The 281,509-nt window shown below is 40.5% G+C and overlaps 2 protein-coding genes, 2 non-coding genes and 2 pseudogenes across 8 annotated transcripts; 1 reads left to right on the forward strand and 5 right to left on the reverse strand.

Annotated features, from left to right (window-relative positions):
- Nucleotides 1-1,060: 1,060 nt before the first annotated feature.
- TXK (TXK tyrosine kinase) lies at nt 1,061-70,421 on the reverse strand. 2 transcript variants are annotated; one of them, XM_039468263.2, is made up of 15 exons: nt 68,637-70,421; nt 48,920-48,974; nt 47,775-47,877; nt 46,885-47,090; nt 45,120-45,185; nt 38,659-38,713; nt 29,487-29,566; nt 28,420-28,547; nt 23,818-23,892; nt 20,573-20,744; nt 14,062-14,278; nt 10,214-10,278; nt 7,726-7,844; nt 5,356-5,513; nt 1,061-2,067 (listed from the first exon to the last, which is right to left on the reverse strand). In XM_039468263.2, the coding sequence occupies exons 1-15, from the start codon at nt 68,650-68,652 to the stop codon at nt 1,999-2,001; spliced, it is 1,584 nt and encodes a 527-aa protein (XP_039324197.1). In that variant the 5' UTR covers nt 68,653-70,421; the 3' UTR covers nt 1,061-1,998. The 2 variants fall into 2 exon arrangements, with proteins under 2 accessions (XP_039324197.1, XP_074252195.1); XM_074396094.1 differs by lacking the exon at nt 45,120-45,185.
- Nucleotides 39,849-39,956, reverse strand: LOC120363756 (U6 spliceosomal RNA). The gene has a single exon (XR_005579206.1). It is a non-coding gene; the product is annotated as a U6 spliceosomal RNA (small nuclear RNA).
- On the reverse strand, nt 43,891-43,948 carry LOC120363778 (U6 spliceosomal RNA; annotated as a pseudogene).
- Nucleotides 70,422-70,535: 114 nt separating the features above from the next.
- Nucleotides 70,536-210,892, reverse strand: TEC (tec protein tyrosine kinase). 4 transcript variants are annotated; one of them, XM_074396095.1, is made up of 19 exons: nt 210,805-210,892; nt 172,671-172,828; nt 162,020-162,205; nt 110,900-111,004; nt 105,700-105,781; nt 104,587-104,715; nt 102,977-103,017; nt 102,167-102,342; nt 97,802-97,867; nt 91,482-91,536; nt 85,673-85,752; nt 84,386-84,519; nt 80,761-80,835; nt 79,860-80,031; nt 79,525-79,741; nt 76,155-76,219; nt 73,679-73,797; nt 73,433-73,590; nt 70,536-72,281 (listed from the first exon to the last, which is right to left on the reverse strand). In XM_074396095.1, exons 3-19 carry the CDS (start codon nt 162,155-162,157, stop codon nt 72,198-72,200), a joined length of 1,896 nt encoding a protein of 631 aa, XP_074252196.1. In that variant the 5' UTR covers nt 162,158-162,205; nt 172,671-172,828; nt 210,805-210,892; the 3' UTR covers nt 70,536-72,197. The 4 variants fall into 4 exon arrangements, with proteins under 4 accessions (XP_074252196.1, XP_003933690.1, XP_074252198.1 ...); XM_003933641.3 differs by lacking the exon at nt 172,671-172,828; XM_074396097.1 differs by lacking the exons at nt 172,671-172,828; nt 210,805-210,892 and adding an exon at nt 193,855-198,587.
- A 19,795-nt stretch (nt 210,893-230,687) lies between these two features.
- LOC141583832 (uncharacterized) lies at nt 230,688-251,922 on the forward strand (annotated as a pseudogene).
- A 6,325-nt stretch (nt 251,923-258,247) lies between these two features.
- LOC120363725 (U6 spliceosomal RNA) lies at nt 258,248-258,354 on the reverse strand. The gene has a single exon (XR_005579178.1). It is a non-coding gene; the product is annotated as a U6 spliceosomal RNA (small nuclear RNA).
- Between the last annotated feature and the right edge of the window lie 23,155 nt (nt 258,355-281,509).

The raw sequence follows: 281,509 nt of genomic DNA on the forward strand, positions 1-281,509 counted from the left end.
TAGACCAATAACAAGTTCTGAAATTGAGGCAGTAATTAATAACCTACCAAACAAAAAAAGGCCAGGACCAGACAGATTCAGAGCCAAATTCTATCAAAGGTACAAAGAGGAGCTATTACCATTCCTTCTGAAACTATTCCAAACAATAAAAAAGAGGGACTCCTCCTTAACTCATTTTACAAGGCCAACATCATCCTGATACCAAAACCTGGCAGAGATACAATGAAAAAAGAAAATTTCAGGCCAGTATCCCTAAGGAACATCGATGTGAAAATCCTCAATAACATACTGGCAAACTGAATCAGGAGTACATTAAGAAGCTTATCCACTAGGCTGGAGTGCAGTGGCACAATCATGGCTCCCTTCAGCCTTGACCTCCTGGGCTCCTGTCTCAGCCTCTGAGTAGCTAGGACTACATGCATGCATTCATGCACCACTATACCCAGCTAATATGTGTATATATATATAGATATAGATATGTATACATATATATGTATATATATGTATATATGTGTGTATATATAGAGAGATATGTATACATATATATATACATATATATATATATCTCTTTTATACAGAGGAGATCTCACTTTGTTGCCCAGGCTGGTCTCGAACTGGGCTCAAGCAATTCTTCCACCTCAGCCTCCCAAAGTGCTGAGATTATAGGTATGAACCACCACACCCAGCCCAAACATTTCTGAGACCACCAGTTGAATTATCAAGTCTCTTCTTGTACCTGATTCTCATTAGAAATAATACACATTTACTGAGTGTCATTGATATATAAAGATACCATTCTTTGAGTGGGGGAAATACAATTTAAAAGTCACAACTACTGACAATCAACAACTTAAACTCTAATGAGGATCATAAACTTGTTCCCACAGAACCATGATACAGGTGGGAAAGTGTGCAAATAGTGGGCTCCTATTGTTAGACTTCATGGTAATTACACTTGTGCTTTCTCCAGTATGTTTCCTCCTATGGTACTCCTGAAGCACTCAGAACAATGAAGATCAATTTCTGGTCATTCCTACAAAGAGTGCAGGCAAAGTTTAGATTTAACTGTAATTGCTGGTTGTTTTGTCTCAGATTCAAAATCCTGGATTTCCGAAACAATGGAGCTTGATGTCACTTTCGGTTATCTTGCTTTTGTCTCCTCTTCTGGAAAGAACAAGCCTTCCTGAAAATTACAAAGGCACTTACTATGACAAAATAAGGCCTCTGAAACTGTCCAATCTCACATGCAAAAAGTATAAACTCACAGAATTTAAATCAGGTTCTGGATTTACCTGGAAATAGAATGTCACCAGGATCTGTTCAAAGATGAGCTTCGATTACGTTGTATAACAGTGTTTAAAACTCACATGCAAAAAAACTGCCTTCAGTATAATCAGACATGTGCAAAAACAATTTGATAAATAACATATAGGAAGATTATATTAACAAAAGACATTTCCAGATGCTAACATTCATATGGTTTACAAAGGTGCATTTTCTGCAAAGATCTATACAGCCCAAAAGCATGAAATTCTGCAAGGGAGGCCCCTTTATCCCATGAGTTGGCGGAATTTATTTTCATCTTCTATGCATGGATCACTGAAGTGATGAATGTCATTCATCTTCAAGAAGGAAACATTCTAAGCCTTGTGAAAGGTCAGATTTTCATCTACCCTTAAGGATTCCTGGGACTATGATCATGAGGAGCAGTCACTATGAAGACTGCTGTGAAGCCTTTTTCACTTCTTCACATTTGAGATGTGAAATATTTTACAGAAAAATAAGAGTGTACAAGTCCATCTCACACATAGAAAAACATAGATTGTCTGAATGTCTTAAAATTTTTTAAGTTTTAAAAGCCTGTGATCTTTGCATTGTTTTCAAGAGTCAGCAACTCTAAGGGAAAATATTCACCATAAGTGTCCCCATATGGTGAAGATATTCACAATAAGTGACAGTTTTGCAAGATGATTCTTTGGGTTGGCATTCCATTTCAGGTCACCAGGTTTCTGCAATCTCTGTGAGTGCCCGCAGCAGGTCGGCAAATGTAGGGCGGCCTTTGGGTTTCTGGAAAAGGGAGATGTGGGTGGTTAGATCAGCTTAACCCACTTATGCCAAGTGTTCCATTTTTGGAACGCTAAGCATGTGGGAGTTATTTATATCCTACTGCTCAAGGTCATCACCAAGGTCTGATTTTTCACTCACGCAAAAAATTCAAAAAATTGCATCCTGCAGCATAAATGGGTCAAGGATCAGTCAGAGACCAGCTCTGGAACTTGCTGGCAGAGACCTGAATCCAGGTTGGCTCTCCCCAAAAAGGAAGAGAAAGTTATCTTGAGTGACATACCACAGCATGATTGGCAGTTGAGTGAGGCGTGAGTATGAAAATGTTAGCGAATGCTGCAAAAATAAAATGGCTGGACCTGCAAACACTAGCCACATGTGGCTATTTAAATTTAAATTCCCTAAGATTACATAAATGTTTAAATTCAGTTCTTCAGTCATGCTAGCCACTTTTCAAGTACCCAGTAGCCAGAAGTGGCTGCCATATTGGACCACATGAATGCAGAATGTTTTCAGCATTGCAGAAAGTTCTCTAGGACACCCCCACCCTAGAGATCTATTTGGATGACTTGACATGTGTGAGGTAAGGAAAGGTCTGGGAGAAGGGACATTTAAAGCACCAAGCTCCCAAGCTCAGCTTGAGGTATCCATGATACCTGAGCCCCTACAGAAAGGAGGATTTCAGTCAGAAAGCAAAAGGCATGTTTGCATGAAGGACCCTGAAGATCCTGGGGCACAGGCTGTGTCGTCTTTAGTCTCCGACAACAGAAACGTGAGTGCGGAAGTCCCTCTCAGCCATAGAAAATGATTGCTGCATATTCTTAACATTTTTAAAAGTTTTAAAAGCCTGTGTTCTTTGCACAGTTTTCAAGAGTCAGCAATTCTAAACGAAGATATTCAGCACAAGTGACCCCACACCCCTGGCTATGGAGCCAGGGATTGGAGCATTTTTCCTATTTCACCTAGGGGTGTCGTTTGGCACTGATTCCATGAGAAAAAGAGATGGAATTGTCAGTGTCTTTGAAAACCATGGGAAACAGAGCTACTCATAGTAGCCACATTTTCACAGGTGTCACTAACAGCAGTGTCAGCGGAAAGACACCCCTCTCCATGGCTTATAAACAGAGAGCGTCGATAAAATAGAGCAGGAGATGGCACAAGTGCATTTGAGAGTCCTCATTCAGACTCTGGGAATAAATTGTTGAGCTCTCTGAGGAGCCTGAGTTTCTGTGCATACAGCTCTGAAATGTGTCTTTCAATGATAATATAATCACATGTGACTCTAATCCCCTAAGCAAGCGGGGTAAAGTTTTAGGCAAAATCAACTTTTGCACCCAGCATAATGGCTCACGTCTGTAATCCCAGCACTTTGGGAGGCCAACGTGGGAGGACTGCTTGAAGCCAGAAGTTTGAGACCAGCCTGGGCAACAAAGTGAGACCCCATCTCTACAAAACATTTTAAAAAGTTAGCTGGTCATGCCTGTCGTCCCAGCTATTCAGAAGGCTGGGGTGGGTGGATCTCTTGAGCCTAGGAGATCAAGGCTGCAGTGAGCTGTGATCACACGACTGCACTCCAGTCTGGGCAACAGAGGAAGACTGTCTCAAAAATAAATCAACGTTTTCAAACAAAAAAATCAACACAACCACATCATTGTTTTAATCAATGTTCTGACTGCAATTTGAGACTAACGTTGTTTACGTGGGCCTTCTGACAGCACCCTACTTATCACTTCCCTTCCCCATTCTCTGTCTCAACTCCACAGATATCCAACCTCTCAATAAGTATTATATTACACACACACGTACATGTGTATTGTTTCGTACACAACATATACTTCTGAGCTACTTATACTGTGAGGGCAAAGATACTCCTAAAACAGCTATTTCTTACTACTTACTGAACATTTTTCTTAGAGCTTGCTGAACATTTTTCTACGTCTTTTAAGATTCCTTGTAGAGCAGTTAATATATGTAAAATATTTTTATACATTGAGGCTCTCTATAAACATAATGCTTCTTGGACTATGAATAACCACATCACTCTTGAAATATTTAATATTCCAGTGTTTGTGGATTGATAACCAAGTGCTTTATTTTTTCACCCAGGAGGAAACGTCTCATCAAGCTGTAATTTTTCTAGGCTGACACTGTGATCTGGAAAGAGAGCAAAGCTCTCAAAATCACAGGGAAGTTCGCTGAGGAGGGCAGAGGTGTGTTGAGTCAGTGCCCAGAAGTGGAACAGAAGCCCCTCTGGCTTTATCTTTAAGCTTGGCATTTCAACAAATAGGAAAACTAAGTTCTGGAGCGATTTCTTCCTGACTGGAACTTCCTGATGCACCTTCTGCCTCCATTCCTATTCTAGTTTAATCTCCAGCGGGATTCCTGAGTGCCAGAAAAGACATGAAACCCATCACCATTAGTGTTGAAAAAGCAAGACAAAAGAAAGTTGAGTGAAGTTAATGGAAAGACTATCTTTCTTTTTCAAAGTGGAAGTTTCTGGTTCTGCCCTTTAAGTTTCCACCATTAATTCTTTTTTTTTTTTTTTTTTTTTTTTTTTTTTTGAGATGGAGTCTCATTCTGTCACCCAGGCTGGAGTGCACAATCTCGGCTCACTGCAGACTCTGCCTCCCGGATTCAAGCGATTCTCCTACTTCAGCCTCCCAAGTAGCTGGAATTACAGGCATGCGCCACCATGCCTGAATAATTTTTGTATTTTTAGTAGGAACAGGGTTTCATCATGCTGGCCAGGCTGGTCCCAAACTCTTGAACTCAAGTAACCTGCCTGCCTCAGCCTCCCAAAGTGCTGGGATTACAGGCATGCACCACAACGCCTGGCTAATTTTTGTATTTTTAGTAGAGATAGAATTTCACCATGTTGGCCAGACTGGTCTCAAACTCTTGATCTCAGGTGATCTACCCACATCAGTTTCACAAAATGCTGGGATTACAGGCATGAGCCTCTGTGCCCAGCCCATTAATTCTTAAAGCTAATAAAACATCTAATCAGTGAGGCTTAAGTCACCAAGAGTTTCTGCAAGAACTAATCTCAAACAGATTAGACTCAGAAAATGCACTGAATTTCTCAGAACGCCATTGTTCAAAACAAAATATATTCATGACTTTGTCGTGAGAGTTTCAGATAGAAAGAGTACGTCACACTCTCAGGATCCTGACCAAGACACAGATGCCTTTTCCTGCCATGATAGAGTCCTGGAGTAATGCTTGTGATAATCAGGTCTGCTCTCAGATGCTGGAACTGCCAACCTTCGCAGGAAAGAAAGTGACACGTACCTCATGCCAGCAGCTGTACATGACTTCGTATATGGACATTGGGGCCAGGTGAGGGCGATACAGCCTGAAGCCTTCAGAAATAGCCTCCACAACTTGCAAATTTGACTTATTTTCAAAAGGCATTTTTCCTTCTGTAAAAACTTCCCACATTAAAACTCCTGCAAACAAAAATAAATGAAAACAAGGGGTTAGAGAGAAATGATTGCTTGGGAACTGAAAGAACAATTCCAAACGACAAGACATTATTTTTCTGCTCCAGATTTTAGGATATAACCATCCTGAATAACACCAGTTCTATCAAGAAAGCAAATCATGTGCACCACAATTTTCAAAGAGGCCTGTAAACTGACAATAATCTCAGTTAAAACAATGCCTTTCCTTTTCCATGGGTTTTGATTGCCTCCCTTATCAGAAGAAAATGCCAGTTGAATTTTTATTTCTTTTTTTTTTTTTTTTTTTTTGGAGATAGAGTCTCATTCTGTTGCCCAGGCTGGAGTGCAGTGCTGCAATCTCGGCTCACTGCAACCTCCGCCTCCTGGGTTCAAGCAATTCCCCTGCCTCAGCCTCCCAAGTAGCTGGGATCACAGGTACCCACCACCACACCCAGCTAATTTTTGTATTTTTAGTATAGATGGGGTTTCACCATGTTGGCCAGACTGGTCTTAAACTCCTGACCTCAGGTGATCCACCTGCCTCAGCCTCCCAAAATGCTGTGATTACAGCCATGAGCCACCATGCCTGGCCTAGCATTTTCATTTCTAAGTAGCACTTATGTCCCTGCACCCTGAAATCAATGAACTTTTCTGCCATTACATAGAAACTGACAGAATTATGTGAGCCTCTGCTGCCACTTAGCCAAGAGTTTCAGTCAACAAGTAGCTTTGTCTTCTTTCTGCTAAAAGATTAGACTGATGGACAGGGCCCCAGAGTTATCTAGTAGGGGTTCTGTACATAAGTAAGTATCCAATAATCACTGATTGATTAGTGAAACTCCTGAAAGAACTCCCAATTTAGTTCATTTAATTATTCACTTATTCTACAAATATTTACTAGACATCGTTGAGAGGCCAGGCCTCTGCTAGGGCCAGGAGATTTTATAAGTGTGAGATCAATCCATGTGTTTAAGGAGCTCACTGATCGGTGAGGGAGACAAGTAGGTAAAATTCAGGGAGTTCTAATTGTTCTGCAATCACTCAATGAGGTCCTTACACTGTTCTTCATTGGTCTCTAAGATACGGTCTCACAACCTAACTGCTTTTCAGTAGAGCTTCAAATGTCACCTGCTGAGACTATCCTATGTCCATGGCAAGATAATGAAATTAATGACACAACCTTAACCTTATTGTATTTTTTTTTAACTTATGTTTTAATTTGTTTTTTGAGTCAAGGTCTTGCTCTGTCACCCAGGCTGGAATGCAGTGGCACCATCCTGGCTCACTATAACCTCAAACTCCTGGGCTCAAGCAATCCTCCTGCCTCAGCCTCCCAAGGAACTGGGGCTACAGGTACATGCCACCACATCTGCCTAATTTTTTTTTTTGTAAAGATAGAGTCTTGCTACATTGCCCAGGCTAGTCTTGAACTTCTGGTCTCACATGATCCTCCCACCTCAGCCTCCCAAAGTTCTGGGATTGCAGGCCTGAGCCACTGTGCCCAGTTTTAACCTTATTGTATTGTAGACGATAAAACTGACACCCTTCTGAGTACCCAGAACCCACAAGCCTTCAGGCAGGTCTGCGTGAAAGAGGATAGATTTTTGCATATTTATCACCATTTTTTGAAAATCAACCCCGAAACTCCATTGCACATGGGTCTATGGTGTCTCTTTCTCAATGAAGAACAGTATCCAATATGAACATCAATTCACAGATTCCAAGGAAACCTATGTCTAAATTCCACAAAATTTAAAGATAATGAAGTAAATGAGAGGCGACCATTTTTTAAACTCAGGTTTTAAGTTCAGGTTAACAATGGAACAATTGGAAAACAGTCAAGCTGCTTCACAGTTTAGACAATGGAGTTCATTAATTACACTCTAAACTCAACAGTGTCATAAGATCATTTTTCCTTCGGTCTCTACGGTGTGGAAAACTTGTCTGAGTTTGTTTTCTTTATCAGAAGACCCTTCGTTACGGTTTTACAGTGAGTGCCCATTGAGGAAGGAAAAGATCCCAAAGGCAGACTTAATATAAAAAGGTATGTAACACCAGTTCCCAGAGATAGTTGGGATGTGGTTAGAATACATAGAAGGAAGCACAATTACAAGAAGACTTAAAAAATGCTACATGAATTAGGAAATCAAAGTTAAAAATAATGTATTGCCAATTTTATTAAGTCAAGCTCCAGAAAATAAACATCGGATGCACTCACCAAATGACCAGACATCAGATTTACTGCTGTACTTATTGAAAAGAAAAACCTCAGGAGGGGACCACTTGATAGGGAACTTGGCTCCAAAAGAACTGATATACTCATCATCCAAAACGTACCTACAGTTATCAGATTCAAAACACATTGTGTTAATTACCTCCAAGCTCTATTTACTTCAGATCCCTTTAGTCAACTTTGAGTTGCTAAAAGAGAAAGTATTTTACCCCAGAAAGGTTGTAGACTCCTTCTTGTTAGTAGAGTGTGAAAGTATCCCTAATATGTTTCCTCCTCAAACTAAGTCTCAATTGTGCTTTTTTTTAATGTGGATCTCCAAAGGTCATAACCCTGCTTCAGTTCAAAACATGGCTCACTGTAAAGAAGCGTGCTAAATGCTGTAACAACCAAGGTTATAAAAAAGAAATAAAAGACCACTCTTCTTGGGGGGGTGGGGAAAAAAAGACCACTCTTCTTAAAATGGAAATGAATGATTCAAAGTTGGATACCAAATTTCCTTCCATGTACATGTTTTTTTGTGAGGCATAGAGAAGGGGGGAAAGTACAAGTATATGAACATAATGCTTCTGATGTGACAAATCTCTAATGCATTAGAATGGCCCTATGTGGAAAAAAAAATCAAGAACAACCACTGTCTCCTTAAAAAAATAACGAACAAGTTGAACCCTCTCTCTTTTCTGAGAATTGTACATAGGGATGTCCAAACGTGAGAATCTGCAGAGAAGACACAAAAACGAACTTACGCTTGTTTCCCCTTAAATATACAATATAGTGTTTTCACATTTATTAGTGCTGCCCCTGCTCTCCCACTTTCCTTTGTTTACATACTCTACCTCCCTCCACCTATCAGCCTTTTACTGAGTCAGAGGGCATGCTACTTAGGTAAAGAGTGAATAACAGAAAACAAAGGGGGAAAAGCCATTCTCTATAGATTTTGAGTTTTTCAAGTCTAGGCTCTTCAGAGAAGAAAGACTGAGTTATCAACAAAATCTTTTGGAAAATGAACCACGAACAGGAGTGAGATCTCACCACCACCACCACCATTACCACCACTATCCAGAAAAAGATCCCTTGAGCCAGAGGAATGGGGGAAATAGAAGGGAAAGGAAAGGGGTGCTAGACATTAGTAGGTCGCTGAGTTAGGGTCCTGTATCTTGTACTCTGTAAGGGCTGCCCAACCCACATAGCAGGAAAAGAAGCTCCTACTCCCACATTAGATTGGTGGGATTTAAAAGTGAAACAGAATCTGTGCTCTTTTTCCCAGGTAAAGCCCTAGGAAAGGCAGAAAGATGCCAGTGAACAAATGGCTGTGGATGTGCCTAGGTAAATGAGATCTGAGATCACACCAATCATAAAGAATACCAGCCAGGCGAGATTGCTCACACCTGTAATCACAGCACTTTGGGATGCCGAGGTGGGTGGATCATTTGAGGTCAGGAGTTCAAGACCAGCCTGGTCAACATGATGAAACCCCATCTCTACCAAAAATAAAAGGTTAGCTGGGTGTGGTGGCATGTGCCTGTAGTTCCAGCTACTCAGGAGGCTGAGGCAGGAGGACAGCTTGAGCCTGGGAAGTTGAGGTTGCAGTGAGCCAAGATAGCACCACTACACTCTAGCCTGGGCAACAGAGCAAGACTCCACAAAAAAAAAAAAAGAACACCAATTCTGAAGGAATCTGCAGAAAAAAAAAAAAAAAAAAAAAAAAAACAGTGTGGGTTAGCAGCTACCTGTTTGAATGGCTAGCCAAAGACAGGACCAGAGGATGGTAGCTGCAAGAATGCCATGCACACAGATAACAAAAGGCCCAGTAAGCCACCTCCCTACCAGTACTATAGCCCCATGAGACAAGAATTTGGACTTTGAAGCTCAGGGAAGCCAGGGAGAAACCCCAAATTCACTGGGATTATATTTCTAGCACCACCCCCAAAAAAGGATGCTCAAAATTTAAACTACATTGAGTTGTAGAAAAATGTGGTTAAATTTTCACACTCATAAACTGTAAACTTAAAGTCAACTACTAACTTAATAATAGAAATGTTTGGTGAGAACATAGAAAAATCAGAGCTGAACAAATACATTTATTTCTTATATATATATATTTCTAATATATATATTTTTTCTGATATATTTTTTTTCTGACATATATATGTATATACATATATATATATATATATCAGAAAAGCATTTTTTCTTCACCTTTCTCAGTGGACTGAGAAATTTCTTTTTTAATTTTAAGATGTACCATAGTTTTGTTAAAAGATCAGAAGAAGAGCCCACAGTAAATGTTTCCCTCACAGCTAAAATTGGTATATGTCCTAAAATTCAAAGTGGATCAGTAGGCCATACAACCAGGCCTATAACCTAGGAAGACAAAAACAGCCAGCAGCATCTTTAGTTCATCAGTACACAAATGTAAGATTCCCTCTTATGAGTAAAGAAACAAACAAAATACATATATATACATAGCATGTACCTCGTCATTCCAAAGTCCGAAATTTTTACTACGCATGTTGAACTGACCAAACAATTTCTTGCCGCCTATGAAAAGAAGAAAAGAATCCAAGTTTGAATACAAGTTTTTCTTTCAAGAGTCTTTCCTCTCCTCTTCTGTAGCTTATTTGGGCCCCACACCACTTCTCTGTGTGGATAGCCAAGTGATTTTTATGGTGATACTCATCAGTGGTATAGATTCAATAGTTTGTCTTCACTTTTTTTTTTTTTTTTTTTTTTTTAACGGAGTTTCGCTCTTGTTACCCAGGCTGGAGTGCAATGGCGCGATCTCAGCTCACCGCAACCTCAGCCTCCTGGGTTCAGGCAATTCTCCTGCCTCAACCTCCTGAGTAGCTGGGATTACAGGCACGCACCACCATGCCCAGCTAATTTTTTGTATTTTTAGTAGAGACGGGGTTTCACCATGTTGACCAGGATGGTCTTGATCTCTTGACCTCGTGATCCACCCGCCTCGGCCTCCCAAAGTGCTGGGATTACAGGTTTGAGCCACCGCGCCCGGCCACTTTTTTTTTTTTTTTACACAGGATCTGGCTCTGTCACTCAGGCTGGAGTGCAATGGCACGATGTTGGCTCACTGCAACCTTCCCCTTCTGGGGTCAAACCATCCTCCCACCTTGGCCTCTCAAGTAGCTGGTACTACAGGTACATGCCAACATGCCCAGCTAATTTTTGTATTTTTAGCAGAGATGGGGTTTCACCATGTCATGCAGCCTGGTCTCATAGGCTCAAACAATCTGCCTGCCTTGGCTTCCCAAAGTGCTGGGAATACAGGCATAAGCCACCATGCCCAGCCTGCCTTCACATTATTAATGATGATTAATTCAATCTAAAAGATGATATAACTATGAATCTCGGCATAGAAAATTAGTGTAATTTTTTAACTTATCTATAGGAAAGCCCAAAATACAAAACAGGTAAGGCATAGTCATTTTATATCTTTGGGATCTCTACCACATAATCAAAATTATATTTTAAAACATATTTCACACAAGATAACTATTTACAGTGATAATTTCATATTTCTTAAAATTATCACAATGAACTAAATATAATGCTATGTAGAAACAATATATTTGATGCCAAAACAATTCATTGTCAGAAACTTAATCAAGAAAATCATTGATTTGATTATTTAGACTCATGTAGTAAACTAGATAAACTATTTGATAGAATTTTCCTCTTTTCAGCTAATTTCTGGTTCAATTAGTCAAGCAACAAAAGCAAAAAACTTGAAATAATAAATCACAAGGAACCATTTTAGAAGATGTAGGAAGTCCTAGCAATGGCCAAACCACAACAATCGTTGACAGGGGAAGGACTCATTGTTCACTGATATATTATAAGTAGCATATAGGTAGATGAAATAGAACACAAAAGAAAATGAGCAATCAAGGAAAAAAAAAAAAAAACAGGGATAATAGGACCTCTGAGAAGCCATTAAGAGCAAATAAAATGACCAGAACTGTCACCCAGTTGTTATCTAAAAAGACAAACCTGCAAAGACTAGGAAAGTGAGGCAGGTAAAGTTGATACCATATCCATCCATTCAAAAATTTGCCCATTGCTCCTAGGTGCTGGATACTGGGGAATGTTCCATGAGAAATTTTTTTTAAAACGATCTATCGCTGTAGAAGCAATACTTAGCATTGCTGAGCTCTTCTACATGCTAGACACTGTTTATTAATTCATGTAATTCTCCCAACAAACCCATATGATGAAGGTGCTATAATTAATACCACTTTACTGGTTAACTAGCTTGCCCAAGGTCACACAGATAGGAGGAAACAGAGATAATATTTCAAGCCAGGTAGCCTGGCTCCGGTGCAGTAGTTCTCAACCTCAACTTCACATGGGGCTCATCAGGGGAATTTTCAAGTGATATTGATGCCTGGGTTTCAGCCACAGAGATTCCGATTTAATTGGTCTGGGGTATGTATGGCCTAGCTACTGCGATTTTTCTAAAAGCTTCCAAGTAATTCTAATGCACATCAAAGTTTGAAGTTTGAGAACCTCTGTTTGCAACCTGTGTTCTTAATCACTGAGTGGCATCTCAACTATCTAGGCCTTGATCTCAAAGACTCTGAGTCTAATAAGATAGACTCTAGCATTTGTATAAACGATGTAAATAATTAACTATTTGATGAAGCAGTAAGTAGCAAATTCCCTGAGTGTTCTAAGTCATGGGCAGGATAACTATACTTCCCAAGGTGTGCTGGGGCCAATGTGACTATGCTCCCTTTTTCTCCCCAGAATACTCCAGGCTGGACAGTGAGTAATCTGATCACTCCGGTCACGGGTGATGGAAGCATAGGATTACTTCCAGGGGGTGATATCAGGGATTTCTCATAGACTTCTCCAATTCTCATTTGAGTTAATTTTTAGATTTAGAAATGAAACATGGAAGGACATAAGGATATCAAGGAAAATAATAGGAATATCATGAATAAATGTGGAATGGACAGAAAGTGTTACTCAAGGGTAGGTAGCAATGCAGAGAAGCAGTGCTATTAGCATATGGTTTGGGGCAAGACAATCATTTATTTAAACAGGAAATGTTCTGAGCATTACAGAAAAAAATAATTCAGCATTCTTAGTTTCTTCAATAATGCTGGTAATGCTCTTGCAATCCTGTTAGGGCCAAACTACCTCTATATCAGGGGCAGTTATGCTCCTAGGTGACATTCCTTAGATAAAGTTGGAGATTAAAACCAGAACTTGTTCTTCACTGTTGTATCACCAGTGCTTAGCAGAATGCTTGGCACATACTAGGCACTCAATATATGTTTGAATATGGGTTAAAAGGGAAAAAGGAGGAAGGAAAGAAAGAAGAAGGAAGAGAAGGAATAAGGGAGAGAGGAAAGGAAAGGAAATCAGTTTTAGTCACATAATAGGGTAGTTGGTTAATTAGTTCAAGGCATATTTAGAATATGGCTAAAGAAATCTTGGCTAAGAAATCATCTTTGCAAAATTATGACTGAGAACCTGACTGACTCCATCCTGCTTCTAACCTCCAAGCTGTCCTTGCTTATTCCTGGGCATAGGCTAAATTAATTTTGGGAGGAATTTATACAGTTTAAAACAAAGATGATAACAGCCCTTTCCCAAAAAAAACAAACCTCCCTCTTGCCTGGGGATGAGACTTCCTTTGCAGGATTAGCAAATTAGGCACAATGTTAGAAATTATGGTTTAGGAGTCAGGCATCTGGAGGCTACAAGATTCTTACTCTCCTTAAACTGCTCCTAAGATCAGTGCTTGAGATATTTTGCAGATCTTGCACTTGATGGATCAACTAGCACCACCCAGGTCAATTAACTGGCTCATCTGATCTTCTGGACCCCACCCAGGAACTGACTCAGCACAAGGAAAGATTGACAGATTCAACTTCCAATTGTTTCATCTCCTACCTAACCAATCAGCTCTCCTGGCTCACCAGTTTACCCCATCCACCAAGTTGTCCTTAAAAACTCTGATCCCTGTATGCTCGGGGAGACTGATTTGAGTAATAATCAAACTCTGTTCTCCTGCACAGCCAGTTCTGTGTGAATTACTCTTTCTCTATTGAAACTCCCCTGTCTTGTTAAATTGGCTCTGACTAGGCAGCAGGCAAGGTGAACCCATTGAGGCTTTACAGCTACAGCATCAATGGGCAATTACAAACAATTAAAAACAAAGTTACAACAAATTTCATGAAGGGTAAATGTTTAAAAATTAAGTCAAGGATACATTATTCAAAGTATTGAAAGTAATTGTCACATCCTTCTGAATATAGGTATGATACATTTAAAAAAATGAATTTACACCATACTTACCAAATCCCTATGAATATAGCCGTTTCTCTCCAAATATTCCATTCCTTCACATATATCCTCACATACACTCAGTAGCATTTCCTTCCTAAGCTTTCCTTTTCTCTCCCTGAGATAGTTAAGCAGGCAGCCATTTTCCATGAACTCTGTCACAATGTAAAGGGGCTTCCGCTGTATACAGACCCCATAAAGTTGCACTAGCTTTGAATGAGATAATGTCCTGGTGAAGAAAAACATACCAGTGAGCAGAACTGTGTTTGCATTTTAAAGTGTCTGGACACAACTGGTAATATTTACCATCTATTTATCACTCAAGTTAAAAATCAACCCAAACACAGAGAAAGTATTGCAGTTTCCTTGCCACTGAATGCACTGAGAATGTGGGGTCAAGAGTTTAAACGGTAATGCCAAATGTAGTGTGGAGACAGAATATTACATGTCCCATATTGTATGTGTCGGCATTTTATTTTTCTCCTCTTCATTTTATAATCCCTTTGTTTCTTCATCACTGTTTCTCCTTGCTTGGTCAAGCAGATTTCCTTTTCTGTTCCTTGAATTCCAACTTTCCTACCTGCAGCTGTTCAGATGAAAAATTCTGGACAGACAGGAGGGAGGAAAGAGTGACTAAAAAAGAAAACAAAAATTAAATTCTAAAGCATGAAGTTCTTTAAAAGGAAATTTCTAGATAAAGTTGGAAACTAAAAAACATTTACCAACATGAAAACTTGCAGTGTAGTTAGTAATCACACACACGTGCACACACACACACACACACACACACACACACAAGTCCTTGAATGTTGCCTATTAAAACATACCCAGAAGTTTTTAGTTATCTAGACTTCAAATGTTTATTGTTATTTTGTGTGTGTATGTGTGTGTGTGTGTGTGTGTGTGTGTGTGGAAAATGTATTAATCTCTAAAAGCCTTTAATGCCAACTAGTCATCGTGGAAAATAAGATTCAAATTAATGCTTATAATTTTAGAAGATGTATAATATACCAGTTCTCTGTGTCAAAAGTACCTTGAAAAGTTATCACTTCTTTTTATTCTTTTCATTCACAAGGATAAAAAAAAAATCAGTGACTTGGGAAGACTGTGTACCTTAACATAATGTATATGAATGATTATTGACTCATTACCGTAAAATTAGCTTGTGAAAACACTCCAGTTAATGGGGAAAAGAGGCATTCAGAGAACTTAACATTATCTTAATTTGGAGATACATATTATATATATTTTGTCTGATTCAGCTTTTGAATTCATAAAGTGTACTTTCAGTTAAGGGGTGCAGTTTACATGTGCATAGAGTAATTGCAGAAAAGCAAGTCTTGGGATAAAATGTTAATTTACCACAGGAAATGCATCAAGTTGATACCTACAGAGAAGCATTTGAGAATTGAAATATTACTGCATTTGCTTGTCAAGATTGCTGCTAAAAATCTAACAGAAATAAGGTAAACCTTTGTCAGAAATCAGGGAAAAACAAATTCTCGTATGTGATTCAGTCTAACAAGACAAATACTTCTCACAAGCATAGAAAGATGCAAATGGAAAAATCTACCTTCTTGTTTGTTATAACTTTAGGACTTCTTAATACATGTTATTTCTCAGTTTAGACAAGTATGTAGGAATTTATCATAGGGCAAACACACATTTAAATTTGTTATTTAAATATTTTTGGACACTTTGCAGGCTTCTCCATTTCTCCTGTTCTAATTATTCTCTTTCCCTAAGTAATCGCATTAAGTTTCAGAGTTTTAAATATCATCTCTGGTGATCACTCTCAAGTTAATACCTTCCACTCTGACCTTTTTCCTGAACCCCAGATTCATATATTTACCTTACCACTTGATCATACTTGGTGTCTAATAAATAACAGGCTTCTCAAATCTAACATGTCCAAAGCAGAATCCTTGATTTTCCCCCTAAACCTGTTTGATCTTACCCCATCTTTGTAAATGGTGCCAGCCTTCACCTAATATAATAAGGTACACCAAAATCTTAGAGTCATCTTTGTTCCTCTGGTTTCTTCCCACTACCTGCTGTATTTAATTTATCAGCAAGTCTTAATGACTTTATCTCAAAAATGTATTCTGAAACAATTCTCTTTCCATCTCTTGCCCTCCGACATATCTTAGTTTTCCAATAATGTGTTGATAATTATGTTCATTAAGATCATGGTTTTTGTGCCCAGACAGTTCACAGTTTTGATTTCAGTTAGAGGCTCTAACAATGTTTTGTTGTAGGACTACAGGCAAATTACATAATGCAAACCAAAAATAAAATTCTAAGCCCCCAACCATCTCAATGGACTCTTCCTCTTAGCCATGGGTGTTCCAAAGTTAAGCTGTAAAACTACTTCAGGCCATGATGGGAAGAGGGAGTTGGACAGGCCACACAACCATTAACATCAACACAGACATTGAGACTGATAGAACAGACTCCTTAAGTCTAATAAGAAACATTTACAATCTATTTTCTCTGAAGCCTTCTACCTGGAAGTTTCATCTTCCTAATAAACATAGACCATCTGTGTTGCTCTCCACAGCTCTTTATAGTAACCTGGACATTCCTTTCCATTGATTCCAGTCTTCTGGATAATAACCAACTGTCAATCAGAAAAATCTTTGAATCTGCCTATGACATGGAAGACCCCACTGGTATAGACCAGAGACAGGGAAATACAGGGTAGAAGGGGTAGTTCCCCAGGAAAGACCGCTCCCTCAAGCCTAGATACTGATGGCCCTAAGTGAGAACAGGCATTCCTGTTTTTGTGTCCCAAAAGTTGCTTTTTGACCCACCACACCCACTATCCTGTACCCATATAAACTCCAGACTCCAGAAGCAGACAAGGAGATGAACAGACAACTGGCAGAACAGAACAGCAAAGGAGAGAAGAGAAGGAACATTGGGAGGACTTTGGCTGGGGACAGTCAGAGAATCAGCTGTTGGACAGCCAAACTCCAGGGGCAGGTCATCTTCCCACTCATTCCCTGTTGAGCTTTCCATCCATCCCACTGAGAGCCACCTTCAACACTTAATAAAACCCCATATTCATCCTTCAAGTCTGTGTGTGACCCGATCTTCCAGGACAATGGACAAATGCTTGGGATACAGAAAGCTGTCACACTGGCCCCCTGCCCTTGCAAAAAGGCAGAGAGTCCACTGAGTTAGTTAACCCTTAAACCATCTGTGAACCACAAGTCTAAAAGAGCACACTACAACACGGGCCCACTTGGGCTTTGAGGGTTGCAAACACCCACCCTGAGATGCTGCTGTGGGGCTAAAGCTCAAAAGCGCTTGCCCTGGTTCCCGCACCTGCCCATCTGCATGCTCCCCCTCCTGTAAAAGTTTTGAGATCATGGTGGCTGAACAGAGAGCCACACCTCTGTCGTATATCCTGCAAGTGGGGGCCAAACTCTCCCATTTTACCACTCCCAGCTGTCTTGCCTTTCCAGACCAAACCAACATACCTCTTACATAGATAGATTGATGTCTTATGTCTTCCTAAAATGTATAAAACCAAATTGTAGGCTGATCACCTTGGGCACATATATCAGGACCTCCTGAGGCTGTCATGAGCATGTCCTTAACCTTAGCCAAGTAAACTTCTAAATTAATTGAGACTTGTCTCAGATACATTTTGGTTTACTATAAGCTTTCTAAATTTTCTTTCTTATCTATAAAGCTGGGATCTTAATAGAAGCTACCTCGTAGAATTGTGGCGAGGATTCATTAACTCATTCAGTAATCCACATACTTTTTTGAGCACCAGCTACATGCTACTCATTCTTTTAGCACTCACCAGGTTGAACAGGAGAAATAAATAGAAGGTTCTATTATTATAGAGCTTCCATCCTAGCAGGAAAGAAATAAAACAACCACACATGAAGCTTCAGAGTATGACAAGTACTTTGATGGAACTAACACAAGGTGATATAACAGAAAGCATTTGGCATTGGGTATGCCAACTTAAACAGAGAAGTCAGCGAAGACCTCCTGAAAGAAGTGGTTTTCAACCACACACAGAAAGGAGCTACTACATGCAAAGCTGTATATACTTGGTAGATAGTAGGTCAAATGCATGTCAACTATTTTAAAGATAAATAAGATGTTAGAACGGAAGATTTTCTGCCTCACTCTTTAAAAAATCAGCGGGGTGTGTGTGTGTGTGTGTGTGTGTGTGTGTGTGTTTGTGTGCGTGTGACAGGTTCTTACTCTGTCACTCAGCCTGGAGCACAGTGGTGCCATCATGGCTCACTCTAGCCTCAACTTGCCGAGCTCAACTGATTCTCTCATCTCAGCCTCCTGAGTAGCTGGGACTACAAGTGCCCAATAGCATGCCTGGCTAGTTTTTGTGTTTTTTGTAGAGACAGGGTTTTGCCATGTTACCTAGGTTGGTTTCAAACTCCTAGGCTCAAGTGATCCTCCCACCTTGCCCTCCCAAAATGAATCAGGGAAAAATCTTTGTCCTCAAAGATCCTGACCTCAAATGCCCAATCAGGCATGTACCTTTCAAGAATTCTCTCATCATGACATTAAAAGTCTTCAATTCTTTCTTGTTTGATAGAGTTTCAAATATGATTTTAACTCTCCCTGAATCACTTGTCTCCCATTCATTCTTTCTCTATTATGCCTATTTAATCCAACACAGAAATACAATTTTTGTCCTTTAGGTGTAGAAAAACCATGGTCAGATACAGATAATGACAGGAAGAAAAGGCCAGACAGTGATAGGTGCCTGTGGCATCTAGAGACACAAAAACATTCTTGGGAAGCTGATGTCACTGGAAAATTGTAACATAAATTACAACTTCACTTGGAATTTATGTCACTGGGAAATTGTGTTTGTTACAACTTCCCTTGGAATTCATTCTATTGTAAGTGAATGGAAAGAATATTTTGATAGGACCCTTGGGGTAGGATTTGAGAGCCCCAAGGGATATTCTTGTCTGCCTTCAAAAGAGAATGGGTCCATTTAATTGCCTCTGATTGTTATTTGCTTGTTTGTTTTTTCCAGTTGGAATCTGCAACTGTGGGTCGGGAATACATTTCTCTGGAAAACAGAGCAGAATCTAAATAATGCCATCTGGAGTTGTTCTTCTTCACAGCATTGTTGTTCCTCTAAATAAATGTTGAACAAATATTTAAAGAACGTTAATTTGAACTATGGTCTAATTATTGGCTGTCCTGGTCCAGCTCAAGTTGTTACAGTTGTGAACCACAAAAATGGGTTCAACCGAGTTAAATGCTGTCCTGGGAAATCACAGAAGAGTTGTTCTAATGATCTACAAAGAGCCACTTCTTTTAAAGCTCTAGACGCTTACATCCTCTGAAAGCAAATACTTTTTTATCCTTACAAAAACATTAACTCTTTTTGGCCACTGGAGGATGCCCTTTCAAAAAAATGAGTAGTATATCACTACCAAGACACAACCACGTTTGCTTCTGGGAAAAGGGGGGATAAAAGAGTACTTGTAAAGCACCTATTATTGAGCTGAAAGAACACACTTGCTTGTCACTGATACGGACAGGAGGCAGGGAAATACTGGGTAGAAGAGGGCAGTTCCCAGCAAAATCCCCACCTTCAAGCCTGGAAACCTGCAGCCCTAAATGGGAACAGGCATTCTTGTTTTCACGCCCAGATGTTGCCCTTTCCAAGACCACTCTATTCTGCCACACCCCTATCCTGTGCCAATATAAACCCCAAGCTCCACTGGCAGAGTGACAGAGTGGTGCAGCAGAAAAGAAGAGAAGAGGAGGAGTGTCTGAATATTGAGAGGAGTTCACCTGTGAACATTCAGAGAGGAGATTGGCCACAGAATGGTCAAACTCTCAGGGAAGATCATCTTCCCACACCATCCCCTTTCCAGCTTCCCATTCATCCTGCTGAGAGCCACCTCCATCACTCACTGAAATCCCTGCATCCATCCTTCAAGTCCTTGTGATGATTCTTCCTGGATGCCATACAAGGACCCAGATATCAAGAGGACAGGGTGCAAAAGGCTGTCACCATGACTCTCCACTGAGGTGGTTAACACTTAGCTATCTGCAGAAGGCAAAGCTAAAAGAAAATTGTAACACTTCTAACACTGTGGTGGGGTCAGAGCCCAAAAGCGTTCACCCTGGCTCACTTGTATGCTTCTACTCCCGTAAGGGATTTGAGCACACAGCAGCTGAGTAAATGAGCCACCACTTCGCAAGGAGTTCTGCAAAAGGATAAAGGGAATTTTCCTGTCTTATCTTTATTACAAAAATTATCTTATTTAATTCACACATCGATGCAGTGAGGTAGGCACTCTCATTCCATTTTACAGATGAGAACACTGAGACTTGAAAAGGTAGAATAATTCACCCAGGTCACACCCAGCTCAAATAATGTGCCTGGGTTACACAACCAGCTTAAGCAAAGTTGTGACACAAATCCAGGTGTGGCTGCCTCCAAAGCTCATGTTGTTTCCATGACACCAGGGCATTATATAATATTTATCAGGGTGTTAGCTATACGTACATCATCACTTTGGCCTCTTCAATGAAATCCTCTTCAGACATGGAGCCTTCATTGATGGCCTTGATAGCTACCTGGATATGTGACCGCCATTCACCTAAATGGACCACTCCAAACTGACCACTTCCAATCTCCTTTATAAAAGCCAACTCAGACGGATCTATCTCCCACTTTTCTGAAAAAGTAAAATACCCATGTTACAATTAGAAAAAAAGAGTGTTAAAATTTGGGGCTGGAAAATGTTTAGGAATTATCTATTATTTGACCAAGAGGTTAAAACATTTATAAACAAGTGGAGAGGATCTGAAGCCATTTTAATACACTCACTGTGACTTAAATATAATTCAAGAACTCAAGTTTCAAAACACAAACTTTGCTTATTTGGTGATGTTTGTACAACAGACTATGGATAGCAAATGCACTCTCTGTTCCCAAAGAGAACAGTGAACACACTTCTGTGCCTTTCTAAACTAAACCTACCAAAACTAGACCTGTGACCCAAAATATTTATGTTCCCAGTCTGGTTTTTTCCTGGTGAGTAAATTTGTAAGGCAAATAAAACTGTGATTTCAGTTCCTCCTATTGATCTTCTCACTGCATCTCTAAAGGGCTTTTCTCCCTTGGTACTTCTTCTTCCTAGGGAAAAGCCCAATGAAATCATCTAATAAACATATTCAATGTTAGAAATCTAACCCACATATATCTAAGAGTATATCCGAAGTGAAATTTGTTGCTGTATATTTCTCATTTTATAGAAGTAAATCAGGATAAAATAAACTGCCCTTAAAATAACCCTCTTGAAAACTAACAAACTTAATGGTTTTAGTGTCTCCTTTTTATACAGCAACACTACCATCTGCTGGAACTTTCAAATCATGCATTTAAGAGTTGTAAAGGCTGATAGTCCCTTCTACCAGCTGTGCAAAGTATTCCCTCTCCCTATAATAGGTATGTTATATTTTATTATTACTTTTTTTTTTTTGGAGACAGAGTCTTGCCCTGTCATCCAGGCTGGAGTGCAGTGGCACACTCTCAGCTCACTGAACCTCCACCTCTTGGGTTCAAGCAATTCTCCTGCCTCAGCCTCCCAAGTAGCTGGGATTACAGGCGTGCCACCACACCATGCTAATTTTTGTATTTTTAGTAGAGACAAGGTCTCATCATGTTGCCTAGGTTGGTCTCAAACTCCTGAGCTCAGGCAATCCCACCACCCTGGCCTCCCAGAGTACTAGGATTACAGGCAAGAGCCACCACACCCGGTCTAGAAGGTATGTTTTAAAAGTAACATGGGAGGATATATTTATGGCTTTGGAATTAGCATAGATTTATTCAACAGACTATAACCACAAAGAAAAATATTGATAAATTATACTTCATAAAACTTATGTTCATCAAAAATACCCCCATTAAGAAAGTAAAAACTTAAGCCACAGAAGATATTTCTAAAATATACAACCAACATAGAATTCTTATTCTGAATATAAATAAATCAACTAGAGAAGACATATAACCTATGTTTTTTAAGGGTAAAAAAGTTGAATGGAGTATTCTCTCATAAAGAGAATATCCAAATGGCCACTAAACCAAACTTACCAAAATAATTAGTCATCAGGGAAATGTAAATTTAGACCATAATGAGATACTGCTACACATGCCAGATTGGCTAACATGTAAGGAAAAAACTAGAATAAAATATTGGCAAGCGCAAAGGTATGGAGCCACTGTAACTTATATATTAATTTGGTATAAGCTCTTTAAAAAACTGACTGTATTTACTAAATCTAAACATATGCATAGCCTATGACCCAACAGGTCTACACTTGAGCACCTATCCAACATATGCTGGAATGTAAATGAGCACTTAACTTCATCAAAACACACAGAGGAATGTTCTTAACAATGTTATTTGTAAAATATATATATATATATTATTTGCCAAAAATTGGTAACAACCCAAATGGCCATCTAAAGAAGCATGGCTACATTGGTTGTGGTATGTCATGCAGGGTAGGGTAGCACTGCACCACAGTGAAAATAAGCCAGCCCCATCCAGGACCACAGATGAAATTCACAGATGTAATGAGGAGAGGAGGAAGACAGATACAAAAAAATGCATAGTGTCCAATTCTATTTCTGTAACCAGGCAGAACAAATCAAGCTATAGACTTATGAGTTGTGTGCTATTCTATTTGTTTTTTTTTTTTCAGTTTATTTTTAAGAAATTAAAAAGAACATATTTAACTTAAGTAAACTGTTAATGGTGGAACTTCGTGTTATGTATAGCATCTGGGGACCAGAGGAATAATACAAGCACCAATAATAGCCAGAAATCCTGCTTCCATTCCACTTAACTTAATGAAACCCTGAGTCCCAGTGACTTGTTTCCCGATATAATTGTGTTATTACTTTTCTTCAGTGTATTCTGAATCCCAATAATGAGAGAAGTTTAAAAGAATAAAACATCACCAAATTAGAAAATAGGATTCCCTGGCACTTATTTATTCTCACAGTTTTACAAATAGCATATTTGCTAGAAAGTAACTCAAATTGAACTTTGTGCACATTCTATTTGGAAAAAAAAAAAGGATGAAGAATATACTTTTAGCAGCTCTTTTTAGTAGCTTCTCTTGGAGAGGAATCATTTCCCAGGCACTCTTGTAACCAAAGAACAACACCACAAACATCCAAATAAAAAGAATTGTAATTTATCAAAGGGGTGAAGATTAAAGCTCCTGATAATGTAACAGTAAAATCTGAAGTAAAACTGAAGCATTTCTCCCCAGTTTATATTGCCCTTATGAGATGCACATATTTAAACATCTCAGAAGGAATGTTTCTAGATAGACATTTCAGAAGTGCTGAGAGTTCAAAGAACCAACAGGGAACTTGGAGTAGATTCTTGTCTTATTTATTTATTTATTTATTTATTTATTTATTTATTTATTTAAAGAGTCTCACTCTGCTGCCCAGGCTGGAGTGCACTGCAACCACTGCTTCCTGGGTTCAAGCGATTCTCCTGCCTCAGCTTCCCAAGTAGCTAACTACATCCCACTATTTTTTTGTATTTTTATTAGAGACGGGCTGTTACCATTTTGGCCAGGCTAGTCTCGAACCCCTGACCTTAGGTGATCCACCCGCCTCAGCCTCCCAAAGTGCTAGGATTGCAGGCATGAGCCATGGCGCCCGGCCAGAGTAGATTCTTTACTACTGGATTTGCTATTTTACTTCATCATGCGTACACACTTTACCGTAGCTAAACCCAGCAGTGGCTGGTAAACAACTGCCCATCAGCCCAACTGGATATCGGAGACGTGTCATGAGACCTATGGAGAAAGAGAAATCAATATTTCAAGCCTAGTTGCCAATATAGAAGAAAGAATGAAATATACTAGGAGGTAGTACCATTCTTTAAATACTTAGCCAAACAAAATGCATTCTACAGGTTAGTTTGCTTATTTTCCCATTTAAAAAGCATTTTCCAAAAAAAATGTTGAATGTATACAATTTAAAGAACCTAACAAAGTACAAAGATGACCCCAAAAAATCCCTCACAAAAATCTTAGAATACACAGATAGATTCTTATCGTCTTCGTGAACATGTTTGCAAAAATCTCTATGTGCATAATTGAAAACATGAACACATCCAATATATTATTTTCCAAAAAATGTAAATATTTTACAACAAGCTTTTTGCACTAAGCATGTAATTGATATATGTCATTGACTATAAACAGAGCTTAAAATTCATTTCCAAGATTTCACTATTGTAAAATATGTCATATGTCCTTGAACATATATTTGTCTGTACCTCTCAATTATCACCTAATAAAATGCGATTTCCAGGTAAAAGGGTGTCCAGAAAGGCTGTACTAATTCATTCATCCACCAATGGTGTTGAAGTGTGCCCATTTTCTACACTCTTGTTTTTTGTTTTTTAATAGCATGGTAGAGTAAATGAGACTTCATTTGATTGGGTTAACATATAGAATTCTATACATTAAATGTCTCTTTTTTTCCTTTCAGTGACCAACTTGGGCATATACCTTACATTTCAATTTAGTTTAATAACCATTTATTATTTATTTATCCAACTAAAATTTATTAAAAGCCTGGTATGTGCCAAGCACTAGCTAGATGTTAGGAGACAGTAGTGAACAAAACTGATAATCCCCGCCCTCATGAAGATTACATTCTAGTGAGAGGAAGAGAAAATAAACAAGTGCATGCACACACAAGAACAAGTAGATGATGATGATGAAGTGCAAGGCAGACTAGATAACATATAGCAACTTTAGAGTGGGTGCTCAGGGAAGGCCTTTCTGACAAGATGACAGCTATGCTGATGTTGATTGACGAAGAGCCTTCCAGGTAGATGAAACGGCATGTGCAAATACTAGAAGACAGAAATGAGCTTGAACAGTGTAAGAACAGAAAGAAGCACATATTAAATGCCTGTTGTGTGCAAGGCACTCTTCTAGGTAGATTCCCAAAGATCCCAGCAGATCCCAAGATAAGTAAGATGAGGGCTCTACCCACAGGGAGCTCTATCTCAGTGAGGGAAGACAGGCAGAGAGAGGCCATTCTAATGTGAAAGTGGTAAGTATTGTGCTAGAGATGCATATAGGGTGCCTTGGGACATAGAGAAAGAGCACTTAACACATTGTTGGACTCAAAGAAGTCTTTCAGGAGAAAATGACTAAGACGAAACTAACACATGGAGTTAACTCATGAGGAGAAACTATGAAGGACTTTCTAAGCAGAGGAAACAGCATGAGATGAAACGTAGAAGTGTGGAGCATGTTGGTGGGTACTTGAGCAAAACTCAGGAGGTACAGTGAGACAAATTACACTGGAGAGGTAGGCAGCATGCTGGGTATGATGGGCCTCATAAACCATGCTAGGGAGCATTACATTTTCCTGCAAGTGAGAGGAAGCTATTGAAAAGTCCCAAGTAGGAGGGCACAGCCAGTTTTATATATCCATTTTTTTTTTTTTTTTTTTTTTTTTTTTTTTTTTTTGAGACAGAGTTTCATTCTTGTTGCCCAGGCTGGAATGCAATGGTGTGATCCCAGCTCACTACAACCTCCGCCTCCCAGGTTCAAGCGATTCTCCTGCTTCAGCCTCTCAAGTAGCTGGGATTAAAGACATGTGCCACCATGAGTGGCTAATTTTGCAATTTTTAGTAGAGACAGGGTTTCACCATGTTGGTCAGACTGATCTTGAACTTCTGACCTCTGGTCACCCACCCACCTCAGGCTCCCAAAGTGCTAGAATAACAGGTATGAGCCACTGCCCCCCACCAGATTAACATTTCTGATAGATCACTCTGGTACTAGCAGAATGGATTAAGGGGAAATCAACATTGGTGGCAATGAGACCAGTTAAGAGGCTACTGCAGTTGTCCTAATGAGCAATGATTATGCCAGCACTAGAAGAAGGGAGAGGCAGGCATCTATAAGAGATACAAGTCAGAATATGAAATCAACTGCATTTGATAATTAATCAGAAGTGAGGTATTAAGAAGCATCTATTTCATGCCACTGCACTCCAGCCTGGGCTACAGAGCGAGACTCCATCTCAAAAAAAAAAAAAGCATCTATTTAATTTATATGCTTCCAACCCATACAAATGGGCTGAATGGTGCTAGTGTTACCTGAAAGAGACAATAGAAAGAGGAGACTTGGAGGGAGAGTAATGGTATAACATGAAGCATCCTATTTCATCAGTGAAGTTCAGGGCCTACGGGATTGCAAGTGCCTCTGTCTACAAGACAGAAGGTTATGCAAAGAGAGATGCCTAAGTTGAGAAGAGAAGTGATCATGGATGGATTCCTGAAGACAACCAATATTTAAGGGAAGAGTAGAAGTAGGACACATTGGGAAGACCCAGTAGGAACTACTGGGAGTTAGGGAAGGCCAAAAGGGGGTGATGTCAAACACTGAGGGAGCAACAGGTGACACTACCAAATGCAGCAGAGAGGATCTGCACACAGGAGAACCAGAAAGCATCACCGTACTGTCAATAGGGGGCCACTGGTCAAATATGGAGTGCTGAAGGCAGAGGACAGATAGTAGATGTTTAAAAAGTAAATGGAAAGTGAGGAAGCAGAGACAGAGGATGTGGACATATTTTTCCAAAAGTATGACTTACAGGAGCAATGTGTAAACAGAGAAAGAATTAGGGCAGCGGGAGGAGAGTTGTTTTTGTTTTTAGGGTAAGAAAGTCTTAAGCATGTTTATAGGGTTAAGGGCTAAAGGGAGAAAGACAAAAGAACATAAGAGAAACAGAAGAGAAAGAGCAGTGGATGGCAGGCAAGAGCAAGAGCACAGGCATGGCCACACTACTACTGGAGGGAATGAGGATAAGAGGGCATGGGGACAGAAGGTGAGACGGAGGTCGCTCATGCCTGGTGGCTTCACTTTTCTTAATGATGTAGATCAGGCATCCCCAAACTTTTTACACAAGGGGCCAGTTCACTGTCCCTCAGACCGTTGGAGGGCTGCCACATACTGTGCTCCTCTCACTGACCACCAATGAAAGAGATGCCCCTTCCTGAAGTGCGGTGGGGAGTAGGATAAATGGCCTCGGGGGGCCACATGTGGCCCGCAGGCCGTAGTTTGGGGACACCTAATGTAGACAGACAGGAGATTTGCTAATAGGGCAGTGGTTAGTTCTGGTAAAGGAGTCTCGAGAATGGTAAAAGTTTGAACAGAGAACAGGAATGGATGCTACCAGTGACTCTAAGACCTAGCTGAGGTTAAAGCCCTCATCTAACCTCATGTAACCTAATCACCATAAGCACTCTTTCTCAAGTTTTTTCTTTGGAGGAAGGAGAAAGAAGAATATAAAGGAGAAAATTCAGAACTGACCTCTTGATTCTAGCTCTAGCTACAACTATGACCTTTATGGCCCCACCCAGACATTTTACCCTCACTCCTTAACCAAACTTCCAGTGACTGCCTGGAACATCCATGTGAATGCATCCCACAAGAGGATAAAAATGTCCTTTGATATATTCCTGATACTTAGAACTAGTGTAATGAAAAGTAAGCTCTTTCCAAAAGGATTTTTTTTGTCAACACTTTTCATGAGAGAAATCTAAAACAGAAATACATTACAAGAAGTCAAAATAATATGAAAAGTTACAGTGGATTCTAAATTCTGCAATGCTGAGATAAGAAGATTCCCCATGGGCTCAAAGTTGTTCATCACAGGTTGAGTGAGGGCTGAAGGTCAGAGATGTGATTGTAATTCTGGTGGAACTTTCTGGGTTACTATGTCTTTTCACAGATGATAGGTTTGTACAAATAGCAATTATTGCAAACAATAGCTGGGGAGATGGGTTAACTATGCCTCTGGTATAGTCAGGCTAAATTGTAACTGTGAAAGGCTGTGTTCTCTGTGACTTTTTATATTCTTCAAACAAGAAAGAACAGAGAATGAGAGATATAAGGGTAATTTTTTATTGCAATTGTCTAGAGAGCAGATTTATGGGGGCAAAGGGAAAAAAGCAGCATTATTTAGGGTGTTTGAAATCTTATCACATTTAGCCCTATGTAAAATTTCCAGAACAAATGCATAATGATTGACAACTATTTCCTTCTCCATCCGCTATCATGTTTCTAACCTGGCAGAAATGTAAGAAATTGACCTACCTCTTGCCCCCGACCAACCAGAAAAATGAAGAGGCATCAATAAGAAAGAGAACTGCTCAAATGACAGGCTGTATTTCAAGCTCTTAAACTATTTCTACAGGGAGATTTGCTCCTGTGCAGTGTCTGATACTAAAGATGCATTGGTCATCAAGGGCCTGGCTCCCTGACTCACCCAGCTTGAAGTTCCCCACTTACCCGCTGCATTGTGCTGGTGATACCAGATTAACTCGGGGATTGATTGAAAGAGGTGCCTTTCAGCCACATACCACTGTCCTGAGTCATTCTTTTTTATCTGATAATGTTTTATGGTAGCCTCTGTACTTCTACAATCAAGAAAATGTGAATTACTAAAAGAGTGAAAGATCACTTTGGAACTAAGCCAACTCATTAAACAACAGGACTCCAGTTCTAAAACTCATCCTAGCAACACTACACTGAGAACTGAATTGACTAAATTCAACAAGTGCCTCCCCATGCCAAGAAAATTCCTCAGCTAAATTTTTGGGGCCTTAGATTCAAACATAACTTCAGCCAAAGTTGTCTGAGTGACAAGACCACTGTCCAAAAAAGCAGATATCATAACGAATCCATCTAAGTACATACTGAATCTCAAGTATTGGTTAAATGAATGAACAGACGCACTGTGAGCAATTGGAGATGTAAGACAAGGAAGGGAGGAAAACCCAATGCCAGGTGCATTCGTTAGCAGGTTGCTACTATGGGCAATTGGGGCTCAATGCTTCCAGGAACCTAGGAGAGACTGGGGAACACATCTCACAATTGTCCCACTGAAGTACAAAGAAGCAGAGATATTTATCCACCAACTCCTATTTTCTTTAACGTAGGGTTGCTCCTGGGATGTTACGTCTCAGACACTTTGAGCTTAGCCATGGGGCCCACAAGTTCCCACAGCCACAGAACGTCCTCAGGCAGACAGACACAGGAAGCTTTCTAAGTGCAGGAGACCTTTCTGCAGGTGAATCCCAGAATAGTCCAGGGGATATGAGGAAAGCGCCCAACAGTGTCTACTACAACTAATCTCCCCCTCTTTACTTGATCATTGAGAAAAGGAAGACAAGAGAGGTTAAGAAACTTATCCAATGTGACCCAGAGCATGCTAAGGACATATTACAGACTGGTTGGTTTTCCTAACTTCTAGGCCAGCAATCTTTTCCCTAAGCTAAGTTCTCACTAACATTCTCTGTATGATGGAGACTGTCCCAGGGATTATTTCTACAGTAACCAAAATCATAAGTGCTTACCTTCTAGCTCCTATAAATACAGAAATTGTGTAGGATCCTAAATGTCTTGAATCTCTGACGATAAATGCACCTTCTTTAGACTGCAAAAAAATCATTTATTGAATAAGTTATTCCTTCTTAGAAAGAAAGACAAACCTACAAGTCAGGGATGAAAATCAAAGCTATATTTACTTACCACAAATAAGCAACCTACTATATTCTTAAAATAAAGAATTAGATTGTCTTTATAAGTATACAAAATCTTATCTTTCCTATACATTTTGAAGTCACATCTAAAAAATGAAATATAATTGAGACAAGCATTTATAATGTATTTTAGAATATTGTGGCTGATTTTTCTAAGAAAAATTCTCTATTTGACAACCTTGTTCCCTACTGCTTCGTTATTTTTGTTATATTGATCAGGATAACGGATTTTTTAAAATCACTGTAGAATAGGAAGAACCCTGAGACAAACTGACTGGATTGTATTTTGGAAGAAGAGCAACAAGGTGGCAGGGAGAAACACAGCTGGGCATGTAGGGAGTCGGGAAGGAGACTAGAGTTCATGGAAGGGATGGAGGAAGAACAGATTTGGGGGATTCTGAAAAGAAAAGCAAGAAGAACCATATTAGTTGCAGCAGGGGTATGGGAGAGATAAAAGGAAATAGTAAAGAGGAGAACATGATAATAAATTGAAATTATGTTATAAATTAGACTCCTATTGATATTCTTTGGGAGATGCCAATAAAGCTGTAAATTGCTTTCAAAGAATCTTGAATGTTGAGTTGTTTTGATTCATTTGTTTGATATCGTAATGTTGTAGCTTTACCGAGTGTGCTTACGCTCATGAAGAGGAAAAATACATCTCAGAACCTTGTCAAATCCATAGAAGTTTACATTTATGGAGTGCTGGCATCCCTTACATTATGCCTGAGAGTTGCAGAACCCAAATAGCATGGTCTGACCCTCAAGGTAAACGTATTATATTAAGTAGAGTCTTCTCCTTCTCATTTCAGATATTCATCAAGACATAAGCCTTAATCCTTGGTCCAATTATTTTAACCAAAGAATCTCTTGCAGCCATTCGAAATAATAAAATCTAGCTTTTACTGTATTCCTATGATATACAAGTTTTCTGTTACATACCACAGGGGACATGAGATGCAAAAGACAAACACGCAAAAATGAAGTTGAATGTATTGTGTATATGTATATAATACACACAAACAAGTATATATAATGTGTATACAAACAAAAGTTGCATATGTGGTGATCTCTTCATAGAAACAAAGTGAAAGAGTACAAGCAAGATTTCCTGACTACAAAGCAATAAAGCCAGAAATTAATAACAAACCCAAAAGTAAAAAGCTCCTATCATCTTTAGAGTTTTAAATTTCTTTTTTCTCTTTCTTTCTTTCCCTTCCTTCTTTTTTTTTTTTTTTTTTTTTTTTTTTTTTTTTTTTTTGAGATGGAGTCCCACTTCATCATCCAGGCTACAGTGCAATGGCATGATGTTGGCTCACTGCAACCTCCATCTCCCAGGTTCAAGCAATTCTCCTGCCTCAGCCACCCCAGTAGCTGGGATTGTAGGCACATACCACCATGCCTGACTAATTTTTGTATTTTAATAGAAATGAGGTTTCACCATGTTGGCCAAGCTGGTCTTGAAATCCTGACCTCAAGTAATCTGCCCACCTCAGCCTCCCAAAGTGCTGGGATTATAGGCATGAGCCACTGCACCCAGCCTTTTAAATTGTCTTTCATATAGCTCAAGGAAATTCAAATAAAAGTAAAAAAGTCTAGAAAGTAATAATGAAACACAACATACTAGCACCTCTGCTATGCAGTTCAAGCAGTACTCAGAAATAAATTTATAGTCTTATTATTTATATCAATAAGCAATAGCAATACAAATAAGCATATTCAACTCAAGAAGTTAGGATTAAAAACTATAAAATAAACCCAAGTAAAGTAAAAGAAATAAATTGATAAAGACAAAATATAAAATAAATTATTAAAGCAAGAATATAATGTGACTAGTAAGTTTAAAATCTGGTTGCAAGGAAAATTAATAAACTGCTAATTAACCTAATCATTAAATAATAGTGAAAATCAATGAAAAATAAATCACAAGGAGAAAATTATCAAGGATCCAGCAAAAATTAAGAAATTTACTTGATTCTATACAACAAATTTGGAAACTTGAATGAAATCGATAATAAATAGTAAAACATAAAATTTATCAAAATTGAATCCAAAAGAGGTAGAAATCTTAATGAATCTGTTGAGTAGAAAAATGTATCGGGTTTTTTAAAAGCTACCACATTAAATTGTATTATATTCACACATCATAATGTACTTAACATTAAAGAAAAAAATGGTATAGAGGCTGGGCACAGTGACTCACACCTGTAATTTCAACACTTTGGGAGGCCAAGGCAGGTGGATTATCTGAGGTCAGGAGTTCAAGATCAGCCTGACCAATATGGTGAAAACTCATCTCTACTAAAAATACAAAATTAGCCAGATGTGGTGGCGGGCACCTGTAATCCCAGCTACTCTGGAAGCTGAGACAGGAGAATCACTTGAACCCAGGAGGCAGAGGTTACAGTGAGCTGAGATTGTGTCACTGCACTCCAGCTTGGGCAACAGAGTGAGACTCCATCTCAAAAAAAAAAAAAAGAAAGAAAGAAAGAAAAAAGAAAAGAAAAATGGTATAGAGGTGAAACTATGCCAGAGCACATGACATGAAAAGAAGAAAAACTTTTCAGTTTGTATGTATAAAATGAGCTTAATATCAATAACCAATGGCACAGCCAAAACTGTGCACAAAAAACTACTGACCAGTCTTACCTGTCTCAATGTAAAAATTCTAAATAAAATGTTAACAAACAAATCCAGAAGCACAAAAGAATGATATACCATGACCAAGAAGAAATGCATGCAAGAATGTAAGAATAATTCAATATTTGGGATTTTATTAATATAATTTATCATATTATTAGGTTGGTGCAAAACTAATTGTGTTTTTTTTCCATTAAAAGTAACTAAAAGTAATGGCAAATACCACAGTGACTTTTACACCAACCTATGTAACAGATCTAAGGAGAAAAACCACATGAACATCCCTAGGGATGTTGAAAAGCCATTTGACAAATTTCAAATTCTAGTATAAATTTTTTGTCATTCTCAATAAAATAGAAATGTGTGTGTACTTCCTTAACACAATAGCACTTATTTACTTTAGTCTCAGATCCAGCATCATGCTATATATGAAAATCATTCCAAATAAAATCTGAAAAAGGGCTGGACACAGTGGCTCATGCCTGTGCTCCCAGCACTTTGGGAGACTGAGGCAGGCAGATCACTTGAGTCTAGGAGTTTGAGACCAACCAGGCCAACATAGCAAAACCCCACCTCTACTGAAAATGCTAAGTGGTGCCACATGCCTGTAATCCCAGCTTCTCGGGTGACTGAGGCATGAGAATTGCTTGAACCTGGGAGGCAGTGGCTGCAGTGAGCCGAGATTGCACCACTGCATTCAGTTTGAGCAACACAGCAAGATTGTCAAAAAAAAAAAAAACACCTGAACAAGGAAATAATCCCCACTACTATCATCACTGGCAATTCATACTATTCTGGAGACACTAGCCAATTCAACTAAATAAAAGGCAAAAATTAAAAGTGCTATGTTAAAATTACAAAAGAAGAGTTGAACCCATCACTGTTGGCTGCTGATTGTATACTGGAAACCCAAGAGAATCAACTGAAAAACTGCTACATAAAACATGAGAATTCACCCAAATTATCAGTTACAAAATTAATTCACAAAAATCAAAAGCTTTATAAGTAAAAATAAGATATACTCATTTATGACAGCAACACAAAAGGTTAAATATTTTAAGATAAAAATAAATGTGCAAAGTTGTATGAAGAAAACTCTAAAATGCTCCTGACAAATATAAAAATGTTTCCTTTTCTCATCAGGTGTTTAATATACTTATGGTTATTTTTCCTAGATATATGAACCTAATTTTTTTCTATACTAATATTAATATATGGGTTCTAGAACAAATGGGTCCCCAAACCTCACTGATTTGTAATGCCAGAAAATTTTTTCCCGAATTAATCTGTATATTTAATGCAACCAACCAATAGGAAGATTTTTTTAAATGAGACAAGGAGATTCTCAAGCTTATACGGACAAAAAATATATATTAATACATCCAGAATATTTCTGAAAAAGAATAATGTGGGAGGCTAGCCACACTAGAGACAGCTTCTGTACTTAAAAGTGTAGTTGTCCTCTATGAATAGACAAGCTGATCAATAAAACCAAGTAGAAAGCCTAGATATAGTCCAAAATAGGCATTTTGTTTATGATGAAAATGGCATCTCAAGTCAGTGCAGAAAGATGAATGTTTTGTAACCATCTAGAAAAAAATAAAGTCAGATCCATATCTCACTCCTTACATCATGAAAAATTACAAATGGATCAAAGATAAAAATGCAAAAGATAAAACCACTAAAGTGATCAAGAAACATGAGAATATTTTTAATAACCTGGGAGAGGGAAGGCAATACATATAAAATTCAAATACCATTCAGGCCAAAATACTATAAGACAATAGAAAAACTGCCGGAAATAACACCACATGTCACCAAGGGCTAATTTCCTTAATATGGCTACATAGGTCCTACAAATTCTGAGAAAAACATCAAAAACCCAATAGAATACTATGCAAAGGATATGAACAAAGAGTTCACAGAAAAGGAAATACAGACATACAAAATTTATCATACAAAAAATGCTTAGCATTCCCAGAATAAGAGAAATGCAAATTACATCCACACTGAGATGCAGTGTAAGAGAGCAAAGACCCAGATGTTTTTCATAACGTGCTGGGTGGAAAGGTTATGGGAAAACAGACTCGCTTACATTTCCGGTAGGCATATACATTGATACAACTGCTGAAGACATTTCGGTATTTGTTAAAATTAGAAATGTATATTTCATTTAACCCAGAGTTTGCACCTTTGAGGATTTATCCTACAAACACACCTAAATGAGAAAAGATAATGTGTACAGGCTATGGACGGCAGCACTCTTTCAACAGCAAAAGAATATCTACCATTTCATTTTCATAATGAAGAATTGTTTTTAAAAATTGTGATACAACCAAACTAAGGAATACCATGCAGGTATAAAGTGAAGGAGGGCACATTTTGTGTACTGATGTGGAAAGATTCTAAATATATATCCTTATGTGAAAAAATAATACATATAAAAGTATATATAGCATGCTATCATTTGGGTAGAAGTAACAAAACAAGAAAACATATTTGTACTTACTCGTGTATGTATTAAATATCTTGGAAAGGACACAAAATAAACTAATAGAGGTTTTTCTGTGTGGAGGGAAATTGGTGACTTAAAGACAAGACGGAAGAAAACTTTCTAAAATCTTTTGATTTTGGACCACATGAACATACTATTGAAATATAAAATAAATACAAATTATAGGATATTGCTATGAATTGTTAATGGAACAAATTTGAAAATAAATTTAAAATAGGCAATTCTCTAGGTAAATATAAATTATCAAACTCCAAAAAGAAAAGGAAATTCAATCAGTAATCACGTATCTACCTTTTTGTAAAAGCAGCGTATCTGGACTCTCTTACAAGACAGTTATGGTTCCTAACCAATATCAACTATTCCACAGATTGGAAAGAAAGACAAAGCCCTATCCCTTAACTCATTTTATGATGTTAATGTAACCTTTATACTAAAACCAAAGAGAACAGAAAATTATAAGCCAGGCTTCCTTTTGACCATAACATGCTTTGAACATAGTATGCTGAATAAAATATCAGGAAACCCAAACCAGAATATGTATTTTAAATGCTTCATGACAAATACGATTTAATCCAGGTGTATTTTTAAAATAAAAATTAGAAAATATATAAATTAGAAAAACATTTTTAAGATACATAGGAAAAATATGTATATTTTAAACACCCTATGCTTTATACACATATACACGCACATTTCCGATAAAGACCCAGATGTGAAAAGCAAATCCTTAATACATTTAAAAGAAAATAGAGAATCTATTTATGACTTCAATTGGAAGAAAAACCTCTTACACTAATCAAAAAAAGAAAAAAAGTACAGATAATAAAGGAAAATTTGAGAAATGTGACCACATAAACCTTTTTAAATTCTATGCAAGAAAGGAAAACATGTAGTTTTCTTAAATGCCAGAAACCAGAAGAGTATATTTATAATACATAACTGACAAAAAAGATTGGTATTCTGGATACACTTTTTATAATTTTTTTTAATTGATTTTTTTGAGACAGAGTCTCACTCTGTCACCCAGGCTGGAATGCAGTGGCATGATCTTGGCTCACTGCAATCTCCACCTCCCAGGTTCAAGTGATTCTCCAGCCTCAACCTACTGTGTAGCTGGGATTACAGGTATGCACCACCACACCCGGCTAATTTTTATATTTTCAGTAGAGATGGGGTTTCACCATGTTAGCCAGGCTGCTTTCAACCTTCTGATCTCAAATGATCCACCTGCTTTGGTCTCCCAAAGTGCTGGGATTACAGGCTTAAGCCACCACACCCAACTATACTTTTTAAAATACAGACTTATAGGTTAAAAAGCAAGTACTACAGGAAAAATGAACAAAAAATATTAACAGGCATGTCACAGAAGAGTAAGCTCAACCAGCCTACAGACACTTCAAAAGTAACTCAACTGCACTGGTAATCAAAAAATGTTTGAAAAGATATAAAATTTCTCACCCAATGAATTGAAAAAAGTGTGAAACTACTTGCCACCTGCTGGCAAGAATGTTGGGAACCAGTCTATCTCATTCACCACAAAAGCCTAAATTAGTATAACCGTTTTGAATCATGTTTTGAAAATATCTAATAATGTTAAATCTGCACATACCCTGTGACCACATAATTCTATTTCACTCTTGTGTACAACTTGACATTTATAAGAAAATTCACTGCAGAACTGTTTGTAACAGTAACAAATTAGGAACATTTTGAATGTTTATCCATATTGAATACAATTTTATATAGTCATACCATGAAATACGTACACTAATATACAGTTAAAGGAATGTGTTTGATCTATAGTATATGTACCCTTATCGATAAACTTTGCAAACATAATGTTTAACTAAAAAATCAACATACATATGATCTCCTTCTGTCAAATGGTAAAATACATAAAATAATGTTATAGGCTGTTTATGTGCATGCATGCATGATCAAAATATAAACACATGGACAAAATGGGAACATACCTTGCTGTTGTGACTGTCTCTGGGGAATGAGAGAGGACCAAAAAGATGAAGGGGTGGGCTTCCTGTAGCTGTAATTTTTTTTTTTAATGTCATGGCCAAATTTTAATATTTGGCATATCTGGATTGCGGGCCTGTGCGTATAGTTCACTCTTCAAGTCCCTGTAGAGATCCTGGCCTTGTCTGGCTTCTTTTCAGATGCAGAAGCTCTTGTCCTGAATCTGCACAGCCCAGTGATTTCAGCCATATTACCTGTGCCCAGTGTGCTGACTGCAGACCTCCTCTGGGACCTTCCTTCTCTGGTTCTGTCCACCTGTCATAACATTTTATTTCTCCATGTTGGACCTATTAATATCACCTCACAAAAGGCCATTTCCCGTGACCATACCAGGAAGATAGAATATTTGCTGCCCCACTCAATTTCCTCCAAGCAGGTGAGGCCTGTCCCATCTCCATCCGCGCAGTCACCTGAGGATGGGCCTATGCCCCTCCTTCTCTGCCTAGCCCCTGCTATGAAGTGGGTCTTCATTGTGTCCTGTGCCATTACTGGCATGGAATTTTGAGTTACAGAACTGACTCTTTCTCATTCGCATTTCTAGATTTCTTCAACATCCCACAGCAGAGCACAACGACACACATACCTCTTACCTAGTTTCTAGTTCTGACCCTAGGTTTACCCACAGTTAATGTTTATCAACTGGAAATTTAAACTATGAGCAGTTCTGATCTGAGTTTGGTATTTTGGCTATTCAGCTCTTTCCTTTGCTTCCAAAGAACAAAGAAACTGGGGCAGCATGTATTTTTCTTTGTGTTATTAATGAGTGGAACCTAAGTTCCTGAGGATCGAGTTTATACTTGGTGCAAGGTTATAATGAGCAACACAAATGCAGACTCCAGGCTAGGAATGGTGGCTCACACCTGTAATCTCAGCACTTTGGGAAACAGAGCTGGCCTGATCACTTAAGCTCAACAGTTCAAGACCAGCTGGGCAACATGGTAAAACCCCATCTCTATAAAAAATACAAAGAAACTACCCAGGCATGGTGGCATGACTGTAGTCCAAGCTACTCAGGAGGCTGAGGTGGGAAGATAGCTTTGAGCCCAGGAGGTCAAGACTTCAGTCAGCTGTGATCGAGCCACTGCACTCCAGCCTGGGTGACAGAGAGACCATGTCTCAAAAAAAAAATTATAGGCTGGGCACGGTGGCTCACACCTATAATCCCAGCACTTTGGGAGTCTGAGGCAAGTGGATCACAAGGTCAAGAGATCAAGGCCATCCTGGTCAACATGGTGAAATCCCGTCCCTACTGAAAATACAAAAATTAGCTGGACATGGTGGTACACGCCTGTAGACCCAGCTACCCGGGAGGCTGAGACAGGAAAATTGCTTGAACCCAGGAGGCGGAGGTTGTGGTCAGCTGAGATTGCGCCATTGCACTCTAGCCTGGGTAATAAGAGCAAAACTCCGTCTCAAAAAAAACGAAAAGAAAAGAAAAGAAAATTATACACACACACACACACACACACACACACATACACGTACATGTAGAGAGAGAGAGAGATTCCATATATATATATACACACACAGTAGAGAGAGAGAGAGAGAGACTCCATTGACAGAATGCACCTTGGAGTCTCCCTATGTTGGAGTTGAAATCCTTTCAGGACAAAAATATTTCTGAAATTATAATGAAAGTTGACGGAAATGATCTGATACAAAGATATCTGATTTACAACTTCACATAAAATATATAGTTGGGATGTAATAATATTTTAGAACTAATATACTTTTTTAGCTGGTTAAAGTCTTTAAAAGTACTTCTCAGAAATTTTGAAAATGTCCACAAATACATTGGATTACCTCTTGTCTCAATAGACGTTCTGCCTGATTTCTGGTAATGTTTCTATGGTACCACCTGTAAAAGCAATAAAAATGATTTTTAAATTTTATATTCCATTTTTTTGGAAAAAAATGCTTCATTTTCTTCATTTTTAAGAACTTATTTCAGAACTGATCTTAGAAAGTTGAATTATTTCAAAAAAATTCAGATAAACAATAATATACTATTATGAGTTAAGTTTAATATAATTTTATTTTCAAGCCAATATCTAGTTCATTCTACCATATCTCAATTCAACTTCCTGACATACACTTAGAATATCATTATGAATGATTTAACTTCTTATAAATTTCCGTGAAAGGTATGTGGTAAAGAAAGACCTCGTCATCTTGAACAAACACTATTTGAGCTTTGGCAGACAATCTAAAAAATACCTATTTCTGTCCTTCCTCTCAGAAACTTCCTATTTACATACTTTTATGGGTGATTTGTTACCCCTTCCAAAAATTAAAGCCCATTCTTACTTTTCTGACACTCCTAAGTACACGATGTCATAGTACAGTCAGTGGTTAGCAGATGTTCTCACTTACAAGTGTGAGCTAAATTTAAGGGGGAACACATAGCCACAGAGATGGAAAGAATGGACACTGGGGGCTCCCAAAGCAGGGAGGATGGAACAGGGGTGAGAGCTGAAAAATGACTTATTGGATAAAATGTTCACTATTTAGGTGATGGGTACACTAGAAACCCAATATCCACTGTTACACAATATACTGTTGAAAAAAACATGCACATGTACCCCCTGGATCTAAAATAAAATTTTTAAAAAATCAAAAAATAGGATACATGGAACAACCAATACACAAACTTGCTCTAACACTCTCCCCTGCCCCATCTCTCTCCTGAGCCTCCCCTCACTCGCTAAGCTTCAGTCTCACTGGAATTCTTTCCTTCCTCAGATTCACCAACCCCCATTCTGCCCCCAATCATGCTGTTTTCTCTGCATGAAACATATCATTAAGTGACTTTAGAATATCAGAAGTACATGCAGTAAACATAGTTAACTCATATTAACTAATAAGCTAAACATACAGTTTGATATGATAATAGTCGGTAAGCAAATGTTATACAGGAAGGAGAAAGAATAATGGCAGAACAAAAGAGAGAGAAAGGAAACCTAAGAGGTTTTCCTTTCAAAACAAGACTTAAAAAAAAATATTAACACATCACGAATTTGCGTATCATCCTTGAGCAGGGAACACGCTAATCTTCTCCGCATTGTTCTAATCTTTAGTACACGTGCTGCTAAAGCAAGCACTCAAAACAAGATTTTTAAAAAGATGTTAAACCTCATCTAATATTGCCAGATAGACGTATGTGACAAATTCAAGATCCTTTAAAATAATTCAGAATTCTATCAGGCAGGAAAGAGACTGAACAAATAGAACTTAGAGGGGACAAGAGCACATTATTTCAGAATTTCATCTATTTAAATCAGATGATAAAAGGTAGAAGGCTTTTTAAAAATATATGTATGAGTAAAACTGTAACTCTTACACCTAGACAACGCTAACTATAACTAAGACCAAATGATGTGCACGAAGGAGTTAGGGACAGGTATCCTATGGATATTTTTTGTCTAAATCCAGCATGTCCAGCTGTGGGTGAGTAGAAACATCTGCGTGTTGTATGAACACCTCCACTCCCATGTCCCAATCTCAGATTTCTGATCAATAAGTAAACAGTCTTGTGTTCTTGAATTTTTGATCTAGAAACCCCATTAGGTCTGAGAAGGTTAATCTGATTCCCTTAGTAAGCCACTTTCTCATTGTGAGCGGATTAAGGATTCTGTGTAGAAATACTGAGATAAATGAAACTCATACTTCTGTACAGTTGAGAACAATCAATATGTTTGGTGTTTAAAATATCTATTATTTTGAGATAATCTGGCATCTTAGATTTTTGTCTCTGACTTTAAAGGGCATAATTTTAAACTTGTTATTTGAAGTTGAAGAGAATTTGACTTGTTTTTAAAATGGTATTTGTACGGTTACAAGAACTTGATTTTCACATTTATAAGGTTAGCTTATTAGATTTCCAGGATCATTAAAGACTTACACAGGGCTTATTATAATTTCAAATTTGCCCTGTCAGGCATGTGTTGAAAGAAAACTGAATTTATTCAGTTATTAATGCAAATTAAGTTTTCAAAAATTTAATTAACTGAGCTTATAAATAGGACTGATTGTTCAATGATATTTAGTATCTTGAGTTTGAATTAAAGTGATTATTCTTACTTCTTTAGATTTATATATAGTATATCAAATTGTATAAGTTGAATTTGAGGGCTTTCTGAAAACTAGGTTTCTACATTGTAACATTGATCATTTGGGTATTCATTTAAAGCTAAAGTAGCCATAAATCTTTCTATACCCAGAGGTTCCCCTGAAATATCAGAACTCCACATTGACACAGCATTCCTTCCACTATACCCCACCCTCCTCCCAACACACACTCCCTCTACCACCTTTAGACCTCAAGTCACTTCCTCAGAAAGCTCTTCCCCAACATCCCTCATCTAAATTATATCCCCTGCCCTGTTTTCTCCCACAGTGTCCAATACTGTTCCTTCAAAATACTACAATTTATTTTTTTTTTCTCAACTTTTATTTTAAGTTCCAGGATACATGTGCAGGATGTGCAGGTTTGTTACGTAGGCAGATGTGTGCCATAGTGGCTTCCTGCACAGACCGTCGCATTGCCTAGGTATTAAGCCCAGTGTCCATTAGCTATTCTTCCTGATGCTCTCCCTCCCCTTGCCACCCCCACCTCACCCCCCCGCCCCAGGCTCCAGTGTGTCATAACACTACAATTTAAAATTGTACATTTATTTGTGGACTTGTTTAATGTCAGTTTTTCCCCAAGAAACTATAAGTTCCATCTGTATATTTTATGTTGTAATATCTGGCACATCAGAAGTGTACAATAAATACAGATGGAACAAACAAGATGATGTGAGGACTGAAGTAACAAAGGAATGTTGAACACCAGTAATACTAGGCAAGGTGGACCAAACTGTAAATGTTTTTCCAGGTAGTTTTATGGTTTATGAAATAATAAGAATCACTAGAATGTATAAATGGTTTATTATTAGTAGATACTATAGGTATTATTGTCTCTGCTTTTCAGATCACTCAGAGGTTGAGAGACATTAGGTAACTCCACCCAGAACCAAAGCACTAGTCAGTCCTGATGCCAGGATTTGAACCCAGGTTGCTCCCATTTCTGTACCCATGCTCTATCTAGTACTTCAACCTAGGGCAGTAACTTTTGTACAATCATTAGAACAGTGCTTGGCATATACTAAGTGATCAATAAATTTCAGTGATCAATAATGATAACTATTTTATCTACATTTTGATAAACCTATTTTTAGAAACAGCAATAAAATGAAAAATGAGTTTTCTCATAATTAGAGTCATTTAAAAAAGGATGATTTTTTTAAAAAAACACATAGGTAAATCAAGGCCCAAGAAAATGAGGTAGCAGTTGTAACCCCAAAGTAGTTTAATTGAGATGATTCAACATCCACAGTATAAACAGGTTGTTATGGCCAGAGTCTAGGCCTTGTCTAGACAGGAGAATCAATGAGTAAATGAATAATGAAAGGGTGGAAAGTATCATTCCTGGGCAGTGAGTGTCCATTCGCTAACCACCCAGCTACCTTCACAAATGTCTCCTTTAATTGCCTGGAAAATTCAAATGATATGAAAAAAAGTTTTATTTTTCTAAGCAAGAGATCTTCATATAATATCTGTAAATACATAAAATATCTCCTCTGACCTGGCCTTGCAAGAGGCCTGTTTTTATTGGTCAGCTTCAGCTCGGGGTAGTGGTGAGACCCCATGAGCACATGCTCTTGAGTAGATAGCTGCAGAGCTGTTTTGTTTTTTTTTTTAAAAAAAAAATAGAGATAGGGTCTCACTGTGTTACCCAGGATGGCCTTGAACTCCTGAGCTCAAGCAATTCTCCCACCTCAGCCTCCCAAAGTGCTAAGATTACAGGTGTAAGCCACCATGCCTGGCTTCCTTTTTTTTTTTTTAATTTTTAAAAATTTTCATGCTACGAAACCATTCAGGACATAGGCATGGGCAAAGACTTCATGACTAAAACGCCAAAAGCAATGGCAACAAAAGCCGAAACTGACAAATGGGATCTAATTAAGCTAACGAGCTTCTGTGCAGCAAAATAGACTATCATCAGAATGAACAAGCAACATGCAGAATGGGAGAAAAATTTTGCAATCTATCTATCTGACAAAGGGCTAATATCCAGAATGTACAAAGAACTTAAACAAATCTACAAGAAAAAGACAACCCCATCAAAAAGTGGGCAAAGGATATCAACAGACCCTTCTCAAAAGAAGACATTTATGCAGCCAACAAACATGAAAAAGTGCTCATCATCACTGGTCACTAGAGAAATGCAAATCAAAACCACAATGAGATACCATCTCATGCCAGTTAAAATGGCAGTCATTAAAAAGTCAGGAAACAACAGATACTGGAGAGGATGTGGAGAAATAGGAATGCTTTTACACTGTTGGTGGGAGTGTAAATTAGTTCAATTATTGTGGAAGATAGTGTGAAGATTCCTCAAGGATCTAGAACTACAAATACCATTTGACTCATGAATGCCATTACTGGGTATATACCCAAAGGATTATAAATCATTCTACTCTAAAGATACATGCACATGAATGTTTATTATGGCACTGTTCACAATAGCAAAGACTTAGAATCAACCCAAATGCCCATCAATGATAGACAGGATAAAGAAAATGTGTCACATATACACCATGGAATACTATGCAAACATTAAAAAGAACGCATTCATGCCCTTTTCAGGGACATAGATGAAGCTGGAAACCATCATTCTCAGCAAATAACACAAGAACAGAAAACCAAACACTGCATATTCTCACTCATAAGTGGGAGTTGAATAATGAGAACATATGGGCACAGAGAGGGGAACATCACATACCACGGCCTGTCGGGGGTTGGGGGGCTATGGGAAGGATAACATCAGGAGAAATACCTAATGTAGATGATGGGTTGATGGACGCAGCAAACCACCATGGCACGTGTAAACCTGTGTAACAAACCTGCACTTCTGCATATGTACCCCAGAACTTAAAATATTTTTAAAATTTCAAAAAAAATAAAAGCAATAAAAATTAAAATTAAAAAATTGCCATGCTAATCTTCTCTGTATCGTTCCAATTTTAGTATATGTTCCACCGAAATGAGCACTTTGGAACTGTTTTATAAGGAAGGTGGGTTCAGTCACCTGAGGACTTTGTTTTACTGGAGATTAGAATCTTGGGAAGAGCTAAATGGCTTCAATAGAGACATGAAGCTGGATGAACGTGGGAAAAGAGAGAAGAGCTCCTATGATGGAGATGAGGAGGGTGACTGGAGAGAGAACAGAAATAGCTAATGGAGAAATCTAATAGAGTAATGTAGATGTGTCATGTGTCCTGAAGTCATCTCCTTCTCTCCTCCAATAAAGTCTACATTATTCACCAAAGCTTTTGAAATTGAATTTGTTTTAGGAGAGATGTACTGAGCTAGATCTCCAGGTGGGCTTTATTAGGTAGTAGCAAGACCAACTAAGGAGTTTCTCTCATTCAGCTTTATTAACTGCCTGGTTCTCAGAAAAGCACTTGTCTTAATCCTCAATGCATATTACCTACTGCCACCTGGTGGAAGCATATGCTAATTGCAAGATAAGTGCCCAATCGGGATGGAGGTGGGGGAAGATCCTCAAACTAAAAATCTAAATTTATTTTTTTAAAAAATGACTAGTCTCAGTTCTGCTGCTCTCTACCTGTAAAGTCTTCTGTCAATCTTCTCATCTGCAAAATGAGGGGCTAAAAAAGTGATTGCTAAGATTTCCTCCATCTTCCAAATCTATAACTGTAACAAAAATAGATTTCAAGCAGATCTCTAGTGAATATGCCAAAGGGTTCTTCCAAACTACAGCATTAGCCTAGTTCATATCTTCAGCTATTGCTAAAACATATGAAAACATGAGCCAAATGCAGTAATTCATCTGTATAGTTAAGTCCAATTTACTACTCACTGCAAATTTAATGTCGTTTTTTAAACTAAACTTTACAGTAGGATATATAGTAAAACAAGTGCCAGATGAGTGTTTGGTTTCAGTCTGCCACTGCTAAAACAGAAAAAGTGGCTATACAAAACAGAACAAAAATAAGTTTAAGAAAAAGAAGTTTCTGAATCAACCATGATAAGGATCAAAGGCCTCTTTATTATTAATGCTCTTTATTATTAATGCTGACAAATGTGTTACTTTCTTTTCCTTTTACAGACTAAAAACAGTATCTATACTTACAAGCTGCCAAAATGTCCCTGATATACATAGGTTAACCATAGGCCATATTTTGGGGAAGACTTACTCATATATTTCTAAATTAGTTATTTTGTTTTCAGTCACATAGTTGCTTGGGATTAAGCCTTCATTCCTGTAAAGAAAAAGCAAAAATAAAAATGCTTGGCATGTTTGTGGCATTAACACCGCCACAATCCTTTTAAAACTGTATGGATCTAAGGGGAATCAAATTCATTTTACTGATTAAATTGCTAAAAAGAGAAAAAAAGTCTTTTTCATTTCTAACTCAAGAAAAATCTCTGTACAAGAAATGTATTAAGATCCCGACTTGCAGTGTGAATACTTTAAGAGTTTTTATGATCCCACAATCTTTTTAGAGAGAAAAGAGGGCACTTAAATGATCATCTGATGTCATAGTGACTAGGTTAAAAACACAGCAATCACAAAGATACTGGCTTCATTCTTTTCAGTTGCTGAAGAGTATTCCATAGTGTAGGTATTCTAGTTTAACCACTTCCCTAGTAGGATCCATGCCATAAAGAAATCCTTGAACATGCCTTTTTGTACAAAAGTAAGAATGTTTCTCAAAGATGGATAGCAAGGAGGGGAATTGCTAAGTCACGGGATATGTGCATCTTTCAGGATATGCAATAAATTTCCATCCAAGTAGGATACACCAACTTACACACCTATCAGCATGGTAGACGTTTCACTTTCCCTATACCTTGACCAACATTTGAAATTACAAAAAGATCTCGAAGACATATTTTTGAGAAATAAAAGTTGCAGAATCATGCATAAAGTATGATAAGATTAGGTAAATTAATTCTACAAACAATACCATATATTTTGATATGTAAATGTAAGCACACTGAAAATAATCTGAAAATATACTAAATGCATAACGATATTTACTTTTGGGGAAACACTTGAGTTTGAAGGTAGTGGCAAAGCAGAATTTTGACATTAATGTTTGTATATTATAGTTTTCTAAAGACTCTATTCACTTACTAACCATGAAATCAAAAATTCAACTTTTTAAGTCTGAGACATGCCAATACCCACCGGCAGGTGTGGCTAATTACACAGCCTGAACCTACTAATGCCTCTTTGTCCATTGAAAAGTCTCCATCACATGTTGAGAACTGTTAAGAGGGCCACATCATTGAGAAAATGTAGTTGAAGAAAGAGTAATTTACATGCTTATAATACTTGGATACTTATAATCTCTAAATCTTGGCAAATATCAGAAATCAATGCCAGCCTTCTCTCTCAGCAAGTCCAGATATTCCTTGAAATTCCTCTCAACTCAGGACTCTAATCAGGCATTAACCGTCTGTTGCAACTGACACAATGAAACCTATCTGCATCCCAGCGTCTTTTTTCTTTCTAATCTCATTCAGCAGGGACTGCAATGTTTGCTTCCAAAACTAGGTATTGTAAAAACATAAACGTGAATAAGATACTATTTCTATTCTTACCTTAGAGCTTAACAGGAAAAAAAATTCCCAAATAAAAGTACAAATCAGAATAAGAAACTACATTGTCAGAATTATTTCCCTTGTACAAATAAAAAAAACAAAAACTCAGAGAGGGTAAGTGACTTGCCCAGGGACACACAATAGTAAGTGACATCATCAGGATGTGAAGCCAGGTGTAGCTGGTTCTGAGACTCTGCCTGAAATCACTGTTCTCTCATTCTCTCACATACCTTGCGGGAGAGGGGACAGGTTCCATTTCATGCAGAGGGAAGAGTTATAAGCCTGAGTCACTAAATAGTCTTCTTTGTGTTGGAGGAACTGGATACTGACTAAGTCATGTAAATGTCTTACCCCAAACGGTCTCTTGCCTTCCACCAGTGAGGATTATATTTCTCCAGTATCAGGTATTCTTCTGATCTCCTTAAGGCTAAATTACAGGGTTCTCTGGGCAGAAAATCATAAAGTGCCTTGACTTGAATTTGGTCTTCAGCAAACTCAGAGGGTGGGAGAGGAGGCAGTGGCTTTCGCTTCGACGGTTGCACACGGCCCCTGTTGGACTGTGAAAACCAAGAAGTGAGTTGTTTTACTATCATTTTAATAATCTGTACTAAAAATAAGGATAAAGCATCTTGCCTTCTGCCTCACTTTCCTTATCCAGCTATACCAAGGCAGAAGCCAGGATGGGATAAATGTAGGAAAGGACTAACTATAAAACTCCCTTTGGACCCAGCAGCACACTCATCATTTTTACATTCGTGGGATCACAAGTTCTCTTGCCATCATTGTACTGGATTTTTTTCATATCAAAATTCTCAAAAGATGATGTACTCTTCAATAGTCTCACCTTGTTTTAAGAATCTTTTCTCTCTTGGAAGAAAAAAAATGGCCTTTTTCTTTTCATGTGGTGGCAGCTTGTGCTTGGGTTTACTATACTTCCTAAGAATGCTTTCACTTCCCGGAAGTGAAAATTAATCTCAGCCTCAAAATGACAGGAGCCAAAATATGTTATTCCCCCACTCATTTCCCATTAGCAAGTTCTGTCTTTAAATATAAGTAGCCAATTTTAACTGGTCTTTTTTTCCCTTTGACTTTCTTCTAGAACATTCCTTCACAAATTATTGAGCACTTATTTTGGGCCAAGCCTGATCCTAGATTCTGGGCAACAAACAGCACCTCATGAATGAATATTCTAAAAAGAAAACCTTCTCCATTCCCCTCTTGTCTGCCAAAATGATACTCACTCGCTTCTCATTTGGCAGTTGGCTGAGCCACGGCCTGCGTCGCTGGGTGTATTTTTCTGGAAGCTCTTCATCTGTGCTCAAGCTTATCTGTGTTCTCACTTGTCTGACATTGAAAAGCAATCATGTTACAAATAATTATTTGTACAAAAGATATCTATAGATCCACTAGATTTTCACAGAAAGAGTAGAAAAATCCAGGTCTCTTTCCAACTGCTTTTTCATTTAGAAGGCTTCCTAATTCCATCTCCCTGGGCAAATTACTAGTTTTAAGAACTTAAATTTTCTTACACAGAAACTAGAGATGCTAAGAATGTCGAGTAGTTATAAAATAAAATTGCGAAAACATGTCACATTCCCAGTAGTCTGGTGCATCTTTGGGGCATAAATTATAATCATGGTAATGAAAACTTACTCTGTATCTGGCTCAGTGCTTCTCCTTTTATATGCTTTACCTCATTTGTGCTGCCTTTTTGTTATAAATAGACATGGTATAGTGATTAGGAACATGAGTTTGAATTCCAGCTCCACCATTTCATAGAGTGGCCTTGGGTAAGCAATGTAACCTCTCTAAGCCTCAATTTCCTCATCTGTAAAATGGGGATTGTAAAAAAAAAAAAAAAAAAGGAAGGTGTTTTGAGAGCTACATGAGTTAACAAAAATAAATCTTTTAGCATAGTATCTGATATACAGGACACTCCTGTTAAATGTTAGCTTTTTCTGTTAACATGCTGCCTTGGATGTAATTCTTACAGAGTCATTTATTGCCATCAAAGTATAAGATACACTGATCGTTTTGGGAAGACAGATAACTAAGATAGGATTCTTGCTCTTAAAGGGCAAAAATTACCTATTGGAGCACAGACCTAAAAACAACACACACGAGATAAGAATTAAGTGGAGAACCATGCCGCACACTGTGGGAACACAATGGAATCAACCGCTAAGTCTAAGGATCAGGAAAGGATCCCAGATGACCTGACATTTGATCTAGACCTTTAAACAAATAGGCACTCAACAGGGAGAAAATGGGAGAAGGGTTCCCAGGTAGAGAGAATAGCAGGTGCAAAGAGACATGGTGACTCCATAGGTAATAAAGAAACTGAATTAAATAATTTTCAAAAAATTGCCCTCAGAAGTAGACTTACCGCTTCTGCACTGAACAGCAACAGCAGCAACAGAAAACCGACTGGATGGTGTTATCTGAAAAGCAGATCATTCTTAGCTGTTAGAAAGCCATGAGTATGTGATATTGAGGGTGTCTCTAAGAGGAGGGAGATATGAATTGTTATAAAGCGTAAAAGGATAAAGTCTCTATCACGCTTTCCTTCACATAACTGTCAAATAACTGTCACTAAAGCAAAAAATAAGTTCCTGGCACGTTGGCCAGTGTGGTTTCCCTTCTCAGGCTCTTCTCCTCTGGTCTGGTTTTTGCATTTCCTCAGTCTGTGAGTGATAAATGACCAGTGTATTCTCTTTTACCTTTGTCAGGATGAATGTTGGCTAATAAATGTACAAGAGAATATGATTCCAAAAGCAATGCTCCCCTAGGAAATCTGTTAGCAAGGATTTTGAATTAGATCTGTCAATTTTTTAAATTAAATTGTTTAACGCATAGGCTTTTTAAAAAAATTCCATCAACATTTCAGTGGAATTTTATTATTCTTTTTTTATTGATTGTAATTTTAAAATGGTTCTAAACCTTAGCTGCATGTTAGAATTATCTGAGGAGCTTTAAAAATATCCTGGAGCACAGGTCTTACCCCGCATACCTCAGACCAATAAAATTAGACTATCTGGGTAGGAATCTAGGTATTGTTTTTTGTTTTTGTTTCTTAACTTTAAGTTCTGGGATACATGTGCAGAATGTGCAGGTTTGTTACATAGATAATATACATGTGCCATGGTGGTTTGCTGCATCCATCAACCCGTCTATCTAGGTTTTAAGCCCCACATGCATTAGGTATTCATCCTAATGCTCTCCCTTCCCTTTCCCCCAATCCCCTGACAGTCCCCAGTATGTGATGTTCCCCTCCCTGTGTCCATGTGTTCGCATTGTTCAACTCCTACTTATGAGTGAGAACATGTGGTGTTTGGTTTTCTGTTCCTCTGTTAGTTTGCTGAGAATGATGGCTTCCAGCTTTATTCATATCCCAGCAAAGGACATGAACTCATTTGTTTTTATGGCTGCATAGTATTCCATAAAACATGGGCTCTTAATATGAATTAAGTTTAAAGATAATATCTGAAGGAAGAACTAGGTAGTAAGTCTGGGTTATGCCTACACTTTCATTGTCAAGTTTCATCTTTATTTAAGTAAGATGATTTTCCTTTTTAAAGTCCATAAATAGGCTGAGAGTGGTGGCTCATGCCTCTAATCCCAGTACCTTGGGATTCTGAGGCAGGCAGATCGCTTGAGCCCAGGAGTTCGAGATCAGCCTGGGCAACATGGCAGAACCCCAACTCTACCCCAAAAAATTTTTTTAAAAAAATTAGCCAGGCATGGTGGTGCATGCCTGTAGTCTCCAATACTCAGAAGGCTGAGGTGGGAGGATCCCTCAAACCTGGGAGATGGAGGCTGCAGAGAGTTGAGACCGTGTCTTCAAAAAAATAGAGTGAATTAAATTTAAAATTAAAGACCAAAAATAAATTTTGAATTTCAAAAGGATATTTTATTTTCATAGAACCTGCACTTCCGTATCAGTTCATACTCATATTGACATCTGAAACTAAAGTATTCAGGAGGCAGCAGACTACCTTAGAGGTGAGCATTCACTTTGAAGGGAGACAGAACCTGGGGTTAGCCCTAGCCGCCCGGCTGACTACATCTTGATAAGTCCCTTTACTTCTCTAAATCCTAGTTTTCCCAACTGTAAAAATGAGGTAAATAGTATGTACTCCCTTTGAGAAGCCCTATAAGGCAGAGATTAATGTCTAACTTCATGACTTTGAGTATACTGTTAAATGTTCTGTGCTTCAGTTTCCTCGTCTGTAAAATGGGAATAATAGGATGTTTAAGTAAGGCAATGGTGAGGATTATTTGAACTGATTCACGTAAAACACCTAGGACAACACCAGGTATACATTAAGAGGGTAATCAAGAAGACTGGCTGTAATAGGATCGTGGTGAAGAACCAATTAGCTAACATCTTTTAAAGTCCCTGGAACATAGAGGGATGAGTCAGGATCCCAACAAGAATCAGAAGGCATACTCAAATGGGAATATGTTGAGAAGGATTTATTTATAAAAGGAAGTAATTATAGAGATATAGGCAGAGTGCAGTAAAACTACAAGGATAGGGCAGGAATCCAGAGCCGAACTGTCACCACACCTAACAAAGTGAGGAGGGAAGGGAAGGTTACCAGAACCCAGGAAGAGAGGGTTTATCTGTGGCACAGGTCACCTGGAAAAGAGCACTTGTCACCCCTCCAAGGATACAGATGGACCAAGGAGACTTCATAGGCAGAAAATCAAGAGGATAAATATCCTTACTTTCCTCTGCTTTCCCCCTCCTTGCTGAGCTCTTCATTGGCCTACCCCCGCAAGAAGCCAGATAGTTATATGTAAACCACACAGGAGCCGAGAGCAGGCTGGTGAAATGCAGAGAGTGGACCAGCAGGAAGAGGAGCAGACACGACACATCCAGCCCAGTCCACCCCTCGGCATCCATTTATTCTTTCTTTTTTTCTTTTAGACATAGTCTCACTGCACTGGCCAGGCTGGAGTGCAGTGATGCTATCTTAGCTCACTGCAACCTCCTCCACCTCCCAGGTTCAAGTGATTCTCCTGCCTCAGGCCTCCTGAGTAGCTGGGATTACAGGCACATGCCACTTTGCCCAGCTAATTTTTTGTAGTTTTTAGTAAAGAAGGCATTTCTCCATGTTGTCCAGGCTGGTCTTCAACTCCTGACCTCAAGTGATCCACCCACCTTGGCCTCCCAAAGTGCTGGGATTACAGGCATGAATCACCACACCTGACCCATCCTAATGTGGAAATCATATATGCCCTCTTCCATCATCCATTCCATGTTCCCCTTTGCCACTGCCAGCACCTTGGCTGAAGATGGTGCCCAAATATTCATTCCTGTAGGATTTGGGTCTTTGTTAAGTCCTGTCTTTGTGGGGTTGCTACAGTTTTCCATTGACCAAGACCATTAAGAATATTAAGAAACACCAGGCGCGGTGGCTCACACCTGTAATCCCAGCACTTTGGGAGGCCAAGGCGGGTGGATCATGAGGTCAAGAGATCGAGACCATCCTGGTCAACATGGTGAAACCCCGTCTCTACTAAAAATACAAAAAATTAGCTGGGCATGGTGGCACGTGCCTGTAATCCCAGCTACTCAGGAGGCCGAGGCAGGAGAATTGCCTGAACCCAAGAGGCGGAGGTTGTGGTGAGCCGAGATCGCGCCATTGCACTCCAGCCTGGGTAACAAGAGCGAAACTCCGTCTCAAAAAAAAAAAAAAAAAAAAGAATATTAAGAAATGAAGCTAATGCATTCCCTAATTTTTAAACAAAGTCCTCTTTGTCTTAATAGTGATGTACCCACCCAATTATCCCCTGTTAATCAGGATGATCACCCCAGCTACACTGACCCCCTTCAGGGCCTATAAATTCAGGAGTACAGGGAATCCCACAGTGGCTGGCGGGCAGTTCAACTTTCAATATTTCCTAATACAAGGATTCTTCTCTTGGCAGTGGGATCTCCAAAACAAAAACCAAGGTCATAGGGAAAGAAAACAATAATACCCAGTTGATTATTAGACAAAATGGTGAGAGAGGCTGCTCCAGTCTTCACTGCTTCATTTCCAGATTCATGTGTCCTGGCTATGGAAAGACAAAAGCATATCTGCTGATGGTTTAAGACATTGATTGCATCCTACAGGACCCTACCTGAACTTTGCAAGATGTCTTCCAGATGTGATAGTAATTGAGCCTTTAAAAGGCCATTCTGCTGTTCTATCGAGTCAGCTGCTTTGGAGTTATGGGACACATGGTAAGGTATTCAGGGGACCATTGAACAAGCACGAGTGAAACTAAGAAAAAGCTAACTCCCTCCACGACATGGGTCGTCTCGTCAATTTCTGGTTTCATCTTCCTATTCTGTCCCTGTTCGAAGAAATTCAACCACATTCCTTTCCCCACAATCTTTTTGTCACCAATCTCCCAATTTTGTTCCTTCCTAGTTCCCATTGGCAGGCCAATTGCTTTTACCATGAATCAAGGTAGATCAGTGCCTCAAACTATCTTTTTCCCTAATGAAATGAATAAACATATGTGTTTCCTGAAGTTCTGGGAGGCGTTTATTTCAACACTGTCTATCAGGCTACCTCTGAATGAGGCTGTAGTACAATGGCTATTTCCTGTTGGTACACATTTATGATGCAGATCTTCCTGTAAATCAAGCCAGAGATTTTTCTCCCATTAGCTGTTGGAGAACGACCCAGGAGGCCACTGGTGTGAGTTGAAGTAGAAGCAGAAAGAGCAGGTACAACGTGAGTAGATGCTGCATGCTTATGAAGCTTTCTGGAAACTTCTGGATCTGCTAGGGCCCACTTTCAAATATGACGCTTCTAGATTAGGATAGAAAACTAGCACACATGCCCAATTTCATAGTTCATTGAATCAGCTAACACTCAGCTCATGATAGGCAGCTTGGATCACATAAATATTTGATGATCTGTGATTAAGCATTTAATATTTACCAGTAGCAAGTCAGGAGCTACTTTTGAAATGGAAAATAATTATCAGCACAGAGTCAAGGCATTACTCCTTATTCCTCGGGGTTTGTGCTGCAATTTTCTTATTGGGACTTTCCTGAAACTCCATAAAGCCAGCATCTTGCCCTTTCTTTGCCCTCTATCCCAAGCACTACCAATGACAATTTGAGTAATTGATAACTGAGTTATTTCTCCCAGCGAAGGGTATCTCTGGACCTCTAAATATATGACCAAATAAATCCCAGACCCAACTCTGAATCTGCTTCCTAGAGCCACTTCTGATATCAATTACTGTATTAGTCGGGGTTACAAGGGGAAACATGACATGCTTAGACTAACTTTGAAAGGGTTATTTTAAAGGGACTACTTACAAAGGAGTGAATGGGGGTAAGGACACCACAAAAGATACACAGGAACCCAGGTCCAGCAGTGGTGGAACTATCACCACCCCTGGGTTCAAAAGGACCAGGATGGGGAGAGAGAGTAGCAGTAGAGCAGAGATCACTTTGAGGGGATCGGTGATCTGCTGTTTAGGAACACAACAACCTCACTACCACTTCACTCCAGGGTTCCCCATAGGTGTACTCCAACAAGAACCCAGAAGGCTTAGGAGGACGTTGAACTAACCTTTACAGATTTTGTTTCCAAGATAGAGTTTAGGATGGAGAGGAATAAATACTAAAATGTGGGGAACACTGAGCCATCTTAGAGGCTGGCTGCAAAATTTATTCCCTACACATCAGTACATATTATTAGTTCCTTTCCTATCAAAGAAGTTGATCTTCCAAACCTACATTTACGCATCAGTGACTTGCCTATCTCCAATTTGGACATCACCATTACTCAGTTGTTGAGCCACAGAAACATGGATGGTCCAATGGGAAACCTCTCTTCTCTGCCCTGGACATACAGTTCAAGTCCAAGCCCAACCAAAGATTCACCTTTGCACCTGCTGCTCTTTCATCACTCCCCCTTGATTTAACAACTTTCTCTCTTCCTTTTCCTGCACCCAGAAATGACTCATTTTCCGTGTTCCACCCAAAGACTTACTTCTGGAGACAAAAATAAAATAAATTACTAATTCCCAACAATCTGCACTACATCATATTCTTTGGTGTTTGGATTTCAGCTGCTTCTGACCGTCCATTTTCATCTTCTGTGCCTGCTGGTGTCTGCATGAGCAAACTGCCAAAATATCGCTCTTGGAAGAGAGGGTGCATTAGCACTTGAGAACTCCGTTGACATTAGCAGGAATGGGTCTCGTTTACGTTCTAACCAGTTTATTCCAGTGTTATTTTACGGCCCCAAATAGATCTGTATCTATCCAGGCCAGAGGATGCAAAACTAAATGTAGGTTACCTAAGTGAATGAAGTAGGTCAGAATAGAGTGTAGACTGTGGCAAAATGTTGTGTCCAAGCCTACTCGGAGGTATTCAATACAAAATTTTAAAAATACTCCCTCCTTCTCCTATATCATCATTTTTCCCTCTCTACTGGATCAGTAGCAAATATATACATACATATATACATACATGCAGTTACTTTAGCCATTAAAAAAAAAAACTTCTCATGATCTTATTTCCTCCATTGATCTGCTCCCTATTTATTGTAAAATCTAGAAATAAATCTCTTTTTTGTTTGTTTTTGTTTGTTTGAGACTGACTGCTCTGTCACCAGACTGGAGTACAGTGGCGCCATCTTGGCTCACTGCAACCTCCAGCTCCCGGGTTCAAGCAATTCTCCTGCCTCAGCCTCCGGAGTAGCTGGAACTACAGGCACGTGCCACCATGCCTGGCTAATTTTTGTATTTTTAGTCGAGATTGGGGTTTCACTATGTTAGCCAGCCTGGTCTTGAACTCCTGACCTTGTGATCCACCTGCCTCGGACTCCCAAAGTGCTGGGATTACAGGCGTGACCCACCAGCCTCCTTGTTGGCCTCTTTTGCTGCTTTGTTCTCTACCTCCCTGACCTCTTAATACAGCTAGATTTCCCCCAAAGCTTTTGATCTCTCCTTTTCTTTGTCTTATTCACTCTTTTGATTATCCCATTGCCTCCTGAGGTTTAAAAATCATCTATCAACTGATGATATCCAAATGTACACATCTAACCCAGTTCTAATTAACTCCAGACTCACCTACCCAAATGTATTCTCAAATTTTCCACTTGAATGTCTAGTAGATACCTCAAGTAAACAGGAGATGAAATCTGAACTCTTTTTCTTCCTCCCTCCCCACATGGGCTCTATCACCCTTCCTCATCTTGTCAAAAGCAATTCCATCTTTCCAGTTGCTCAGGTCAATCATCTTAGTCCTCCTTGACTCCTCTCTCTCTCTCACACCCAGGCCAATTTATCAAGAAAGCATGCTGACTGTGCCTTTAAAAAATGCAGTCTTCCCCAGTGTCCATAAGAGATTGGTTCCATATCTCCCCACAGATATAAAAAATCCATAGATGCTTAAGATCCTTACATAAAATGATATTTGCATATAACCTACACACTTCCTCCCATATACTTTAAATCTCTCTGGATTACTTACAATACCTAACACAATGTAAATGCTGTGTAAATCACTGTTATACTATATTGTTTAGAGAATAATGACAAGAAAAATGCCTGTACATGTTCAATACAGACACAACCATCCTTCTTTTTTTTCTTTCATATGTTTTTGACCACAGTTGATTGAACCCAGGAAATCGGAACCCATGGATACAGAAGGCTGTTTATTCAAGAGTTTCCATTTGGGATGATGAAAAGGTTTTGGAGATAGAGAATGGTTATGGTTCACAACAGTGTGAATGTACTTAATGCCACTGAACTGTACACTCAAATATGGTTAAAATGGTAAAATTTTTATATATATATTTCACCACAATTTAAAACACACACACACACACGTTATTCTCCCCACCTCACTCGTCACCACCATGGGTAAGCCACCATCACCTCACCTGGCTCACACCAATAGCCTCCTACCTTCTTCCTGCTTCTCCTCCCACTATACTTTATTCTCAGCACAGCAGCCAGAGTAATTAATTTAAATCCTAATTTAAATTAATTGTGGGGTTCTTGGATCATGTTACTCCTTGCCTGAGAACCCCACAATAGCTCTCCATTTCACTCAGGGTTATAGCTAAATGTCCCACGAGAGCCTAAAAAATGCTCCATGATCCGGCCTCCTGTTGCCTCTCATCTCCTCTGAAATAAGCTGCTGCTCATCTCACTCAGCCACACCCACTGCTGCTGCTGGAGCCACTCAGCCTGCTCTCAGCAGAGGTTGTTGGCTTCTGTTTTTTCCAGAGCGCTCATCCCTCCAGTCTTAATTCCCTCCATTCTCTCCAAGTCTTTGCTCAAATCTCACCTTCTAAGTGAATAGCTCCCTGATCCATTATTACGGCCACCTGCACTCCCTAACTTGGAGGTTCCTCACTCTGCCCTACTTTCTCTTTCTTTTCTGGTGCATTTCTCACCTTCTAACATGCTATGCAACTTATTTATCTTTTTTTCTTTACTGTTTGTCTCCCTCACAAGTATGTAAACAAGCACCTTTGTCTATTTTGCTCACAATTATTGTATCCCAAGAGGCTAGAATACTTTTTGACACAATGAATACTCAATAAATATTTGTTCAGTGAATGAATGAATGATGTTTGAAAGAGCACAAAATTATAAGCTTGCTCAGAGGATGTACCTGTCTTGATTCATTCCTAATGGGAATTTGGAAACGGTATTTAGAACAGAACAAGCAGATTCAATTGGAAGTGGTGAACAGTATGAGCAGAGAGGTAGAACTCGGTAATGAAAGTCCTTGAAACAAGGGAAGATAAGACCATGGGTGTCTATATAGTAGGGAGGCTGAATAGATACTGAAGATAAAAGACAACTTGGCCGCAAGCCTAGCAGAGCAAACGGTTCTCAGCCTAGAAGCCATTGGAAAACGGTCCAGCAAGGTGAGCTCCGACCATAGAGCCTCATGTTTTAATATAAACTAAAATTATGTAATATCAAAGCCAAAAAGTGTATCTAACGGTCACTTTATCCTTCAGTCATCACTAGCATGTTATATTATTCTCTACTTTTTTCTGTATGCTTGAAATATTTCAAATCTCAAATTTATAAGGAAAAGGAAAAACCCAGAAAATCAAGTAGGCATGTGGTTTGATAGTTAGGTACCCATTCTATGATTGACAGCTTTCTACATGCACATCATTTTTAGCGATAGATGCAAAAGGATTTTTATTCACCCAATTTGGCCCCTGTCTTACCTTTTCCCCAACCAGAATTATCATCTTCCTCACTAGTAAGAAAATCATTCTATCACTTTCCCTTTCTAATCTTCCCATGTCTGTGAATGAGTCCACCATAGAAATCTTAGATTCTTCCTGAGCCCCACCCTTTCCATTCAGTCTGCCATCAATCTGTTCAAAGGGCTCCACTTTTTCCTTCTTACACACCCCGCCAACAACCAAGGCTAAGCCCTCATCAACTCATGCCTATAATTCTGCATTAATGCACTTAGTCCTCACAATGACCCTGTGAAGTAGATGCCGCTTTACAGATGAGGAATCTGAATCACAGAGAAGTTACTCCTTACCAACAGTCAACGGGCTAGTCAGCAGGGAGCCAGGATTTGAAACTGAATCTAGAGTCTCTGCTCTGAGCTGTCTCCTTTGATTCACCCTATGTACTCATCTCCCTAAAAGCCTGCCTCAGCCAACTGCTCTTCATCCTCAGCATTATATGTTCCCCCACTTTCAAGATCTTCCATAACTGACCCCACCCTGACTCTTTACTATTCACCAATTCCTGCTGCACCAGCTGCTTCCGCTTACTCCGTTCTCACAGACACATGCATTTCTGCCTCCAGCCTGGAAAGGAAGACTTCCATTGCAATCCACTCCCATCTACTCTCCTTTCGGTTCCTAAACCACCTATGGTCGGCCCTGCCCTGTGGCTCCTAATTAGGTACCACCTGAGACGGTCATTTAAGTTTCTCTGTGTAGGCTTCGTCTCTCACAGGGCTTCTCAATCTCACCACTAGCAACGTTTGAGACAGTATCATTCTTTATTGTGGCGAGCTGTCTTGTGTACCATTGAACATTTAGGGCAGCTCTGGCCTTTATGCACTAGATGCCAGCAGCAACATAGGCCCCTCCCTTCTGACACCCACACCACCACCCCCTTCCAGTTGTGGAAACCTAAGTGTTTCCAGGCTTCCAGGCATTGCCAAATGTTCCCTGGGCACAGAATCAACCCCAGTGGAGACACTGGACCAGACCGTAAGCTTCGCAATCTCAGGGACTGCATCCTATCCTTTTTTTTCTTTTTTTTTTTTTTTGTCTTCTCCCTAGCTTCTGGCATCAGTGTCTAGCACACAACAAGAACTCAGTAAATAGTTGTTAAATAAGACCCCACCAATATCAACACCTTTACATTACATCTGAGCTCTTTTTTTCTCCCTGCCAGCCAGTATTTCACAGCATGATACTGGCCACAGAGAAAAATGAGTTGACCATGACCTTTTGACTGGGCGGAATGCCAAAGGTGAAGATGGAGCTTCTGGAGCTTTGGCCAGCATTTGTGGTGGCTCATAAGGCTAGCCTTTTATTCCAGATATATATTTTTAAACAAATGCTCATCCAAAATAAAGCACCAAACCATGAGATGCCAAATGAAATTCTCTGGCATTCAAATGTGGTGGGTTTTTTTTTTTTTTTCATCAGAAGAACGTACTGGGTTGAGCAGGCTTTAGTATCAGGCAAACATGCGGTCAAATCACTGCTCCGTTTTCCTGGAGCAACAGTGTGATTTTGGGCAACCAAATCTGGCAAATATAGGGAATAAATATAGGGAATAAAACCTGTCTTCTAAGAAAGGGTTTCCCCACTTCTACCAATTCAGCCCTGACCATATGCCAGGCATCACAGATACTAAGATCTTACTACACCACGCCATGCTGTCTTACTACACTAACATTATGATTCCCCTCTTACACATGAAGAAACAGAGGAACAGAGAGCTTCAGTCATGTATCCAATCACGTAAAAAGCAGCTGAGCCAGAAGTCAAGCCCAGAGTCCATGAGCGTCACAATGAAGACTATCCTTGCGGATGAGAAGATTAAATAAGATCACAGAGGAGAACACCACTAGAACATAGCAGCTACTCAGTTACTTTCCCACCATGTCCCCCTGCCCAGTTCCCTAGAACTCATTCAGCAAGTATTTATTGGGTACTCACAAAACACATCTCAGGTAACCAAATAGGAGCAGGTGTGGTTTTCCCTCTGAAGACAAAATGGAGGAAAAAGCCGAGTAAACCGAGGCGAATCTTCAGCTCCAACTCCTCTCTTCTGAGCCATCTCTACCCCTGACTCAAAGGCAGCTGTTCCCCCCATTTGGGACTCCAGGAGACTGTCTCTCCTTGCAATCAAAGCAGCTCTCAGTACAGGCTCTCACACTTTTTCTCAGTAAAGTATAAACGACTGACAATGTTAAGTAGTGAACATGCTGTATGCAGCGCTCCGCATTACAAATGTCAGACTTACAAATGTGCACCGGACTGCCGTGCGATCTCCATCTTGGACGGTACTGCAGTGCAGAGGCATGTACCTGTTTGTAAGCACGACATTTGTAATAGGGTGAACACAGATAAAGGTTTAAGGAGCTGGCTCAGGCAATTGTAAAAACTGCAAGTTCAAAATCTAACAGGGTAGGCCAGCAAGCTGGAGAGGGAGAGAAGAGTTTGAGCCCAAAGGCAGTCTGCTGGCAGAATTCCTCTTTGCTCAGGGGAGGCCTGACTTTCATTGATTAAGGCCTTCAACTGTGGATGAGCCCCACCCACATCATGAAGTGTGACCCACTTTACGCCAAGTCCACCGATTTAAATGTTAATCTCATCCACAAATTACCTGCACAGAAACATCCAGAATAATGTTTGACCAAATATCTGGGCACTGTGGCCCAGCCATGTTGATCCATAACATTAACCATGACGACACATTAAATTTAAATCGTTTGACCCTTGAACAACATGGTATAAACATTTACTTGAAGGTTTTCTTCTGCCTCTGTCACCCCTGAGACAGTAAGACCAACCCCTCTTCATCCTCCTTTTCAGACTACCCAACAAGATGACAAGGATGAAGGCATTTGTGAAGAGCCACTTTCACTTCATGAATAGTAAATCTATTTTCTCTTCCTTATGACATTCTTAAAGCATTTCATTTCTCTAGATTACTTTATTGTAAGAATACACTGTATGATACACATAACACACAAAATATGTGTTGATCAATGTTTATGTTATTAAGACTTCTGGCCAACGATAGGCTATGAGTAGTTAAATTTTGGGTAACCACCTTGTTCAAGTGTCAAGAACTTTATGGGTGTGGTTGTTTGTTATGTTTTGTTTGTTTGAGATGGAGTCTTGCTCTGTCGCCCAGGCTGGAGTGCAGTGGCATGATCTTGGCTCACTGCAACCTCTGCCTCCCAGGTTCAAGTGATTCTCCTGCCTTAGCCTCCCAAATAGCTGGGACTACAGGCACGCTCCACCACACCTGGCTAAAATTTGTTGTATTTTTAGTAGAGATGGGATTTCACCATGGTGGCCAAGCTGGTCTCGAACTCCCAACCTCAAATAATCCACCTGCCTCAGCTTCCCAAACTGCTGGGATTATAGGCATAAGCCACCATTCCTGGCCGAGTTAAGAACTTTGAAAGAGAAATTGCTGGTATCAGTCAGAAGGCAGGAGTATCTGGGACTAGAGAAAGGCCTCCCCCAGCTCACTGACCTCACAACACATGGCCACACCAATAATATTCCCCTTGGCTGCCTTCACTCTCTTCTGCAGCCTGGAATTTAGGAGAAATATTTTCAAAAATTCTTATGTTTACTCATTCAGTACCAAAGACAATTGCCTTTAAAGAAAGGTACAGACTTACCCTACCACTGCTTTAATTATGACCTAATTTTATTCAATTTCTCCCCTCAAAGACCAAGAGCAGCGGTGAGCAGAAAGGCAAACCACTGACACGTTTGTGGTTCCATCCTCTGCCCAGCAGAGCTGCTGCCCGATAAATAATTATTGCGAGAAGAAAAATCACACAATGAAAGCCAAACAGCTCCCTGGTGTTCTCTTGCTTGGCTTGACTTTCCAAGGCAGCAGGCATCTTTATTTACAGGTTTTTTTAATAGAAGTGTGAGGCCAAAGTTTCATTAACACAAAATTCATTCCAATGCAGATAACAAGGAGTATTCGATTCATGATCATTTTCAATTTACCGCAGCACAGGTGTTCTGGGTAAGTAAATAGAGCGTGCACTTCCACAGGCATTCTGTGATTACAGAAGCCATTCTTTGCATTGTTTTGCCGATTGACCTGCAGAGAGAAAGCTCTTGAGCTTTTAGCAAATTCCCAGCTTAGGCAGCAAGTCATGCATATCAAGGGCCTTTGCCAGAGCGACAAAAAATGGCCCAGAGATAGGCAGTGACTATTTGCCTGCCGGAAGGAAATGTGGAAAGAATGTATTTAGGCTTGAAGATTATCACTGAAGAAGCTGAGTTTCCTCTCCCAGGCTTACATTTGCACTGTCCTTTTCATCTACTTCTTATTCTTCAGCAAATATCCCTAATGATGAGCCTCGGGCCAGCAAATCAGAAAAAGGGCATTGCATCAGCCATAACCTGTGACCTTTAGAAACCGGAACCTCTGTCATGGAGTAGGCAGTCGGACCTCCCATCTTTGATATTTGTGGTTTTTTCTTGGGAAGGATTTGCCCCGCTGCGTTCTCTGGGACAGGCTCCTATTGGCATTCCTTCCCCCTCCAGAGGTTCCTGGGTGGTGGCAGCTGGGCTGATTGGGAATGGGTTTCCACCAGAGGGCACTGGAAGAAAGCGAAAGTGAGAAGCACCCCTTCTCAGAACAGCTCCTAAGGTCATCTCGGAAGAGGACGAAGGAACAGACGTGACGAGCTGTGGCCAGGGCTGAGTGGGAAGCAAAGCCACCGTCGTTTCCTCGTGTCTAATGTTTTGAAGTTTACGTCGTCACCTCCAGTTTACCCCCTGGCATTTCCGATGTCAGGGTTTCGTTTTGAATCGTGCTTTGAGTGAAATGCATTCCTACTGAATTTGGTCACCATAATAACTGGCACATGGCTAGTGATTTTCATTTAAAAACACGGCTTGAAACTAGCTCAGTTTCAAGAGCTGCCTTAACCCAGAGACCGGGCTGTCGCCCAACCCACGCGCTCCAGGTTATGGTTTTTAAATGAGGAATGTCTGATGCCGGCTGCTTTTGCAGTTGATGGGGCTGTGGTGAGCAAGGAAGCCTTGAAAACTCGAGGCTTTGGAAAAACGGCTCTGGATGACCAGAGCTGATTCTGTAAGTTTGCTGCAAAATATGCCTTCCCACCCCCCACCCCCAGCCCGCAGAAATTTACAGAAAGGCCAGACTTCCTCATTATTCTGCCATAAATGCCCACCACTACATCCATTTCTTAAGGGCCTTTTGAACATAGGCATGTTTTAGCCACGTTAACCTGTATTATCTGGGGAGCATGACACATAACTAGCTTGGCTATAGCATGGATTTCTACCTCTGAACAGGAGTTAGAAAAGGCTTCCACGTGGAAGAGTCAGACTTCTTGTTTTGGAGTTAGATGCCAAACAGAGACCCCACACCAAGCAGAGGGGGGAAGGGTAAAGTTGGGACATTGAGTTTTTCACATAAATGTTTTATTCAATTTAGAAAGTTATCCTTTATTCTGAGTTTATGCCCTTTATACATTTGGGGTGTGACGTGATCCTTTATACATCTGGGGGTGTGTCTGTGTGTGTTCCCAAGTGTGTTTTTTTCCTTTTGATACTAAAATGCCTATTCTTCTAAGTGATGGTCCCCAGAGATGTTAGTTTTTCTCTATGTATGGACAAAAGAAGTGAGCAATCTGTGTTAGACCCCAGGCTGTTCTATTGTTTTGGTTTTTGACATTATACTGCTGGTGAAACCTTAAAGGAGGGAGAACTACTTTACGGGGATCATTGGTAACTAGAGAAACAAGAAAACAGGTACCTAGCAGGACACCAGACTGATCAATCTGAGTAGAAGAACAGTGCTTGAGCTGTCTACGGCCTGCTGTGTGTGGGGGGGGGATGAGGGGATGGGGGAGATTCTAGAAGCCTGGAAGCTGGATGGCGTACCAGGCACCAGGTTAAATAATGTTCCCGGGAGTAAAAGGTGTTGCAAGGAAAGGCAGAGTCTCCCTGATGATGACCACTCATCTGTTTCCCCGCTCCGGCAGAGCAACCCCCCAGGCACAGAGAGCTGCCACCCAAACCCTTGTTTGGTCTATTCGGCAATTTTTCTTTCTCAGAAAGGGCTGATGTGAATTGGACTTGACAGGCACCTTGCCTGCAACCTCTCCCCTCCTCCACATCTCAAAACCGTGTTTCCTAGAACACTGTTTTCTGTGAGCTCAAAGTTCATAACAAGCTCGCAGACATCACACCCAAGACATCGAGCCAGCTTGTGATGGGAAGAAGCGCTTGGCCACAAGGCCCATGGGTGTGGCCGGCCCCGGGCAGGAAGCCGTGCTGTTCACTGACCCTCGGTGGGAAGCGGGTGTGGGTGCTGATGGGCTGGGGGCCTCCACAGAGGCGCAACAGGGGGATCCGCAGTAGTTACAAAAGGCGGCCGCGGTTACTACCACGCACTTGAGGCAGTGATGGAGTGAAAAACTGAAATGATTTAAAGACAAAAGACGAGACACAGCTAGTGTCCATTTTAATCTTGAGCCTATTTTTGAGAAAGGGCATCAAACTCCAGCCCCAGGCAAAACGGTGGTGAAAGTGGCCAAGTCCTTTTTTGATCTGCGGCTCCTCCTGCTTTTGCCACAGAGTTAGTTATCTATTGTTGGAAACAAATTATTCTGAGACCTGATGGCTTCCAACCTTTTTCTCACATTTTCTGTGGGCCAGGAGTTCTGGAATGGTTTAGCTGGGTGCCTCTGGATCCAGGTCTCTCATGGAGTTGCAGTCAAGCTGGGCCCGACAAGAGCTGGAGAATCCGCTTCTAAGCAGATTCCAAGCAGGTCACAGTGCCTCGGTTCCTTGTGATGGGGATTCTCCATGGGCTGCCTGAGAGTGCTCCCAAGAAGGCAGCCGACGATGCAGGAAGCAGGAAGCCTGAGATCACAGGAATGGGAGCCACAGCCTCTGCAACCTGGCCTCAGAGGTGACGTTCCGTCACTTTTTACCATATTCTAATCACAAGAAGTGGGGTACTAGGTCCAATTCATACTCAAGGAGAAGGATTGCATAAGGGTGTGAATATCTGGAGGCAGATATCATCAGGCCATCTTAGAGGCCACTTACCATAGCTACCCTCCTTATCTTCATATTCATAAGAGTAATAATGGAAGGAGTTGATCTAACAAAGTTGGTATGAGAATCAGATACAAAAAGGAATAAGATAGGACTCCTAAAAGAGAGGTCCAAGAAAGGCAGTGTGACCAAAACGTCTTTACTTTACCCTCAGATCCAGTTATGGAGATGAGCCCAGAACCCTGCCTTTTAACAGCACCCCAGGCCCACCAAGACTTAAAACCAACCTTTCTACTCTGTAAGTTGGGAATAAAGAAAGGCAGAGCATTTAGACCAGGTGTCCCCAAACTTTTTACACAGGGGGCCAGTTCACTGTCCCTCAGACCGTTGGAGGGCCGTCACATACTGTGCTCCTCTCACTGACCACCAATGAAAGAGGTGCCCCTTCCTGAAGTGCGGCGGGGAGCCGGATAAATGGCCTCAGGGGGCCACATGTGGCCCACGGGCCGTAGTTTGGGGTCGCCTGATTTAGATAAACAGTGGAGCGAAGAGGTAAACTTTTTAAGCCCGCAGATGCTCTCCGTTGACTTGTCCTTTAAATAACCCTCCTGTTCTCAGTGCAACTGTGAGTTTATGGAAACGCTGGCAATACCAAGTACATTTCACAACTGAACCTCACTGGAGCAGTGCCCCGAGACCCCACTGAGAATCTCCCATTAGTATGATCAATATCCCATGCTCCACAATTACCTCCTCCTACCCTATAGCAGTTTTTGAAGCCAGGCTTCTATGACAACACTTAAAACAACAAACGTTTTTGGCAAATGACCCTAACAAACATATTTAATTTTTTCTTTCTTTTTTTTTTAGAGACAGGGTCTCACTTTGTCTCCCAGGCTGGAGTGGAGTGGTACAATCACAGCTTACTGCAACCGCAAACTCCTCAACTTAAGCAATCTTCCTGGCTGGACTTTTTTTTTTTTCTTTGATGAACAGTAATACATCTTGAGGCATCACTTAGCTTTCTCCTTATCAACAGTAAACACGTATTGTTTTACCCAGCAGAAAATGTAGCCACATCCAGCTGCAATTTACAGCAGAAGAAAACAGGTGATTCTTACCATCAAATCAAATTAACCTCAGCTGGAAAGGACAGTGAGCTTTCATCAAATCCATGCCAGAGAGAATAATCCTCAAAATACCCCCCAACAGGTAGGCCTTTATTTAATCCCTTGGGCAATCAAGTCCTTGTCTCTACCCTCACAGTGATTTATTTTATATATAATCAAATCCTTCTTGCTGTAATTTACAGCATTTTCTTTAGTTCTGACCTTGAGGGAAATAAAGAGCAGATGCTCACACAGCTTTTAATATTTGAAGGTTCTTAAGTCACTGCTGAGCTTGTCCTGCTGTTAGAGTGGAAGGAGACACAGGCTGCTGCTTTTTCGCTTTTTCTGCTTTGCTCTGCTTGGCCTATATTTCTGTTAACAGGAGTCTTGTTTTTATCTGTGTGAATTAAAGACTATGAGTTATTTTCAGTTCAGCACAACTGGAATAGCCTGGTCTTTTTTTTTTTTTTTTTTTTTAACAAAATCTACCAACAAATGTTGGTTTCCATGAGGGGATTTGGCTTAAACAGATGACATTTAAAAATTACAATCAATTTTTCCTTAATGCCACCTAAAAGTCAGAAATGTAAAAACTTGACTTTGTTGACTGGCCTTTGATTGCTTTAATCTGATATGACTGAGCTTTGTTGAAGCTTGGTTCCGTCGTCACCTAGAATTAAAATCAAAGACAGTATTTTCCTTCCTTCTCTGCACAGTAAGGCCCTCCGAGTCTTAGAGAGAAATGAATATTTCCAAAACTGCATGTGGGACCGAATAATCTTCCAAAGCAACTCCCAAAATAAAGTTCTGAAAGCACCTCTCATGTTTATTGTTTCTTAATATCCTGTTGCAAGGTGGGCAAAAAGGGAGTTGCCTTGGCTAAAGGCCAGGAGACAAAGTTCTAGTTCTGGATTTTGTTCAGCCTTTGTGGATCACGGTTTGCAACTTTATAAATATATACAAACATACACATACACGCACATATATGAAAGTTTAAATATATATAAAAATAAGCGCTCTTCCTTTGAGAGAGCTTCCATGACAGAGAGAATAATCCTCAAAATACGCCACCAATAGGTAGTCCTTTATTTAGTCCCCTGGGCAATCAAATCCGTGTGTGTGTGTGTGTGTGTGTGTGTGTGTGTGTGTCTGTCTCTGTGTGTGTGTGTGTGTGTATAAGGAAGAGAGCTTAAATCCCCAGTCTGGCAAGTCTAATGCTTGGCTGGGTATGGTGGCTCATGCCTGTAATCCCAGGACTTTGGGAGGCCAAGGTGAATCATTTGAGGTCAGGAGTTTGAGATCAGCCTGGCCAACATGGTGAAACCCCATCTCTACTAAAAATACAAAAATTAGCCAGGCATGGTGGCACGTGTGTATAGTCTTAGCTACTTGGGAGGCTGAGGCAGGAAAATTGCTTGAACCCAGGAGGTGGAGGTTGCAGTGAGCCAAGATCGTGCCTGCACTCCAGCCTGGGTGACAGAGCAAGACTCTGTATTAATTTAAAAAAAAAAAAAAAAAAAGTCTCATGCTTCTGAGTCTGACAACCATGTGAGTTTTGGGCAAGATTTAAAATTTCAAAGGCACAATTTTCTCACTGGCTAGATAAGAATAACAATTTTCACTTCACTAATTTGTCGTGAAGATTTCAGATAATGAATATAAAGGATCATGGCATATAGTAGGTGCTCAATGAATACCTTTATAAAGAAACATATATTGCAATTATGTTATGATGGCTGCCTTCTTACTCAGAAGACTATTCTAATTCTTTCTCTTTTTATTATAATTTCTTTGGATTTATAAACGCCCCCACAGCTCTTTCAAACCAAGGATCTTCACAAATAACAGTGTCTAGGGAACCTTTATTCTCCTAAAACAAGTACTTATTTTTAACAGTGGTCTTATATTCTATAAAAAATATTTAAAAAACATCTTCATGAGTAATATTATATATGAGAGAAAGGGACATTTAAGCCAGTGTTCACCCTTGACCGTGTTCATACTCTTAATTATGTCGAGACTCATGACTTTGATTCTTATTTTGGCCTTTACTCAGGCTCTGACTACAGATAAGAATCAGTTTTGCCTAAATTTCAATTGCTTGGGAAAAGATCCTTGATGATGGATGTCTACACGGAATTATGAATAAATGCTCCTGTGAAAATAAGGGCAAGTCTATATGTTTATGTGATAAAGCAGATAATTTCAGAGTATAAGCACGGCTGTGTTTTGACTTGTTAAATATAGTTATTTATATAGATTAAACATATATTATTAAATATAGATTATTTATTTATTTATATATGTGTGTGTGTGTATTTACATAAAGTTGCCAACTGTGATCCACCATTGCTAGAGCAAATCCAGAATTAGAACTTGGCCTCCTGGCCTTCAGCCCAGAGTTCACGACAGTCTCATTCTAAAAACAAGTACATCACACTGACTGCTTTCTACGCACACATATGTAGATTTCTGGACACTCTTTTTGGTTTGCTTTTTTTTTTTTATTTATATTCTCAATGCTGAAACTTTATTAGAATTACATCACCACTGCAGTTCCTAAGCTCTGTCACAACATCTGAGGAAATTATCTTTAAATGTTCCCAAGCTCTATACCTTAGCAAAAAAAAAAAAAAAAAAAAAAGTCCTCTGCTGTTCAAGAATAATAGGCCCAGAACAAATCCCGAAAATAAATGACAAAGCCCATCTTACTCACAAGAGGAAAGGATCATGGCAGCCCCTCCTGCAGGGAGCACACAGAGCACACAACAGTCTTCAGTTCTTCTGCGGTGCTCCACTCACAAAAACACACCTTTCAACTGAAATCATAGTTCACCAAAGATGTTTCTCACGGGCAGAGTTAACCCCTCCTATTTTCCTGTTCTGAAAACCTCAGAAGCGTATAAATGACAACCAATGGCCTATATAAGTAAGCTCAGTAATCTGCATCCCAATCTCTGAGGGTGTCTGCTATTAGTCTCATCCCCAAAGGTGTGGGTGACTCGCAAACATCATTTTCAAGAAATCACAAAATTTTGGTAAAAGGCTCCTTTAAAATCATCAAGTCAAACTGCCCTCTCTGGACTGGGAAGGAAATGGAGGTACAGATAGACTAAGGGACTTGCCCAAGGCCACACGGTGAGTGGCAGAAACAATTAGATTCTAGGCTCTGGAATATTGAGTTTAGAATGTTCCATCCTCCCACTCAGCAGACACTTTATTTGGTGGAAGTCAATCTAGTAATAACCCTAAAAAGTGACTGGGGCATGGCTGAGAAATATAAAAACAACAATACAAAACACACTTGGGGGCCGGGCGCGGTGGCTCACACCTGTAATCCCAGCACTTTGGGAGGCCGAGGCAGGTGGATCACGAGGTCAAGAGATCGAGACCATCCTGGTCAACATGGTGAAACCCCGTCTCTACGAAAAATACAAAAAAAAAAAAAAAAAAAAAAAATTAGCTGGGCATGGTGGCGCCTGCCTGTAATCCCAGCTACTCAGGAGGCTGAGGCAGGAGAATTGCCTGAACCCAGGAGGCGGAGGTTGCGGTGAGCTGAGATCGCACCATTGCACCCCAGCCTGGGTAACAAGAGCGAAACTTCGTCTGAAAAAAAAAAAAAAAACAAAAAAAAACCACACACTTGGGAGTTTCACTTCATCCCATTGGAAAGCATAACCATATGTTAACGAATTAAGGGAACAACTTTAAGGAAGACACAGGGATATTCTCACCACCCTTCCCATTTCCTGTTTAGATTAAGGTTCCTTAGCATTCTGAGTGATGACTGATATTTTTACTTCACCTTTTGCCTTAGTTATGCTTTTGTATAACACATTTTTTTAAGTCTCAGTAAAAAATATTTAAAGATTGTTGAAGGAAATGTTCCCAAATGTTGCCAGGAGCTATCTATCTTGTTTTTCCATCAACAGCATACATTGGGGCAGGGACTCTATCTTGTCCTCATTCTCTTCCATATCACCCAGTACTTCCCATAGCTTCTCAAGGTGAAAAGGGAAGTATGGGATGCGAGGAGAAGAGAAGAGAAGGTGAGGAAGAAAGGAGAAAAGGCTGACAGTGATAGTAAGGTAGAGTGCACCAGGACTGACCCCTTGAATGAGCTACAAGTCAGTTAAAAGTTGTACATGGTTAGCAACGACATGGAATCAACCTGAATGCCCATCAATGACAGACTGGATAAAGAAAATGTGGTACATATACACCATGGAATACTATGCAGCCATAAAAAAGAATGAATTCATGTCCTTTGCAGGGACATGGATGGAGCTGGAAGCCATTATCCTCAGCAAAGTAATGCAAGAACGGAAAACCAAACACCACGTGTTCTCACTTATAAGTGGGAGCTGAACCATGAAAACGCATGGACACAGGGAGGGGAACACCACCCACTGGGGCCTGATGGGGGAGGCCGGATGAGGGGAAAGCATCAGGAAAAATAGCTGATGCATGCCAGGCTTAATACCTAGGTGATGGGTTGATAGGTGCAGCAAACCACCATGGCACACATTTACCTGTGTAACAAACCTGCACATCCTGCACATGTACCCTGGAACTTAAAAAAAAAAAAAAAAAAAAAAAAAAAAAAAGTGCACGTTTTTGCCATGGGAGTACAATTAAACAGGTAGATCAGACTCTGAGTAAGTAGTTTACTTTCTTCCACTACGAGGTGGACAGGAAAAGAAGAAACGCAGCCTTCAGTGGATGGACTGCCTGGTGTACAGACTCTAGACTGTCCGGGATGAATGAAATGGTTCTCCCGGGTCAGAGCAGCCAGCCTGTGTGTTCACCCAGCACTCCAGAGAGCACCAGAGACCATGGCGGCCTCCAGAAAAGACGGAACTCCTGAAGGGAAGGCGCTGTCTCCCTCGGCGGGCTACCCCACTAATACCAAGAATAATGTGCTGGCCCATAAATGGTCTCTGGGTGACTGACACACAGTTTCTTTCCGCTGATGCGCACGTGACCGAGACAGTTTCTTTTCCTTGGCGCTCACGAGGAAAAAAGGAAGGCCCTAACTCCGTTACTGTCTTCGTAGAGCTTCTAAGGATGAGAAATCCACACGCAGAGTCTTGACAGCAGGGTCGCCTGGGAGAATGTCCGACAGTGTCATCCATCCCAGAACCCAAGTCCGACCTGGCCTCCCGAAAAACATCGGGGAGGCAGCTCGAACCCCACGCTCGCCATTCTCTTGCTCGGAACACCGGGCTCGCCATTCTCTTGGTAGCTTCCTGGATCCTCCTCCACAGCTCAAGCTGCTTCCTGGTCTTGCGTGAGGTGGAGGCAGACTTGGTTGCGAGCATCACCCAAAACTTCTGCCCCAGAGCCCAGCACTTCCAATTATAGTGTCTGTGCTCCAGGGAAGATTCTTAAGGCTTAGAAGTAGATGACCTGGTTCAATTTTCCACCTGATTCTGATTAGCTGTGGCCACCATGGGCAGGATTACATGGGCAGACCCTATTGGTGGTTAAGCCGGACAGGCATCCCCAGACACATGTACCTGAGTGACAAGGGGTATTAACTGGTAGAAGAGTTGAGACTTTCTTCTCTTCAGGCATAGTTGATGTCCAGGGGGAAATGAATGAACAGCTGTAAGGCACAGTCTCTAGTCCTAAGGTGAGCTCATATACTGCAGGTTTAAAAGTTTCAATTAAAAGACAACTCGTGTTTCTTATAAATATATAACTTTATATATTACATATATTTATAATATATACAGCATACAAATATTTTTCATGTAATACTAAGAGCAGTCTTGAAAACTGAGATGTTTTCAAAACAAAAGATGGGTGTTTATCCAAGGTGGGTTCCTGGTTTATCTAGAACCCAACTGTAGACAATGTCTCAGGCCCAGATTTCTGCAGAAGTCAAAGGGAAAAAGAAGAGTTACTGGGTCATGGCTCTAATACCCTTCCTCTTCCCAAATACCTGGCCTTCAACTGGCATCAACTAACATGATCCCATGTGTGTACCCCTAAATGGCCAAACCCTGGGGCTGTACACAGTGCCTGGTACACAGTTGTCACTCGAGTGCCTGAGGAGAATAGAAATGAGTGATTTTAATCACCATCTCTAAGGCAACATTTCCACACTCTGGGAGATTCCGTCTAGAAGCAAGTCTAGACGGAGGCTGATCCAGAAGCAAATTCTTTATGTGTTTCCACTTTATAAGTAAAACGATCCACATGTCCAAGTACTCAATAAATTAAAAGCCATAAAATGCCCATCCTTCTGCTTGGGAGGTGCTGGTCGCATCACTTATCTTCCAAAAGTTTCTTCACATTCAACTAGTTCATCTATCGTGCGCAGCAGATCTTCAAAAGAAGGCCTTCCCTCTGGTTTCTACAATTAAAAGTCAAAGAGAAGCCGTGGGTTCCAGAATCCATTCCAAAAACTCTCACTGCTCAAATTCCTAAACATAGCATATTACAGAGAGGCTTCTGCTTTGGGACTGGGACATCCAGGCTATCTCCAAAGGGTCTCTCCCCTCCTCTACCCTGCGTATACTGTTGCTAGGCTAATCTTTCTAAAACACTGCTTTCATGGCTCTCTTCAAGACCCTGATAGATCTCCTTACTGCCCAAGAAATCAAGTCCAGCAAATTTGTAGGATCCTCTATAACCTACCACTTCCCCAACCTCTCATCCAATTTTATTCCCCACAAAAACCCTCACATGAGCTCTCTATTAAATCGGGCCACCCCCTCCCCTGCCGTGCACAAACACCGTGTTTATAACCACCTCCTTAGCTTTGCTCAAGCTGTTCTCTCTCCCTCTAGCACCACTTCCTGCCCAGAATGTCTCTGCCCATCCCAATCAATGCTCTTGGGAGGTGGTACAGCAAGTGGTTAAGAGCCTAGGCTTTGGAGTCAGGCAGGCCTATGCTGCTCTATAGCTAAGTGACCCCAGGCAAACAGCAACCTCATGACCCTTAATTTTCTCATGTATGGAGCGGTCACAGTCGAAGTATCTCCATCTCAAAGGGTTGTTTTGAGAACTAAATCCAAAGCACTAAGTACAGTGCCTGGTACATAATACATGTGAGCTAATGTTACTGTCTTTTAGAAGTCATTTGGTATCTAATCTCTTTTAGAGTGGCATTTGAATACTTCCAAAGACCTCAGAAAGTTGAGGCTTAGAGAAAGAAACCAACTCTGGTAAAAGAACAATACTTCAACTCTACCAGTGACCCAGTGAAAAAAGAGCTCCTTCTCCAGGCTTAGTCCCCGAGTCCCTAGCTCGGACAACCATGGAAGGAGTCCCACTTGGGAATGAGGAAGCAGCCTGAATGTATCAAGAGAGCTATTAGCATTTTCCACACCTTTGCATTCTTTTTGCCGATATTCAGAACTTGAGGATTGGCTTCCTACCTAGAGCTTGAAATCACTGTAAAGCATGCACCACCTCACTAGGCTATAAAGACTGCATGTTGTCCATCTACCAAGCCTAATCCCTAAGAGATTCAGAAAGACAGCACACAAAAGAAGTCTATACCTCCTGCCAACATCTCAGCATCACCTCGTATACATAGGCGGACGCCAACTTTGGCTGGTAGAGTCGGTGCCCTCGAGTAACCATGGTTACCACTTCATAATTGGTGTATTTTTCAAAGGGCATTCTGCCTTCTGTGAATATTTCCCACATTAAAACACCTGGAAAAGGATAAGGATTACCCAATGGATGTATCCACTTCCTCCTCAGGACGGACAGAGATAAGGAAACATGGACCATGGATCTTACCAAATGACCAGACGTCGGATTTGCTGCTGAAGCGGCTGTAATTAAACACTTCAGGTGGACACCACTTCACAGGAAATTTAGCACCGGAAGAACTTGTGTACTGATCATCCAGAACATACCTAGAGTAAGACACACCGTGGGTTTACACCTCTGAAGTACAATCTGCATTTCTACTTGCTCTTTCATTTTTCCCCCACCTTACGATGAAAAACACAGTTGACTGAAGTCCAACAAGCATCCGGTTGAAGCTAAATGTTCACCTCGGTGACCACACCTGGTGATTTCCAACTTCCTCTCAGCTTGATTTAAGTGCATGAGATGAATGCATCACCACATTACTATCTGCACTTCCATTTTTCTGTTTTTCTTTCTTTTTATAAGGCAATAGAGACAAGGTATCATAAAATAGTTTTCAAGCTTTTCTTTGGAAGCAGTTTTGTTCTTTAAATAAAATTTTACTCAAAGGCCCCATATGTAAAAAATCTCAAGCAGAGCTGCTCTAGAGGAAGTGGTATAAAGCATCTAGAAATACACATGCTTTTAGCCCTCACGATTCCACAGAGTACAATTTAAAACTAGAGCATATGAAAATAGCAAATGCAAAAAAAAAACCACACACACAACACAAAATGCCACACGCAAACGGTGAAGTATGCATTCATATACCATAACACCCCCACATACACATGTGCACTCAGAACAATACTATGTAATTTTTTTATGTGAACATACTACATCCTTCTGGAAGAACATACAGAAAATGGTAACAGTGGCTAACTTTGGGGGAAGAATCCTTGATTAGAGTTGGTGGATGAGAAGACTTCAGCCCTTTCTGTAAGGTGGGCAGTACATATTTACAAAAAAAAAAAAAAAAAAAAAACACATGTATTTCTGTCTTATGTGTGAATATACCATCAATTTCTAAAAGCTTTCTTAAGAAAATAATCAAAGAAGTGCACAAACATCCTTTGCTATATAGACAAAGATGGTGACTCGGCACAAATCCAGCTGCTTGCTTGGCAGACAATGCCACTATGGGCTAGATCAAACTGTCAGCCATGGGAGTCTGAATTTAGGGTATAAAGAGTGTTTTCGAGTGGTTGATGCAGAAGTACAGATTTTCTGAAAGCCTAACATGTGAAGATTGAACATATGAAAGTGGTGGACAGCCTGTCAAATATAGAGTATCTTTATTTAAAGCAAATAAAGAGCATTAAGTAATTAATATCCTGAGAGTTGGAAGCTCTGATCCCATTTCTGATAGTATCAGTTTTCTAATCTCCCTGGGCCTGAGATTCCTTAGGAGTGAAACTTGGTTCTACATGGCCTGGTCCTTGCCTGCATTTATAAGCATTCCTGGCGCTGCCCATTGGCCAGCTACCCTGGCCCTTTTTCCGTTCCTCGAGCAAGCCAGACGTGTCCCAGACTTGAAGTTTCTTCACTTGTTCTTCCTCCTGAAATATTTTATCCTTATATTTTCACCTACACTGGCTACTTCCTACCTTTTCACCTCCAATCAGATCTCCCCATTGTAAAGAGGTCATCCCGACCAGCAGATCAAGTAGCCACCCTCACTCTTGTGCTGCACCATCACCCAGCACCACCCCAAATTGTCTCTATCACAGGGGTCAGTCAACTTTTCTGCAAAGGGCCAGATAACACATATTTCACATCTCACAGGCCATACAGTCCCCGTGACAACTACTCGACTCTGCATCTGTAGCAGGAAAGCAGTCACAGGTACCACCTAAATGAATGAGCCAGGCTGTGTCTCAATCACGCTATTTTTATGGACAGTGACACTGGAATTTCAGATATTTGTTTACATATGAGAATATTCTTTTCATTTTTTTTCAACCATTTAAAAACATAAAACCAAAATGAGGTGTGGGTCAGACTGACAGCCACAGTTTACTGATATCGATTCTGCTTGATCATGTATTATCGGGTCTTCCGTTTCTCCCTCTTCCTGAATGTAAGCTGCATGCGGGCAAGGACTTGTAGGTCTTATTTTATAATACAGTTCAGTCTATCATTATGCCTGACACACAGCAGGCACCTGATTTTTTATGGGTAGTTGTATAGATGAACGAATGCACAGACAGAGGGAGAAGAGAAAAAGAATAAACTAAATACCTTTTGAAGGTATTTTATCATAGTATTAAAATTATAAAACTTAATAGAAGAAAAACACTGCAAACATGGACATACTAAGAACCTCACCACCAAATATGTTTTGTGAAACAAAAGATTCCAGAAATCGAATCCACACCAGGAAATATAGTGTATTTAACAGGCTATACTACCACCTAGTGGAGAGAATTACTAACATCACAATATATACTTCGTTATTTTAATCTCAGAACCATTAACAAGATTTCCTTTCTGCTTCATCAGTGCAAATTATTCCCACACTTATTAATTCCACCAAAAAAATGCAGATGATCACCGAAAACCACATATTACTTGGACATACCTGGCCATTCCAAAATCAGATACTTTTACAACTCCCACTTCACTTACTAGACAATTTCTGGCAGCCTGAAAAATAACATTATGTTGGTATGTTAGTTTTAAAATTCCACCATTTAAGTAGGAAAATATAAGTTCTGTTTTTATTAAATTTAGTGTAACCTAGTCAACATTTGCAGTGGGTGGAAACATCCTCTAATAAGTTGTTTTTACCCCTATGGAAGTATTTTCATTGTATATTTGAAATAAAATGAATAGAAAGGCAGGTCAGAAAGTCATATTTGTAATAAGGCATTATTACATAATCTTTACCAATTGCCTTTTTTTTTTGAGACAGGATCTGGTTTTGTTGCCCAAGCTGGAGTGCAGTGGCACAATCTTGGCTCACTGCAACCTCCACCTCCCGGGTTCAAATGATTCTTCTGCCTCAGCCTCCAGGGTAGCTTACAGGTGCCCACCACCCCATCCAGCTAATTTTTACACGTTTACTAGAAACGGGGTTTCGCCATGTTGGCCAGGCTGGTCTTGAACTTCTGAACTCAAGTGATCTGCCCACCTCAGCCTCTAACAGTGTTGGGATTATAGGCATGAGCCACCACACCAGCCAGTTATCATTCTTAAACAAGGACTAATAGAAGGTTCAACTCTCTATTCTCCCTCCCAGACCTGTTCTTATTAAACTATCCAATTTTCTTACTGTCAATGAGAACATCTCTTGAAGTCCTTAATGCAGGTTCTCACTAGGCAAGCATAATGGCACACAACCATCAAAATGATGGGCAACCAATCTCTTATCCAATATTTCTACTCAGTGATTGGTCATCTCATCCCACTCAAAGAACAGGCTGGGTGCAGTGGCTTACACCTGTAATCCCAGCACTTCGGGAGGCTGAGGCAGGTAGATCATTTGAGGTCAGGAGTTTGAGACCAGTCTGCTCAACACAGCAAAACCACGTCTCTGCTAAAAATACAAAAAAAATTAGCCAAGTGTAGTGGTACATGCCTGTAGTCCCAGCTACCTGGGAGGCTGAGGCAGGAGAATTGCTTGAACCCAGGAGGCAGAGGTTGCCGTGACCCAAGATCATGCCACTGCGCTCCAGCCTGGGCAAAAGAGCAAGACTCCATCTCAAAAAGAACAGCTATGTGTAAATACAGTTTGCTTTTTCATTTATATTCCCAGTATACTATAATGATGTACAAAATTGGTCAATTTAATTTATATTTTCTTGCACATTCTTCAAGCTTACAAGGTTCAAGAAAATAGTTTGATAGAAAGATATAGTATTTCTCAGAAGGAAGACATAATATTTTTAATACCATAACCCATGGACCAAGATATGTTTTTCTTCCTGACTGTTCATAATTCTATTTTTTCTATGTGGCAATTCCACTTATATGAGGTTCCTTCTTGCTGAGTGCATTTTAAGAGTCTCTTATAAAGTGAAACTTAACGCCCATTCCCTGGACTACCTGCATCTTCCTACGAAGACACTTCGCAACTCCACAATGCCTGCACTGAATGGTCAACAGTATTCTTCACCCAGAAGACAAGAACTTCCAAAGTTTCCCATAAGGGGTGACACAAACCTACCACAGTAATACCAACATCATAGGCAGAGAAATATGAGAATTGCTTTTGCCAAAATATCGTCTGTGTGGACAGGTGTAATCTGCCACACCCATGTAGATATTAAGTTTTTACCAGTTTTGTTAAGTACAAAAAAGACAAAGGTTCTTAGATCATGAGTTCCAATTGACTGAGATGTTCTTTGTCATCCTTGACATAATGATGACAATAACTGATGTTATCCACAGCATGTCTATTTTACAAAGCCCTGTGATCTTTAAAACAGTCTTGCAAGCCAAACAACATTATAACCCACAATTTACAGACACAGAAACTGAATCTAAGATAAGTTTCCCAAAACGCACCTAGGAAATCAAGTGTTTCATCTCCAAATCTTTAACTCTCTAATATGCTCTAATTCTAGAGGCAGTATAGCATAGTAGCTAAGTATGGATTGTAGAGCCAAACTCCCGGGGTTCAAATCCTGGCTCTACAATTTACTTGCCCATTGGTAATTTATTTTATCCTGTTTGTACCTCAGTTTCCTCATCTGTAAAAAGGGAATAATAAGAAAATCTACTTCCTAGAATTGTTATGATTAAATGAGTTTCTCTGTAAAATACTTATCAGAACAATGTTTGTCTAAGGTGATTGTTAACTTTAAAAAATGTTTTGCTAAGGCCAGGTGTGGTGGCCCACGCCTGTAATCCTAGCACTTGGGAGGCTGAGGCGGGCAGATCGCTTGAGCTCAAGAGTTTGAGACCAGTCTAAGCAACATGGCGAAACCCCATCTGTACAAAAATTAGCCAGGCATGGTGGCATGTGCCTGTAGTCTCAGCTACCTGGAGAGCTGAGGCAGAAGGATCACTTGAATCTGGGAGGTTGAGGCTGCAATGAGCCAAGATTGTGCCACTGCACTCCAGCCTGAAATTCAAAATGAGACCCACCCTGTCTCAAAGAAAAAAAAAAAAATTTTTTTTTTGTTTTGCTGTTTTCTAGAAGAAATGTGTCCACGCTTTATCACTAGAAAGCTAAAACTAAAATATAGAAGAAAGTCCCAAATGAAAATTACACTCTTCTTGGTGGAAAAATTATTTTCAAGAATTGTTTTCAAATATTTTCAATTATTTTCAAGACAGTGCTACCGATATGCTGAAAACAGACACAGTTGCAAAGACCAGGTAGAAAAAAAAAAACAGAAGGAAAAGAAGAATGGAGGAGAGAGTGATAACAGTTGAGAAGGGAAAAACTGTCTCCATCATAGTAATTTAGAACCAGTAGCAGATTTCTTTTTCTGGTATTTTGGGAAGTTAAAATAAGCCTCCATGTTTTCTCTGTGATTTAAGAGATTTTTTTAAAATCCAAAGGATTTCTCTTATAATTTCTGTTTATAGTGCGTGAGGTGGGAAAGAACTTGGGATCTAGTTAGAAAATCAAAGCCAACCCCAGCTTCCCCGTTTATCACAGTAGGCAAGCCTTTTCATTTCCCTGAAGCTAATTTTCCCATCTATACAACAGTGATGGTAAGAGAATCCACTGTGAGTGGCTATCTCATGGGATTCTTATGGAGGTCAAAAAATTAAAACATGGAAACTTGCTTGGAGATGTTAACTAGGTAAATCAATAGATTCAATGAAGATCTTTCCTTCAAAATTATAGCGTAAGTTAAATTTACCAACTTTAAAAATAATGGTGAAACACTGTTAAGAACAAAACTTGGGTATTAATACATCATTGCACTTTTGCTGACTCCATGTTGCAAAGGAATTCAGCCAATGAATGGGAATATGTGTGGCTAGGGGGTTACCAGATCTCTGTGGATGAAGCTGTTTCTCTCCAGATACTCCATCCCTTCACACACATCCTGACACATGCTCAGCAGCACGTCTCTACTGAAATGACCTTGTCTCTGTCGGAGGAAATTCAGAAGGCAGCCCCTTTCCATGAATTCGGTAACAATGTATATTGGTTTCTGCTGGGTGCACACACCATAAAGCTGCACTAACTTCGGGTGTGTCAGTTTCCTGGGGAGGAAGACATACATATGCACATAGTTACCGCAGGAAAAGAAACTACCAGGATTTTGGCGAGGGGCCACTTTTTAATACGGAAAGGTGAGCCAGAAGGATGACAGCAACTTACATCATCACTTTAGCTTCTTCTATAAAGTCCTCCTCGCACATTGCACCTTCCCGAATAGCTTTGATTGCGACTTTGTACTGGGCTCGCCATTTGCCAAGCCTCACCACTCCAAACAGTCCACTTCCCAATTCTCTCATAAAGGTCAGTTCTGAAGGATTAATCTCCCATTTCTCTGCAGGACAGAAGGGGAAAGCGTTCATATTTAAAAAGGAAAACATAGCATGAATCAGAGAGGGATAAACGAACCTATAACCAAGATCAATCTCAAAATTACAGGATAACACTGTAATAATTCCTGGTAAAACACAGAGCAGACTTAAAACCTGCGTCTGAACTTCAAAAGGTGGAGAGGATGTATGCCTTCTAACCAACATGAAATGAAGGCAAGATAATTCTTCCTAACAGGCTAATAATAATATAGCCTGAAAGTTAAAGGTACTTTTGTCAAACAAACACTTCCTTCTTTACCACTCTTCCTTCTCAGTTTTTTTTCTTTTTCAGTTCCATCAAGTTAGAAATAATCTAATCCACTGTTTTCAAGGCTTTTGCCAGAGCAACAAAGACAATTAAATTGGAAGCTTTCTCTCTTACCTCCATCCTTGCTCACGTTCTTGTAACCAATAAAGCTGGTGAGAACCAACAAGGGCTTTGATTTATTTTAGATGTTAACATGATAATGCTTATTTTTCACTGACAGAAAGCTTTCTATGGAATTATGAATAATGATGAAAATAGAATACCTAGGTTGCTATGGTCTTAAAAATCATTATCTAAAAACCCATCCTATAAACTTATTAAAATACGGTTCTGGTAAATGAAATAGTACACATCCAAATTTGTCTCATGACAATGGATTCTTTTCAAGGAAAATTAGCTCATGCAACTGCAAAATAAGAGTTACCATAGCTGAATCCTGCAGTGGTGGGTGCATTCTTCCCTTTCACACTAACTGGGTACCGAAGCCGGGTGGCAAGTCCTAGCAATCAAAGAGAGCATTGCAGTCAAACTCACTCATAATCATTCTGCTTGGTAAAATGCTACAGGAAACTCACTTATAAAATTCATCATTTACTCATTTTCTGCTCATCCTCTGTGTGTACATACACTACCATGCTATATGCTTTTATTCATTCAACAAACATTTTCTTTTAAATGCTGCAGTATTTATCAGGCACCATGCTAGCTTTCTCTTTTCTCAAATATTTTAAAGGATGTTAAAAGGTTTCTAACAGTTATTTCATGTTCTTTTCCAATATGAGAGCTGAACTGTAAAAGTGAATTATATCAGTCTGCTAAAAATGAAAGTTATTCACCTGACATGACTCAGTATTGGGGATCTTAGCATAAAAATTGGGCTGTAAGATACCAACAACTGGGAATACCAACTACTGGAAATCAGTGTAGATCTTTTAACCCAAGTTGCCTACAGCACTAAGTAAGAAATAGGAGGTGCCTCTTCCGTAAACACCTATAACATTCTGTATTTCCTCCACTACAGGATATTTCAGAGAAATTTAAAATTGTTACATACTTCTCTGTCTTCCCCCAAGTGTTAGTGTCTGGAAAAATCAGGATCAGTGACTACCCCTAGTCCACCACAATCTCCCCAAAACGTGGCTCTGTTTCTGGCATGCAGTAGGCACTTGATACATGTTTGTTGAATGAATTGAGATGACAGTGAAGAATAAAACTTATACAGGAATACAGAAAAAAAAATTAGGGAGCAAAAACTCCAAAAAAGAAAACAACAAAATGAGATATGAAAAGTTTCTCTGGGAATAAATTGATATGAACTTAGTTCCTCAAATGTTAAACACAGAGTTGCCATATGATGCAGCATACTCATAACTAGGTAAATACCCAAGAGAAATGAAAACATATTTCCATGCAAAAACTTGTACACAACTGTTCACAGAAGCATTATTCATAAGAGACCAAACGTGGAAACAATCCAAATGTCCATCAACTGATGAACAATAAACAAAATGCATACAATAAATTATTACTTGTCAATACAAAGGAATAGATACTTTTACCAGTAGGCTGCCTGAATTTAGAAATTCCATCTTCTCCCAGATCTCCTTCCTCCTGGTACAAACTAATTTCTTCTTTCTCTCTCTTTTTTTTTTTTTTTGGAGACAAAGTCTCGCTCTGTTGCCCAGGCTGGAGTGCAGTGGCATGATCTTGGCTCACTGAAACCTCTGCCTCCTGGATTCGAGTGATTCTCCTGCCTCAGCCTCCCAAGTAGCTGGGATTACAGGCACACACCACCACACCCGGCTAATTTTTGTATTTTTAGTAGAGATGGGGGTCTCACCATGTTGGCCAGGCTGGTCTCGAACTCCTGACCTCAGCTGATCTGACTGCCTTGGCCTCCCAAAGTGCTGGGATTATAGGCGTGAGCCACAGCACCTGGCCACAAACCAATTTCTAACGATGTGTTCAGGAAGTCCATCATAGCAATAAACATTAATGGTGATTTACATTGCCTAGAATCTCTAGTGATATTGTCAGCAATTTTTTTCCTTAACAACATTATATCTATAGTTTTTACAGATCTAGGCTGTGTCTTGGCTTCCATAAGTAGAAGAAGCATGACTCTCACACAACAGGTGGATGTTAAGATAACCCCTGTATTTGGAGACAGAAGGGTTGATCCCCTGTCTCACCACTTAGCATTATTATACTCAATTTGAAACTTTTATTTTACTTAAGAGTTAAATGTAGGCTTGTATGCTGGCCTGAGAACCTAACCATTCCACAAATATTGTGTTAGGCTCTGGGTTGTGACTTAATAATAGGTAGAAGTTATTGTGCAAGTACTATGTGCCAAGCCCTGTACATTTTGTTTATATTATATTGATTATTTCAATAAACTTGTGATGTATGTTTTTAAAAAAGGGAATGGAATACATGTACATACTACAACATGACAACATCAAAAACAATTATGTTAACTCAGAGAAGCTGGAAGACCACATATTCTATAATTCCATTTATATGAAATGTCCAGAAAGGGCAAATCTATAGAGACAGAAAGTAGGTTAATGGTCTGGAGCTGGGCTGGTGAAGGAAGATGGGGTGACAATTATTTGGTACAAGGTTTCTCTTGGGATGATGGCAATGTTCTTTAAAAAAAAAAATTAGAGTATGCTGATAATTGGGACAACTCTGCAAATATCTATCAACTACTGAATTGTATACTTTAAATGGGTGAACTTTATAGTATGTACATTTTATCTTAGTAACAGTTATCATTATCTGAAAAAAGTGAACAGTCACAAAACAACAGGCTTTGCAAAGGGTGCCTTCAATAAAATTTCAAAATTTTTCATAACTTGGGCGAAACACTTGGCTATTCCCACCCACTTACATTTTTAAAGTCAAAGGCTAGAAATCTTTCTATATAATCCTGTGGAACTTTAACTCTCATAAATGTGGATTCTGTTATTTTTTGGCATTCGACTTGTTCCCACCCTGGTACTAAGTGTACCAGAGCTTCAAGAAGATGGTTAACTTGTGGGACATGATTACTCTAGTCTTCTCTAGAAACCTACAGCCTAGGACTGCATCTAGGCTCATCTGGCATCTTCTGTGACGCTTCTGAAACAGACACATCTTGGACTTCAGTTTCGTATCAAGGACATATATACCACATAAAGATGAACTTTTTTTAACTTTTATTTTAAGTTCAGGGGTACAAGTGCAAGTTTGTTATGTGGTTAAACTTGTGTCATGGAGGTTTGTTGTACAGATTATTTTACCACCCAGATATTCAGCTTAGTACCGATTAGTTGTTTTTCCGGATCCTCTCCGTCCTCCCAAACTCCACCCTCCAAAAGCTTCGTGTATTGTTCCCCTCTATGTGTCCATGTGTTCTCATTATTTAGCTTCCACTTATAAGAGAGAACGTGTGGTATTTGGTTTTCTGTTCCTCTGTTAGTTAGCAAAGGATAATGGCCTCCAGCTCCGTCCGTGTCCCTGCAAAGGACATGATCTCATTCTTTTTTTATGGCTGCACAGATTCGCTGGTTTTCTTTACCCTATCACTGATGGACTTTCAGGTTGATTCCATTTCTTTGCCATTACGAATAGTGCGGCAATGAATATCCACATGCACGTGTCTTTAAAATAGAATGATGTCTATTCCTTTGGGTATATATCCAGTAATGGGATTGCTGGGTTGAATGGTGTTTCTGTCTTTACGTCTTTGAGGAATCGTCACACTGTCTTCCACAATGGCTGAACTAATTTACCCTCCCACCAACAGTGTATAAGTGTAATGTGAACATTTACTATATACCACTGGAATAACTCGTGTCCTAAGGTCAAGACAGAGATTTTTATAAAACCTGACATTATTTCTAATTTTTCTTTGTATATATTATTCCTTTAAAATACAATAATTTTAAATCAATCACATTCTACAATGAACTAACTACAAAACTGCTCAAGGAATTAATCACGATATCTGATCATTTTAATCACTACCTTATATTTGAAGTAGGTTTTAACAGCTCACTTACCTGCTGCATTGTGCTTATGATATTCAATAATCTCAGGAATGGAACCAAAAGCATGTTTTTCTGCTAGGTAATACTTCTTTGGAGATGTTGTTGTTTCCTTTATATGATAATGCCTAAAACCCGATGAACCTTCTCTAGAACAAAAATCAAAATGTGTCAGAACCGAGTTGAAATAATAGAACTTCATTCTTAAGATCTTTTCTATAAGGGCAACCACAGTGCCCCTTCATATGATCCCCTCTATTCCTGGCACAAATTTTATTTTCCCCATGTTCTTCTTAGCTTCGTCTTTCACATTAGCATGCCAAAGTTTTTAAAGTAAGCACTGAAAACATACTTGGCCCTTTGCATGAGATTGTGAAAGAGAACATTTATGCATTCCATTTAACAGCAGTTGGAAGTCTTAAAATAGCTATTAGCAGCTACTGTTTTTTATTCCTGCTGTTGCCTCAACTTACAAATGTCTAGAGCACTCAAATTGCCAATAGTGAATAAATTAGACTTGTAAACATTCGACTTTAGGTATCTTCCTAAAGCACAGATCTTCTTTAGTCCTCTCTTCTAAAAATGCTTTCAAGATGACTCCTGCTGCTCTTAGGGTAAAGCTCAGACTCACGTGAACTTGACTCCGCTAACTCTCAAGCTTCTATCTCCTCCCTTCACTCTGTTCTCCCATTCTACCATGCAGCTACGATATACTTTTCAGTGCCTTGAACTCACCACATCCTCTCTCCCCTCTAGGTCCAGGCAATTTCCTAGGTAAGAAACACTCCTTCCCCTCCCTCCAGGCTTTTCCTGCTCACCGGTCAGGTCTTACCCTGGATGCCACTTGGGAGAGCATTCATGACTAACTCAAGATGTGCCTGGGCTATATACCAACCCCCACCCCCTTCCCCCGCCACACACACACACATGACCCTCCCACTTGGCACTTACTACCATCACTGTCTGTTACTGGGCTGTAGCATCCACTAAGCTACTGGCCGGCAGGGTCTCTGCCTCCCTTGCTCATGTTTTTATCCGTAGTGAACCAGCACAGTTCACTATAATTATTTGTTGAATGTTACTAAAGTTATTACAGGCATACTCAACAAATATATATGAAAAACTATAAGGAAAATGACTGAAAATATAAATACAATAAACAGTATATACACTTTAGAAATCAAGTTCAAGTTTTCTTTTTAATGGTGAAATGCTGCATATTTTTATGAAAATTAGGAATCCATATAAGCTATATAAGAAGTTCACGCAAAAACTTTAAAAAAAAACAGCAGGATTACTCACCCTCCAAACTTGGTATAAAGGGAGACTGTGTACAAGCCTGGTTGACTAGAATCCCTTACCATAAAACCACCTTCTTTATCCTGAAATCCAAGTTAAGAAAAAAAAAAATGTTTTTGCTCCAACTACTAATAGCAATGCCATGGAGAAGACTGAAGAACCTAATATTATAATTTTATGATGATTATTCTTTTCCAGAAAATCTGCTCTGAAGACACACAACTTACCAATGGGGCCCTTTGGTTTCTACCACCCATATGACTTTGTAATTCAAATTACTGCACTATGAGAGTAGTTAAAGAAATCACACTCAATTCCCCACAATCATAAGTCCTCACACATGGTGAGACATTTCACTCAGATAATCTCCCAGTGCCTTTCCAGAAGTGAGAGACAAGATTTTGCAATTCCTTTAAGGCTTGGACAGGTAGGAAAACTATCATGGAAAAATGTATTTCTTAATGATTGAGTTTCATTTCATACATTTTTTTGTATTTGTTATAAGCTGATTCCTGACTCAGTATGATTTTCAATCCACATAGCATTTTTCCTATAAATGACTCAGTGTTTTTTATAAGAATGAATTTAAAAATTCTTAATTCTCCTAGAAGTTAAATGTCAGTCTTTTTTTTTTTTTTTTTTTTTTTGAGTCAAAGTCTCGCACTGTCATCCAGGCTAGAGTGCAGTGGCACAATCTCAGCTCACTGCAACCTCCACCTCCCAGATGCAAGCGATTCTCCTGTCTCAGCTTCCCGAGTAGCTGGGATTACAGGCATGCACCACCATGCCCATCTAATTTTTGTATTTTTCGTAGAGAAGGGATTTCACCATGTTAGATAGTTTGGTTTCGAACTCCTGATCTCCAGTAATCCTCTCGCCTCAATCTCCCAAAGTGCTGGGATTACAGGCGTGAGCCACCATGCCCAGCCAAATATCAGTCTTTACAAAAGGAGAGATGGAGTCACAAGTAACTTAAGCAGAGAAAATCAAAAGCTGGAAACAATGCTAAAAGACTAAAGGTCAAATCTTTCTCAGGTTCCAAGCTGAAAAGCAACAAATAGACACTACGAACCTCAAATATCTCTCTGCTCAGTATTACCACCATCAATCTCTATCATTTAAATTGCTTTAAGATAAAAAAGTGTGTTTATTAGTTGAAAAATAAAATAAATTGTACTCTTGTTCATAGGAAAAACAGTGGAATTAAATAAGGCCCCACAAACACATCTGATAACAATTAGGGATAATCATTTTAATAATTGGTCAGTAAAAAGTATAACAGAGGCCAGACACAGTGGCTCATGCCTGTAATCCCAGCACTTTGGGAGACGAGGAAGGCAGATCAGTTGAGGTCAGGAGTTCAAGACCAGCCTGGCCAACATGGTGAAACCCCAACTCTACTAAAAATACCCCATCTCCACTAAAAATTAGACAGGTGTGGTGGTGCTTGCCTGTAATCCCAGCAACTTGGGAGACTGAGGCAAGAGAATCACTTGAATCTGGGAGGCAGAGGTTGCAGTAAGCTGAGATCACACTTCTGTGCCACTGCATTCCAGCCTGGGTGACAGAGAAAAACGCTGTCTAAAACACAAAAATACAGTCCAGCAACCTGCTTATTTCACTTATTTATTGAAAATTTATCCTTTTCTAATGTTCTAGCATATTAATTTAATAATCAAAACAGTCCTATTACATAGGTACTATTGTTTTCCCCACATTACTTCATAGGTAAGGAAATGACAAAAAGCTGGCTGGGTAACTTGCACCAGGTCACACAGGGTGGCAGAGCCAGGATCTGGCCCCCAGGCTGCCATTTGGCTACTCACTCCCCTACAGCAGCCTCTCACTGTGGGGTCTCCAGAGAGGCACGGAAGAATCTTGTGGGGGAGGAGGCATGGTTACGTGTAGTTAGAATCAAGCAAAGTCACCCACTCTTGTTTTTTTAACATCAACTACAAAAACAAGCACTCAACAAAATCTTGATGTGTGATAATAAGCAGGAGACAAAACAAGAAAGCATGAGTTTAAAAGACTGGAAACAATAACTAAATAGAATACTCGATCAGAAATGCAGAGAATTGTAGAGATCATCTTCTAGTCCAACTCCTTCTCTTACAGATGCAGAAGTAGACTAGAAAAGTCACAGGTAGACTCAGGTCCCCTTACTCAGCACAGGGTTGTTCCCTCTATATATTTTACTCTTCGATTTTATTTCTTTTTAAAGGTATAGCAATTTCAGCACATTTATTTCTAAATAGAATTAAACATCTATTAATGCTTTGTTTATAAAAGACATTATGTAATATCAATGTAAATTATTTAAAAATAACTAACTTCAAGCCAAAAAAAAAAAAAAAAAAGGAAAGAAAGACAAGAAATACTTAAGTACTATAAGTTAAGGTAGCAAATGATCAATCAGGAAGAAAGCATGAGAGTAAGCTTGCCCCTCATGCTAAGGAAAGTAAAAGTGTAACAACTGCAGCAAAATGAGGATGAGCCACCACAGGAGATTCTCCCTGCTAGGGAATATAATGCAGGACTCAGAGACTGAAAAGACCTTTAACCAACTACTGGCTGGTCCTAGCACAATAGTGTTTACTACTAATGGATGACAACCAGTTACAAATTTCTTTTTTCCTTCTCTACTCCCACTGCTTTACTTGATTAGCCTTTTACCCATTTATGCCTAGTGTTCATTATTGAAACACTAAACTTATGGGAGTTATTTATATCCTCTGCTCAGAGTCATCACCAAGGTCTGATTTTTCACACACAAAAAATTTGCAACCTCTAGCATAAATGAGTTAAAAAAACAAAAACAAAAAACAACTACCTAGGGAACACCTGGCTGCTTGAATGGTCTAACTGTGGGACACAGTGGATGATGGTATTTCCCTAGCAGGAATGAAGCAGAAAAAAATGAGTGACATTACTACCCACCCAGCTCTGCAGCAACACCTTCAGAATGCAAGGCAAACACAAGGGAATTGTAGCCAGATGGCCTGGATCAATCTGGCTGTCACAAAGGTTTGGTCTAATTAAGGAAATTTACCAGGAGGGACAACCTCATGGTGGTCAGTGGAAAGGCCCAGGGGCTTTTCTGAGAATTAAGAATGAGGCAAGCCATCTATGCCCAGGTTTTTGTGGGGCTCGATAAAGCAGTTTTCACTTTCATGATGAAAAATAAATTGCTACAGGGTACAATGTAACCTAACAAGTGCTAACAAAAGGGAAAACTAAAACTTATCTGAAAGCTAGTAATGGCAATTCTTTATGAAAGCTGCAGGTTTGCTTCTGTGTGCCCGTATGCCTATATGTCTACATGTGTTATGTGTAGGTGACATTTCTATGCAAACTAAGAAAACCTTTGGTAAATGAAACTAGTTTTTAAATTGTTGGCAAAATAAAATAGAAACATCTTCAGAATTTAATTCAGACATTTTGCCTAGATCTACTGGTCAGACAGGTTTAAGTTGTCTCTGCTCAAGTTCATAAAACTGCTGCTTCTGTGCTTTTCATACTTGCTTGACTTGTATGTGAGCTTAATTAAAATTAATCACTTCCTAGGTTTTTTATTGGAAAATAGGGCTACTAAGAATTACAATAGTAACTAGTGTATGTAATTACAACTACTAGATGTCAGAGAAATAATTCTATATACAGAGTATATAAAGAAAGTAAGACAAGTTTTGGTGGAGAAGGCTATATAAAAAATATTAGGATGTAGTTTTTCCTTAACAAAATAACTTTTTACTAGTTTAGAGTTATTTAAAGGTTTCCAAATGAAGTAAAAAATGATATAGATAAAACTAAGTGACTAGAAAGAGAATGAGGAAAAAGTAAGGAAAGAGTCATGGAACTTATCCCAGCAGAGAGGAAATCTTTAGATGGTTCTTTAAAAATCAAATGAATAAAATGGAAATTTATAGGGTTAAAACAAAGGTCTTAAAACAACACTACTGGAGGTTATGTGGACCAAAAGGAGCCCCTGCTGGTTTCCCAACATTAAAGAGCCCAAAATCAGTTTGCTATATCCCCAGTCTATAGAAACGTTAAAAGCTAAAAGAAAGAAATTATAATGAGAAAGCTGACCAAGAATTGCTTCAGGGCAGAACTGAAACAGGTTGATCAAGATAAAGACTGACAAAAGGGCCAGCATGCTGTGGCTCAATCCCCTGCTGGGAAGCCAAAGCCTTTTGCACAACAGAGGGTAAAATGTTGTAGACTAGAGAAAATAAGTTTCTGAAACTAAAACATAAAAATATAAGGGTTTATAAGACTATGAAAGTTGGAGTGTTTGAACAGGCTTTATGTAAAGTAGCTGTGTCTCCTTTATCTAAATGTTTTATGGGAATGAATACTGTATCTGACTAGGGAATGTTTCTTCTACTGTAAAACAGAGGGCATGTAAATCTGCCCTTCAAGCAACGTCAATTGGACATACTAAATGGGAGCCAGTATGACTGCCTAAGCTCATAGTGTAGAGAAAGTTGGAATGCTGGTAGGGACAAATTTTCTATTTGATAGTCCTTTGTTGAGTGTTTACTAGTTCTTATGGCAAAAGCTAGTGAGCACCTCCCAGTGACAACTACTGAGACTCCGAACTAGAGAATTTCTACTAGAGGGGCATTTACTGACTTGCTATGGATGCTAACTATAGCTACATCTATGACTGAAGAACATAAAGTGATCTTGACACCTGAAATATCCATATTGTCTCAGGTGATGTCAGAGGAACATTCTAATGGAGATAGCAGTGTCTAACAGAGTTCCATCATAAAATGGAAATAGTTTACATAGGATTATGCTATCTGGTGGGTGCAAGGAGGAGACGCTCATGAGCAGAGAGCCTCTCCAACCCAAAGACTGAACTGTGTGAGTAGCTGCTGGATTTGACAGTGCCCAATAAACAGCTCTCAACTGACCAGTCAAGAGCTGCTTGGTTTGTAGATGGTGGTTCCAAGGTGAATGGACAACATCCTGTGTGGAAGGCTGCTACTCTGAAGAAGAGTCAAGAAAACATGTTTTTGTTTGTTTTAAACTATTTAAAGCTTATAGCAACTGAGTCAAGTATATTTTTGAGAGCAAAACTAAAGCACTAAATATTCTCTCCACCTGATTTCTCCAAAATTTGGAAACTATTTGTGAGTATTCTTATTTTGTGACAATATAGTTACTTGCATAAATTCAATAAGAAAATGTTTTCCTTTGTAACAGGACATACTGGGGACACCAGTATGTCCTGCTATAATAACCACATTGGTATTTTACCAAAGCTTTGGGCATGTGAAATTGTAAGGGCCAGTTTCGAGGGGTAGCATGTAGGAAAAAACAGCCTGTTACATGGCAAGAGTGATGTCATCTAGCAGTGAAACCACAATGATGACCAGTGTTCGATCCCCACTTGGCAAGGTATTTAAACAATGCTTTCATATACATGCTTATCTAACTTCATCAGTAGTCACAGGTGTTTGGTAAGAAAGTCTGAAGACATGTCCAGCTGTACGTGTTTTACCCTAAAAGTCTGCTATATAAAGAATACTTTCTGGAGGGCGGGTGAGGGAATACACTGTCCTGAGGCCACTTATGATTACTTTGGTTTGTAAGTCCCAATTAAACATTTCTTTCTAAGAAACTGAATTTTTCAGTCTCTTTCTGCAGCCTCTCAGCTCCCTCAGAGGCCTCTGGGGATAGTTTCCATTAACTTGCTCACTGCTGACAAATTTAGAAAGAGAGATATGTGAAACTACTTATTAGGGATTCATTAAAATTAATTTGCTCTTAATCCAAGCCCACAAGTACAAACACTTACTTCACTTCGGAGGAGTTGCTCTGCCTTGCTTCTATTCATATTTCTACAATACCATCTGAACAGAAAAAAAAAAATACATTTCAGGAATCAGGTTTTTAGAATATATTTTAGTCTTTTCAGGATTAATAAGGTAATGCTGCTCATCAATAATAAATATAACAAATAAGAACAAATTAAGATATCACTCATAATTTCGACAATAGACAACTAGTAATTTTGATGTATATATTTCCAGAATTTTTCTACCCATATTTCTATGAAAACATGTATGTATGCCCATATTCTCATGTTTTATTAAAGTCAGATCAAACTACATAGGCTATACTATAACCTGAATTTTTCATATAACATTATAAGATATTTTTGCAAATCAATATAAGTATGCATTATAGTATGCATGTGCCATAATTTATTTAAGCTTTCCTTCACTGTTCTACATAAAAATCACTTTCAGTTTTTCACTACTAAAATCACAGCAAGAATGAGTTTTACTCCACTGACTCAAACATACAGGGAGTGTCACTTTGTATTATTGTCTTTAATTCAAACTAAATCTTATTTCAAGCCCTCCTCTTATCAATATGACAGCTGATTTCATTTCAGGTCATTATGGAGGCTCCCTCACTGAATTTCACAAAGGTTCCAGGTGACAAAAGAAACAGAGCAAAACATAAGCACAGGCCTCCTGGGTCTTCAGACTTGCTGGTTTCCAGCAGAGCCCCAAGTTCTGTGGTTGCCCAAGACTCTATTGTAGAAATGTCTGCCTTGACCAAGCAACTGGTCTGCCCTCCCACCCAATCTTGCCACCACCCTGTACCACATCCCAAGGCCCTGCCAATCTGTACCTTCTCTCTCTCTCTCTTTTTTTTTTTTTTTTTTTTTTTTTTGAGAAAGAGTCTTGCTGTTACTCAGACTAAAGTGCAATAGTACAATCTCAGCTCACTGCAATCTCCACCTCCCGGGTTCAAGAGATTCTCCTGCCTTGGCCTCCTGAGTAGCTGCAATTATAGGCATGTGCCACCACACCTGGCTAATTTTTGTATTTTCAGTAGAGACAAGGTTTTGCTGTGTTGGCCAGGCTGTCTTGAACTCCTGGCCTCAAGGGATCCACCCACCTTGGCTTCTCAAAGTCCTGGGATTACAGGCGTGAGCCACCATGCCTGGCCCTGTACCTCTTCTCATCCTTTGGAAAACCCTTTTCTTGATACTGTCATCACCCACCTCATCCTCAGACATATTCACCTCTCTCCACTTTCCCCCAGCATAATCAATCCCTCCATGTGATTTAAGTCAATAGGTCATAAGAACATGAACTCAGACAATTTTCTTTGGCCTTTGGTTTTTAAACTTATTTTGTTAGATCCTTTCTCTTTGGCAAGGAACTCTACACCGCGGTAATACACCCTGAGACTTCGAATGTTATAAAATCAGCTCAGCTCCTCTGGACATTTAAATTTCAGGGCACTGCTTCGGCCTTCCATAAGAGAACCAGCACCTGCTTTGGGCCCAAGAAAAATCCTAAAACAGGGAAACATACTGCCTTCCCTGACTAAAGAAGGGAAAAACACACAGAATAAAAAAGACAATACAAGATATTTTTCTGTCCAGATTCTTTTATGTAGTAGCCAAACGCAAATTACAGCCTCAATCTGAGCTACAGATTGTTAGATATTTTATTTGGAATCTGAAGTGTTGAACCAGGCCTCAGAATTGTCAGCATCTCCTTACATGGACCCCGCTTTATGAAATGAGACCAATTTCAACAAAATTGCAGTTGTGATCAATACATTTCTGAGTGCAATTGAGAAATATAATAAATTAGGAGAACAGAATTCTGTCCCTAACACTTTTTCACTGATACAAGAAACATTTGTCAAGTGCCAAAAACATTCACAAAAATTAACTAAGGAAATATAACTGGAGCTTTAATTATAAATTATAAACTAGCAGGATTTGAGAGATTGAAAAAAGTTATTAATAACAGAAGATCCAGTCCATCTTTACAATAAGAGTAAATAAAGGAGATTTCATCTTGGGCTCAGATATAAGAAATCAGTGAAGCTAAAATGTGGCTTTCAGGAGGAAATAGACATAAGATACTCAGAAAAGGAGGAGGCCCCTTCCTCATCTACTGTATTCCAGCTCCTCAGAAAGAAAGAAGGAAAGAAGGAAAAGAGGAATCCACTGCACAAAGGGCAGGCTCTTGAAAATCCTGTTCTGAGGGGTCATTTTTATGGCATTGGCAAGTTCCCTGGAAAGGATGTTTCCTTCCTTACGACATCAATTCAGAACTTTCAGTATCTGTTGAAAGCTACAAAGGAGGAAGGAGTCATGGACAAAAAAAGAGATAAATTAACTCATGGTCAGGATTTTCTAACAGCTCAGTTCTTGGTGGCTTCTTTCTCCTCTCCTGTGATTATCTATCCCCAGGCAAGAAAAAAAAAAAAAGACAACAGTGGTTCCCCTGAATTCTCCTGTCAGAAAGAACTATACACATAGGTAAAGTGTGACACAGATACCACACACCTCTATAAAGGAATATCTGAGGCTGGCTAATTTATAAAGAGAAGAGGTCTATTTGGCTCATGGTTCTGCAGGCTGTACAAGAAGCATGGTGCCAGCACCAGCATCTGGAAAAGGCCTCAGGCTGCTTCCATTCATGTCCAAAGACGAAGGGGAGATGGCATGCAGAGATTACATGGCAAGACAGAGAAAGCAAGAGAAGAGAGAGGCTCCAGGCTCTTTTCTTTTTTCTTTTTCAAGACGGTCTTTCTCAGTCATCCAGGCTGGAGTGCAGTAGTGCGATCTCAGCTCACTGCAACCTCTGCCTCCCGGGTTCAGGTGATTCTCCTGTGCACCATGTTGGCCAGGCTGGTTTTGAACTTGTGACCTCAGATGATCCACCCACCTTGGCCTCCCAAAGTGCTAGGATTATAGATGTGAGCCACCGTGCCTGGCCAATTTTTGTATTTTTTAGTAGAGATGGGGTTTCACCATGTTGGCCAGGATGGTTTTGAACTCCTAACTTCAAGTAATCCACCCACCTCAGCACCCAAAGTACTGGAATTACAGGTGTGAGCAACTGTGCCCAGCCTTGGCTCTTTTCAACAACCAGTTCTTGTGGGAACTAAGAGTGGGAACTCACTTCCTTGAGAAAGGTACAGAGCCATTCATCATGGCAGAGATGATCTCCCCCCAGGCCTCTGCTCCAACAATGGGGATCAAATTTGAAATGAGCCAGATGAGGTAGTGGGCACCTGTAATCCCAGCTACTCAGGAGACCAGGGCAGGAGAATCACTTGAACCTGGGAGGTGGAAGTTGCAGTGAGCTGAGACTGCACCACTGTACTCCAGCCTAGGTGACAGAGGGAGACTCTGTCTCAAAAAAAAAAAAAAGAAAGAAAAAGAAAAGAAAGAAAGAGAAAAAAAGGGAGAAAGAGAGAGAGAGAGGGAGGGAGGGAGGGAATGAAGGAAGGAAGGAAGGAAAAATGAAGGAAGGAAGGGAGGAAGAGAGGGAGGGAGGGAGGGGTAGGGATTTTAAAAAGCATTCCACAGAAAAGCTTTATTAGAGGCTAATACCTTTCCATAAAGGAACTATACATCTAGAAATGAGGCCCTGAATTTGTAGGTAATTTGTCAGATTGTTCTTAGATGTTAAAATTCTAATGTGAATTTGTTTTTCACATTAGCTGATTTCCCCAAAATAGCAGTGCCAATAAGGAAAGAAGAGGTATGAGGGCATTTCGTCTTTTAACCTGGAAAGGTCAAACCCTTGCCAAGTTTCTTGGTGAGGACGGGTGAGAGTAAATCATGAAAAGAAGACAAGAGGTAGAAATAAAGGAAAAACATAAACCCAACCAGTTATGCATCTTAGCTTGTTCTCTAATTTTGCCCCCAATAAGTCACCCCATGCCACCCACTCAAAGCCTTTATCCTAAACCTTTTCTAGTTCTAAGGGCCCTTTTATTTCAGTCACCTTCTCCCTTTAATGTCTTTCCATCAAGAACATTCTCTCATTAACCATCACAATGAATCCACTTTCTTTTCCAGCACTGATCTCTCTGACCTTCTCCTCCCTACTTTGGTGACGGGGTATGGAGGAAAGAACTAGGTTACTGACAGCACTGGGAGCTGCAGGCCTGGAAATCCTGTGTTCAGCCCAGTGACAGTCTGTGGCCTGGGATTCCTCCTGGGCCCAAGCAAACAGCAGAACTGTTCACTCCACAGCTGGCAGAGGCTTTTGTTTTCTTAAGTTCCTGAGAACATTTAAGTTGCTGTGATGGTTAATATTGAGTGTCAACTTGATTGGATTGAAGGATGCAAAGTATTGCTCCTGGGTGTGTCTGTGAGGGTTTTGCCAAAGGAGATTAATATTTGAGTCAGTGGACTGGGAGAGGCAGACGCGCCCTCAATCTGGTTGGGCACAATCTAATCAGCTGCCACCACAATCAGAATAAAAGCAGGCAGAGGAACGTGGAAAAACTAGACTGGCTTAGTCTTCTGGCCTACATCTTTCTCCTGCGCTGGATGCTTCCTGCCCTCGAATACTGGACTCCCAAGTTCTTCAGCTTTGGGACTCAGACTACCTTCCTTGCTCCTAGCTTGCAGATGGCCCATTGTGGGACCTCACCTTCTGATTATGAGTCAATATTCCTTACTAAACTCCCCTTTATGCAGACATCTATCCTATTAGTTCTGTCCCTCCAGAGAACCCTAACACAGTTGTGTTACAGGATGGGCTGTGACCAAAGCAAAACAAAGCAAAATAAAACACGGAGAAGGAAGACAGCAGAATAGGGTCTCTGCCTCCCCACGTGGGAACAGGTTTCCCCTTGGTCATCTATTGGGCATGGCACAAGGCCACGTGGACTCCCTCGCCTCTGTACAGAAGGTGAGGGCACTCCCAGGCTGGAGACAGAAGTCCAGGGTTATGAAGAGGAAGAAAATCTCTCAGAGAGAGACAATTTCCAAATTAAGGTACATTCAAAACACTCGAGGCCTTGAATCATAAACTTCAGGATTGAACAGCCTCATTTGAAATCACATGAGTCATAAGAAGAGTTCTCACATTTAGATAAGGATTATCTGGCTTCCAAGCATCCTCTCTCCTCAAATTCAATCAGTTCTCAGGGCTATCATTTTAAAACCAGGCCTAAGTTTTCACCTTTTAGCACCTTCCCTAATTCTAAGGATTTTACAATTTTTCCTAAAATCTATTGGACTTAAGAGCAGAAATGCTGCTTTATTTATATACTGTTTGTACTCCCTCCTACGTCTAAAACTACTTTGAGAGATCACACCCCACTGAGGGCTGTGGCCTTTTGAACTTGTTAACCGTTTCCTAGATGTTACGGTACACTTAATGGTACAGCAAGTGACACAGAGAGAACAGCTGTTGTTGCTGTTGTTTTTAAAGAAGTGAATGAAGCATCAATACACCACCTCAGAATGACAAGAAAAGAGTTTCTGATGTATATGAGCCTCACATTACAACTTGGCCACATGCTGCTAGTGGGCATATAAATAATACAAGTTATCTAGAAAGCAATTTGACAGCATGTGTCAGGAGCCTTAACGATGCTCATACATAGCTTTTAGCCCAGTATATAGCTTTTAGAGATCCAGTGTAAGATAAGAAACAAGAGGTTATTTCATTTTTTTTAATATAACAAAGGTACCTAAAACAACCTAAACCACACAAATAAGGAAATGATTACATAAATTATTGGACAGCCGCATGCCATTTGCCTGGTTATATCCCTAAGGCCGTTCATAATGCTTGATACATGCTAAGACTCAGTAAGTATTTAATAAATTTATGATTAAATGAAATAAAATGTAGCTGGGAAAATGTTTTCAAAGAATATTAAAGTGTATGAGGAAATAAGCATGATTCTGTCTTTTCAAAAATAGTAAAAAGATTGAAAGGAAATAAACTAATGCTGACAAAGGTCAACTCTGATTGATTTATGAGTAATTTTTTCTTATTAATATTTCTACTCTGGAAACGGTTATGTCCTGAATGAATGGACATGATCTGTATTTCTAGCTAATCTGTGATTTATTTCAAATTGATTCAATTATACTTCTTTAAGTACATAAGCTTATATAACTCCATTCACACACAGTACCTTTAAAAAATAGGTATTATAGAGATTAATTCTCAGTCTTTTACCACATCAGACAACTGAATTAAAGATATTTTAGCACCGCCTTCAAAGGATCACGAAAGATAACCATTAATATTCAAAATGCCTTACATAATCAGGAAAATGAAAACGTTCTGATTTTCCACACTCACAAAATAAACATGTACTTACTCATATTGATCTAAGTTGTTTGATTTCTTTCCCGTTACATAATTACTTGGGATATATCCTTCATTCCTAGAAATAATAAAAATACTTTAGGTAAACTAAAATTACTTTACTGGGAGGTAATTAAAAGAAAGAAAGATTATTGCCTTTCTGAAATAAAGCATAATGTTGCTTAAAGCTTATAAGAAAGACTAGCTGACCCCCGCCTCCAAAATTCAATATCTGTAATTCATGTGACATTTTACAAAGTACTTTCACTTTTGATTCCCTAAAAAAATTTGCTGTAGGCAGGCATTATTGTACCCATTTTCTGGTAGATAAACTAAAGCTGAGAAAGATTATGGAATTTTTTTTTTAAGGTCCTAAAGTTAACCAGTAACAGGACCAGAACTCAAACTCTGGACTCGTGACTAGGTCCTGCTCTCTTCCAGTATTCCACAATACTTCTCCAGAATTCACAGTTTTGGTTGTATGTGTTAAAGAAAGCACTACTCCAGAAAAGTCAAAGTGTTGGATTAAAAACACTCAACCACTCTAATACCTCAATCGTTTTTATAGAATAGTTTCACAAAGGTTAATTCCTGACTTTTGGGTCAGTATCATCTGGGGCACTTGTTAAAACAGCAAACTCTTGGGTCATAACCCAGTAACTGTGAAAGGAGCAGACCTACATGAGTCCAAGAGATGTCTGATTTTACCCCAGATAACTTTTACTCACATCACAATTTAAGATTCACTCTTCTGTCAATAGGAGCTAGCATAAGAAATGAAATACACATATAAAATTTAAAAATTGAGTAGAAACCTTATAATCTTACATTTGAGTTTAATGTATTAGTAAGAACTCATAATATACACACACACTAATGTGTGCATACAGGTAGCTCTGTTGCACTGAGAAAGGCTTAGAAGCCATGGCAATCCAGCAGTAATTAGAATCTTAGCATCGCCACTATCTCTAAACAACATTTATGACTAAAAGGAACCAGTCCTCCTTAGAAAAATGTCAAATTGTGTTTGGGGCAGTGGCTCACACCCGTAATCCCAGCATTTTGGGAGGCCGAGGCAGGCGGATCATTTGAGGTCAATAGTTTAAGACCAGCCGGGCAACATGGTGAAACCCTGTCTCTACTAAAAAATACAAAAATTAACTTGGTGTGGTGGAACATGCCTGTAATCTCAGCTATTTGGGAGGCTGAGGCAGAAGAATCACTTGAACCTGGGAAGCGGAGGTTGAAGTGAGCCGAGATTGTGCCACTGCACTCCAGCCTGTGAGACAGAGTGAGACTCAGTCTCAAAAAAAAAAAAAAAAAAGAAAGAAAAGAAAAGAAAAATAGAAAAGAAAAACCAACAGGGTCTTCTACCAAAAACAGCTACCATCGACCTAAAATTGGCAATTCAAGCAAAAAGAAAAATGGTGGCAATAGATTGAAACCAAATATACAAGTATCCATAATAACACTAAAAACCTGTTGGTTATCATTGTTATCACTAGAGAAAGCTCAGTCATCAACTCATAATTCTGAAAATTAGCAGTAGTTTAAGAATCCAAATTTCATCTTTCCTTTTCTTCATAAATGAAATGAACGGGTGGATGAGGCAGTTCTTCTTTAGAAAACTAGCAAATGCAGATGGAATGACAAAATTAGGAAATCACCATTTTGCAATCCCTAATGAAATAATGACTCTAGGAAAGAATCATTAATGAACCCCCAAATTATCAGGGTAAACACTGATGAAGAACTTTATGACAGAGGAACAAGGCTGACACCTAAAGCACTAAGCAATCTTAGCATTATTAAAAGTAGGACAGCCAGAGATCACCTTCTAAAGTGTTCAAGCCTCTAGATCTAGTTTCCAGTTTACAGGAAATACAAGAAACACAGGCATATTAAGTGACACCACAATAAAACAATCCGTTTAATCTAGATAATGGCTTATTTTAGTGTTAAATGACCTGGTTCCCTCAATAAATAAAAAACGTAGAATAAGAGAAACATAAGAGATATAGTAACCAAAATGCAATGCGTAGCTCCTGCTTTAAACAAACCAACCGTAAAAACAAGTATTAGAGCTAATCAGGGGAAACTGGAATTACATCATTGGCTCCATCCTTAGACCTGGGCCAGAGAAGCTCTTGATCTGACCTCACACTTTTGAGAGCTCTGCAAAAACCCATGTTCCCTCTGAGCTGTGCTCCTTTCTGGATTAACTAGGGCCCCAAAATTCCGTGCTCACTTCCAAGGTCTGCATGGGTCTTCTTCTGGGTCCATCTTCCACAAAACAGATTGTGCTGGCTGGCCATGTGCATTCACTTTCACCAAAGCCGAAGGTGTGGCCATGATGGGGGGCAGCTTTTGCCTTTTGCAAGCCACACAGAAAGAGCATGGGTGTAGGGGTTGGAAGATCCATATGGTGCATAAGAGATAGAGCCAGGGTAGGAGGAAAGAAAGAAAAGAGGTAGCCCCCGGGGCCAGCTTTCCATGCACTGTGATATTCCGGCACAGAGCTCTACATTCAAACCATACCTTTCTTGTCAATATGAAAGGGTATTTGTCAAGTTGGAGGAGAAATTATATTTTATTTTCCAGTTTGTTAGCTTGATTTGCAACTTCTAAATACATAGATATATGTTATGTGGACTTTTGTACTCTTCCTCCACGTCCAAAAATATTAAGGGAAAGTCTACAGACAATATCATTTTTAAAACTATTATTAAGTATGACAATGACAGGGTGGTTTTTTTTTTCTTTTTTAAGTCTTTAGAAGTTAGATTTAGGAGTGAAATGACATGATGACTTGAATTTACTTTTAAATATCCTAGAAAACAATGGAAGGATTAGACTGGCAAAATGTTGGTAATTTTTGAAGTCAAGCAACAAGAGATTCCATTATACTATACAGTTTTGAGATGTTTGAAAATTTCTTCAATAAAAAATTTTTTTAAAAACCTAATACAGCATCTGATAAAGAGAAGCAGTGACAATCTTCCTGTAAATATGGAATTAAAGGTTAAGAGTTGCAAAGAACTTAATAATGCGGCCAAGTGCAGTGGCTCACACCTGTAATCCCAGCACTTTGGGAGGCTGAAGCGGGCAGATCATGAAGTCAGGAGATTGAGACCATCCTGGCTAACACGGTGAAACCCCATCTCTACCCAAAATACCAAAAATTAGCTGGACGTGGTGGCATGCGCCTGAAGTCCCAGCTACTCAGGAGACTGAGGCAGGAGAATCACTTGAACCCGGGAGGCAGAGGTTGCAGTGAGCCAAGATCGTGCCACTGCACTCCAGCTTGAGTGACAGATATTCCATCTCAAAAAAAGAAAGAAATTAATTAATAATGCACAGCAAAACAGCACTCAGATTTGTGCCATGCCTAGGAATCAAGCAGAAGAGAAGAACCCTGCCTAAACCAGAAATTTCCGCTGCTTCTTCAAAAGTGAATTGAGGAACAGTGACTTGAAATTGGGGCTGGGGCTGGCAGGTGAGAGGAGAGGTGGAAGAAGAGGGTGCTCCAGCAGGACAAAAAGTCCTGCTCTTCTCATCTACTGGAACTCAGAGTATAAACGGGATTGTACTGCAGAAGTAAATATAGGATACAGAGTTTTCTTATGAAGCCTGAAATACTCTCATTTCCTAGAGTTACCCATATCTGCCCATGTTTATCAATGATAAGGTTGAAAGGACTGTTTTCTTCAAATCCTAAATTATCTTGTACAAAAAAAAATGCTTGCTGTTTAATTTCCTGCATGTACATATGTATGTATTTTATATATACATGCACAAACACATGCACACACATATAGATACACACACACACACACACACACACACACACACACACATATATATACTCTCTCACTCCTCCATATATAAACATGGAGAGAGAAAGACAGAAGTCAAGTGAGAAGAGGCTTCAGTACACTGTGTATGTGTATACATACACACACACATACACACACACACACACACACACATACACATACGTACATATATATAGATAGAGATTCTAAGAAAAAAATTACAGTAAACTTTCTTAGAAAAATCTAAGATTACTTACTTATGGCAAGTGGGAACAAAATACAAAATTTAATTTCCCTCACTGTCAAAATACTCAAATTAAACATATATCAGATGAGAAAGAGACCAATGTATTTTAACTTTTGAAAAGAATTGATTTATCAATTTGCATTTATCGAGTGACCACTGAGAAAGTGCTGTGTTACTACAAAGTAATAATGTGTCCTTCCATTTATGGCTGGTGAAATCTGTCTCATTACATGATAGTTAGGACTCATCCTCTTCTCACTCAACACTTGACTCCCACCCACCCACTGCATGTCACACACAGAGAGGGAATACTTACCCATATTTATCTCTTGCTCTCCACCAATGAATATCATTCTTTTCTAAAATGAGATATTCTTGACCTCTCTCTAATCTGAGATCATGTCCTTCTGTTGCTTGGAAATCATACATGGCTACAACGATATCTTCACTACTATCTTCTTCTTCCAATGGAATTGGTGGGGGAGGCCTTCGCTAAACAAGTAAGATAACATTTGAAAGTTTAGTCTTCTATTTGAAACTGATCACGAATCAAAACAGTAAATGAGTCATACAGCACCACAGAATGAAATAGAGACCTCAAGTCTACCTAATGTAATCCAGTGAACCCTCATGAAGAAGAGTATTATAATCCCTTTTTCATAACTAACGTAACAATGATTTAAGTAACCCATTGAAAGTCACTCATATCAGATCAGGTCTTGACTGGGTCCAAAGTGAATGTTTTCTCCATCATACCCCACTCCTGAAAGGTATATCATTGTATCACTGAAGTCACTTCTTTGTTACACTGTGGTCTTAAGATTGAAATATTTCTGTAAAGTCCCACTCCTCTTAATACAACTATTTAAGTGAAAATAGAGGCAAAATGCCAGATGATACAGGTTCTCCAATGATAAAATCTCAATACAATTAAATTGGTATTATCTGACACCACAAAAAACTGAAATAAGCTACAGCATATCTGCTTCTGAGACAATCCCAGGGGAAAATGGCGTCACATGAATGAATAAACCACATACTCAATAAACCACAAACATCACGAAAACTTAAGATTTAAAGGCTTAAAATGTGAAGATTTTACTAACAAAAGTTCAAGACCACCTACCTTCTTTGTTTCTGGTGCTGGAGGTAATGCTTTTCTTATGCCTGAAAATGCCAACAACAAAAACAGGTTAAATCTAAACGATTGATAAAGATAAGATACTGGTAGTTTTAAGGAAAAGTGGGAATTAATACACAGACAAGCAGCACACTCTGACCAACTCTGGTGTATGCTGCTTGTATCTCTATTCTGGAACAGAATTAAAAACTACTACAGCTGGCCTGTATTTCTGCCTTCCTGAACAGACTATAAATGCCATAGGGATTGAGGCCAGGCCAGTTCTTCGTATTCCCACCACTGCATAAACAGGGCACTCAACAATGTTCATAGAATCAAACAGTACATTGAAATCATGACAGCTCTGAGAAATTAATCAGCTTGGGCAGTCTGTCCCTTCCTCTACAGTCCACAGTCCAAGGGTTTTGGCTGACACATGGCTACCCAAGATAAAGACTATTTTCCAGCTAGGTGTGGCAATGGGACCAAATTGTAATTAAAGAACTCGGCATACAAATGGGGTGTGCCATTTTTAGATGTCATCCCTAAAAGGATTTCCCATGGGCATCCTTGACCCCCTTCTTTCTGCTTCCAGGAAGAGAGAGACTGCTGGAGCTGAAGCAACTCCAGGAAGCACTGCAGAAATACCCCACCAGCCCCAGATCACCCACCTACCACCTCTGGATTATTACATTAAACTAAATAAATTTCTCTCTGGTTTAGTCACTGTAACTTTTGGGTCTCTTTTTATAGCAGGTCAGGTTGTGCGTTCACTAATACCAAACCTTAAGACATTAAACAAAAAAAGAAAAGAAAGAAACAAAAGCAGGCTTAGAAACTTAGGCCTTCCTCTTAGAACTGAGAGCTGGATGGACTGAGGAGGTCATCTGGTCTAGGCTCATGCATAATACAGCATCCCTGCCAAGTAGTAGTTCTGCTCATATCCAGAAGCTCTGTCAGTTCTGATGGACCCAGTGAGCATTCCGTATGGCACCAGGAGGAAAATAGAAGTATGGTACACCCAATCATTACTATGGGTGTCTTATTACAGCACTAGCAACTTACAATCTCTGCGTATTTTTAGCTTATGATTAAGGGCCGCTCATTCCCAGGATTTATAAGGGTCTTAGGTGCCAAATTAACCTTAGACATTGTTGTTCATCTCAATATTTACATGTGAGTATCATTATGATATCTTACTGTTCTAACAGACTGAAGCCACTACTGCTATGCCCCATCAAAATGAGCATGGCCTTAATCAGACTGTGGATGCATTGCTACATGAGGTTTCTAGCTCCACATCTTGGTTTATTTGCTGAGGAACATTAATGCTTTTCAAAGCTGCTGACAGTGCCACATTAAACTCACACTTCCAATGGATTCATTATTAACAAGTTTCAATATTGCTATAAAAGCTTCCCAAAATAGACCTTTTGATTCCATCAGAAGGTCTCACTGTAACTAAATATAATTTTTCTTACAAAACACACCTACCCTGAATTTCCATTGTACTAGAAAGTGTGCTGTACTTAATCAAAACCATGTCACTTTCTTGCCATACCAATAACATGTTCATTCTGAGTGCAATACAATTATGAAATAAAGAGAATACTTACTACTCTCAAAAAGATTGTATTTTTCACATCCAGGTGCTAATTTTTCAGTTTGTCTACAACACTGATAACTTCCATCTGTCCAGAATTTAGGATGATATTTAATCATAATATTGTTGTTGTTCTTTATTTCTGTAATTCACAAACACAGTAATGATTAGTGAAACACAAAAGTGACTACAGAATGTTTCATAAGTAACACTGTTGATCATTACTTATTCCTTGGATACTATGTTCACTATAAGAATGCCTTTAGATCGTAGGACTCAGCATTCAGAAAAGCTATATAGTTCTCTTCGACCTCTTGTTTTCTGCTGTTGTTCGTGGTGGTGGTGGTAGTGCTGGTGGTGGTGGTGAAGCACCCTTCGACCGCTGTTACACCAATGATGGATAAATGCAAAAGTCAATCTGACACCATTTTATTCTGCAGGAGAAGCAATGAGGACTGTGCGGGTTAAACCCTTCATGAATATGTCAATCCATCCATACCAAATACTGACTGCATGGGCAATTTCTTAGAAAATGCCTAATTTGGGGCCAGGTGTGGTAGCTCATATCTGTAATCCCAGCACTTTGGGAGGCCAAGGCAGGCAGATCACCTGAGGTCGGGAGTTTGAGACCACACTGGCCAACATGGTGAAACCCTGTCTCTTCTAAAAATATAAAAATTAGCTGGGCATGGTGGTGGATGCCTATAATCCCAGCTACTCAGGAGGCTGAAGCAGGAGATCACTTGAACCCAGGAAGTGGAGGTTGCAGTGAGCTGAGATTGTGCCACTATACTCCAGCCTGGATGACAGAGTGAAACTCTGACTAAAAAAATGAAAACAAAAACAAATTCTGTTATCATAAAAGCTTGTGCTTTATCGCCTTCAGATATATTACACATTGAATGAGAGAATGTTTTTCTTAGAAACTAGAAAAAATCGGAATTTAAAAGGGAAGTTATCTTGAATATGCTGGTATCACAACCACAGCATATCCTTGGAGAAACACTTATTGTAGATTAAGAGATTATAAATGCAATAGATACATTAGCTGTATTTCTGTCTTAGTGATAGCAATATTTTATCTCCTAAAATTATACACAAAGGAATACCTCATTGTGAGTTTTACCTTCTTTTAACTTCTTCACCCACAGGTCCCTGCTTTGTGGACTAGGTGCAAAAATGTAAAGTGTGTTAGCATCATGAACAACCTAAAATAAAACACAAGATGGAACTGGTGAGAAGGGTGTAGACACAGCACTTCTGTCTAGCACAGAGCCCTTGGTACTATAGGCACCAATAATGATTCTCAGATAACTGAATGCAAGTCAGTAACTTCATATCCAGAAAGCTCAATTCCTTTCTTACAAAAGTACATCTACTTCTTCATTCTACATTAAGTAGGACACACGTTTTGTAAAGGACCATGTTTTATAGAAGAAAAAATATACAGACCAGGATAATTCATTAATCTCAGTATTCTTTCAATCCAATTAACCAAAGTTCCTTAGATAAACTTGGTGTAACAGATTCAGCATTTCTCTAAATAACATTTTAGATGAACGGGCTACTCTTTCAGCATCACTCATAGCTTCCTTTTGCCACTATCAATAACTGCAGTCGCTAATTGGATTAAGCACTGACTACCTCAGCACTGTGCTTTACAGACATGAACTCAATTAATCCTGCCATTGAGGTACGAGTTTTTCTATTTTATAAATGAGAAAATGAAGGCCTACCCAGGCCCCCGCTCCTGTGTAACTTCAGCAGGCACCATTCACGCGGCGCGCCCCGCAGACGCTGTCCCCTGACGTTGTGCTGCCTAACCTGCCCGTCGCCATTTGGCTGGGAATCCAGAAAGCCAGAATTTGGACTCCAAAGCCCAGCCTTTTAACCACAGTGTCTCACTTAGAGGTAGCCCTTGGTGGGCAATTACGTAGTCTTATTTTTAATATTTCTAATATTAATAAGATAACCCTGGGAAACTAACCCAGACATTTTGTCACTTTATTCTTGACGGTCAGTCACAAGGCAAAAAAACCCAGACTGGCTAAAAAGTAACACATGACTAGAAACCTCCCTTTGTCACGTCCACACCCACTGGATTGAAAACCAAATAGCTCTTTCGTTGATAAATGGCTATGTCTGTCCATATTCAATAGATAATTCCATCTTGTTCATTTAAATCAAAGAAGTAGACTTTTTTTTAAGAGACAGGGTCTCTCTGTCACCCATGCTAGATGACAGTAGTGCAGTTACACCTCACTGTAACCTGGAACCCCTAGGCTCAAGTGATCTTCCTGCCTGAGTCTCCCAAAGGGCTAGGATTACAGGTGTGAGAGCTACAGTAACCAGTCAGAAATGCACTCCAATAGCAATGCAAATACCATAGAACAAATAATGCTATACGCCATTCAGCACCTTGCTAGAACTGCATAAGACACAAAAATGAATCAGGCATGAAGCCTATTTCCAGGACAAATACAGAAATACCTTATTATAAGACAGAAAGTGAGCCATGATATCAGAGTGATAAAGTGCTAAAAGAGATGTGTTTCCTCATTTGCTCTGTGAGTTTCACAGTTACACAGGCTTGCCCACACCAACTCTGTACAGAAGGAGCAAGTTAAAATGTACCATGAACTAGTCATTCTGAATTGACATTCAGATGTTTCGAAAAGACTGCTAGGGCCTTGGACGTTCCAGAAACCAACGGTGTATTGTAATAACAATTTAATTCATTATAATAATTTACTGAGTCCCTACAATTGGGCTAAGTATTTTACATACACTGCCTCATATCAACCATACAGCAATCTAGTTCCTTCCTAGTGTTAGAATCCTCATTTTTCAAATTAGAAAACCAAATGGGTAAGAATAAGCCATATTAGTAGGATATTTAACCTCTAAATATCCCTTGACTGTTTGCCTCTTGGAATCTGCCTTTCCAGACTCCAAGCAGTCTAACTTCCCTACAAAACTCATCTCATGTCAGTACCATGAGCCTGTAAAAGTTTGTTGAAGTTTGTTGGACTAGCTAACCGCCTCCCCACCCCACCCCCACAAAAAACAAAAAACCTAATCTAAATTCAGAGTTTTGATAACTAAAACTAGCTTGATATGTTACCTAGCTAACTTAGGGCATTTGTATTTCTATGAGAAGTTTCTAGGAATAGCATCCTGAGCCCAAATAATAAGCTCCTAATTTTGGCTGAGTTCTTTGGCAGGCTGAAGAGATATTTGGGGGCCAGTGTTCCCCTGAGCAAACCTCAGATCACACCGTGTTGGCCTCCTTCTGGGGAGGAGGATCCAGGAGCTGCGTTTCCTGCTGCCCTCAGTCTTGTGCTGAGTCATCCTACCACAGCAGAGGCTGTTGGGGAGGGAAGGGTTTTGCAAACTTCAAGTGCAGAAACCATTGAAACAAAAAGGGAATATTCTCCCTTAGTAACACTACTCACTCATAGTTACCCTCCCTCCTATTTGTATCTTCCACCCACTCATTCATTTATTCCGCAGACTTATAATGTAATGGTGTGGTGTAGGAGAAACAGCACAGATTAAAGATAGATCCAGGTTTCAAGCCCAGGAAAGACACACCAGCTCCTGAGGATCCCCCAGCTGCCATCAGAATGACTCATCATTCTGATGAAGCACGGAGGAGGGACCATCCAGGAGGTAAGCAGCCAGACAGCTGGTGGGGATTCCCCACTATTTTCTCCATCCATCTCACTTTCTTCTCCTGGTGTCTTTTGAAAATGTCTTCTACTTTTATTTTTTTCACCTTGTATCTGAACCTAATGTAAAATTTCACTATGCAAATGTGAAACTAAGATCTATACTTTCTTAGTTACACTTAAGTAATAATAAGAGAGGGTATTTTTCACCTTTCAAATCAAGCTGCTTTAAATTGTATAAAGCTCAAGCTTACCCCTTCTTGATTTATTTTTCAGATTGTTTTTGAACTTTTCTCATATTTGTTCATCTCAACAATTTTAATAGCCCAAGGATGGAATGCTTTCTGTCCTACTCATATTATCATTCTTAAAACCAACCTACAACTTGCGGAGTGAATCTCTTTCTCCTGGACAGCAAAAATCCTAATTCTGGGTCCCAAATCATGAGAGCCACAGTGCCCCAATGCTGTCAATCCCTAATATGTCTAACAGCCATCAGAACTGTGATAGGCCAGGTGTGGTGGCTCACACCTGTAATCCCAGCACTTTGGGAGGCTGAGGCAGGTGGATCAGTTGAGGCCAGGAGTTCCAGACCAGCCTGGCCAACATGGTGAAATCCTGTCTCTACTGAAAATACAAAAATTAGCTGGGTGTGGTGGTACATGCCTGTAATCCCAGCTACTCAGGTGGCTGAGGCCTGAGAATTGCTTGAACCTGGGAAGTGGAGGTCGCAATGAGCTGAGATCACACCGCTGCACTCTGGCCTGGGCAGCAGAGCAAGACTCTGTCTCAAAGAAAAAAAAAAAGAAGTGTGGTAGGAATGGTTCTCTGCTAAATTTCAAATAAAATTATAGAGACACATACACACACACGTATAGACACACAGACCCATTATATGTGCATTAAACATACTTAATCAAGAAGGTGGTTTAAATTTAGCTTACTTCTAGATCCAGGTGGTAGGTGTAATATTAATAATAGCAGCAGTAGTAAGAGAATAGCAATAGTAATAATAGCAACAACCACTTACCTTGTTCTTATTATATGTCAAAGCTATTTATACATCACATCAGTTAATCCTCACAACAACCCTATGAACTGTGTACTATTATTGTTATTATTCCCATTTTTCAAGAGAGGACACAGACACAGAGAGGTTAAGTGACTTACACAAGCTCACAGCAAATCAAGCAGTTTGGCCTCAGAATTACCTCTAAGCACTTACTCTCCCTGTCCTTCGCTTAGAGAAATGGCAGCTATAAAATGAGGAAGAGGGAAAAAGGAAAATTAAATGTAGTCCTTCCTCCTTTTGTGATGTTGCCACCCTCGTGGAGAATAAGCCAGAAGCTTGCATATTTTGGCTCATTGCTTTTCAAACATCTTCATCACCCAAAACTGGTAAATGTATGCTTCACAGAAGCAATTAAAAACAAGCAAAACTCCACCACATTGAAAAAGACTCTGCAACTTTCCTTTCAGGACACGGCGAGACCACAGCCATGGGTAAAAGGTGACTTTCACTAGGGACATTGACTGCTCAAGGAGAGCATAAAAACATCCTTGAGCAGAGAAGGAGGTGGTGAGGTGCTGGGGAGGGGCTGCAACCTCCAGATGATCAGGATCCCACTCCACACTCCAGCGTTCTCAAGGCACGTTGGGACCAAGATACCGGCATAAATGCGGAGTGGCTCAGGATGCCAGACCCCCCTCTTCTGGAGAGGAGATGCATGTGTGTGGGCTTGGCAAGCTTCTCATTGACAAGGTGACCTTGGAGAAGCCGTTTAACAGGTGAGCCTTGATTTCCTCAGACATAAATGAGAATAATGGGATATTTACCTTCTTTATGCAACAGAATCATTATGGGGGGGGGGGGGGGAATTACATAATTACCCTAAAGAAGTAGAGTTTAACCAATATATAAGGCAAGTATTATTTTTTTCATCACAAGCAGGCTTTTTTTCATTTCCATTTGAGGATAACTCACACCTTTCACTTCTCAATTTCTGAAATTCATAGGAAAAACTTCAACCCTCACTTTTCAGTCTTAGCCTGGACTCCTTATTGTAACTGCTCTGTGATCAATCTGAATAGTAGGCTGGGCACGGTGGCTCACACCTGTAATCCCAGCACTTCGGGAGGCCAAGGTGGGCTGATCAGTTGAGGTCAGGAGTTTGAGAACAGCCTGGCCAACATGGTGAAACCCTGTCTCTACTAAAAGTACAAAAATGAGCCAGGTGTGGTGACACATGCCTGTAATCCCAGCTACTTGAAAGGATAAGGTGGGAGAATCACTAGAACCTGGGAGGCGGAAGTTGTAGTGAGCTGAGATCATGCCACTGCACTCCAGATTAGACAACACAGTGAGACCTTGCCTCAAAAAAAAAAAAAAAAAAAAAAAAAATCTGAATAGTTGTAAATAAGATCTGTAGCTTGGAAACTGAGGGTCATTTATAGAAACTAACAGACTAAAACAAGAACAAGATAATGTTTCCACAAGGACTTAAGCAGTTCATAAAGAAAAGTCATAACTGTTACAGTGGCAAATGAACCTGGAAATCAGCCAATCAGCCACCAAAGCAAGGATAGGAAACTAATGTCAAAGAGCAAGCATGCCTAAACCCAACACTGCACTGCCACAAAAATACACCTGCTCACCTGAAATGGATATTTATTTTGACAGGGAATGACACCATCATCATTCTTCACTATTTCCACACATTTGATTTTTGAAACATCAATAAACCCCTTTCTGTATTTCTTCTGTTAAAAGAAAAAAAGGAGAAGCATTACAATCATAAGACATAAGAAAAAATATTCACAGTAATATTTTTAGTGAAATTTTGCTCTGATTCAAAATATTGCAATTTCTTTAATCATTATCTAAATCATGTTTTCCACTAACTGCTAAAATTGTTCAAAATACTAATACTGTGATTATTATAATGAAAATCATTAAATCCTTTAATGTATCAAGATGAAATGGTTCTGTCCTGCCTCAAAAAACTCCAGAATGGGCCTGATGTGGCAGCTCATTCCTGTAATCCCAGCACTTTGGGATGCCAAGGCAGGTGGATTACTTGAGGCCTGGAGTTCAAGACCAGCGTAGCCAACATGGCAAAACCCTTGTCTCTACTAAAAATACAAAAACTAGCCAGGCATGGTGGCAGGTGCCTGTAATCCCAGCTACTCAGGAGGCTGAGGCACAAGAATCGCTTGAACCCAGGAGTTGGAGGTTGGAGTGAGCCAAGATTGAGCCACTGCACTCCAGGCCTAGGCGACAGAGTAAGGCTCTGTTTCAAAAAACTAAATAACTCCAGAACAGACAAACTCCCTTTCATTGCTACCTGCCCCTGCCAGATACACATTTTGTTCAATTTCTTCACGTTCCTGATGATAGTCCCCAAAAAGAAAGCATCAAAGACCAAACCAAGCAAAACTCCATTTACTCAATCACAGATGCAACCTTCAGCCAGCTCCATTTCCCCTTCACCGGGGTAGACGCCTCCAGTAGAGGTAGCACACAAAACAGAGTGTTACATGAGGTGGACTTAAAATATTTACAGAAAGCTTCCGCTCAGACTCTATTATTAACTATTCTATTTTTCTTCCCCATTGCCTGCTCTCCCTGCCTGCTGTAGATCTGCCTGCAGCAATTAACTAACAGCCCATCAAGACTCCTCCCTCCAAAATCAGTATCCCACACTTGGAAATTTATCCTAGAGAAAAATCCAAAAGAATACAAAGCAGCATGTGCAAAGATAATATAATGCAATCACTAAACATTATTATAAGCACAAAGTAGAAATAAAAATATTTACTGAAGAATACTAACAGATGAATTTCACACAAAAAGTTGCATAAAGACTAAGCTTACTTTTTTTCATTGGTAGGCATTCATATGACAAAGAATAGAAAAAAAAGTAAAGAGATGAAGAACATTGTATTTGAGATGCCAGCCATCCACTGGCTTTTGTCATTGAAAATTCTTTTATCTAATATTCTGAAACCCCAGCTCTGGCCACAAGCTTTGGGGTCCCCACCCCACCCCAGGAACCTGCTCTGCATCCTCATTGTCACCACAGGACTTCCACACCTGTCCCACTCACCTGGGCCATCAGCAACTCCCAAATGACTAGAGGACTCCCCAGTGCCTATTTATATCCCCCAAACATACACACACACTAGAGCCCCACACCCCCTAGACACTTGATGTAGTCTGGCTCTGTGCCTCCACCAAAATCTCATCTCAGAATTGGAATCCCTGCAATCCCCATGTGTTGAGGGCGGGACCTACTGAGAGGTGACTGGGTCATGGGGGCGGTTTCCCCCATGCTGTTCTCTCACCCCGTGAGAGTGAGTGAGTTTTCAGGAGATCTGAGAGTGTTTATAAGGGGCTTTTTCCCTTTTACTCATTTGTGCTCTCTTGCTCTCAACTGCTGCCATGTAAAATGTGCCTCTTCCCCTTTTGCCATGATTGTAAGTTTCCTGAGGCCTCCCCAGCCATGCAGAACTGTAAATTACCCAGTCTTGGGTATGTCTTTATAGCAGTGTGAGAGTGGACTAATACAACAGTTGTCAGTCCCCTGTTCCATCCACATCTTTCCCCATTCCCTTCACACCTGGCTATGGAAGGTCACACAAGATCCTAACTGCCATCTCTATTCCTAGCCAGGCCTTCGCTGCTGCTCAACAGCCCTTGTGTATATCTCTAGTGAAAAGAACCCAGCGGCCTCCAGGGTTAACTACCAGTGCCCTCAAAACTACAAACCTCCCATTCCCCTTGCCTCAGTGGACTCCCTCCCTCTCTGCTTTCCGGAGGAGACAGCAGTCATCCCAGGGGCACATCCCCAAATTCTTCCTTCTGCAGTTCAAGAACATGCTACGATTTTAGCCTTTTTACTTCTCTTCCATCCTGTCTCTAAGAGAAAGTTAAAAAGACACAATAGTTGAGACACTGTCATTGGTACTGAACACATATTATTTCATTCTGTGTTCGCAATCTCCCTGTGAGGTGGATATTATTCTCCTCATTTTACAGATGAGGAAAGTGCAGCTGAGACAAGTTGAATACGTTACCCAGGCCCTGAACTAACCCCAAAGCCCGCTAGACTGTGAGACAGATGCCTGAGCTGCAAAGAGGCGAGAGGACTCATAGAGCCAAGTCCCACCATGGACAACAGGGGTTCTAAGCAGCCTTTCCACCAGGATAGGGAGAAGGAAAGACATCCTTCCGGGTCATTCTCTGCTAAGGGCTTCACCCAACCTGCCTATGGACACATGCAGGGTTCTCCTATTTAACCAGAAAGCATGCTTTCTACCTGCTTCTACTCTAACCCTTCTCTGCTCCTAAAGGAGAAGACAGTGCACCCTCATTTTTCATTTCACCTCACAGTCTGCTAAGGCGGTCATCAAAATCATCAGTGATAATCAAACCCACAGTCTTCTCTGAATTGTAAGCCACTGTTTGAAGATTTTCAAGTGCTGACACTCTTCTGCGCCCGTAGTGGCCCTGACTTTGGGTTGTCCTGGTTTTCCGTTTCTCCCTTTCCGTCAGTTTCTCACAGGACAACACCTGTCTTGTATCAACAACTGTGTCAAGGAAGACAAAAAGACAGGATAGGAAAAGCTCATTTCCTGAGCATGCAGCCCTGGAATTGCACCAGGTCTTTCAATCCTCCAGCTCTCTGCAAGGTAAGGATTACTATGCCCGTTTTACCGCAAAAGAAACTAAAATCAAGTAATGTGCCCAGGTTTACCTGTGGAACACACTGGCATAGTAACTATCATGTAATGTAGTGAGCACTATATATAATTTTTTTTTCAAGACAGAGTCTTGCTCTGTCTCCCAGGCTGAAGTGGAGTGCAGTGGTGCAGTCTTGGCTCTCTGTAAACTCCACACCCCGGGTTCAAGCTATTCTCCTGCCTCCGCCTCCCAAGCAGCTGGAATTACAGCCACGCACCACCACACCCACCTAATTTTTCTATTTTTAGCAGAGGCCGGGTTTCATCATGTTGGCCAGGCTGGTCTCAAACTCCTGTCCTCAGGTGATCTACCCGCCTCAGCCTCTGAAAGTGCTGGGGTTACTAGCATGAGCCACTATGCCCAACCATAAGTACTACATACAAAAAAGATGCTAAGACAGCACCAAGAACTATGGTTTACATTTCAGAAGAGGAATGGCAGGAAGAGAAGTCTCAGTGAAATGAACAGTAGATGTAAAGAAAAAACACATTTCCACCTGACCTCAGTTTTCTCATCTGTAAAATGGGAATAATAATAATATCTCTTTCCTAGGTTTGTTAGAAGAATTAAATGAGTTGATGTTTGCAAAATGCTTAGAGGAGTGTCTGGCCCATAGTACAAGATCTGCACGTACTTGTTAAATAACTATTTAGCCCTGGGAGCAGCAGGCTCTGCTTTGCTTCCAAAACACCCATCTCCATGTACCACCTGGCCTGGCTTCTAAAAGCAGCTGTCAGATGTGAGTAAACATATAGAAGAGAATTTGGGATGACTCGAGCTTACTTATGTCCCCCAAATTCATATTCTGTGATATATAATCTCCTAATAGCCTGTACTATTAGACTGGTACAAAAGTAATTGCAATTTTTGCCAATAAAAGCAATGGCAAAAGCTGCAATTACTCTTGCACCAACCTAACAATATTCAAACTGACTTTCTCCAAATATCTTGTTATGAAACTAGCAGACAAAGATTCACATGTAAATTGATCATTCATTATTTTATTTTATTCTGCCAGCAAAAACTGTAGGACACCAACCCAACTGGGCAATAAGCACTGTGCTGAGTGCTGGAGTTTCAAAGCTTTGAAAGGAGGGTTGAGGGTCTCCGCAAGAGGATTTCACAATAATATGATGGGTGGAAGGGGAAGAGCGATGATTCACAGTCAGTAATGATCAAGTCACGCTCTCCTGTGGTATCCTACAGAGTGAGACAAGGATGGGGCCACAACAAGACGGGGAAGTTTCAGGAAGGAAGTGACATTTTGATTTTATTTTTAAAGGATAAGTATGACTTTTACTACAGAGACAAGGGAGAGAGTTTCAGGCTGCAAAACAACAACATGCTGAGTATTTAGGGAACAGAAAGAAATTCACTGTGGTTGAAGCTCAGGGTGGTTCAGGGGGACTGTAGGAAATGAGACCAAAGAGGCTGTCTGAGGCCACATTAGAAAGACGCTTACGCACCAGCCTTACATGTTTGGGTTTATCCTGAGCAGTTTTAAATGGAGAATCAGGAGTCTAGTCCTGGGGTGTGTTTCTAAAAAGATAATGATTAATGGCAAGTGAAGAATGAGTGTAGACGGGGAGGCTAGCATGGTGACTGCTGTAATCGTTCAGGTGAGAGACGAGGGTCCGAACCAAGTCAGTGGCAGCAGGTAGGGTAAGGAAAGCAAAAACACCAGAGAATTTACAAGGCAGAGTCCACAGAACTTTGTGACCACTTGAACATGGGGATTAAGACATGGAGTGAAGGGGGCTTAGGGATTTCAAGTTTGAGTGACCAGGAAACACTGACACCATGAATCATGAGAAGCAACACAGAAGGACAATCAGGCATGAGGAGGCAGGGCTGGGAAATGTTTAAGGGACAACTGAACAACCAGCTGGAAGCCAAAATATGGGGCTCGGACTCAGAAATGCTTAGTGTCACCTTTATAGATAAAGACAATTCTGCTGCGGAAATGCTTAGTGCCTTCTTTACAGATAAAGACAATTCAGCTTTTCACAACACATATACAGTATATACAGTGGCACCTTATTCTAGCCACATCTGAAGGTAACTGTGGGAGGTTAGGCAGGGCTGAGGAAGAAAAGGATTGGAAGGGGCTGGGTGCGGTGGTTCACGCCTGTCATCACAGCACTTTGGGAGGCCGAGGCAGGAGTTCAAGACCAGACTGGTCAACATGGTGAAACCCCGTCTCTACTAAAAATACAAAAATTAGCCAGGTGTGGTGGCATGCACCTGTATTCCCAACTACTTGGGAGGCTGAGGCAGAAGAATAGCTTGAACCTGGGAGGCAGAGGTTGCAGTGAGCTGAGATAGTTCAACTACACTCCAGCCTGGAGTGGGGACAGAGTGACCCTCCATCTCAATCAGTCAATCAATCAATGGATTAGAAGAGTTAAAGGATTCAGCATAGAACAGAAAGTTACTGAGTGAGGCGAGCCGTCTCATGCACTTTCTCCACAAGCCAACTTTAACTCCTGACATGACAGCTTTTGGAAGCTTTTCCACAGAGGGGTCCTTTAGGAATAAGAACTTTGGGAAATGATTTCTGAACAGTTAGCATAGAAGGAACACAGAGTTTTTTCTCCATTTAGACTATCCTTTAGAATTTCTTCGGTAAGAAAATACTTCATGTTTCCTGACGTATGCTATATGCTATTGTTAATACTGTGGCCCAGTTGGGCATTGTGGCTCACGCCTGTAATCCCAGCCAATCCCTCCTTTAGGAGGCCAAGGTGGGCAGATCACTTGAGGTCAGAAGTTCAAGACCAACCTGGCCAACATGGCAAAATCCCATATCTACTAAAAATACAAAAATTAGACAGGCTTGGTGGCACACACCTATAATCCCAGCTACTCAGAAGGCTGAGGCACAAGAATCTCTTGAACCCAGGAGGTGGAGGTTGCAGTGAGCCAAGATCACACCACTGCCCTCCAGCCTGGGTGACAGAGCGAGACTCTGTCTCAAAAAAAAATATGACCCAAGGAGAAATATCCAAGGCCATTACTTTTTTCATGTTTTTTTTAATGTGTGTTATATTTCCCTTCTGTTCTATATCCTTTGCACTGTTTACTAACCAAAAATCATGATGAAGCTGAGACCTTCCCTGATTCACCTTTGACTCCTCTGTGAATCTTCTGAGCGGAGAAGAACATCTGACACTTAGGAGATATTAATTCAACAGTGTGCTGATCCAGTATGCAAAGAACCATGGGCAATACTGTGCGTGTATGTATGTGTGTGTGTGTGTGTGTGTGTGTGTGTGTGTCCCCTCTATTGCACGTTTTGCAAAGCTTGAAAATGGAAGTACACAACGACAATTTTATATATTTGTAAACCACTATACATGGGAAAACGAGGCAGAAAAATGAAATATAACTTGCTTTAAACTACACATCAACTGAATGGCAGAACTGGGAGTTAGATGGAAGAGATTCTGTCTCCCAGCAAGACTTACAAGGTACACTGTTTTTTTATTTCATTTCCATAATACTCTATTTTAACAATACCAATGTCCATCCTGATATAAAGAAATTAAGGGCCGGGCACGGTGGCTCAAGCCTGTAATCCCAGCACTTTGGGAGGCCGAGGCGGGTGAATCACGAGGTCAAGAGATCGAGACCATCGTGGTCAACAAGGTGAAACCCCGTCTCTACTAAAAATACAAAAAATTAGCTGGGCATCGTGGTATGTGCCTGTAATTCCAGCTACTCAGGAGGCTGAGGCAGGAGAATTGCCTGAACCCAGGAGGCGGAGGTTGCGGTGAGCTGAGATCACGCCATTGCACTCCAGCCTGGGTAACAAGAGCAAAACTCCATTTCAAAAAAAAAAGAAAAAGAAAAAGAAAAAGAAATTAAATGAGAAAAAAAATGTATAAAATAACCAGGCTGGTCCGAGGTGATCTGAGAAGTCATTTATCTCAGGCCACCCTCTTGTTCTTTTCCCTAGGCATCCAGAGTCCCCACCATGCACAGGGAAAGGCTTGCCAGGATGCCCTTCCAATATTCCAAATGATTCCTCCCCTTCCCACATCACAACTTTGATTCCTTCTGTGGCTGTTCCCAGTGTCTTGCTGCAGAGGAAATCTCCTGGGTGAATCCCGTCTGCGTTGTAGGAGGACCTCAGAGAAGGAGCATGAGCTTTGGAAACAAACAAATCCTGACTTCCAGCCTCTGCTTTGCCACTTTTAAGCCATAGGACCTAGGACAATCCTGGTTTTCTCTCTGTGCCTCAGTTCCTTTCTCTGTAGAAACAGGACAATGCTGCTCTCTTTTCCAAGCTATCAGCAGGATTAAAGATAATGTTCATAGGTGCTTAACAGTGTCTGACACATGGAACCCTGTGATGGTTAACTGTATGTGTCAACCTAAGTCAGCTAAGGGATACTCAGATGCCAGATGGTTGGTAAAACAGTATTTCCAGGTGTCTGTGAAGGTGTTTCTGGAAGAGATATAGCATTTTAATCAGCTGAGTGAGTAAAGAAGATCCACCTTTGCCATCGCAGATGGGTGTCATCCCATCCGACGAGGGTGCAAATGGAACAACAAAGGCAGAGAGAGAGCAAGCTCTAGTGTAAAGCTTGGACGTCCACCTTCTCCTGCTCTCAGACTTTGGTGCTCTTGGCCCTCCAGACTCCATTTGTGTCCCCACATGGCAGATGGCAGACTGTGGGACTCCTCAGCCTCCATAATCAATCGCATGAGCCCACCTCCATAAAAAATCTCTTCACGTATATCTCTATATATCCTATTGGCTCTGTTCTCTGGAGAACACTGATTAAAACAAACTCATTCCCCAAATGGTAGCATATACTATCAGTTTTGACAGTGACCCTAGGAAGTGGCAGGAAACAGCATCTGAGAGGTTATGAGCTGGGTTAAGGATTGTAGAGGCTGAGCCAGAATGGAACTAAAATATCTCAAAAACAGTAAAGCTTTTATCTGACTCCAGGTCCCTTAAGCTTGAATGGTTATGGGCTTTTATTATAAAAAAGAATATTATCTTATGTCCATAGCTAACAATTATAGAACACTCAATATAAACCAGTACTATGTTAGCCTCTTAGGTGAATAATCTCAATGAATCCTCACAGCATTGTAACATGAGAATTATTATAACCCCCATTTTGCAGATGGAGAAATCAATAGAGAGTATAATTAACTTGCCCAAAGTCACACAGTACTCTAGGATTTGAACTCTATTTCCAATCCTGAATTTATAAGTGCCACTTACACTTAAATTACTTGATATCACTTAACTATGTGCAAATATAAACTCAGTAGAAACTTCTTATAGCTCTTATACAACTATAAAACCAAAGCAAGCTCACAGATTAAATGCAAACAAAATTATACAGCAAACAAAGTGAAATTAACATTACTTGGATGTGACAGATGGGGCATTTGCTGGAATTGAATTTCTCTAAGTAGTTCTTTTCCATCCATATACTTGTATTACTGTCTACCACGTGACACTCTCTCCCACCCCTTCTCTCATTTCCAATTATAGAGAACCTCTGTTTGTACATATATTGCTATCCTATCATTAGGACCCATTTTGTGCCATTAGATTGTTTTGTATTCAGTCTGCCTCTGTTCTTTCTCAGCAGGCCACAACAATTAAAACAGATCCCAAATACAAACCCAAAGATAGACTGCTGAAATGGCATGTTTAGCAACAAAGGACCATGCAGACACACACACACACACACACACACACACACACACACACTAAATATTACTGGGGGATAAAACATGTCATCAAATTGAGAAGACAAAATTTAGAACTTGTAGTTTTCAACACATGCATAGCACTAAACCTGTGGCTAGCATTCATTGCATTCCATCATGACAATTTATATTTAATTTGTGAACTCGGTCTAGTCCTTCAGCCACGTTCATTAAATGTCGACTGCAGTGTTCTTCTACCATCTGCAAGGTACAGATACCAAAGTACCATAATAGAGATTAAGAAACACACACCACCCAAAATCCATTGCCCTTATGGAATGTACAAAAACCTGACATCTTCTAAGGTTACAGAGACAAATGATCATATTTACAATGAAAGTTTGGGTGAGTCAGTAGTGAAAGACTAAAGAGCTCCAGTCTACTGTTTAACCGAAAAGAAAACGAATGACGTATTTTAATAAAAATCCCAAATGGCCCTAAAAGGTCTATTCTATTCATACACGTAGTCTTTTTCCTTTCCACTCAGATCAGATTTAAAAGAATGGGTTTTAAGTACAGCAGAACACATTAATTAAGAGAAACAAACAAACAAAATCTCAGGGGGGATTTGACATTTTTCTTGTGAATACTGGGAATAACTTTTACACAGACCTTTCTGAGAGAAGTTTCTATGAGAAACTGCCCCCTCTTTACCAATGCAAAAATTCTAACAAAAACTTGGCATCACATTACTTGGTATCTCATTCTTTTTTCCTCCCTTTAAACTAGCTTATAATAGTAACTTATATGGGTGATTTGTATTTTATAAAGTGCCTTTACACTAAAAAGAAAAAGAAACACATTAAGAAGCCAGTAATTACATATATAAGCATGGCGTGATTATAAAGATTATGGTTTTTAAAGTAATATGCAGAAGAAAAATAGGAAGATGAAAATCTCTACAGGAAATATGAAGGCAAAAATGTCATTTCCAAAATCACAGAATAATCTTCATATAAGATCGTGTTGATGTAGGCAATTATGAAGTTTCTGGAGATATATTTTCACCGCATTTAAAATTCAAGTGTTGTTTTCTCCTCTAGGTGATCTTATGACCATGTAAGACTTTTCTATACTTCTGGCAACCTTCTTCACAACTCCCCTTTGTGGCCCCAGGGCTAAAACCTATCACCAGGTGTGTTTTATTACAGTTGAAAGCAAAACTTACTAACCTATGTGTTTTGAATTCAGTCTAAAAGTGATGTAAATTGTTTAATTCTTAACATTGGTAGAAATTACAATACATTGTGTCAAAATAAATGTATATAGATTCTTTACTTCTTAAGTTTCATGTAACGGACTTCTGAATTCAACAAATGCCAAAATTAATAAATTCAATCCAAAGATTACAAATTCCTTGAAGCAAGGACTATGCTAGTGATCTCTGATTGCCACATTTTTCCTCCCCTTTCTGAAGAGCTGGCCCAGCTAGATTGCACTGCCTTAATCTCCCATGCACTTAGGTGAGGCCATAAGACTGAGTTCTAGCCAAGGGGGGATAGGCAGAAGTGACATAACATTACTTCCAGTCCTCCAAAATCTTTCACACTATCGTTCCTGTTCCATCCCTTTCCTTGTCACCCTATTAAACTCAAAAGATCCACTGGAAGATTGTGCAGACTGAAAAACAATGAAGTCACTAGATGAAGAGGCCTGGGTCCTTGAATCACCATGTGAAAGGTAGTTATATATAATGTAAGCTATGAGTTTCAGGGTATTGTAAGTTACAGCAGTTAGCTATCCTGAATAATACATTCTAGATTAAGAGGACTCCATACCACAGCTACTCAATGCCTCAGATTTTTTACTGATTGATAAATCAGTGCTTCCCAAAGAGTGCTATGGTAGTTTCTAAGGTATTTTTTCTTTATAATCTTCAATATTTAATTTTTTCCAAGGTCACTGCAACAAGAAGCAGCAAACCCTCTTCCAAGTCATTCCAATACCTCTCAAAAGTAATTTAACAATTCAAGTATTCTCCTACACTTTTTAGAATACTCATATGAGCATATGTATGTATGTTATATACACATGTACACACAGACATAAACATGCACGCATATGTGTGCATTCACATACAAGTACTTCCATTTACATTTGGGATCGTGTTGCATTTTTTTCACTTTTACATACTATGGATGTCTCTGGTCAAGACATACAGGACTAAAAAGGATTCTTTTTAATGGTACTAGAACTTTAAAGAAAATGTTTTCTTATGATGATGCTTGATGAAAAGTACACAGCAATATCACAAGGTGTGTGTTTGTGCACACACCAATGAATTGCCAGGAAAAAGATCAGTTAAATATGTCAATAAGCTGAGGTGGTTTTAGGTGGAACTCGGATAAACATTTGTATTTATTGTATATAGTTTTATGATTACCTTTTACTCATAGTTTTTCAGTTACTGATGGATACAGTTTCCTTTTCAAATAATTGTGTCTAAGGAAAAACCACTAAATTATATAAAGGGAAACATTAAATAGTGCTTTACAGATGGCACATATATGGCAAATTTATGTAAGTAGCATATATAATGGCTGAAGTTTGGGCAACACTTCTGAAATTATCTCTTTATTTTGAATTCTAACATTCCTTGACACTAACATTCCTTGAACTCTAACATTCCTTTTGTACCTGTCACTGTATTCCTCGACCATCGGGCTGCCCTAACATACCCCCCACTGCATGTGTGAAGAGCATACTGAGAACACTGACTTCAATCTATAGGGAGATGTTTAGGTAAAACCCCCACAAATGTTACACACAGTAACTCAGCCACCTCTCCTAAGAAGTAAGCATTTCCAGACAAATCCAAAATGCGTACTTATTCTCACCCCCCAACTTTCAATATATTTTACTGAAAAGATACCGAAAATGCAGAAATAGACAATGGATTTTTATGGCAACATTTGGCTTTTGGAGATACATCTCCCACCTGGACACGTTTTCAGCCTAGAGTAGTACATGGGGAAATGTCTCACCAGAAAATAAGAATTTAAATGAAACTCAGTGTTGGCATTTGGGCTCTGAATCTGGCAGCAAAGATGCAGAATGATCCGACTTCATATGGTAAATGGAAATATACTAAATCATGGAATCTGATTTAACCCATGTTCAAATAATAGAGAATAAAAGGTAAGACTTATAATAGCACTGTGTGCCTGGTACTGTCTTATAGCTTTATGCATATCAACTTGCTTAAGCCTTCCAATTACCACTATACCATGCTACTTCTCCAAAAGGGGCAAGAGCAGAAACACCTCTGGGAAATTGACACCAGGTGAAAGCAACAGAAAGGACTCCCACTTTGCAGATCTATGAGGGAGGACAGTCCCTGGCCATATCTAGAATATGAAATATCTACCATCTGCTTAGCACTCAGAGCTAAGCATCATGGGAAGTAGGGTGCTAACTACCACCACAAACATTAATATTTAAATTTGTAAGCAATAACATGTAAATACTTCATTTGTCTTAAGTACTTTTCCTGTAATTCTAGTGAGTGTGTATGCTGACTAGAGTCTTGTTCAATACGGACTGAAATGCCAGATGATTGTTAATCAGATTATAACTATGGATTTTTCTATTTTAAAAAACCTAAATTAACTCTACTAACTGCCACATGTAAAGTTTAAGCTTTCATGGAGCCGATTTCTAAAGAAATAGAAGCCCACAGAGAAACCCTCTATACCAAATTCCAATTTGTCATCACACTTAAACAAAACCCTCTTACTCTCCACGTGCCTGCTAAAATTATCTTCCCAGGTTCACTCAGAATTTCCTGAGAGGCAGATTTCTCTGAGTCCAGGATTTCAGACCAATGTGATGTCAGAAACCTCTTTAGCAAGAACCAAATCAATATGAGATAGATTTCCCACCTACAAAGCATGTCTAATCTAGGTAGGAAATAAGTCATGGACACCATTTTGACACCCTAGCAAGATGAATCAAAGTTCTCAGCCAAAACTTATTTAAAATTTCAGACAAGAAAAGAAAGATAATCACAAAGCATTATCTGTGGATCACAGCTGGATCCACATTGCCAAAGAGCGTCAAGCGCAGGAGACGATGATTTGTTTGTTAAAGAAAAAAGAATTGACTATTGCTGTCTCCTGAGACTAACAAGAAGTGACTAGAAACAGATTGGCAAATGTAAACAATGAGAAAAGTACAAAAATGTTATTCTAAATATAAAATCAGAAGTTATTAGGGAAGTTTAAAACCAATGAATTTGTAAAGTTGATTGACTTTCAGAGACATGTATGTGAATAATGTATACAGCAATTGACTATGCTGCTAGGGGACTTTTTTAAAAAATTTATTGAACATGCCACAATATTTTCAGTATTGTCTCAATATTTTAACACAGCAAAGTCAATATCACATAATAGTTGAGCACCCAGGATTCAGTGACTGGCAAGCTTGTGTTTAAATCAGCTCCATGGCTCCATGCAAATTAATTAACCTCTTCTGGTCTCTATTTCCTTATCTGTAAAATGGGGATCTTAAAATTATTAAATTAACATAACTGATCTCCTAGATTATTTTGAGGATTAACTGTGAGATGCTCACAGGCACATAGCACAATTTATTGGGAACCCCGCAATCACTTACTGTCAGTTACTTAGTTTAATTGTTTTTGCCTTTAAATATAAGGTTTATAAAATTGTTCAGCATTTAAATTTTTTCCACATATACAGTCTTAATTTTTAATATTATATACTCTCTAATTTTGTTGTACAATTCAATAAGAAAAAATATTTAATAGAGATCTTTTAAATATTTCACTGGCATTTACATTGTTCCATTAGGTAACATACCAATATTTCTTCACTTTCTCCTTAAGGGCAAATTCAGCAAATATTCCCAGGAACTCAATAAATATAGGAGTAGACAGCTAAGTTCGACTATAATACATAAAATATCACAGAACAAACTAGGGACATAGGATAATAGCAGAACATTCTTTCTCTTAAAACAAACACTATTTTAAATAACTATTTTTAAAAGTAATTTGGTCATATTTGTCAATTACCATAGAAATATAGGCAAGACAGGACACAGTGGCTCACACTTGTAAGCTCAGCATTTTGGGAGGCTGAGACCACCTTGGGCAATATAGCAAGACCCTGTTTCTACAAAAAAAAAAAAAAAAAGTTAATTACCCAGGTGTGGTGGTATGCACCTGTAGTCCCAGCTATTTGGGAGGCTGAGGCAGGAGGATTGCCTGAACCCAGTTCAAGGCTGCAGTGAGCTATGATGGCACTACAGCACTCTAGTTAGGCTACAGAGTGACACCATAAAAGATACGTAGGTGAAGTCCAACAACTGCTCAGGACAATATTTGCTTACTATATACTATATGCTAGATAATGCACTAAGCACAAAAGACGTGGACGCATATGTCCACACAAAAACTTTCATAGCAGCTTTATTTATAATAGCCAAAAACTGGAAACAACCCAAATATCCATTAACAAGGGAAACAAATTGTGGTAGCCATACAATGGAGTACTTCACAGTAATAAAAAGAAATGTAATATTGATATAACCGAATAAATGTCTGTCAATAATATGCTGGGTGAAAGAAGCTAGTCTTTTAAAAAAGAGTACATGCTATATGAGTTTGTTTATTCTAGAATTCTAGAACATGCAAACTAGTCTATCATGTCAAAAATTAGATCAGCGATTACCTAGGGATAGTGGGAATGAAGGGGGAGGTATGAAGATAAAGTGGCATGAGGAAACTTAGGGGTGATGGACAGGTTCAGTATTTCAGTTGTAGTCATGATTTCATGGGTGTGTACCTAATGTCAAAATTAATCAAATAATGCAATTTAAATACATGCAGTTTTACATTATACAGAATCATACCTGTATAATGCAGAAAAAAATATGGCCCCTGCTCTCAGGGACCCTGAAGTCTGGGAACACTTGGAAACTAAAAATTCTTTGGTAACAATTTAATGTTCTAAATAAAAGAAAAAAGAAATAAAAAAAAAATACAAGACAAATAATTTAATGCTCTAAATCATAAGCTTAAAACTGCAATAACAACAATGGTAAAAGAAAGAAATCAGTGAAAAGATTAACCAAAATAACTTCAGTTTACAATGGGCTAGAAGTAGGTAATCGACCAGCTCTCGTTTAAATGAAGGCTCTACCCTAGAATTTACTCAGATTTAGTAAAAACTCACCTATCCATTTGATTCATTTAGTCTTAAATGAATTTCTGTAAGAAATAAAATAAAGTCAACACCTCCTCCGAAAGCTGGTGTCTAGTCCTAGCCTTCTCTTTGTTGTCCCTTCTTCAAGGCAGGCCTGATAAAGGTCACCAACTGAAAGCTCAGCAAAGGCACAGCCACTGGCTCTCCAGCACCTGCAGCAGAGCCTGGCTCCTGGCAACCTGGCACCTAGAAGGTGCCCAATAACTTTGTTGAATAAGTCAATGAATGAATAAATAAGAGGGGACTCAACTAAGTGGAATTGAAAGAAATTATACTTTTCTCAGGTCTAATTTCACAATATCTAACTGTAGCCACACTTTTTCTTTTCCTTCTTTTCTGATTTTTTTTTTTTTTTTTTTTTTTTGGTAAGAAATAGCATTCCTGCTGTGTTGCTCAGACTGAACTCCTGAGATCAAGCGATCCTCCCACCTCAGCCTCCTGAATAGCATAACGAGCACCACCACTTTTCTCAACTACACCATTTCCAAGAAGAGTTTTTGCTCTCATTTTTTAATCTTCTATCTTTTTTTTTTCTCTGCAGCTCTCTTAGACATACACCATACCAGCTGGGCACAAGCATGCCAGGAATCTCCAGGACCTGCTTCCTGGAAATAATCCCAGACTCCGCTTCCTCTCCTCTCCATTCCATCAAAGTATACTGCTGCATATGGAATACTCAAGTTACAGAGTAACTGTCCCATTACAATCTTCAGTGATAAACGTAACTACTGTCAAGGTCAAGATGACCTGTCATTGGATATGTTACTGAGCATCTTTTGGCTTTTTTTTTTTTCTTAGCGGCAAAAAAGAAAGGCCCTTTAGCCTAGGTTTCAGTTCTTGGGTTTCTATGGTTAACGTGACTAGCAGCGCTTTGCTTCTCTAGTGGGAGTGTGTGTGTATTCTGGGGCTCTCCAGTAAGCACTTCATGTGTTCAGGGTTGTTTTTATTTTTAATGATACTTTATATCTTTATGAAAGTGGAAATAACTAGAATCGCATAAATATGATATCTTATCAAGAGGAACTTGGGAGAGATAAGCTTTGTAAGTTTCTGGTGAGTGAGAGTTACAGATGGTAAACGGGGCAAGCTAGAAAATGCAATTTCCGGGGTAGGTCGTGGGTGGCCGGCTAACATGTAATCCAAATACGAAATGGCCAGATCTGTGGAAGAAAACCTACCACTGCAGCCCACGCAGGAACACAACTCCCACCCCACTTCCTAGTATCTTAACCCTGACCAATGGATGGATGAAGTGATAACCCAGACGAACAACAGCCTGACGGTAGGAAATCCTACGGCAATTCCCCCAAAGCCTTCCCCTGGGGCTGGGTTTCCGGAGAGGTGCATGGAAAGGCTCCCTGCATCTTGGAAACTTGGTCTTCACACTGTCCATACGTAGCCAGTTCTCCTACAAAGAAGAACCCCCCTCCTGCTTCTCTGATGTTAGTGGAGGGCACAGAGGCATGCACATAATTATGAGCTGGAAAAATAAATTACTTAAAATTGAACTGAGCTTTGCTAAGGAACTGCAAAAGCAGAACATTAACCTGATCTTTAAATCAGCTGCTACTTGACCCTGTATGTTTCTCTAGTCCTCTTCAGTGTGAAAAAGTCACATTGTAGTTTGTTTTCTAGATGTCTTTAAAATATTAAACTGCTTTTAATGGCAGGTTCCCTATATTCTTTGCTACCCCTAAAAGAGAAACATCCCCTCCTTTTTTTTTTTTTCCAGCGAATACAGTCAGCCATACCAGGTAAAGTTTCTTCCCCTTGCTTCTCTACTGGAAAATCTGATGAGTAGGTGATGAGCATTGCGGGGAGTGAGGAAGTGGGCACAGGGAGGAGGAATCACCATAATAGCACCCACAAGAAAGATAAAATGTATTTTAGAGCCAGGTCTCTAGTAGCAGACAATGAATTGCCCATCACCTCTCCCCTCAGTGAGATACTCAAAGACAAATACACAGAATTGCCTCATTATGCATTCCACGGGTTTTTGTGGGTTTAATGCGTACCAATCACTTCTTTTACTATGGTTTCTATAGGCCTATCCATTCAACTGGTGTTGCAAATAACCAACTGACAGCAAACTTTGGTAGCACAACCTACCACCTGGGAATATTCTGTACATAAAATTATTTTTTAAACAATTTCTTCCACTGGCTGAGTGCTTTATGATACTAAGGAAGTTCTGTTGATACTTAGGAGTGTCTTGATGGCACTAAGACTTTGCGTAAGCTGAGGGCTCCTTGACTTTTGGAGATGTGTACTGAACCATCTGTAGAAGAAATGATGTGGTTTCTGCAAGATAATGGGAGTAGGCACAATTTGTTACAGATAGGGAGGAGGGAGGAGGTGTGACCAGGTTATTTGGTTGGGTGATGGGTAAATGGGGTTCTCTGTACTATTCTGTCTACTGTTGAGTAAGTTTTAAATATTCCGTGATAAAATGTTAAAAAATACTTCTCAAACATTTTTTAAAGCCTGATCAAAGTTGTCGCTGAATCCACTTACAAACGTTTTTTTGTTGTTGTTTTGTTTTGTTTTTTTTTTTGGAGAATACAAAAAGAGCCCATTAGAAACCAGTAAAAGTGAGATGGGCACATTTCTTAATTGCTACTAATAAAGCTTTCGCTGTCCTTTGTAGCAAAGTACACACTAGGCTCAGAACAGGAAGCAAGCCTTCGAAACAACAACAATCCCAATGTTTGTGCAACTGCTCATACAGGTCATGTGCACACAACTCCTTGCATTCATCAGTCTTAAAGAGCTCCATAATTAATTATACAACCACTGACTTTGCCGAAGCAATGAGTCATTTAGCATCTACAATTTACTGTTGGGTAAATGAGGCACTGAGGTTAAACAAATTGATCAAAGGCAAATGAATAAGATACAGAAATCTAGGCTGCAATGCTGTACTCTTTGCTGGCTATCACAGCTAGGAGCCATAGTTAAACTATTCATCCCTTCTTAGTTTGCTCCTGCTAATGCATCTAATTCTCAATTACTTCAGTGAAACTAACTCTCATTCATCCAGGTTGCAGAATATCTGGCCATTTTGAGATGACCCCCGAGTACAAAATACAGAATCCCTGCTGTCCAACAGCGATGCCACTCACTGAGTGTCCCCCAGCACCTTCAACAGAAGCTTTGTCTGTCTGGTTTTCTCTTCTTTACACACTGTCTCACCTCCCTTCTTTTGGTACAGAGATACCATATTATAGCACCTATGCAGCAACCAGCCTTCAAAGGTGTGATGGTTAACTTTAGGTGTTAACTCGACTGGATGAAGGGCTGCCTAGAGAGATGGTAAAGCATTCTTCTGGCTGTGTCCGTGATGGTGTTTCCAGAGGACACCAGCATGCAAGTTAGTAGAGTGGGGAAGATTCCTACTCAGTGTGAGCAGACACTCTGGTTTATACATCTCCCTGGGCTAAGAACCAGCAGGACTCTATAATAGAGCTTATTGCTTAAAAGCAAAGACTTTGAATCCCAGCTGCCTGAGTTTGAATCTCAGCTCTGCTACTTTCTCACTGTATCTCCTTGAACAAGTTGCTTAACCTCTCTGCACCTCCATTTCATTAGCTATTCAGTGGGATGAATAATAGCACCAGAACTTCATATGATTGCAGTAAGAATTGAAAGAGTCAATTCATGTAGAGCTTTTCGAAGCTGACAAATGGTAAGTGCTTGATCAATTTAGCTACTGATACTATTTTTGAAAAGCATACAAGCCTTTAGGAAAAATAAAAGCAAAAGCCACTAGTTTTGACTAAGACCCTCACACCTACCTTCTAGACTCCAAGAAAGATCTTCTGAAAATTGATGTCAAATTTGATTGTGTCTTATAAAATAAAATGCTATGAATGAGCTGTTTCCTCAGGTCATGACAAATATCAGTTTCCTAAAATTACAGGAGGGCATAATAGAAATGACCAGTGTCTACCAATATCCACTCTTCGCAAACTGAAAGAAATTACCCTTTCCTCATGGGTTTTACAATTCTGTTTTTAAAATGACGGTTGATGCTTCATGTGACTGCACTATTTTTACTCTCTGAGGCTGTTATTTTAGTTCTATCTTACAGTATGAAACCAATACTGAGCCAGCCAGGGACTAGATTAGCACTTCCTTTTTACGTTACGAACAGTTGATCTCTGGTAACTCGCAGCCTTTAATACACGACAGCAGGGAGCATCTTTGGTCAAGAATTTCTCTTCAAAGCATAAGAGTAACGTTACAAAGAACATATTTTACCAGTTTTTCAGGCTGTCTTGATGGCTAAGTCATATTCTGGTGAATATAAAGATTAATATATGTCTGATCCTCTATAAACACACAATTTGGCCAGCCAAAAAGTATCACAAAGCTATCCAGAGGCAGTGCAGTACAGCGGTACAGATCTCTGGAAAACAGGCTGCATAGGCCGGGGTCCCAGCTCCGCCACATGCCCACTCAGCAAACTTGGGCAAAGTACTCAACCTCTCTGTTCTTCAGTTTCATCATCTGTCAAGTGGAAATAACTGTATCTGCCTCATACAAGTCATAGGATTAAAGTTAATACTTACAAACCACGTAAGACCATGCTTTGCACATGGTAAGTACCCAAAAATATACCACTTTGGCATATGGACTGAGTTAAAGGCACTTAAAAAAAAAACAGCATATGCAAGAAGGGCACCATGATCTTCCGTGTTCTTCTTGAAAGCATGAGATCAACTCCCATGAAAAAGGTGCCCTCCCTGTACCAGGAGGACGAAAGACATTCATTCTTATCACCAGAGATGGGGAGCTGAGGCTGAGAGAAAGCTGTATAAACCTTGTTATGCTAGTCCTTATCTTCCTGGTTACTTTTCCACAATTAATTGTGCTAGTCCTGAAGCGAATTCTGATACTTCCATGTCACCTCGGCATCCATTTTGAATAGATTCAACTTTTTCATACCAAAAGCACCCTTGACAGTTCTAGTTCCACACCACACCCAAACGGCTCAGGCCAGCAGCCAGAGAAAGAATTTAAAGGCATCTCTCCTGCCTAGCAGACAGGGTTCCCCACTTTCTCGAAGCTTCCCTTAAAAGCACCATTCAGGCATCTACCCAGGAACTTAGTGACCCATGCCCTAGCCCCTTATATATACTGCCAATTCCCACATGCATTTTCTCTCTCTGCCTGGCTCCATCCCTGCCTCATGCAACCCGGGGATGGAAGACTGCCCTCCTAACCCATTCCACCTTTCCTGTCCAGAATCTGTAAGTAAAAAAATCTCTGAACTTGTTTGCTACCTGGCGGTGTACTGACTTTGCACCTTTCATCTGAAGAAGCAGGGGCCGCGGCCTCAGGCCAGGCCTTCCCAGGGACCCTGGGGGGAATATCAAGTCAGGCTCCCCTCGCCAGGGTGATGGTCAGGCAGGTATACGCTGGACAGGGGTCAGACAAGAACCACAAGAGTGGCTGCCAGATAAACAAGATAAACAAGTTCCCCATGTGAGGGAGTCCCCAGGTTCCAGGTGGGCCAACTAGGCATAAAGCCATCCTCCAGGCTAAAGAAGCATCTCTTGAAAGGGGCACTGTAGACATTCACGTCCAGCTTCCCTGCATTTCCCAGCAGGACACGGTTGCTAGCCATTCACTAGGAGCCCTCAAAACAGCCCCAACCCCTTTTTCCTATCACATCTTTACAATTCACCAACTTACTACTCTTTGACCAACATAATACATAAGCTTTCCACCCTTACAACTTCTCTGGGTCTTTATTTTCCTGGTGAAGTCTCCCACGTCCATGTAAAAATGACTAAATAAACATTTTAGGCTTTTCTCTTGTTAACCTGTCTTTTGGTAGTCTAATTTTAAAGGCCCCAGCTGGAAAACTAAGATAAGCAAGGGAAAAAAAGACCTTTTTCTCTCCTTCACACAATAGAATTAGTTTTTAAATTAAGAAAAAAAAAAAAAAAAAACTTATAAAAGCCATAGAGCCCTTCTGTTTCTAATCCCAGAAGCCAGTCTTGATTTTCACTGGGCAAAATGTATTCAAAGGTACCAAGGAGATGACAAAAAAAACAATGTTTTTCACTGTCTCTGTTTTTAAGGTAGAAATGTTTTTATCCTTAAAGCATTTTATTAGCCAATGGACAGAAAGGTTGGTAATCTTCTGTTGGTCAGATGCTTACATTCAAATGGCCTGGCAGGGCAGGTATTTTCTCCTTTTATAGGTGAAGAAACTGAGACTCAGAGAGTTTCAGCAACTATCCAATGTCACAGCTGGTAAATGACAGATCCAGGATTCAGAGCAGATCCACCTGGCTTTGAAGCCCACAGCATGTCCTCTCAGGAAGCCACCTCCTTGTACGAGAAACAGCATTAAATGACCCAGATCCGATTATTTCAAATTTACTTCTCTAACCCCAACTTCTCACTTGCATCTTGATTCTGTATCTCTACACTACCTAGGAAGACATCTCTCCTTATCTCTTTCATTTACATCTCTTTCACATGACATAAAACAAATCTATCACATTCTCCTTGAACCTAGATTCCATTCAATCACTCAACCACTGCACTCCGGCCCGGCTACAGAAAAAAAAAGAATGGATTTTTATATTGTGAAACTTAACAAAAATGGCAATATTGCTAATTTTTCTTGGAGGCTTACCATATGCCAGGTTTTGCTTTAAATTTATTTAGTGCGTGTTTTAGACATATCATTTCAATTGATTCCCATAACAACACATTGAGGTAGGATGAGTACTGGGCTAAGTGATGCCTTTGCCTGCTCTGAGAAGCTTATAAATGAGAATGAGACAGAGAAAGACTGAAAAACAATTGTATTAACAATGTGTTAAAATAAAATAGAGACAGCTGGTGGAACGTAAAAGTGCAGAATGACATTATGCAGGGCAATCTAATCTAATCTGGAAGATCATGGCAAATATACCAAAGAAGTAATAGTTAAGCAGAAACCTGAAAGAGAAGTTAGCCATTCAAGGGTGGGGATACATGGGTTCTAGAGAAAGGACATAGGTAATGTACATGCTCTAAGGTGGGAAGGAGGTGGTACCTTCAAGTAACTGAAAAATGAGTGGGCTGGAGGGTGGGGAGTGAGGAGAAGGCATTGCAGATCAGTGTGGACAGGTTGGTAAGCTGCTGGACCTCACAGTGTCCCATAGACCACGTTGAGGACTTTTGAGATTAAAACTGGAATAATAAGTTCCTGTAGGGTTTTAGGCAGGAGAGAGACATGATCATATTTGTGTTTTTAAAAGATCACTCAGCCATTGGGAACAACAGACTGCAGAGGGGCAAGAGTAGAAAGGGGAGCCCATTAAGACGTGGCAGAAATTGCTAGATGTCTGCGCCTACGACACCCATTTCCTGCCAATAATAGAACCTCAGTTTTTAGGGGAGCCCTTTAGTACTCAGAATAAAAGACCGTACTTCTCAGCTCCCTTTGCAGCTCAGCATGGCCATGTGGCTAAGTTCTGGTTCATGAGGCACAGGCAGAAGTCTTGAGTGGAACATAAGGCAAGGCCACTAAAGGGACCTGAGTCTGGTAGGAGATGTCCCTTCTTGCTTTTCTGCCCTTCTTCCTTCCTCCAGCTTGTGATTCAGATAAAGTGACTAGAACCATCTTTGGCCAAAACAAAAGATAAGCTAGAATTATGAAGAGGAAAGAGAGGATCCAGGATCCCTGAATTGCACCCACCACAGCAGTTCTACACAGCCCACTTCCAGTGTTTGGTTTGTTTTTTCCACACTGAGCAAAAGAAGAAACTGTCTTGTTCACACTGTTACTTACGGATTGTATGTGATACATAGCTTAACCCAATCCTAGCTGATACAGAGGCTACTGTATTCACCCTGGGAGAGGTAGTGGTGGTTTGGATCACGGCAGTGGCTGAGATGGGAAGAGAAACAGCAGGACAGAGATATATTTAGAAGGTGGAACCAATAGAACCTATTGAGAGTCCAGACAAGAGAGAGTGAGGAGAGGGGTAAGTTTAGACAGGCCCTCAGGTTCATGGCACAAGCAACTGGGTAGATCACCATACCGATTACTGAACCAGAGATTACAGGGGTGGGGGACATCTTGAGATTCTTTTCAGACATTTGAATTTGAGACACCTGTGAGAACTCAGACCTCAGAATAGATACCAGGCGGGGAAACAAAGGCTGGGAAAGTCATCTGCACACAGAAGCTAACTGAGGCCACTGGAGCAGATGATGTCTTCCAAGACAAATGTACAGCGAGGAGAGGCCCCAGGAAAGAACGCTGAGAACACCCGCTTGTGAAAGGTGAGCAGAGAAAGGGTAGCCCTGGAAGGAGACACAGAGTGGCCAGAAAGGATACAGGAAAACCATGGATTTCACAGGAAGAGATGCATACTACTTACCACACAAATAAGAAGGGCCATGGGCTATCGAATCAGCAGGGAGAGCACAGCTCACTGGAGTTCTAAGAGCAAGGACACAGGCCTAAGAGGACTGTCACAGACAGCCAGAAGGAGGCTAAGGAAGAAGTAGGGGAAGCAGAATGTTCTGAGTCTGATGAGGTAAGAGGCATGTTCAGCCTCTACCCGAAGAGACAAGCTGGGGAAAGACTGTGGAGGGATCTCCATGCCAGAGGAGGGGAGGAGAAATCATTCCCTCTTCCCCCGGAGAACCAAGAGCCCAGTCAGTGTTTCCTGAGCTCACAAAGGCAGGGAGAGTCGAGGGGAAGCCCCAGGCTGCCAGAGTCCAAAGCACTGTGGCTTATTTTAAGGTAGACAGCTTTCCACCCTACTACACTGGAACTTCTTTCAAACAGCTATCTTCAGTCCTTCATTGTTAAATACGTAAACTTTAAAGCAGGCGTCCCCAGACTTTTTACACGGGGCCAGTTCATTGTCCCTCAGACCGTTGGAGGGCCGCCACATACTGTGCTCCTCTCACTGACCACCAATGAAAGAGGTGCCCCTTCCTGAAGTGCGGTGGGGGGCCGGATAAATGGCCTCAGGGGGCCGCATGCGGCCCGTGGGCCGTAGTTTGGGGACGCCTGCTTTAAAGGCATATGGGGTAAAGGATAAGACATTTTATCTACTCAAATCAGTGTGAACCATCAAAAAGAATGGATTTTTAGGCCAGGTGCAGTGGCGCATGCCTGTAATCTCAGAACTATGGGAGGCTGAAGTGGGCAGATCACTTGAGGTCAGGAGTTTGAGACCAGCCTGTCCAGCATGGCAAAACCCTGTCTCTACTAAAAAATACAAAAATTAGCCGGGCATGGTGATGCATGCCTGTAATCCTAGCTACTCGGGAGGCTAAGGCAGGGGAATTGCTTGAACCTGGGAGGCAGAGGTTGTAGTGAGTCGAAATCATACCACTGCACTCCAGCCTGGGTGACAGAAAAAAAAAAAAAGGAATAGATTTGTATATCCTGAAACTTAACAACAATAGCAATATTACTAACTTTTTTTCAAGGTTTACCATATGCCAGGTTTTGCCTTAAATTTATTTAGTGCATGTTTTAGATGTATCATTTCAACTGATCCGCAAAACAACTCTCTAAGGTATTTATTTATTGTCTTTGTTTTACAGATGAGGAAACAGAGGAAGAACGTGGCTATGCTCCCTTGCCCAGTATCATAGAAGCTAGTGAGTGACGGAACCCAGGATCTGAACACTGGCTGTCTGACATCAGAACTAGTGCTTCTGGTTTCAGAAAATCTGCTTTTCCCAACTAGAGAAAAGAACATTGCTGGCCATTACATTAAGTAAGCAATGGGAAAATAATTATGCAATGATATAGGCAGGAAAATAATTTTCCCTTCACTTGAGAACTGAGGGAACCAGCCGGACAAAGGTGAGGTGAGTTGTTTTTGTTTTCTTTGACTCAGTCTTTCACAGTAACTAAGAATAGAAGAACTTGAGTTTTATGGCCGGGTGCAGTGGCTCACACCCGTAATTCCAACACTTTGGGAGGTTGAGGCGGGGGGATCACTTAAGGTCAGGAGTTTGAGGCCAGCCTGGCCAACACAGTGAAACCCTGTCTTTACTAAAACTAGAAAAAAGTTTGCTGGGTATAGTGGTGTGCACCTGTAATCCCAGTTACTGGGGAGACTGAGGCATAAGAATCGCTTCAGCCTGGGAGGCGGAGGTTGTAGTGAGCCAAGATCACAGAACTGCACTCCAGCTTGGGTGAGAGCAAGACCCTGTCTCAAAAAAAAACAGAAAGAAAAACTTGGGTTTTAGACAGCTCATGGTGACACCGGCTTGCTCATTCTCAGAACTGTTCCTCTACGCAGAGCTCCCTGCAATGCTCTTCTCACAACTGCATAATGCGCAGACCATTCAGTCAGCCCTGCCCATGACAACAAAGGAAGGTGTAACCCCATTGTGGTCCTCATGTGACCCAGACACTGGGTCAGGTGCAGGAAACTGTTCCACTTTTAGTCTAGGTTCACTGATGTATAAGTGAGTCTGAGACAGGGTGTCTGGGGCTCTGGAAAAGAAGAACCAATATTTCCACCAGAGACACAAATAGCAGATCTCAGCATTTCAAATGAAGGCTTTTCAGCAGAGAAGAGTTACTGAGAATTCGTAGTAGGGGTTCATGAAGCTACACTGAGATGTCTAAAACAAGCAGTCATAATTCATCAGAATTTGGAAGAACAACCACTTTGGGTGAACTCAGAGAAATTTGCAAGCACAGAGGCACTCGCTTTACAGGCCGCACAGACACATGGAGGAGCTGAGTGTCCTATCCATGGGAATTTGTACAATTCAAGGAGCCATTAATAGAAACCCATCGTGTATCAAGTACTATGCAGGCGCTGGAGGAAGAAGGATACAATGATAAGCAGACAGGGTCTCCTTCTCAATGTGCTTTCCTGTATTTGCATTTGGTCAGTGTGAAGAAAACAGTTAACACAGCAGGCCTGACACTGCTATTCTTAGACAGACTTACTTGCCTTTCTAGATTGGACCTTGGCTGGCATCTGGGGACTTGGGTTTGGAGGGGGTCCCATCATTTCCAGCAGTGATGGGTGCCGCAAGGTGTCTTAACAGTTTATACAAACAAAATGGTTCATACTGAACACCTGCTTGCCTTCTGGGAGTCTGAAATTTGGGGACATGCTAGGCAGAGGGGCCTACGTGACCAGCTCCCAATAGAAAACCCTGGACACTGAGTGATGAGTTTTCTGGTAGGCAATATCTCAACTGTTGCCACAGCTCACTGACGGAGGTTTTAAGCACACCCTCTGTGACTCCACTAGGAGAGGATTCTTGGAAGTTTGCACCTGGTTTCCTCCAGACTTTGTGTGCCTTTTCCTTTGGCTGATTTTGCTTTGCATCTATCTCTTCACTGTAATAAATAACAGTTATGAGTACAGCTATGATCTAAGTCCCGTAAGTCAGCAATATGTAACCTTTTTGGCATCGGGGACTGGTTTTGTGGAAGATAATTTTTCCATGGACCAGCGGTGAGGGGATGGTTTCAGATGAAACTGTTCCACTTCAAATCATCAAGCATTAGATTCTCATAAGGAATATGAAACCTAGATCCCTCACATGTGCAGTTCACAACAGGGTTCATGCTCCTGTGAGAAGCTAATGCTGACACCAATCTGAAAGGAGGTGGGGCTTGGGGGGTAACGCTTGCTTGCTCACCAGCTGCTCACCTCCACCTGAGCAGCCGAGTTCCGAACAGGCCACTAACCAGTACCTGTCCATGGTGCATGGGTTGGGGACACCTGATGTAAGTCCTGGTAGCAAATCATCAAACCTGGTGGTGGTCTTGGAGATCCCCACTCCCAACACAGTTGGTGAACTGGAATGAGCTTCACTGTAAGAAAGACCTGGTTTAAATGCCAACTTTGACACTCACTAGTTGTGAATCATTGACTTAATTAAGCTCCCTAACCCTTGGATTGCTCTGAAAATAAGAAAATATAACTTGTCTCAGAAGACTGTAGTCAAGATTAGATAAGTGGTAGACACTCAGTAAATATTATATCCCTTTCTCTTTAGACTAACATGTGAATGGCGCCCTTTAGGGCTATGCAGTACCTGGCCTGCACAACAGCAGGCAGCCTCAGTGAGGCTCACTTCCCCTGATTCTCCCTTCCACTCACTGGTGTGCTGGAGTCAGCTCATGCCAGCTCTTGAGAGCCTACTGTGCATGCCGTTCCCAGCACTGTGCTCAGTGACGTCATGTAAGGGCCAGAGATCTGCCATAGGGGAGAATTTACATCATGAAAACTGGCAAATGCTGAAAATCATGGCTTCTTCCTCTACTCCCAGCTGCTAAATACATACTATTACTAGCATATCACCGCTGCCTGCATTTTAAAAATCAAATCAAGAGGAGATTCCCACCAGACAGGAGGTTTGATAGCCTATGCTCATTTTTAAAAATAAGCTACGTGTAAAGATGCTCAATGGTATTAGCCACAGGGAAAGACGAAGCAAAACCACAATGAGACACTACATCACATGCACTGGGATAGCTATCACCAACAAAAGAGATAATATCAAGTGTAAAGAAGGTTTCGGAGAAAATGGAACCCTCGTACTCTGCAAATGGGAATGTAAGAAGTCACAACCGCTTTGGGAAACAGTCTAGCAGTTCCTCAAAAGGTTAAACATACCTACCCAAAGCCAAAGCAATTCAACTCCTATAATCCAAGAGAAATGAAAACATATGTCTACACAAAAACTTGTACATGAATATTCATATCAGCTCTATTTCCAGTAGCCAAAAGGTGGAAACAACCCAAATATCCACCAACAGATGAATGAATAAACAAAATGTGGTCTACCCACGCAATGGTGCCATGAAAAGGAACGAAGTACTAATATATGCTACAACTTGAATGAACCTTGAAAACCTTATGCTTAGTGAAAGAAATCAGACACAAAAGCAACATTTTGTATGATTCTACTTATACAAAATATCCAGAATAGTCAAATCCATGGAGACAAGAAGTAGATGGGTGGTTGCCAAGGATGGGGAGGAACAGGGAATGGGAACCGACTTTTTTTTTTTTTTTTTTTTTTTTTTTTTTTTTTTTCTGTTTTTTCCAAGACAGTCTGGCTCTGTCACCAGACTGGAGTGCAGTGGCTCGATCTCGGCTAACTGCAACCTCCACCTCCCAGGTTCAAGTGATTCTCCTGCCCCAGCATCCCAAGTATCTGGGACTACAGGTGCGCACGGCCACGCCCAGCTAATTTTTGTATTTTTAGTGGAGACGGGGTTTCACCATGTTGGCCAGGATGGTCTCGATCTCTTGACCTTGTGGTACACCTGCCACTGCCTCCCAAAGTGCTGAGATTACAGGCATGAGCCACTGGCCAGGACTGACTTCTTGAGGGGTACAGTTTCTATTTGGGTTGATGAAAAATTTCTGGAACTAGATAGTGGTGATTTTTTAACAATGTTATTAATGTTACTGAATTGTACTCTCTAAAATGGTTACAAGAGCAAATTTTATGTTACGAATATTTTTCCACAATAAGAAAGAGATATTAAGAGGGTTAGAAAAGCCGCAAAGTACAAAGCACACACAGAGGATGAGCTTCATTCAGAATGTGTATCTATTTATATGTTTTAAAAACAAGTAAGAAAAAGACAGAAAATTAAGAAATAAAATGTAGAAATAGGTATTTCGATAGAGACTAAATGCCAATCAGTAGACAGTGAATACATGTAGACTTGCTCATCTTCATTAGTAATAAGAGAAACTCAAATTAAAAACACAGTGAAATAACACTATATAGACACATCAGATAAAGCAGTATTTAAAAATTTAAAATATCAAAAGTTGGCCAGGCATGATGGCTCGCACTTGTAAGTAATCCCAGCACTTTGGAAGACCTGAGCAGGTAGATTGCTTGAGCCCAGTAGTTCAAGACCAGCCTGGGCAACATAGGGAGATCTCGTTGCTACAAAAAAATTAAAAAAAAAAAAAAGTTGGACATGGTGATATGCACCTATAGTCCTAGCTACCAGGGAGGCCGAGACAAGAGGATTGGTTGAGCCTGGAAGGTCAAGGCTGAAGTGAGCCGTAATCACACCACTGCTCTCCAACCTCAGCAACAGAGTGAAACCCTGTTTTTTTTAAAAAAAAAAAAAAAAAAAAAAAAGGGCCGGGCGCGGTGGCTCAAGCCTGTAATCCCAGCACTTTGGGAGGCCGAGGCGGGTGGATCACGAGGTCGAGAGATCGAGACCATCCTCATCAACACGGTGAAACCCCGTCTCTACTAAAAATACAAAAAATTAGCTGGGCATGGTGGTGTGTGCCTGTAATCCCAGCTACTCAGGAGGCTGAGGCAGGAGAATTGCCTGAACCCAGGAGGCAGAGGTTGCGGTGAGCCGAGATCACGCCATCGCACTCCAGCCTGGGTAACAAGGGCGAAACTCCGTCTCAAAAAAAAAAAAAAAAAAAAAAAAGCCACAAAGAAAGAGTAGCAAGGGTTCAAAGGGAAGAGATAGAGATCTTCTGCACTGCTGACAGAAATCCAGGTAGAAAGGCAGAATTTGAACTAGGCCTTAAAGAATGTGTAGGGTTTAGGTAGACAAAAAAAGGGTGGGCATTCCAGGTCAGAAGAATGGATCAGGTGGTAGGAACATAAAAAGTAGAGTTCAATAGGAATCACACAGTTTGACTGCAGCAGCAGAGAACCATGGGGAAAGAAATACGGAATGAAGCTGAAAAGGTAGACTGAGGCCCAGAAGAGAGCCTGACAGACTAGTGATTCTGGAATTTTATCTTGCAGGCATCAGGTGCTTTAACCCTTCACGTCTTGAGTTGCTGGGATACTGCTTGTAACTACAACACCTGTGGGTCTCACTCCCAAATGTCCTTTCAGGCTCCTTGTGGGCCTCTGAAAGAAAGGTAGGATGTATTCTTCAAGACATCCTCAAGGAAAATATGTTTTCAAGCATTGTAAAATAAACATGTTAAAGAATTTCCTGGCGAGGCATGGTGGCTCATGCCTGTAATTCTAGCACTTTGGGAAGCTGAGGCAGGAGGGTCACTTGAGTCCAGGAGTTCAAGACCAGCCTGGGCAACAAAACAAGACCATGTCTCTATTAAAAAAATAAATAATTAACCAGGCATGGTAGCACATGCCCATAGTCCTAGCCACTCAGGAGGCTGAGGTGAGAGGATCATCTGAGCCTGAAAGGTTAAGACTACAGTGAGCCATGATCGTACCACTGCACTCCAGCCTGGGCGACAGAGTGAGACGTCATCTCAAAAAAAAAAAAAAAAACAGAATTTAGACTAAGTATAATGGATTGATCACAGGCTGTTAACTCCTTTCCCTTATTGCACTCACTAAAATGATAGGAGAAGGATTTTTTAAAACGTATAAATCCCCAATAGAAGAAGAGAAGAGAAAACCGAATAAGAGATAACAATGTTTGGAAGAAGACGAAGGCAAGCAGAATAAGTCAACATGCCCACACCTACCAATGAGGACCCCAATGAGAACAGAGTGATAGGTCCGTCTCTGGCCTAGGCAGGCTCAGAACTTGGCATCCCAGAGGCAGGGGTGAGGCGAAGAGTCAAAGTCTGAGCAGAGGGTGGGGGTGGCAGGTCTCCTCTATCCCACTTAGCCACACCTGTGGCCAGCACACGTAAATGCTTCATAACCATTTCTCCACATGAGAATTATAATATTTGGCCATGAAAGGGATCCTGGTGATCACACAGTCCAGTTTCCTCAATTTAGGGTAGAAACCGAGGCACTGACAAGATGCATGACCTCTCCAAGGTCATACTGGCTAGCAGAGCCAGAACCAACTCAAACCTTCTAATGGCCAGTTCACGTTTCACGGTACCCAGCATGGCAATATGCATGAATAAGCAGAATCTTGTCTCTCACCTCTCAAAACCCTCCAAAATCTGCCTGTTACTTAAAAAAAAACAAAAAAAAAAAACAAAAATAAAAGCCAGGCGCAGTGACTCACGCCTGTAATTCCAGCACTTTGGGAGGCTGAGGTGGGTGGATCACCTGAGGTCAAGAGATCGAGACCATCCTGGTCAACATGGTGAAACCCGGTCTCTACCAAAAATACAAAAATATTAGCTGGGTGTGGTAGCGCATGCCTGTAATTCCAGCTACTCAGGAGGCTGAAGCAGGAGAATCACTTGAACGTGGGAGGCAGAGGTTGCAGTGAGCTGAGATCATGCCATTGCACTCCAGCCTGGGCAACAAGAATGATACTCCATCTCAAAAACATACAAACACAAAAATGAATTTGCCCAGCTCTCTGGCCTCCTCCCCTCCCATGTTCATCCCATTCCACCTCAACTCCTCTCCTTCTCTGCCGTTCTTTGAGCAAAGAAGCATCTCCCACCTCCCTGGGGTCCTTTGTACTCTTGGCTTCTCCGTGGCCTGCCCTACTCTTCCTAAGGTTTCTGTTCCTTACCTACAAAAGCAGCGTGCGGGGCCCCACGTCTCCCACGAGGCTTTACTTTTCTCATGGCAGGAGGCTATGTCCTGGTGTATCTGTACGCTGTCTGCATCTCCCTTCTAGAAGGTAAGTTCCAGGAGGGCAGGGCATTTACCTTCTATGCTATTGTGTCCCCAGATGTACAACAGTGCTTTGCACAAAGTAGGTAGTTAAAATATTTTTGTCAAATGAATAGATTCAAGTAAAAATGAATTTTGTCGGAGTGGGAGGGGGGCTAAGAAATTAAAGTAGAGATGTCTATGGGTGCCTTCCGAGTCAGATAAGCTGGGTTTGAATTCGGTTATCCCACCGTGGTAGCCACTATGAATCATACATCTAGATTTCTCTATTTCTAAATTGTATTTCAGTCCATTCAAAAAGCTTAAGCTTACTGGGTAGATACAGTCCTCCACCACTCCCACTCAGTGCCTCCCTCCAGAACACATAGCTTAAAACTTTCTCAGCACAGAACGTTTTAATCCCATGCTGTTGAATGTTCTTGCTTAGCATTTAAAATGCCTTTTTAGCATTTAAAAACATTTTTTTCTCAGAATGTGGATTAAATTCAATAGAAAAAGAACCTTTCCATAACAAAGCTGATGATGGAAAACTATGTCTCTATGTAATAATTAGACGTACCATAGTATAATGGTTGGACACAACATAGATTAACAGGCAGGAACAGTGCCTCACTTTGGGAGGCTAAGGTGGGAGGACCGCTTGAGTCCAGGAGTCTGAGACCAGCCTGGCAACATAGGGAGATCTTGGCTCTACGAAAAATTTGAAAATAATAAATAATTAGCCAGGCATGGTAGCAAACGTCTGTAGTCCTAGCTACCTGGGAGGCTGAGATGGAAGGATCGCCTGAGCCCAGGATTTTGAGGCTGCAGTGAGTTGTGAACACACCACTGTACTCCAGCCTGGGCAACAGAGTGAGACCCTGTCTCAAAAAAAAAAAAAAATAGATTTATAAAAAAAATCAAGCTTGATGATATATTAACAATAACTAATTGCAACATATCATGGGAAAAAATAACCTATTCACAGGAGTAACTAAAACCATAAAATACTCAGGAATATACTTAACAAGAAAAGCATAGGACTTTAAAAACAATACCATTTAACTCTATTAAGTGAAAGAAAATTCATAGGTTAGAGAATCACCACTTTATTTTTCAAAGGAAGAACTTTAAGAACATAAACCAATTGTAAATGTGCTTGTTTTTTAGGTGTTTTACAGTGGAAATGTTTGAGGGCATTACCCTGGCAGAATTTGTACATACTGTCAGATACTAGAACAAATGAATTGTAATGTGCTCTACAGATTTTGAGGGATGTGAAGCTTAAACACTTTGGAGGAGAAGTCTTTGTCAATTAAAAATTGAAGATAAAATGAAACTAAAATGCAAAATCATAATGCAAAAGCCCTGGGGCCCTACTAGAGGCCTTAGAAACAGCTATGGAATTGAAAGAGCCTAAAGCTTACTTTTCTTTAACTCCATAGCAGACCCACCTCTGTTGTCATAAAAATGTAAAACTGGCCAAGCTCAGTAGCTTAGCACTCTGGGAGGCTGAGGCAGGAGAATCCCTTCAGGCCAGGAATTCAAGACCAACCTAGGCAACATAGCAAGACTCCCTCTCTCCAAAAATAAAAATAAAAAATTAGCAGGGATGGTGGCAAGTGCCTGTCATCCTGTGGTCCTTGGGAGGCCAAGGTGGGAGGATCCATTGAGCCCAGGAGGTTGAGGCTGCAGTGAGCTATGACTACACCACTGCTTTCCAGCCTCAGTGACAGAATGAGACTCTGTCTCTTTTTTTAAAAAAAAAAGAAAAGAAAGGAAAAGAAAGAAAAACTAAAGCTGGGAAAGCAATACCACAGTTACCACAACTGGCACCTTATCAGTTTACCACTGGCAAACATCCAGAGAAAAACACCCACAGCAGACGACCCCCAACAGAGGTCCATGAGCATGGTTCAGAGATGTCAAAAACGTGCGCCTACCTGAGGTATGCATTTCCACCAGTTACCAGAACTCTACAACATAACCACAATACAGCACCGCAGATCAATTTAAAAAGTGAATCGCCTGTGACTACCGACCTAGTAACAGCACGATACAATCAGGCTCATTGCAAATACATTTCTATCTGGGAAAAACAGAGGCAAGAGCAAAGACTCTGAAACATGTGAAGACACAGTGGGTAACAACAACTACCCTACGTATATAATAATAACAGCTGCTTACACGCACCTACCAGGAACTGTCCGATCCATTTTATCTATATTGATCTATTTGCCTCTCACAAACACCTGTGAGAGAAGTACTACTATATTCCCCAGTTTAAAGGTAAGACACAGAGAGACTAAGTAATTTGTCCTAGGTCACAGAGCTAATAAATAACAGATTTAGGATTTGAACCCAGATAACCTGGCAAAAGAGTCCATCCTCTTAATCTTTCCCTCCCTAACTTAACAGAAATTCCGTTATCTCCGAGATGGACCTAGACCACAGCTGAAGTTTCCTGCAGTTAAGGAGGAACAGAATATGGCTGATAAGCTGATTCTAGGACTTCAAGAAAGATATTATCTCATCCAGTGAATTTTGGTCCTGTTTCCTGAAGATATTTTAGTCAGAACATGTATCTTTAGAAAGTGATTATGATACCTGAAAATAAAAGCAATCACTCCGAGTTTTTAAAAAAAATTTTTATAAACATTTTTATATCTGATTATTAGCATTAAGCTGCTCATTGCTTTCCAAGAAAATTCAAAGTTTTACCATTTGTCCTTATATTGCACTACAATCAGTCCTAGTCAGGGTAAGTTAATCCCAAAATAACCTTACTTTACTATTTTCTAAAGTGTTAAAGTAAATTACTAATACATTGCAGTAGATGTCCATGAGTCTTCAACTGTGACACTGTCTCTCTACTGTTGAGACAAATAATGAACACGAATCAATTCATCTTTGAGTCACTTGTGAGTTTTCTTTAAGAGGAATCACTTAAAGTATATATGAAATGTACCACTTAACAAAACTCACTTTAAGGTTCTTGAGCATTACCACATAAGCATAACCCTTTTCAGCTTCTGTAATATAAGCATTCACAAGCTGGGTGCGGTGGCTCATGCCTACAATCCCAGCACTTGGGAGGCCAAGGCGTGCAGTTTGGCTGAGCTCAGGAGTCAAAGACCAGCCTGGACAACACAGTGAAACCCCATCTCTACTAAAAATACAAAAAAAATTAGCCAGGAGTGGTGGCATGCACCTATAGTCCCAGCTACTCAGGAGGCTGAGCCACAAGAATCATTTGAACACAGGAGGTGGAGGCTACAGTTAGCCAAGTTCATGCCACTGTACTCCAGCCTGGGCGACAGAAAGAAAGAGTGGGACTCTGTCTCAAAAAAAATAATAATTATTATATATATGTATATAATTATTATTATATATAATAATATATATATATAAGCATTCACAGAAATAGTTTCTTTCTGCTGGTCTCTTTTTTCTGCACAATTCTAATTTACTTAAATGCACAGGGTTCCTACCACTTCACGGGGATACAGCGCAGGGGGGAAAAAGCAAAAATAAATGAACCACTGGTAAAAGAACACCCACACCCGTTGCAAGATTTGTTATCTACGCAGCCAAAGAAGGGAAGGAGGAAGGAAACATGAACAGAGGTGGTCAGTGGAGGTACTGTTTAAGGAAGTCCCCCTTTGTGGGAAGTAGAGCAGTGTGGTTTAACAGCACAGTCGCCCAAAAGATAAGACATCTTGGTTCGCACCTCAAATGGGATGTCACTTCAGAGAAGGCTGTCCCCTTCTTTCTACAAGGCTCTCCCCTTGTAAAATACATGGTGGGCAAATCTGTGGGTTATTTACAGCTATACTTTATGGGGCGCTGAAGACAAAGGAGCAATGCAAGTATGTATACAAAACGCTGATGTTTCTGTGGGATCCACGCTATGTAAAATGTAGGAATAGGAGGAGGCCTTGAAATCCTCCAGGTGCAACCGCCCCATACGACACCTGGAAACCCAATGGCCAGTGAAGTTGAGAGTGCCGTGGGCAAGTGCAAACAACAGTGGCACACAAGGTAAGAACGCCAGGTCTCAAAAGACCCTCTTCACAGCACAGCGGAGGTAGCATAAGAAGGTATGTCATTATGAACCCACAGAGGTGGAACTACAGCTTAATCAGATTGTAAGCTTAATGAGGCCAGGACCATTCATCTTTTTTTTTTTTTAATTATTTTATTTTATTTTATTTTATTTTTTGAGACGGAGTTTCGCTCTTGTTACCCAGGCTGGAGTGCAATGGCACGATCTCGGCTCACCGCAACCTCCGCCTCCTGGGTTCAGGCAATTCTCCTGCCTCAGCCTCCTGAGTAGCTGGGATTACAGGCACACGCCACCATGCCCAGCTAATTTTTTGTATTTTTAGTAGAGACGGGGTTTCACCATGTTGACCAGGCTGGTCTCGATCTCTTGACCTCGTGATCCACCCGCCTCGGCCTCCCAAAGTGCTGGGATTACAGGCTTGAGCCACCGCGCCCGGCCCCATTCATCTTTTAATTACTCCAACCCTCGCACTGGGTACACACTCACTAAATCTTTGTTGTACAAGTGATGAAGAAAGTAAAACAAATGAGCTGAGTCTGATATTACAAACAAAAGACTCTTCTACCAGGAAATTATAAACATATTCCTCTCAAAGGCATGAAATTTACATGTTACAATCTTATGAGCAAGGAATTACACCAGGCGTCCCCAAACTTTTTACACAGGGGGCCAGTTCACTGTCCCTCAGACCGTTGGAGGGCCGCCACATACTGTGCTCCTCTCACTGACCACCACTGAAAGAGGTGCCCCTTCCTGAGGTGCGGCGTGGGGTTGGATAGATGGACTCAGGGGGCCGCATGCGGCCCGAGGGCCGTTGTTTGGGGACACCTAAATTACACCTATCCATGTGACTTTCATAGTCGCAAATAAAATTAACAGCAATGCCTATGTGATTGCTTGGAATAAAGATAGAATGAGAAACATGTCATATAACTAGGCAGTGGGGAAAAATTCCTTTCCAACAATCTATTAAAAATCATTTGCAATTTCATCTCAGTCTCTTGGTTACTCGTTTAATTTTATTTAACAAACGATATTGCACATATTTTATAGTATTTTCTTTTCAGGTGCTTACCAATGTAGAATCATGCAAATATTTGAGAAAGTTTTCTAATATTAAAAGTAAAAAAAGGTAAATGAAGAGCTTTGGTGAGAATACCAAAATGTATTTTTATCTGAAGTAGTAATCACCGAAGTTTAATATTTATTTATCTCAGAAGTACAGTATATTCACAAAACTAAAAGCTAATAAAGTCAGGAGTCCTCTTAAAAAAGTAATAATAGAATTAATTGCTGAGTAACACAAGTGTTTCTAAGCTCCTTTGTACACATAATTTTCTACTTGTACCTGACCAGCATCAACCTACGGCTAAGAGTTGGTGTGTCTGAAACAGTTTTAGAAACCACTCAAAATACAGTTTCACTTTCTCAAACTGTCATGTGATTTCTTCTGACAGTTGATAACTTTGTTTATAACAATGTCCACATATAGTCTGGGGGAGAGGTTAATACTAATACATACTGAATTAAAACACACCCTTGTTTCAGATTTTTTTTTTAAGAGATAGAGTCTTGCTATGTTGTCCAGGTTAGACTGAAACTCTTGGGCAACATAGCAAGACTTTGTACCTGAAAAAAATCTCAAGGTGTGATCCTCCAACCGCAGCCTCCTGAGTAGTTGGGATTACAAGTGCAAGCCACTATGCCCAGCTGTTTCTAAATTTAAATAATGCACCACTTCAAAAAACAAAATGGAACAAAATTATGTGTGGAATAACTCTCACAATGTCTTTTTAAAGCTCTTTTTGCTTACTTTAAATACTTATGATCATCACCATTGTAATTACTACCAACAAAATTTTTTTTTAAAGGCTAAAGGGTGGGAGGTATTGTGTGTAATATGTTTAAATTACAAAGCAACCACTTCTTCCCTCAAGGAGATTATTATGTAGTTGGTGAGAAAATAAGGCAATAATAACACATATACATTTAACAGGAAATTAAATTTAAATGGGAATTCAGAAAGGGCAGGCATGGATAAGCAGAGGGGAGTAATAAGCCTCCCCCTTAAGAGGATTTGAGATGGGAACTGAGTAAACAGACAGGAGAAGGAGGACTGCTAGGCACAGCAGGACCACAGCTGCAAAGGCAGGAACATGACAAGCACAGACAGTCCCAACATACAGTTCAACCTAATGATTTTTGAACTTTATGATGATGCAAAAGCAATACATATTCAGTATTTAATAAATTACATGAGGACCAGGTATAGTGGCTGACCCCTGTGATCCTGGCACTTTGGAAAGCCAAGGCGGGTGGCTCACTGGAGCTCAGAAGTTTGAGACCAGCCTAGGCAACATGGCAAAACCCCATCTCTACTAAAAATACAAAAAAATAGCCAGGCATGGTGGTATGTGCCTATGGTCTCAGCTACTAGGGAAGCTGAGGTGAGAGGTGGGAGGATCGCTTGAGCCCAGGAGGTAGAGGTTGTAGTGAGCTGAGATCACACCACTGCACTCCAGCCTGGATGACAGAGTAAGACCCTGTCTCAAAAATAATTAGGCAGGGCACAGTGGTTCATGCCTGTAATTCCAGCACTTTGGGAGGCCGAAGTGGGTGGGTGACCAGAGGTCAGGAGTTTGAGACCAGCCTGACCAACATGATGAAACCCTATTGTTACTAAAAATACAAAAATTAGTTGGGTGTTTTGAAGCATGACTGTAATCCCAGCTACTCGAGATGCTGAGGCAGGAGAATTGCTTGAACCCAGAAGGTGGAGATTGCCGTGAGCCGAGATTGTGCCGTTGTACTCTAGCCTGGGCTACAAAGCAAGACTCAGTCTTAAAAAACAAAAATTCAAATAATTAAAATAATTTTTTAAATTACATGAGATATTCAACACTTGGCTTATGCTGGGTAGTGGCTCATGCCTATAATTCGAGCACTTTGGGGGGCCAAGGCAGGTGGATCATTTAAGGTCAGGAGTTCAAGACCAGCCTAGCCAATATGGCAAAACCCTGTCTCTACTAAAAATACAAAAATCAGCCAGGTGTGGTGGCATGCACCTGTAATCCCAGATACTCGGGAGGCTGAGGCAGGAGAATCACTTGAGCCTGTGAGGTGGAGGTTGCAGTGAGCTGAGACTGAGGCAGGAGAATTGCTTGAACCCAGAAGGTGGAGATTGCCGTGAGCCGAGATTGTGCCGTTGTACTCTAGCCTGGGCTACAAAGCAAGACTCAGTCTTAAAAAACAAAAATTCAAATAATTAAAATAATTAAAATATTATTTTAATTCAAATAATTAAAATAATTTTTTAAATTACATGAGATATTCAACACTTGGCACTGCATTTCAGTCTGGGTGATACAGTGAGACTGTCTCAATAAATCAATAAATAGAATAAAACAGGCTCGTGCTAAATGATTTGGCCTAACTGTAGGCTAATGTAAGTGTTCTGAGCACATCTGAGATAGGCTAGGCTAAGCTATAATGTTCAGTAGGTTGGATGTCTCAAATGCAGTTTCAACTTACAATGAGTTTATCAGGAGGTAATCCCACCATAACACAAAGAGCATCTGTGTTTGCAAGCAAAGGAGTCTGAATAGTCACTAGATGGTATCCATTATAACAACCATATTAGTAACACTGCATAGTGAGTATCCTCATCCACTTGGCAACCCAGACACATCCTTTCCAGAATGAAGGCCGTGCACTCAGAGAGCATGATCCAGAGATATCCGATCTGAGCTTGGGTCCAGGCTTAACAACCAGCTCACTAGGTGACCTGGAGCAAATCATCTCCTTATCTTCAGTTTTTACAAATGAAAAATCTGGAGGTGATTCTTTAAAGTCTCTTTAAGCTCTAAAATTGTATGATTACTCCTTACTAACAAATCAAATATCCCCTTGTAATTATTAGCTTTATAGATCTTTATAGGTCTAGGAACAGAACAGTTCCACAAACACACTAAGTCCCTTTTCACCCCAGGGCCTTTGCACATGCTATTTCCTCTGCATTGAATGGGCTCTCTCTGCCCATCATTGCTCACATTTCCACCGTTGGCCAAGTGGAAACTTTCCCCTATCTCCACCCACTCCAGGAAAAAACAAAAAACTGTGTAGGTCTATACTCTTGCCACCAAGGTTTCTTCCACTCGTAATATGGTCTCTTTTTAAACCAACTTCCAGGGTAAATGCTATCGTTTTTATCTTCAACAACAAACACTTACTAGAAACTATTAAATTACAAGGAAGTAGTTTCAAAGATTTCTAAGAATTCCTCAGCCCAGTAGTTCACAGCGTAAAAGGAGAAATACAACTCAGGCTACATAAATTCTGATGTCAAATGCAGTTCTTTTTAAAAAAAAAAAAAAATGCAAGAAGTTACATACATTTCAAATTATGACAATTTTTTTTTCAAGATAGGCAGGTAGGAGAACAGGGGTGGGTAGAAGCACTACGTTTATTTCAACTACAATGTCATTTCCCAAATATTCCCTATGGAACAGTCTTGAATATGTTCAGTGGAAAAACAGCTAAATAAAACTTCGCTTAAAACTTGACTTTTCGATGTCACTAAAAATTGCTGAGAGCCAAGTCTTATGACTAAATTAAACTAAGCAATGCCATTTCTGAACAACAGTGCTAATTTTTTGTACAGCCTTTGTCTCATCATAATACCAATAATCAAATGAACAAAGCACAACTAGCACAGCCATATCGAAGAGTGTTTTTCAAGATCTAGAATATGTTTATTGTTTCCTACTCTTAAGTTGCAGGAGGACCAAACCTTTGATTAAACTCCCCTCTTCATTTAGCAGTAATTACTCTATAAAATGCTCTGCATGCCTAACAACTGTTTTAATACAGAATAATAAAATATTAAACTAGAAGAGGAGGAAATGAGAGAGATGGTAAACAGTAATTCATCCTAGTGAACCGTGCTACAATAATGTCTTTGGTGGGGAGGGACACCTTCAGCTCCTAAAGATAACCATGAGAATGAGAGTAGGAGAATAGGCTATGATGATTTTCAAGTTTGTGGACTCTTACATGAAATCATTGAGTAGTCATGATATAGCTGGCACTTTATAGTATGTAATATAGGACAGCATTTCTTCCATATTATCTCTTCCTCTCACCATAGATATATTAAAACTTTATGTCTTGACCAACTGAATGCAATGTGTGATTATGGATTAGATCCTGGACTTGGGGCTGGAGGGCAGGGAGGGTGAGAAATAGCTATAAAGGCATCAGTGGAAGAATAAATGAAATGGGACTGAGGGCTCTGGATCTCCGGATTCGTTAATAGTATGTCAATGTTAAATGTCTTGATTTGTATCACTGTAGTGCAGTTATAAAACAGAATGTCTCGGGGTATGGATGGAGGGAATGTTAGTATTCCCCTATTCTGCCTTAAATAGATTTCAGCTTCCTAGAGAAAAAAAACTGAATATCATTAAAGGAAGGTAAACAATTTGCCAAATTAAAGGAGTACGTAGGACCTTGGCATCATGGCCTCTTGAAGTGATTAATGATAAGAAAGGTCAGATCCAGGAGAGCAGAATAAAAACACAGATACGAATCAGAAATGGGAGAAGAGATACAAGAAAGGAAATTGAGACACAAAGAAGGAAGTTGATACCACCTAATTTCAGAAACAAAGAAACTCAAGTGTCTAAGAACCTGAGTTTTCAAGGCAAAATATAATTGAGAATTTCCAGAGCCAGAAAAATCCCATCACATACTAGCTGCTGTATGGAGTATTCAAGATTCATGCCACTTTTTTTTGTTGTTGTTATATAGATGAGGGCTTGCTATGTTGCCCAGGCTGGTCTCAAATTCCTGGCCTTGCCTCCTTGTGTGCCAGGACCACAGGCTTGAGCCACTGCACCTCCCAGAGTCATAGCACCTTTTACTACCTGGTGGACTACCTGGGAATCTCTAACATTTAATGTAGATTCTTCCAATTGCCCAGTAGTACAAGGAGTTCATTCTTTTCCCACTCAATACCAACTCCCCAGAACCCTAGGAAGGGCTGAAAGATACAAACCTTCAGGTAAAGATTAGGAGGGTCCAATAAACTCATAGTTTCCACTTGGGGAAACACTTAATAAACAGATATAACTAAGGGAGAAACATCAGATAATCTCAGAACCTCAGCTGGCTCTTATCCCTGTATCACTAAGTCTCCAGGTTCCCAGGACTGGTCAAGAAAAAAACCAGTATGACCCAGAAGCGCCTATACAAATGAGAGATTTCCCATGCTGCTTAAGAGACTCACACAATCATACTTGTAACTGACTGCCTGCCTCCACCACCATGTTTGTTAACCTAGGTAAAATATTAAAGTTTCTAGCATCTTATAACAGGAGAATGTTCAATTTCAGTACAACCACATTAAATAAGAGAGACACCTGCGGCATTTTGGGAAGAGCACTGAACTTAAGAGTTAGAATATCAAGGTTCAAAATCTAATTCTTCTACCTATTAGCAGTGTGACGACCTTTCCAGTTGTCATGGTTCACAACATACATAAATGCTAAATTTATTCTAGAGATGGGGAGACCTCAATCCTAAATACATTAGGATATCCTAGAGATGGAAAGACCTCAATCCTAAATACCTTTGGGACTGAGGTCTCCCCATCTCTAGGATATCCAGTGCATCCAACCATGCAACATGTTCTGAGTACTCACTCTGCCTTGATCCACAGAAATACAAAGATGGATAAGCTATAAACCTTGCCCTCAAAGAGATTGATATGGTTTGGATATTTGTCCCCTCCAAATCTCATGCTGAAATATAATCCCCCCTGTTGGAAGTGGACCTAGTGGGAAGTGGTTTGGGTCATGGAGGGCAGATTCCTCATGAATGGCCTGGTGCCCTCCTAGAGGGTAATGAGTGAGATCTCACTCTGAGTTCACGTGAGATCTGGTTGTTTTAAAATAGTATGGCATCTCTCTTGCTTGCTCTCATCATGTGATACACCAGGTCCCCTTTGCCTTTTGCCATGATTGTAAGCTTCCTAGGGCCCCATCAGAAGCAGACGCTGGCACTGTGCTATTTGTACAGCCTGCATGACCATGAGCTAAGCAAACCTCTTTTCTTTATAAATTACCCAGCCTCAAGTATTTCTTTATAGCAATGCAAATGGACTAGCACACAGCTAAAAAGAAAATAAAATAAAAATATTTCTCCTAGGCCGGGCGTGGTGGCTCAAGCCTGTAATCCCAGCACTTTGGGAGGCCGAGGCGGGTGGATCACGAGGTCAAGAGATCGAGACCATCCTGGTCAACATGGTGAAACCCCGTCTCTACTAAAAATTAAAAAAAAAAAAATTAGCTGGGCATGGTGGTGCGTGCCTGTAATCCCAGCTACTCAGGAGGCTGAGGCAGGAGAATTGCCTGAACCCAGGAGGCGGAGGTTGCGGTGAGCCGAGATCGCGCCATTGCACTCCAGCCTGGGTAACGAGAGCGAAACTCCGTCTCAAAAAAAAAAAAAAAAAAAAATATTTCTCCTATACTCACTCAGCACTTCTGACACAAAATATGTGGCAGGGGGTGGGGTTTCCACACCAGCCAGTTCTCCAACTCTTGGCACACACCACTTGAGTATCCTACAATTTAATTCAATTCCAACACTAACTGCTCAGAATTAAGACAGACCCCACAGGCTAAAGGATCACTCCCACAACACTGCCCTCTGCTTCAGATGTCAATCACAAGTACTGGATCCCCAGGTTACCACAACTCCTGTCTGACTTGGCTGCCTATGGAGGTTCCCACAACCCCCTCCTTGGGTTCAAAAATTTGCTGGAACAGCTCACGAATCCAGGTAAAGTGTACTTACTACTACCGACTTATTAAGGATATTTTAAAGGATACAAATGAACAGCAAGATAAAGAGATACACAGGGTGATGTCCAGAAGGGTCCCAAGCACAGGAGTTTCTGTCTCCATGGAATTTGGGGTATACCATTGATATGGTTTGGCTATGTCCACACCCAAATATCATCTTGAATTGTAGTTCCCATAATCCCTAACATGTTGTGAAAGGGAGCCAGTGATAGGTAATTGAATCCTGGGGGCAGTTACCCCCATGCTGCTGTTCTCTGATAGTGGGTGAGTTCTCACAAGCTCTAATGGTTTTGTAACAGGCTTTTCCCCCTTTGCTCAGCACTTCTCCTTGCTGCCACCATGTGAAGAGGGATGTATTTGCTTTCCCTTCTGCCGTGATCGTAAGTTTCCTGAGGCCTCCCCAGCTATGCTGAACTGTGAGTCAATTAAACTTCTTTTCTTTGTAAATCGCCCAGTCTCCAGTATGTCTTTATTAGCAGCGTGAGAACCGACTAATCCAACCATCCTCTAGCACATGCACACATTCTTGTTCACTAACCTGGAAGTGCTATGAACTCCTTCAGTTAGGGTTTTTATGGAGGCTTCACTACATAGGCATTATTGATTAAATCATTGGCCATAAATGATTATTAGCTCAACCTCCAGTGCTTCTGCCCTCCCTAGAGGTTAGAGAGTCGGGCTGAAAGTACCAACCCTCTAAACATGTGGTTGGCTCCCCTGGCAACCAGATCCCCCATCCTTAAGTCATCTATTACTTTCCAAAAGTCCCCTCATTAATATAAACATAGCTATGGCTGAAAGGGACTTGCCAAAATGTGTATTTCTTACCATGTTACACTATCACAGGAGCTTCACATCCAGTGGGTAACACAGATATGTAAATAGTCAGGCAGTCAAGATATCACAATAAAAATGTGTACAGAGCACAAAGGGGAGAGGGATTCATTCTACTTCTGGCAGGAGGGTGACAGAAAAGGCTTCTGAGAAGATGGGGATTGAACTACGTTAGAAAAGACAAGAAGGTATTCCCCAGGCACTCAATAAATTTTTGATAGATAAAATAGATGGTGAGTGGATAGATGGATCCTGGCAGGCAGGCCTAGGAGTATGTCACTCCAAATAGATTGAAGAGTACTAGCAAAGGCACGATGTGAAAGGGCAACTGTAAATAGGAGACATAGCTAGGAGAGCAAAAGAGGAGAGGAAGAAAAAAATGCATCAAGTACTTTGTATTCTAAACTAAGGAACTTTAACTTGATCCTAGAAAGGCTTTGGGTTTTGCAGATGAAAGATGAAAATCCAGGTATTGAATCGGGTAGGGGCAGTAATCCACCTAAAACTGGGGTTTGGTGCTGCAGTAAGCCTGTAGTAAAGAGAATCCACCAATACGATGCTTAATTTTATGTGTCAACTTGAATGGGCCTTGGGGTGCCCAGATTAAACATTGCTTCTGAGTGTGTCTGTGAGAGTGTTTCTCAGTGAGATCAGCACTTGAATCTGTGGACTCAGGAAGCAAACTGATTTCCCCAGTGTGAGCAAGCATCATCCAACCCTGAACGGAACAAAAGGTAAAGGAAAAGAGGAATTTATCCCTTTTTTCCTGACTGCTTGGGCTGAAACATCCCGTCCCATCATCTCCTGTCCTCAAACTGAGATTCACAGCATTGGCTGCCATGGTTCTCAGGCCTTCAGAGTCAGACTAAACTACATCACCAGCTTTCCTGGGTCTCCAGCTTGCAGAGAACAGATTGTGGAACTTCACAGCCTCCACAATTGGGTGGGCCAGTTCTTCACAATATATCCCCTTTTATGTACAGACACACACACACACACACACACACACACACACACACACACGCATATACATACATACACATTACATCATATGTATATATCCTATATATATCCTATTGGTTCAGTTTCTCTGAACAACCCTGACGAATACAGCAGGACTTGGTAACAGATCAGATGTGTGTTAGGGTTGAAATGCTGATAAAAAGGAGGAACTAAGAGTATGAAAAGATATTATGTGTCAATTGTAAATTTAAAAATTAATTTTAAGAAAATATAAAGACAATATATATGCAAAAAACATTTAAACTATAGATTGGAGAAAATTATTCTATAAAGTCCAATGAGAAACTGGTAGATCCAGGACAAAAACCCTCTCAAATGTTAATTCTCTTCCATCACAAAGAAAATTTTTTTTGAAAAAAAGTTACAACTGAAAGTAACAAATAAAAATATCCATAAAACTTTTAAAATAAAACGTTATCTGTATTATGGAGAGCTAACATTAAGATGTTTCGATTTTTTTTCACATTTTTGTTGGAATCTCAAGATTATTTCAACGATAGGCTTTCAAGAAATACACGTGCAATTTCTTGAAGGTGTACACAATCTCTTGTAAGCTGTATGTTGTGCAAGTTTTTAATCTTTCTAAAGCCTTAGTTCCGCATTTTAAAACTAAGTCCAACAAGACAATATAGAAGTCTTTGTTTTGAGAAATAAAGGAAATAATACACGTAAAGTACTTAGCACAGTGATTAACTTGTAGTTAGTGTTCAACAGGTTGTATCATTTTTACTATTAATGTGCAGAAAAGAGTTAACAGGGCAGGCTTGAGGCTGCTGTCCCAAGAAAGGCCTGTTTACAAGGTTGGTCCTTGTGCGGCATCTGGGAATTTGGACTTTGGGAGGATCCCACTATTCCCTACACTGATGAGGTGGATCACTGTACCTAAACCGTACAAGCAATGTAGTCATGCTGAAGACCTGCTTTCCTTCTGGAGTCTGGAACTTTGGTACACTAGGCATGGGACACCTATATGAGCAGCCTCCAACAAAAACTTTGGGCACTGAGTCTCTAAGAGCACATTTCATAATTACCACAATTTGATGCTTTATGTACATCCTCTGGGACTCTACCGGGATAAGATGCTTGGAAGCTTACGCCTGCCCCCACACACCTTTTCCCTTTACTGATTCTGCTTTGAATCTTTTTGCTGTAATAAATGATAGCTGTGAGTATGACCCAATGCTGAGTCCTGTGAGTCGTCACAGTGAATCACTGAACGTGCAAGAGGAGTTGAGATCCCTGGCATGAGCTTCCCAATTCCCTCAACGTTGTAAGTTTTCTGCCAGCTTCCATACTGGGGCAGTGTAACAGACAACAAGCCAACCAAATGAAGAGTTCCAAAGTCCAACTCTAAAAATTCCTGATTTCTTCACTAACAATAGTTGCAAATTAACATACTACAATTTTTTAAATTCAGCATCTCAACCTATAGAAATCTATTCCTCATGTTTCTTACCATTATTTGTAGATCTTTTTCCTGACCAAACTCCAGCGCTGCCCCTCCCTGGCTCCCATCTCATTATCCCATGGAGCTTCCACTGAAACATCAGGTGGTCTGTCCCCTGTGTCATTTAGCCTCCTGACTAGAAAGCAACGTCACTTATGAAACCTCCAGTGTCCTTTGCTCTGTGTTATTTTGAATAGGATTAAATAATATAAACTGCCAGAAGATCTTTTTTCAGTTCACTGGAAAATGCAGAATTAACTAACTACCATAAGTCAATTAACTAACTAGCATAGAGAAAGGAAGACAAAGTAAAGAATGACCCACAGCGGAAATTGAAATACAAGTTTTACAAAATTAGACTTTGAGGAAATTGAGGAAATGGTCTGACTGAATTTCTTTTCATCTAGAATAGGATTTCTCAGCATATTTCAAAAAAGCCCATTAAGGTTTATTATGTAACAGGAAGAATTTCAAGAAAAGCTTACTGTCATCATGTTGCAGAATAAGAAGAGAGATGTCTCCTGTCTGACATTATGAACTGAGAGTTTTAACAGAGTAGTAGTGGCACTTGGGGCCACGAATAAACTACAAATCATAGCTACTAGATCAATCAACAGCCTCCTCATTGTTGTTCTACTGAAAACAGGAGAACTATAAACAATGAAAATAAATATCTCTAGGGCTATTTATTTTATTCCCAAATGGCCCCTGTGGTTCTAATTTACTTCTAGAGTCATATTTTTTAACAAAATATTATTTTTAAAAACCTGTTGATTTGCACAGATTACTCATATCACATCCTTTTTTCTTTCTTTCCTTCTTTCCTTTTATAGATGGAGTCCTGCTCTATTGCCCAGGTTGAAGTGCAGTGGCACAATCTCAGCTCACTGCAACCGCTGTCTCCCGGGTTCAAGCATTTCTCCTGCTTCAGCCTCCTGAGTAGCTGGTATTACAAGCACGTGCCACCAACATGCCCAGCTAATTTTTTTGTATGTTTAGTAGAGGTGGGGTTTCACTATGTTGGCCAGGCTGGTCTCGAACTCCTGACTTCAAGTGATCCACCCACCTGAGCCTCCCAAAGTGCTGGAATTATAGGTGTCAGCCACCTTGCCCAGCCCTCATATCCTTTTTTGAATCGCAGCTTTCAGGGATAGGGAGATGGAAATGAGAAGATTCATCCACAGCAAACAGTGAACTGAGCATACTAGCGCAAACACAGAGGAAACAGGGTGTTGCTGGCCATGCCTAGAAGCCAGGCAGAGAGTTGTTAGGGAATTTAGCTCAGCACTGTCAAAAGTTTTATTATTTTAAGAAGCCTGATTTTTTTTTTTTTTTTTTTTTTTTTGCTATTGACAATTATTTCACTATGAGAGGCCAACAAATCTGTGACCACGTTTCAAGCCATAGGTCACAAGTACGCCAGTGAATGTTGGTCCATGAGACAAGAAACCACAAGGGATGAAAATGGCCAGCTCATGAGAGGAGTGGGGGTGAAGGCAGGAATAAGTAACAGGACTCAGCTCTCTGGGCCAGGCAGCAGCAGCCGGAAAGGAGGTGAGCTCTGCCAGGAAGTGTTAAAGGCTGGGTGTTTCTGTGCCATGACTACCTCCTCATTCTGTCCTTTCTGGTTCTCAGGGTGGCTGAAGCTGTTCCAGGGCAAGATGGTGAGCCAGGTTCAGAAGGAAGAGGGATGCCATTTTTGTCCTCTTTCTCCTTAAGCTAAAGCAAAAGGGGTACTTTAAACTTGACATGTTTATCTTCTTCAAAGTGAGTTCGCAATTGCAATGTATTTCAATGGTATCTGCCCATACTGTGAAGCAAACAATGACAGTTTCTGAGACTTTTTTGATTAGTAAAAAAAATTGCATTTTATCACTTTCACTTATTTTCTTTTTTTTTTTTTTTTTTTTTTAAACGGAGTTTCACTCTTGTTACCCAGGCTGGAGTGCAATGGCGCGATCTCGGCTCACCGCAACCTCCGCCTCCTGGGTTCAGGCAATTCTCCTGCCTCAGCCTCCTGAGTAGCTGGGATTACAGGCACGCGCCACCATGCCCAGCTAATTTTTTGTATTTTTAGTAGAGACGGGGTTTCACCATGTTGACCAGGATGATCTCGATCTCTTGACCTTGTGATCCACCCGCCTCAGCGTCCCAAAGTGCTGGGATTACAGGCTTGAGCCACCACGTCCGGCAGCACTTATTTTCTTAGACTTACTGCAGTGCACCCTTAAACAACATGGGGTTGAACTGCGTGGGTCTGTTTATAGAGGGATTTTTCTCTCAGTAAAAGTCACAGAGTGTGCCTCCCTCTCCTGCTTCCCCGTCTACCTCCTCTGCCTCTTCCACCTCTGCCACCCCTAAGACAGCAAAGCCAACCCCTCCTCTTCCTCCTCTCAGCCTATTCAATGTGAAGACGACAAGAAACAAGACTTATATGATGATCCACTTCCCCTTAATAAATAGTAAATTTTCTCTTTTGTAGGAGTATCTTAATAATATTTTGTTTTCTCTAGCTTACCTTATTGTAAGAATACAGTATATACTATATATAACAAGCCAAATATATGGTAATGTACCATCTATGTCATCAGTAAGACTTCCAGTCAACAGTAGGCTATTAGTAGTTAAGTTTGGGGGGAGTCAAAAGTTATATGCAGATTTTTGACTGCACAAGGCTGGGTGTTCCTAATCCTGCATTGTTCAAGGGTCAACTGTATATTAAAATCAAATTATAACAAATTATTACCATACAACAAAAATGTGTTAATGTTTCCTTTAAAGTTTGTTTTAGGTTTCAAAATAATTCACATTTCTGCTAATGGTCCTTGTCTAAATTTTTAATTTTTCGGTTTAAAAAGGAAATATAGCACATATACCATATGTTAAATAATAGTCCCAGCAGGGACTAGGGCAGCTCCACGTAATTAAATACATTAATATTTCTGCACACATACACACATACAGATACAAAAACACACACAGGCTTTGTAACTAAGAGTTTTGAGGTTTTGGTTTTCAGCATTTGGGGACTTAAGGATAAAGGAGTATGGTCCTTAATTACATGAACCTGTGGAATACCACAGGTCACAATGATGAGCCACAGCAGAAATAAATCGTTGAGGACCATCCTGAGACACAATGCCATTCTATGTAAATTGGGGAAAACCAAACCACAGAGAAACCAGTGGGAGGAAAATAGATACAACTATATCAACTTCTGAGGAAGGTACTCTAGAAAAAAAAAAAGCAGAATTAAAACTAAACCAGGGCCAGGTGTGGTAGCTCACATGCCTGTGATCCTACCAGTTTGACCCAGGTGGGTAGATCACTTGAGATCAGGGGTTCAAGACCAGCCCGGCCAATACGGTAAAACCCCATCTCTACTAAAAACACAAAAATGAGCAGGAAGTGATGGCACACACCTGTAATCCCAGCTACTCGGGAGGCTGAGACAGGAGAACTGCTTGAACCCGGGAGGTGGAGGTTGCTATGAGCCAAGATTGTGCCACTGCACTCCAGCCTGGGCAACAGAGCAAGGCTCTGCCTCAAAAAAAAAAAAAAAAAAGTTAACCAAGGGCAACCCAGTTTCCAGTCAGTCCCTGGATCCCAAGGATATTTCTAGCAGAGATGTCAGTACATGGCAGTACTAGCAAATGCCATACCCAACATGTCAAGAGCAAAAGAGCCAGAGGTGACCACACATTTACAGGCCTCATTCTAGCAGTGGAAGGAAAAGCTAAAGCCACCAAACCAGATGTGTGCGAACCACACCTTCACCCATGCCACGTTTGTTAGTGAGCTGCTTCTCCCTGCTGTCGTCAAGGGAACTTTTGTAGTAGCTGCTTATCACACACACACACATACACACAAAAAGAATGTTTATAAATTCTGCTTTAGGTCAACTTTGATGACCTGTTGTGTCCACCAAATAACTAACCAGTTTTAAGTAAATTCTACTTAATAATGAAGATTTATTCATATAAAGCATTGAACATGGATACGATTTATACTTGCTAAAGAAGATTTTGACACATAATAGGTAGTTTACAGGAGAGAGCCATATATATACAATATACCTTATGAATTCCATGAAGATCTAAAAGTAATGTCATCTAATAGATTAATTCAGTAGCTTAATTATACTAAACCTATAATTATAACAGATTTGTTAATAATTTCTATCCATATTCTAAACTTCATCTTTCACATCCAAATGATAATAAATCATTACTTCATTAACCCAAAGCATTTTCAATAAGATTGGAGAGAGAGGCAGTATTATAAAATACTTATCAGCACAGAAAGCAGCAAAGTAAATTGTGATGGTCTCCTACCTCTGCCCGACCCTCATAGTAGGTTAGCATGGATTTTGTAAGTACGAAAAGTCGCTCTTTGTAGTTTAAGGGTGATGTCTTCTTTTTCTGCTGTGACCTTTTAATAAGAATCTCCTCCAAAATAGTGTTAAAACTCATCTCGATCTTCTGATGACTCCTTCTTCTGCCACTGAAGATCCCAGTATTCTACAGGGAAAAAAGTTAAAATGGGACAGTTTAATTTTCCATAGATGTTGCCATTTCAAATTACCAAAATCAGCTTCACCCTCACCCCTGCTGTAGCAGATGAGTGTTGATCTCTGTGCCCAAATTGAGAACGCCTGGGGCACAAGAATTCAACCGCCTCACCTTTTCCCGTCTCCATCCTGTTCTTCCATGTCTCATCATTTCATGAGAAAGTCTAATCAAGGTTCTTCATAATGATGATTCATTCCTATGTACCTCTCACCCTTCCTTAGCTTTCTGGTGCACTCCTACTATTTGATCGCAAGGAACAAGTATCTCAGATGGAAAAGCACATTTTGTCACCTTTGTGGCTGATTTATACTGATATTTGAATTGCTGCAGGATCTTGGTACACAAAACAGATGACCTTACAGACACAGCAGACTAAAGAACAAAATGAATTAGCATGGTGGTGGGTATAATTCATACTCCAGCTCTGATATGGGTGTCATCTCAATGAAGCATCCTCGTTACCAGTGCCACAGGGATGTTCTCTAGTGTCTACACTACCATGCTCCAGAGTTTTCTTCCCTATGGCTCCTGTCTCCATCAAAAGAGAAATGGAAACCCACCAGCCATAGCTAACCTGCTCAGGGCAGAGTCCATCTGGATGAGGAAATCCTCAGCCCTACAACTCCAGACAATCTATACCTAGTCTAAGCCTCTTAAAATTCAACACAATTTAACTATCTGAAAACCCAAAGACACTCAAAAAAGACCTGAAAATTTATATTTGAGACAAGTTGAATTAGCAACAGCCTCTCCTTCTTTTGCCTCCACTGTACCTTTAAAGAAATACAATCCTGTATGATCTGCACATGTACCCCAGAACCTAAAGTACGATTTAAAAAAAAGAATTTCCATCTCAGAATTTTCTGTCTGACCAACCTAAGCTTCACAAGCAAAGGAGAAATAAAATCCTTTTCAGAAAAACAAGAAAATAAAAAGCAAAGAAGTAACTGGCCAGGCACAGTGGCTCATGCCTATTATTTCAGCACTTTGGGCAGACCAGTTGAGGTGAGGAGTTCAAGAGCAGCCTGGCCAACATAGCAAAACCTCGTCTCTACTAAAATGACAAAAATTAGCTGGGCATGGTGGCACACACCTGTAATCCCAAATACTTGGGAGGCTGAGGCAGGGGAATCACTTGAACCTGCGAGGCGGAGGCTAGAGGGAGCCACATTGAGCCACTGTACTCCAGCTTGGGTGACAGAGCAAGACTTTGTCTCAAAAATAAATAAAAGAAATAGGCCAGGTGCAGTGGCTCAGGCCTGTAATCCCAGCACTTTGGAAGGCCGAGGTGGGTGGATCACGAGGTCAGGAGTTCAAGACCAGCCTGGCCAATATGGTGAAAACACATCTCTACTAAAAATACAAAAAATTAGCTGGGTGTGGTGGCAGGTGCCTGTAGTCCCAGCTACCGGGGAGGCTGAGACAGGAGAATCACTTGAATCCTGGCTCAGCAGTTGCAGTGAGCCGAGATTACGCCACTGCACTCCAACCTGGGCAACAAGAGCAAAATTGTCTCAAAATAAATAAATAAATAAGTAACTGCATATTAAAGGACAGAGGCGAGAAGAGTCACATGAACAGCATTAAATAGCTCTCTGACAACATGGCTGGTGACTGGACAGGGTTAGCAACTGAGGAAATCTACCGTCTTCACATACAATTCCACATCTCCAATGCACCCTTCAATTTCCTATTACGGCTTGGTCATCGTCCAGTCAGGCCCCTCCATTTTCTGTAAGCCTCCTTGACAACAGCTTCACTCTGAACATTAGTCCCCTCATTTATAAAGTATGGAAGGAAAGACCATAAGGTCAGTGTGAGGTTTGAACGAACTATAGGAAAGAACTGATGAAAACACTACACAAATGTTTATCATCATTTTTAATTCCATGGCTGTTTTTCTAGCTCAGGGCATTATGACCTTGCATCTGGACAATGACAGTCACTCCCCAACTAGTCTTCATTTCCTTAAGCTCTTACCTCCTTTTATTCAAACTGCCTATCTATCCATCACTCCCATTGGATCAGTCTTCAAAGATTCAGCATCGCCATTTTACTCATCAGAAATTCTTAATGCCTTCCCATCACCTACAGAGTAAAGCCAAAATTCCTTAGTCTGACACTAGAGACTGACCACATTCTGGCCACAGCCTACCATCCCATCTTTACTTCCACCGCATTCCAATCAAAATAGTCTTCTAGCAGCCAACAAACATATGAAAAAAAAGCACATCATCACTGGTCATTAGAGAAATGCAAATCAAAACCACAAGGAGATAGCACTTCATTCCAGTTAGAATGGTGATCATTAAAAAGTCAGGAAACAACGGATGCTGGAGAGGATGTGGAGAATAGAAAGCTTTTATACTATTGATGAGAGTGTAAATTAGTTCAACCACTGTGGAAGACAATGTGGCAATTCCTCAAGTATCTAGAACCAGAAATACCATTTGACCCAGAAAGCCCATTACTGGATTTATATCCAAAGGATTATAAATTATTCTACTATAAAGACACATGCACACGTATGTTTATTGCAGCACTGTTCACAATAGCAAAGACTTGGAACCGACCTAAATGCTCATCAATGATAGACTAGAAAAAGAAAATATGGCACATACACACTGTGAAATACTATGTAGTTATTAAAAAGGATGAGTTCATGTTCTTTGCAGGGACATGGATGAATCTGGAAACCATCATTCTCAGCAAACTGACAAAAGAACAGAAAACCAAATACTACATGTTCTCACTCATAAGTGGGTGTTGAACAACGAGAACACATGGACACACGGAGGGGAACATCACACACTGGGGCCTGTCAGGGGGTGGCTAGGTGAGGGATAGCATTAGGAGAAATTTTTAAAAAAAGAAAAAAAAGACTTTCAAATCTCCAGAGATTCCTCTCACAGCATTTATCTCCTGGTCTAGTGGACTCTCTGCCTTCCACCTATTAAAACTATACTAACTCAAAATTCATCTCCTTAATGCAGTCACCCTAAGCTGACTTCAATTAATTAAAAACCTTCCAACTCCTGTGCCATAATTTCTATCACTCATCATAGAACTAATCATATATGTCTACAGCAATTAATGTACACATTTTTAATTCTCATTTAGCTATTAAGGAATGATTCTCAACCTTCCGTATACATTAGAATCACCTAGGGAATTTCATTTTAATACAGATGTCTAGGCTCCACTTCCAGATTTTTTTATTCAGTTGGTCTTGGGTGGAGCGCTGGGCATCATGATTTCATGTACAGGTAGAACTGAGAGCCACTATATTAAAGGAAGACACTGGGCTCCGCATCTCTTCCTACCACTCCTGGTGTCTATAGCAGCCTCTCAGTAACCAGCTGAATCACAGAACTCATTAACCCAATAGCCACTCTAAGCTGAGGAGTCACAGGAAAGCTCTTGCCCCTTTTGCGTCTAAGTTGGTCTTCCCTATTCCATATTAAAATTTTGACACTTCATCTGCTTTCCTAAGAAACTGTCAGAATGCAGATACCCTTCTTTGGAAATTGTCTTTTCATCTTTGTGCAACACATTTTCAAGGGTGAAACTGACTACTTATAAGTATGGATACCAGGGAAGAGCAAGCAATGCTCTCGTAAACGGACCATGGGCAAACATGTAGCTTCCAACACAGTGAGCAATACCGTTGTTAACAAATGGACGGCAGACTTTTGGAAGCCCCACGAGGATAAATGGGGTGGGACTTATATGCCGTTCTAGAAGCAAAAGGTCTCAACATCAGGGGCAGAAAAAAACATTCATGTTGAATGTCCTGGGGAAAAAAATGTTATCTGTCTGGGCGTGGTGGCTCGCACCTGTAATCCCAGCACTTTGGGAGGTCAAGGCAGGTGGATCACTTGAGGTCAGCTGGCCAACATGGTGAAACCCCATCTCTATTAAAAATACAAAAACCAGCTGGGTAAGGCGGTGGGTGCCTGTAGTCCCAGCTACTTGGGAGGCTGAGGCAGGAGAATCATTTGACCCCGGGAGACAGAAGTTACAATGAGTCAAGACCATGCCATTGCACTCCAGTCTGAGTGACAGAGCGAGACCCTGTCTCAAAAAATAAAATAAAATCACCTTATTTGACTTACATGCGTAATTACTAGTCTTATACAGAATCATACCATTTAAGCTGAAAAGAATCTCAGTCACCATCTAATCTAGCTCCCTCAAGAAACTGAGGTTCAGAAAAGTTAAATGGCTTACTTAAGGTCACACAAGTCAAGACCAGAAAAAAGTCTCCTGGTTTCTATCTACGGGCTCTCCCTACCCTTCTACCCCATGCAATTAAAGTTCTCCACTGTTGTTATAATTCCTTGGCCAATGGGAAGTCCTGGCTAAAGAAAACTACTAAAGTTCAGAGAAAGATAAATGAAGGAAAAGACTTCCAGCTAAAGATGGAGTGTTGGCTCCTTCCTGAAATTCCATTGAAAACAGTTATGTTGCTGTTGTTAAGGAACTAACTGTCAAGGAAATGGAAAGCAAGAAAGAAAACAACAGAATTTTGGAAACTAGAAAACAAATAAATATGTGGCAGGCCCGCTGATGGGAAGCCTGGAAACAACCCAATTACTTCTGCAAAACTTCCAAATGGCTCAAGAATCAGCAGAACATGGTATCTCTAGAAGTGGTGACAAAGAAGGAATTAAAGCAAAAGAATTGTTGACAAATCTGCTTAAGAAACAAAGTCCCTGATCCTCTCCTCTTCCATGCCATAGATCTAGGTGACTAACCCTCCTCAATCCTGGGAGAAAACTAGAGGTTTATTTCTGAAGACCATAAAACACAGGGTCTCTGTCCTGGGAGAGGCTAAGTATACTTTTGGCTGGGAGTACCACATGAAAAGGAGAAGCTTAAGCGAAAGTGTGTAAGTGTACATAGCAATGATGAGGCCACTCAGCTCTCTTCTCCCACCTGGCTCCAGGACATCAGGACTGGACTAAGGGAAAAGTCTTGAAGACACAGTCCCCAAAGAAATGACACAGCCAGATTACCCCTATAGTTAAGCCCACAGTCAGCAAGGCCTAATAGCATGCACAAAGCTTCCAATGGACACTTTTTTCATTTTTTTTTTTTTTTTAAAGATGAGGTCTGGCCATGTTGCCCAGGCTGGACTCAAATTCCTGAGCACAAGCAAACCTCCTGCCTCAGCCTCCCCAGGTAGTTGAAACTACAGGCACACATGACCACGCCCCGCTCAACTGACTTTTTAAAAAAGTCCCACCCTGATAAATGAGAGAAAGACAAGGGTCACCAGACATTTGAGGAAAAATTCTAATATGAATCCAAGGTCAAAGAATAAATGCAAAAAAAGTAAGTTGGAAGAAACAAAAGTTGTACAGAAAAAAAAAGAAAATGTTAAAAAATGAAATCAAAGAATTAAGGGAATATACATGCATGACACAAGGTCACGATACAGCCAAACTAAGACACAGAGAACCAAAAAAAAAAGAGGAGCTATTAGAAAATCAAAAATAAAATAGCAGAAATGAAAAACTCAACAGAAAAGTCAGGACAAAAAGTGGAAAAAGTCTTTCAAAAAAACAAAGCAAAAAAATAAAAAAATTAAAAAATTAAGAAACAGAAAATATAACAAAATTCTAGAATTCAACCAGAAAGTTCAGTGTCTAAAAACAGAAGTTCCAGAAAAAGAAAGCAAAGAACACGGAGTGAGAAACCAATCAAAGAAACATTTTAGGAAAACTTCCCCAAACTTAAGGTTATTTTTAGACTGAAATACAATCAAATTAAGGCACCGCTTGTAAAATTTCACAACTATGGGGATTAGCAAAATATTCAGCAAGCTCAAATGTGAGTTTCATAGAAAGGATTGAAATTCAGAATGGTAATCATCGAGAGTAATGCCAGAGAGTAGAAAACAATGAAGAAAAACTCATAAAGACAGTGATTTCTAATCAAAAATTCTATACTCAGCCAAAGTGCCAATGAAGTAAGACATTTTTCAAATACCCGCAAGGCTTTAACAATTCTACGGCTTGTTCACCTTTCTCAAAAAGCTACTTGGGGATGTAGCCAAAATACCAAAACAAAGCAGGAAGCCAGAAAAGCAAAAACCACAAGAATTTAGAAAACAAGCATTCCAACATAAGAAAGAGGTAAAGGGACCCCTCCCCCAATACATGATGATGAAGGGAAATCCCAAAATGAGTGACACCGAGCGGCCGGCCGAGAGTACAACCAGTCCAAACTGGATCAAGTAAGGAGATGAAACGCTTCTTCTAGGAGACGAAACTTAATGTATGTGGAGAAGAGTTATAAGAAGTTAGTAAGGCCGGGAGCGGTGGCTCAAGCCTGTAATCCCAGCACTTTGGGAGGCCGAGGCGGGTGGATCACAAGGTCAAGAGATCGAGACCACCCTGGTCAACTTGGTGAAACCCCATCTCTACTAAAAATACAAAAAATTCGCTGGGCATGGTGGTGCGTGCCTGTAATCCCAGCTACTCAGGAGGCTGAGGCAGGAGAATTGCCTGAACCCAGGAGGCGGAGGTTGCGGTGAGCCGAGATCGCGCCATTGCACTCCAGCCTGGGTAACGAGAGCGAAACTCCGTCTCAAAAAAAAAAAAAAAAAAAAAAAAGAAGTTAGTAAAATTTAGCCAACTTTAAAAAAATAAAATAATTTCAAGGGAAAACAAATTGTTTAGAAAAGGAAAAATAATCGCAGGTATGCTACAGAGTTCTGCTACCAAAAACAACTACATCGTCATAATGAGGTAAACAATAGTAACAATCTTACTACTAATATAAATATATTGGGAGTGAGAGCAGGAAGTGTGCTCCTGTGTGGGTGGGGGAGTACATGATGAAAGAGAGCTAGATCCTCCATGACAGTAGGAGGAGAAGGAGGAAAAGGTAGAGGAAGAGGAGGAAGCCAATAAATAATACACACAATTGAAATAGCAAGAAGGAGAAATGTAAAGCTACTTAGAGACTGTCAAGAGACAAAATGACAACAAATTTAGTAAAAGCGACTTTTACTCACAGTTCATGAGTCAGAATAGAAATTCTGTAAAATATGTGAGCTCCTGCTGGGCAATGGCAGAACAATGGATTTTGTAAGGTAGGAAAAAGGAAACAGAACAATAGAAAAAAAAAAAAAGCTGATTAGTAACATCAAGTTACTTCAGGTACTTTTTTTGGTAAAGATTAAAACAGAAGGTACTTCCTTATTACACTGATTCGCATAGAGTGTAATCTCCTGTTTTCAGACAAAAAAAAAAAAATGGTCTATTTGGGGATCTACCTGCTCCCTTAAAGCTTCAGTTTGATTATGTAGCACTTAGCATGAGTGACTCTATTTCTGTTTGGCCTGGGTTGTTGGGGTCTAGTGCAGGAGCTCAGTCTAAAACAATGGCTTACCGTAATTTTTGCTTAATAAGATACAGTGGGATGAAAAACTTTGAACAAATGAAAATGATTGCCTCTGAGAATCAGAATATCCTTGGAGAATAGCAGTAGAAAGGTGTATGTTCTACTCTTCTGCCCTAAACAATAAAACACAAAAGCCAGAGGAAGAAAATCCCATTTTCAATGAAATAAAAGGACAGCCTTCAATCCCAAACTACAAACTATGAAACACCTGCTAAATGCTATGAAATCTGGACCAAAATGGGGGAGGAGGCTGAGGGCAGATTTTCCTACAAGTAAACATCATTGTCCTGAGTGGTCAATGTAATGACCTTTTGATAAGATCAGTGAAATCCAGAGGAATAAGCAGACCACAGGAGAATCAGGGAGTATCCCTATGGAATTGCTAGTCACACAGAAAAATAACAAAAATCATTATCATTATCATTATCAAGCTTTTATCACTTTGCACTGTCCCAACCACTAAGCACTTTCAATGTATTAAATCACTTCATTCTCTCAACAACCTTCTGAAGTATGTACTAATACTGTCTACATTTTACAGGTCACAAAGGAAGAATAAGAGCTAGGTTTTAATTCAGGCAATACAATTGCAGGGCCTATACTATTAACTACACTATACAACCTCCCTAGTGGAAAAGAAGGTAGAACTGAAGGAAAAAGTTTAATGAGGTCCCACTTCCAGCCTCCTGGTTTAGGAGCTTGCTAAGTGCAATTGGATTCAATCTCCAGATTTCAATAGAGATAGCCTGTGACTTACAGGGCATCACTAAGAGCCACACCAAACTCTCAATACCGAAACTGAAGGGAGATGTCCTCTCTGAAAGAGGAAATAATAGGTTTGATGTTCTAAATGTTAAAATGAAGATGTAACAAAACCTCAGGATTCCAGCTTTCTCTCTCAGCCACTGCAAACTAAGGATTATGAACATCTTTTTTAAATAAAATTCCTATTCCCTTTGCCTTGGGGACTAACTGCTGAAAGACTGAACATTTAAACACATTAGCCTTTGAACACTAACATTCTGACACAGACAACGGAAACTGTCACTGTATCACCAGTGAGAAACCCAAACCACCAAATTTATACCGTCTGTACAGTGTTGCAAATCTGAATATCTGACAAATAGTTTCACAGTCCAACAATTTTCAGCCAACAAATCTTAAAACCTTTTTCAACTCTCGCCTGTAATCCCAGCACTTTGGGGGCCCGAGGCGGGTGGATCACGAGGTCGAGATCCAGACCATCCTGGTTAACATGGTGAAACCTGTCTCTGCTAAAAACACAAAAAATTAGCTGGGCATGGTGGCGCTTGCCTGTAATCCCAGCTACTCAGGAGGATGAGGCAGGAGAATTGCCTGAACCCAGGAGGTGGAGGTTGCAGTGAGCTGAGATCCCGCCATTGCACTCCAGCCTGGGTAACAAGAGCGAAACTCCGTCTCAAAAAAAAAAAAAAACAAAACCTTTTTTGTCATGAAAGATTCTGCCTGAAAGCAAATAATTTTTATGGCTATGCCAGTTGTCCTGATCTAATACATACATAGCAATGCATTTTACGTATCAAAACATCACTATGTACCCACAAATATGTACAATTATTACTTGTAAATTTAAAAAATTTAAAAAAGAAAATAGGCCAGCCACCATGACTCACACCTGTAATCCCAGCACTTTGGGAGGCTGAGATGCGCAGATTATTTGTGGCCAGAAGTTCAAGACCAGCCTGGCCAACATGTTGAAACCTTGTCTCTACTGATAAATAGAAAAATTAGCCAGGCATGGTGGCACACATCTGTAGTCCCAGCTACTAAGAAGGCTAAAGCATGAGAATAGCTTCAACCTGGGAGGCAGATGTTGCAGTGAGCCGAGATCAGGCCACTGCACTCCAGCCTGGGTACTAGAGTGAGACTGTCTCAAAAAAAAAAAAAAGAAAAGAAAGAAAGAAAAGAATAATAACTTTAAAAAAAATAACTGATGACTAGAACAGCCTAGCCTAGTCAATATGATTTTTCATAATATTTTAAGTCAAAAGAACAGAGATGCTAAATGGGAAAGGAAATCAGAGATAGAAGAAAATAAAAGTGACTGTGAGTTACCAAATGATATAATGGAATGGACTATAGTAAATAAGAAAAAAAGGGCCCCGATAACAGAATTGGGAAAGGACGGATTATTTATAAGAGCAAACAAACAGTAATTAGAGGTTGTTAAAATTCTCATCTTATTAGCTTTAGTTTTATATTATGTGCCATATCTGGCCAATATACTGCAATATTTTACCTACAGAATTAGCAATATTATATATTCAATCTAATACTAAATTATACGATTCAACCTAATAGCAATATTATATAATACAATATTATATAATTCACTAATTAGGTGATGTCCTAGTATTATTAAAAGTTAATTAAGGCCGGGCGCCGTGGCTCAAGCCTGTAATGCCAGCACTTTGGGAGGCCGAGGCGGGCGGATCACGAGGTCAAGAGATCGAGACCATCCTGGTCAACATGGTGAAACCCCGTCTCTACTAAAAATACAAAAAATTAGCTGGGCATGGTGGCGCGTGCCTGTAATCCCAGCTACTCGGGAGGCTGAGGCAGGAGAATTGCCTGAACCCAGGAGGCGGAGGCTGCGGTGAGCCGAGATCGCGCCATTGCACTCCAGCCTGGGTCACAAGAGCGAAACTCTGTCTCAAAAAAAAAAAAAAAAAAAAAAAAAAGAAGTTAATTAAAGCCCTCAGTTTACAAACTTCTACATCAGAACTGGTGACCTTATTTCACATCTCATCACAGGTTTATGACAAAGTTACTGTTCGCAATTTCATCACAAGTTTATGACAAAGTTACTATTTGTTTGCAATTTTAGGATATTTAGTGCAAATAAACATCAAACTGACCTTAATCTGAGAAATCAGATGCTGTGGTGCTTGTCAACAGTATCAGGTTATAGTTCAATTCAAAAGTACCAAATGGGTAGCTCTTATATAAGAACAAATCTTACCACATTCTCTTCTGCAATATATACTCTCAGCTTCCTGTGGTCCCAGCTACTCAGGAGGCTGAGGCAGGAGAATTGCTTGAACCCGGGAGGTGGAGGTTGCAGTGAGCCAAGGTCGTGCCACTGCACTCCAGCCTGGCGCCTGGTGACAGAATGAGACTCTGTCTCAAAAAAAAAAAAAAAAAAAAAAAAAAAAAATATATATATATATATATATATATATATATATATATATATATATATATATATTCTCAGCTTAAAGCCCCAATTTTCTTTTGTAAAAGGAGATTAAATAGCAGAAATACAACAAGAAAAAATACTAGGATGATTTCAATCAAAATAGAGTATATTCTAGGTTCCCCATTTACATCATAAATTGGAGTTATTCCAGAATTAGGCAACATTTTAGTGCTCAAAATGAAGTAACACTGTACACCTCTATCTTTCTGAGCTATTAAATAAAGGCACCCTGTAATAACCTGTATTTTCTTAAAGTCTTACATATTTCTCCTTTCAGTCAGTTGATACGCAGCAGGCCATACAGTTTTGAGTATTCATCAGCTAACCTGCTGAAGCTAGACAAGGTGAGGAATCCAAACACCAAGAGAGCTGTTAAAACCCTCATCTTTCACTACCAATAGCATCCAAAGAGAGGATAAGAGAAGTCCTCTTGAGACAAAAGTTAAAAGGCCAGCTGATTTCTCATCTCTCCTGATACCATATGCCCTACCTCCGTCCACTACCACAGGGTAGATGATTACAGCATTGGAACTACAGGACATGTGAACCTAGAAACAGACTAAGAGGTGCTGCCTAGGAATAGCTGTTTCTTATTGTCCGTATGCAGGTATAGGCATTGATTTAACTCCTTTAAGACAGGTTCGGGTCTCACAGTGCAGGTCTTCCCTGTGGTCACTGGCTACGATTGGGAATGAGGGCCTCCACTCTTATAAGAAAGAAGGAGATAAACAGAGCAATGGATATAGAAAGAAGTTTTAGAAAAGATACCATGTGCAATACCTCCAAGAATCTAACACATTTATTTATTATACAGGAGATTCATAATTAAGTGGTTCTAGAGAGAAGCAAAAATTGTCAGATATTAAAACAGCCATTAATCAACTGACCACTTTGGCCCTGCTCCAATATCCCTTCCACATTCATAGGTTCTGCTTCTTTGCTGTTCATCTCTCACTGAATGAGAAAAGCAACAGTCAACAATAATTGCAAATAAAATATCAAATCTTCCAAAGATTAGGCATTTTAAGAAATGCTGTCAGAGAACCCCTCCAACCACACTCAATGCCACTGGGAGATAAGGATCTTAAAGTTAGCTAGTTAATAATAATAACACAATAGAAGTATCAAATAATAATAACACAATAGAGGCATCAAAATTAGACTAATTTTTATAACTAAAATATTAAGATACACTGTGGCAGACTGCTTCTTACCTCTCTCCACACCCACAGCCCCCCACGCACACCCCTGCACACCAATTCATTTTCCCATTCTTTCTGCACATAGACTGGAATATATTTATATTTACATGTATTTATATATTTATATTCCCCAGCCTTCTTTGCAGTAGACTGTGGCCATATGACTAAGCTGATGCCAAAAGGATGCTTGATAGAAGTGATATGTACTCCTTCCAGGCCATTTTCAACTTAAAGACAAGCTATTTCCCCAGGATTTAGGGCATTTTCCAGCCTCCCACAGGGCAGACTCAACTTCCCTTATGCATCCCAGCATTACTCAGAAAAAACAAGATGGGCCCTGATCCTGGAATGATTTAATGGAGCAGAGCGTAGACCAGCTCACTTACTTTGTGAGAGACAGGTAAACTTCTATCTTATATTAGAAATTACATGGCCTCCTTTTTTTTTTTTTGAGACGGAGTTTCGCTCTTGTTACCCAGGCTGGAGTGCAATGGCGCAATCTTGGCTCACTGCAACCTCTGCCTCCTGGGTTCAGGCAATTCTCCTGCCTCAGCCTCCTGAGTAGCTGGGATTACAGGCACGCGCCACCATGCCCAGCTAATTTTTTGTACTTTTAGTAGAGACGGGGTTTCACCATGTTGACCAGGATGGTCTCGATCTCTTGACCTCATGATCCACCTGCCTCGGCCTCCCAAAGTGCTGGCATTACAGGCTTGAGCCACTGTGCCCGGCCCACATGGCGTCTTTTTTATCGTGGTTTAATCTTTATTCTATGAAAAAAATCCTTGCAAAAACTGGTAAAGCTTCCTAACGCATTTGAAAAAAAAAAAAAAGGCTCGCTTTTGAATTGTGCTGACAAACTCACATGTAAAGGAAGTCAAAATTTTAATCATATGTTTTTGTCAGAAAAATGATACCAAGGAAATACTAGATTCACTCTTTGTTCTGTGAATTAGTTATAATCTACATGGTTCTAAATCTGAGATAAACTATTATTATCATTTTATTTTTCAGGATAAAGTCTGAATCATATCAAGTTTTTTCTCTTTTACTATTTACTGTGAAATATAACTGGATTCACTTTAACTGGCAAATTCTGACACCAATTCTCTGATGAGGGAATTTCTTGACTAAAACAATTATTTCTCTATTTCTTGCTACTACCAAGGGAAACAGTAACAAGTGAAAATAAGACACACATAACAAATTTCTCAGTGGGTAAAGTGATTTTCAGTGCCTTTTACTAGGAGAAAGTATCAGAATAAAGAATAAATTATAGCCGGGCGCGGTGGCTCAAGCTTGTAATCCCAGCACTTTGGGAGGCCGAGGCGGGTGGATCACAAGGTCGAGAGATCGAGACCATCCTGGTCAACTTGGTGAAACCCCGTCTCTACTAAAAATACAAAAAATTAGCTGGGCATGGTGGCGTGTGCCTGTAATCCCAGCTACTCAGGAGGCTGAGGCAGGAGAATTGCCTGAACCCAGGAGGCAGAGGTTGCGGTGAGCCGAGATCGCGCCATTGCACTCCAGCCTGGGTAACAAGAGCGAAACTCCGTCTCAAAAAAAAAAAAAAAAAAGAATAAATTATATATAAAATAATCAAATACCAATGTTTGTTTCTTGGCCACAGTATTCTAAATATTTTTAATAAGAAACATTCATCCATGTCTATATATTCTTTTCTCAATGTTTTTAAAATAGGAATGAAGAATCCAAGTCATTTGTGGATTCAATTTTTTTCTTTCTTTTTTTTTTTTTTTTTTTTTTTTGAGATGGAGTCTTACTCTGTTGCCCAGCTGGAGTGCAGGGGCATGATCTCTGCTCACTGCAACCTCTGCCACCTGGGTTCAAGCAATTCCCCTGCCTCAGCCTCCTGAGTAGCTGGGAGTACAAGCATGTGCCACCACGTCCAGCTAATTTTTTGTATTTTAGTAGAGACAGGGTTTCACCATGTTGGCCAGGCTGGTCTTGATCTTCCTGACATTGTGATCTGCCCACCTTGGCCTCCCAAAGGGCTGGGATTACAGGAGTCAGCCACCGTACCCAGCCAAGTGAATTCAATTTTTTTTTACAAATGAGAAGCTTCCTTTAACAACAACAACAACAAAAAATTATGAACAAAATAGAGAGATTCAGGAGGGTCTGACATATATTTAGTCTTAAGAGACCTCTCAACTAAAATGTATGAGACAATTATAGTAACTTGCATACTAACAATATTGATGATATCAAGGTTCATTGGTAATATTTATTTGATAATATCAAGATTTGATTATATTAAGACAGTGTTAGGTTGTTTATGATTTGCTGTGTGAGCGTGTGTGTGTGTGTGTGTGTGTGATGGTATGGTGATTATATTTTTCAGAGTTCTTAACTTTTAGAGACATATACTGAAAAATTCACAGAAAATAATGTCTGTGGTTTGCTTCCTAATCTGAAGGGTATGGGAGAGTATAGACAAAATAAAATTGTTCATGAGTTGATAACTATCGAAGTTTAGTGATAAGTACCAAGGGTTCTTTATATCATCTTATTTTTACTTATGTTTGAAATTTTCCACAATAAAAAGTGTTTAAAACATATTTATGGGAATAACATAGTTTTCCATGTCACAGTCCTCAAACACTTCAGAGTTGGCAAGAAAAAAGAGAAAAGGGTAAAAGGAGGAAGAGAAAGGAGGGAGGGGGAAAAAGTACCAAAGCAGACAACTAATACAAGAAAAAAGTGGGTGGGCTCACCTTCCCCAAGGAACATTATTACTGCCCTACCTACCTCAACACAAGTACCTTCCAATGGTCCCAGTGATTCCTGTGGACCAGGAGAACTTTGTGCTAATATAATCTGCACTACCTCTTCTCAGACACAAAGGAATATGTGATTTTTAGCTACCAAAAATAAAACGACGGTCTAATGTAACATTCGTCCTCATTATAACTCCTCTCTTTCTTCTATTTCCTTTCCTTTTCCCTGTTCAATTTCATGAAAGCTGAAGTTTTTTTTCAACTCTACATCATGATAAAAAGAAGATTCTCTACAGGCCAACAAAGTGCCAAAGCACAGTGGGCAGTCAGGCCAAGTGAGTACATTCAAACTGCAGACTTTTTATAAAAGAATCATTAGAAAGACCACCAAAGGTCAGTGTCATAACTGGAACTGCACAGCACACTAGATCATAAAGGCACATTTGGCCAGAGAAATATCTGCCCTTATTACTAAAGGTTGTGGAGCTCAGTTAATGAAGAATTTCAAAAACTGAGATGCCAGCTGTTATATATTTGATCTCTACCAGGAAAAAAAAAAACTGTTAAAAACACTAGTATTCCACAGAAAACATTCTCATAGATGATTTGTAACAAATAAAAATTATAAACAATACTCAAAAAGTATCATGGATGTATGTCATGATCTAACTACTCTTTGGAAAGTGTCTAATGACATTGTCATAGTTCCCATCTGTAATGAAGTAAATTGACAATGGACTTTTCTGTTCTTTGCTCTATTCATCATTGTCATTATCTGTCCCAGTTATGATATGCAATGCAGCTATTTTTTTTAAATACCTGTAAATTCACAGACACTCTTCTCATGGGTCTATGTCACCTCCCCTTGAATTGGAGTAGGCTTGTGAGTCCTTTGACTAATACAGGACAGCAGAAATGCCTGAGTCTATGACATAAAAGCCAAGTAGCTCCTGCTTAATTATTTTAGACATCTAGCTCTTTGAATATTCTCCCTCTTGGAATCCAGCCACTATACTGAGAGAAGCCCATTGCAAGTAGAGAAATCACATACGGTTCTATCGCAGAATTCTTGCTGAGCTCAGTCTTCAAATCATCTCAGCCCAGAAGCCAGATACACGAGTAAGAGATCTTCAGATGATTCCAGCCCCTTGTGGTTAAGTCACCCCCCGCAATTAAAGTTTTCCAAGATAAGAGGCTTGATGTTCCCAATGTGAACTAATTTTAACCTTCAGAATCCATGAGCGTAATAAAATGGTTGTATCCCTTTACATCTTGGATGGTTTCTAACACAGCAAAAGTTTAACAGGACATATAATATAAGAGCATTCTTGACCACCTCATTCTCATTTCATTCATCTCTTATCCTTGTCAATTTTCTTCCTTCCCTCAAATGTTTCCTTTTCTTCACTCAACCATCTTTTTACCATTTTCATTTCATGAGCTAATCTATCCACAGAAATAGTTTCAGACATTCATGATTATTCATTCTGACATTTATTGCACAGCCATGATGTATTAGGAACCATGGATGAGCAGTGAAGTAGTTACAAAGATGAACAAGACATGATCTTTGCTCTAGAGAAAAATGGGAAAAGAGTGCCTTAAAAACAAATAGTGGCCAGGCGCTGGGGCTCACGCCTGTAATCCCAGCTCTTAGGGAGGTAGAGGCAGGAGGATAGCTTGAGCCCAGGAGTTTGAGACCTGCCTGGGCAATATAGCGAGACCCCGTTCTCCACAAAAAGGAAAAAAAAACAAAAAGACAAAAAAAAAAAAATAGTGGCACTATAATCTATTAAGGGCTATAAAAGTGGTAATGTTCAGTGTCTTGCTACACTGGTAAACAAGTCAATGTCCAATTTCTTCCAGTGCTGTGTGAAATTCTGAAAATCAAATTTACTTATATAAGCAACATAGACCCAAAACAGAATAAATTAATGTTTGTGTACAAGTTAGACATATACATAAATCTCAATTCTGTTCCACACCAATTTCTCAAAAGCATATTTCCAAGTCTTTTTTTCCCCTCCGAGTATTCTGTCTTCCACAAACCATACAAAAGAAAATACAATATTCGGCATGATCTAGCACCCGAACACTGCCTGAAATACGCTGGGTACTTGGTCAGTATTTATTGGAGACATTGATTTCACTTTACACAGCTTGCCGGTGTTTACTTCAGAAGCCAAATCTCAAAGGTAGCAGAAGCATCTACTTCAGATCTTTCAACGTTTGCAGTTCCTTCTACTGTCACTGGGCAAACACGAAAGAAAACTCTTATTTCAAAAGCCACACAGATAAGGAGGGAGCACCGAATATTGATTTGCATCTTAAACCAGCCAAGTCTTGGAACCAGAAGTTAACAAGCAACCTAGATGATCCTTTTTATTCAGAGATGCCCCTGATGATCAGTTCTGTCCTATGCAGGACGTTCTTTTTTCTGAGGGAGGCCAGAAGCTTGGAGGTTACTCATCTGAGAGGCCCAGGCCTGAGTTTCATGTGTCTCCAATGTGTGAAGTGACGGTGTTTCAACCAAACTCTCATGCTCTTATCTGTTTAATATGACAAGTTTTATCCACCATTATTCTAAATTTTCTATTAATATATAAAGTGAACCTCATGATATAAAAGGACACTCTCTTCCCTTAACTGACATGCAACTGGGAAGCGGACTTACAAGCTCTGTGGGCCTTGTGATATCATTAAGATTAATGTGGTTGAGGCGGAGAATCTATAATGTTCTATTTAGCCTTCAAATGTAATTAGTCCATGTAGCTTGATCTAGAAACCCACTTGTTCTCCATTTTACTACTGTGTTAAACAGAAAATTCAGCCAACTAGAGGGCAGGCCTGTACCTTCTGATATATTAAAGGACCCAATTTTTAATCTATTTCCTGACAAAACTGGAGGAGACATAGCAATGTTCTTTAAACATTATCCTGAAGATTTTTTTTACTGATGTCCAGTATCTTATTTCACTCATTATTTTTACCAGAACTTCTGGCCAAGAACCCAGATTTTAGTAGAAAGAACCTAAACAGGTAAGTCTGCTTAACCTGGCTCTAAATCTTAGCTTTGCCATTTATTCACTTTAAACAAGTTACTTAACTCCTTAGAGACTGCTTTTTTATCTGTAAAATGAGGGTGACGATGATACCAACCCTAAAGGATTATCATGAGAAGTAAGAAAAATCCACATAAAATTTCTTACACATACCAAACACTCAGGAAAGCAGTTGGTCAGTTGGTCATTGCCTGGTGCTTATTCTGAATTGATTCACATTTACACACTCAACAACTGCTATGTGAACACCTGCCAAATGCCAGATATGTTATCAAAATAAACATAAGACAAGGCCATTAAGATACTCATGCCCTAGTAAAAGGGACAGACATGACAGAAGCTAACAATTTCATTACCATGTGATCAATGATGGTTACAAGCTTCACCTCTGCCTGGAGATCACAGGTAGAGAGATAATCAGCAAAGGTGATGCCCACGCTGGGCTAAAAAGCCCAGTAAGTTGGTAGATGGTGGGGCAAGAGCACATCCCAGGCCAAGAGCTCAGCATTGTGAAATGCAAGATGAGTATGAAGAAACGCAGAAAGAAAGAAACAGCTTCCATTAATTTAAATATATCCCATTTCAATACTCCTTCCTCTCCCCACACTCAATCTGCATACACACATTTCTAATATTTAAAAAGAAACTAAAACCCTGTATTAGTCCATTGTTACTCTGCTGATAAAGACATACCAGAGACTGGGCAATTTACAAAGGAAAGAGGTTGAATTGGGCTCACAGATCCACGTGGCTGGGGAAGCCACACAATCATGGTGGAAAGCAAGAGGACAAGTTACATCTTACATGCATGGCAGCAGGCAAAGACAGGAGCACTGTGCGCTTTTTATAACCATCAGATCTTGTGAGACATATTCACTATCGGAACAGCATCGGAAAGGCCTGCCCCTCTGATTCAGTTACTTCCCACTGGGTCCCTCCCACAACATGTGAGAATTCAAGATGAGATTTGAGTGGGGACACAGCCAAACCATATCAAACCCAAAATGACTTCTTTCCAGTCTTAGGTTTATTTCTTCACTCATTTTTCAACCATGTTATTTAAACTCTACTCTATATCAGGTACTGTGACAGTGATATAACATTCCACATGGAAAAATGATTCTGCCTTCATCAACCTCACATTTCTGTGTGGTTTTGATCTAATTCCTCAAAGAGCTTTCCCCTGCAACATCCTTCTTCTCAAATACTACATATAGGACAGAGAGATATTGTATCTAAGACATTAGACAGCTGACTCTGAGATGTGGGCACTCTAAGATTAGAGATCACTGGATTCAAACTTCTCAATTGAGAGGTGAAATAATTAAAGCCCCAAAAAAGCAGAGCTGAGAGATATCACCTCCCTCCCTTTGTTCATTAATATAGTTATCAATATCTTAATCCTTAAAAATTAGACATCGACCAAAACTATTGTTTGAAAACTCTAGATTAAAATTATAAATTTTCCAAAATTATTCAAAGACTTCACACACACACACAGATACACACATAAACACAAACACAACACACACAAAATCACACAGTTCTTTAAAGCTTCACCCCACCCACTATTTAATTTCATTAAGTAAGTTAATACACATTAAACACTTAGAATAGTTACCTGGCACATAAATGCCATTTAAGTGTTTACTATGAATATTACTGTTTTAACTTAATCTTCATAGCATTACAAGTAATCACTAAAACATTAAAGTATACAGGAGTAGATGGCACTTTGGCAGGCACTATTTTGTAAATGAATAAATAAAAGCTAAGATAATAAAGTCAAAATATATAAACATCATAATAATACCTTTGAGACTAGTAATCTAGTATCTTTATTCTCAGACTTCTTAGAAAAAGTTTGAATACCTTAAATAGCTGAAGAGCTACATTAAAAACATTTATTTTTGGCCAGGCATGATGGCTCATGTCCATAAGCCCAGCACTTCAGGATGCCAAGACAGGTGGATCACTTGAGGTCAGGAGTTTGAGACCAGCCTGACCAACGTGATGAAACCCTCTCTCTACTAAAAACACAAAATTAGCCAGGCACGGTGGCACACACCTGTAATCCCAGCTACTTGGGAGGCTGAGGCAGGAGAATCACTTGAACTCAGGAGGCAGAGGTTGCAGTGAGCCAAGATCACACCACTGCACTCCAGCCTGAGTGACAAGAGAGCTACTTCATCTCAAAAAAAAAAAAATTATTTTTATGGATTTATTATATTTATCTTACCTACCTACAGAGAAAAACTGAGACATGATTCAATTTAAAAATGCATGAACAAAATTTAACCAAGGAAGAATAAGATTTTTGCACTGCAAACTGCAAAACGTTGTGGAAACAAATTTTTATATATTTTTTTTTCATAAAATTTTAGGTTTTGGGGTACATGTGCAAAACATGCAGGATTGTTGCATAGGTACATGGCAATGTGGTTTCCTGCCTCCGTCCCAATGTCACCTATATCTGGCATTTCTCCCCATGTTATCCTTCCCCAACCTCCCTACCCCTCACTGTCCCTCCCCTATGCCCCACCAACAGACCCCAGTGTGTAATGCTCCCCTCCCTGTGTCCATGTGTTCTCACTGTTCAACACCAGCCTATGAGTGAGAATATGCAGTGTTTGTTTTTCTGTTCTTGTGTCAGTTTGCTGAGAATGATGGTTTCTAAATTATCCAAGTCCCTACAAAGGACATGAAATCATCTTTTTTATGGCTGCATAGTAGTCCATGGTGTATATGTGCCACATTTTCCTTGTCCAGTCTATCATCAATGGGCATCTGGGTTGGTTCCAGGTCTTTGCTATTGTAAACAGTGCCACAGTGAACATACGTGTGCATGTGTCTTTATGATAGAATGATTTATAATCCTTTGGATATATACCCAGTAATGGGATTGCTGGGTCAAATGGAATTTCTATTTCCAGTTCCTTGAGGAATTGCCACACTGTCTTCCACAATGGTTGAACTAATTTACACTCCCATCAAAAATGTAAAAGTATTCCTATTTCTCCACATCTTCTCCAGCATCTGTTGTCTCCAGATTTTTTAATGATCATTATTCTAACTGACATGAGATGGTTTTGATTTGCATTTCTCTAATGACCAGTGATGATGAGCATTTTTTCATGTTTGTTGGCCTCCTGTATGTCTTCTTTTGAAAAGTGTCTGTTCATATCCTTCACCCACTTTTGAATGGGTTTGTTTGCTTTTTTCTTGTAAATCTGTTTCAGTTCTTTGTAGATTCTGGATATTAGCCCTTTGTCAGATGGGTAGATTGCAAAAATTTTTTCCCATTCTGTTGGTTGCTTGTTCACTCTAATGATTGTTTCTTTTGCTGTACAGAAGCTCTGGAGTTTAATTAGATCCCATTTGTCTATTTTGGCTTTTGTTGCCAATGCTTTTGGTGTTTTAGTCATGAAGGCCTTGCCTATGCCTGTGTCCTGAATGGTTTTGCCTAGATTTTCTTCTAGGGTTTTTATGGTGTTAGGTCTTATGTTGAAGTCTTTAATCCATCTGGAGTTAATTTTAGTGTAAAGTGTCAGAAAGGGGTCCAGTTTTGGCTTTCTGCACATGGCTAGCCAGTTTTCCCAACGCTATTTATTAAACAGGGAATCCTTTCCCCATTGCTTGTTTTTGTCAGGCTTGTCAAAGAGCAGATGGTTGTAGATGTGTGGCATTGCCTCTGAGGCCTCTGCTCTGCTCCATTTGTCTATGTCTCTGTTTTGGTACCAGTACCATGCTGTTTTGATTACTGTAGGCTTGTAGTATATTTTGAAGTCAGGTAGCATGATGCCTCCAACTTTGTTCTTTTTGCTTAGGATTTTCTTGGCTATGCAGGCTCTCTTTTAGTTCCACATGAAGTTTAAGGTGGTTTTTTCCAGTTCTGTGAAGGTAGCTTGATAGGGATAGCATTGAATCTACAAATTACTTTGGGCAGTATGGCCATTTTCACATTACTGATTCTTCCTAACCATGCACATGAAATGTTTTTCCATGTGTTTGTGTCCTCTCTTACTTTCTTGAGCAGTGGTTTGTAGTTTTCCTTGAAGAGGTCCTTTACCTCCTTTGTTAGTTGTATTCCTAGGCATTTTATTCTCTTTGTAGCACTTGTGAATGGCAGTTCATTCTTGATTTGGCTCTCTTTAAGTCTGTTATTGCTTTAGAGGAATACTTGTGATTTCTGCACATGGATTTTGTATCCTGAGACTTTGCTGAAGTTGCTTATCAGTTTAAGGAGATTTGGAAATAAATTAAAGAAGACCTAAATAAATGGAAAGACATCTCACATTCATAGATGAAAGACATGATATTGTGAAAATGGAGATGTTTCCCAAATGGATCTACTGAGTCAATAAATTCTCTATTAAAATCCCAATAACCTTTTCTGCAGAACTGGACAAAGTAATTCTAAAACTCATGCAGTAATGAATAGACAAAACTATCTTGAAAAAAAAAGAACAAAGTTGGAGAACTCACACTCCCAATTTTGAAATTTACTGTAATGGCATATAATCAAAACTGTGTAGTACTCCATAAGGATAGATATATAGATCCACAACCCAGAATTAAGGATCCAGAAATAAATTCATACATCTGTAGCCAGTTATTTTTGACCAAGATGTCAAGACCATTCAATGGGAAAAGAAAAATATTTTCAACAATGGTATACAGATAACTGGATACAAATAAATTTGGACCTCAACCTCACACCATATACAAAAATTAACTCAAAATGGGTCAAAGATTTAATTAAAGAACTAAAATTATAAAACCCTTAGAAGAAAACATAGGTATAAATTTTTATGACCTTAGATTAAACAATGGTCTCTTAAATATGACATCAAAAGCATAAGCAACAAAAAAAAAATAGGTAAGTAGGACTTCATCAACTTAAAAATTTTTCTGTGGCATTATCAAAGGTTACAAAAAGGATCCTACAGAATGAAAAACATATTTGTGGATGATATATCTGATAAGGGTCTAGTATCCATAATATATAAAGAACACTTACAATTAAACAAGAAAAAAACAAAATAACCCAATGTTAAAATGGGCAAAGAACTCGAATAGACATTTCTCAAAAGAATATATATAAATGGGCAACAAACATATGCAAAGATGTTCAACATCATTAGTCATTACAAAATGCAAACCGACACCATGAGACACCACTTCACACACACTAGGATGAATATAATCTAAAAAATAGAAACTAAACAAGTATTAGCAAGAATGTGGAAAAATCAGAACCCCCATATATTGCTGCTGGAAATGTAAAATGGGACAGCTATTATAGAAAACAGTTTGGTAGTTCCTCAAAACTTAAACATAGAATTTTCATATGACTCAGCATTTCCACTCCTAGGTATATACCCAAGAGAATTAAAAACACATTTACACAAAAACTTGTATATGAATGCTCATGCAGTACTACTCACAACACAAAAAAGTGAAAACACAAATGTCTACTAACTGATGAATGAAATATTATCTTATTCCACCCTAAAATGGAATGAAATACTGATATATGGTATAACATGAATGAACCTTGAAAACATTATTTGGATAAAAGAAGCCAGATGCAAATGGTCACAAGTTGTATGGAATACTTTCACATAAAATGTCTAAAGTAGGCAAGTCTATACAAACAGAAAGTAGATTACTGATTGGTTGGGAAGAGGGGAGAATTGGGGGTGTGGAGTTTCTTTTTGGGATAATGGAAATCTTTTGGAATTAGACAGTGGTGATGACTGCATAACATCATAAATATAGTAAAAACCACTAGACTGTAATCTGTAAAGTGATTTAAACGGCAAATTTTATGTTAACAATACATGGACAACATGTAAATATACAGATGAGAATTAAAACTAAAAGGAGAAGTCAGAAACCAAAACGCAGAAAGAAGAAAACAGAGTGGAACTCAAGTTTATGCAGGGTTTGGTTCTCACATCAACATATAGGGTAAAAACTGAACACAGTCAATTAGCCTTGAGTCTTCCACAGGAGACCCAGGTCACACTGCAGACTGACACTCTCTGGATACATCCAACACAGTACCAGCAGATATGGACAGAAGCATTGGAAGTTCTATCAGTTAGCTTTTGATTAGAACAAAAACAAAGCCCACTCCATAATTAGTAGCATATAAATAATAAAAACATATTGTTTCTCATGATTCTTCAGGTTGGTTGGGAAGACCTGGCCTGGATGTCTACGATGGCCTCATTCATACTTCTGGCACCTGTAAGCTATCAGCCAGGGCACATGTGGCCTCTTGTACAGGACAAAGTGGGCTTGCTCATATAGTTCTTAGAATTCTAAGTGCAGTAAGAGAGAGCACACCCCAGTACACAGCACATTGCACATCCCTGAACGCTTTATATTTATTTGTCCTTGTGTCACACCCCCAAGGCTAGGATCAGTACAGGAGGCAACTACTCGAAGTGAGCAGCACCAGGAAGGGAATGATGCAGGGTTTTTTGCAAACAATCCAGCCCACAGAAGAATCACTTTGGGGTTTTTTGGTTTAGCACTAAAGTAGCTGGCATGGGCCTGGGGTCAGTTTGTATGAAAAAGCATGTATCTTTAACCACAAATCACACTGAGCACTGTGAGATGCTCGTGGAAATCCTCTGCAGACTGAGGTGGACTAAGAGAGCAATAGTTTCATACACCTCCAGCACACATCCCTTCTGGGGTATATACTCATCAGGTGGAAAGATGAATAGGGTCACCTGTACTCTTTACTTTGTTGTTTCACTTTCTCTCTGTCTCCTCTTTCTCTTTCTCTTTTTTTGACTGGCCCACAGAGTTGAATTCCCCTAATTCCTGGATGCTTCAATCCTAATGCACACTGAAAACCAGAAATCTGAAACATTTTGTGTAATTGTGTGTCAAGTTTGGAGCTCCTCAAAATGTCAGGGATTAAAGAATTTTTTGAATGCCTCATAGAAAATGATATTTATGATAAAATACACACCAGCTTATCAAAAGAAAAACCTTTCCTGTCACTAAACTCCAAAGAGAAACTACTTTATGGGATCATAAAAAATAATGAAAGAAAAGGCCGGGCGCAGTGGCTCAAGCTTGTAATCCCAGCACTTTGGGAGGCCGAGGCGGGTGGATCACGAGGTCGAGAGATCGAGACCATCCTGGTCAACATGGTGAAACCCCGTCTCTACGAAAAATACAAAAAATTAACTGGGCATGGTGGCATGTGCCTGTAATCCCAGCTACTCAGGAGGCTGAGGCAGGAGAATTGCCTGAACCCAGGAGGCGGAGGTTGCGGTGAGCCGAGATCGCGCCATTGCACTTCAGCCTGGGTAACAAGAGCGAAACTCCGTCTCAAAAAAAAAAAAAAAAAATGAAAGATATTATATAATATCTTTAATAACAGTTTGGGCAGAAATTATAAAAGCATTCCTCAACAGGCTACTTCTTATAATAATATTTCATAATGGCTTAGTAAATAAAGCCTTAGTAAAGGCATCCCTACCTAGGCTGAGTTCAATAGGTTACTCTCTGGTTTTCTTAAGAAATAAGAACAAAGTACACAAATAAGTAAATCAGTAATATGATCCTTGGTCTGTATCTGTTAAATATTATCTCACGTTCGCTTTTGTCAAAAGTTGAGTGAAATTCAGTTTCAGATACACTCTCCAATATGTGACAGAAATGTAAATCTTATGTTAATAGTAATATTATATAATTTAAACAGCACATTTGTAAAATTTTTTAAAGGCTACTATGTGCCTTCCTGATAGACCAAGTATTTTATGGTGTACTTGCCTGAATGGTCCAAGGTAACAGCAAACCATCCCAAAGACCTATGGCTTCATAAAGGAAGTAATTACATTTGGAGATTCCAACTTCACCTGATTTAAGCCCTGCTTCTTGACTTCATGATCTTTCTGCTGACTCTGAGCTGATATGTCTCACATTCTGTAACTAAGAATTATTAAGACCCTGGCAGGTGGCCTTTCAGTATTATTTCTGCCAAACCAGAAAGATGTACAAGGCAGATTGGGACAACTGTAGTTTTCAGTTCACAGAACATATTATACAAGTAGACGCTAATATTTTAAATTAGTGAAATAAAAACGTACGCTCAAAGCACAATGTGTTACCATTTAGTCATAGACTAGAAGACTTCAGGGTGATTGGCTGAAGCATTTCAGTAGATCCCACCCAAGGCACATGTCCTGGAATTTCAGCTGAGCCATCTATAGGTTGATAACTCCAAAATCTACATCTTTAGCCTTGAAGTTCTTCAGAACCTCAGACTGCTGTATCCAACTGCAAACCTGACATCTTTATTTAAATATCTAGCAGGTATCTGAAACACAACATCACTTAACACAGAGCTCTAGACAGTCCCCTAAATTTTGCTCTTCATCCAGCATGCAAGTAAATGACCTGACCATCTCCCCAACTGCTCAGTCAAGTATCTAGGCATTACCTCTGATTCATTCTTTTTTTTTTTTTTTTTTTTTTTTGAGACGGAGTTTCACTCTTGTTACCCAGGCTGGAGTGCAATGGCGCGATCTCGGCTCACCGCAACCTCCGCCTCCTGGGTTCAGGCAATTCTCCTGCCTCAGCCTCCTGAGTAGCTGGGATTACAGGCATGCGCCACTATGCCCAGCTATCATTCTTTTCTCTCATACACAAATCTGATTCATCAGTATGTTCTTTGGACTGTACCCCCAAAATGTTTTCGGAACCTATTCAAGTCTCTTTTTCTTCACTACTCTCCCATTAGTGCAATAGATTGATTGCAATCATGGCCCTAATTTTTCATATCTTCTTGTATCTTTTCACACCTCTCTGAATCCCTGTCCTTTGGCAATACCCCCACACATTCTGAATATGGATATACCTATGTAACTTACTTTGACCAATGGGACAGTAGCAAACCTGACACAAACTGAGGTTTTAAAACGTGTGTGTTTGTTTCTACTTCCTCTCTTGCTTCTTTTCAATCACCATGAGAATATGACTGTCCAGTCTGAGGGTAAGCCCAAACTAGCCTACTAGAGAGATTTAATGTACATATGGAGGAGAGCAGAGTAGATCCAAACAGCTCAGCTGAGACGATTCCCATACTAGTTGACAGCCAGCTGGCCCCCACAAACATATCAGAGAACCCAGGCAATACTGCAGAGCTGCCTACCTGACCCACAGTGGATCACAGACATACAGGCAAGCCCAATCAAGGTCAATCGAGCCCAGCCAAGATCAGCAGAACTACCCAGACATCCTATACTCATGAGCAAAAATAAATCCTAATTGTTGTATGCTGCTGAATTTATGGGAATGTTTGTTACACAGGATTCCTGTGGCAATAACTGATACAGCCAGCATCATCATCATCATCCCTTGTCAGGACTACTAGACTATTCTCCTAATGGGTCTTACTACTTCCTTCTCATCTCCTTGTACTCATTTCTCCATGCATCAGTAAATACAGTCATTAAAAATAAATAAATAAATAAATAAATAAATAAAATAAAAAGTAAATACAGTCATTAAAAAACCTAAATCAGCCGGGTGCAGTGGCTCAAGCCTGTAATCCCAGCACTTTGGGAGGCCGAGGCAGGTGGATCACGAGGTCAAGAGATAGAGACCATCCTGGTCAACATGGTGAAACCCCGTCTCTACTAAAAATACAAAATATTAGCTGGGCATGGTGGCGTGTGCCTGTAGTCCCAGCTACTCAGGAGGCTGAGGCAGGAGAATTGCCTGAACCCAGGAGGCGGAGGTTGTGGTGAGCTGAGATCACGCCATTGCACTCCAGCCTGGGTAACAAGAGTGAAACTCCGTCTCAAAAAAAAAAAAAAAAAAAAAACACCTAAATCAGTTTGTGTCATTAGCCCTGCTAAAATCCTCCAATGGCTACCCAATGCACTTAAACTGAAACCCACACTCCTTAACCTAGTATATGACCTACTTCTCTAACCATATCTGGTACCACTCTCCCAATGGCGCACTATAATTCAACCACACCAGCCTTCTTCCGATTCTTCAAACACAGCAAACTCATGGCTGGGGTCTTGGGCACATGATGGTCTCTCTGCCTGGAAGAACACTCCATTTTCTTTCTTTGTCCCTCCTCCCCACCCATTTCTCTCTTGCCGGCTCCTTCTTATAACTCAAATTTTAGTTAAAATGTCACTTTTACAAAAAAAAAAAAAAAAAGACCTTCCCTTGACTACCCAGTCTAAAGTAGACAGCCAGTTACTCTCACTATGTTATCCTGTTTTAATTGTTTCTATGGTATTTATCACTGTGTGACATTTTTCTTGATTATGTGCTGTTTTTATTTTGTAGTCTCCTCACTGGTTGTAAGTTTCACAGGAAAGGAACCTGGTCTGTGTCTTCACCACTGGGTCCTCAGCTCCTAAAGCAGTTCCTTCACATAGTATTTATTGAATATTCAGATTGAACTGGACATGACTATATTTACTTAGGATTGAGAGATAACTCTAAGGAGTATGCAAATGGAAGAATGCAAGAGAAAGAACAGCCTTTATTATAAAAAGAAGAAGGGTGAGATGACATTGTAAATGACAAGATCAAAACTTTATTGGAGTGAATGCAAAAGGAAAGAAGTAATTAAAGTGGTTTCAGAAAGCTCATAAGACGACCATGGGTTTTAGAGAGAAGAGATAGTAGAAGTAAATATTGGATGAATGCTACCTGACATAAAATAAACAAATAAATCAGATCCTGTCTAAGATCTGGTTTTTACGAAAAGGAAAAAGCAAGGCAAGCTAAAATGGAAGGGAGAAAAAACAAACTGATTTTGAGAAGAAAATACTGAAGCAGAAAAAATATTTCACTTGATAAAAGAATGAAGTTCACAGCCTGGAGTCTGAAAGCCTAGAATGGAAGCTATGCTCTGCTCCTTATTAGTTATATAAACATGGACAATTACTCACCTCTCTGAGCTCGCTTCCTCATTTATAAAATAGGGTAATCATTACTACTTCATGGAGTTGTAAGAATTAAATAAGCAAATATATGTAAAGTGCTTAATATGGCACATGGATCTTAGTAATTACTCAGCATTAGTGATGCCGATGATAGTGGTAGTGGTGGTGGTGTTGCTGATACTTCAGTCAGCCCTGCTATTGTTGATTAAATTGGCAAAGGTATCTCACTGAGCCTGCTGAATCTGCTTAATTTTTTTTTTTTAATTTTCAGGCATTTCAAGATGTCCCTTCTCACCAAGAAAGAAATGAGCATAGAACCTAGAGCCAGAAGAACTGGGTTCTGTCCCTGGTTCTGCAACTAACTAGCTGGGTGATCTTGGGTGAGTCACCAACTTCCCAGACCTGAAAGTTTCCTTGTCATCAGCTCTGTCCATTCCCAAGGCAGCAGGTCCAGGAAACACTCTATTAAGAGGCAGAGGTATTGACATAAGATAGAGACATAAAGGCAGAGATATATACACACAATCACTCCACATCATTCCATTCGAGAGCACAAAAAGGAATATTAAATATCTTAACTCAAGGCTCCCTAAATCATGTTCCTCAGAACACTAGGAGCTGTGGGATTATAACATGTGCTTTTATCAGACCATAATCTCATAAGTGTAGGAACGCTTTATTCTCTATTCTAGGACCAGTGGCCAGCAGAGTCCTCAAAACATACTATCACAGCATGCATTTACTGCATGCTTGTTGAATGAATGAATGAATGGATGGACAAGTACATTTGGGAAAAGCTGGGTTAAACAACATGAAACTGGTTTCTTGTACACATTTCTCAGAGGTTTTAATAGGTGAATCATGTAGAATGCAGCGCTTCCCAACCTCATTTGATCATAGAACTTATTCTGAACCTTGTTAACATCTCCCAGGATTGTAGTCTATAAAACACAGTTTGGGAAACATCTGAAGCTTACATAAGGTAAGTCATCTTTACTATCATGAAATACATAAGTTATCTTACTCTGTATTCATAAGTTAATTAAAAGGCTAAGTACTTGATTCACATCTAGCATGTAGCTATCGTCTTCCAGCATCCTACCCTTTCAAAATCTCCCATCACCAGGCAGGGCCTCAATTGCTCCCTTCTCCTAAGCAGCAGCTGTCCTGTCTCATTCCTCTGCCCTCCTCCTTGCTCCCTCATAACTAGTCTGTCCTGAGGATCCTTCCACCTCTTCTACTATCTCTCCTCTCTAAAACTCGTAGTCTTATTATGAGCTTTCTTAAACTATTTTAATTACTCCTCCTCCCCTTTTATAATCACTCCCATAAAGTTTTGATCATCCTGCCCTCTTCTTTTTGTTCTTTCTCTTGCATTCTTCCACTTGCATACTCCTTAGAGTCATTCCTCAATCCTAAGTAAGTATAATCATGTCCCATTTTTTTTTTTTTTTTTGAGATGAAATCTCACTCTGTCGCCCAGGCTGGAGTGCAGTGGCACGATCTCAGCTCACTGCAACCTCTTCCGCCTCCCAGGTTCAAGCAATTCTCCTGCCTCAGCCTCCTGAGTAGCTGGGACTACAGGCATGCGCCACCATGCCCGGCTAACTTTTCTATTTTTTTTTTAGTAGAAATGGAGTTTCACCATGTTGACCAGGCTGGTCTTGAACTCCTGACCTCAGTTGATCCACCCACTTAGGCCTCCCAAAGTGCTGGGGTTATGGGTGCGAGCCACTGAGCCTGTCCTAAACATGTCCAATTCAATCTGACTTCCCTTTTCCTTTTCTACTACTTATTTCCCAGGACTCAAGCAAGTAAATATTTCAGGCCTTTTCACATCCCCATGTCTTGGCTCAAGTTGTTCTGCCTCGAAGGCTCTTCCCTCTTTATCCATCTGTTGAAATCCTACTCATTTTTCAAGGTCCTGATCATAGGTAGTCTCTCTTTTATGAAGTCTCCCTTATTTTCCTCTCCTGCCATAATTAACGACTCCCCATTAACTATCCCCAGGACAACTGTACAAGTAATGCAAATATAAAAAGTTGGTTATATCTGTGAATGCAGAGATAGTGGAGCTGGGAGAGATGACCACGAACCAGATGAGTCAATTGGGGAGAATAACCAAAAGGTTGGTAGCTAAAAGAGAGAGCAGGAGGGTATTTGCATGAACGGCTTGAACCCTAAAAGACAAAGGGGTTTTGCATGAGGGTAGAAAAGTGATGCCCTAGAAGTGGCAAAAGGAAGCCAGGAGAAGGATACAGTAGAGAGAGCTGCAGGGACGGGAATGCTGCTATTCCCTGCCCTGTGTGGGAGAGTTGATTCACAGTGGAACAATGCTCTCAGAAGGCCACCGGAAAGATTTGGGAAGGCAGCCAGCAGATGAATGGAAGTTCACAATCACAGGAGGTTTCAGAGTACATAGAAAGACAGCTAATCAGAAAGGCTGGTGGCCAAAATAACTGAGGATAAGAGGCAGGGCTTCGGCCTAAACTGGCTAAGATCCCAGATGGTGTCAGAGGCCAAACGAGGTTAGCATTCAATAGTCTTTGATCAGCATTCAAAGAGTAGGTTGGTGAGTAATTTTTCTGACGTCTATGAAGAACAGATTTCTCTAAGGTTCCAATCACGGAACAATCCTTTTCCCACCCAGATCCATTTGTGGGCTATGCCATGGGGCAGGATGGGAGGCAGAGGCTTTTGGTAAGGAGGTGTTGGGTGTGGCACCTCCTTTCACTAGGGCAGGGATTACTGACCTAAAAGAGACAGAGCAAGTTGAACATGGTGCAGAGTCTACAGAGATCAAAGGCCTGCAGGCCCCAAGTAGGCACGAAGGCCCCCAAAGCAGTGGATGACCAAGGACAGACAGACAGAGGCATAAGGAATCCAAGACAAAAATACTCATTTTCTGAAAAGTCGGTGTAGTATTAAGCAGGGTTCTCTCAAATGCACACAATTACATTTAAGCAAACAACAACAACAAAAGGAACATATTGGCTCACATAATCGAGAAGTCCTGGCACAGCTTACTCCTGCGCTTCGAACAATGCTGTGTGCTGTCACCACCACCCAGTGCTGCTTCTCACTGCACGGCCTCATTCTCTTGTACTGCAGCTTCCTCCGTGGAACAGGAGGAAATGGCCACCAGTAGCTCCAGGTTACATTGCTCCAGGTTAAATCCCAGAGGAAGAGTTCTCGCTTTCCTAAATGCCAGCAGAAGAATCCCATTCAGCCAGACTGGGTCACATGCTAACCCCTCAGCTAACCACTTGATCAGGTGGAGGGACCGCTCGGATTGGCCAAAGCAGAATCACATGATCATCCCTGGGTAGTGGCAACTCCACCCAAACCACGTGAATTGAGGACAGAGTAGTTCCCCAAAGGAAGAAAGTTTGGACAGACAAATAGTAAGTCCACAACAGCACAGTGATTTGTCAGGAAGGCCCCGAATACCAAAAGGACACAAGAGGAGAGAGCTTTGCATGAATTAGGAAGTCCCACAGAACTGGTTTTAAAGGTCAGCTTTGACATTTACTAGCTGTATGACCTTAGGTTATTTAACTTCTCAGTAACTCAGGTTCCTCATTGTAAAATAGTACCTCCCACCTAGAGATGTTGTGGGAGGTTTAAATGAAATAATTTACATAAATTGCTAAGCACAATGCTTGCACAAAGTAAGTGATCAGTGGCAGCTATTTATTATTAGTAAGAATAACATAATGACAATTAGTACTGTCAGAACAAGGGTACCACAGGAAGGGTGGTCTGTGACTCCATGAAAGAGAGAGCCAGGTCAGCATTTGGATAAACCAGCCCTGGGCCAGGTATCATTAAGGGCAACTGAGGACACAATACAGAGGCCCAAATACAGAGTCAAAGCTAAAATAATTCAAATCAATAAACATGCTGAGTACCTATTATGCACTAAGCACTGGGAATACAATTATGAATAATACACATACGGCTCCAAGGTAAACAACCATGAAGAATGGCTCTGTGACCGTATTTCTGGAGGAGAGGTTGACTGAGGGTACCTCTACACCTTCAGCCACAGGCAGGGCACTGGAATAGTGCTGAATATACAACAGAACAATGCCAGGGGACCCACTGCTGGAATGCTAGGAGGAAACAGAAGGGCTACAATCCACCACCCACCCTGCTAAAAAGAACGCCTTTGTGGTCGAGCATGGTGGCTCACATCTGTTATCTCATCACTTCCGGAGGCTGAGGCAGTGGATCGCTTGAGCCTAGGAGTTTGAGACCAGCTTGGGCAAAAAATAAAAATTTGAAAAAAAAAAAATTAGCCAGGAGTGATGGTGCCTGCCTGTAGTCCCAGCCACTCAAGAGGCTGAGGAGGGAGGATTGCTTGAGCCTGAGAGGTCGAGAGGCTGCAGTGAGCTGATATTGTGCCACTGTACTCCGGCCTGGGCAACAGAGTGAGACTCTGGCTCAAAAAAAAAACAAAAAACGCCTTTTTGCACAAATTAGGAAAAAGTGTCTCTTCTTTTAAAAACTGTACTTCTATCTTCCTAATAACTATTGCAGTAAATAAGTAAATCCACTAGGTCAACAGTATAAATGACGTCTCAGAATTTTGTTGTGTATAACCTGCACACGATACATAGTAGTCCTGGGCATAGGCAGGGTGCTGAGAGATGGGTGCTGAGAGAAGTCGGGAGTTAGGGATGGGAATGGAGTGTCTGGGCGTCCCCGGACCTTCGGAGGCAGAGAGGACCTTTTGCTCTTCAGTATAACAGCCACTTGCCACAAATAGCTAATGAGCACTTGAAATGAAGCCAGTGTGACTGGGGAACTACATTTTTTAATTTAATTTTAATAGACATGAATTTAAAATTTAAAACTTAAGCAGTAAATAATATTTTTTTCCATTAATCACAACTTATTGTTTGGTAGAACTACATGTCACTCTATCTGCCACATTACAAAACATGTCCTGCACTGTATTTCTCCCAAGTTGTTTTTAGTATCTCAATTATTTTATATGATTACATGATGAAATTATAATATTTTTATTTATGGGTTACATAAAATGTATTATAAAAATTAATTTCACCTGGTGCTTTTTCCTTTTTTAAGGTGACTACTAGAAAAATTTAAATTACATATGTGGCCTACAGAATATTTCTATCCAACAGTGCTGCTCTGAAGACATCTTAGGATCTATCGAGTTAAGAGGCTTAGGGCAATACTCAGAGAAATTAACTGCTTGGTTTTGTTTGAAGTAGACCTTCATATTTCCTTCTAAGTTGTCCAACTGTGTTTACAAGGAGGAAAATGTGTCAGGGAGAAGAGAGGAGCAGAGCTCAGTGAGTAGAGCTCAGCAGAGTTCTGGACTCCGGCTCCAGCATTTACCACTTACCAAGTGCTACAGAACCTCCCTGAACTTCAATCTCTTCATCTGTAAAATGCTGCAAGTAATCTTACCCACCTCAAAGGCCTGTCTGGAGGGTTCAACCTGATACTCTGGATAAAGAGCTTAGCATAGAGCCTGGCACATCAGGTATGCCCAAAAGATATTTGGATGTTTATTACTTGGGAATAAAGAAGGTGCAAATGAATGATTTCCTTTGTGTTATTTAGCTCAGTTTGCCATAGTACAAGTACATAGTACATACAAGCTCACTATACCATAGCTCAGGCGTAGTGCACCCTGTCCACATGCCTCCTCATTCATCTTTCTAGACTGAAAAGTTGGATGGAAGTAGTTTCCTCCATCTTCTATACCATTGATAAATTTGTTTGCTTTCTTTAAATTCATTATGTCTTTAAGACATATTAATAAGAAGTGAAAAAATTATCTTAGATGCTGAAATAACATGAAAATGGGTAAAACTGGCATTTAATGAATTATTTGTGCCAACAGCTAACATTAGAAATTTTTGCTCCAATTCATAACATTAGTGAATGTTTTCAGTTAAGGCTTTACAATGTCTGAATCTCTTTCTTGAGTCAAAAATTAGAATGTACATCTGCATGTACAGATCGATTCATTTTAACCAAATGCATTCTTTTTTTTTTTTTTTTTCTTGAGGTGGAGTCTTGCTCTGTCACCTGGGCTGGAGTGCAATGGCACAATCTTGGCTCACTACAACCTACACCTCCCAAGTTCAAGCAATTCTCCTGCCTCAGCCTCCTGAGTAGCTGGGATTAGAGGCCTGACCACCACGCCCAGCTAATTTTTATATTTTTAGTAGAGACTGGGGTTTCACCAAGTTGGCCAGGCTGGTCTCAAACTCCTGACCTCAAGTGATTTGCCCACCTCGGCCTCCCAAAGTGCTGGGATTTCAGGAATGAGCCACCGTGCCCAGCCCTAAATGCATTCTTTATTTTTCTGCCATTTTGCACAGGCTTGAGATCAACGCTTTAGCTTTTTTGTATTCTAAAAGGTTCATGTAGACTGTATACTCCCTCTTGTACATAATTTATTTTAAAAATAATAATAATTAGACCAGTTCAACTACATCTGTATTCTGATAAACATTCTGAGAAACCTCTAACTGTGCCTAACCTTTGTTCTTTAAGTCCTCTCCTGAGTTCTGATTTTCAAAAATATTTTTCCCAACTTCTTGCTGACTAAATTTGCTTACCAGACTTTGTGTGGAGTATATTCAAAATCACTTGGAAAATCAGTTTATCTCTGGCTTTCCTGATTATTTAATTCTCTTTAAGAACTCTAGCAAATTTGTCTAATATGGTTTCCCTCTTTCAAAAGGGTAGCCTCTCCTCCGAAATATTATATTTGCTTAAAGCAGTATAAATCCACTTTCCCTAAACATACACTCATACAGAATTTATTTTAGAGTCCATTCATTCCACAAAGTCCAAAGAAAATTCCACAGACACTACATTAAATTTACCCTGAGTCTAAGCAAGCCATTATCTTCTATGAGGCTCTCTTCTCATCTATAAAATGGGCATAATATACTTGCCCTTTGCCAAATAGAACAAGCCATCTCCTTGTTCATGACTGTGTATAAAACACTCTCGGAGAAGCTCAAAGTCCTTTACAAGCATTAGGCTATGAATCTTTCTGAAGTGAACTGCTAATTATGTGTCATTATGGTTTGTTGAATAGATGCAAAACCTGAAGCACAGGAAAATAATTCCAGTTAATAGTTAACTTAGAAATCCATGCAAGGTGATGAAATAATATGTACAAAAAACCCCATGACTTGTGTTTACCTATGTAACAAACCTTCACATGTACCCCCAAACCTAAAATAAAAGTTAAGAAAAAAGAAATCCACCCAAGGCTTTAATTTAAACATTAGACCATGATATCTAGAAAGATGTCAAATGGGCTGGGCACAGTGGCTCATGCCTGTAATCCCAGCACTTTGGGAGACCAAGGCTGGCTGATAACTTGAGGTGAGAAATTCGAGACTAGCCTGGCCAACGTGGCAAAACATCACCTCTACTACTAAAAATACAAAAATTAGCCAGGCGCCGAGGCTCACACCTGTAATCTCAGCACTTTGAGAGGCCAAAGCGGGCAGATCACGAGCTCAAGAGATCAAGACCATCCTGGCCACGGTGAAACCCCATCTCTACTAAAAATGCAAAAATTAGCCAGATGTAGTGGCACGCGCCTGTGGTCCCAGCTACTCGGGAGGCTGAGGTGGAAGAATTGCTTGAACCCAGGAGGCGGTGGTTGCAGTGAGCCTGAGATTGTGCCACTGCACTCTAGCCTGGCAACAGAGCAAGGCTCGGTCTCAAAAAAAAAAAAAAAAAATTAGCCAGGCATGGTGGCACATGCCTGTAGTCCCAGTTACTTGGGAGGCTGAGGCATGAGAATCACTTAAACCCAGGAGGTGGAGATTGCAGTAAGCAGAGATCACACCACTGTACTCTAGCCCGGGTGACAGAGTGAGACTGTCTAAGAAAAAAAAAAAAGAAAGATATCAAAGGAAAAATCTGAACAGGAGCTCACTCCACTCTAGTTCTTTATCAAGAAACTAAATTAATGCAAAATTATCTAATGTGGCTGGTTGCCTTGCACACCTTACTGAGCCCTGATTACTCAAGCAGTGGAGAAATGGAGCAATGGATAGGAAGACTGGAGTTTCCTGAGGACATAAGATGCCTTCCCAGCCCACACGAAGTTTCAAAATCTCTAGACCAGGTACTGAGGTCAAATGTCATTTCACAGTTACTGTAACAACTCTTCCATGTTTTGTTACTGATCCTTGGAAACTTTTCCTATAGACATCCAATAAGACGAAATGAGGCTATCAACATTACCAACCAGAACACAGCCTCTGCAAATGACCTGTCAGGTTCTTCTAGTTTTTATCTGACCTATAACTGGGTATATAACATGGCCTCAGCATTCTAGCTCTTCTTGTCCTCACGTAACAGAGATACTGTTCATCTGAAAGGCCAAAAAAGGGAAAATTGGAAACTTCACATAGTTAATGAGTTATTTTATGACCTTCTAAAAATGATGAATAGAAGCTAAAAATCAGCCACGTGTGGTGGCTCACACCTGTAATCCTAGAACTTTGGGAGGCCAAGGTGGAGAATCACTTGAGGCCAGGAGTTCGAGAACAGCCTGGCCAACATAGCAAGACCTTTCATCTCTGTATGCATCTGCAGTCCTAGCTACTCAGGAGGCTGAAGCCAGAGGATGAAGCTCAAACCTGCTATTTGAGCCCAGGAGTTCGAGGCTGCAGTCTGCTATGATAGCACCACTGCACTCCAGCCTAAGCAACAGAGCAAGATTCTGTCTCTAAAACCAAAAAAAAGGGGGAAAGTCTAAATGTTCAACAACTAGGGAGTGGCTCAGAATACCACTGTATACTAACATGACAGAATTACCCAAAGAAAATTATGCATGGACTAATTACAGCATCATAAGGTAACTATCTGTGTATAATTTGGAGTTACATAAACAGTTATAACATAATGCTCATTGATTATTTTCTAGAACATTGCTAAAGATTTATTAAAAGTCAGATGATAATAGAGATGACAGGAAGAAGATTCAGAAAGATTCTCTCCGGAATGCTTTTAGGGATATTTTTAATATCTTCTTTATAAGCTTCAGTATTGTTTACATCTTTTAACAAGGAATATATAAAACTCTACAAAATGACAATTTTTTGTAATGATGGCAAAGAGTCCAAGGAGCACACTAGGTGTCTGAGAACCTTGGTGGCACCCAAAGATCAAACTTTGTCCTGGGGGAAGCAAGAGGATGTGTCAACAGTGCTGAGCCTAAAAAACATCTGGCTAGGAATCCAGAACTTATGAACAAGAATTATTTCATGCAGTGCTTCTATAACTGATTTAAGTAAGCGACAAAGACATTGAAAGCCTTAAAAAAAATTTAAAAGCATGTATACCTGGCCGGGTGCAGTGGCTCAAGCCTGTAATCCCAGCACTTTGGGAGGCCGAGGCGGGTGGATCACGAGGTCAAGAGATTGAGACCATCCTGGTCAACATGGTGAAACCCCGTCTCTACTAAAAATACAAAAAATTAGCTGGGCATGGTGGTGCATGACTGTAATCCCAGCTACTCAGGAGGCTGAGGCAGGAGAATTGCCTGAACCCAGGAGGTGGAGGTTGCGGTGAGCCGAGATCGTGCCATTGCACTCCAGCCTGGGTAACAAGAGTGAAACTCCGTCTCAAAAATACATACATACATACATACATACATACATACATACATACATACATAAAAGGAGTAGGACACTTGACAGGGAGTTTTGCATTGTGAGTATCTCATATAGTATATGACAAGTTTGTCACTTTATTGTAAGCATTTCAAGGTTAAAAGCTTTAACCTTGAAAAACAAATGACATATAGTTACAAAAGGAAAAAGTATATATTGTAGAAATCCAAACTAAAGTGTTGCTTTTTAGAAACAGAAAACCGATTAGATAACGTAATGAATACTTACTTCCCTCCCTCCTCCAAAAGCTATTCTTTGTAGCCATAAAAACCAAGACAATCACAATACTATGCTAAGAAGAAATACATGGATGGAAAATGATAAAAAAGGTACGCTGTCCTTTCAAGAATGTTTTCAGTAAGGAATATTTCTTTTCTCTTCTCTTCTCTTCTCTTTCTTTTCTTTTTTTTTTTTTTTTTTTTCTTTTCTTTTCTTTTTTTCCATCATGTTGGCCAGGCTGGCCCTGAACGCCTGACCTCAGGTGATCTACCGGTCTCAGCCTCCCAAAGTGCTGTGATTACAGGCGTGAGCCACCACACCCAGCCCTGTTTAACTGTTTTTTTTTTTAATTGTACTTTAGGATCTGGGGTACATGTGCAGATCATGCAGGATTGTTGCATAGGTACACACATGGCAATGTGGTTTGCTGCCTTCATCCCCACCATCACCTACATCTGGCATTTCTCCCCATGCTATCCCTCCCCGACCTCCCCACTCCTCCGCTGTCCCTCCCTTGGCTCCCCTACAACAGACCCCAGTGTGTGATGCTCCCCTCCCTGTGTCCCAGTGTTCTCATTGTTCATCACCCGCCTATGAATGAGAACATGTGGTGTTTGATTTTCTGTTCTTGTGTCAGTTTGCTGAGAATTATGATTTCCAGATTCATCCATGTCCCTACAAAAGACACAAACTCATCAATTTCTATGGCTGCATAGTATTCTATGGTGTATATATGCCACATTTTCCTTGTCCAGTCTATCATCAATAGGCATTTGGGTTGGTTCCAGGTCTTTGCTATTATAAACAGTGCCACTATGAACATACATGTGCATGTGTCTTTATAACAGAATGATTTATAATCCTTTGGGTATATACCCAGTAGTGGGATTGCTGGGTCAAATGGAATTTCTATTTCTAGGTCCTTGAGGAATCACCACACTGTCTTCCACAATGGCTGAACTAATTTACACTCCCACCAACAGTGTAAAAGTGTTCCTTTTTCTCCACACCCTCTCCAGCTTCTGTTGTCTCCAGATTTATCAATGATCACCATTCTAACTGGCACGAGGTGGTATCTCAATGTGGTTTTGATTTACATTTCTCTAATAATCAGTTATGATGAGCATTTTTTCATGTTTTTTGGCCTCATGTGTGTCTTCTTTTGTAAAGTGTCTGCTCATATCCTTCACCCACTTTTGGATGGGTTTGTTTGTTTTTTTCTTATAAATCTGTTTCAGTTCTTTGTAGATTCTAGATATTAGCCCTTTGTCAGATGGGTAGATTGCAAAAATTTTTTCCCATTCTGTTGGTTCCTGGTTTACTCTAATAATTGTTTCTTTTGCTGTACAGAAGCTCTGGAGTTTAATTAGATCCCATTTGTGTATTTTGGCTTTTGTTGCCAATGCTTTTGGTGTTTTAGCCATGAAGTCCTTGCCTATACCTGTGTCCTGAATGGTTTTGCCTAGATTTTCTTCTAGGTGTTTTATGGTGGTAGGTCTTATATTTAAGTCTTTAATCCATCCGGAGTTAATTTTAGTGTAAGGTGTCAGGAAGGGGTCCAGTTTCTGCTTTCTGCCCATGGCTAGCCAGTTTTCCCAACACCATTTATTAAACAGGGAATCCTTTCCCCATTGCTTGTTTTTGTCAGGTTTGTCAAAGATTGGATGGTTGTGGAAGCATTCCCTTTGAAATCCGGCATTAGACAAGGATGCCCTCTCTCACCACTCCTATTCAATATAGGATTGGAAGTTCTAGCCAGAGCAATTAGGCAAGAAAAAAAAAGGGTATTCAATTAGGAAAAGAGGAAGTCAAATTGTCTCTATTTGCAAACGACATGATTGTCTATTTAGAAGACCTCATCATCTCAGCCCAAAATCTCCTTAAACTGATAAGCAACTTCAGCAAAGTCTCAGGATACAAAATCAATGTGCAGAAATCACAAGCATTCCTATACACCAATAACAGACAAACAGAGAGCCAAATCATGAGTAACCTCCTATTCACAATTGCTACAAAGAGAATAAAATACCTAGGAATACAACTAACAAAGGATGTGAAGGACCTCTTCGAGGAGAGCTACAAACCACTGCTCAAGGAAATAAGAGAGGACACAAACAGATGGAAAAACATTCCATGCTCACGGTTAGGAAGAATCAGTATCGTGAAAATGGCCATACTGCCCAAAGTAATTTGTAGATTCAATGCTATCCCCATCAAGCTACCTATGACCCTCTTCACAGAACTGAAAAAACCACCTTAAACTTCATATGGAATGAAAAGGGAGCCTGCATAGCCAAGACAATCCTAAGCAAAAAGAACAAAGCTGGAGGCATCAGTAAGGAATATTTCTAAGTAATACAAGAAACAATACACTTGGGAAAACTTAAATTGAATGTTCTATATTTCAATGCATATAGAGACAGAGTGATGTGAAAGTTTCATCAAGATTTTAGTGAATTTAGATTGTTGGGTACAACTTGGGTAATTATGACCAAATATCTTTTATTTATTTTATTTATTTTTTTTTTTTGGAGACAGAGTCTTGCTCTGTTGCCCAGGCTAGAGTGCAATGGTGTGATCTCAGCTCACTGCAATCTACGCTTTTTGGGTTCAAGCGATTCTCCTGCCTCAGCCTCCCAAGTAGCGAGGATTACAGGCATGTGCCACCAGTCCCAGCTAATTTTTTAACTTTTATTAGAGATGGAGTTTCACCATATTGGCCAGGCTGGTCTTGAACTCCTGACCTCCAGTGATCCACAGGCCTCAGCCTCCCAAAGTGCTAGGATTACAGGCATGAGCCACTGCACCCAGCCCAAATAACTTTTTTTTTTTTTTTTACTGTAAAGTGTCCAAAATTATCTGAAAAATTCATTCAGTATATTAAGTATTTGCTTGGCACTATGCTTTCCCTAGGAAAGAACGTCTGTGAAGCCCTAGCACATTAGAGAAAAACTCTACTGCATGGAAAAGGGAGGTTGCAATGACTTCAAAGGCTTTGTTTAGAAAAGGGATGGATGCTTGGAAGCACAGTGGGAGGAATGAGTTCTGCAGTATTCCTACTAGCCAAGCTTTTGTTCACAATGGTACCTAGTGGTACCTGCTGAAAAGGCCTTTTCTAACTACCTGTCATCCTCCAGAAATAAAGTCACTACTGTACCCACTCCACTATCACAGTCACCAGCACTCCTGTTTTCTGTATTGCCAATGCACAGCTGCCATCTTGGGAAGATACAGTTTCGCTTTTTCTGCAGAGAAGATGGCTTAGGAACAATTCTCCTTCTACTTTTGTGGAAATTGAATCTTGTCATCATGTGTGTAACAAAGCAACTGGGAGAGCATGCTGGAAGTTCACAGGGCATTAAGGGAGCCTGAGGAATGACTCCACTGATAAAATGAGGTTGGGAAAGTTGTAATCACCCACAAATGGCAGTGTGGGTCAGCCCAGCCAGAAACAGGAACTTGGTGCACATTCCAAGAAGGGCACAAGTAGAAAAGGGAAGTAAGGATGCTGCTGCTGGTAAGGAAGTTGCATGATAAACCAGCCTCTAGAAGGAAATAATAATAACTTCCATTGAGGCCACATGGCCATCAATGACACCAACACCATCTTTCAGATTAAAATAATATTGAACTTATAGAAGCTGAGCTTCACTGAAAGGTAAAACATTCAGAGGTCAAGGTGGTAGAATGAGTCATCTTAAACAAATTGAATTCAAGAAACAGAAACAATAGGCTGGGCATGGTGGCTCACACCTGTAATCCGAGCACTTTGGGAGGCCCAAGCAGGCAGATCACCTAAAGTCAGGAGTTCGAGACCAGCCTGGCCAACGTGGTGAAACCCCACCGCTACTAAAAATACAAAATTAGCCAGGTGTGGTGACACAAACCTGTTATTCCAGCTACTTGGGAGGCTGAAGCAGAAGAATTGGTTGAACCCTGGAGCCGAGATTGTGCCACTGCATTCCAGCCTGGATGACCAAGCAAGACTCTGTCTCCAACAAAAAAAAAAAAAAAAAAAAAAAAAAAAAAAAAAAAAAAAACAGGAATAAGGGTTCTATGACCAGTAACCTACATACCACCCAACCTAAGAGATAGGTTTTGCACCCTATGACAACTGTGATCAGTTTGTAGTGGACATTTAGAGTTGTATGAAAAGGAATCTGAGGTCCAAATTGGGCTCGATGGCCCAGCCTGATCCAAAAATATTTCCTGTAGGTAAAGGAAGGGGAAAATGGCAACACACTGCTATGACTGAATCGTGCCACTCTCTGGATAAAGATCGGTAAAGAAATCTATATTCCAGCCACTATTAGCAGACTAGACAAAAAACCTCTACTTTCGCCAGGCGCGGTGGCTCAAGCCTGTAATCCCAGCACTTTGGGAGGCCGAGGCGGGTGGATCACGAGGTCAAGAGATCGAGACCATCCTGGTCAACATGGTGAAACCCCGTCCCTACTAAAAATACAAAAAATTAGCTGGGCATGGTGGCACGTGGTAATCCCAGCTACTTAGGAGGCTGAGGCAGGAGAATTGCTTGAACCCAGGAGGCGGAGGTTGCGGTGAGCTGAGATCGCGCCATTGCACTCCAGCCTGGGTAACAAGAGCAAAACTCCGTCTCAAAAAAAAAAAAAAACCTCTACTTTCTCTCCCTTCTGAAAGCCCAAGACAATGACAATAAAGAAATCTTTTTTATTTCACATATAAATCAGCAAGGATGGAGAGAATGAGTAAAGGGACAGTAGCAAAAACATTTTGGTGGAGTAAGGGGAAGACAAGAAATAATCTGATTTACACATGGCATCTCCAAAAGGCTAAATAATTAAACACAGTTTAATCCCCTGTAAAAAGAGGGGTGGGCTAAAAAATCAGTGACCTTTTCGCTGGGGACAGAGTCTTGCTCTGTCCCTCAGGCCAGAGTGCAATGGCGCAATCTCAGCTCACTGCAACCTCCGCCTCCCGAGTTCTAGTGATTCTCCTGCATGTTGGTCAGACTGGTCTCAAACTCCCAACCTCAGGTGATCTACCCACCCCAGCCTCCAAAGTGCTGAGATTACAGGAGAGAGTCAATGCACCCAGCTAAATTAGTAACTTTTTAATGTCTTTTTAAAAAGCCGGATAGCGCAGATTCCTTTGGCCACTCCAAGCAGTTAAGTGACTGCCCTTTCTCAATCCCGGCAAAAAACCTGGAGTTATCTCCCTACTCCTTCACCCTTCAGGAGGTCTGTACACAAACAACATGGAGGTATGCACATATGCATAATGGATGCTGAGATTTCCAGCCTTCTTCTCCACTTAGTTCCCAGATTACTGGCAACCAGGCTTTCTGTCAATCTCTGGGGAAAAGATTGGAAGAGCCTTCTCTGAGGATTCTCACCAGCCCAACAGTAAATGACAATCAAGTTTTCCAAAATAAAAAGCCCAGCCAGATCCCCCTACTATGAAGTTCCCAGTCAACAAGCTCATCCATATCTTCAGCAATTTTTTTTTTTTTTTTTTTTTTTTTTTGAGACAGAGCCTCCCTCTGTCACCCAGGCTAGAGTGTTGTGGTACCATCTTGGCTCACTGAAATCTCTGCCTCCCAGATTCAAGATTCAAGTGACTCTCCTGCCTCAGTCTCCTGAGTAGCTGGGATTACCGGCACATGCCACCGCACCCAACTAATTTTTGTATTTTTAGTAGAGACAGGGTTTTTGTCATGTTGGTCAGGCTAGTCTCGAACTCCTGACCTCAAGTGATCTGCCCACTTCGGCCTCCCAAAGTGCTGGGATTACAGGCATAAGCCACCATGCCTGGACCCCAGATCTGCTTTTTATATCCCTTCTCAAGTGTGAGCAGATAACCAAGAGCATTAGTTACACAAGGAAAGCTTCTAACATGAAAGAGACCTTAAACAAATGAAAAGTCAAAAGCCGCTTGGGAAATTGAGTCTGTGCAAGAAGGAAAAAAGCTTGCTCCAAAAAATCATTAAGCTTCTCAGGGAGAAAAGAGAAGACTGATACTATAAAACAAAAAACAAAAAGAAATAGACACACAAACCACACACATACAAATATATATGCATATATTCAGACAACAACCACAACAAAAAAAAAACAGAGATTTTAATTTAAAATATTCATGATTATAGTCATGACAAACTTATTTTTGGCCCAGTCCAAAATAGCCAATATCTGAACAATATAACTTTCTCATAGCTACCAAAAACAGAGAAGAAAAAAATTACCAATGAGATGTTTGGTTTTTTTTTTTTTTGAGACAAGTTCTCACTCTGCCTCCTTGGCTGGAGTGCAGTGATTCAATCTCAGCTAACTGCAACCTCCGCCTCCTGGGTTCAAGCAATTCTCCTGCTTCAGTCGCATGAGTAGCTGGGATGACAGGTGTCTACCACCACACCTGACTAATTTTTGTATTTTTAGTAGAGATTTAGTAGAGACCGAGTTTTACCACATTGGCCAGACTGGTCTGGAACAGCTGGCCTCAGGTGATCTGCTTGCCTTGGCCTCCCAAAGTGCTGGGATTACATGTATGAGCCACCGTCCAAGATCACCAATGTGATAATTTAATAAAATTTCCCAAACTGAAGAATGAAAATTTCCAGAGTCAAAGAACCCAACACGATGGATGAAAACAGAACAAAACCTAGACACAACGTCATGAAATTTCAGGACTATGGAGGCCAAGAAAAAAGTCTATAAACTTCCAGAGGGGACCCAGCAACTTGGTAACCTGTACACAGATCACAAAAAAAGACTGAGGAATCAATAGAGTTCTAAATTTCTCAATAGCAATACTGCAAAGTGGAAGTCCATAGAACAATGCCTTCAAAATTGCCATCTTAGAAATCTACACTCAGCCAAACTATCAACTGTCAGTGGAAAACAGATCTTTTCAGGCATCTACAGTCTCAGAAAAGTAGACCTCTATGCATCCTATTCCAGGAAGCTCCTTAAGGATGGGCTTGGCTAAAAGAAGGGAGTCCAACCAAGACTGAGAAGCCATGTGCTACAGGTACCAGGAGATCCAACACAAGAGACCAAGAACGAGAATCTCCAGAATGATGACAAAGGGAGCCCTCAGGGTGACAAGTGTGCCCATGTACCAAAGTCACCTGTCTGGATTACAGCAAGCCAGTAGGCTCAGGAACAGCTTCTTGGGGAAAACGAAATTGACAAAATATCGGTCAGTTGAGGGAGAATTCAGAAACCTGGCCAAGAGCTGCGGGTTGCATCCATGAAGAGTACAAAATAAAGTGAACAAACGAATACATTATTAACTCCAAGGAAAATAAAAAGTTATGCTTGGCTTAGCTGTGACTTTTGATCTAACCGTTATTCAACATTCTAACTACTGCAAGAATGGGAAAATAGGGAAGCTGTACTTACATTGGGGGTTGGAGGGAAGAAGAGCCAACTCGTCATCTTCCACAGTGGGAAGTCAACATACAGTGCTTAAAACTGAAAAATTCAAGAAGTATCAACTACAAGCAATAAATGCCAAAGAATTACAAGTGGTTGTTTCTGGAAAGGGAGAAATATGACTTGGATAAAAGTTTAAAACTCTAAAACATGACAAAACAAACTGTGGCTTCTGTGCCCACACATTTTTACATTTGTTTGCTTTTTCTTTGTTTCCCTAATAACACTCTGCTTTGAAACATTCCATCCTTGTTTCTCCAAACAAAAGGATATGCAATTTTCTACATCTAGACTACAGTAGCTGTGGTCATCTGAGCTCTAAGCAGTCAGACATGGTGGGGAAATTAATTGTTCAATCCAATCCCAGAAGAATTGGTTGAGCTAGGGTAGAGACAAGAAGGCAAGCCCAAGCAGAGGCGTGTTTGGAGGTGGAGGCAACTACTAAACCCCTCGCTTCTGGGTTGTTTCTTATTTTTCCACAGAGCTTTTATAATAGCATAACTATATAGTACAGGATACCTTTATAATTGCTAACGACCATGAGCCAGTTTCACTCTTTTCCAACAGACTTGAATGCCCAATTTATGACCATAATTGGTCCAACCAAGGTAGCTGGCCCCCAAGACTGTTGATCTGGGTTTGACATCAGTAATTCCACTTTGCCTGCTGTAGACTGGACAATAAGGGAGTACAAGAAAGGCTCTGAAGCAACAGACATCTACAGAGAATCTATAGAGCATCCACAGAGAACCAGCACCATGCTGAGGATCAACACCCCTGCTGACTCTGCAGATCAAGTACCCCTGCCCTGAACAATATGGTGATTCTTCTAGGGGTGAGAATCTGAGAGGGGAGGGGTGGAAGCCAAGGAGCTGGCAGGCTGGGGCAGGAAGGAGAGGCATCAACCTGGTCAACCTGGAGGAACCTGTAGGCAGAGGTGTGGCTGGAGGCCCAAGGCACAGTCTCCCAGCACTCAGGATGCCTGGAGGAAGGCAGAGAGGCCAGTAATTCCTCCTCAAGCCTAAAAGTAGGCCAGACTCCACTCACAAGCCTTCCAACCTCCCAGTCAAGGGTCAACTTATGGAAGCAAAGCCTGCCATTCTCTGAGCTTTAGTTTCCATGGTTTGGTAAAACATAGTTTCTGCCCTTTCGTAACTAGCTGCTGAGAAAACATGACTATCTTGATAAAGAATAAAGTAGGTTGAAAACGCTACAGCATACATTAATATTCTATATCCTTTCCTTTTGGGGAAAACGTGAAAATTCTAGTTGGACCTTTGTGAAGCAAAGGTATTGCCAACTAGAGTGGAGCACTGATTTGCATGAACTGACAACACTTGCCCTATACAGTTCCCCAGACCAGAATGTACACACCCTTGTGAGAGGAGTCAAGATCATTAACATAAACACACCACAGTAAGCATCCTGCATTGGCAAGAGTGTAATATATGGATCAGATTAACTGGAGTATGGGGAAGTGTAAGTCTTTCATAAACATTGAAAATGTAACTAAACTAAAAAATACTTTCAAATCCATACTATGAAAGTTATGCATACTTTTCTTTTCCCCTTAGAAATAAACCATAATATCCCTTACTCCAGGTGACTTCTTGCAGAGTAAGCAGCTACCAGTGTCACAACCTAAACTGTTAAATTCCAGACCTTATTTGGGAGATCCACTGGTTTGTTTCCTTAGTAGAGAATAATCTAGAAGTGAGTAAATTCTCAGAATTTCCCAAGAGGAAAATGGACATTCACTGGAAAAATACAAGAAATACAAAACTTAGAACTATTTTGGATAGTCTTCAAACCCACTTTAGCCATCAGCAGTCCTGTTGTTCCAAGTTAACATTAAGATCAATCTTTCGAATCAAATATTCCAGTTTCCAAAGAATAGTAATGGATAAGATTGTTTCCAAACCTGGTGCACAGCACCATGTTATTCGTCCACGGGAAAAAGAAAAAGAAAAAAAAAAAAATCACATCTACAAGAAATTTAAGATCCGAGGGAAAACGCACACTCCCAGGTCAAGGCCCTAGTTTTTCCAAGAAGTACATATATTCGCCGGACACCTGTTTTCAATATTCGAACACAATTTCCCGGGGCGGGGTGGGGGCGGCGGATGGCAGGGTGAGGAAGAAAACGTGAACTTGACTGGGCGAGGCACGTGGACACCTGCAACTGCGGAACACCTTGGCCGATACTGCCAAATTTCAATCAAGGTCGCGCCATCGCCCAACCCGAGAGAAGTTGGGACGTGACCCCAACGCTGAACTTGCCGCAGGGCGGCCTCGGGCCTGGAACTTCAGGGTTTCGAAAGGGGCGGGTGTTTCTCAAGAGAGGTCCGTGCTGGAGTTGGGAAGTGGAGAACCGACCGCCGGCAGGAAGGCGAGGCTGCGCCCCAGCGCTCACCTGTCCCTCCTTCCCGGACTGAAGAGGACCGGCAGCTCACCAGATACAGAGCGCCCGCGCTCACTGCGGCACCGAGAGGAGAAAATCCTTCTCCGTTCTTCGAGGGGCAGGTGGAAGCCACCTCTCGCCGCGCTCATCCCCGTCCCCACCCGCCCCCCGCCCGGAGTCCCGCACTCCGGGGTCGCCCCAGCCGGCCCACCGCGCCCTTACCTGGCTGGAGTGCGGCTGCTGCGCGGAGCTGGGGAGACTGCGAGGTGCAGTCTGCGCCGCGGAGTCGGGAGCAAAGCGCCCCAGAATCCCGAGCCGAGCGCCTCGCCCCGCCCCCGATCGTCCCGCCCGCCCCCGATCACCCCGCCCCGATTGCTCGCCTCTAGGACGCCGGTGCCCGCCCCTGATCGCCCGGGCCCACCCTGTCCTCTAACGCCCCGCCCCGGTCACTTGGGCCCTGGGAGGCTGGTTTGCACAGCCCTGCGGCGATTTAAGGCAAGTGGCCGGAATGGGTCGGAAGCGCGTCCCGGTGAGTTTCAGGGAGCGTCCCTTGTGTTTCCGGGGGCGGCGATGAGCCTCCCTAGCCTCAGGCTTCCCATCCCCGCCCCACAAGGCTCGAACGCCCCCAGCTGGGAGAGCTCCGAGCAGTGCCACCTGTGGGAGACCAGGAGCCTGTCGGAATTAGGAACCGCGCCTCCCCTTCCGCTAAGCAGTGGCGGGCCAGGCGGGTGACGCGGGGCAGTGGAGCCAAGCAGCCTGTTTCACCCGAAGAGTAAGTCGTTTTCCTGTGAAACCCGAAGCAGCGATGCATATCTAACACACTTAGAGGGTCAAGTGCACTATTAACGTGTTAAGACTTCACTCGCTGAAGAGTAGAAAACACACATAAAACTTCACTGTGTGCCAGGCACTGTTCAAGGTACTTCACATGTACTAAAAGTTCGGTGAAGTATATATTATTACAATCCCCCATTTCACATACGGTACAAGTGAGGCAGAGAAAGTTAAATAACTTGCCTAATGTCACACAACTAGTAAATTGAGAAGCTGGGCTTTGCATCCAGGTCTTCCTCCTCTGGAGTCTCCACTGTTATCCACGGCTATCCTGACTCCGCAAAGTCTGTGTGCATCCTATACCAGGAATTGTTCCCAGACCTGGGGAGGATGAGGCAAGGGCTCTGCCATTAGGGAAATTTTATTCCAGTGGAGGAGAAAGACAATAAGTGATTGTCAACTAAACTTTGAAAACCGAACTGTTAAAGAATGAAAGTTAGTTTTATTCAGAAGTGTTACTGAGGACTAGAGATGGGGGCCTACAGCCCGGGAGGAATGTTTTACAGAGCGTCTACTAGACCCTCCAACGCAGAACTTCTCTTCGCAGTTTAGAAACGGGTGGTGAAGATTCAGTATGTGTGAAAGCACATCACAGTTTGGGCTTAAGAGTACATCTGTTTATAGATTACAGCAGCATAATCGGTAACCTCATCAGACTTTATCTTAGGTGCAGTAAAAGTCAAGGACTAGGGTCATTTATCTATTAATGAACGTAGTGAGTCGGGCAAGAGACGTGAGGGATCCTGTGTTCTATCTTGTTTCGTCTTCAAAGCATCTTTCCGCCAGCTGCAGGTGGTCACAGACTCAGGGGCTGTGTGAAATTATGCTGACAAGCAGAAGTAAGCAAGCAGGCTGCTTGGCTCCACTGCCCTGCGTCACCCGGGCCCTGCGTCACCCGTCTGGCCCACCACCGCTTACCCTAACGGGAGGCGTGGTTCCTAATTCCGACAGGCAACTAGTCTCCCTGCCTATTGTCTCACATAAGCAGTAGGCAAGCAAAAAATGAAACCACTTTGTAGGTGAAGTGTCTTGACTAAGAAAAAAAAAAGCAGGTGATAGAATTGAGAGTGAAGGGGAGAGGGAGGCTGCTTTAGATATGATGTTACTGGAGGCTTCTCTGGGGTGACAGCGGAGCTGAGAGCTGAATGATAGGACAGACGGCCAACCCAAGGCTGAAGCTAAAGGAATAGCAAGCACTTTGATAGTTAGCACACCTCATGTTTGCTTAGAACTTAAAAGTAGTGCCTTCCTATATCATTTCTCCTTTGATCACTGTAATAACCCTGAGAAGTCTAACAAGATTTCATTTAATACCTGATCCCCAACCTTTTTGGCGCCAGGGACTGGTTTTGTGGAAGATAATTTTTCCATAGACAGGGGTCAGGAAGAGACGGTTTTGGGATGAAACTGTTCCACCTCAGATCATCAGCCATTAGATTGTCATAAGCGTGTGCCACCTAGATCCCTCACATGCACAGTTCACCATAGGGTTTGTGCTCCTAAGAGAATCTCATGCCAAGGCTGATCTGACAGGAGGCGGAGCTCAGTAGTAATGCCAGCGATGAGGAGTGGCTGTAAAGACAGATGAAGCTTTACTGGAGTGTCCACAGTTCACCTCCTGCTAGGCGGCTGGGTTCCTAACAGACCACAGACCAGTACTGGTTCACAGTCTGTAGGTTAGGAAATCCTGATTTAACAGGGAAAACAACGGCAACAACAGCTGAGGGTCAGAGAGGTTTCAATGACTTTCCAAAAGTCAGTTAGGAAAAGGGGAGACGGGAAGAGGGCACAGATTTGGTCCAAAGCCTCTGATTCCAAATCCTCTCTCCAGTGAGGGCTTTGAGTATAATGACCAGCACTTTGAATGAATCTAGTAAACTTTCTTTTTTGTGATCTACTGTCTCCTCCCTACCCCAGTCTCTCCTGCCTCTTGTCCCACTCAGGTACTTGTTTTGGCTACTACAGATGGACTTTGAGGAGACAGGACCATAAACCATCTGAAACTATATGCAAAAAAATTATGGGGGTGGGCAGGAGAGAGAGTTATAGATATATAATTATAGAAACAAAGTTAATTTTTTCCCAAGAAAAATGCTTATGTACGTAAATTTTTAAATGAGAGAACTTAGAACTTTTATCATATTGTCTGATCCCAAAAAGGTAAGAGCTACTGCCTTAAGGGATTAACTGATATTATGATGATTAGAAGAACCAATTTCCAATTCGCTTTGCCTGTTCTTGGTAGGTGATGGTAACTCATATTCCTGACAATAATAATGAGGATATCAATGTTTATGAAGTTTGAAAAGGAAGAAAACTCAGATCCTCACATAATTTCTTCATAAATTAAAAGAGACAGAAGTGTCTATATTGTCCCTACTAATTCTCAAAAAACCAGAGAGAACAGATCTGTAAATAAAACACCTAGATCAACATAATTCTTAATAATACTTAGCATAATTTTCATAAAGTTATAGTGTTTTTTAAATAAAGCATTTGTTACACTGTTAATCATACAGTTTAAGCAGCCACTTGCCACAGGTATACCATCTACAGGTCACATAACAGAGAACGCTGGCAATTGTTTTCAGCAAGGTGTTGAGAAAGAGACAGAGAGACAGGGAGAGACAGAGACAGAAAAAGAGATCATTAGGGAACTTCAACTACATTAAGGAAAAGGTATAAAAACTGAATTCAGAGGCCGGGCGCGGTGGCTCAAGGCTGTAATCCCAGCACTTTGGGAGGCCGAGGCGGGTGGATCACGAGGTCAAGAGATCGAGACCATCCTGGTCAACATGGTGAAACCCCATCTCTACTAAAAATACAAAAAAAATTAGCTGGGCGTGGTGGTGCGTGCCTGTAATCCCAGCTACTCAGGAGGCTGAGGCAGGAGAATTGCCTGAACCCAGGAGGCAGAGGCTGTGGTGAGCTGAGATCGTGCCATTGCACTCCAGCCTGGGTAACAAGAGCATAACTCCGTCTCAAAAAAAAAAAAAAACTGAATTCAGAATGTTGTGGGATTTAAAAAATTAAAAGGTTAGTCTTTCTCTCATTTTTATTTTTTAGGTGAAAACAGAATACCAAATTTGGGCCTACATAATTCAAACTTTCACATTGGTCCCTAGTCAAAAGAAGGAATCTAGTAGTGGACTTAAGATTTCTACCCCTGCCTCCAAAAAGAAGACACCAACAATATTAGTATCACCATCTTTATTTTAAGAAAATCAAGATACAGAAAAAAAAGGCATTTATATGAACTTCTTGGAGACAAGACTCTTCCTTCTTACAAGATATCCTCATGGCTTCTATAAAGTTTATTTGTTTAGATGATGAATATCAGGTTGACATAATTTCAGTTCCTTGAGAGAAGAAAATGTCTTTTTTTAACTTGAGATTCTACATGGTACAGAAAAAGACATACAGAATCAATCTGGAGGGTTTGCAAATACATATATATTTATTTATCTGTGTTTGCAGCTTCTTGCATTTTTTTGTTTTTGTTTTTGTTTGTTTGTTTGAGACAGAGTCTTGTTCTGTCACCCAGGCTAGAGTGCAGTGGTGCAATCTTGGCTCACAGCAACATCTGCCTCCTGGGTTCAAGCAATTCTCCTGCCTTAGCCTCCCAAGTAACTGAGATCACAAGTGCCCACCACCACACCCAGCTCATTTTTGTGTTTTTAGTAGAGACGGGTTTCTCCATGTTGGCCAAGCTGGTCTTGAACTCCTGACCTCATGATCCACCCACCTCAGCCTCCCAAAGTGCTGGGATTACATGCGTGAGCCGCTGCACCTGGCCAGCTTCTTGCATTCTTTTGTGCAAGTCTCTGGTTTTCTTTTGTAACCTTCTTCCTACTAAAAAGGAACCTGGCCCATCACAGATAATTTATACATATGTTGATGAATAAATGATGACATCAGTGATGATAATTGCAGCCCTTATCAGTCTTCCCTGGAGAGTCTGTTCCTACATGAAGATGACTTCATTGTGATGTTATGATGTGTCCGCTTCTCCTTCCATCATGTGCTGAAAGTAATTGCTTCTTTAGAACTATTGCATAAAAGGAAGGAGTTTCAAATGTTGGACACAAAATCAATAATCATATTTCTGGGAAGAGATGCTAAATAAATAATTCAAAAGAAAAAAGCATCATATGCAAATTATATTTATAAGATCATTTTAAATAATAAAATAATTAAATGTCTAATAATACCGAAATGTTTGAGTAGAATATATCAATAGTATGGAATGTCATGCTGTCATTTAAAATTACCTATGTTGGCCAGGCACAGTGTCTCAAGCCTGCAATCCCAGCACTTTGGGAGGCTGAGATGGGTGGATCGCTTGAGCTCTGGAGTTCAAGACCAGCTTGGACAACACGGCAAAACTCCATCTCTATTAAATTTACAAATATTAGCCAGGCTTGGTGCTACATGCCTATAGTCCCAGCTATTCGGGAGGTTGAGGTAGGGGGATTGCTTGAGCCCAGGAGGGCAAGCTGCAGTGAGCTGAGATCATTCCACTGTACTCCAACCTGGGCAACAGAGCAAGAACCTGTCTATAAATAAATAAATAATAAAATAAAATTACGTAAGTTAATAAAATGGATATGCAAAATAAAACTTATGAACAAAATCATGTTTTTAAAAGTAGAACACAGTGTTTTGAGTACCTATGATTGCAACTAAATGCAAATTATATGAAGGAAAATTGAAAAGTAAGAATTATGGTTAACAGTTGTTGAGGGGATTCCCTATATGCCAGTATCCTTTCTAAGCATATTAGAGTAATTCATCTAATTCTCACAGCTGTGTGAAATAGACCATCGTTATCTTCATTTTACAGATGAAGAAACAAAGGCAGAGAAGGCCTAAGTAATAGCCCCAAATCACACAGCTATTGAGTGGCAAAGCCCAGATGTGAACATAAAACAATATACCTCCGGAGTTTGCATTTTTAACCTTTCAAAGCTGCCAAAGGGAATGATCTTTGAATCATGAATGATGTATATATATATATACATATTTTCTTGTATATTTTTTTTTTTAAGCGGAGTTTCATTCTTGTTACCCAGGCTGGAGTGCAATGGCGTGATCTCGGCTCACCACAACCTCCGCCTCCTGGGTTCAGGCATTTCTCCTGCCTCAGCCTCCTGAGTAGCTGGGACTACAGGCACGCGCCACCATGCCCAGCTAATTTTTTGTATTTTTAGTAGAGACGGGGTTTCACCATGTTGACCAGGATGGTCTCGATCTCTTGACCTCGTGATCCACCCGCCTCAGCCTCCCAAAGTGCTGGGATTACAGGCTTGAGCCACGGCGCCCGGCCCCTTGTATAATGTTTTTATATTGGTTTGATAGTAATTGAACATTTTTTCAATATTAGAGCCTGAAAAGAAGGCATAGAAGTAAAACCAGATTGTGCTTAGTAAAAGAGACAGAGTTTCAAAGGAGTCCAATATCTCAACAGCTTGATAGTTTATAGAAGTTGAGACAAAATGAGTCGTTCTGTCACAATGAAATATTATATTCAGTATTATTCCTATAAATAAAATGTGTTCTCTGACAGGGCTTGCAAAGGCTGTTTCCTCTGCCTGGTGCTCTGTCTCCAGATCTTTTTGGCATTACCTCCTTCACGATGGTGGCAGCCATGAAAATGCAGCCATCACTGCATTAGCAGGAGACCGAGAAAACACTGGTGACCAAAGTAAACAAAAATCCCTGTTTTTGGTGGAGCTTATGTTCTGGTGGAAGGTCAATCATTCAGAATTTGATTTAGCTGCAAGTAACAACATCCCCTTGTGGTAGGCTGAATAAGGCCCTCCCAATGATGTCCATGTCTTTTTTTTTTTTTTTTTTTTTTTTTTTTTGAGACAGAGTTTCGCTCTTGTTACCCAGGCTGGAGTGCAATGGTGCAATCTCGGCTCACCGCAACCTCCGCCTCCTGGGTTCAAGCAATTCTCCTGCCTCAGCCTCTCAAGTAGCTGGGATTACAGGCACGCACCACCATGCCCAGCTAATTTTTTGTATTTTTAGTAGAGACGGGGTTTCACCATGTTGACCAGGTTGGTCTCGATCTCTTGACCTCGTGATCCACCCGCCTCGGCCTCCCAAAGTGCTGGGATTACAGGCTTGAGCCACCACGCCCAGCCTGATGTCCATGTCTTAATTCCCTAGAACCTGTGTGTACATTAACTTATGCCGCAAAAAGGTCTTTGTAGATGGGGTGAAGTGAAGGATCTTGAAATCAGACTATTCTGCACTATCTGGGTGAGCCCAATGTAGTTACAAGGGTCCTTCTATGAGGGAGAAGGCAGGATGTGATGAAAAAGAAGAGGACAGAGAGTAAGAGAGAGATTAGAAGGTGCCACACTGCTGGCTTTGAAGATAAAGGAAGGGACCACAAGCCAAATAAAGCAGACAGCTTCTAAAAGCTGGCAAAGGCAAGAAAACAGACTTTCTCGTAGAGCCTCCAAAAGAAACCAGACACCTGGATTTCATCCCAGTGAAACTGATTTTGGACTATTACCTCCAGAACGGTAAGAGAATAAATCTGTTTGTTTTGTTTTGTTTTTTGAGATGGAGTCTCGCTGTATCGCCCAGGCTGGAGTGCAGTGGTGCACATTCAGCTCACTGCAACATCCGCCCCTCGGTTCAAGCAATTCCCCTTCTTCAGCTTCCCTAGTAGCTAGGATGACTACAGATGGGGTTTCACCATCTTGGCCAGGTTGATCTTGAACTCCTGACCTCCTGATCCACCTGCCTCAGCCTCCCAAAGTGCTGGGATTACAGGTGTGAGCCACCGAGCCAGACCAAATTTGTGTTGTTTTAAGCCAATAAATTGGTGGCAGTGTATTACAGCAGCAGTAGGAAACTAAGAAGAGCATGAGGGTCAGACTGGCATGATATTCCACAGTGTCAGGGGCCCAGCTCCTTCTTTCTGTTCACCTAAGTGGAAGAACCTGGAGGAAAGTATGAATAATTCAGGGACTCATGATGTGGGCATGTGGCCATGCAGTCACCCATGTGGGTGTTTCTCAAACTTGAATCAAGTAGGAAGCCCTTTTAAACAAAACATTTTCATTTTAATTCATTTAAATATATAAATATAAAACCACTTATTTTTTCCATATGTGTCTAGCATTTTATACATATTTAAAGCCAAAATAAATTCAAGCAAGATTACAAAACCAGTTATTGAGACCAAAAACACCCCTCCCCATGTTTTCACTGAAGGCCACTCAGAGAATATTAACAAGACATTCCTATTCCTCCCAGTCAGGGAGGTACCAGTGAAGGCCTAGTGGGAAAATGGAACTCCCAACCCCAACCAGCAGTAATGAAGAGCACCCCACCCCCAAGTGTCAACAGAGGAAGGGTGGGAAACCTGGATTTGGACCCCTACCTGGCTATAGATAAAGGAGATGACCTGCATACTGTCCTTCCCCTGCCAAGATAGAGTCAGAAGAAGCCAGCTAAAACAAAAAGCTTAAATAAAATCCAGAATCTAATAACAGAATACCCCAAATTTTCTGGTTTTAATTGAAAATAACTCACTATAAGCCGGGCGCGGTGGCTCACGCCTGTAATCCCAGCACTTTGGGAGGCCGAGGTGGGTGGATCACGAGGTCAAGGGATCGAGACCATCCTGGTCAACATGGTGAAACCCCGTCTATGCTAAAAATACAAAAAATTAGCTGGGCATGGTGGCAAGTGCCTGTAATCCCAGCTACTCAGGAGGCTGAGGCAGGAGAATTGCCTGAACCCAGGAGGCGGAGGTTGCCGTGAGCCGAGATCGTGCCATTGCACTCCAGCCTGGGTAACAAGAGCGAAACTCCGTCTCAAAAAAAAAAAAAAAAGAAAAGAAAAGAACTCACTATACCAAGAAACAGGGAGATCTCAAACTGAACGAAAAAGACAATCAACAGATGCCAACACCAAGACGACAGAGATGTTAGAATTATCTGACAAAGATTTTTAATCATCCGTCCTAAAACTGCTTCAATGAACAATTAGAAACATGCTTGAAACAAATGAAGAAAATAGAAAATCTCCACAGTGAAACTGAAAGTTTAGTGAAGAAATAGAAGGTACAAAAAAGAAAGAAATGGAAATCTTAGAGGTGAAAGCACAATAACTACAATTAAAAACTCTATTCAGACCGGGCGCGATGGCTCACGCCTGTAATCCCAGCACTTTGGGAGGCCAAAGCGGGTGGATCACGAGGTCAAGAGATAGAGACCATCCTGGTCAACACGGTGAAACCCCGTCTCTACTAGAAATACAAAAAATCAGCTGGGCATGGTGGCGCGTGCCTGTAATCCCAGCTACTCAGGAGGCTGAGGCAGGAGAATTGCCTGAACCCAGGAGGCGGAGGTTGCGGTGAGCCGAGATCGTGCCATTGCACTCCAGCCTTGGTAACAAGAGCGAAACTCCATCTAAAAAAAAAAAAAAAAAACGTAAAAACAAAAACAAAAAACTCTATTCAGCAGAACAGATAGGACAGAGGAAACAGATAGGACAGAGGAAAGAATCAGTGGACTGGAAAATTGAGCAATAGCAGTTAGCTAATCTGAAAAGATTAAAAAAACAGGTAGTCTACTGGCCAGACTAATAAAGAAGAAAATAGAGAAGAGTCAAATAGACACAACAAAAAAGGAAAAAGGAGATATCGCCACTGATCCCACAGAAATACAAACTACAGTCAGAGAATACTATAAATACCTCTATGCAAATAAACTAGAAAATCCAGAAGAAATGGATGAATTCCTGGACACATACACCATCCCAAGACTAAGGAAAAAGCCGAATTCCTAAATGGACCAATAACAAGTTTGGAAATTGAGGCAGTAATTAATAGCCTACCAACCAAAAAAAGCCCAGGACCAGATGGATTCACAGCCGAATTCCACCAGAGGTACAAAGAGGAGCTGGGCCCATTCCTTCTGAAACTATTCTAAACAATAGAAAAAGAGGGACTCCTCCCTAATTGGTTTTATGAGGCCAGCATCATCCTGATACTGAAACCTGGCAGAGACATAGCAAAAAAAGAAAATTTCAATATCCGTGATGAACACTGATGCAGAAATCCTCAGTAAGATACTGGCAAACTAAATCCAGCAGCACATCAAAAAGTTTATCCATTACAATCAAGTCGACTTTATTCCTGGGATGCAAGGCTGGTTCAACATACACAAATCAATAAACATAGTCCATCACGTAAACAGAACCAATGACAAAAACCGCATGATTATCTCAATAGATCAGAAAAGACCTTCGATAAAATTCAACACCCCTCATGCTAAAAACTCTCAGTAAACTAGGTATTGATGGAACATATCTCAAAATTAAGAGCTATTTATGAATAACCCACAGCCAACATCATACCAAATGGGCAAAAGCTGGAAGCATTCCCTTTGAAAACAGGCACAAGACAAGGTTGCCGTTTCTCACCACTCCTGTTCAGCATAGTATTGGAAGTTCTGGCCGAGGCAATCAGGCAAGGGAAAGAAATAAAGTGTATTCAGATAGGAAGACAGGAAGTCAAATTGTCTCTGTTTGCAGATGACATAATTGTATATTTAGAAAACCCCATCATCTCAGCCCAAAATTTCCTTAAACTGATAAGTGACTTCAGCAAAGTCTCAGGATACAAAATCAATGTGCAAAAATTACAAGCATTCTTGTACACCCATAATAGACAGAGAGCCAAATTGTGAGTGAACTCCCATTCACAATTGCTACAAAGAGAGTAAAATAACTAGGAATACAACTTACAAAGGATGTGAAGGACTTCTTCAAGGAGAACTACAAACCACTGCTCAAGGAAATAAGAGAGGACACAAACAAATAGAAAAACATTTCATGCTCATGGATAAGAAGAATCAATATCATAAAAATGGCCATACTGCCAAAAAGTAATTTATAGATTCAATGCTATTCCAATCAAGCTACATTTATTCACAGAATTAGATAAAACTACTTTAAATTTCATAGGGAACCAAAAAAGAGCCCATATAGCCAAGACAATCCTAAACAAAAAGTAAAGCTGGAGGCATCATGCTAACTGACTTCAAACTATACTACAAGGCTACAGTAACCAAAACTGAATGGTACTGGTACAAAAACAGATATATAGACTGATGGAAGAGAACAGAGACCTCAGAATTAACAGCACACATCTACAACCACCTGATCTTTGACAAACCTGAGAAAAACAAGCAATGGTCAAAGGATTCCCTACCTAAATGGTGTTGGAAAAACTGGCTAGCCATGTGCAGAAAACTGAAATTGGACCCCTTCCTTACACTGTATACAAAAATTAACTCAAGATAGATTAAAGACTTAAACATAAGACCTAACACCATAAAAACCCTAGAAGAAAACCGAGGCAATACCATTCAGGACATAGGCATGGGCAAACACTTTATGACTAAAACACTAAAAGCAATGGCAACAAAAGCCAAAATTGACAAACAGGATCTAATTAAATTAAAGCACTTCCGCACAGGAAAAAAAAAAAAAAAACTATCATTAGAGTGAACAGGCAACCTACAGAATGGGAGAAAATTTTTGCAATCTATCCATCTGGCAAAGGGCTAATAGCCAGAATCTACAAGGAACTTAAAGCAATTTACAAGAAAAAAACAACCCTATCAAACAGTGGATGAAAACTATGAACAGATACTTCTCGAAAGAAGACATTTATGCAGCCAACAAACATGGAAAAAAGCTTATCATCACTGGTCATTAGAGAAATGCAAATCAAAACCACAATGAGATATCATCTCACCCAGTTAGAATGGTGATCATTAAAAAGTCAGGAAACAACAGATGCTGGAGAGGTTGTGGAGAAATAGGAACACTTTTACACTGCTGGTGGGAATGTATTAATTCAACCATTGTGGAAGACAGTGTGAAGATTCCTCAAGTATCTAAAATCAAAAATACCACTTGACCCAGCAGTCCCATTACTGGGTATATATCCAAAGGATTATAAATCATCCTACTCTAAAGACACATGCACACTTATTAAACATTTAAACACACTTATTAAACATTAAACAGCACGGTTTACAATAGCAAAGACTTAGAACCAACCCAAATGTCCATCAATGATAGACTAGATAAAGAAAACGTGGCACATATACACCATGGAATACTATGCAACCATACAAAAGAATGAGTTCATATCCTTTGCAGGGACATGGATGAAGCTGGACACCATCATTCTCAGCAAACTGACAGAAGAACAGAAAATCAAACACTGCATGTTCTCACTCATAAGTGAGAGGTGAACAATAAGAACATGTGGAAACAGGGAGAGGAACATCACACACCAGGGCCTCTCGGGGAATGGGGGGCTAGGGGAGGGACAGCATTAGGAGAAATACCTAATGTAGATAATGGGTTTTTGGATGCAGCAAACCACCATAGCACATGTATACCTATGTTACAAACCTGCACTTTGTCCACATGTATCCCAGAACTTAAAGTATAATTTTTAAAAAGGGAAGGATAACAAGAATATCTTCAAACAAATACTTGGAAACTAAACAACACACTTGTAAATAATCCATGGATTAAAGATGAATTTTTTTTTTTTTTTTTTTTTTTTGACACGGAGTTTCGCCCTTGTTACCCAGGCTGGAGTGCAATGGCGCGATCTCGGCTCACCGCAACCTCCGCCTCCTGGGCTCAGGCAATTCTCCTGCCTCAGCCTCCTGAGTAGCTGGGATTACAGGCACGTGCCACCATGCCCAGCTAATTTTTTGCACTTTTAGTAGAGACGGGGTTTCACCATGTTGACGAGGATGATCTCGATCTCTCGACCTCGTGATCCACCCGCCTCGGCCTCCCAAAGTGCTGGGATTACAGGCTTGAGCCACCGCGCCCGGCTAAAGATGAAATCTTAAGGGGAAAAAAAATACTTGGAATTGAATAAAAATGAAAATATTACGTATCAAATTTTGTGGGACACCAGCTAAACAGTGTTGAGAGAAAAGTTTATAGCAGGAAATGTATGCATTAGAAAAGAGGAAAAAGTCTCAATAATCTAAGCTCCTATTGCAAGAACCTAGAAGGAGAAGAGCAATATAAATCCAAAGCAAACAGAAGAAAGGGAATAATAAAGATAAAATAATAAATAAAATAAAGTAACAAAAATAATAAAGATAAAAGACAAATCAATGTCATTAAAAACAGAAAAGCAATGGAGAAAATCACTGAAAAAGCTGGCTCTTTTAGGAAGTTTATAAAACTGACAAACATCTAGCAAGATTACTACAAGATAAAAAGAGAGAAGACCCAAACTACCAATATCAGGAATTAAACAGATGCTATCACTAAGGACTCTGCAGAAATCAAAAGGCTAATAAGAGACTGCTACAAACACTTCTACACACACAAATTTGGGAATTCAGATAAAATCAACCAATCCTTTTAAAAGTACAAATTACCAAAACTAAACCAATATGAAATAAGTGAGTTGAAAATCGCTGTAACTATTGTGATATTATTGGCTTTCATCCACTGTTCCTGGCTAACTCCCATTGCCCTTGTTACAGTCTTTTGTTATAATGTTGGGGCACTTTAGGCCTCAGAATCAGGCCTGAGAAAGCAAAATCTCCCTCTCTGACCTTCTGCCCTCCTTTCACCTGTTCCTTTTTCTCCCCAAGGCAGGAATCTTCCTCTGCCTTCTGTCTTGGAGTTGACCATAAAGAAATCTTCTGACCTACCCTATCAGATGGTAGATTATCAGAGCCCACATTTTAGGAGAGGTCCTGCCCCCTATCCAGAAGAAAGAAATGCTACACAGAGAAGCCAAGAAGCATCTGAATAGGCAGGCCTTGCTGTTTCCTCCACTTGATTAGTGTTAGTTCATATCCTCTTTTGTCTATACTTCAATCATTTCTATCCAATGAAATCTCTATAGAAGGCCCAACGGGACTGATGAGGTAGGAAGAACTTTCAGACAGAGGAACACATGGAGGGTCCTGGAGGGTGGCATGCCTGGAGAGGATGTGAAAGCTCCACACACCTTCCCATCTGCCTTTTCTATACATCCCTTTATGTGTATCTTTTGTAACAACCTTCATGATAAACCAGTAAATGTGTTTCCAAGTTCTGTGAACCTCCCTAGCAAATTAATCAAACTCAAGGAAAGGGTCATGGGAACCTCAGTTTATAACCTTGTTGGTCAGAAGTACAGCTAAAGCAACCTGTGGCTTGCAACTGGCATCTGAAGTGGGACCTCAGCCCTCAACCTGTGGAATTCTAATGCCATCTCCAGGTAGATGGCATCAGAACTGAATTGGAGGGCACCCTGCTGGTATCCACTGCAGAACTGATTGCTCACTTGCTGGGGAGAACTCTACTCGTCACAGAAGTCTTCTGTGTTGATTGTTTTGTGGTGTGAGAACAGAAAAAAAAACAGTTTGAGTGCTTTCCACTCAACTATTAATGAATTGAACACGTAATTTTAAAACTCCCCCAAAAGAAATCTCCAGACCCAGATTGTTCACTGGAGAATTCTAATAAATGTTTAAAAAAGAATTAACTCTAATTTTTCATCATGTCTACCAGAAAATGGAACAGGAAAGAACACTTCCTAGTTTATTATATAAAGCAGTATTACCCTGATACTAAAACCAGAAAAAGTACCGAAAAATAAAACTACAGACCAATATCCCTTATGAATATAGATATGAAATTCCTTACCAGAATATTAGCACATAAGATTCTGTTATAGATAAAATGAATTATATACTATGTGATATAGTTTAGATATTTGTCAAAACAGTTCAGCAGAATTCTTGTGTTGACCATTGGGAGGTGGGACCGATGGGAGGTGTTTGAATGAGGGGCTGGGAGAAGTGCCGATTCCTCATGGCTTCACGCTGTCTTTGTGATAGTGAGTTCTTACAAGATCTGATCATTTAAAAGTGTGTGGCACCTCCAACCCCCTCGCCCTGCTCCTACTTTCGCCACACAAAGTGCCTGCTCCCATTTTGCCTTCTGCCATGAGTAAAAGCTCCCTGAAGCCTCCCCAGAAGCAGCTGCCACTATGCTTCCTATACAGCCTGCAGAACTAGGAACCAATCAAACCTCTTTTCATATAAATTACCCAGTCTCAGGTATTTCTTCATAGTAGGGTTTGTTCCAGAATGCAAGACTGGTTAAATATTTGAAAAACAAAACAAAAAAATTTTACACTGCCAAAAACAGTTTGGCAGTTCCTCAAAAAGTTAAATATAGAAGTTAAATATCACATGGCCCAGCAATTCTACTCATAGATATATACATAAAAGAGTTGAAAACAGGTACTCAAACAAATACTCTTCCATGAATACTCATAACAGCATTATTTGTAATAGCCAAGAAGCAGAAAGAATCCAAATGTCCATCAGGTCATGAACAGATAAACAAAATACAATGGAATATTATTCAGCCATTAAAAAGTAATGAAGTACTGACATATCCTACATCATAAACTTTGAAAACATTATGCTACATGAAGACAGAAGAGGTCAACTCTATCTAGAGTTAGGTAGTGTTAACAGTTGTACAATATCATGAATATCCTAAAAAAAAAAAAAACCCACTAAACTGTGTACTTCAAAATGGTGAATTTTTCAAAGTGTGTGCCTTAAAATGGTGAATTTTATGTTATGTGAATTATATCTCGATTTTTAAGAAGCATTTGCCTTGTGAAAGACATGTTAAGAGGATGAAAAGACAAGCTACAGACTGAAAAAATATTTGCAAGCCACTTACCTAACAAAGACTAGTAATCAAGACTATATAAAGAGCCCTCAAAACTCAACAGTGAAAAAAAATTCACATAGAAGACAAGAAAAACAGAAAGAATTATTTCACTGAAGAGGATATACAGATAGCAAATAAGCACATGAAAAGAGCTTCAACATCATCAAACACTTAGTAAATGCAAATTAAAACCGCAATGAGATATCACTACACAGCTTTCATAATGGCTAAAACAAAACATAGTGACACCAAAGGCAATTAAGGATTTGGAGAGATTTTATCACTCATACATTGCTGATAGTAATGTAAAATGATACTGCTACTTGGGAAAACAGTTGGATGTTTCTTTAAAAATTAAACACACAACTATCATACAACCTAGCAACTGAACCTGTAGGCATTTGTCCCAAAGAAATGAAAACTGATGCTCACACACAAAAAAAACTGTACACAAATGTTTATAGCAGCCTTCTTCATAACAGCCAAAGTCTGGGAAAACCTATATGCCCTTCAAAAGGTGAATGGTTAAACAAAAGGTGTGCTGTGTATCATACGAAGGAGTATCATTCAGGAATAAACAGTAACAAACTATTGATCCACACAACAATTTAGATAAATCTTTAGAGGATTATACATATTTTAAAAAGCCAACAAAAAAAAGTTTGCATACTATATGATTCCACTTACATAACATTCTTGAAATGACAAACTGTAGAAGTAGAGAACAGATTGGTGGATACCAGGTTTTCATGAAGGGGTAGGGCAAGATGGAAGTGGCTATGGCTATAAAAGTGTAACATGAGTGACCTTTATGGAGATGGAAATGTTCTGTTTTGACTATATCAATATTGGCATCATGGCTGTGATTCTGTACTACAGTTTTGCAGAGGAAAACTGGGAAATGTGAACTGTCTCTGAATATTTCTTACGACCCACATGTGAATCTATAATTATCACAAAATTAAAAGTTTAATTAGATTTTTTAAATTGATAGCTAATAATGACAATAGCCAACATTTATTGAGTTCTTAGTGCTAAGTATGCTCCTAAGTATGATCCATTTAATCTTCGTAACCACCCGATAGCATAGGTACAATCATTAGTTCCATTCCACTGATGAGAAAACTGAAGGTCAGAGTTATTAGGTAACTTGCTCAAGATTACATAGTTAATGTAATTGGTAGACCTGTGATTCCAATTCAGCCTGTCTGGCTCCAGAGTCTGATCTTGACCACCATGCTAATATTTAGGCAACTGTACATACCCAGGCTCTTCAGTTTTCACTGAAATTCACATCCATTTTCCCATTTGGCAACTGTTAGCTGAGGATCAGTAGCTACTGCCCCTTTAGGCACAGGGTTGTAATACATTTGTCGCAGTCCGCACTACTCTATTCTAGAGTCTATTTTATTACTCCCAGTTCACTTTACTCATTGATATTTACTTCACCTGTCAGATCCTGTAGGCATTTAAATTTTCAAACCCTGGCATGCAACATTCATTACCTTGGGCTTGCAAAGTAAAAAAGCCATGGAGAGAAAAATCATATTAAATATTTAAAATAAAAAGAATATTAAAACTATATTAACTTAGACAACACAGAAGAACAACCCTGAATTGTAGAATGTTTTAAAAAGTAACTATAATAAAGCAAATGCAAATAAATACTGCTAATATTGTGACCTTTGTGTGTGTGTGTGTGTGTGTGTGTGTGTGTGTGTGACAGAGTCTTGCCCTGTTGCCAGGCTGGAGTGCTGTGGCGTGATCTTGGCTCGCTGCAACCTCTGCCTAGGGGGTTCAAGTGATTCTCCTGCCTCAGCCTCCCAAGTAGCTGGGACTACAGGTGTGCCCCACACACCTCGCTAATGTTTTGTATTTTAGTAGAGACGGGGTTTCACCATGTTGGCCAGGATGGTCTCAATCTCCTGACCTTGTGATCTGCCCGCCTTGGCCTCCCAAAGTGTTGGGATTACAGGTGTGAGCCACCGTGCCCGGCCTGTGGCATTTTTTTTTAAGCAAAAATAAATCTTGCTATGGGTCTGTTAATACAATTAATTACTTAGTTCATTTATTTTCCAAACTAACTATTGTTAACTCTCTTTCCCTTCCTCACTCCACTGGAGTCATTGTCAGTGCCCTTCATATATCCTTTTGACATTTCCCTTTCTACATGAAGTCATTCTGTCACCCAGTCTGGAATGCATTGATACAATCTTGGCAGGCTGCAACCTCCGTCTCCTGGGTTCAAGCAATTCTCATGCCTCAGCCTCCTGAATAGCTGGGATTATAGGTATGTGCCACCATACCCAGCTAATTTTTGTATTTTTAGTGGAAACAGGGTTTCACCATGTTGATCAGGCTGGTCTCAAACTCCTGATCTCAAGTGATCCGCCTGCCTCAACCTCCGAAAGTGCTGGAATTACAGGATGAGCCCCCTCGCCCAGCTGACATTCCTCTTTCTCTGAGATACACAGGTCATCTTCTACCTGAGAGCCTTCTCTTGGTTCTCCTATAGGGAGTAAGCCGGATGCCAAAAGAGTTATCCCCAGGGAGCTGCCACCAGGCAACGACGGATGAGAACTGGAGGATAAATGCCCTAGTTTCCCTGCCCATTGGATGCGACAACTCTGAGGCATGTTCCCAGTGGTTCCCAGTAAGAGCGTGGACCAGTTCCCCTCAGTGATAACCTGTTCACTAACAGTCTACTCACTTCTTCCCCTTCCTTGTCTCTCTTCCTCACTCTCTTACAAGTGGTTTCTGCAATCTCCTCCCAAATAAACCATTTATACTAAAATCCTTATCTTGGGATTGATGGGTACTCATCTTACTCATGGTAAGATGCTCATCCCAGGAAAGAGAGATCAGCACAGTGTCTTTAAACACCCAGCCCCACCCAGGAGGAAAGTAAAGATTTGCTGTGTTCCTAACCCATTAAGAAGGATTAAGCTGCGTGGTTTTAGATGGACAGATAATATGGTCCAACTTTTTTTTTTTTTTTTTTTTTTTTTTTGAGATGGAGTTTCGCTCTTGTTGCCCAGGCTGGAGTGCAATGGCGCGACCTCGGCTCACCGCAACCTCCGCCTCCTGGGTTCAGGCAATTCTCCTGCCTCAGCCTCCTGAGTAGCTGGGATTACAGGCACGTGCCACCATGCCCAGCTAATTTTTTGTATTTTTAGTAGAGACGGGGTTTCACCATGTTGACCAGGATGGTCTCGATCTCTCGACCTCGTGATCCACCCACCTCGGCCTCCCAAAGTGCTGGGATTACAGGCTTGAGCCACCGCGCTCGGCCTATATGGTCCAACTTTGAATTGAGAAGGGGCGAGATGAAGGCAAAAGCACGTGAAGCCCCAACTCACATTCTTTCCTCCTGTCTCTGAATTCTTCTAAATCAGAATCTCCAGTCACTTTACGCTGATGAACCCCAGGTGTCCAGTTAACACCTCCAAGGGAAGCTGCGATGGGCTGAATCATGTCCCTCTAAAATTCATAGTTGAAAGCCCTAATCCCCAATGTGACTGTATTTGTAAATGGACACTGTCAGGAGATAATTAAGATTACATTACCTCCTAAGTATGGAGTCCTAATCCAATAGGACTGGTGTCCTTATAAGAAGAAAAAGAGATTACAGGCATGAGCCACGGTGCCCAGCCTAGGCAGGAGGATCACAAGGTCAGGAGATCAAGACCATCCTGGCCAACATGGTGAAACCTTGTCTCTACTAAAAATACAAAAATTAGTTGGGTTGGTGGCATGTGCCTGTAATCCCAACTACGCAGGAGGCTGAGGCAAGAGAATCGCTTGAACCAGGGAGTCCGAGGTTACAGTGAGCTGAGATCGCACTACTGCACTCCAGCCTGGTGACAGAATGAGACTCCATCTCAAAAAAAAAAGATAGAGAAAGAAATGCCCGGAGTATGTACACACACACACACACACACACACACACACACACAAAACCAGGTGAAAAAGCCAGCTGATACAGCGGTCTGCAAGCCAAGGAGATAGACCTTGGAAGAAATCAAACACCTTGATCTTGGACTTCCAGGCTATAGAACTGTGAAGAAATGTATTTCTGTTGCCTTAGCCACCCAAACTGTGGTATTTTGTTATGTTTGCCATAGTCCTAACAGACCAATGCAACAAACTCCACAGATGAGGGACAATCTGATGTTTATATACAAGGTTTCCACCTACAGTCCTTCAAGCGGAAATTCTGAAGGTACTTAGTATGCCGCTCGGGAGGTTTCAGCAGAACCAAAGCCCTGCGGCACAATGCATTCACCGCCATAATCCATAACACACCTCACAGTGGCATGTCCTCCTTCCCTGCTTACTCTCACACCGGCTTCCTGGGATCTCCCAGAGTATACTGCCTGCATAGAATCCCTAACTCAAGCTCTGCTTTTGGGGGAACCCAACATAAAACAGAACCTGTCCCTGGTCTGGAGTTTGGAGGTATCTGTGGCATGGCAGCTCCTAAGGCCCCCATTTGTACGTGGTTCTAAATGACCCCAGAGAGGCACCAAGCAAAGGTCTGCTTCACCTACCACAGCCTTGCCCAACAGAGTCCTAGCGACCAGCAGCCACATCAGGGAGAAGAATCAAAGGGAATGAAGTCTGTCCATGGACTAAGTATGGGCCCCAATGTTCCTGGGACTGTGTAAGCCTGTGATTCTTGTGGGATTCCATGGAGGGGAGTAAAAGGGCTTGAAGAATAACTGAGATTTGATTTCCTGTGAGGTATGCAAAAGAGGGCTCAAAGCAGATGACATTTGGTTTAGAATAATAAGGAATATGGCCTGTCTTACACTCTGGTGTTATGAGCTCAGGGATATAGCTCAGGGATATAGCTACAGCTGATTACATAAGAAACCGAGATCAAGGGATGTTCCATGCCGTCTCCAGAGGTTCCCCACCCAGAAGTGTTCAGCCAAATTAATTCCAAATTAAGGAGAGTTTGTATTACATGGTTTTAAAAAATAGAGGAAATGTTTGCCTCTTCCCTTCCCTTTTCCCCAAGACTTATCTAAATACAGAAGAAGTTTAAAAGTTATGAACTCCCTTTTGCTGTGTTTGTTTTTCTAATAGTGCATGTAATTTCATCTCACTGGTAACACAAAATGATGACCGAAACCAAACTAGGGTCCTTTAGTTCAACCTACTTCTTGGCTTCTGAACAATAGTGGGAACAAAGCCCACAGGAAAATTTGGCCTTCCAGACACATTGTTGTGATTATAAAGAAATATACTAGAACTGATGGCAGCCCTCTGAATCATTTCTAAGAAGTAAAAAAGTAATATATTTTTCCTTTAAAAGGAATTTCTTTCTCTCTTTGCCAACTTTGAGTTTCTCCATTTTGAAGTTTTCAGATATGGACTATAAATTGTCTTCTGTGAGGTTTCTTCTTAATTGCCTGTAAAATTTCATGAAGTTAGCACCTACTGTCTACCTTCTCCTTGTGTCTAGCTGGGAGACTTATCAAATTGTCAAGTGAGTGAATACGTGAATAGGTTTTACTTTGTGGAATATGGGCTAATGAACTCAATTCTTACTTTCAAAATAGCCTTTTATCCTATGTGGCTGAGGCTGTCTGCTCTTTATAATTTCCTGCATTGTTAACTTTAACTGAAAAAGAAACATCTTAAGACTTGTACCCTATCTATTGAACATCCTTCCATCATAATGCGTGTCAACTCTTCTGAGGCTGTTAGAAACATTCAAATGGACAACTCAGGATATTACCAGCTCCTATCATGGATCCTAAGTATAGGTATTTTGATTAAGTGCCAAATGGCAAAATAGCTTGAGAATTTGACTGTTTCAGGTATCGGTAGAGTTAGAGGGGAATAGTTAGTGCAGGACAGAGAAGTTAGCTTCTCTCCTTTCTTGAATGATCCAGAGCTAGCTAGTTCCTGAGATAACAGACAAAATAAACCCTGTGTTGTGTTTAGAATGAAATAGAAAAGGTCAGAATTCACAATAAATACCAGAAAGTAATATTATAATACAGCCATGTACGTATATCAATGGTTTTGTTCAAAGAATAATAAGTAAACAGTCACAATGATGTGTAGGACACATTTCAATTGCTGTATTTACATATCCACAGACCTATTATATTAATATATTTTAAAATTTACTCACTTATTTCACTTAAATAAATCCACTTAGTAAGGAAACCGAAAGTGCAAAGATGTGTTATTTCCTCCCTCTACCTCATACACTTTCAATCTCTGCCTCAGACTCAGCCCCAGGCACTCAGCACCTGGCTCCTGCACACAGCCTGCAGCTGTTGGCCATCAGATAAATCCTCCTCACTCAGCTTGGGCTAGAGCTTTCTCTAGTGGCCCAAGGTGTAACTCCCGGCATGCTGTGGGAGTGGAATGTTGTGATGGACAGGAGCTCTGCCAAGTGGTCTTTCCAGAGCAGCAGCTGTCCAATAAATATAAGATGAGCTATACATGCAGGCCACATGTGTCATTGAAAATGTTCTGGCAACCACATTGAAAGAGATAAGAAATTGGCAACATTAATGTTAATAAGGTATTCTATTTAAACCAATTCATCCAAGATATTATCACTTCAATACGTGATTGGTACGAGAAGTTGTTAACATTAAGATATTTTACCTTCTTTGTACTAAGCTTTCACATTTCTGTGTATATTTTATACCTACAGCATACCTCACTTTGGATTAACCACTGTCAACTGATGAATAGCCATATGTGACTAGTGGCCCCAGATCTAGAGCATACCACGGTAGTACATTCACAGAAGGGTGAGCAGGGAAAATAACAATGTCTTAAATACTCCCGGGCATCACACTTTGGGAAACATTGCCATTAGCATTTCCACAGCCTGAGTTCATGATGTAAAGGGATCCCTAGTCATTTTATATTAAATGAGATTCTTCAGTTGACCCTAAAATTGCCCACAACATCCTGAGAGGGATTGATTACCCTGTCCTAGGAAAGATCCTTCTGTGACAGATGTATCTAGATTCATCGAGGTCTGAATTGCCATTCCTTTGCCATTGCTGAAACTAAGAAAAGCTCTGAACTGGAAGCATTTGGTTAGATAATGGGTTCTGTTTTCCCTTCTTTCTCCTGGCAAGTTTTGCAATTTTACAATCCAAGCTTTCAAAGCTGTTGGTTGTCAATTAGATGCTCCTATAGTATTTATACTGTACTCTAATTTTTATTTCAGGCCATGTGCATAGTCAACATGGAGTGTGAAAAAGACTATTTAAAGCATATATCTATTTTTTTTAAATTATCCTCACTACATGTAAAAATAGTATACATCCTGTCATCTTGAGTGAGAATTGTTTAGACTAGTCACACAACTCTATCTGAATCCACTAGTCCACAGAACTGCTCAACTCTGTCATTGACAATATAGGTCTGACTTAATTATGCATGTTCTGATTTGTGTTTCTTTAAGTTTTCCTGAAAAATAAAAGATATGAAAAATAACTAGTTCTGGCCAGGTTCTGTGGCTCACACTTGTAATCCCAGCCCTTTGGGAGTCTGAGGTGGGCGGATCACAAGGTCAGGAATTTGAGATCAGCCTGGTCAACATGGTGAAACCCTATCTCAAATACAAAAATTAGCCAAGTATGGTAGTGGGTGCCTGTATTCCCAGCTATTTGAGAGGCTGAGGCAGGAGAATCGCTTGAACCCAGGAGGCAGAGGTTGCAGTGAGCCAAAATGGTGCCATTGCACTCCAGCCTGGGCGACAAGAGCAAGACTCCGTCTCAAAAAAAAAGAAAAATAACTAGTTCTTATATTTTTGCCATCTGTAGGCCAATGAGTTATGAAATCACAAAATAGAATTACATACTTTTATAGATGATGAAAGGATTAAAGGCTCTTCAGGCAAAATCTGTCATATTATAGATGAGAATAATTATTTTAAAAAATCTACAAGTCACCAGGCATGGTGGTTCATGCCTGTAATCCCCGTGTTGGGGGGCTGAGGTGGGCAGAGGGCAGATCATGAGGTCAAGAGGTCGAGACCATCCTGGCCAACATGGTGAAACCCTGTCTCTACTAAAAATACAAAACTTCGCCAGGCATGGTGGCACACGCCTATAATCCTAGCTACTGAGGAGGCTGAGGCAGGAGAATTGCTTGAACCCCACAGGCGGAAGTTGCAGTGAGCTGAGATAGTGCCACTGCACTCCAGGCTGGGAGACAGAGTGAGACTCCTTCTCAAAAAAAAAAAAAAATCTACAAGTCTTGATCTGCATTTTAATCCAGAATTTTTGGAAAACAAAAAACAAAAAACAAAAAAACAAGATATTTTGAAGTATTCATATTCTTAAGAAATAAGTAAAATAATTTTAATGTCTAAAAACTTAATATATTTGCTTCACAATTTTTTTTTTTTTTTTGAGATGGGGTCTCACTCTGTTGCCCAGACAAGAGTGTAGTGGTATGATCTTAGCTCACTGCAGCCCTGACCTCCCAGGCTCAAGCAATCCTCCCACCTTAGCCTTCTGAGTAGCTAGGACTATAGATGCCCACTACCATGCCTGGCGAATTTGTATTTTTTTTTTTTTTCTTGAGGCGGAGTTTCACTCTTGTTACCCAGGTTGGAGTGCAATGGCACGATCTCGGCTCACCGCAACCTCCGCCTCCTGGGTTCAGGCAATTCTCCTGCCTCAGCCTCCTGAGTAGCTGGGATTACAGGCATGTGCCACCATACCCAGCTCATTTTTTGGATTTTTAGTAGAAACGGGGTTTCACCATGTTGACCAGGATGGTCTCGATCTCTTGACCTCGTGATCCACCCACCTCGGCCTCCCAAAGTGCTGGGATTACAGGCTTGAGCCACCGCACCCAGCCCTAATTTGTATTTTTTATAGCAACACGGTTTTGCCATACCCAGGCTGGTCTCCAACTACTGAGCTCAAGCAATCCACCTCGGCCTCCCAAAATGCTGGGATTACAGGCATGAACCACCATACCCAGCCCTTAACAATCATTTATTGAATCTCCCATGTGCAAAGAAGACTGATAGATACAGAGACCATAAAGACAAACCATTTAATCCCTGTCTATATTTATTCTAACACATTATGATGGCAGTTTATATGATTTGTAATGCTTTCAATAAACATGTAATAATATAGCTAACATGTTATTTATAATACATAAAGATAGTTTTGTGGTTAACCACAGCGATGATATTAGTTGAATAAAAAAATAAAATTTCAGCCAGAAATAAAAGCATTAAAATAACATAGCAGAAGAGATTTAATGACAAATAGAAGGAAGACTTCCTGATAAGAAAGTTATTAAAACACTAGAAGGGCTTACCACAGGAGAATGAGATCTTTATCTATAAATTTAGGTTATTTCTTCATTATTCAAGCTCTGTTCAAGGAAATGTACTTGCAAGCAATAAAAGACATTTCTCTATTTGTTTTAGTAAATTCATTTTTTGTTTACTTATGAAAATAGCCACAAGCATTTTGGAAAACATAGAGAGATGGCCCGGCATGGTGGCTCACGCCTGTAATCCAAGCACTTTGGAGACCAAGGCGGGCAGATCACTTGAGGTCGGCAGTTCAAGACCAGCCTGACCAACATGGTGAAATCCTGCCTTAAAAAAATAATAATAAAAATAAAAAGAGAGAAAACATAGAGGTAAAATCTCACCCATAACCCCACCACTCTAAACATAGCCAAGATTAGCAATTTAATATTCTTCATCCCTGTCTTATGTTTTATACAGTTTTATTTTATATAGCTTTAATCATGGTGTAAATACATTTTTCCTATTCTTTCCAGTTCCTGTAACATAATTGTTTTTTCATGTAAAACGTAATATTTGGATGATATGAGATGCAATGATTTCGTAAGCTGTTAGTCCAAGTATTTTATTCCCCACACCACCATTATTCATGGAAATCTCTCCCTTTTGGGCTGCAGGACAAGAGGCCACCATCTAGGTGTGGTCAGGCAGTGGTCAGTTCTGGGTGTGGGAATAAAGATGCTAAGTCTAGCTTTTTAAGTTTATAAGGAATGTCCAGATGGAAGGCTATAAAAAAAAAAAATGTGAAAGCAAATGAATACACCTCCCCATCACCAAAAACCAAAGAGAGGAACAAACCTGTAGAGGATGGGGAAGAAAAACTGATGGGGAATCCATGGGATTTAAGAGCTGGTCTGGCTGGGCGCAGTGACTCAAGCCTATAATCCCAGCACTTTGGGAGGCCGAGGCAGGTGGATCACGAGGTCAAGAGATCGAGACCATCCTGGTCAACATGGTGAAACCCCCCCTCTCTACTAAAAATACAAAAAATTAGCTGGGCATGTTGGCGCGTGCCTGTAATCCCAGCTACTCAGGAGGCTGAGGCAGGAGAATTGCCTGAACCCAGGAGGCGGAGGTTGCGGTGAGCCGAGATGGCGCCATTGCACTCCAACCTGGGTAACAAGAGCGAAACTCCGTCTCAAAAAAAAAAAAAAAAAAAAAAAAAAAAAAAAAAAAAAAAAGAGCTGGTCACCTCCTTCAACCCTCACATTTCAGCTCAGGTGTGTGGGGGGCTAGGAAACAAGTACTGGCAATGGAGCTCCTCCCAGGAGGTTTAGGGGCCTTCATATAATGTGCCTTCATGATCTTGCTTGAAATTCTGGTAGTTCCATGAAGTCATGGAGGAGAAGACTAAAAGGGAATGGTGGGACCCTGCTGGATCCATGATTCCCACAGACCTCAAGAACAATGTTTACCTGAATATTGCCGGGCAACAAACTCCAGCAAACATGTACGGGATCACTTGGAGCAAGCTGGGATTCTAGGCAAACGGGTCAGCAGTGGACGGTTCCTCCTTCTCTGAACATTCTGAAAAGGCATTTGTGAACCAGGAAATGGTGGAGACACTGTGCTAGCCATCCTCTAGGAGAGGGACCCACTTCCCTCTGTTGCTCTCTCTCTAAGCAAAGTGAGTATGAAAGTGGCTTGGGGGCAAATGGACTGCTTGGATAGTCTGAACTTCATTGCCGACTATTTGGGGGAGTACTGAGAAAGCTGGCTGCCCAAAATCTGGAGACTTTGTGGGAGGATGAGTTTAAATGCAGGGCTTCCAGCTGCAGAGAGAGGGAATCCCCAGTTCTACCCATTCTCATTTCTGGGCCTCCAAGGTCATTCATCAAACGTATTTGTCTCCACAAATATCCAAGGTTTAATACTCTCTATATTTATTTGTAATTTAGACATCATAAAATTCTGAACTTGCTATGTAGAATATGAAATTGCCAATGGAAGAATGTTTCTTTTTTAAAAAGACTAGAAATCTTTAAATTTCTGTCACAGATAGTCACTCAAATATTTTTTGAATGAGTGGATGTAAGGATAATGGAATATAATAAATTCCATTTGCGATCAAATTATTAGGCTAACATTTGTGATGAATCCACTTAATGAGAGTGTTACTTAGTGAAATAATTATATCTACCTAACTTCAACATTATTTTTTATTTAATTGTTTTTTTTTTTTTTTTTTTTTTTGGAGAAAGAGTCTCGCTTTGTTGTCCAGGCTGGAGTGCAGTGGCACAATCTTGGCTCACTGTAACCTCTGCCTCCTGGGTTCAAGCAATTCTCGTGCCTCAGCCTCCCCAGTAGCTGGGACTACAAGTGCACACCACCACCCCTGGCTAATTTTTTGTATTTTAGTAGAGACAGGGGTTTCACCATGTTTCCTAGGCTTGTCTTGAACTCCTGAGCTCAGGTGATTCACCCACTTCAGCCTCCCAAAATGCTAGGATTACAGGCATGATCCACCACACCTAGATCTCAGCTTTAAAAGTCAATCACTGTTCAATTATCCATCTAGCCACACTGGCAGTTGATTAGATTTTGCCCACCCAGATTAAGGGTGGGTTTGCCTTTCCCAGTCCACTGATGAAAATGTTAATCTCCTTTGGCAACACCCTCACAGACACACCCAGGATCAATACTTTATGTCCTTCAATCCAATCAAGTTGACATTCAATACTAACCATCACAAGTCCACTCCTTGTCAACTTGCACTCATACACGTTTCCTGAGATCATACACATTTCCTGAGATCACACATAATCTTCAAATAAAGATAACAATAAGGCCATAATTATGCCTAACATAATGCAACTATCCTTCATACAACCAGAAATACACCAATCCCCAACCCAGATACTATTACATAAAGTTAATAATACTTACATGCTGATGTGAAGTCAATAAATCTTATGTCACATGATGAAGGAGAAAGAAAATAAAATGAGGATATTTTCTTAGTACAAGTGTATACATGCACAAACATGATTTTAACAAAAGAAGGAGGAAATACTCACCACAATTACAGTCCTCGATTTTCGTAGCTGGTCACATGGTCATAGCTGGTATTGATGACTACCTTCTTCTACTACTCATTCTGTATTCTCTTTGCCTTCAGCAAGCACCTCAGCAGGTCGTGGTTTTTTTTCCTGGTGAAGTAACTCAGACCTTCATTCCTGAAGTTTCTGAGTCATTTGCAGTCATGCCTGGATTGGACTGTTGTAGTTTCCCATTGACTTTAATCACAGGGCATGGTAATACTAAGAGATGCCCTAATGGATCTCCTGTATTCCATGCATACTCTTCCTTACTTCCTTTGAGGGGTAGTAGACTGATTTCATCTTGATAGTCTGAGTCAGTCACCCCAGCCAACACTGTAATACCCTTCTTAGCCTGTTGACTTAAAGGTAGGAGGAGCCCAAAATGTCCAGGTGTCAGTCTTAACTTCCAGTTTAGTGGAATCGTTGTTGTGTCTCCTGGTGGCAGCATACCTCCCTCTGGAGCTAGGACCTCTAGGCAAGCAGAATGTAATGTCATGGGAAGAGGAAGCAACAATTTTGCTAGTGGATCACTCAGGGTGATGTTGAGTGGTGCCATTTCCACTTCCACCCCTTGATTCCTGGACCCATAAATCCTGGCTATGGCAGAAACAATACCATATATTGGATGCTGATTCAGAGCATACACAGCCTTCTGGAGAACGTTGCCCCACCCATGCAAAGTATTGTCGCCCAGTTGGGATTGAAATTGTGACATTCTATCAACCCAGCTGCTTCAGGATAATGGGGGGAACTTGGTAAGACCAGTGAATTCCATGAGTATGAGCCCACTGCCACACTTCTTTATCTGTAAAGTGAGTGTCTTGGTCAGAGGCAATGCTCTGTGGAATACCATGATGGTGGATAAGGCATTCCATGAGTCCACAAATGGTAGTCTTGGCAGAAGCATTGCATGCAGGGCAGGCAAACCCATATTCAGAGTAATTGTCTATTTCAGTGAGGACAAACCTCTAACCTTTCCATGATGAAAGAGGTCCAGTATAATCAACCTGCCACCAGGTAGCTGGCTGATCACCCCAGGGAATGGTACCATATGAAGGGCTCAGTGTTGGTCTCTGCAGCTGGCAAATTGGGCACTCAGCAGTGGCTGTAGCCAGGTCAGCCTTGGTGGGTGGAAGTTCATCTTGCTGAGCCCATGCATAACCTTCCATCCCTGCCACCATGGCCACTTTTTACATGGGTTCATTGGGCGATGACAGGGGTGGCTGAGGAAGGAGGCTGAGTGGTGTCCACAGAATGGGTCATTCAATCCACTTGATTATTAAAATCCTCCTCTGCTGAGATCACCTGTTGGTGAGGACTCACATGGCATGCAAATATCTTCACAGCTTTTGACCACTCAAAGAGGTTCATTCACATACCTCTTCCCCAAATTTCTTTGTCACCAATTTTCCAATCATGCTTTTTCCAAGTCCCTGACCATGCAGCCAAACCATTAATTGCAGCTCATTAATTAGTATATAATTGCACATCCAGCCATTTCTTCTACCATGCAAAGTGCACAACCAGGTGCACTGCTTCAAGTTCTACACACTGGGAAGATTTCACTTCACCATTGTCCTTCAGGGATGTCCTAGAAAGGGGCTGTAATGCTGCAGCTATCCGCTCTCAGGTGGTACCTGCATATAGTGCAGAGCCATCTGTGAGCCAGGCCCCAGTCTTCTCCTTTTATCAGCTGATCACTCCTCATGAGGCCATCAGTGCGAGCTGGGGGACAGAAGGCAGTGTGGCAGAAGTGGAGACCATGGGCATTTGAGCCACTTCCTCATGTAACTTATTTGTGCCTTCAGGACCAGCTCGAGCCTGATCACATATACACCACTTTCATTTGATGATGGAATGCTGCTGTGCACAGCCCACTTTATGGCTAGATGGGTCATGATATGTAATTCAGGTCGCATCATGACTTGATGACCTGTAGTCAAACATTCACTTTCCACCAGAGCCCAGTAACAGACCAAGAGCTTCCTCTCAGAAGGCGAGTTATCTGCAGAACAAGACAAGGCCTTGCTCCAAAATCCTAGATGCCTCCTCTGTGATTCACCTGTGGGGGACTGCCAAAGGCTCCAAACAGCATCCCTATCTGCCACTGACACCTCAAGCACCATCGCATCTGCTGGGTTATATGACCCAAGTGGCAGAGCAGCTTGCACAGCAGCCCGGACCTGTTGCAGAGCCTTCTCCTGTTCTGGACCCCACTCAAAACTGGAAGCCTTTAGGGCCACTGGATAAATGGGCCAGAGTAACACACCCAAATGAAGAATGGGTTGCCTCCAGAATCCAAATAGACCTATTAGGTATTGTGCCTCTTTCTTGGTTGTATGAGGAGCCAAATGCAGCAACTTATCCTTCACCTTAGAAGGAATATTCTGACAGCCCCACACCACTGGACCCCAAGAAATTTTACCAAGGTAGAAGGTCCCTGAATTTCAGTCGAATTGATTTCCCATCCTCTAGCATGCAAATGTCTCACCAATAAGTCCAGTGTGTTTGCTACTTCTTGCACACTGGATCCAATCAGCATAATGTCATCAATGTGAGGGACCAGTGTGATATGTCACAGAAGTGAAAGGCAATCAAGCTCTCTCCAAATAAAATTATGACACAAAGCTGGAGAGTTGATATACCCCTGAGGTAGAACAATAAAGGCATATTGCTGGCCTTGTCAGCTGAAGGCAAATAGCTTCTGCTGGGCTGTATGGACAGAAATGGAGAAAAAGTCATTTGCCAAGTCAATGGTTGCATACCAGGTACTAGGAGATGTGTTTATTTGCTCAAGTAATTAAACCACATCTGGTACAACAGCTGCAATTGGAGTCACCACTTGCTCAAGTTTATGAAAATCTACTGTCACTCTCCAAGATCCATCTGTCTTCTGCACAGGCCAAATGGGAGAGTTGAACTGGGATGTGTTGAGAATCACCACCTCTGTATCTTTCAAGTCCTTGATGGTGGCACTAATCTCTGCAGTCCCTCCAGGGATGCAATATTGTTTTTGATAGACTGTTTTTATAAGTAAAGGCAGCTCTAATGGCTTCCATTTGGCCTTTACCACCATAATAGCACTCACCATAATAGCACTCACAGAGCCAATGTAGAGATTCTGCCAGGTGCTAAGTATGTCTATGCCAACTATGCATTCTAGCACTGGAGAAATGACCACAGGATGAGTTCGGGGACCACTGGGTTCACTGTAAGTTGGACCTGAGCTAAAACTCCATTAATTCCCTGACCTCCATAAGCCCCTACTTTTTTTTTTTTTTTTTTGAGACAGAGTTTCGCTTTTGTTACCCAGGCTGGAGTGCAATGGCGCGATCTCGGTTCATCACAACCTCCGCCTCCTGGGTTCAGGCAATTCTCCTGCCTCAGCCTCCTGAGTAGCTGGGATTACAGGCATGCGCCACCATGCCCAGCTAATTTTTTGTATTTTTAGTAGAGACGGGGTTTCACCATGTTGACCAGGGTGGTCTCGATCTCTTGACCTTGTGATCCACCTGCCTCGGCCTCCCAAAGTGCTGGAATTACAGGCGTGAGCCACCGCGCCCGGCCATAAGCCCCTACTTTAACTGGAGGACCACAGTGACGTTTTGGGTCCTGTAATCAATGTCAGCTCAGAGCCAGTGTCCAGTAGTCCCCAAAATGGCTGATCATTTTCTTTTCCCCAATGCACAGTTACCCTGGTAAAAGGCCAGAGGTCTCCTTGGGGAAAGATGAGAGACAGATTCACTGCATAAATTGTCGGTAATGTAGGGGGTCTTTCCTCAAGGGGACCCAGCCTCCCCTTCATTCACACCATTCTCTGTCTGTAAACTGGCTCAAGTCTGGAAATTGATTGAGGGGCCATGATTCTCTGTTTTTATAATTCAAATTAGTCCTTTGTGCATTTGACCTAGAAGTTTCCTGCTTGTATAAATTAAGTAGGAATGCAGTAGGCTTCCTATCAATTTCACTTCTAGGAGCACTGTGATTAATTAGCCAATGCCAGAGCTCTACCTGAGTCAAATTATTCTTATTGCTGCTTTGCTTCTGCTGTCCATTATAGTAGCGACACCCACCTTGCCTTTGACAGTTAAGTGCAGTCACTTGGCCCCTGCCACCTCGGGATTCAATTAATCCCATTGTATTTACATTTTGTAGTTGACAACTGCAGTTCCCACTGTTAGATGTGACATACAGAGAAGAACAACTGACTCTTCAAAGATGCAGGTGCTGCCGTCACAAATCTATTTTGCAAGACATTGGTCAAGGGTATATCTTTTGGGCCCTCCCACCTGGGATGAGTAGGTATAAAGGGACTGCTTCACTGCACCATCCCAATCTCCCTAAGCCTTTGGATCCCTTCCTCTACATTAAACCGAGGTAGATCAGGCATTTCCAGCTTGCTCACAGAGGGCCATCTTTTAATCCATGTTTCAGCTAACTAAGCAAATAAACTATTAGAACCTTTTTTAACTCCCCAAGCTGCAACAGTAAATGCAGAGTCCCTACTTGATGGGCTCAAATCAATAAATTCAGCTTGATCCTACTCTATGTTCCTTCCACCATTATCCCGCACTTTTTTTTTTTTTTTTTTTTTTTTTTTTTTTTTTTTTTTGAGATGGAGTTTCGCTCTTGTTACCCAGGCTGGAGTGCAATGGCGCGATCTCGGCTCACTGCAACCTCCGCCTCCTGGGTTCAGGCAATTCTCCTGCCTCAGCCTCCTGAGTAGCTGGGATTACAGGCACGTGCCACCATGCCCAGCTAATTTTTTGTATTTTTAGTAGAGACGGGGTTTCACCATGTTGACCAGGATGGTCTCGATCTCTTGACCTCGTGATCCACCCGCCTTGGCCTCCCAAAGTGCTGGGATTACAGGCTTGAGCCACCGCGCCCGGCCTATCCCGCACTCTTAATATCCATCCCCATCTCTTTTTGAGTGTAGCATGCCTCCTCATGGGTCACACTCTTAACTTCACCTGTAGAAGCCAGCCAGGACTTTAGTCTAGTTATAGGTCTAGAAGCAAACAGGGATGCTGGGGGTAGCTCCTGAGGAGAATCAACATTATATTGCCTGGCAATTGCCTCAGGGAAGGCCACCACTGTTGCCTCAGGCAGCACAGCGTGTATCTCCTCAGACACAGGTGGAAAGGCTGATGGCAGCATGGGTCGGGGAAGGGAGGTTGCCACTACTGGGGATAGGGAAGCTGTTTCTTCTGGCAAAAAAGGTGCATCAAGGCCGGGCGCGGTGGCTTTTTTTTGAAACTCCATCTCAAAAAAAAAAAAAAAAAAGTGCATCAGAGTTTACAAACCCAGTGTCCCCAGCTTTATCAGCGTCCTTCCACAAGTCCCCATTCCAAGTTGCAGGGTCCCCTCTTTTTCCAATCAATGCCCTCACTTTAACAGTGGGCACCTGGTGAGGCTGTGCATGCACCTTTCATTGCAGGTCAGACACTTGCATGATAAGAGTTTGTTTTTCCACAATTTCAGCTCTTTCTCTACAGAAGATAAAACTCTCACTCAGGGCAATCTTGGCAGATTTGAGGCTCAGCATCTGCTTTTGAAGCCAGGAGACAGACTCCCTGAGTTCATCACTTTCTTTCATCACTCTGTCCACGGAACTGAGGAGCAACCAACCAGCTCCATTATGTTCCTTGGTTCTCTGCATATGGTCAAAGGTTTTATGTCTAGAGTCACTAAACATGTCTCTCACAAGCAATGAATCAAGAGTGTCAAATGTATTTATTTGTCGTAACTGTCTAAACAGTTCACGCCAAGGACTATCAGTGTTCTCCATACTATTAGAAGTAGAATTCTTAGCATTTTAGTATCTAATCATATTAAGCAGCCATTTCTAGAAACCCCAAAACCAAAGAAAGAACTCCATCCTTAATATTCTGTTCCTCTAGAACCGGCCAGGCGCGGTGGCTCAAGCCTGTAATCCCAGCACTTTGGGAGGCCGAGGCGGGTAGATCACGAGGTCAAGAGATCGAGACCATCCTGGTCAACATGGTGAAACCCCGTCTCTACTAAAAATACTAAAAATTAGCTGGGCATGGTGGTGCGTGCCTGTAATCCCAGCTACTCAGGAGGCTGAGGCAGGAGAATTGCCTGAACCCAGGAGGCGGAGGTTGCGGTGAGCCGAGATCGCGCCATTGCACTCCAGCCTGGGCAACAAGAGCAAAACTGCGTCTCAAAAAAAAAAAAAAAAAAAAAATTACACATGATTTTGGCCGGGTGCGGTGGTTCAAGCCTGTAATCCCAGCACTTTGGGAGGCCAAGGCGGGTGGATCACGAGGTCGAGAGATCGAGACCAACCATGGTCAACATGGTGAAACCCCGTCTCTACTAAAAATACAAAAAATTAGCTGGGCATGGTGGTGCGTGCCTATAATCCCAGCTACTCAGGAGGCTGAGGCAGGAGAATTGCCTGAACCCAGGAGGGGGAGGTTTCGGTGAGCCGAGATCGCGCCATTGCACTCCAGCCTGGGTAACAAGAGCGAAACTCCGTCTCAAAAAAAAAAAAAAAAAAAAAAAAAAAGAATTGTTTCTCCTCTAGAACCACTCCTGGTACCAAAATCTGTATTGGTCAAGGTTCTCTTGAGGGACAGAACTAATGTAATACAGACAGACAGACAGTCAGACAGATAGATAGATAGATAATGGGGACTTTATTAAGTATGAACTCACATGATCACAAGGTCCCACAATAGGCTGAAGAGCAAGGAGAACCAGTCCAAGTTCCAGAACTGAAGAAACTGGAGTCTGATGTTTGAGGGCAGGAAGCATCCAGCATGGCAAAAAGATGGAGCCTGGGAGGGTAGGCCCATTTCTCTTTCACATTTTTCTGCCTGCTTATATTCTAGCTGCACTGGCAGTTGATTAGATTGTGCCCACCCAGATTAAGGGTGGGTCTCCCTTTCCCAGCCCACTGACTCAAATTTAATCTCCTTTGGTAACACCCTCACACACACACACACACACACACACACACACACACAGACACAGACACACACGCGCACACACACACACACACACATACACACACACAGGATCAATACTTTGTATCTTTCAATCCAATCAAGTTGGCACTCAGTATTAACCATCACAACCCATCTATTGTCATATACAAAAATCAAATCAAAGTAGATTAATGTCAGACCTCAAACTATGAAACTACTATAAGAAAACATTGGGCCGGGCGCGGTGGCTCAAGCCTGTAATCCCAGCACTTTGGGAGGCCGAGGCAGGTGGATCACGAGGTCGAGAGATCGAGACCATCCTGGTCAACATGGTGAAACCCCGTCTCTACTAAAAATACAAAAATTAGCTGGGCATGGTGGCGCGTGCCTGTAATCCCAGCTACTTAGGAGGCTGAGGCAGGAGAATTGCCTGAACCCAGGAGGCGGAGGTTGCGGTGAGCCGAGATCGCGCCATTGCACTCCAGCCTGGGTAACGAGAGCGAAACTCCGTCTCAAAAAGAAAAAAAAGAAAAGAAAAAGAAAACATTGGAGGAACTCTCCAGGACATGGAACTGGGCACAGATTTCTTGGGTAATACCCCACAAACCCAGGCAAACAAAGCAAAAATGGGCAAGTGGAATCACATTGAGTTTAAAAGCTTCTGAATGGCAAAGGAAACAATCAACAAAGTGAAGGAACAATTCACAGAATGGAAGAAAATATTTGCAAATTACCCATCTGACAAGGGATTAATAACAGAATATATAAGCAGCTCAAGCAACTCTACAGGAAAAAAATCTAATAGTTTGATTTTAAAATGGGCAAAAGATCTGAATAGACATTTCTCCAAAGAAGATGTATAAATGGCAAACAGGTATGTGAAAAAATGCTCAACATTACTGATCTTAAGAGAACTGCAAATCAAAACTGTAATGAGGTATCATCTCATCCCAGTTAAAATGGCTTTTATCCAAAAGACAGGCAATATCAAATGCTGGCAAGGATGTAGTGAAAAGGGAACCCTCGTATATTGTCTATTCCCCTGCCTTCCCACTGTTGGTGGGAATGTAAATTAGTACAACCACTATGGAGAATAGTTTAGCGGTTCCTGTAAAAACTAAAAAAAGACCAGACGCGGTGGCTCAAGCCTGTAATCCCAGCACTTTGGGAGGCTGAGGCGGGTGGATCACGAGGTCAAGAGATCAAGACCATCCTGGTAGACATGGTGAAACCCTGTCTCTACTAAAAATACAAAAAATTAGCTGGGCATGGTGGCGCGTGCCTGTAATCCCAGCTACTCAGGAGGCTGAGGCAGGAGAATTGCCTGAACCCAGGAGGCGGAGGTTGCGGTGAGCCGAGATCGCGCCATTGCACTCCAGCCTGGGTAACAAGAGCGAAACTCCGTCTCAAAAAAAAAAAAAAAAAAACTTAAAAAAGTGCTACCATATGATCCAGCAATCCCACTGCTGAGTATCTATCCAAAAGAGAAAAAATCAGTATATTGAAGAGATATCTGCACTCCCATGTTTATTGCAGCACTGTACACAATAGCTAAGATTTGGATACAACCTAAGTGTCCATCAACAGATAAATAGATCAAGAAAATGTGGAACTTATAAACAAGGGAATACTATGTAGCCATAGAAATGAATGAGATCCTGTAATTTACAACGACATGGATGGAGCTGGAGGTCATCATGTTAAGTGAAATAAGGCAGGCACAGAAAAACAAACTTCACATGTTCTAGTTTACTTGTGGGAGCTAAAAATCAAAACAATTGAACTTATGGAGATAAAGAGTAGAAAGATGCTTACCAGGGGTTGGGAAGGTTGGCGGGGACATGGGTCAGTAGAATGGGGGATAGTTAATGGGTACAAAAAATAGTTAGAAAGAATGAATAAGATCTATAGCACAACAGAGTGACTACAGTTAATAAGAATTTAATTTTACATGTTAAGATAACTAAAAGAGCATAATTAGATTGTTTATAACACAAAGGATAAATACTTGAGGTGATGAATACTTCATTTACCCTGATGTAATTATTACACATTATATGCCTGTATCAAAGTATGCCATATGCCTCATAAATATATATACCTACTATATGTACCCACAGACTTTTTTTTTCCAGACAGAGTTTCGCTCTTGTTGCCCAGGCTGGAGTGCAATGGTGCAATCTCAGCTCTCTGCAACCTCTAACTCCTGGATTCAAGCAATTCTTCTGCCTCAGCCTCCCGAATAGCTGGGATTACAGGCATGCGCCACCACATCCGGCTAATTTTGTATTTTTAGTAGAGATGGGGTTTCTCCATGTTAGTCAGGCTGGTCTTGAACTCCGCACCTGGCCAGAATTTCTTTAAATGAGTAAAATTGAGTTAAAAGGCTCTTAGGTTCATACATTATAAAAGTTTATCAAGGGAAATATTGTAGTAAATAGCAAAAACCTTAAAAGTTTGTGTGCCATTTGATCAAACAATTCCATTTCCGGAACTGTATCCTAAGGAAATATTTATAGACATGTGTAAAAAGTTATTAAGTGGGCCAGGCACTATGGTTCATGCCTGTAATCTGAGCACTTTGGGAGGCCGAGGCAGGTGGATCACAAGGTCAAGAGATGGACACCAGCCTGATCAACATGGTGAGACCCCATCTTTACTAAAAATACAAAAATCAGCTGAGCATAATGGCGCACGCCTGTAGTCCCAGATACTTTGGAGGCTGAAGCAGGAGAATCACTGGAACCCAGGAGGGGGATCACACCACTGCACTCCAGCCTTGGTGATGGAGCAAGACATCATCTCAAAAAAAAAAAAAAAAAAAAAAAAAAGTTATTAAGAATGATTTCATCAATGTTAAAGTTTTTCTTTTTAGGTTAAAATTTTTATTTTCTTTTTTTTTTTTTTTTTTTTTTTTGAGATGGAGTTTCGCTCTTGTTACCCAGGCTGGAGTGCAATGGCACAATCTCGGCTCACTGCAACCTCCACCTCCCAGGTTCAGGCAATTCTCCTGCCTCAGCCTCCTGAGTAGCTGGGATTACAAGCACCCACTACCATGCCCAGCCAATTTTTTGTATTTTTAGTAGAGACGGGGTTTCACCAGTTGACCAGGATGGTCTCGATCTCTTGACCTCATGATCCGCCCGCCTCGACCTCCCAAAGTGCTGTGATTACAGGCGTGAGCCACAGTGCCCAGCTTCTTTTTTTTTTAATTGTACTTTAGGTTCTGGAGTACATGTGAAGATCATGCAGGACTGTTGCATAGGTACATACATGGCAATATGGTTTGCTGCCTCTATCCCCCTGTCACCTATACCTGGTATTTCTCCCTGTATTATCTCTCTCCAACCTCCCCACCCCCCTGCTGTCCCTCCCTAACCCCCTCGACAGACCCCAGTGTGTGATGCTCCCCTCCCTGTGTCCATGGGTTCTCATTGTTCAACACCCACCTATGAGCGAGAACATGTGGAATTTTGTTTTCTGTTCTTGTGTCAGTTTGCTGAGAACAGTGGTTTCCAGGTTCATCCAAGTCCCCACAAAGGACACAAGCTCATCATTTTTTATGGCTGCATAGTATTCCATGGTATATATCTGCCACATTTTCTTTGTCCAGTCTATCATGGAGGGACATTTGGGTTGGTTCCAGGTCTTTGCCATTGTAAACAGTGCTGCAATGAACAGACGTGTGCATGTATCTTTATAATAGAACAATTTATAATCCTCTGGGTATATACCCCGTAGTGGGATTGCTGGGTCAAATGGAATTTCTATTTCTAAATCCTTGAGGAATCACCACACTGTCTTCCACAATGGTTGAACTAATTTACACTCCCACCAACAGTGTAAAACTGCCCCTTTTTCTCCACACCCTCTCCAGCATCTGTTGTCTCCTGACTTTTTAATGATTGCCATTCTAACTTGCGTGAGATGGTATCTCAATGTAGTTTTGATTTGCATTTCTCTGATGACCAGTGATGATGAACATTTTTTCATATGTTTGTTGGCCTCACAAATGTCTTCTTTTGAAAAGTGTCTGTTCATATTTTTCACCCACTTTCGAATGGGTTTTTTTTCCCCCCGTAGATCTGCTTTAGTTCTTTATAGATTCTGGATATTAGGCCTTTGTCAGCTGCGTAGATTGCAAAAATTTTTTCCCATTCTGTTGGTTGCCAGTTCACTCTGATGATTGTTTCTTTTGCTGTGCAGAAACTCTCAAGTTTAATTAGATCCCATTTGTCTATTTTGGCTTTTGTTGCCAATGCTTTTGGTGTTTTAGCATGAAGTCCTTGCCTATGCCTATGTCCTGAATGGTTTTGCCTAGATTTTCTTCCAGGATTTTTATGGTATTAGGTTTTATGTTTAGAATTTATTCCATCTGCAGTTACATGACTAGCCAGTTTTCCCAACACCATTTATTAAACAGGGAATCCTTTCCTTATTGCTTGTTTTTGTTATATTTGTTGAAGATCAGATGGTTGTAGATGTGTGACATTTCTTCAGAGGCCTCTGCTCTGTTCCATTTGTCTATGTCTCTGTTTTGGTACCAGTACCATGCTGTTTTGATTACAGTAGCCTTGTAGTATAGTTTGAAGTCAGATACTGTGATGCCTCCAGTTTTGTTATTTTTGCTTAGGATTGCCTTGGCTATGTGGGCTCTTTTCCATATGAAGTTTAAAGTATTTTTTTCCAGTTCTGTGAAGAAGATCAATGGTAGCTTGATAGGAATAGCATTGAATCTATAAATTACTTTGGGCAGTATGGCCATTTTCATGATATTAATTATTCCTAACCATGAGCATGGAATATTTTTCCATCTGTTTGTGTCCTCTCTTATTTCCTTGAGCAGAGGTTTGCAGTTCTCCTTGAAGAGGTCCTTCGTTTCCTTTGTTAATTGTATTCCTAGGTATTTTATTCTCTTTGTAGCAATTGTGAATGGGAGTTCACTCATGATTTGGCTCTCTGTTGGTCTGTTATTGGTGTATAAGAATGCTTGTGATTTCTGCACATCGATTTTGTATCTGGAGACTTTGCTGAAGTTGCTTATCATCTTAAGGAGATTTTGGGCTGAGATGATGGGATTTTCTAAATATACAATCATGTCATCTGCAAATAGAGACAATTTGACTACCTCTTTTCCTAATTGAATACCCTTTATTTCTTTTTCTTGCCTGATTGCTCTGGCTAGAACTTCCAATACTATATTGAATAGGAATGGTGAGAGAGGGCATCCTTGTCTAGTGCTAGTTTTCACAGGGAATGCTTCCAGTTTTTACCCTTTAGTATGACATTGGCTGTGGGTTTTTCACAAATAGCTTTTTATTATTTTGAGATATGTTCCATCAATGCCTAGTTTATTGAGAGTTTTTAGCATAAAGGGCTGTTGAACTTGGTTGAAGGCCTTCTCCGCATCTATTGAGATGACCATGTGGTTTTTGTCTTTGGTTCTGTTTATGTGATGGATTATGTTTATAGATTTGTGTATGTTGAACCAGCCTTGCATCCCCAGGATGAAGCCTACTTGATTGTGATGGATAAGCTTTTTGATGTGCTGTTACATTTGATTTGCCAGTATTTTATTGAAGATTTTTGCATTGATGTTCATCAGGGATATTGGCCTGAAGTTTTCCTTTTTAGTTGAGTCTCTGCCAGGTTTTGGTACAGCATGATGTTCGTCTCATAAAATGGGGAGGATTCCCTCTTTTTGTATTGTTTGTAATAGTCTCAAAAGGAATGATACCAGCTCCTCTTTGTACATCTGGTAGAATTTGGATGTGAACCCATCTGGACCTGGACTTTTTTTGGTTGGTAGGCTATTAATTGATGCATCAACTTCAGTTCTTGTTATTGGTCTATTCAGGGATTCAACTTCTTCCTGGTTTAGTCTTGGGAAGATGGAAGTGTCCATCAACTTATCCATTTCTTCCGGATTTGCTGATTTATGTGCATAGACTTATTTGTAGTAATCTCTGATGGTGGTTTGTATTTCTGTGGCTTTGGTGGTGATATCCCCTTTATAATTTTTTATTGCATCTATTTGATTCTTCTCTCTTTTCTTTTTTATTAGTCTGGCTGGCAGACTGTCTATTTTGTTGATTTTTTTTTTTTAAATCAGTTCTTAGTTTTATTGATTTTTTTTGAAGGGCTTTTTGTGACTCTTTCCCCTTCAGTTCTGCTCTGATCTTAGTTATTTCTTGTCTTCTGCTAGCTTTTGAGTGTTTTTTTGTTTTTGTTTTTGTTTTTGTTTTTTTCTTTTTGAGATGGAGTTTTGCTCTTGTTACCCAGGCTGGAGTGCAATGGCGCGATCTCCGCTCACCATAACCTCCACCTCCTGGGTTCAGGCAATTCTCCTGCCTCAGCCTCCTGAGTAGCTGGGATTACAGGCACATGCCACCATGCCCAGCAAAATTTTTTGTATTTTTAGTAGAGACAGGGTGTTGATCAGGACGGTCTCGATCTCTTGACCTTGCGATCCACCAGCCTCAGCCTCCCAAAGTGCTGGGATTATAGGCGTGAGCCACCACGCCCAGCCTTGAGTGTTTTTTATCTTGTTCCTCTAGCTCTTTCAATTTTGATGATAGGGTGTCAATTTTAGATCTTTCCTCGCTTCTCATGTGGGCATCTACTGCTATAAATTTCCCTCTAGACACTGCTTTAAATGTTTCCCTGTGATTCTGGTACATTGTGTCTTTGTTCTTATGGGTTTCAAAGAACATCTTTATTTCTGCCTTCATTTCATTGTTTATCCAGTCAACATTCAGGAGCAAGTTGTTCAGTTTCCAAGTAGTTGTGTGGTTTTGAGTGAGTTTCTTAATCCTGAGTTCTAATTTTATTGTTGGTCTGAGAGACTGTTGGTTATGATTTCCATTCTTTTGCATTTGCTGAGGAGTGATTTACTTCCAATTATGTGGTCAGTTTTGGAGTAAGTACAATGTGGTGCTGAGAAGAATGTATGTTCTGTGGCTTTAGGGTGGAGAGTTCTGTAGATGTCTATTAGATCCACTTGTTTCAGTTCTGCATTCAAGTCCTGGATGTCCTTGTTAATTTTCTGTCTCATTGATCTATCTAATATTGACAGCAGAGTGTTAAAGTCTCCCACTATTATTGTGTGGGAGTCTAAGTATCTTTGTAGGTCATTAAGAGCTTGCTTTGTGTATCTGGGTGCTCCTGTATTGGGTGCATATATATTTAGGATAGTTAGCTCTTCTTGTTGTATTGATCCTTTTACCATTATGTAATGCCCTTCTTTGTCTCTTTATTGGTTTGAAGTCCTTTTAATCAGAGTCCAGGATTGCAACTCCTGCTTTTTTTTTTTTTTTTTTTGCTCTCTGTTTGCTTAGTAAATCTTCCATCCCTTTATTTTTAGTCTATATGTGTCTTTGCTCATGAGATGGGTCTCTTGAATACAGCATGCCCATGGGTGTTAACATTTTATCCAGTTTGTGTCTTTTGATTGGAGCAATTAGGCCATTTACATTTAATGTTAATACTGTTATGTGTAAATTTGATCCTGCCATTTTGTTACTGGCTGGTTTTTTTCTTACTCATTAGTTGATGCAGTTTCTTCATTGCATCATTGGTCTTTACAATTTGGTACATTTTTGTAGTGGCTGGTACTAGTTGTTCCATTTCATGTTTAGTGCTTCCTTTAGAAGCTCTTGTAAGGCAGGTCTGGTGTTGATGAAGTTTCTCAGTAGTTGCTTGTCTGTAAAGGATTTTATTTCTCCTTCACTTATGAAGCTTAGTTTGGCTGGATATGAGATTCTGGGTTGAAAGTTTTTTCTTTAAGGATGTTGAATATTGGCCCCCACTTTCTTCTGGCTTTCAGGGTTTCTGCTGAGAGATCCACTGTGAATCTGATGGGGTTTCCTTTGTGGGTGACCTGGTCTTTCTCTCTGGCTGCCGTTAGCATTTTTTCCTTCAATCCTGGTGAATCTGACAATTATGTGCCTTGGGGTCTTGAGGAATATCTTTGTGGTGTTCTCTGTGTTTCCCAGATTTGAATGTTGGCCTGCTTTGCTAGGTTGGGAAGTTCTCCTGGATAATATCCTAGAGAGTGTTTTCCAGCTTGGATTCATTCTCCCCATCTCATTCAGGTACACCGATCAAGCACAGATTAGGTCTTTTCACATCATCCCATATTTCTTGGAGGCTTTATTCATTTCTTTTTACTCTTTTTTCTCTAGTCTTTTCTCGTTTTATTTGATTGAGTTGATTTTCAATCTCTGATATCCTTTCTTCTGCTTGATCAATTCAGCTGTTGAATCTTGTGTACAGTTTTTGAAGTTCTCGTGCTGTGTTTTTCAGCTTCATTAGGTCATTTATGTTTTCTCTAGTGTGGTTATTCTAATTAGCATTTTGTCTAACTTTTTTCAAGGTTTTTAGTTTCTTTGCATTGGGTTAGAACATGTTCCTTTGGCTCAGAGAAGTTTGTTATTACCCAACCTCTGAAGCCTGCTTCTGTCAATTCATCAAACTTATTCTCCATCCTGTTTTGTTCCCTTGTGACGAGTTGTGTTCCCTTGGAGGAGGAGAGGCTATCTGGTCTTTGATGGTTTCATTCTTTTTAGGCTGGTTACTTCCCATCTTTGTGGATTTGTCTAGCTTTGATCTCAAGGAGCTGCTTGATGATGTAGTCTGTCCCTTGTCCGTCTGTAGACGCACTGCTGGGCTGCCATGAACACAGTCCTGCTGCTGTTTTGGCTTCCTGGGTCTTTTGTTTACACAGGGAGATTAGGCCCACCTCTGTAATGGCGGATGATCCTTCCCCCACTGGGATTGATCCTTCCAAGTTGAGCTTGAATTGATGTGCTGATTATGAAACCCTCAAGCAAGAGGGCTTCAGCCTGCTGGGTTTTATTGGGGGAGGGATCCGCCTAGCCTATTGCCTGTCTCCCTGCTTTTAGCACCCTCTCTCTCTGGTGGAGGTGGTACCTCTGTCCCACAGGCTCTCCCGGACAGCCAATGCATCCACCTAGATCTGTTCCGACAATCCGAGGCACCAACCAGGGCTGCTATTCAGTTCTACACAGGTAACTCAGGTGCTTTTCAGCCCTTCAAAGATCTCCTGGTCTGTGGGTTGCAGACGCTTTGGGAGAAGCACAGTATCTGGACTGGTGTGCCAGGGGAGGAGGAAGCCCCCAATCCTCTGGTGAGATGCCCTTCCTGGGTGGGGCAGCACCCTGCCCAGCCTCAGTTTGCCCTCTTTGGGCTATGCCCATTGTCCAATCAGTCCAATTGAAATGAATCTGGTACCTCATTTGGAGATGCGGAGATCACTGGCTTCTGTGTCTCCCTCACTGAGATCTGTGCCTGGGAGCTGTTACAATTCGGCCATCTTGGTGGAAGTCCAGTGTTAAAATATTTAACATAAAAAATTGAAAATGATTGGGAATATTTATGTACATTAAGCCCCAACTCTGTGATAAAATATTATGCATGTTTTAGAGGAATATTTAGTGATATAGCAAAATGTTACAACAAAAAATAAATGTATAAAATTGGACTTTATGATCTCATCTTTGGTTAAAATGAATTATTGTATGCATAGAAAAATTGACTGAAATCATGTTCCAAAATATTAATAGTTGTTATTTCCGGATGCTATCTTCATAAATTTTGTATTTATTGTTTTTTTTGTTTCGTTTTGTTTTTTGTTTTTTTTTTTTTTTTTTTTGAGACGGAGTTTCGCCCTTGTTACCCAGGCTGGAGTGCAATGGCGCGATCTCGGCTCACCGCAACCTCCGCCTCCTGGGCTCAGGCAATTCTCCTGCCTCAGCCTCCTGAGTAGCTGGGATTACAGGCACGTGCCACCATGCCCAGCTAATTTTTTGCACTTTTAGTAGAGACGGGGTTTCACCATGTTGACCAGGATGGTCTCGATCTCTCGACCTCGTGATCCACCCGTCTCGGCCTCCCAAAGTGCTGGGATTACAGGCTTGAGCCACCGCGCCCGGCCTGTTTTTTTTAATATTTTCTACAATAGTATGTATATTTTATATGATCATGTTTTCAAAGCTTTTTTAAAAAACTTTTTTGTAACAGTTATACTAAATTTAAAATCATACTTTTATATAAGAAATAAAAATTTAATAGTTTAAGAATATAAACAGTCCTTAATCCATGTTAGAGATTATCATGAAAAATGAAGAAAGCCTGACATATAAACATGAAAAGAAAGCATTAAAGGAAGTTATCACTTGTTACAAGTTTCTGTCTGCCTCACCAATCCGGAAGTTAAGCCACGGAGCATCAGTAAAGTAAGGGTATAATTTTTAATATTAGTAATAATTAATAGGTTCTTGCAAACCTATTACATAAACTGCTTTAAAGCCAAATTAATTCTTTGAATATATAAATTTGTCTTTAATTCTTTAAATTTGAAGAATTAATTTAGAAGCAAGATGGATATTGTATCAGCTTTGTATAAATCCTATTATTCAAGCATTTAGCAAGATGGCTTTGGATATGAGCCATTTCATTTTGGAAAGAAAAGTAGCCACCCATCTAATCCTTCCAGGAAAGAAATGTTTTAACATATGGCAGAGAGTGAGGCATCAGGTGTTATAAATCCCAGCTGTCATTCACACAACTAGCAGGCTACTATAAGAAATATTCTGGGTATTCCTATTCAGTAGTGTGATTCAAGACCTAGGGAGAGTAGCATATAACAGACTATTAATAATCCTTTTCCATTAAACACACATTTCTTCTCAGAATAATGTAAATTATGATAATTGTTAAGCAACAAAAGCTCATCTACCTCATTTACCCCTTGCCCTCCCCAAATAAAACTAAAACTGTGAGTTGTTCTGAACTTTCTCCAGTTAGCTCAGGAAAAACATTTACCTAACCTGCAGCTTCTTGTAGCCAGTCTTAAGAATTCCATCTATGTTCAAACTCTACGAATTTGTCTCAATTTCTTCTGCTACCATAGGCATTGGTAGGGATATAGAACTAGGGATACATAGCACATCCAAAGAGCTCTCATCCAGGTAGAACCTCTAAGTAATGCTGCTTGTCTAATCTTCAAGACACACAAAAAATTAAACTATATGATTAGTAATTTTAGCGATATTAAATTTAAAACTTCTACTTACCAAAAGCACTATAAATAAAGTGATCGAGTAATAGGTAGGAGAAAATGTTCACAAGGTACAGAACAGAAGATTAAACTTCACAATAATAATGCTTACAGATGAATGAGAAAATGACAAATGGCCCAATAAAAATGGGCAAAGGGCATAAACAGGTATATAAGAGAGAAAATCCGGAAGCAAAAACTATCAACAGAAGCTCTGTCTACTACAAATTAAGAAATACATATTTAAGCAAGAAGAAGAAAAAAGTACACATTCTTCTAGTTGGAAACAAAGTAGAAAGTCTGATAACACCAAGCACAGAGGGATGTGAGTTGCTGATAGGTATATAAATAGGTACAACCATTGGAAAACAGTTCGATACTACCTAGTAAAGCTGAAAATGTCCTTACACCAAGACTCAGGCTTTTTAGTCCATGGAAACTTGCTTATATATACACAAGGAAGAATGCATAATATAAGAATGCTTATTATCTCACCCTCTGAGGCAGCAATAAAGAAAATAAAAACAGTCTAATTCTGCATTGGTTGGGAAATAAACAGCATATAAGTATTCATATAGTAGGTTTTCATAGAGTGGTTAAAACAAGTACATGTATACAGCAGATCAATTTCAAAAATATTAAGTAAAAATGAAAGTAAATCACAATAGGATACAATCAATATGATACAATATATATAAACATTATTTTGAGCATGTAAAATTATACACAAATTATACCAAATTGAATGTATCCTATTGTGATTATTTTGATGAATGTAAATTTTTTTTCTCCTTTTTTGAGAGGGAGTCTCACTCTGTTGCCAGGCTGGAGTGCAGTGGCACCATCTCAGCTCACTGTAACCTCCGCCTCCCAGGTTCAAGGGATTCTCCTGCCTCAGCCTCCTGAGTAGCTGGGATTACAGGTATGGGCCACCACACCTGGCTAAGTTTTGTATTTTTAGAAGAGATGGGGGTTTCGTCATGCTGGCCTGGCTGGTCTCAAACTCCTGAACTCAAGTGATCTTCCTGCCTCAGCCTCCCTAAGTGTTGGGATTACAGGTATAAGCCACCATGCCTGGCCTATGTAAAATTTATACATTTACAGACACCGTATATATAGAGCATATATACAGTATCTTCATAGAGACAGTGTGTGTGTGTGTGTGTTCAAAACAGAAACTCATGCATGGCAAAGAACGTTATTGACAGGAAATGGTTAACCCTGGGGAGGGAAAGCAAAGAGATGGAAGTATGGTTTTAGGTACATCCATAATAATATGTATCTATATTATTTTATTTATTTAGAGAAAAAACATTCTGAAGCAAAGATGACAAAATGTAAGCATCATTTAAATTCGGATGGTAGGTAAATGGCTGTCTAATATTATTTACTGTATATTGGAAATATTTAATGATTAAATTAATTCTATTTAAGGTATTAATAAGAAAAACACTCCAATTGCTTGGAGAAATACAAAAGCAAGGCATATTGAAGCAATCTGAGAAGGCTGAATTTCATTAATAGAGTTAATTTTGCCCCCATGACAAATTCTTGATGTGACAGCTCTAATTAAGCCTGAAAGAACATCTGTTTTTAAACTTATCTTGGTGGGGAAGGAGGACCATTTTTTACTTATCTCCCATGACAGTGTGACAATTAAATTTTTTTATATATGGAACGCTTCACGACTTTGCATGTCATCCTTGCTCAGGGGCCATGCTAATCTTCTCTGTATCGTTACAATTTTAGTATATGTGCTGCCGAAGCGAGCACGACAATTAAATTTTAAAAGGTTTTCCAAGCTTTCTTTGACTTTACATTTGTGAGCAACTCATTTATACTTCAAATCAGTTTTTTGCTATTTATTCAAATTTATTATTATATTTGCTTCTTTGTGTTTTTTGTTTGTTTGTTTTGAGACAGGCTAGAGTGTAATGGTGTGATGTCAGCTGGGTTCAAGAGATTCTCCTGCCTCGCCTCCCGAGTAGCTGGGACTACAGGCATGTGCCACCACGTCCATCTAATTTTTATTTTTATTTTTTCATATTTTTAGTAGAGACAAGTTTCACCATTTTGGCCAGGCTGTTCTCAAACTCCTGACCTCAAGTGATCAGCCCTCCTCAACCTCCCAAAGTGCTGGGATTATAGGCATGAGCCACCACACCCGGCGTTTTATTTGCTTCTTTGGGTTACTGATTTAATTGTTTGATTTTCTCTACATCATATACATTTTATAAAAATGCAAACCAATATAACTTAAGGAATCCAAACTAAAGAATGTCTTTGTACCCTGGGTAACCATCACAGTAGCAATTGGTTCAGTCAAGAGTCATTAATGGGTGCTGAAACTGGTGGGCAAAAGTTTGATGGGAAACAGGATATAGTGTTGAAGTATCTTGCCACAAATTACTTTTTCCTTTTTTTTTTAAATATGGCGTTTCACCATGATGGCCAGACTGGTCTTGAACCCCTGACCTCAGGAGTTCACCTCAGCCTCCCAAAGTGCTAGGATTACAGGCGTGTGTCACCGCACCCAGCCACAAATTACTTTTTAACTATAAAGGGAAGAATAGTAACTTCACAGTGGAGAAACCAGGCAGATATTACTTTAACCAAAGTTAGCATCATGACTACTGAGATAAACCAACATCATGTAAATTGATATGTGTATGACACAACACACTGAAATTACAGCATCACTTCAGTGCTAACCCTAACCCAAACTGCATAACCCAAATCTAAGCATGAGGTGACATCAAACACACCCAAACAAGGTAACATTCTACAAAGTAACTGGCCCATATGCTTCAAAAATGTCAAAGTCATGAAAGACAAAGAAAGCCAGAGGAATTATCCCAGACGGAAGAAGGCAAGAGCGATGTGGCAGCTAAATGCAATGTGTGATCCTGGACTAGACTGGACTCTGTGTCACAAAATTGTTTTTCTTTTCCTAAGAACGACATCACTGGATAAGTGGTAATTTTGAGTAATTTGTTTCATGTTGCTTTGGTTGAGAAGCCTCAGAATGCAAATTTAATATAAAATAATTTAAGTATATAAACCATATAACAAGATTAAAACTGTGAAAACATTAGCCTCACCTTGCCCTCTATAAGAATGATCCAGCCGGGCGCGGTGGCTCAAGCCTGTAATCCCAGCACTTTGGGAGGCCGAGGCGGGTGGATCACAAGGTCAAGAGATCGAGACCATCCTGGTCAACAAGGTGAAACCCCGTCTCTACTAAAAATACAAAAACTTAGCTGGGCATGGTGGCATGTGCCTGTAATCCCAGCTACTCAGGAGGCTGAGGCAGGAGAATTGCCTGAACCCAGGAGGCAGAGGTTGCGGTGAGCCGAGATCGCGCCATTGCACTCCAGCCTGGGTAACAAGAGCGAAACTTCATCTCAAAAAAAAAAAAAAGAATGATCCAGTTCAGGCTGGGTGTGGTGGCTCATGCCTGTAATCCAAGCACTTTGGAGGTCACGGAGGGCGGATCACCTGAGGTTGGGAGTTCAAGACCAGCCTGACCAACATGGTGAAACCCCGTCTATAAAAAAAAAAAAAAAGAAAGAAAGAAAGAAAGAAAAGAATAATCCAGTTCAAAAAGATGGTTCTTCATACCTTGCTCTCAAAAATTACAAACAACTGTCATAGTAACATTGACAGAGAATTTCTAATACATATAGGTCCTGAATATGTTACAGATTTCATAAGATAAATTTAAGGACTATTGGTGGGGGCTCTGTAGCTAATCTATTCTACTGGAAAGCTGAAAAAGGAGAAAGATGATTAATAAGGCTATCATAACCAAACAACATGAGTCTTGCAGCTTATATCAGCTTTCAGAACTGCACTTAGAAACACAGTGGCAATCAGTCCAGTACCTTGACCTTGATGCAATGCATTCTACTTCCTGTATCATTTAAATGTAGTGGAATTGTTATGAAGATGAGGGTTAACACATCCCAGTTTTTTGGATAATGTTCTCCATAAGTTTTATATATTGACTGCAATGCCAATTATAGTTAAAGGCAAGCTTGTTTCTCATTAACTATGTAACTTCAAGCTGATTACTTGGCTTCTTTGAGCCCTGGAGCCTGAATTTGTTATATGATAGGATCAGAATCTCTTGTCTCTGAAATTCTTTCCAACTCTATTTGTGGGTCATTCAAGATTTCAGTCAATAGTTAAGTTAGCCATAAAAATGACATATTTGGGGCCGGGTGCTGTGGCTCATGCCTGTAATCCCAGCACTTTGGGAGGCGGAGGCAGAGGCAGGCAGATCATGAGGTCAAGAGATCCAGACCATCGTAGCCGACGTGGTGAAACCCAGTCTCTACTAAAAATACAAAAATTAGCTGGGCATGGTGGCGCACACCTGTAGTCCCAGCTACTCAGGAGGGTGAGGCAAGGAGAATCACTTGAACCTGCAAAGTGGACGTTGCATTGAGTCCAGCTCACACCACTGCACTCCAGCCTGGTGACAAAGTGAGACTCCATCTCAAAAAAAAAAAAAAAAAGATATATTTCTTTTAAAGCCAAAATAGAAAACCTCTCTTCTTTAAGAGCAATTCCTTATGTTAGCTTATTTTATGAAGTATTTTAGATACATGAAAAATGTACAATTAAGAATAGAACAAACTTAAATGTACCCACCATCCAGCTAAAATACAGAACTGTAGTTTGTTATCTATCATGTTGGCAAAAATCCTTGAGTCTGACAAAACGCCTTATTATCATCTCTGCAGGGAAACAGGCACTTTCACATATTGTTGGCAGGAATGCAAAAACGGTATAAGGGGAATTTGGCAATATCTAGCAAAATTACATATGCATTTAATCCTGGACACCACCACAATCACCTTTCTATAAATCTGTCTCAAAGATATATAGGCAGAAATGTGAAATGATGTATACACAAACTTATTCATTGTAGTTACTATTTGTAATGGCAAAGGATTGCAAACAATCCAAATATTCATCAATAAAGGACTGGTTGAAGAAATAATAATGAAGTGCTATTCCACTATAAAAAATACTCTGTAAAATGCTGTGAATTGCATACAGCACGCTACCTTTTGTATAAGAAAGAGGGACTGTGTGAGTGTGTATGTGTGTGTGTGTGTGGGTGTGGGTGTGTGTGTAAGCGTTTTTTAAAAGTAATAATATCAGGATAAACCAAAAGCCAGTGAAAAATGGTTACTCATGGCCAGGCATGGTCGCTCACGCCTGTAATCCTAGCACTTTGGGAGGCCAAGGTGGGTGGATCATGAGGTCAGGAGTTCAAGACCAGCCTAGCCAAGATGGTGAAACCCCGTCTCTATAAAAAAAAATACATAAATTTAAATTTTTTTAAAAAAAGTAAAAAATGGTTACACATCGTGGAAGGAAAAAACAGGAATCAGAGGATGTTCAACCTCATATGACACCAGGGAACTGCAAATTAAAATGAGATACCACTACACACATACTAGAACGCCTGAAATTCAAAACACTGGCAGCACTAAATACTTGTGAGGATGTGAACAATAGGAACTCTCATTCATTGCTGGAAATGCAAAATGGTAAAGCCACCTAGGAAGACCGTTTTGGCAGTTTCTTACAAAACCAAGCATTCTCTCTTACTATATGATCCAGCAATCATACTCCATGATATTTGTCCCAATAAGTTGAAAACTTATATCTACACAAAAGTCTATATGTGAATTTTTATAGCAGCTTTATTCATAATTGGCAAACTCTGAAAGCAGACAACGTCCTTCAGCACGTGAATGGATGACAACCTGTGGTACATCGATACCTTGGCGTATTATACAGAACTAAAAAGGAATGAGCTATCAAGCCACTAAAAGACATGGAGGAAACTTAAATGCATACTGCTACGTGAAAAAAACAGTCTCAGTAGATAACTCTAACTGCAAGAATCCATCCTTATACACAATTTTGCTTTCTGCAGTTAACCAAGGCCTGAAATTATTACGTGGAAAATTTCAGAAATAACTAATTCATGAGCTTGAAATTGCACACCGTTCTGAGCAGCATGATGAATTATTGTACTATCCTGCTCCATTCTGAAACATTCCTTTGGACCTGAAACATTCCTTTGTCCACTACATCTGTGCTCTATACATTACAGCATATATATTAGTCACTTAACTGTCTCAGTTATCAAATCAACACATATAAGAAAAGTGAGCAGAGTACCATTAGATATTTTGAGAGAGGAACATATTTGCATAACTTTTATTACAGTATATTGTTATAATTGTTCCACTTTATTATCATTGTTATTAATTTATTACTGTGCATAATTTATAAATGAACCTTGTTATCAGTATGTATGTATATGGTTCTATACTATCCATGGTTTCAGGCACCTACTGTAGGTCTTGTAACATACCCCTTGAGGATAAAGGGGGACTATTATGTATGACATTTAGGAAAAGGCAAAATTATGGAGATAGGAAAAGGTCAGTGGTTGTCAGTTCTGGGGAAAGAAGGGAGGGATGAATATTGGAACATAAGGGATTTGAGGGCAGTGAAATTACTCTGTATGTTATTGTAATGGTGGATCTGTCATTAGACATTTTTCAAAAGCCACAGAATGTGCAACACAAAACAACAAACCTTAATATAAACCATGGTCTTTAGTTAATAACATTGTATCAATGTTGGCTATCAACTGAAATAAATGTACCACAATAATGCAAGACATTAATAATAGGAGAAAAGCAGCAGGTTTTCTATAAACCTAAAACTGTGTACAAAATAAATCTGTTAACAAAAAAGAAAGGCAGGGGACAGGGGTGAAAATAAACCTTCTCAGATGAAATCTGTCATGGGGTTTTGACTTTGGAAACATATAAATGTGGCTATTAAATAACTTTAAAAACAAAATTACTGGCCAAGCACAGGTGGCTCACGCCTGTAATCCCAACAATTTGGGAGGTTGAGGATCACGAGGTCAGGAGATCAAGACCATCCTGACCAACATGGTGAAACCCCGTCTCTACTAAAAACTACAAAAATTAGCTGGGCATGGTGGTGCAGGCCTGTAGTACTAGCTACTTGGGAGACGGAGGCAGGAGAATTGCTTGAACCCAGGAGGCAGAGGTTGCAGTGAGCTGAGATCGTGCCACTGCACTCCAGCCTGGCACCCCTGGCAAAAGAGCAAGACTCTGCCTCAAAAAAAAAGAAAAAGAAAAAGAAAAGAGAAAGAAAAAAAATTACTTTAAGAAGAAAATAAAAGAACAAAGCAATCCTTAAAAATTTAAACCAAATTGAGACAAGCAAACTTAGCTCTACAGCAAGCTGGTGGCACCACCAAGTAGAGAAGAGCTCTCCCAAATAACTGCAAAAGCAATATTTTGGCTTATTTTTTGTGAGATATACCCTAAAGACAAAGACATCACAAAGAATTATAACCTGTATTTAGTTATTTTATTGTTGCTTACAACATTGGGGTTGCCATTTTGAAACTGTTATTTTTTAAATACCTGTGATGCTGGGTGTGGTAGCATGCATCTGTAGTCCCAGCTACTCAGGAGGTTGAGACAGGTTGCTTGAGGCCAGGAGTTTGAAGCTGCAGTTCGAGCTATGATTGTGCCATTGTACTCTACCCTGGGCAGCACAGCAAGATCCTATCACTAAAATAAATAAATAAACAAATACATAGGTACATATATCAAATATGCATTATTTATAATATAGGAAAAGGCAAATACATGTTAATGTTATTAAAAACCAAGATTTTTAGCTTAAGACAACAAAGGCAAAATATTAAAAAGTAGGTGAAAATTTTAAGCTTTAATTTAAATAGAAAATATCAGTGCAAACTCATTATTTACTTTTCTCCTTCTAGAAAAGAGTTATTTCCTAGTTCTGTCCACTGGAAAGTTCTGGAAGTAATAATAACTTAGTAGCAATGATCATCCCTAGTGCTCAGATTATAGTCTCAAAAGAGCAAAAAAGCACGGTCTTTGAAAAAATGGCTGATTTCATATAGAATAGGAAATACACTCCCAAGCCCGGACTGCTTGCTGTGCCTGAAAGCCAGAAAGCTATGAGAGACTACTGGGGTCACGTCAAAATAATGAAAGAGCCAAACTAAAACTCCACTTACCAAAAATTGCAATAATTTGAGCATCAAAAGAGAATGACGGGACACTTGCTATACGATGTAACTGGGTAAAAGAATCCAGAGACAGGATTCTATTTTTAGAAATTTCTAGAAAAACCTCATCTAGGAAGCAGATTAATGGTTGCGTAGGGCTAGGGATGGAGTGGGAGTAAGATTGACTGCAGAGAGGCCCAAAGGAATTTTGGGGAGTGATGGAAATATTCTATATTCTAGTCTAGGCATGGTGGCTCATCCCTGTAATCCCAGCACTTTGGGAGGCCGAGGCAGATGGATCACCGGAGGTCAGGAGTTCAAGACCAGCCTGACCAATATAATGAAATCTCATCTCTATTAAAAATGCAAAAATTAGCTGGGCGTGGTAGCAGTCGCCTATAATCCCAGTTTCTCATAAGGCTGAGACAGGAGAATCGCTTGAACCCTGGAGGTGGAGGTTGCAGTGAGCCAAGATCACGCCACTGCACGCCAGCCTGGATGACAGGGTGAGACTCTGTCTCAAAAAAAAAAAAAAAAATTATATATTCTGATTGTGGGGACAGCTATACAGGCATATGCATTTTTCAAAATTCATTCAATTGCACAGTTTCTAAATGAGTGCATTTTATTGCATCTAAATTATGCCTCGAATAACATTGGTTTTTTTTTAAAAAAGCGAAAAAAAGGAATAGACTATAATGAGTAGAAATCATAAGTGTAAAAATCTCAGAGTCCTTAATAAGTCTTTTTCAAAAATCGTATTTTTTCACCAATTGCCAGGATACCAACTGCTGTAGTTCGGATATTATTCCTTCCAAATCTCATGTTAAATTTGATACCGTATGTTGGAGGTGGGGACCAACGAGAGGTGTTTGGGTCACAGGGGCAGATCCCTCATGAATAGTTTAATGCCCTCTCTCAGGAGTGAGTTCTTCACTTTAAGTTCTCATGAGAGCCTGTTGTTAAAAGGAGGCTGGCACCTCCTCCCTTTCTCTCTTGCTTCCTCTCTCACCATGTGGTAACTGCACATGCCAGGTTGCCTTCACCTTCTACCATGGGTGGAAGCAGCCTGAGGCCCTCACCTGATCCAGATGGCTGCACCGTGTTTCTTGTACAGTCTGCTGAACTATGAGCCAAACAAACCTCTTCTCATTATAAATTTCTCAGTCTCAGATATTCCTTTTTAGCAACACACAACAGACTAAGACACTAAATCATTATTCTAAAATTTAAAATCATAAGTTATCAGACACTTACCTTGCTTTTCTTTTTTTTTTTTTTTTGAGGCAGGGTTTCACCATGTTAGTCAGGGTGGTCTTGAACTCCTGACTTCAGGTGATCCGCCCGCCTCAGACTCCCAAAGTGCTGGGATTGCAGGCGTGAGCTACCGCGCCCGACCTACCTTGCTTTTCTTATGTGGGCTGGACTACAAGGTACCCAGTGGTTGATGAAAGAAAGTTCTTTATAGAACAATTACAGTTAATAAATGTAGAAAGGGCCGGGCACGGTTGCTCAAGCCTGTAATCCCAGCACTTTGGGAGGCCGAGGCGGGTGGATCACAAGGTCAAGAGATCGAGACCATCCTGGTCAACATGGTGAAACCCCGTCTCTACTAAAAATACAAAAAAAATTAGCTGGGCATGGTGGCACGTGCCTGTAATCCCAGCTACTCAGGAGGCTGAGGCAGGAGAATTGCCTGAACCCAGGAGGCGGAGGTTGCGGTGAGCCGAGACCACGCCATTGCGCTCCAGCCTGGGTAACAAGAGCGAAACTCCGTCTCAAAAAAATAAATAAATAAATAAATAAATAAATAAATAAATGTAGAAAGAATGATAAAATTAGAAAAATACTATTTTTCAAACCTTTTATGAAATGATGGATCTAAGTAATAATCATCAGTGGTTTCTAAAACCATTAGGTGAAAGATAGATAAGGATCCTTAAGTATCTATTGATGAATCCGGTCAACCACATTTGAACCACATTTGATTGATGGATACCAGGCATTATGTGCCTCTTGATGTGATGCAATAGGAAGTATAAAGCATCATATATAAAGTATCTTTGCCTAAATAAATAAATGTTAAAAACTGAATCAATGGCCGGGCCTGGTGGCTCACGCCTGTAATCCAAGCACTTTGGAGGCCAAAGTGGGCAGATCACCTGAGGTCGGGAGTTCAAGACCAGCCTGACCAACATGGTGAAACCCCAGCTTTCTAAAAAATAAAAATAACTGAATCAAAAACAAGCCTGTAAAACTCACTGTCAGTTTGTAGGAAATACGATTCTGTACTCACTAAAATGAGAAAACTTAATAAGTCTGACCTTAGCAAGCTTAGTGAAGACATAGAACCCTGGAAACTCTCACACCCTGCTTCCAGGAGTGCAAATTGGCCCATGCAGTTTGAATTTGACAACACACACAAAATGAGGAAAATCACCTCCTTGCCACTAGATGGTGCTTATTGGCTTTTGAGTAGTTTATTGTATTGTTTTTCTATTACATTGCTGAATTCCTCTTTTTACTTCTGATGGATCACTGGAGGAAGGGACTGGGCATTAGGGGCTAGAGCCTCACTAGAACGTTGTAACTGGGATCCCAACAGCCGTATCTGCTGTGGAACCATGTTGACGCTGAGGACACATCTCTGAGTGTTGCTGTCTTCCCTAGCCACTTACATTATTCAGTTCCTTAGCAGTATCTAATACTATGTAAAAGGTATTTTTCTGAAGAATATATTTTTCAATATAATCATCTTTTTTTTTTTTAAAGACAGGGTCTCACCATGTTGGTCAGGCCGGTCTTGAACTCATGACCTCAGGTGATCTGCCCGCCTTGGCCTCCAAATACAATATTATTATTATTATTATTATTATTATTATTATTATTGAGACTGAGTTTCGCCCTTGTTACCCAGGTTGGAGTGCAATGGCGCGATCTCGGCTCACCGCAACCTCCGCCTCCTGGGCTCAGGCAATTCTCCTGCCTCAGCCTCCTGAGTAGCTGGGATTATAGGCACGTGCCACTATGCCCAGCTAATTTTTTGCACTTTTAGTAGAGACGGGGTTTCACCATGTTGACCAGGATGGTCTCGATCTCTCGACCTCGTGATCCACCCGCCTCGGCCTCCGAAAGTGCTGGGATTACAGGCTTGAGCCACTGCGCCCCGCGCACAATCTTATTATTTTTAATTATTTCACATAATCTGTGCTCTCTATTTAACTTTTTTAACATAACTTTGAAATTATAAAACATGGCACAAGAAAGTCCTATATACACTTCAACTAGGCCCCAGGCTCACCACTTATTATCAATTTACCATTCTCTCTCTCTCTCTCTCTCTCTCTCTCTCTAAATTATATATATAATTTAATTATATTACATATAATTTACATATTATTTTATATACTTTATATATTATATGTAACTGTTATATATCATTTATAGATATATTATGTATATCATTTATAGATGTATTATATAATTTACATATGATAATTTATATTTTATAATTATATATTATATTGTTTATATATATTATACATATATATAAATTTTTAAACCATTTAATAGTGAGCTGCAGACATAATTCCCCACTGGCCTTATAAACACAGACATTATTCTATAAAACCACAGCATATCTATCAAAATCAGGAAATTAACATGGATATAGTGCTATCTAATGTACAAACCTGGTTCACGTTTTACCAATTATTCCAGTTAGTGTCCATTATAGCAAACGTACAACAAAACATAATAAGAAACAAAAAACCCGTAATTGTTTAAAACCCCATTTCCTCTCCCCCCTTTCCTTTCTGTCCCGGGACTCAACCCAGGATTATCCACCGCATTTAGTTGTCACGTTCATATCTTCTTCAATCCAGGCAGTTTCTCAGGCTTTCCTTGTCTTTTATGATCTTGACATTTTTGAAGGCCAGATATTTACAATACCTTCAATTTGGGTTTGTCTGACATTTTTTCATGATTAAAGTTATGAGTTTTTAAGGCAGGACTATCACAAGTGATACTGTGTTAGTGCATCATCTTAGCAAGTGCACAATGTCAGTTTGTCACATTACTAGTAAATAACCATTATCGTTTTGTGTGCCCACTCTTTTTTTTTTTTTTTGGAGACGGAGTCTCACATCATCACCAGGCACCAGGCTGGAGTGCAGTGGCTCGACCTCGGCTCACTGCAACCTCCGCCTCCCAGGTTCAAGCAATTCTCCTGCCTCAGCCTCCCAAGTAGCTGGGACTACAGGCGCGCACCACCACGCCCAGCTAATTTTTTGTATTTTTAGTAGAGACAGGGTTTCACCGTGTTGGCCAGGATGGTCTACGTCTCTTGACTTCGTGATCCACCCACCTCGGCCTCCCAAAGTGCTGGGATTACAGGCGTGAGCCACCATGCCCATCCCAAGTATTCACTTTTATACTCTGTTTTTCTTTTTCTTCCTTTTCTCTTTTTTTTCTGAGACAAAGTCTCACTCTGTCACCAAGGCTGCAGTGCAGTGGCATGATCATAGCTCACTATAACCTCTTTAAACTCCTGGAATTAAGCAATTTTACCATGGTTGTTATCAGATTGTGACTCTCTAATTCCATTATTTCTTCTACATTAACTAGTTGGCTTAAATTGTAAAGAAGAGCTTTCCAGTTATTTGTTTATTCATTTATTTGTATCAGTATAGGTTCATGGATTCTATTTTATTCAATGGGTTTATAATCTTACTAATGTTACTTATTTTGATACTCAGATTGTTTTATATTTGGCCAGTGGGATCCCCTTCAGTTTGAATCCTTTGTCCTTTAATGTGGTTCAAATCTACTTTGAGAGTTTTCTTATTTTCTGGGGCAAGAAGATGTTTCACACTCAGCTTATACTTTCCTTGGTACAGCCCTGAAACTGGTCACTTCTTCATGAGCCCTGGTTCCTTTTAGTAAGGAATTTAAAAACCAAGATCTGGGTACTAAGTGTGCTTATTGCTACAAAGATGCCACTGCTTACAGATCCTCTTACCAAACACAGCCAGAGAATACATCTATATCCATTCCTATATCAATTTCAACATCTATGTCTGCATATTAATACCACTATGAGCTCATGGAAATATCGATAATTCTAATCATATACCACAGAGTTTATTCTAGCCTTTTCTTTTTCTACATTTGTTCTCCTTACTCTGTAAGAAAGTTGTCTTTCCACCATGCATGGTGGCTTATGCCTGTAATCCCAGCACTTTGGGGGGCTGAGAGCATGGATCACAAGGTTAGGATTTCAATACCAGCCTGGCCAATATGGTGAAACCCAGTCTCTACTAAAAATACAAACATTAGCCGGGCATGGTGGTGCACACCTGTAGTCCCAGCCACTCGGAAGGCTGAGGCAGAAGAAATTGCTTAAATCCAGGAGGCAGAGGTAGCAGTGAGCCCAGATCATGCCACTGCACTCCAGCCTGGGCGACAGAGCAAGAGTTGGTCTCAAAAAAAAAAGAAAGAAAGAAAGTTGTCTTTCATTGCCCTTAATATATTAATTTTCCCTGTAGGTAACCAATATCCAGATCAAGTGAATTATCTCCTTGGCAGAAACCACCAAACCATATCCACAATTTACTTCCTCAGCCCCAGCCCTTCTAAAAGTTCCAGGCACACAGTATCAGTCTCCCTACCCCAAACGATCTCCAGTCATTCACGATTCCTCCCTTCCCTTCGCTGTGTGCATAGGATCAAGCACCAAGGCCTGACCCTCCTACCTCCTAAATCTTTCCTAAATCTGTATTTTCCTCTACATTCTTTCTATGTGATTGTGTGACCAGGAAAACCTTGCCAACTGCCTGGCTAACCATTGATGTAGTTGAGAGAGCTAATATAGTCTTTCTCCATCTCCTTCTAATGTTTTTTTGACTTAGTCATAGGCAAAGATCAGCATATTTTCCCGGCCATGCTTGTTATTGTCCTAATAATTATTCAAAGGGTTCAAGAATTGAGCATGAGAAGTTAAGCCTTGGTCCTGGCCCGTAAGGTGGAGAGAATGATGCCCAGGTGACAGAGCTGTTTTTTTTTTTTCTTTTTTTTTTGAGACGGAGTTTCGCTCTTGTTACCCAGGCTGGAGTGCAATGGCGCGATCTCGGCTCACCGCAACCTCCGCCTCCTGGGTTCAGGCAATTCTCCTGCCTCAGCCTCCAGAGTAGCTGGGATTACAGGCACGCGCCACCATGCCCAGCTAATTTTTTGTATTTTTAGTAGAGACGGGGTTTCACCATGTTGACCAGGATGGTCTCGATCTCTTGACCTCGTGATCCACCCGCCTCGGCCTCCCAAAGTGCTGGGATTACAGGCTTGAGCCACAGCGCCCAGCCGACAGAGCTGTTTTAATTAAAGGATGGAGGGAGTGGGAGAAGGTGAGAGGTCATTTCTATCAGTTCAGCCTCACTGGATGGCTTCTTATCCTCTAGCTTCCAATCCTAATCTCTAATGGGTAAAATCCAAAGCTCAGCTCTTCTATTCTTTTAGGGATTAAGTTCAGTATTAATCAGCTACTAGCTAAATGCTGAGCTTGTATGGGTAGTAGCTCAGGTTGATGCTGCACTCTTTCTAGTAATTTACCCCAGAGTCCAGTTGAATTGTACTTGTCTTTCAACTATTTTGCTCTGTCAACAGTCTTGCTTTATCACCTCAGAGTTGATCTAACAGGTGGATATGGGGTAAGGCTTCTGATTCTAAATCATTACATTATAGAAATTTAAGAATAAAATGAAGAAAACAAAAATCACCTATAATATCACAACCCTGATAATTTTTTTCCAGTTTTTGCTATGCTTTTACAAAATAATAAGTATTCACTTTTATTTATTTATTTATTTATTTATATTTTGAGACGGAGTTTCGCTCTTGTTACCTAGGCTGGAGTGCAATGGCGCGATCTCGGCTCACCGCAACCTCCGCCTCCTGGGTTCAGGCAATTCTCCTGCCTCAGCCTCCTGAGTAGCTTGGATTACAGGCATGCGCCACCATGCCCAGCTAATTTTTTGTATTTTTTTAGTAGAGACGGGGTTTCACCATGTTGACCAGGATGATCTCGATCTCTTGACCTCATGATCCACCCACCTCAGCCTCCCAAAGTGCTGAGATTACAGGCGTGAGCCACCGCACCCATCCCAAGTATTCACTTTTATACTATGTTTTTCTTTTTCTTCCTTTTCTCTTTTTTTTTTTTTTTTTGAGACAAAGTCTCACTCTGTCACCAAGGCTGCAGTGCAGTGGCATGATCATAGCTCACTATAACCTCTTTGAACTCCTGGAATTAAGCAATCCTCCTACCTCAGCCTCTTGAGTAGCTGGGACTATAGGTACAAGCCACTGGGCCTGGCTAATTTTTTAAACATATTTTTTAGAGACAGAGCCTTGAACTCTGTCTGCTGGTCTCAGACTCCTGGCCTCAAGTGATCCTCCACCTCAGCCTTGTATTTTTCTTAACATTATAATACAAGCATTCTTCTATTTAAAAATTATTTTAAAACTTTTTTTTTTTTTTTTGAGATGGAGTTTCACTCTTGTTACCCAGGCTGGAGTGCAATGGCGCGATCTCGGCTCACCGCAACCTCCGCCTCTTGGGTTCAGACAATTCTGCCTCAGCCTCCTGAGTAGCTGGGATTACAGGCACGCGCCACCATGCCCAGCTAATTTTTTGTATTTTTAGTAGAGACAGGGTTTCACCATGTTGACCAGGATGGTCTCGATCTCTTGACCTCGTGATCCACCCGCCTTGGCCTCCCAAAGTGCTGGGATTACAGGCTTGAGCCACCGCGCCCGGCCCATTGGAGTCATTTCTTACTGCAGCATGATGTATCCTATCCTGACTGACAAACTGGCCATCTCCTAATCAACCTTTCGGACTAGTCATCACTTCTATGAGGCTCTGTACATGTACGGCTGCCTAATACTTAACTACTTAAATGATACAAATAAATGTTTTGTTTGAGTGATATGGTTTGGATCTGTGTCCCCATCCAAGTCTCATGTTCAATTGTAATCCCCAGTGTTGGAGGTGGGACCTGGGGGGAGATGACTGGGTCATGGGGCAGAGTTCTTATGAACGGTTTCGTAACACTGTGTAGTGAGTGAGTTCTCATGAGATCTGTTTGTTTAGAAGTGTGTAACACCTCCTCTCTCTCTCTCTTTCTGTCTCTTTCTCTCTCTCTCTCTCTCTCAGCCCTCCTCTTGCCATGTATGACTCATGCTGCCACTTAGCCTTCTACCTCGCCTCTAAGCTTCTTCAGGCCTCCCCAGAAGGAGAAGCCACAATGCTTCCAGTATAGTCTGTAGAACCACGAGCCAATTAAAGCTCTTTTCTTTATAAATTACCCAACGTCAGGTATTTCTTTTTTTTTTCTTTTTTTTTTTTTTTTTGAGACGGAGTTTCGCTCTTGTTACCCAGGCTGGAGTGCAATGGCGCGATCTCGGCTCACCGCAACCTCCGCCTCCTGGGTTCAGGCAATTCTCCTGTCTCAGCCTCCTGAGTAGCTGCGATTACAGGCACGCGCCACCATGCCCAGCTAATTTTTTTTTTGTATTTTTAGTAGAGACAGGGTTTCACCATGTTGACCGGGATGGTCTCGATCTCTTGACCTCGTGATCCACCCGCCTCGGCCTCCCAAAGTGCTGGGATTACAGGCTTGAGCCACCACGCCCGGCCAAGGTATTTCTTTATAGCAGTTTCAGAACTGACTAATACATTGGGGAAGGCTCCATTGCATGACATTTGGCAAAGAACAGATTCTGTCTCCTACTAAGGAAGCCAGAAGGAGCAGATACTTGCTCTCCTAGACTCCTCACAGCTAGGGAAGTGCCATGTGACCTAAGGTCAGCCATTTGGAAGTTCCCTGCTCAGGACTTAAGAGTTTTGATACAAAGAAGCAAGGGCAGGATAGTATAGCATTAACTCGGTTGCTAGAGGCAATGTCCAGCATCCAGTGGAGTGACAGTAATGAGAACAGAGTCAAGGGACGAGAGCAAGTGTCTAAAATAAGCAGATGGTTCTGGTGATATCTCTGGCAGTGTCCCAGACTACCTAGTCCCCTCAGTTTCTGTTCATTTTCTGATCCTCCAGTTTTCCCAATGATTCTTTTCTTTTTTTTCTTTCTTTTTTTTTTTTTTTGAGACGGAGTCTCGCTCTGTTGTTCAAGCTGGAGTGCAGTGGTGCAATCTTGGCCCACGGTAACCTCCACCCCTTGGGTTCAAGCGATTCTTCCACCTCAGCCTCCCAAGTAGCTGGGACTACAGGCATGCACCACCACACCTGGCTAATTTTTATATTTTTAGTAGAGACACGGTAGTAAAGACAGGGTTCCATCATGTTGTCCAGGCTGGTCTTGAACTCCTGACCTCAGGTGATCTGCCCACCTTGGCCTTTCAAAGTGCTGGGATTACAGGCGTGTGCCACCACGCCCAGTCTGGAGTCACATTTTAAAAGCCCAATCCTGCATCCAAAAAGTACTTTATAAAGAGTTCCAATATTCATCTAATTCCTCTGAAAAACATTAAAAGGGATCCCATTTATGATCCCTATTCACCCACACTATTCATCTTCTTTCCTCACTCACCTCCACTCTGAGAAGAGTTTCTCACTGTTGCAGATTCTCTAGAGCATCACACTCAAAACCTATCCCCACCTCCCATACCTAGACTGCCCAACTCTGGGACCACCTCTCCTCTTCCCCTCTCCCTCTCTCCCAGTTCTTGCTTAGCTCAACCATCTTACATTGTCTAGATAGGTTCTTATTTCTTATCTCACCTCCCAAGTGTTATTTCTCTCATTTTCCCAATTCTGCAACAGATCTGTGAATCAAATTGGCTAAGACAAAACTCTCCTGAGAGTAGACATGGCAAAATGGAAGCCCACAAGCCACATATCCAGTCTCCCCACTTAGTTTAAATTGTAGAGTGTTGCTGTTGTCTTTATTGAGTTAGTTGCCAGCCCTTCATAGTAGGAGATTTCACCTAAAAATATGAATTTCCAATGCTTCTGAAAAAGGTCTGGTAACACTGGGACCCCGTTTCCTCATGGTAAGAATCAACTGGAGATTAATAGCATCCACCCCCTTTTATGGAGCACCACTCCGGTTCTCTTTGATCCCCGCCCACTGTTCTTCACTCAAATTACCATTCTGGCCTCACTCAAATTACCATTCTGGCTCCTACAGGCATTTGAAGTTGCATTTCCTGCTCTCTATGTCACACCCAGCAAGAAGTGGAAACATTTGTGAGGTTGAAGAGCAAATTCTCTCTTTTTTTTTCTTTCTTTTTTTGCAGACAGTTCCTAAGCAAAAAGCATATTCTCTTTAGGGATGGGGGCATAGAATAAAAGGAAGGATACAAGAAGCGATCACTTGCACAATAGGACAGAAGGAGGAGAGATTCATGAAAGAAGAAATATGCAAGAGAAAGAAAGGCAGCCTCCTGGAGCAGTAGGTGGCAGGGTATGGGGTAGGGGTGGGGAGAGCATAACAAATGGATTAAGATGCTCAGCACGTAAGAAGAATCAAAGTGCAATGTCTATGGCCTTCTATAAAGTGTAATTTGGAGGCACAGTAATCTCTGTCTCCCCAGCCTCCACCCCTGCCAACCCCATACCCATCTGCACTCTGGAAAAGTCATCATCCTTCATCTTTCAGCCCCTCTAAGCTGCAAAGGAAGAAGTATAGCTCTCATAATTCAGATGTAAACTACATTCAGGTCCACTTTAGATGTATGAGGAAGAATGCTTTTGAAAGAAATCATAATGTAAAATATTTCTTTTTTTTTTTTTTTGAGACTGAGTTTCGCTCTTGTTACCCAGGCTGGAGTGCAATGGCGCGATCTCGGCTCACCGCAACCTCCGCCTCCTGGGTTCAGGCAATTCTCCTGCCTCAGCCTCCTGAGTAGCTGGGATTACAGGCATGCGCCACCATGCCCAGCTAATTTTTTGTATTTTTAGTAGAGACGGGGTTTCACCATGTTGACCAGGATGGTCTCGATCTCTCGACCTCGTGATCCACCTGCCTTGGCCTCCCAAAGTGCTGGGATTACAGGCTTGAGCCACCGTGCCTGGCAATAATGTAAAATATTTCAAAAAGAATATTTATCTTCCAAAATTTGCTTATATTTTTTTCTTAAAATGCAGTTAGATTTGTTACTGGGTGGATACATCTAAATTTAAACAATTGGACTAAAATCACTCATGCCAAATTTGTTGTTTTCTTACAACTTTATCATAGGTTTTTTTTTTTTTTTTGAGACAGAGTCTCACCCCATCACCCAGGCTGGAGTAGCGCAATGGTGTGATCTTGGCTCACTGCAACCTCTGCCTCTCAGGTTCAAGCAATCCTCCAGCCTCAGCCTCCCAAGAAGCTAGAATTACAGTCGTGAACCACCACACTTGGCTAATTTTTTGTACTTTTAGTAGAGATGGAGTTTCACCATGCTGGCCAGGCTGATCTCAAACTCCTGACCTCAAGTGATCTGCTGCCTTGGCCTCCCAAAGTGCTGAGATTACAGGGAGGAGCCACCGCGCCCAGCCTATCATGGGCCTTTGCTGAGAAAACTTACTGAAGGTCTATAGCTATATCTCTACATTGTATTTACATCTCTATATGAAACACAGTATTTCAGATCTTTAGTACTCCATAATCGTGAATGAAAATTAAATAGCAAATTTCAAGCTGGTAGAGAAGAAATGTATGGCAATGCTTGAAGAGGAGAGGATCAAATGAAACATGGAAATGTGAGGGAAATCCACCTTAACATGATTCATGTTAAATTCAGATAGCTGTAGTAATCTATCACATCCATACTCTATAGGGAAGGTCTGAGAGTTGAATATTGCTTGGAAGGAAGGGAAAGTTGAGATAGAGAAATGCTGTTTTTCAACTCTGTTGCATATACTTAAAAGAGAGAATTTACAAACGTCAGATTTGGATTACTTTGCTATTCTAGTTTAGCTTCTATTTTTTGTCACTTTTATTGACATTTTCTTCTCTTTTATTGTAGTATCTGATTATTTTATAGATGGTAACTATGGACAGCAGAATTTTTTACAAACTTATTTCCTGAAAGTAAAATGATAACCATTTTGGAGAATGCTTGGGGATATCTAGTTAATTTGAAGATACACATGTAACCCAGAAATTGTACCTGTAGGTATATATCCTGGAGAAACTCTTGCATATATGCACAAGGAGACATATACAAGTATGTACTTGCAACACTGTTGGTTATGTCTTCTATTAATAGAAGAATGAACAAATTAATTATGGTCTATTTATTGAATAGTATACCATACAGTAGTGAAAAGGAATGACCTAAGGCTATATATATATCAGCATGGGTGAATCTTGAAAACATAATGCAGAGAGAGAAAGAAGATAACATAAGAATACCAATAATAGTATAACAGCATTTGAAACAATGTGACATAGTCATGCAGATGTGCTGGTGTCAGACTCTCTTGGTTCAAATCTGCCTCCACTATTTACTAACAGTAACACCTGGGCAAGTCTCTAACCCTGATTGGCCTCCATTTTCTTATCTGTAAAATGGGGATAATATTTTCCACATCTTATGGTTATTGTGAAAAAAAATTTTTTTTTTTTGAGGCGGAGTTTCGCTCTTGTTACCCAGGCTGGAGTACAATGGCGCGACCTCGGCTCACCGCAACCTCCGCCTCCTGGGTTCAAGCAATTCTCCTGCCTCAGCCTCCTAAGCAGATGGGATTACAGGCACGCGCCACCATGCCCAGCTGATTTTTAGTATTTTTAGTAGAGACGGGGTTTCACCGTGTTGACCAGGATGGTCTCGATCTCTTGACCTCGTGATCCACCTGCCTCGGCCTCCCAAGGTGCTGGGATTACAGGCGTGAGCCACCGTGCCTGGCTGTTTCTGTTTCTTAAATAAATATCATAGCAAAGGGGAAAGTAGGGTATTGTTTGATGTTTTTCCTGCTTGAGGGAATCGGAAGTACTCTGATTCTGTATGAATAAAAAAAAAGTTGGAACACTTACAGATACTTTTTAAAAATTCTAAGGCAGAACTAAGGGGATTGAACACCCTGATAACTCTTGATAACCATTTCAGATATTTTTATTATATTTATACATGCTTTTGAAATTCTGGTTAGCCACAGTTCCATGGATGATGAAGTCATAGAGTCTTGGGAGATGAATCACTAGTCAAGGCTTACTGCTACCAGAATAAACTTACTCTATAATTTCTCTCTGACTGATTGTTGCAGATGAACCAGTGATTTATTTATTGTAGCTTGTAAATAAACCAGTGATTTATTTATTGTATTCAAATGATGAATTTGAAATAATGTTGTTAATGGTCTCTCATTTTTAATTTTCTGTTTCTGTTCCTTAAAATATTGTAGCAAAGGGGAAAGTAGAGTGTTGTTTGATGTTTTTTCCGATTGAGGGCAAACAACTTGCTGATATGTTATTTGTCTTAAGTTGTTGAAGCCACAAAATATTGGGCTTGAATTAGTTTAACACACTATGTAGAAAATTTAGCTGAGCAATTAAACACTTAAATAGTTGATAAATTATGAAAATGATCCTCAAATCAATTACAAAACCAGGATTTTAGATGTCAGTAAAGGATGAGTATTTAGAAGCTTCCTTCCCTCTAAGTCAGTGTTAATGCTTTGTCTCTGAAATTTAAGAAAGATAATCCCTTTTTTTCCCTGTTTCTCCCATTTCTAACCCAAGAGAAAAATGAAACGATTTCAGTTATATTTAGCAGTAGAGTTAAACTACTAGCAAATCTAAGTGGAACAAATTACACACTGTTTTTCATGTAAGAAAATATGTTCTTTTTTTTTTTTTTTTTTGAGACGGAGTTTCGCTCTTGTTACCCAGGCTGGAGTGCAATGGCGCGATCTCGGCTCACCGCAACTTCTGCCTCCTGGGTTCAGGCAATTCTCCTGCCTCAGCCTCCTAAGTAGCTCGGATTACAGACATGTACCACCATGCCCAGCTAATTTTTTTTTTTTTTTTTTTTTTTTTTTTTTTGTATTTGTAGTAGAGACGGGGTTTCACCATATTGACCAGGACGGTCTCGATCTCTTGACCTCGTGATCCACCCGCCTTGGCCTCCCAAAGTGCTGGGATTACAGGCTTGAGCCACCGTGCCCGGCCAGAAAATATGTTCTTAAGCTAGAGAAATATTTCAATAACAAATATTCGTTAAAGTTTACATGCAAGGGACTAGCTTATCTAATGAGAAAAATCAGAGAAGTAAAACAACAAAACAACTTCACATTCTTTAATATGTTCATTCAGAGTATTAAATATCATTAATTGACCATCATTATTACCAAATTTACTACTTAATAAGTGAGTTTTAGTACAGTGCTATTTAAAGTGTGGAACTGTTTGTTACTGGTGTGTGATAAGTACAGAAACTGAGACTAAGCATTTAGAAATGCTTAGTCATGGTGAAACCCCATCTCTACAAAAATACAAAAATTAGCCAGGTGTGGTGGTAGGCACCTGTAACCTCAGCTGCTTGGGAGGCTGAGGCAGGAGAATCATTTGTACCCGGGAGTCAGAAGTTGCAGTGAGCCAAGATCACGCCATAGCACTCCAGCCTGGGTGACGCAGAGAGACTCCTCTCAAAAAAATCCCAGCCTAGACAATTTGACATAGCAATTTTCTGTCTGTTGAATCAAATAATAAAAAATCATTTTTCGGCCGGGCGCGGTGGCTCAAGCCTGTAATCCCAGCACTTTGGGAGGCCGAGACAGGTGGATCACGAGGTCGACAGATCGAGACTATCCTGGTCAACATGGTGAAACCCCATCTCTACTAAAAATAAAAAAAAAATTAGCTGGGCATGGTGGCACGTGCCTGTAATCCCAGCTACTGAGGAGGCTGAGGCAGGAGAATTGCTTGAACCCAGGAGGCGGAGGTTGCGGTGAGCCGAGATCGTGCCATTGCACTCCAGCCTGGGTAACAAGAGCAAAAACTACGTCTCAAAAAAAAAAAAAAAAAAAAAAATTCATTTTTCAATTTTATATATCTTTCTAAAATTTAATTTGTCAAGGAATTCGTTTTTAGCGTATTTTACAAAAATATTCTCTTATAGAGTTTGATGTTTGAAACAAAAATAAGAAAACCAGTTCTCACCACAGATAGTTTTAGAAGCCTATTTTAGTATAAAGCCATCATTTAGTATAAAGACATCTATTATTACTACTATTCTTTTATTATTTTTTAATTTTTATTTTTTATAAAGATGGGGTTTCACCATGGTGGCCAGGCTGGTCTTGAACTCCTGACCTCAGGTGATCTACCCACCTCGGCCTCCCAAAGTGCTAGGATTACAGGCATGAGCCACCATGCCCAGCCTATTACTATTATTCTTAAGTGGTTACTGAGCACTATAGCAGTAGGGTAGGATTATAAGTTGTTTACTAAATATGCTAGATTTATTAACTTATGTATTCATTTATTGAGAACCCAAAATATCTGAAGTACTTGATGAAGCTGATGTGGTAACCATTGCCTCTCTGCCCATATTCCTCTTTGGAAATAGTATAGGATTCTGCTCACTTCTAACTCCAGCTTCAGCATGCTGTACCATGGTGGACTAATATTAGTTAGTCTAATAATATGTGAGTCTAACATTATGTCATCCAAGAATCTGGAATTGGGACACTGAGAGACTAAGTGATTAGGTCACAGTAGGCACATGAACTGAAATGTCACCAGTTGTTACAACACCAAACCCAGTGCCACATGCAGGCTGATGTTAGAGAACACATAAGTCATGAGTAAGCAGAGGTTCTGAGATAGAGCATGGGGGAATGGGGCAAATGGCACACATGCAAGAAACAGAGAGAGGGATCTTGTCAAAAGATAAGTCAGGTCCTGTCACTCCTTGGCTCAAATCCTGCCTTGTCTTCTCATGTCACACGGAGTAAAAGTCAGCCTTCACAACTGACTACAGGCTGCAAGGAATCTTTCCTCCATCTCTCTGACTTCATTTTCCACCACACTCTTTGACACTCATTCCAGTTTAGTCATCAACCTTGTTCTTCCATGAAGCCGGCCACATTATTGCCTCGGGGCCTTTGTACTTGCTCTTCTGCTTGGTACGCTCATCTGCAGTTTCCTGCCTGGTTGTCTCCCTTGCCCTTCTTCAGAGTTTCGTTCAAACATTATCTTCTAGGCAAGGCCTGCCCTGAGCACCCTATTTAAAATTGCAATCCAGGCTGGGCCCGGTGGCTCACACCTGTAATTTCAGCACTTTGGGAGCCCAAGGTGGGTGGGTTACTTGAGGTCAAGAATTCGAGACCAGTCTGGCCAACATGGTGAAACCCTGTCTCTGCAAAAATACAAAAATTAGCTGAGCGTGGTGGAGGGTACCTGTAATCTCAGCTGCTTGGGAAGCTGAGGCAGGAGAATCACTTGAACCTGGGAGGCAGAGGTTGCAGTGAGCCGAGACAGTGCCACAGCACTCCAGCCTGGGTGACACAGAGAGACTCCCTCTCATAAAATAAAATAAAATAAAATAACAATCCCAGCCAGGAGCAGTGGCTCACGTCTGTCATCCCAACACTTTGAGAGACCAAGGCAGGTGGAGCACTTGAGTCCAGGAGTTGGAGACCAGTCTGAGCAACACAGCAAAACTCCATCTCTACAAAAAATACAATGATTAGCAGGGTGTGGTGGCGTGCGCCTGTGGTCCCAGCTACTCAGGAGGCTGAGGTGGGAGGATTGCTTGAGCTCAGGAGGCAGAAATTACAGTAGGCAGAGATTGCAGTGGGCCAGATTGCTC

This window comes from Saimiri boliviensis, chromosome 3, assembly GCF_048565385.1.
Source record: "Saimiri boliviensis isolate mSaiBol1 chromosome 3, mSaiBol1.pri, whole genome shotgun sequence".
Lineage (NCBI taxonomy): Eukaryota > Metazoa > Chordata > Mammalia > Primates > Cebidae > Saimiri > Saimiri boliviensis.

Coding starts and splice junctions, on each gene's coding strand:
- TEC (XM_003933641.3), bottom strand. CDS start 162,157: ATGAGTTTTAACACTATTTTGGAGGAGATTCTTATTAAAAGGTCACAG. Junction 80,836..84,385: donor TCATAAGCACAATGCAGCAG/GTAAGTGAGCTG, acceptor TTTGATTGCTAG/GACTTGCCACCCGGCTTCGG. Junction 76,220..79,524: donor GCTTCATCCACAGAGATCTG/GTAACCCCCTAG, acceptor GTTATTTTTCAG/GCTGCCAGAAATTGTCTAGT.
- TXK (XM_039468263.2), bottom strand. Junction 20,745..23,817: donor CACTGCTGGGTTTAGCTACG/GTAAAGTGTGTA, acceptor TTACTTTTTCAG/AAAAGTGGGAGATAGATCCG. Junction 10,279..14,061: donor GCTATATTCATAGGGATTTG/GTAAGTATGGTG, acceptor TTCTTTTCATAG/GCGGCAAGAAATTGTTTGGT.